Source organism: Haemorhous mexicanus, chromosome 25 (genome assembly GCF_027477595.1).
Source record: "Haemorhous mexicanus isolate bHaeMex1 chromosome 25, bHaeMex1.pri, whole genome shotgun sequence".
NCBI classification, from domain to species: domain Eukaryota; kingdom Metazoa; phylum Chordata; class Aves; order Passeriformes; family Fringillidae; genus Haemorhous; species Haemorhous mexicanus.
In genome coordinates this window covers 5192532-5470207 of record NC_082365.1, presented here as the reverse complement: position 1 = coordinate 5470207, position 277676 = coordinate 5192532, and the positions used below count along the sequence as shown (strand labels likewise).

The 277676-nt window shown below is 54.5% G+C and overlaps 9 protein-coding genes across 19 annotated transcripts in view; 2 read left to right on the top strand and 7 right to left on the bottom strand.

Moving 5' to 3' along the window:
* Window positions 1–4073: 4073 nt before the first annotated feature.
* On the top strand, window positions 4074–14321 carry PTPN7 (protein tyrosine phosphatase non-receptor type 7). Of its 3 annotated transcripts, none has more exons than XM_059867717.1 (10): window positions 4074–4212; window positions 6236–6462; window positions 6804–6987; window positions 7427–7511; window positions 8070–8146; window positions 10564–10701; window positions 11464–11574; window positions 12130–12287; window positions 13136–13249; window positions 13803–14321. In XM_059867717.1, exons 2-10 carry the CDS (start codon window positions 6332–6334, stop codon window positions 13894–13896), a joined length of 1092 nt encoding a protein of 363 aa, XP_059723700.1. In that variant the 5' UTR covers window positions 4074–4212; window positions 6236–6331; the 3' UTR covers window positions 13897–14321. The 3 variants fall into 3 exon arrangements, with proteins under 3 accessions (XP_059723700.1, XP_059723699.1, XP_059723701.1); XM_059867716.1 differs by lacking the exon at window positions 4074–4212 and adding an exon at window positions 4762–4897; XM_059867718.1 differs by lacking the exons at window positions 4074–4212; window positions 7427–7511; window positions 8070–8146 and adding an exon at window positions 4762–4897.
* A 7215-nt stretch (window positions 14322–21536) lies between these two features.
* ARL8A (ADP ribosylation factor like GTPase 8A) lies at window positions 21537–38343 on the top strand. The gene is made up of 7 exons (XM_059867507.1): window positions 21537–21795; window positions 30036–30116; window positions 31063–31136; window positions 34007–34100; window positions 35514–35581; window positions 36359–36429; window positions 36519–38343. Exons 1-7 carry the CDS (start codon window positions 21673–21675, stop codon window positions 36566–36568), a joined length of 561 nt encoding a protein of 186 aa, XP_059723490.1. The 5' UTR covers window positions 21537–21672; the 3' UTR covers window positions 36569–38343.
* A 1612-nt stretch (window positions 38344–39955) lies between these two features.
* GPR37L1 (G protein-coupled receptor 37 like 1) lies at window positions 39956–44923 on the bottom strand. Its single transcript, XM_059867506.1, has 2 exons — window positions 44206–44923; window positions 39956–41249 (listed from the first exon to the last, which is right to left on the bottom strand). The coding sequence occupies exons 1-2, from the start codon at window positions 44851–44853 to the stop codon at window positions 40437–40439; spliced, it is 1461 nt and encodes a 486-aa protein (XP_059723489.1). The 5' UTR covers window positions 44854–44923; the 3' UTR covers window positions 39956–40436.
* Window positions 44924–101174: 56251 nt separating this feature from the next.
* Window positions 101175–106532, bottom strand: ELF3 (E74 like ETS transcription factor 3). The gene is made up of 9 exons (XM_059867565.1): window positions 106376–106532; window positions 105498–105666; window positions 104665–104886; window positions 104354–104437; window positions 104147–104260; window positions 103945–104034; window positions 103310–103426; window positions 102964–103159; window positions 101175–102247 (listed from the first exon to the last, which is right to left on the bottom strand). The coding sequence occupies exons 2-9, from the start codon at window positions 105658–105660 to the stop codon at window positions 102127–102129; spliced, it is 1107 nt and encodes a 368-aa protein (XP_059723548.1). The 5' UTR covers window positions 105661–105666; window positions 106376–106532; the 3' UTR covers window positions 101175–102126.
* Window positions 106533–112398: 5866 nt separating this feature from the next.
* Window positions 112399–165115, bottom strand: KIF21B (kinesin family member 21B). Of its 3 annotated transcripts, XM_059867518.1 has the most exons (35): window positions 165027–165115; window positions 149275–149497; window positions 148749–148931; window positions 146135–146284; window positions 145773–145907; window positions 145266–145433; window positions 144690–144805; window positions 143920–144115; window positions 142807–142996; window positions 142634–142697; window positions 141592–141816; window positions 141226–141307; window positions 140648–140765; window positions 140168–140359; window positions 139395–139594; window positions 139139–139246; window positions 138707–138775; window positions 137682–137911; window positions 136700–136847; window positions 136408–136602; window positions 135506–135607; window positions 135232–135397; window positions 134470–134530; window positions 134109–134166; window positions 133457–133662; window positions 132948–133022; window positions 132711–132824; window positions 132044–132082; window positions 129859–129995; window positions 129389–129569; window positions 124835–124999; window positions 123364–123481; window positions 122036–122206; window positions 121373–121572; window positions 112399–120147 (listed from the first exon to the last, which is right to left on the bottom strand). In XM_059867518.1, exons 1-35 carry the CDS (start codon window positions 165062–165064, stop codon window positions 120093–120095), a joined length of 4878 nt encoding a protein of 1625 aa, XP_059723501.1. In that variant the 5' UTR covers window positions 165065–165115; the 3' UTR covers window positions 112399–120092. The 3 variants fall into 3 exon arrangements, with proteins under 3 accessions (XP_059723501.1, XP_059723502.1, XP_059723504.1); XM_059867519.1 differs by lacking the exon at window positions 132044–132082; XM_059867521.1 differs by lacking the exons at window positions 112399–120147; window positions 121373–121572; window positions 122036–122206; window positions 123364–123481; window positions 124835–124999 and adding an exon at window positions 127125–127754.
* A 3086-nt stretch (window positions 165116–168201) lies between these two features.
* CACNA1S (calcium voltage-gated channel subunit alpha1 S) lies at window positions 168202–232702 on the bottom strand. 7 transcript variants are annotated; one of them, XM_059867511.1, is made up of 45 exons: window positions 232201–232702; window positions 228465–228604; window positions 223858–223963; window positions 214923–215062; window positions 214304–214437; window positions 212740–212892; window positions 211369–211574; window positions 210104–210207; window positions 207600–207748; window positions 206571–206652; window positions 205871–206031; window positions 204879–205104; window positions 203163–203370; window positions 202765–202885; window positions 202224–202338; window positions 202005–202098; window positions 201233–201302; window positions 200872–201004; window positions 200467–200596; window positions 199705–199764; window positions 198644–198750; window positions 198126–198213; window positions 197791–197898; window positions 196930–196982; window positions 195937–196083; window positions 194700–194901; window positions 190944–191102; window positions 190525–190635; window positions 189978–190061; window positions 188107–188163; window positions 185227–185355; window positions 184139–184204; window positions 183533–183624; window positions 182547–182706; window positions 181776–181903; window positions 180801–180897; window positions 177284–177386; window positions 174863–174964; window positions 174621–174745; window positions 172474–172602; window positions 171072–171271; window positions 170558–170622; window positions 169605–169699; window positions 168909–169025; window positions 168202–168673 (listed from the first exon to the last, which is right to left on the bottom strand). In XM_059867511.1, the coding sequence occupies exons 1-45, from the start codon at window positions 232228–232230 to the stop codon at window positions 168413–168415; spliced, it is 5547 nt and encodes a 1848-aa protein (XP_059723494.1). In that variant the 5' UTR covers window positions 232231–232702; the 3' UTR covers window positions 168202–168412. The 7 variants fall into 7 exon arrangements, with proteins under 7 accessions (XP_059723494.1, XP_059723493.1, XP_059723491.1 ...); XM_059867510.1 differs by lacking the exon at window positions 232201–232702 and adding an exon at window positions 229583–229749; XM_059867508.1 differs by lacking the exon at window positions 232201–232702 and adding an exon at window positions 229325–229471.
* Window positions 232703–237267: 4565 nt separating this feature from the next.
* Window positions 237268–239658, bottom strand: LOC132338156 (lysozyme C-like). The gene is made up of 4 exons (XM_059867420.1): window positions 239443–239658; window positions 238949–239107; window positions 238633–238711; window positions 237268–238224 (listed from the first exon to the last, which is right to left on the bottom strand). Exons 1-4 carry the CDS (start codon window positions 239594–239596, stop codon window positions 238164–238166), a joined length of 453 nt encoding a protein of 150 aa, XP_059723403.1. The 5' UTR covers window positions 239597–239658; the 3' UTR covers window positions 237268–238163.
* Window positions 239659–243838: 4180 nt separating this feature from the next.
* On the bottom strand, window positions 243839–251364 carry LOC132338248 (sperm-associated antigen 4 protein-like). The gene is made up of 9 exons (XM_059867571.1): window positions 251250–251364; window positions 250625–250683; window positions 250398–250438; window positions 249710–249797; window positions 249396–249456; window positions 248878–248990; window positions 248141–248308; window positions 246281–246370; window positions 243839–245050 (listed from the first exon to the last, which is right to left on the bottom strand). The coding sequence occupies exons 1-9, from the start codon at window positions 251305–251307 to the stop codon at window positions 244904–244906; spliced, it is 825 nt and encodes a 274-aa protein (XP_059723554.1). The 5' UTR covers window positions 251308–251364; the 3' UTR covers window positions 243839–244903.
* A 17736-nt stretch (window positions 251365–269100) lies between these two features.
* Window positions 269101–277676, bottom strand: part of PSMA5 (proteasome 20S subunit alpha 5) — an 11167-nt gene continuing 2591 nt past the window's right edge. The window contains exons 3-9 of the mRNA XM_059867620.1: window positions 276482–276608; window positions 275163–275230; window positions 274499–274606; window positions 274361–274419; window positions 273573–273675; window positions 272519–272605; window positions 269101–269585 (exon numbers count right to left, since the gene is read on the bottom strand). Of these exons, the coding sequence (XP_059723603.1) occupies window positions 269508–269585; window positions 272519–272605; window positions 273573–273675; window positions 274361–274419; window positions 274499–274606; window positions 275163–275230; window positions 276482–276608 (630 nt within the window). The 3' untranslated portion in view covers window positions 269101–269507. The remainder of the gene's footprint in view (window positions 269586–272518; window positions 272606–273572; window positions 273676–274360; window positions 274420–274498; window positions 274607–275162; window positions 275231–276481; window positions 276609–277676) is intronic.

The following is a 277676-nucleotide window of genomic DNA, read 5'->3' as shown; positions in this document are numbered from 1 at the left end:
TCGGCATGGCTGCACCGTCCTCCTCCTCCTCCTGTGCCCTGCCGGCAGCTGGCACAGAGCCTGCTCAGTCCCCAGGCAGCTGCTTCACCTTCAAGCCTGCGAGCGATGTTCAGGCAGCGGAGGAGATGGGCTAATTTCCAACAGCCTGCAGGACATCCTGACTGCCAGCCGTGCCGACGGAAGCAGAACCATCCCTTCCTGAGTGCCGGACCCAGAGGTGACGGGGCCTGGTGGGACAAAGCCGTGGCAGCCCTGGGGAATGAAAGTGTTGGGCGGTGTCTGTGCTTTGGGTGCCAGCTCTGTGCCTGCGCGGGCTGAGGTGACTTTGGGGCTGCAGTGATGTGGGGAGGGGGTGGAAAGGTGCTGGGGTGTGGATCAGGGCAGGGAGGCTGGGTGAGGGAGCCCATCCCCAGGAGGATGGGGGGCAGAAATGAGCATAAGAATTGCCTGGTCATTAGTGGGAAAACGGGTCCCAGTCTGGAGCTGGAAGGTGCTCTTTGCACAGAGGGAACTGGCTATGAAATCATGGCCGGAGGCGCAAGATGACCCCATGGAAGAGGAGTTTTAAAATGCAAGTGAACAAACAGCAAGCACCAGTCAGGGATAAATCCAGATCTTCCTTTCCAGAGCACCAACTCCATAGGGACCCCATATCTTGCTGAAAATAAAGCCACACCTATAAGGACTCTTCAAGGCCTCTGAGACTGTGTCACAGACCTCTCTAGTCCTTACATCCCAGCAGATAATCCTCATGCACAGATGTCCACGGACAGAGGACACAGGGGATTCCATGTCTGGCACATCCCTGGTTGGGCCAGGGTGAATGGCTGGTGTGGTAACAGCTGGGACTCTTCCCTCCATGTGCATCCCTCCATCAGCAACCCCCCAGCACCACTCTGGGCATCACCATCACCCCTGACACCCCACTGCCACCAAGGTCAGAGCAGAAAGGAATGCTGGGGGACAAGGGATGTTCCTGTTCTGGGGCCTCACCAGTCCCTCCCCACCAGGAGAGGAAGGCAGGAAGGTGAGGGGCACAGCAGTGACCTGCCTGGAGCCACTTCCTTCAGTGCTGCTTCCTCCCATCCCCTCCTGGGTTTTGCCCCTGGACACTGTCATGTTCCTCTTCGCTCACACCAGGCTGCAGTGGCTGTCCTGGTGTCCTGGTCCTGTCCTTAAAACAAACTGACCCTGGGCTGGGATCTGCCCCCAGCCTGGACACTGTCTCCCCTCAAAGCCGGGTCCACCCTGGCCCCAGCAGTCCCTGCTTGTTGGATCCAGCAGCTCTGCTCCCCAGGCCAGCCTGATGCAGCTGCTGCAGAGCTGGTGATGTGACATGGGACAAGCAGGGCTGCACACGAAAGGCACAGTTCTGGCCAGAGCACCTCCCATCTCTCTGCTCCCCACTGCTCACACCCCTCTGTGAGCCCAGCCAGGAGGTCTCTCAGGAGGAAGTCCCTCAGGAGGAGCCAGCTGGCACCATCCTGCTCCAGGCAGGGCCTCAGAGGTGGCCAGAAGTGATGTGCCCAAGGGTGCATTCCAGGGGAGGGATGGAAGGAGGGAGGGCATGCCTGGACTTCCCTGCTTGAGGTCTCTGTCCACCAGCAGGGATGGGCACTGAGGAGTGCCCAGGGACACCTGCAGGTGCGGGTGTGCACCTGCTGTGTGCCCAGCGGGCAGGAGGGGCAGGGCTCAGTCCCAGGAGGGCAGCAGATGTAGGTGGGTGCAGCAAGGCACAGGGGACAACTTGCTGCCCAGTGGCACTGAGAACTGAAAAATGCCCTGGGTCAGGCAGTGTGTTCTGACTCCCTCTGCTCCTGGTCTCCCTCACATCCAGTCTCTCTCTACCAGCTCATGTCTCATTTTCCACCAGCATCTTCATTTTCTTGCTGTGGTCTCCACAGGTCTGTGTCCCCTCCCATGCTCTCCCTTCACATGCAGCTCCTCAGCATGCTGGTGCTTTGGCAGAGGGGAGGAAGAGCAGCCATGCTGGCAGGTGGGAGCACACTGGGCTCCAGTTGTGCACCATCAGAGGTGTGTAAGGGTCAGGACATCTCAGCAGTGCAAACTTCTCTGCTCCCAGGAGCCTGGGCCATGGCACATCCCCACACAACATCTCTACTGAATTCCTCCTACCCTGGGTGATTTGCCACGGCCAGGACAGTCCCTTCAGTCTCCACTGAAGTTTTCTGCATAAAGAGCAGCCCCAGGGGCCAGGTGTAGTTTCCAGAGGCTACATCCTGGGTGTCCTGCATAGCTGCAGCTGACACAGGCAGGTGTGTGACTGGCCGGGCCAAGCCAGCAGCATGGGGAGCTCTGTGAGAAGCAGAGGGAAAGTGCTGCAAGGCTTTTCTGAGGACATCCCTGAGCATGAGGACCTTGGTGTTGTGATGCTTCAGAGACAGAGGATACACTGCATCCCAGCATCTCAGCTTCCCCTTTTTACCCTGAGTGGGGTCCTTTGTCATGACCAAATTCAAGTGGAACCAAATAAGCCATTTTGCAAAGGAAGTGCATTAGCATCTTTTCTGCAGCATCCAGGAGCCTTTCATAACCAAGGCAGCACCTGGCAAGAGGAATGTCTTGGTTTGAAAAGCCAGGTGTCTGCTAAGGAGAGCAGGAGCCTCCCTTGAAATTGAAAATGTAAATCCCCTCCCTCTGAATTATTATAATTTGGAAATTAAGGGGCTCTCAGACAAAGATATGGATATGGAAATAGGAATAACAGTTCTTTATTAGGAAAATTAAAAATACAAATGCAATAAAACAAAGAAAAACCAATGCCAGAGTCAGAATACAACCTGACATGGTGTGGGTCAGGGTGATGGCACAGTCCCATCCCAGAGGGGCTCAGGGTGGTGGCACAGTCCCATCCCAGGGGGGCTCAGCCCTCCTGCAGTGCCAGCTGTGGTTCTGCTGGAGCAGGGATCCTGCACAAGGGGGGAGTTTTCCTCTGGAGCTCCAGGGCTGCTGGAGATGGGCCTGCTCTCCCTCTGGGAATGCAGGGCAGCAGAAAGCTGCTCCTCTGGGAATGCAGTGGGCAGAGGCTGCTGGGCTGTTCCCAGGTCAGATTGGATCCAGGTAGGAATGCTTGGCTCCTCCCCTGGGCGGAGCATCTCCCATGGGATGGTGGAATTTGATCAGCCCTGCAGGGACACTCAGTGGCCATGGACAGCAGAGATCTCCTGGAGGGAGGATGGGTGTGGGAGAGATAAAGAAAACTGCCCAGTGAACAGCAGAGAACTGCCCCAGCTCTGACAGATGGGGATAGAATTCACACCCCCATTTCTGACCTGAGACACTCTATCCTCAGGAACCCCTTAAGCTCAAAGACACCCAGATGGGACAGGTGGCCTCCACACTTAGAGGACAGACACAGTCCTAGCCTCAGGAAATGTCTGCATGTCTGGCAGCCTGTTACTCCAGCACAGATCCTTGTTTGTTTGCTCTGGTTCCTACTGGGAGCAAGTTTCTGCAGACACCTTGTTTAGTGCCACAGTGCTGGTCATCCCAGCAACTCCTGAGCTCTGTCAGGGACAGTGGGAAGGAAGGGCAGTGTGTGGTGGGGCTGCCTCCAGGCCTTACAGATGTGTTCTTTCATCCTACACAGGGCACAGAGAATTCCTTAATCTGTCCTCTGGCCACTCTAGGATCTATCTGCAGGTAAGACAGGGGTGCTGCTGGTGGCTTTTTCTCCAGGATAAGGCTGTTCTGCTGCTGGCCAAGGCCAGCCCTTTGCTGTGGAGCTTGGGCCCTCTGATGTCCTAGCTCTTGGGTGGCACTGGGTGGCACTGGCAGGGTCTGGCAGGGCTGCCCAGGGAAGCTTTTCTGGCACACCTGCAAACACACAGGTGTGCACAGACACACAGCTCTCCGGTGAGGTGACAGCACAGTCACCTCAGTGAGCTGGGCTCGGGTGGCTGTGGCCAGAACAGCCCTTGGAGCAGACACAGGGAAGGGTTTGGGGTCCGTGGGGCTGTTGGGGTGCAGCAGGAGCTGCTGCAGCACAGCGGGGTGAGGGCTGAGGAGGAAGGAAGCGTGCAGAGCCTGGCACGAGCAAACAGGAAGAGCAGAGGGGATGTGTCAGGAAGGATGTGCTGTGTCCCGGGGGCAGACCTGGCCTACCTGAGCCAGGCCCCAGGGACCTGCGACCCCAAATCCACCCCTGCCTTTCCCTGCTGGGGAGGGGGAGCCCACCTGTCCTACCCTGAGGTACCCAGGGGTGGTGGTGGGTGCAGAGGGTGTCCTCACGTGGGCAGGGGCTGGGACAGTGGGGTGGCACAAGGAGCACACGGGCAGGCACCAAGGGTGGGAGGCACTGAGCAAGCCCTGGCACATGCCAGGGGGGATGGGGAACAGCCAGGGCACGGCCTGGGCAAGAGGGCAGCAGGCTGGAGGATTCATTGCAGCGTGGGAGGATTCATCCTGGCTTCCTGAGGGGCTGTGGAGTGTGGTGCCCCCAGAGCAGCCCCACTGCACCATGCCAAGCAACCTGCCTCACGCCTCCTGCCCCCATGGCTGGCTCCTGCCCATCCCTCCGTGCCCCGTGTGTGGCACCAGGGCTGGCCATGGCGTGTCACAGAGGCCATCGAGCTCACCCCAGCACCGTCGGAGCTGCCTGTGGAGCCCGCCGGGGCTCCGGGAAGGCCGGGCCGTGCCCGGGACAGGCGGGCCGGGGGGAGCAGGGCCGGGCGGGCAGGGCCGAGCTGCGGAGCTGTGGCCGGTATGTGTGTGGGCGGCTGCCGGGGTGGGGGAGAAGGAGGGAGAGGAAGCAGCAGAGGCAGCAGCTCCTTTGATAAGCGGCTTCCTGAACACTTTCAAACCCTGCTGTCAGGCCGAGCGTGCGGTGCCCGCGGGCCTGGGCTGGGACCGAGGAGCCCTCGCCACAGGGCAGCAGGTAGGCAGCCCCAGGGCACCAGGCTGGGCAGGAGAGCCCCCAGAGCAGCCCCCAGGGCACCAGGCTGGGCAGGAGAGCCCCCAGGGCAGCCCCCAGGGCACCAGGCTGGGCAGGAGAGCCCCCAGGGCAGCCCCCAGGGCACCAGACTGGGCAGGAGAGCCCCCAGGCAGTGCCAGGTCTGTGCCGGGGCGGTGGGCATGTGTGTGTGGATGGCAGTGCCAGGCAGGCCAGGATGCTGGGCAGGCCATGGGAGCTGAGGTGCTTCCCTGGCATCTCCCAGGTGTTTCCTGGCTGGACTGGGATGGGAGCCTGGGCTGTGCCTGGTCAGCAGCTGCTCTTGTCCTGCTTGGACTGAGAACACCCTGCATGGGGCATGGGGATGGTGAGAGTGGCAGCGGTGGTATTGCCACTCCCAGAAATGCCACTGGGCAGCAGCTCCTGCCCTAGCTGTGTTCCCAACCACCATGTGGACAGCAGCTCTCCACAAGACCTCCCAGAGCAGATGGGCTGACTGGGATCCCACTCTTTGCCCACCAAGAGCTCTGACTCTGCATCATTCCCTGGCTCTGGGTCTGTCTCCTGCTCATGGAGGAAGCAGGGGATGAGGAGGAGGCTCAGGATTCCAGGGTGCTGCCTGCACCATGAGGAGCTGTGCCCAGGGGTGAGTCAGCATCTCCTGCATCTCCCCAGCCCTGGTGATGGAGGATGTCTGGCACCTTCCCCAGCTGGGCTGCCCCACGGCCTTTTGCTCAACCACCCAGATAAAGCAGTTTCCTCTCGACAGTTGCTGTGACCTGCAGGATGGAGGAGGCTGTCCTAGGGCCATGAGGCTGTTGAGGGTGCCTGGTCTGTGTGTCCCTGCAGCAGGAGATGGCCAGGCTCCATGCAGTGGCTATAGCCACCTCATGTCACCTGCTGAGCATTGCTGTGCTCAGACATTCCAGCTCCCATTCTCCCACCATGTCCCCAGGATGAAGCAGGGGGACATGATGGGGAAGGGCTGGGAACACAGGGCATGTGCTTCCATGGAGGTGGAGAGTATCTGGGGTTCCTCCAAACCAGAATGTGCCTGTCACCACAGGGTGGGTGTCCTCCCCTCAGGGGAGGCAGGTGGCTCTTGGTGCCATGCCCAGGGTCACCAGTGTGGGCTGCAGTGCTGCAGGCATCCCCGAGGGTGACTGTGCTGGCAGCTCTCCAGGATATCTGCCTGCATACAGGGGCTGGGGGTCCTGCTTCCAGGACAACTGAGCACTTAAAATCCGTCCCTTGCTTGCAGACCAACTGTGGGGGCTCCATCCAGCCTTGTGGTGTCTCTCAGATCTGACTTTTCTTTTCCAGCTGCTTCTCCTCTGATGGCTCCATGCTCTCCCAGGAGCTGAGAGCCCCCCGTGTGGCCCTGCAGTGCTTCAGGACGAGGGCTCTGGTTGTTGCAGCATGGTCCAGGCCTGCTTGGTGTGCTCCAGAGTTCACAGGGGCAGCCTGGCAGCCCGGGCAGCTGCAGAGGACATGGACAAGACAGACAAGCCCAGTCCCCCTGCCAAGAAGCACGTGCGACTCCAGGAGAGGTGAGTGTGCCTCAGGGTACCCATGGCACTGCTCATCCCAGGCTCCCCTGACATTCCTTCCTGCCAGCACATGCAGCTGCCAGCTCTGAGTGTGGAGGCAGCCCTGGCCCCCACCCAGCCCAGGACAAATCCCAACACCTTCAGTCCTTTAGGGGACTTTTCTTCCCAGCAGAAAGGCCAAATGATCAGCTAGTTCCTTGTTCCTCAATCTCCCCATCTGCTGGGGTCTCCATCTGGCCTTTGCTCAGTGTGGGGTGGTTTTAACTGATGCTGCAGTGGGGTGGGCTGTCCTTCTGTCCCAGGGTGGCAGTAGGTCAGCCAGGGATCCCTGTGCCTTGCAGGAGGGGCTCCAATGTGTCACTAGTGCTGGATATGAGCTCTCTAGGGAACGTGGAGCCCATCCAGCCTGTCTGCACACCACGGGACATCACACTGAAGTTTCTGAGGACATCCAGCCACGTGCTGAGGAAACAGGAGCTCCAGCAGCACGCCCAGAGCCTGGCACAGCTCCAGGAGGAGTTTTTGGTGCGATGATGACAATTTTCCCTCTCCCTCCTCACAGGAGGGGTGCCAGGGGCTGGCAGTGGTGGGGCTGACAGGGTGAACATCAGGCTCTGAGCCCAGGTGTGCCCCACAGACCCAGTGGGAGGGCAGGCGGTGTGGGCAGACAGAGGGGAGGGGTGCCCAGGTCCCACCTGCTCCTTGGTGCACACATGTCCTCTTGGGGTCCCTGGAAAACCTTGTCCTGCCCTGCCATGCCGTGCTCTTCTCCCTGCACTGCCTCTCTGGAAGGAGTCCCACCACAACTGGAGTAAAGCCAGGACTCATCCCAGGAGCTGGCATCTCTGCTGATGCCCCTGGGTCAGGGTCAGCTCTGCCCTGCTGGGCAGCCAGGTCTGCCACCACCAGGGGACACAAGCGGCAGCAATGGGCTTTTCCTCATCGCTGTTTTCTCCCCCTGCAGAAAATCCCACCCAACTTTGTGAGTCCAGAGGAGCTGGAAATCCCTGGGCGTGCTTTCAAGGACAGATACAAAACCATTCTCCCCAGTAGGTGCCACTGTGTCCCTTTGCCTCCCGTTTGCCTGTGTTTGCCTGTGGGTGAAGGGTGGCTCAGAGCAGCCCTGGCACTGGGGTGGGCACCCCTGGGTGCTGTTGCTGCTCCTCCTGCCCGTCTTGCAGGGGTATGCACAGTGCTGGGGGTACATGGGGAGTTGCTCCTACCCAGGTGTGCATCAGTCGTGGGGCCTTCCTTGTCCCAAGGGCATGGTCCTGAGAGGGTAAAGGCTGAGGGTGTTGTGGAGGGGTTCAGCTGGGCTCTAGTCACCCAGGAATGCTGGGTTTTTCTTTACAAGACCTTTTAAGGTTCTGTGGATGTCCTGGGGATCACTGCAGGTGAGTTACCCCACCTGCTCACTCTGGCACTGCAGGTTTGGGCTGTGCCCTGCCAGGGGAGCGAGGCTGAAAGGGGACAAGAACAGGCCTGAGGGAGGGTGCAGACAGCTCTGGGCATGGCATGGAGCAGGAGGGCTCAGCCTCCAGCCCTGAGGTCGAGGAGGGAGGATGGGCAGGATCAGTCCCTTGGGTGAGACCTGTGACATCTTTCAGATCCTGAGAGTCGGGTCTGCCTCAGGAGGGCTGGGAGCCAGGAGGAAGACAGCTACATAAATGCCAACTACATCACAGTGAGTGTCCTCCCAGGGCTGCAGCCCAGGGCTCCCAGGGCATCAGGCTGCAGGTGCCACACTGGGTCACTGCAGGTGCCACACATGCTGGGGCACTGTCACCTGCTCTCCTGTGGCTGCCCTGGGTGCAGACTTAACTTGCTACCTCTGTTGGAGCTGGAGATGTGGCTCCATCTGCACAGGGCAGATACACTGTTCCTGTGGTGGGAGTCTCACAAGGGAGCTGCTCTCAGCTCCTGGGCACACTGAGCGCCCCAAAAGGCTCCCTTGCAGTGGCTTCTCCATCTGCTCCTCACACACTGGCCCATTGTCTGGCAAAGGCATGGGAGGCAAGCTGTGTCAGCAGGTTATGGCAGCTCAGAGATCCTCAAACCTCACTCATCCTGGGATTTCCTCTCTGCTCAGGGAGCTTGCTGCAATTTCCCAGGAAGGGAAGTAATGAAGACGGGGTGTGGCTGATGTTTGGCAGGTGGTGGGGTTCCTTTCCAGATACTAAGAAATCCCCAGAGCCTAGGGTGTTACTTAGGCAATGTGGTTTTGATTCCATCCCTGTGCAAACCCTTCCAGGCTGCAGTCTCTGCCAGAACGGGATCTCTGTGAGCCAGGTGCCAGCTTTGCCTGGTGGGCAGGGTTCTGGCTGAGCAACTGATCTCACTGCAGCACCCTGCCCTTGGGGCTGCCCAGGGCCTGGGAAGCAGAGGGGGGCTGTGGGTGCTGAGAGTGAGGCAGTGAGGGAAAGCAGGACTTGGAAAAGCAGCCCACAAAAAGTGCTGGCTGGGGTGACACACAAACCCCTGGGAGGTGGAGCTGGAGGGCAGTCAGGAGCTTTTCTTTCCTGGTGCTGCTTGTGGCTCAGACCCACAGCAGCAAGCAGCACCCAGCAGGGAGGGTGAGAGCTCCTTGAGACAGGAGCACTGTGCCTAGAGCTGCTGGGAGCTCCAGGGGCAGTTTGCCCATGGGCAGCAGAGGAGCTGTGTCTTCCTGAGGCAGCCTGGCAGCTACACATCAGGTGACACTGCCACCCTGTCCCTATACCCCGGGGTGTGGGACACCCAGGAATGCTGGGCTTTTCTTTACAAGGTCTTTTAAGGCTAAACTATTTAATTAAGAAATGACACCTAAATTATTTTCACTTTTAGCTCAATAACTCAAATAATAACTCAAAGTCCACAATGTGGGCTTTTTTGTCTAATTACAAAACACTACTTAAACTTATGAAGAATAAGGACTAGTAACTGCTTTAAAACTTCTATTTTAGTTCTATATATATTATTGTATTCTAAAACTCTAAACTCTAAGTTTTCTACTCAGTGATATTACACACTTCTAACTAAACTACACACTTATAATCCTAGTACTATCAATCAATTTTGGGAACCCTCTCTACAGCTCCAGGTCAAACACAGTGTTCCCCTGGGGGTCAGTGCCTGTCAGCACAGAAAGTTTAAAACTCTCGCATCCAGAACTCCAACATCTCCCCCTCTTGTTGCATCCCCTCTGCCTCACCTGGCTGCTGGCAGTGCACAAGCACTGCCTGTTCCTGTGGCACACACACCTGCACACCACTGTGACCACTCCCCGCTGTGTGCAGCTGCTATTTCCTGACCCCTTCCTTCCCCTTGCCTCCTCAGAGGTGTAGCAGTGCAGGAATTTGTGGGCACATCAGAAAATTGGCAACCCAGCCTGCCTGGGCATGCCTGGGAGGCACAGGAATCTGGGAGGGCTCTGCAGGTACTTGATTACATATGCCCCACCTGGAATTGATGCTCTTCCTGCTGAGGTGTTCCATGAAATATTTTTGACCATGGCTGTGGGGGGAAGGTGGAATTCCTACAGTTGATACCCCAGGTCTCCTGAATGGAAAATCACGTTTCCTAGGAAAAATAAATCATTTCAAAGCATGAAAATAGGGCTCTGCAAAATGTTCCTGAAAACATTCCTGTCCTTTAGCTGGGCCAGTGCAACTTCTTGTGAGACCAAACCATTCACAGATTGCTGGCAAGGCCTGGATTTTCCATACTTCTGGCAATTTTATACCAGGAGAAGTGTCTGGGGACAGAGGATGCCTGGAGCTGTGCAGCAGGGATTCCTGCTTGTCCTTGTGGAAATTCCCACAATGAGTGAAGCTCCTTGTGTAAGCTTTGCCTTACCAAGGCATCCATCAGCTGTTGGCACACTGATAGTGACCTTGGATGTGCAAGGCCATCTGCATGATGGGACCAGTGGGGTGGGGAGGATGCCTGGTGGCTCCTCAGCAGATCTATAAAAGCATTTTAAGGACAGGTTTAGTAGGAAGCAGCACGTGTAGCTCAGTCTCTAAAGCGTGGAGGCGAAAAGCGTGGTGAGGGCTGGAGTGAGCTGGGCACAGCCCCGGTGCCCTCAGGGTGCCCGGGTCCCTGACAGGCTGTGCTCGGCAGGGCTACGCGGGGCGGCCCCGGGAGTACATCGCCACACAGGGCCCCCTGCTGAACACCGTGAGCGACTTCTGGCAGATGGTGTGGCAGGAGGAGGCTCCCATCATCGTCATGATCACCGAGCTCCAGGAGTGCAAGGAGGTACCACAGAGCCTGCCCAGCCTGGGCACAGCGGGAGGGGGGTGCTGATGGCAGTGGAGGGCTGTGTGAGGCCACATGTGGGGCTGTGCACCCACTCACTCTGCTTTCGTCTCAGAGGGTTCCCTGATGAATCACAAGTGGAGGAGGAGATCCCCAGGGCTGCAGCCTTGGCCTTGTGTGGTTTTCCTCCTCACACAGCTGTGTGCTCTGGGCATGCTTTACCAGCTGGATAATAGGATAAAGGGTTTAGGGCAGCCCCCAGGAATGGGGCACAAGCAGTGGGCAGCAGTGCCCCTCCAGCCCCCCAGAGCTCTCAGCCAGGGGATCCAGCCCAGGGGAGAGCTCTGGGGTGCCAGAGGGGCACTGCTGCCCACTGCTTCTGCTTCTGGGATGGGAGCCAACAGCACCTGCCTGGGGGAACTGAGAACTGGAAACTCTTTCCTGGCTGTGTCCTCGCTCCCTTCTCTCCCTGTGCCCTGGGTCCTGGTGCATCTGGAAGCTTCCTGGGCTGAGCAGGGATACACATCCCTTGGGCCTGAAAGCCAGGGCAGGGCATGGGAGGGGAGGTTGCAGGGGTAGGGATCTATCCTTTCTTTGCTTTCTCTCTGTATCACTCTACCTCCACCTTCCCCACTCCCCTACCACCCCCAATGTGAGGAACTCTCCCAAAAGCAATGACTCAAGCACAGTTCAAACATCCTTGATGAGGGTCCTTGGGTGCCTTGAGCATCTCTACAGCCACAAACCTGCCTTGTTCTCCAGAAATGTGTTCACTACTGGCCCGAGAAGGAGGGCACCTATGGCCCCTTCACCATCCTCGTACAGGGGGTGAGCAAGTCTGTGGAGTACGTGGTGCGGGATCTCTCCATCCAGGTGGGTCTGAGCCTCATCCTGGGGGCAAAGAGGGAGCACTTGGGGCCCAGCAGTGCCCCTGACACTCCTGGCATCTCTGATGAGATGGCAGTGCTCCGTGACAGGAAAGAGGAGGGTTTATGATTCTCAGGAGGGCCTTGCCAGAGGACGGGTGTGCAGAGCCTGGGGAGGCTGGGAGGGAGCAGGAGCCAGCCCTGGGGTGCAGAGAAGAAGGGGTCAGCTGGGCAGAGCAGCACCAGCCTGGTGTTTTTGCACTGTGTCATTGGTCTCTGCCCCATGGGCTCTGTGTCACCCTGGGCTGACCCCAGCCTAAAGGATCTGGCTTGCTTTGCCTGGACTCTGGTGGCAGTATTGGAACACTCTGCATCTGTTCTCATCCTCTGGGATGGGGACATATCTGTCTCTTCCTCACGTCTGGCTGAGGCTCAAAGAGGGATTCAGGAGGAGAGTAGCTGAGATGGGTATGGGCTGCTTGGGCTCTTCTGAGCTGAACTCCCTGTTTCATCTGGCCTGTGCCCTCACATGCCCATTTCTCTTTGTCCTCTGCTGGAAAAGCTTGGGAAGGAATGCCGCAAGGTCAAGCACATCCTCTTCCCCTCCTGGCCGGACCAGCAGACACCTGAGTCAGCCAAGCCCCTGCTGCACCTGGTGGCCAAGGTGGAGGAGGCTCTGCAGACTGCAGCCAGCCCAGGGCCCATCGTGGTGCACTGCAGGTAAGAGCTTGCACCTCACCTGAGCCCTGTCTGTGCTCCTCGTCGGGGTCAATCCCCCGTGAGTCCTCACGCACAGGTCCCACGGTGGTACAGAAATCCCAGGGCACAGCCACCCCCCAGCAGAGCTGGCAATCAGCAGCTCCTGTCCTGGCAGCACGATGGTGGCATTAGAGTGGCATATCCTGCACTGGGCTCCAGCAGGGTGGGAGCAGGAGGGGTCTGCATTTGGGACCCAGCCACCAGCCCCGCCCTACACCCACAGCTCCAGCTCTGGAAGATCCTGCTTGAGCAGGGAGATGGAACCAGGTGACCCCGTGGTTGGTCCCTTTGAACCTGACCCATTCCTGCTCCCTGTGCCACCCAGCATGGCCTATGGCTTGGATGTGGAGCCATGTTTCAGGACAGCCCTCCTGCAGGAGGTGGCCTCTGCCTATTCTCTCCTTGCTGAGTGAATTTGGGGACAGTGGAGCAGAGCACCCATTTGTCCCTAGGGAACATGCAGCATGCACTGCTGCAGGCTGAGTGCAAACCTGGTGCTAGGGTTAGAGCCCAGCTGGGAGGGGAGGGGCTGCAGAACCCCCTGCACTGCACAAGGATGGGCCAAGACTGGTTTTGTGCTTGCAGAGCAGCCTCAGCCAGGCTGTGCCACACAGCAAGAACTCCCTGCCATGGCAGAGTGACCCCAGCCCACAGCTTTTGGTGCCTGGCTCAGAACCTTGGCCTGGCAGCTGGGGCCAGGACCCCAGCATCCCTCTAGGCAGAAATCACAATCCAAGAGTGCACCAGCTCAGCAACACAGGTGCAGGCAGTGGGTGCTGTGGGTGCTCACAGCTGTGTCTGCCCTGCAGCGCGGGCATCGGCCGCACCGGCTGCTTCATTGCCACCAGGATCGGGTGCCAGCAGCTGCAGGACACGGGGGAGGTGGATATCCTGGGCATCGTGTGCCATCTGCGCATAGACAGGTGGGTACACAGGGCAGGGGGCTCCCTGCAGGGTCCTGCTGGGCGCCAGCCTGAGAGTAGGGCTGTGGGAGGGATGTGGCAGAGACATGGGGATGGGCATCCCAAGGGGCACAGGCACTATTTCTGTTGGAAACCAGAAGGGTGGCTGGGGGATGCAGGTGTGTGGATAGCAAACAATTCCCAGTGCCAGGCTGGTTCTGCAGTCAGAGCTTTTGTAGCTCTGACATGAGGACATGAGGGAGAGGAGAGGGGCTGTGAACCTGGCAGCCATCTGCTCTTCCCGTCCTGCTCAGCCACTAAATTCAGAAACACTCCACCTGGCCACTTTTCAAGAAATACAGGTGAAAATTAGCACCAAATCAGCTGCTAATCTCATTTTGAACAGCCCAGCAATGCTTCTGAACCACTCTATTCTTTGGGTCGATCTGGTGCCTGTTTCAGAGGCATCTTGACATGGCTGGTAAAGCAGGAATGTTTGTGCCCTGGGAGCAGAGAGCTGGAGCAGGGTTCTGTGTCTGGTGAAGTGTCATTGGGCCCTGCCTTTCCCTTGCAGGGGTGGGATGATCCAGACAAGCGAGCAGTACCAGTTCCTCCATCACACGCTGGCTCTCTACGCTTCCCAGCTGCCAGAGGAGGCAGCCCACTAGTGCAGGGCTCCCACCAGGCCTGTGGCTCCCTGCTCTGACCTCTCCTGCACCATCTTGGGGACACCTTCACCAAAACCCCTCCTGATGCTGCCAGGCCACAGAGCAGCAGCATGAGTATCCCTTGGGATGAGCACAGCCCAGCCAACCCCAACTGTGGCTTTGGACCCTGGGGATGAGCAAGGTGAGGTGGTGCACTGCCTGCTCGAGGTGGCAACTGCTGCTGGCTCCAGGTAGATTTCACCCATAGAAAACAGCTTTGGCTTTTGAGAGGTGCAAGATCCTGACCAAGAAGAGCAAGCTGTGTGGAGGAACTGCAGCTGGCAGATGCTGGGAGCATGGTTTGCCTTTCAGCTGCACACAAATGTCCACCCTGTCAGACACAGCGCTGGTGGAGCAACCCTGAAATAAACAGAGCCTCTGTCCTGGCTGTGCATCCTTTGTGGGCAGGGCTGGGCTTGCTCCAAACATGCACCACTAAACTCTTCTTGCTAAAGACACACCTTGATGGCTTGGTGCACAGTCACTAACAGCGTTCTACAGCTTGCTTTCCCTTCCACCTTCAGCCAGCACCTTCTCAACAGCCTTAAAGTACAATCATAGAATTGCTAAGGTTGGAAAAGGCCTCCAAAATTATTGAGTGCAGCCTCTGATCAAACCCCACTGAGCCCACTAAACTGCATCATGAATTGCCATGTACATTTGTTTCTTGAACACCTCCAGGGATGGTGAGTCCACCACCTCCCCGGGCAGGCTGTGCCAGTGCCTGAGCACCCTTTCAGGGAAGAAATCTCCCCAATATCCAACCCAGACCTCCCCTCTCTCTAGCAGGGAAGATTCCCAAGTGCAGTTTGCAAGTGATGTGTTCCCAATTGCCTTTTGTTACATGAGGGTGGGGATTTTGAATTCTTGTTTTTGTTTTTTTTTTTCTGAAATCAGAACAAAATAATATTTGGTTTTATTAGGTTGTCTTTTTAACTGATAAATCCAGGGGGGAAAAATAGAAGATGGAAAAACATTTCATCAAAAAGCATGGAGATGGAAATATTCTGGGAAGTATTTTGAAGTACTATGAAGGTATACAAAGCTGCCCTTGCCAATGGGCATCAAACACCCACTTGGGCAGTGAGGGCTGTGAAGGAGATGGGAAATGTCCAGTCTGTGCCTACCCATGTCCTAAGCCCTGACATGACCCAGTGTGAGATCCAGGGAGAAAAGGCTCAGTCTTCCTGCTGAATGAGTCTGAGCTTGCCTGGCCTCCCTGAGCTTCCCCAGCTCAGGGCTGTGTGCATGACCTACCCCTTCCCCACTCCATGGCTCTCCAAAATGCAGCTGAATTGCTGCCCAATGGTCTTCCCTGCCCACTTCCCTCCCTTGGCACCAGGAACAAATCTGCTTCCTGGCCCAGCAGCAGGAAAAGGAGATCTCAAGTGACATCCTTTCACCTGCTGCATTTCCATCCCCCTGGCAGAGAAATCCCCCTGCTCCTAGTGCCTGGTCAGCCCTTTCTCATGCCCCAGCCTGCCCAGCCAGGTGATCTGGGGGAGAATTGTGTTCTCTGTGGGACACCTGTGTGATGCTCAGGCACTTGGAGAGGCTGTGGAGATTCTGCAAGCTCCCTGCGGGTGAATGCACGGCTCAGGCCTTTGTCTTCTCAGGTAATTTGGTGTAACACTCTTGCCTTTGTATCTCTGAGACACCCATAGAGATTTGAGTTGTGAGACAGGCTTTATTCAGCATCCCCCTCCTCAAGTCTTTCCTCACCCATGGCCATCAGGCAGAAGTTGAAGACTTGCAGACTGCACCTGGGCAGTTTTCCTGCACTCCTGGACAGCAGGACACACACCATTTTCCTCATGCTTTCAGTTTGCTGTCCAGAGGAGAGCTCTTAGGGCAGGCTCAGGCCAAGGGCTGCCTGAGGGTCTCCCAAGGCATGCAGGCACAGCACCAGGATCACAGCTGGGCCAGGGGTGTTGTCACCTCCTCCCAGATTCCCCATCAGGCGCTGGGAGTTTTTCCAGCTCAGCTGTCTGATGCAGATTATGATCAGTTAAGCAGGTTTCCTGCCTTTTGATCTCAGTTTCTACCAGCTCCATCTGCTCCACACTTACCTGGCCCCTGTGAGAGTTCTCTCCATGCTCTGTGCACTGACCCCCTGAACCATGCCCTGTGTTATTGCCAAACCCTCCCTGGGCTCACCCCACGTCAGGGGTGCTGCAGGGTTTGTGTAGCACAGTTTGTGGTGATGGGGAGTGGGGCTGGCCCAGCCTCATCCCCACTGGGTGCAGCTGTGAGAAGCAGGTGAGCAGCACTGACAGCAGTGAGCCATGGAGTGCCCAGGTGTGCTGAGCAGCCACAGAGGAACAGAGGGCACACAGGGGCAATGCATGAACATGAGGGTGTAAAAGGCTGGGCTGAAGAACAAGAAGAGCACATGCTTGAAACCTTCTAAAGTGGTGTGGTGCTACTCTGTGTGGGTTGAAGCCTTCTGATATTACATGGTGACACTCTGTGTACTGTGCCCATCTCAACTGTGACATGTGCTGTGACAGGTTTGAGCTGCTCTGGCATGTCCTGAGAAACTGCCTCAGGTCTATTAAGATCACAGGGTGCCAGCAGACAGAGGAAAGGAATCTCTCCAAAATCTTGTGCTTTCGCATGCCCTGGGATAGCATTAAGCCCCTGAACCTGGCCAGAGATTTCAGCACAGCTAAGATGGCTGCTGTGCAATATTCCGTGGTTTTCCTGGGCCTTATACGAGTCCAAATCCAGCTAGTTCAGACTCTAGCCCACACAGACTTGCACAGACGAAAGTACAAGACGAGAAGCGCTCTTCTCCACGTGGGTACAAGTACCTTGTTTATTGGCTTGGTGGCAACACACTCCAGGGACAACAACAACCCAAGCAGAATAACAGAACACGGACCCCTCACAAGTAAGTTTTATACCCTAGGGAATGGGGCGGGGGAGAGAGGATCGCGGCCAATGGGATGCCATTGGGGAGGGGCGAGGGGAGGGGTACGAGGGAAAAAACCCATCCACGTGACCTAACATACTCAGTAAAGAATTCCCATCGCCCAGTGCAAACAACAACTAAATAAACTAGTTAGTGCAATACTGCCCTGCTGTTCCTCAGTTCCCTACTTAAACCCCAGGTATGGTCCCAGCTGTCCTTATCCTGCTCACAGTGTTCCTGTGCTCCAGGGGAGGAACAGCCCAGCCAGGCAGGCAGAGCTGGGGGCCCTGGGTTGCAGCATCCTGAGAACCATGTCCCCGGGGCTCAGGAGAAGTCCTTCCTCCACACAAACATAAAACAGTTGGGGTTTCAAGTCCATCTAGTCCCACCCCTTCCACTATCCCAGGTTGCTCCAAGTCCAACCTGGCCCTGGGCACTTCCAGGGATTGGGCAGCCACAGCTTCTCTGTGCCAGGGCCTCGCCTCCCTCTTTGTGAAGCATTTCTTTCTTACATCTAAGAAAATATGTTAGGTATAAAGATACAAGATATAAGATCATGTCCTATGCACATGACTGTAATTTTGACCTGGGGTTTTCCAGGCTGCTAGTCCATTCCCCCCTCCCTTGCAACAACTCACTGGGATAGGAAGAAAAAAACATGGTGGCCACATGGCACACATCACTGTTGTGGCACACACCAGCTTTGGTGGTGGCAAGTAGACCCAGAATGCTCCAAATTCACTTGCAGCTGGTGGAAAGCTTCAATGCCATCAAACACAGCACTGCATCAGCAGGTCCTTGGAAAGGCAGAGCATGTGCCAAAATCCAGCATTTTGAGTAATGAGTAACAGCTTTGCTCTCAGGTGAGTGATGGTAACTACAGGCTCCAACAGCACCTGTGGACTCCAAATAATCAGTGACCAAGCCATCACCTGGAAAGGAGACATTTCAGGGCATACTTTGACATTTCCAAGCAGCACTGGGGTGCCAGGATCTCAAGAAGGCCCTATGGGAGCACCTGCAGCAGGTGGGAGCCCACAGATGATGAGGCCCACAGCAGCACCCACTCAGAGCCAGAGGGAGGCTGGGAGCACCAGGAACACTGAGGGACATGGCAGTGACAGCTCTTGGTGCTGCTCCTTGGTAAGCCAGGGTTAAACTCAGCCAGGGGAGAACCAGGAAAAGCCTCCCCTCACCCACGTGGGCTGGCACAGCCCTGACCTCTGCTTCCTTAAGGAATTTGGTTGAGCATCCATATCAAACCCTCCTGGGAATGTCAAACATGCTCTGGAGAAGTCTGGGGCTCTCAGGTCTGGAGAGGCCCTGGGGTGGTGCCAGCTCTTGCACAGGACTCTGCCAGTCCCCAGCTCTGGCAGGGACACCATGGGGTGACACCATGGGGACAGATCTGCTGTGTGACCCCTGCAGGTGCCACCACAGACCCTCTGCAGGAAGTAGAGCTTGGGACCCTGGTTCAAACCAGTGGGAAACAGCCAAATGTCCCCAAATCTGTCAGGGCTGACTCCCCTTGATGGAAATAAGGAAAATAGGGTGGGTGGGGTGGGGATAGTGCATGAAAATGATCTTTTTTACTCATTTGTTCATGTCTCCCAGTGTGGGGGTGGTCAACAACTGAGCTGTAGTCCCTGCTGTGAGGGGTGAGTTTGGTTTGGGCACTGGATGGGCAGTGTCTGTGGCAAGGACTGCAGAAACATCCAGGGGCAAACTTGAACAGCTTCAGTGCTACAGGAATGCTGGGGGGAAGCTCCAAACTGGTGTAGGGACATTCTTTGGGCTGGAATATTTATTAAAAATCTGTTTTCCCCCTGTATTCGTGGGGCCCCACCTTGAATGCTGGGTACATGAAAAGAAAGGCACCTCAAGTGCTGGAGCAGAGAAGGGAATGGAGCTGGGGATGGGGCTGGAGCACCAGGAGTAGCTGGAAAGGGGCTCAGTGTGGAGAAGAAGAAGGCTCAGGGGTGACCTTCTGGCTCTGCACAACTCCCTGACAGGAGGGGGGAGCTGGGAGGAGTTGGGCTCTGCTCCCAGGGAACAGGGACACAGGACAAGAAGAAATGGCCTCAAGTTGCACTGGGGGCAGTTTAGATTGGATATTAGGAAAGATTTCTTCACCAAAAGGGTGGCCAGGCCCTGGCACAGGCTGCCCAGGGCAGTGGTGGCGTCACCATGGGACATGGTTCAGTGGTGACCATGGCAATGCTGGGATCACAGTTGGACTCAAAGGTAATAGAGGACTTTTCCTATCTGAACAATCCCCTGATTCTATTAAAAAAAAAAATCTTCAAGAGAAATTACATGCACGATTTGGGGGATGATGCATTTTTCACTGGTATGAGGAATTCTGAAGGGGTGATTACAGAAAACAATGATATTTCTGCTTCCTCAGGCCTCCCTTCAGGGGCACAGGGATCCTGAGCAGGCTGCAGCAGCTTGGAGAGCAAAATGCTTTCTGTCTCCAAAAATAAAGTCAGTTTCCCCGTGTCTTATAGCACATGAGGGAAACTTCCCCACCATTAATTGTCGGGGACTGTGAGGTGAATTGAGCCCCAACCCAGTTTCCCTATTTCCTGTGCACACCCATTTGTCTCAGGCAGCCCCAGCAGTGGATTCAGCACTTTGTCTCTCACAGAGCACCAGCAACCTCTACATGTGGGCTCTGCCCAGCAGCTGCTGCAATAAAGGACCTGCTGTGAGGGAACTGCAAACAGCCTGGTGTGTCAGTCCTTGCTTAAGCCTGGCTCAAATCCCACGTGGATGGAACTGAGCCCTGTTGGAGTGGCACAGCCAGGCAGCCCCTGCCCTGAGTGCTCAGCACGGTGTGGGAGAGTACAGCAGAGCCAAGGCACAGCCAGCACACCCCTGGGGCAGCTCTGCACCCCCCGCCCAGCAGAGCTGAGCAGGGCCAAAGCAAGAGGGTTTTGAGGCTGCTCAATCTGATGGCTGAAGGCTGCTGTGGCAGCAGGCTGGGTACAGGTCTCACAGGAACATCCTTTGAGGGAGCTGTGCCTTTGGGTTGTGTCTCTTTCTCCAGGTGGAATTGTCAGCTTCTGTGCCATTGCTCGGGGCTCCTGGCACCCCCTATGCCCCAGTGCCACCCTGGCTGCTGGCCCCCAGCTCTCCTGCACACCCCTGCACAGCCCACACCTGCACCCCCAGTTCTCCTGCACTGATCACACCCTGCACCCTCAAGTACCCCTGGACCTCTGCAACCCCTGCACCCCTGTGCCCTGCATCTCCCCCACCCAGCACTGCCCTCACTGCCTACACCCCTGAAACACCTGCAGCCCCAGCACCCTCAGCATCCCTGCAGCCTGCACCCAAACCATCCCTGCAGCCTGCACCTGCAGGTCCCTGCACCTGAACCATCCCTGCACCCCCTGCAGCCTGCACCTGAACCATCCCTGCACCTGAACCATCCCTGCACCCATTAGAGCCTGCACCTGAACCATCACATACACATCACCTGGGGAAACTGAGGCCTGAGGCCAAGCACAGCCTCCAAAGGCCCCAAACCGCTGAAGAAAACAGCAGGTGGATGAGGTCCTCTCTGTGCCCGTGGAAGTCCCATCTCAGCAGGGTGCACCTCCCTCAGGGCTGGAGCTCCAAGTCCCCCCTCACCCACCGGCGCTCCCCGAGCCTCAGGAGCCAGGGGCCCTGCTGGGGCCTCACCACCCCGGTGTTCCCTTGGCACACCCTCCTTTGGATGCCACCAGCCCTGGGCAAGGGGCAGCCATGGCCAGGGGCAGCTCCTGCCTTGGCCGCTGGCCAGGTGCTGCCGTGGCTGTACCTATGGCAGGTGACGCCAGGGGGACAGGTGGCACCGGGGGGCAGTGGAACGGGCTGCAGTGGGGCAGGAGGGCTCTGTCCTACTGTGTGTGCCAGGGGTCGCAGCGGCACTCCCAGGTGTGTGGGGGGCTGGGGTGCAGAAACAGGTGCAGGATCGGGGTGTGCCCCGTGGCATGGCTGGAGGCGCTGGTGCCAGCTGTGGCAGGGCACTGCCAAGGGTGCAGGGAATGGACCTGCCGGGTGCAGGGGAACAGCACGGGGGGCACTGGGGCACAGGGGGGTTGGAGGTGGGGGTGCTGGGTGCAGCGGGCACCTGGTGAAGAGGTGCTGGGAGCATAGGAATGCGGGCTGGGGGCATACTGGGGGTGCGGGGGCACGGGATGCAGGCTGCATGGGAGCTGGGGCACAGCTGTGTCGGGGCGCAGGGCTGGGCTCGGGGCGATGTGCCGGGCTGTGCGGTGAAGCGGTACGAGGGTGCACCGCCCTCTCTCAGGCCGTACTGTGACCTGAGGAGCCCTGGGTTACCGAGGGCCGGGGATGCCGGCAGTGACCAGGGCAGGGCTGTGGGATATTCCGGTCTGTCCGTGCTGTCCGAGCTGTCCGGGCTGCCCCGGGGACCCGGCCGCTCGGTGCGCGGTGCACCGGTTCCTCCGGGCCGGCAGGGGGCGCGGCAGCGGGGCAGGGGAGGCGGCGAGCGGGCCCCACCCGGTGCGGCAGCAGGGCCCGCGGCGCGCGGACAATACCGGCGGCGGCTCGGCCTCCATCGGCACCGCTCGGCCCTGCCCGGCTCCACCCCGACTGGCCCCGCCCCGACTCGGCCTCGCTCGGCTCCACTCGGCCTCGCTCGGCCCTGCCCGGCCTGGCCGCGCTCGGCTCGGCTCGGCCTCGCTCGGCTCGGCCCGGCCCAGCCCCGCTCGGCCCGGCCCGGCCCGGCTCCGCTTTGCTCGGCCCGGCCCGGCTCGGCTCCGCTCGGCTCAAATCGGCCCCGCTCAGCGCGGCCCAGCCCGGCCGGCACCATGCTGGCGCTCTTCAACAAGCTGCTGGACTGGTTCCGGGCGCTGTTCTGGAAGGAGGAGATGGAGCTGACCCTGGTGGGGCTGCAGTACTCGGGCAAGACCACCTTCGTCAACGTTATCGCGGTGAGCCCGGGGATGCCCCGCATCGCCCCATCCCCGAGGGGTCACGTGCCCACCCAGGGCTTCACCCTTGGACCCCCCATTGTACCCCCACTGTACCCTCATTGTACCCCCATTGCATCCCAATTGCATCTCCATTGCACCCCCGCTGCATCCCTATTGCACCTCCATTATATCCCCATTGCATCCCATTGCACCCTCATTGCATGTCCCCATTGCCCCCCTGGGTATTTCTCTGAACGTCTCCGCCCTATCGCACCCCAGCCTGAAAATGCCTTTGGGAGAGGGTGCAGTGTGGGGTGCGGGATGGAGCAGTGGGGTGCAGGGTGGGGTGCAGGCTGCAGTGTGGAGCACAGTGTGGGGTGCAGGGTGGGGTGCAGGGTGGGGTGCAGGCTGCAGTGTGGGGCACAGTGTGGGGTGCAGGGTGGGGTGAAGGCTGCAGTGTGGAGCACAGTGTGGGGTGCAGGGTGGGGTGCAGGCTGCAGTGTGGAGCACAGTGTTGCAGCCCCGGGGCGGCCCAGGCAAACCGCAGCGTTCGCTCCCCGCATCCCCGGAGCCGAGGGGGTGCTCGGGGCGCAGCCGGAGCAGACCCCGGGGCAGGGTCCGGCTCGGCCCTGCCCTGTGGGCCGGAGCTCCGGCCGTGGTCGGCGGTCGGTGCCGGTGCCCGGGCCGGGCAGTGCCGCCGGGGCACTGCGGGAGCTCCGCTCTCGGACCCGTAGCAGCGGGCGCTTTGTCATCGTCGCTGCCGCCGCCGGGACGCGGTGGGGCCTCAGCCCTGGTGGGGCCTCAGGACGGCCCTGCCGCGCTCGGTGCCACCGGGGTTCCTTGCCCGGGGGCCGGTGTGGAGCTGTTTGCCCGCCGACCTTCCTCGGGAAGCACGAGGTGCTTCACCGCAGCAGCGTGCTGTGGGTGCCGGCCGCTCCTGCAGCAGCCCCCGAGCGGGGCAGGGCAGGGCAGCAACCCCGCCCCGGGCCCCTCAGCTCCGGCCTCTCCCCGGCCGCCGTGCTCATCCGCGGGGTCCCTGCATCCAGCAGAGGATCGGGAGCTGCGTGTCGTGGATCCCGGCGCCCAGGGCGTGGCTTCACCCGTGAGGATGCTCGGCAGTCTCCCCTCCAGCTTTTTGGGTTGTTCGGGCCCTCTCAGTAGTGATGGTGCCAGGTGGGAGGATCCTGGAGGGTGGGTTTGGGCCGTTGCCCCCCGAGGGTTTCATGGAGGGAGGTGGATAAAGATCTGCCCTGGTTCCCCCGCTGCCCCCGGTCCCTCCGAAGTCTGTGCCTGCCATGGCTCCAAAGCAGAGTGAGTTATTGGTGCTTGCTCAGGGTGCTGGAAGCTGCTGGGCTGTAAGAGGGGACTTTCAGCTCAAATGGAGGCTCTATTGCATTGCTCTTTGGGAGGTGCTGAGGGACAAAAATGTCCTTCCTGAAAAGTCTAGGGGCAGAGAGAGGAAACCCCAAAATGCTTTTCATCCTGGAGGTGATGGCACTCTTGCTCTCTTGCTGGAAGTCACTTCTCAGTGCTCCAGTCTTCTGCTGGTTCCTCCCATAAGCCAACACCAGCATCTGGGGACAGGGAACAGTCTGGCCCTGGGGCAGTGACCCTGAGCACCATTCCTATTTTTGGGGGACCTCTCCCTGCCATTTGCATGTTTAATAGTCAATTTTTACAATCCCATGCCAGGGTGGGACATGGTGGTGCCATGTGTGAGCTGCTCCTGCTCTTGGTGTGCTGGGTGATGCTGCCTGTTAAGAGCACCCAGTCTACCTTAAAAATGGCCAAGTAATTTAGTGTTGGTTTTAATCACCCAGTTAAGCTGTGAAGGGTGATGGAGCTTTATCCCAAACCTACTGCACTGTTCTGTCTGCAAAGGGCAACCCTAAGGGTTGGTGTTTTTTTGCTCCCTGTTCCCCATGTCTCCTCCTCTCCCATCAACATCTGGAGCAGACAGGGCTCAGTGTGAGCTTTGTGGGGTTTGCTTCTGTGAGTGAGTACTTTCTACCTGGCACTTTAACTGTGGGCAAGACCCCACTGGCAGGACCCATGTGCTGGGACTCTCTCTGCTTAGCCAGGATTGCTGGTGCAGGGGAAAGGGATTTTGAGGAATTACAGCAGCTCTTGAGGTGGCTGAAGTTGGCACCATGGCCTGCTGGTGTGTCAGGTCTGTTGTGAGGCGTTTGAGACCCTCACACGGCAGTCAGGCTCAGAGTGCTGAGTTTGGCCTCTCAAGCTATTTGGAAAGTTCAAGTTTTGTGGCAGATGCACACAAAAAGGGGCACCCACGTTTGAGAAGACATCCTGGAAAGAAGGACTTGTTGGGCACAGCAAAATAGAAGCATGGCACAGGAAATGCCAGTCTGACAGGAACTTCCTGAGAAGGTCTGGAGGTGCCTGGCTTTAGGGTGTTGCAGTGGGGTTGTTGGAAGGGGAAATAGCTGTGATTTGGGCTTTGTGGGGGGATAAAACCTGAACTGGAGAAGTGTGGGATTTTGTAGTGTTGGAGAGATGTCACAAGAAGGGGAGAAGGTCCTTTCTAGGACCGGAGCTGCTCTGGGGGTTTGGCACCATCCTTTTCTTGCAGGATTTGTAGCTGCACCTGACTGAGAAGTGGACTCTGGTTCCCTGGAAGGTGGGTGGCTCCCACTAACAGCCAGGCTGTGCTTGTGGCAGGCAAGGGCTTTGCTGAAGGCAGCTGTGATCAGGGTCACTCCTCCTGAGTCACCTGCCTGGGGTGGGAACTTTGATTTTCAGGACTTATTTTGTCTTTTCCTAGCTGTTGATAGATGAGGCTTGAAGTCTTTCCTGCAAGGAGAAGTGAAAACTGTAGATACACCCCTGGTCTTGATTTAACTTGAAGCTAGTGGGCTTTTAGCTGCCTTTTCTCCAGTCTGGTGGTGCCATGGATGACTCAAGGGTGTTGAGAGCTCCTCAGCAGGTGCTGGAGCCCAAAACCTGTCAGTGCAGGCTGTGGTTAGAACAAGAGAGCATTGCTGCTTTTTAACATCTCGTGCTTTCTGCCTGTGCTAAAGCCTTCCAAGAGAGTGGAGGCACAAGTGCCAGGGTGTTGGACATGTGGTAGAGGCTCTGGGGCACCATCCTGTGCTTCAGCCCTGCCTGGAAAGTGATTCAGACCAGTGCTGTAAGAGGAAAGATGGAGCTTCTGGAGTGAGTTCAGTGGAGGCTGTGAAGATGCTGACAGGACTGGAGCATGTTTCTTATGAGGACAGGCTGAGGGAGCTGAGGCTGTTGAGCCAAAAGGCCAAAAAGAGGTGGCTGAGAGGGGCCTTCATCGGTGTCTGCAGGGAGGGGTCAGAGAATGCACCAGGCTCTGCTCCCTGGGGCCCAGCACTGGAGCAAGAGCAATGGACAGGGGCTGATGCTCAGGAAGTTCCACCTGGACATTTGGAAGAACTTTCCTGTGCAGTGGCTGTGCACTGAACAGGCTGCCCAGAGAGGGGGTGGAGTCCCCCTCCCTGGAGGCATTCCAGAGTGTCTGGGAATAATGCTGTGCCATGTGCTCTGGGATGATCCTGGTTGAGCAGGGGGGTTGGCTCAGGTGACCCATTGTGGTCCTTCCAGCCTGACCCATCCTGTGAAACCACATCAGCCTCGTGTTTGGCTCCAGGTAGGATGGTGGATGGTGGGGCAGGTGCCAGCTTTCCAGCAGGGATCTCAGGGGAGGCATGGCCTGGGAGTGGCTCAGAGGACTGCAGAGCTCAGCACCTTTTGCCACCCCTCCTCAGAGGGATGCTGACCCCTTGGCCAGCCAGGTGACCCACCTGGGCAGGATGTGCCCTGGATGAGCCTGGGAGGGAATGTGCAGCTCCAGGTGTGCTAGGTGCCCAGGGTTTGCTAGGAAGGTAGAGCAGAGAGGTGCTGAGGAAGTAGCAGGGTGATGTTGTTCTGATGCATTTGCACCGGTCTGTCCTGGCACCCATCTCTCCCAGGAGCTCTGGGTGTGCCCCAAGTGGGGTCTGGCAGGGCCAGCGTGGGTGGGAGGTGGCTGTGGCTTCTCATTGTGCCTCCAGCTGCACACCTGGGCCCTCCACAGGTGTGTCTTTGCTCCTTACCTTCATAATGCAGAAGGCAGCAGGTTTTCTGGGGGGGTTTCTCCATATTCCTGGAAGACGAGGAGAATCTGGCTGAGGCATGTTTGTGTCTTGCTGCTTCAAGCTCTGTCAACATGAGCTGAGGAAAATGGACAGTGTGGCTTTCCTGAGATAGGATCCCAGAGTTATTTGGGTCTGAAGGGACCTTTAAAGATCACCTTGTCCAAGACCCTTATCCATCCAGCCTGATCTCGAACATTCCCAGGAATGGGGCAGCCACAGCTTCTCTGGCTAACCTGTGCCAGAGCCTCACCTCTCTCATCATAAAACATTTCTTTTTTATATTTTTTGTATATAATTTTCCCTCATTGTTAGAGCTTGGATAGGGTTTGGCAGAGCCTCAAGTGCTATGTGGCAGGAGTGCCAGGCTGGGCAGTTTTGGGGATGGTCCAGGCAGTGGTGGGAGACACCCAACCCAAGGTGCTTTGGGCTCCTGCCTGTATCCCACGGAGGGCCATACTCTGGTGCAGACACAACTGCAGAGACCCAGGGCTGGGCTTCCAGCACTGCCATCTCTGTCCTCTGGGGAGCAGGGCTGCAGAACAGCCAGCAGTGTATCTAGAGCAGGTCACATCACTTCAGTGCCATCCTGTGCTGGGACAGGGTGACAGCCCCCTGGCCATGGTGAGGAGCAGGGCCTGGCCACCTCAGCCCTGTGTGCTGCTCACCAGAGCAGGAGGAGGCTGAGGTGACTTCTCTGCATGTGCCAGTGAGCTGAGGTCCCAGGCCCTGTCTGGGCCAGGGGTGATGACTGAAGTGGCCATCAGGTGATGTGGTGTTCATGTACATGTGTCAGGATGGGCTCAGCATGAGCTGAGGGCACCACTTGCCCTGGCCAAAGCTGAATTCTGGCCACCTCTCCCAGTGACCCAACTGGAAAGTGCTGGGGCTGGGCAGAAAGGTCTCTTGCCTTCCAGGCAGGGCACCAAGGCAGAGTGGTTTGGGCAGAGCAGTGGGTGACCCTGGCAAAGCCAGCAATGAACTGGAGTCTGTAAAGACCTGATCTGCCATTTGTGGCCACAAAATCCATCTTGCCTCCAACAATTTTTGTGCTTCCCAGTGGAATTGGGTTGGACTAGATCTTGAAGGTCTCTTCCAACCTAGTCATTCTGTGAATTCTGTTCTTAAGCAATTGGTGTGGCTTGGCATCATCTTCAGGGTGAGCGTGGATGCTATGTCCATTACATAACCAAAATTTGGGGGAAGAGTGTGTCCAGTGAAGCTTTTGTTTGTCTCCATCTGGGTGCTCCCTGCTTTCCTGGCAGTGGAGCTGTGAATGGCTGGACCCTGCAGGGAGTTGAAAATATGTGCAAGGCACCAGCGTCAGGGGTAGTTGGAGAGGGAAGAGGAAACTGTGTTTCCACCACTGAGAGCTGCTTTCAGAGAGCAGCTGATGCAGGATGAGCTGATGGAGGAGGAGCACGTGCAAGATGCTTCTGTGGGTGCTGGGACAGCAGGGAGCACGTGGGAGCCATCCTGGAGCACAGTGCCTTGCATTCCCTGCTCAGCCTGTTTTGGACAGCCCAAGTAGTTTTGTTTTGGCCCTTTGGCCGTGGACAGCTTGGAGGCAGGTGCTGCAGTGAGAGAGGGGTTTGAGGCAGGGAGCTGGGCTGTGGTCACTCACACAGACATGCTCTGTCCCACCCCTGGAGGAAAGAAGATGTGACTCCTGTGTCCTGCAGCTCACCCCTTCCTGGAAGAAGCTTCTGTCACATGGGAACCTTATCTAGTGTGGCTTTTGCACAGCCAGCAGATCCTATGATGTGGTCTGGAATCCCTGAGGGAAGTGCCTGCAGCTTCCAAGAGCTCTTCATTGCTCTCCATGCCACCAGTCAAAGCCTGAGAATTCCTTTGTTTCACAGAGCTCAGCTGTGTGTTGAACCTCAGTCCATAGGAGATGTCCCCTGTGCATCCCTGCCTGCTTCCCCTCCTCTCCCCATGCCCTTCCCCACAGTTCTTTCTGAGTGCAGCATGGCCTGAGCACCCCTTGGCTGCTGGCTTTTGCTGCTGAATGCAAAAGGGATGTGAAAAAGGGAAGCAGGGTGTTTTGCAGAGCCTTTGGAAGAGGTCAGGAAAACCCTGGGGACTTGCTGATGTGGTGCATCTGGAGGAGCCACAGGCTCAACCGGGCACAAAAATCTGTTTATGACAAAATAGCATAAACTGACTTCCTGTTTTGAGGTTTTGTTAACTAAGAGAAAAGCCCTCAAGCAGCTGAGGATTTTAAGGCAGTAAAGACCTGCTAGGATGAGTTTGGCCATGGTTGCTGGTTCCTGCAGGTTTCTGACACTGATGGCTGAAATCCCCAAGGCTGCACTATCCTGGTTGTCAAACATTCTGCCCTACTGGCTCCTCACCATTCCCCAGCATCTCCCAGGATGCATGTACAGGCCATAGGCATGGTTTGAGTGCCAGGGAAGCTGCTGGAGGTGAAGGGCTGTGCCAGCTCCTGTCTTCTCCTGCCCCAGAGCTGCCACATCCCTGCTGGGACTGCCTGTAATGTCCTGTGCTGCTTCCCCTGGGCCCATCCTGCAGCCCTGGGATTTGAGCAGCACACTGGAACATGGGGTGGGCTTTGCCAGACCGTTAGAGATGAGTGATGAGATGGTGGCTCTCACAATGGGGGGGTGAACATTGTGTGTGTGTGTGTTAAGAGAAGTCTTGTAGATGTAGAGTTGTGTTACTGTGATGTGTCCTCCCCTCATTGTTATCATGGGATGGCCTTGGTACTTGGGGCATTTGGGAGCATTGGCTCGTTACTATGGCAACACCTGAGCTCCACCCAAGCTGTAAGAAAGTGATCTGCACCCCTGGACAGCAATGAAGGAGTTAACTGACAGGACTTGAAGGGGATCTAGAGATATAAAAGGGGGAGCATCCATTTTGAAGATGAGCACGTGGCTGACAGTCACAGGGGCTCCCAGTGCTGTAATTTTTCCTTATTTAGTCCTTTTGTTGGATTTTTGTAAATGTTTAATAAACCTTTAAAATTTTAAAAGTGAGAGTCGTCTCTTACAAGACCCCTTGGTGTGTGCTGGGTATGGGGCTGGTGAGCCAGCATCAGCACAGGGATGGCTCCTGCTCACTGCTCCCACAAGCCTGACCTGTTCCACAGCAGGGCTGGGCAGCTGCAGCCCAGCAGGGATCTCGGGCATCTGATGCATAAACTCAACAGACATTGGAGCTGCAATGGGAGCAGCTCTGGGGGCGGGAGAGGGGCCCTTTGTGATCCCCAAGTCACCCAGCACAGGCAGGATGCAGAACTGGGGGAGCAGTGCAGACAGTCTCACTTGAAAGCAGAAGTCAGTCTGGTTTGAGCTGGGCCATGAATGATACCAAGCACGAAACATGCTGGTGCCCCCAGGACCTGCAGCTGGGAAGGAGCTGCTGCTGGAGCAGGAGGTGGCTCCCTGAGTGGGGAGCCCAGCCTGAAACCCCGGGGGTCCTTCCAGGGCTGCCTCACCAGAGGTCACTGCAGAGGAGCAAGGTCTCAGCCTCCTCCAGAAAGGGCTTGAGAGAGCTGGGATGGGCAGTGCCCCAGCCCATGGGGACAGGAGCGAGTCCAGGGCTGAGGGTGGCAGCTGGCTGCAGGGTTGGGGTCTGCTCTGGGGCACCCAGGGCACCTCTGTCCATTGCAGCAGCCACAGCCTCATGGTTTAGGAATGGTATTCCCCAGTTTGGTGTTCTCACTCTGTGAGGTGTTGGCTGCCCCTTGCTTCCCCTTTCCCCTCCAACTGCAAGCACAAAAGGCAAAGATGATGGATTGAGATAAGAACAATTTACTAGAAACAGCAACAAGATAAGAAGACAGTAAGCAAAACCACTAATAACAAAAGTGTACCAAGAGAGGGTGATTTACATGCAAAATGCTCAGCCAGCCTGGGACAATGACACAATGGCTTCCCTCTGCCCACCAGGCTTTCTCCCAGCTGGAAAAGAACAACATTCCCATGGTCCTGGTGGCACTGTGTCTCCTGGGCTCTGTGCTCCTGGCACGGACCTGCAGGAGGGTTGCACTGTGCCCAGGGCAGGGCTGGCAGAGCCCTCGGGGTTATCCCAGGCTCTCAGCCTTGCTGCCCTGCCAGGCCAGGCTGGCCCCATTCCTCCACCTCCTAACGCTGTCCCACCTTGTTCTTGCAGTCAGGACAGTTCAATGAGGACATGATCCCGACAGTGGGTTTCAACATGAGGAAGATCACCAAAGGGAATGTTACCATAAAGGTAAGATGCTTTTGTACTGCTGCTGAGGGCTCTTGGGATGAAGGGTGAAGGTGAGGGAGGTTGGTGGCTCATCTGCTGGAGGTGGAAGAATTCCAGGGATCCCAGCTGCAGCTCACAGAATAGAAGCATGGCAGCATTAAGGGTGGAAAGTCCTTTTAAGATCGAGTCCAACCAGTAGTGCCATGTTCACCACTAAACTGTCTCCAGGTGCCGCATCCAGGTGTTTTGTTAACATTTCCAAGGATTCCACCACCTGGGAAGTGAAAGATTTGCCCTGTTAGAGTCCTGCAGGTACCCACCAGAGGAGGTGGTGGGAAGGGCTGTAGGAGATCCAGACTTCTGCAATGAGAGCCAGTCTGGGCTGCAAAGCTGGAGCTTTCCTTGTATCTCTGGCTTGCTGGTAGGAACTTATGGATGTGGTCACCTTGCTGAGGGTGGTAGTGCTGGGAAAAACAGGTCATGGCTTGCAGTGGTGGTCTCTGCCTTGGGAGCAGAGGAGGAGGAGGGTTCTACCTGGATTTTTCAAGGGCCTGGGGTTGTACTGGGAAATAGGTCTTGGACAGGCTTGAAAAGCTGGCTGGGGGATCTCTGGCTGCTGCAGGACCACTTTTGAGAGTGTGCTGAATGTTCTTAAATAGGAAATGCCTCAGTGAAATGGCAGCAGGTGTGATGGGCATGGGGAGGAGCACCCAGCTTGGGCCAGGGGTCCCTGCGTGCCTGCAGAGGCACACACAGGGGGTTCAGCATCCTCCAGCTCCCCTTCCTGAGGTTTCTCCCTTCTTTATCAAGTCAGGAGCCTCCTCCTGAGGTTTGAGCTGGAGAGGAGAGGATGGGAGTGGGTTTGGTTCACAGCCAGAATGCCCCAGGAGGGGGAGGAAGGGTGTAGGGCAGGAGTGTGGGGTGCTGGGCATGGTGCCAGGGTAATGGTGCCATCTCCCTGTCACAGCTCTGGGACATCGGGGGACAGCCGCGGTTCCGCAGCATGTGGGAGCGATACTGCCGTGGTGTGAGTGCCATCGTGTGAGTATCCTGAGCCCTGCTGTCACCCCCTGCTGTCACCCCCTGCTGTCACCCCCTGTCACTGTGTGAGTATCCTGAGCCCTGCTGTCACCCCCTGCCATGCTGTGAGTATCCTGAGCCCTATTGTCACCCCCTGCCATGCTGTGAGTATCCAGAGCCCTCTTGTCACCCCCTGCCATGCTGTGAGTATCCTGAGCCCTGGTGTCACCCCCTGCTGTCACCCCCTGCCACTGTGTGAGTATCCTGAGCCCTGCTGTTACCCTCTGCCATGGTGTGAGTGTCCCAGAGCCCTGCTGTCACCCTCTGCCATGGTGTGAGTGTCCCAGAGCCCTGCTGTCACCCTCTGCCATGGTGTGAGTGTCCCAGAGCCCTGCTGTCACCCTCTGCCATGGTGTGAGTGTCCCAGAGCCCTGCTGTCACCCACTACCATGGTGTGAGTGTCCCAGAGCCCTGCTGTCACTCTCTGCCATGGTGTGAGTGTCCCAGAGCCCTGCTGTCACCCTCTGCCATGGTGTGAGTGTCCCAGAGCCCTGCTGTCACTCTCTGCCATGGTGTGAGTGTCCCAGAGCCCTGCTGTCACCCCCTGCCATCCTGTGAGTATCCAGAGCCCTGCTGTCACCCTCTGCCATGGTGTGAGTGTCCCAGAGCCCTGCTGTCACCCCCTGCCATCCTGTGAGTATCCAGAGCCCTGCTGTCACCCTCTGCCATGGTGTGAGTGTCCCAGAGCCCTGCTGTCACTCTCTGCCATGGTGTGAGTGTCCCAGAGCCCTGCTGTCACCCCCTGCTGCTGCTGAGCCTTGCCAGGAGCTGGGGCATCACCCCACCCCAGGCTGCTGGGGTGCCTTTGCTGCCTGAGCTGGACACCTGTGTCAGGAGCTGGAATCACTGAATCGTCATGGAGTCATGAAGGTTGGAAAAGGCCTCTAAGATCATTAAGTCCAACCACTAACCCAACACCACCATATTTATCCCCAGATGGTTTTTGAACACCTCCAGGGACAGTGACTCTACCACTGCCCTGAGCAGCCTGTGCCAGGGCCTCACCACCCTTCTAGGGAAGAAATTTTCCCTAATATCCAACCTAAACCTCTACTGGTCCAACTTGAGGCCATTTCTTCTGGTCCTGTTGCTTGTTTCCTTGGAGGAGAGCCCAACCCCCTCCTGGCTCCACCCTCCTGTCAGGGAAATGGAGAGACAAGAAGGTCCCCCCAGAGCCTCCTTGTTTCCAGATAGTTCCCCTGGGGACTGACGTCTACATGGGCTTTGAGCAAAGGACAGCCAGGTCCCTCCAGCTGTGCCAGACCCTCCTCTTCCCTTCTAGCATCCCTCAGTCCAGCTCTGTTCTCAGAGCTCACCCTTCCAGGCTCCCATGCATCCTCTGTGCTGCTGCTCACCTCAGGGGCTGAGCCCTTCCCACAGGAGAGGCTGGTTTCCAGCTCAGGATGTTTATGTGCTGCCAGATAAATCTTGTGCTGAGAGCAGGAATCTCACCTGCTACTGAGTCAGCAAATCTGAGTGTCCCTGGGTGTCCCCTGCTTGCAAACAGTGCAGGAAAAGCAATCCCAGGGAGTCCAGGCTGGGGGTGAACATGGCAAGGCACTCATGGGAAGAAGTTTGCCTGTTCCAAAGGACAAATACTGATCTTGGGACACCATACTGGGGTTACCTAAACCCAGTCAGAAAATGAGATTTATGGGATCTTTCCCAAGTGACCATCCCCGGAGATTTAGAGGGCTGCTTTCTGTGCTGCCCTTCCCAACTCTAAGCCTTGGCAGGTGAGCAGTGGCAGGTGGTACTGCTTGTTCTGCATTTTGGGACATGGCCTTGGACCTGCAAGAGTGTTTTTATTACACTTTTTATTACAATGAGCTTTACTGGAAATGACAGAATCTCTGTCCCTTTCACTCCTTTTGCTGACTGCTTCCATAATGTCATAATTTTGGCCCATGTGGTTGACAGGAAACAAAAGGACCTGTCAGCATCCAGGTCACACTCCAGTCTGCCTTCATCACATCGAGCTGTGTCAGGTCCCTTTCCCTTTGCTCTCAGCTCCCCCCTGTGCCCAACATGCCAAGGGCTGGGGCAGTCCCTGGGAGTGTTTTTCCCTCTTGGCACAGCATTCCCATTTTCCTGTGTTAAGCACTTTAGCAGTTAGTAGCTCTTTTAATATTTTTAAATAACTCCCCAAAGCCTGATGAGCTGGTGTTTCTCACTCCTTCTCTCCCAGCTTCTTGATCTTTGAAATCAAGGCTGCTTTGATCAGTTCCTCACCTAAGTTTTGCCTTCACTGACAACATTTGCAGTCACTGACAACATTTGCAGGATAAAAGTTGGCCTTTAAGAACAAAATCCTTTCCCGAATCTCCCCTTCTGCTCAGAGAAGCATTGGTGGCCACCAGCTTCACATCCACATGTTCCATGGCCCCTCCCAAGATACCCCATTGATGGGTTGAGGAGATCCTTCCCCTTCTTAAGTCATTGTCACCTCTACGTCCTCAGCTTCTCCTGTCTTCTCTGCTTGTCCTTGGTGTTGACATGGCAGCTCCAGTGCATGTTGTTGGAGACAATGTGTGTCCTGCAGCTTCTGCCTGGCCTTCCCTCGCCCACCCTGTCACTGCTGTCAGCTGTGACAGCTGCAGAGACAAGGATGAGGTGCTCCCCCACTCCCCTGGGAGACATGAGGGGCTCTCACTCCACAGCCATCCTTGGGAAGAGGTGAAGAGGTGGAAGGATCCTGTTATCAACCCCCTGCACGTGCTGGCCCAGTTCCCAGTGAGCTGCCATGGGAGGAGGTTTGAGGGTGGCACGGACACAGCACAAGGCTGTGGAGAACTGGGCACCTGTGCTCAGGGCTGTCCCTTCCCTTGCAGGTACATGGTGGATGCTGCTGACCAGGAGAAGATAGAGGCCTCTAAGAATGAACTGCACAACCTGCTTGACAAGCCCCAGCTCCAGGGCATCCCGGTGAGCCTCAGTCGTGCTGCCCAGGCTGGGCACTGCCAGGGCTTGCAGAGCAGAGTCAGGGAGGGGCTCCCCTTCCTTGGAGGCATCACTTCCCTGCTGCACTCCTGAGGGACCAGCTGGGACAGTGACACTTCCTAGGTCAGAACTGGGCCAAGCAGCACAGAGGGAACTTTGGGGCAGAGAGCACAGTTCAGGCCCCCTGGGTGAAATCTCCTCTCACATGGATTTGCACCTCATCTGTGGTGTGACAGGAGAGTGCTGTCTCCTGTGAGAGGGGCTGCTGGGCTGTGATATGTGCAGGAGGTGGGACATGTCACAGGTGTGCTGTACCTGTGTGTTGCAGCCTGAATTGCTGCTGGTGAAGTCCAGGGTAAAGAAGCAAAGAGGGCCTTTGCATAATATTCACAGGTGTTTAATTCAGCTGCGCAGTGAGACGTTCAGGTCCCAGCCCACACACCTGCAGAGTCCTGCTTTCTCCAGGGGCCTGGGGACTGACCCGGGTCTCGGGGCAGTACAAAGATGAGGGCCAGTCAGGGAATAGGGAAGGTGGGGCTCAGGAACATAGGAACAGACATAGGAATGGGGAAGGAGCCAGTGGTGTCTGACAGCTTTTTGAGGGAAGTTTCTTGTGTCTCCCTAGACCAGGGAATGCCCCCCAGGGTCTCCACACCTGTGGGGTGGGCTGTGCACCAGCCATCCCAAACCAGCATCCTTGCAAAGGAGCTAACTGAAGATCTTGCCATGGATCCCAATGTCCCTGCCAGCTAAATTCAGCTCCTGACATACCAGGCTGCAGTCACAGGCCTCTGAAGGCTCTCTTCTGAGAGAGGCTCCTGACTGGAACCGGGCTGGGGGAGATGCTCATCCTGAGCTGCTGCAGAGCCCGGCCCAGTGCGGGCAGCCGCAGGCTCGGCACCGCCCCTGTCAGGTGACAGTCACATGGCTGCTCCGGAGGGACAAACCGGTCCTGCCGGGACACATCAGTGATGGCACAAACAGCTGATCCTGCTTTGGGCTGGCTGCCTGCACAGTGGGGTCTGCCCAGCATCCAGGGCTTGCTCCTGCTGGGTGGAGTCAGTGTTAGCCATTTCACTCGACTTTTTGCTCAGAGACAGTGAGAGGCTCCTGGGAGGATGTCCTGGGTGGCACAGCAGATGCTGGTGCCCTCCAGAGAGGATGAGCTCTGGGGCCATGTCTGCACTGGGAGCATGCTGTGCATGGCTAATTAAGGCAGTTAATTGAAGTGCTCCCCCTCCTGAGTGCTGCTGAAGGGGTTTCTCTGTCTGGGACATCCTAGTGGAGCAGCCAGGGCTGTCTGGTGTCACAAGCAGGCTCTGCTTCTGAGTGGCAGGAGCAGGTTCTTGCCTGGTCTGGTGGCCGGGTGCTTCAGGTGTCCCCTGTCCTGCCCTGCAGGTCCTGGTCCTGGGGAACAAGAGGGACCTGCCCGGTGCCTTGGATGAGAAGGAGCTCATTGAAAAGATGTAAGTGTGCCAGTGTCCCCTGGGGCACAGGGGTGTGACACAGTGTGCCAGTGTGCCCCTCAGCACAGGGGGTGTGACACAGTGTGACCCCTCCCTGTTCTGCCGTGTCCCCCCCAGCACGCTTGCCCACCTGGGGTGGCACTGTAGGCCTGGGGTGGCTGTCAGAGACGAGTGGCTGAGGATATCTGGGGTGACACCTTGTGGAGACACAGAGGAGCTGGAGCTACCAGTGCCAGGGCTGGGACCCACGTGCCACACGGTGGCGTGGGGGCCTGGCACAGCATGACACTGCCTGCTGGAGCTGGTCTCCCCCAGATACCACCCTGGGCAGTGGGACTGGACTCCTCCACAGGGGCAATCTGGGATGCTGCACTGAGTCCCAGCATTTCTTCCCCTTCAGCCACCTCTCAGAGCACCTCTGGAATGTGGGCACCTGTGCAGCCCTCCCAAAACCTCCCTTGCCCCATCTGCAGGGCTGCAGGGCTGGGGGAACATGTGGAATTTGGTGGTCAGGGTCTCTGTGGGATCAGGTCCTCCCTGCCCTGTCAGATAGCCCCCCCCCCCCCCCAGAGCACCCCTGCCCCTCAGGCATGGAGCCATGGTGCCCTCACCTGACCCACACACAGCTCCTGGAGAGCCTGAGGAGCCTCTGCCCCTCCACTGTGCCCTGTCTCAGAGACAGAGCCCAGAGAGGCCCTTCAGGGGCTGCCCAAGGTGTCTGCCATGGCCACCCCACCCAGCTCAGAGTGTGCAGCCAGACTTGCTGCTTTCCCCCAGGAACCTCTCTGCCATCCAGGACCGAGAGATCTGTTGCTATTCCATCTCCTGCAAAGAAAAGGACAACATTGGTGAGTGCTGTGGGCTGGGGGCAGAGGGGCGGCCCTGGGGGAGGTGACAGCCAGAGACAGAGTCTCTAAGTGTCCCCTTGCCTCTGCAGACATCACCCTACAGTGGCTTATCCAGCACTCGAAGTCCAGGCGAAGCTGAGGTCCTGCGGGCCTGGCTCGGATGGGAAGCTGCCATTGTCCAAGCCCATGCCCCTCTCTCCTGCTCTGTCCCTCCAGCTCTCTCTCTAGATGGGTATTTTTAGGGGACCCCAGACTCTGCTGACATTGGGGCAGAGTCCTTGTTTTTATTGTAAAGAAGATGTCTGACTGCCCTCCTCTCCCCTGTCCTCCTCTCCCCCTCTCTTCCTCCATTTTGGCACTGTTCTGTTGTTGTCTGTGTATACAGTATATATATATGTATATATATTTTAATTTTTTAATTTAAGGGATAGTGCTGTTATTAAATTGGGCCCTGCGAGCAGTAGGAAAGCTGCGGCTCCCCAAGGCCAGCCAAGGGTCAGCATTGGGAGGAGGAGGAGGAGGGTGGTAGCAGAAGGCAGCCTTTGGGGATGGGGCTGTGCCAGCTGCAGGCAGGTCCCCTGGGGCTCCCGTTTCCCTTCTCTGGGTGTCCTGCTGCTGCCTCCAGGCAGACACCACCCTGGGGGTGCTGGGGTGCCCACCTTGTCCTGCCTGCCTTGGGCTTGGGGTGGGAGGGACGTGTCAATGCCACCTGCAGGCTCCTCTCCCCTCCAGGGAACAGAGATTAGCCACAAGCCACTGCCATCAGCCTCCCCCTGCTGCCTCCACTTCCCCAACCCCTCTTTGGGGTCCAGGGCCACTTGTCCCCCTGCCCCACTGTCCCCTGCTCTTGTGCCTGGGTCAAATCCTGCCCACTGCCCAGCCTGGCTGCTTGGGGCACTGGTACCAGTGCTGGGTGCCCAGCAGTGCCAGCAGCCCCTGGGGGAGCTGGGGCTGGCACCTGCCTCCCACCTGTCCCAGGGCTGCCTCAGCCCCTGTAGCTTCCCAGGAGGGCTGTGCTGGCTCCCCACGTGCCAAGTGGCATCACCTGTGCCCGGCTGGGGCTGCTGGCTCTGCCCTGGCCAGGCACATCCCTTGGGATGCCAGAGAGGGAGGGACACGTGGAGGCACCTGGAGACATGCTCAGAACATCTGTGCACCCTCAGTGCTGCTCACCAGAGCCAGGGATGTGCTCTGTGCCTGCTCCCCATGCCCTGCTCCCCATGCTTGCTCCACATTTCTACTCTCCGTGCTCTGCCTCCTGTGCCTGCTCCCCATGCCCCACTCCCCATGCTCCACTCCCCTCTCCCCATGCCCCCTCCCCATGCCACCCCTGCTCTGCTGCCCTGGCTGGGGGGTGCAGGAGCTGTGGGGCAGGGCCAGCAGGGCTTGTGGGGACAGTGGTCAGGTCTGTGTGTGCACAGGGGGGACTGTGGAAGTCCTGTGGGGTGACAGTGGCTGTGGCTGGCTGTGCCATGTCTGTGCCATGGGCTGGGGCTCTGAGGGGCAGCCTGGGGCCTGGCCAGGTTGTTTGGGGCCAGTCTGGGGGACTGGGCTGGCACTGGAGGCTGGGTGAGCAGGGGAGGCAGCTGCTGGTCCCAGTGCAGGGCTGGGGCACAGGGTGGGGATGGTTGGGGGGGCTGCAGGGCCCCCTCAGCCCCTTCCCACTGGGCTCCAGGGCGTCAGGCTGGGAATTTACCTTCTGTTCTTGTTTTTGCAGAATTGCACAAAGAGAGGTTTCTTTTTGTTGATTTTTTTTTTAATTTAACGACTTGTAAAGTGTTGTCTCCCCCCCACCCTCCCTTTTTTTTTTTTTGTAAGAGATATTTTGACTCAGATTTGACCTCTGTTGGGAAATGATTCTTGTAACTGTACAATTTTTTTGCCTCCTAATAATAAACTAACAATTTTGCGTTGCGGGTGTGGTTGCTGCCACCTTACTTCCTCACCATCTCTGCCACCCATCCTTGGGGGCCCTGCCTGGGAGGGAGGTCCCTGTCCCCTGGGCAGCACTGGACACTGAGTGGCCATTGAGCAGGCACCTCTGATGGTTTCAGATCCTTGTTTCCTTGGCCTGGCTGCCAAGACCAGCTCGGGCACTCCATCCATGACCATCACTGCTGCTGGACCTTCTTCTGCCCCTGCTGTGTCCCAGAACTGCTGCAGAGCCCTGCTGGGTTTGGGGGGACTGCAGTGCTCCTGCTCCCTCTCCCTGCTCCCTCCTGGGGGCTGTGCCCACTGCTGCAGGACTCCTGTGTCCTTTGGAGATGGCCTTCTCCACGTCCCCAGCAGCTGGTAGCCATCGCTGCCGGGGTCGCACGGTGCCATGTCCTGGGGGTGCCCCTGCCCTGCCCTGTCAGCTGCCCCAGGGTGGGAGTAGGGCTGGCCCGTGGGGTGCCATGGTGCCAGTGCTGCCTGCACCCCCTGCCCCTCCCCAGGCCTGCAGCACAAGCCTGGCTTTGTTCGCCCTTGGCCCAGGCTCAGGAGGAGCAATGTGGACCAGGCACATGAGAGGTGCCCTCCCCCACCACCCCAGAGCCACCAGACCCTCCCGGGACCCCGCTCGCCCCGCGGGCACTCTGGAGGTATGGCCTGGGCTCCGAGCCCCCCTGCATCCCTGGGCCGAGACCAGACCCCTCTCCTCCCAAACTGTGGGGCCCAGCACGGGCTCGCAGGGAGGAGGATGAAAGGAAAAACCCAGTTTTGTGCTCTCAAAAGAAAACTGGGGCTTTTGTTTCCCTGGAAACGGCTCTGCGAAAGCGAAGCGCGCGCGGGGCCGGTGGGTGTTGCGCACAAAGCCCGCACTGAGCCCCTGCCTTTCACTGCCCCTGGCAACCGGCTCCCTCTCCCTGGCACGCCGGGGCTGGGCGGCTGCCAGCCCTCGGGACAAGGAGCTCTAACAGCTCCGGTGGACGGGCTGCGTGGCCAGGCTGCCCTCGGGCAGATCCGTCCCGCCTGCTCCCTGACCCCCCTGCCCCTGCCGGGAACACGTGGGCTCGGAAACCCTGGTGCCCTGAAACTGTCCTCCTGGGACAGTTCTGTCCCTGCAATGGGCACGTGGATGGGGGCCAGGAGCCCTGTGGGGCAGTTTGGGGGAGATGCTCTCAAACCAAGGGCTCCCCAAGGGGTGCTGGGGGTGGTGGTCTCACATCTTCCTGCCAGCACTGCACAGCAGCACCTTGGTTGTGCATAGTGCACATGGGGAACCAGGCGGGGGGCTACCTAAGCCCTGTGCTGGGCTGGCTGGACTTTACTGAGACCAGTTCAGGTCCTACAAATTGCCCCAAACCCGACACTTCAGCAGGCACCCTCTCACTCTCAGCATCACCCCAGAGGGAGGGAGCAAAGGGTCTGGGGGCCTTTCCCCATCTCCCCTGGTTGCTGCCTGCTCTGGCACAGCTGCTTCCCTGCCCTCCTGCCCCCCAGCTGCCCATGCCCACCCCAGAGCCCCCCAGGTTTAGGGAAGAGCCATTCCAGGGATCTCCCAGGGCTCAGCCCAGCAGTGCCAGCGGCTGCAAGCACAACGTGCTCTAGGTTACTGGTTTATTGAGCTCATACGGGGCACGGCTTGGATCCGTGGGATACGGCCAGTTGGACCTTTTCCTCTTGCGGAGGGGCTGGCAGGAGGGGAGGGGACAGGAAAAGGGCAGTTTGTGTTTGCTGTGTCCTCTGTGAGCCATCATGGTCAGCCTCTGCAGTTTCAGGTAAGACCTTTCCGGCATACCACCATCTCCAGAGCAGCAGCCCCAGGGAGCCCGGCCAGGCAGCCGGGACAGGAGGGTGCTGCTGTCCTCGCTGACCTTTGGGCAGAGGCAAGAGGGTCACCAGAGTAGCCATGGGGACTGGCATTTCAAGCCCCACGTGCCCAGTGCTGGGTTTGAAGCCCACGGCGCAGCCCCCTGAGCCATCTCTTTCTCTTGTTCCACGTCCAGACACAAGTACTAATGGCAGAACAAGGTTTGGTCTTGGGAGGAGGTGGTGAAACGATCGCTACGGCTCCCTGGTGGCACTTAGCATGGGGTGCCAAGGGCCAGGAGGGGCGGGGGAGTCTCCCGGGGCTTGTCAAAGAAGATGGAGGAGGACATCTCGGTTTTGAGCTTGCTGTCAGCGCTGCTCTCGCTGGAGGTGGTGTCGGGGCCGCAGCCCTCGCAGCAGCAGCAGCAGCAGTCCATGAAGGCCTGGCCCAGGGGACGACAGAGACACAGGAGCAGGACGGGCGTCACCGAGCACTTAAAGAACAGGAAGAACTGGTTGATGAGGTTGAGCAAATCCAAGGTCTGCTTGGACACGTCGGGGGACATGTAGGCCACCACGATGTTGCAGACGTTCTCGGGGGTGGTGCAGAGCCCATAGATGATGGTCAGGGCGATGATGGTGCAGTTGAGGTGACCCTCACTCTGGCCCTGCTTGGTGCCCCGGCTCTCGCTCTTCTTGTCGGGGCCGCGGACACGCCGTGTCACCAGCTGGCAGCTGACGGTGAAGAGCACGGGCAGGCAGAAGTAGCAGCCGAAGTACCACCACATGCGGGCGTTCTGGTAGGTGAGCACCAGTGAGTAGATGGACTCAGGCAGGTTGGACGAGGGCTTCATGGTGCAGAACTCGGTCCCCACGCCGGACACGGGCGACGTGTCCCGTGCCAGCTGCCAGAGCAGGATCTCGGGCACCGACAGTGTCATGGAGCCCACCCAGATGACGGCCAGCTTGGCGATGATGGACTGGCACTGCTCGATGGGCCGCGTGCTGGCCTGGGGGCTGGTGGCTGCGTGGAACCTGTCGATGCCCAGGGCACAGAGGCTGAAGGTGGTGACTCCCAGTGACGAGACCTGGTGAGGGAGGAGGCACAGCAGGGACATCATGGGGGGCTTGGCTCTACCAGGCTGAGGGCAAAGCCCTGGCTACCTAAGACCACCACCCCTCCTCCAAAGGCTGTAGGGAGGTGACAGCCTGTGCCTGCATACCAGGGTTTAGAGCCACTTTTCTGTGACTCCTAAAAGGATAAAGATGCCCCCTGCCTCTGTAGTTCCTGCCCAGCTCCCTTTTCTGCAGAAGGGAGAAGTTTAGCTGGATGTCTGTCTGTCCATCCAGCCAAGGTGGAAACAGCAGGATTGTCCTTCAGGCTCTTGCTCTGTTCTGGATGGCTCTTGCAGAGGAGAAGCAGGGACCATCACACCCTCCAGCACCAGGTTCCCAGGGTTCCCAAGGCCTGCATGGACAGGCCAAGTGAGTTGAAGGCGCTCTTGTCCCAAATCAGCTTGGGGCAATTTCCGCTTCATTGAGAATAGCAAGAAAAACATCCCCCTTGCCAGAGGAGGAGGCCAAGGGAGGGAGAGGATTCGCTGTGGCTCTGGGAGGGCTGGCCAGGACCGACCAGCATTCCCAGGCCCAGAGCTGGGAGCCAAGTCCCACAGCCCTTGGCCGAGATGATGGCAGAGTCACATGCTGGTGTCCCAGTGCTGGGGCCATTCCTGGCCTCACGAAGCCATCAAACATCAAACCCTGTGCTGAAAGACCTTCCCAGCACTCAGGAAACCTCCCAGGGCTCCCACGTGGTGCCCTGGGAACAGCCTGGAACACTGTCCCCCCGACCCCCCCAAGCCTTTTCCTTGGCCCAGGGCTGGTCACTGCAGCAGCTGATGGCCAGAGTGATGCGAGCACTCAGCAGCACCATCAGTTATGTACAGCAGCATCTCCCCAGACAGCCCCAGCCCCACCCTGCACCCAGCACCACGTCCCAGCATGTCCCAGCTCCTCTGCCCAAAGCCCTGAGCCATCCTGGGCACCCAGAAGCCTGCCCAAAGCCCTGAGCCAGCATGCAGCACACTGCACCTGTGCCCTGGCTGGCACCTTCAGCCCTTGGTGCTGCTGTGCTGCTGCCTCCTCCCCCTACACCCTCCCAAGGGCTCTTCCATCTCTCCTGGTGCCCTTGGTCCTGCAGAGCACCCATCTCCAGTGCCCTGGCAGGGATGGCACTGGTGGCATCAGTGCAGCACATCCCTGCACACAGCCTGTCCCCAGGAGCCCCTGTAACCAGCTTTGCTCCCAAAGCCTGGCTCTGTGCCTGAGCCACAGCCCCACCAGACATGAGCCCCTGGCCTCCAGAGAGGTTCCCCTCTCCCAGCTGACTCTGCTGGGATTTGGCTCTGGCCTGGCTGTGGCTCCCTGCACTCCCCCAGCTGAAGCCCTGGAGCCCTTTCTGCCCATGCTCTGGGGGGCAGGAGGGCAGTGCAGGGCTGCTGCTGGGGGCAGAGCAGGAGCCCCCACACCAGGACCTGTGACATCTCATCCTTCTGCAGCACCAACATCCCACCAACATTCCTGTCCCTTCCTGACTCCTCTGGGACCAAGCTGTCCCAGGGCATCCTGGTGCTGCTGAATCCCTGAACCTGTGGTGCCACCCCCAGGGTTCTCTCAGGGGGACAGGGAGCCCATGAGTAGCAGATCTTCCTCAGCTCCTCCTTGAAACAGGGTCTGTTTTGGGGACATCACCCCTCCCTGGGACACTGAGCCAGCTTGGGCAAGTTCTTGCCCCTCTCTGAGTCCACCCAGATGCAGTTGGAAGCCTGAGGTGGAGGACGGGGGTGGGGCAAACACTCCAGTTAGTGAGAGGATGGGGTGGGACACCTCTGAAGGAGCAGGGGGCTGGGCAGGGGCACAGGGGAGCAGGGGGCTGCAGGGCCCCCTCAGCAAACACCCCATGCCTGTGCTGGGCTGTGCAGGTCTGGGGCTGAGCTCAGTGGGACACCCCGGGCCATCCCCCTGTGCCCAGAGGAGCCAGGGGCACTGCTGGAGCTTTAGGGCTGTGCCCAGGCAGGGACCCACGCACAGTGCAGACCCTGGCCATGGACCGGGGACTGTCACAGGGGACTGTCACAGGGAACTGTCACAGGGGACTGCTCTGGGGCCAGCAGGGCACGGAGCAGCTGGGAACAGGCCAAGTGAGGTGGGTAGATGCTCAGGGGAGGGGCAGGTTCTGAACCCTGGCTGGTCTGACCAAGCCTGAGGGGTTCTTCAGTGACCTGATCCTGTCTCTGAGCTCTTCCAGGTGTGTGCACCCTTTGACAAATGGGGCATTGACCACAGAGAACAGGCAGGCTTGGTCTGTCTGTCCCACCAGGGCACAGAGGGGCACAGCTGGACCCAAGGTTCCCTCGAGGATGGGAGAGGAGCACACTCAGGGGTGGTTTCCAGCATCAGCCCAGATCCTGCCCTCTGGGGCAGTTTTGCTCATGCGGCCATCCCCTGTCCCCACAGTCCTTCTGGTCCCCTCAGTGCGTGCCTGGCTAGCCCTGAGGGTGGCCAACCTGTCACACCTGAGCTTTGAGGACAAACCCAGATCTCAGGCTTCCAGACCTCATTTCTGGGCTGTCCCATTCCAGTGCTGGCCAGCACTGTCCACCTGCAGACCCCTGCCCTGGGCCATCCTCAGCAGCCCACAGTGGCCAGTTTCTGGGCCAGCACACTGCAGAGCTGAGCCCCCAGCTTTGGGGCGGGACAGGAACAGACAGACGGAGGGACCCTGCTGACAGAAGTCCCTGTGCTGGCTGATGAGAGTCTGATGGGCTTTTCCCAGCCCTGGCAGCATCGGTGCTGGCTGCAGAGCCTGAGCAATGGCCTGGGACAGAGGGAAGGTCACTCTGGGGACTGTCCCTCAACTCCTTGTGCCCCACTGGGGGTCTGTGGCTGTCCTTGTGCCAAGCTACCAGCCCCTCGGACTGCCCTGGAGCAAGAGGGCAGAGAGGAGCTGAGTCCTGGATCCCTGGGGCCCTGTGCAGCCCTTACCTCCATGAAGGGCACAATGCGACAGGACACGTCCCCCAGCAGCCTCTTCTTGGTGATCTCGTTGAAGATGACCACGGGCAGGCAGAAGAAGAGGATGAGGAAGTCCCAGAAAGCCAGGCTGGCCAGGATGGAGTTCCAGGCACTCTTCATGTAGTAGTTGTGCCACACGATGCACATCACAGACAGGTTGGCCACGATGCCAACGGTGAAGACGACGAGGGACAGGAACACGACGGCGTAGGCGCTGTAGGAGCTCTCGGTCACCGGGTACAGCGGGTTGTGCATCTGCAGCCGCCTGTCGGACACGGTGCTGAGGTTGGCTCGGGGCTCGGCCCCGTCCCGCTCCGTGGGGACCCCCGGCTGCCGCTCCGACGGGTCGGTGCTGGAGGGCAGCAGGGCCCTGGTGGGCTGCAGGCTGCCGGAGCCCAGGGGCCGAGGGAACTCCACCCGCACCCCCGGCACGTACTGCTGCACCGACTTGGAGTCCTCCTCCGTGCCCCGGCGCTGCCTCTCCCTCCCCTCCGGCACCGGGGCGCTGTCCGCAGCCTGCCCGTGCCCGGTGCTGCCCGGGCCAGCCCTGCCCCGCGTCCCCGCGGTCCCCGGGGCCAGCAGCAGCAGCAGCAGCAGCAGCAGCGGTGGCGGTGCCATCGTGCCCCGCTCCGGTGCGCTCTGGGAGCGGCGCAGCCCCGGCGCTCCGGGCACGGCCGCTCGCTCCGGCTCCGGCCGCGGCTCTGGGCGCCCGGGCAGCGCTGGGCAGGATAAAGCGGCGGCGGGAGGGGAGCCGAGCCCTCTGCTGGTCACCCACCGCCCGGGAGATGGGACAGCGGCCAGACTGGGCAGGTCCACAACCCCCGACACCCTCAGCATTTGCCTCATCATCCCCAAACAGGCACGCAGCATCCCCCCGACATCCCACAGCATCCCCCAAACATCCTCAAACCTCTCCCCAGCATCTCCACAGCCCCCAACACCCCCAGCATGTTCCTCAACATCCCCAAAAAGCCCCTCAACATCCTCCTGACATCCCACAGCATCCCCCAAACATCCTCAAAGCTCTCCCCAGCATCCCCACAAATCCCCCAGTATCCCCAAACATTCCACAATATCCCCCAAAAATTCTTCAACATCCCCAAACATCTTTTCAGCATGCCCCCTGGAATACCCCATCCTGGAACACCCAGTATCCCCCAACACCTCCAGCTTCCCTCAGCATCCCCAACATCCCCCAAGATTCTGCAATATTCCACAGCAGCCCCAGGCATCCCCCAAGGTCCCCTGAGAAGCAGCCAGGTGAGGGGTGCCCACAGCCTGGCACTGGCCACCGCCTTCCAAGCCATCCCCAAAACATCCCCCAAGCATCCTCAAACCTCTCCCCAGCAGCCCCACAAATCCCCCAGTATCCCCAAACATCCCTGTATCCCTGCTCAGCTCAGCCTTTCCCATGGCAGATATTCCACCCTCTCCCTGGAGCAGGGGGCACTCACGGGCCCTGAGGGCCAGCACTGGGCTCCTGTGGCAGTGGTGGCATGGGGCACGATGTGGCACATCCCTGCAAACTCAGCCTGGGCTCAGGACACCCTCAAATGGCCAAACCACCCCATGGGGATGGGGGCTGACAGGGCTGTCCCTGGCAGGAGGAAGCACTGGTGACTCCAGGAGATCCTTTTTGCAACCATGTAGGGGCAGATCTGCTGGCCCAGCTCTCCCAAGGCTTGTTGCTGCTTTTCCTGCTGACTTCAGGACAGCAGTTTGAACAGAACCCTAACCAGAACTGAACCCTAACCCTAACCCTAACCAGAACTGGGGTGCCTGATCTCTGTATCTGGGACTCCTCCCCAGACCCAGACTCTCTCCTGCACCCATTGTTTTTCCCTGTTTCCCCCTCCTATCCCCAAATCCACCTCATCTCCTCCGTCCTGGTGCTCTGCTCCCCTCCCTGTTCTCCCTCCCTGCTCTGTCACCTCTTTCTCAGCCTGTGGGACTGGGGGGCCATGGGGGACCCTTTGGGCACTGCCCTGTGTCATGCAGGCAGCCTGTGGGGGTGGTGTCTGCCAGGCTTGGAGCTGCAGGAGTGTGTCCCTGTCCTGCCCAGGGCAGTGGCAAGGCCAGGACACCTCAAACCTGCAGCCAGCAAACCCCAACTTCTCCCTTCCTGGGACCCCCAGGCTACTGAGAATTTGAGACTTGCTGTGCTGACAGGCACTGACCCCCAGGAGAACACTGCATTGACCTGAGGCTGTGGAGAAACTTCCAGAATGGAATGACAGAACTGGGATTGGGGGTGTGGAGTTTGAACAGAAATGTGTGAAATCACAGGGTGGAAAACTTGGAGTTTAAGGTTTTGGAATATAGCAATATAGATAAAGCCAGATGGAGGTTGTAGGGCAGAGGCTGCTCCTTCTTCTTCACCTTCTTCTCCATGGGGTTGGGTGGTTTTGTGTAATTGGATATAAAAGTCCACATTGCAGGGCACGGGTGGTTGGTTATTGAGTTAAAAGTAAAAATAATTTAGGTGTCTGTCACTATAGGACATGAAATAAAACAATACACATACTGGAACCTCCAAGGTAAAGAGAAGGGAAGTTTAATTTCTCACTCCAACATTCATAGATTTCCAAAAGTGACAGTGGATTGGAGGGTGACAGTGCCACCTCTCCAATGACACTGGACAAACCAACAGTCCATCAAATTTCTCCTCCTCCAGAAAAGAATGTAAAACAATAATTATTGACATTAAAATGCATGAGAAAGTTCGTTACAAGAATGTAAACATCAGAAGGCTTAGAAGAACTTAGAGGAACAGGGCAACAGGTGTCACTTAATTGGACAGTTTATCCTTAAAAGGCCTTGTGGAGAGAGAGACAGGGCTCCATTTTTAGTTTGTTAGAGTGAAGTGCTGTAGAACTCAGGGTTTGTGAGGCTGTGACAGAGATAAGAGCTGATAAACATCTGAGTCCCAGCAAGAAACACCATCTCACACATTTAATCCTGACCTTGGAAAAAAGAAGATAAAAACTCAACCCCCTGCCAGGTCTGTCCAGCACTGCCCACCCCTGCCTGAGCCAGAAGGGACAATGGGCTGCCACCCCAGGGCATGGGGACACTGGCCTCCTGCTGTGTCCCTGGGAGCTGGGACAGACAATGGCACTGAAGGCAGGGCAGGGAATGAGCCCTGGGGCTCCAAGGATGCTCCTTGAGGGGAGGGTGTGCCCCAGATGGGCAGGACAGGGCTGCCAGGGGGGCCAGGGGTGGAGCACAGGGTGTTGTGACCTGGGTTTATGGTGGGATGTGGGACATTGCTGACAGAGTTTTGGTGGTGGAGCCTCCTGCTCGACTCACAGCCACACTGTGCTCAGCTGGGCCACCACAGCTGGGCTGACAGAGACTCTGGGGTTGGGGGGCAGAAGGAGTGAGTGCTCCCAAACCAGTGGGCTCAGTGAAGCACAAGCCCCTCATCACCCCTGCCCTCAGCTGTCCCTCAGAGTGTCACAGTGAGGGTCAGACAGGGCCACAGAGCCTGGCTGGGCTCAGCTGTGCCTGAGGTCTCTCCCTTCTCATGATGCCTCAGGTTTGGCTTTTCTATTTTTCACATTCTGTTCTGCTTTAGTGGGTGGGTCTGAGCTTCATATGAGGGGATGGTGAGCTCTGTTCACAGAGCAGGGAGACAAAACAGTTCCTGCTCCAGCTGGGCACCAAGGACAAATGATCCCAATCTCAGGCCCAAGAGCACAAACAGGAGAGAGAAAAACAAGCAGGGTGGGACTGCCTGGGCTAAAGCTGGAATTGGACAACTAACTCCAAGAACTGATAAAAGTGAGAGACCCCATGAGTGGTCGGGCATTTTGTGATCATTTTGGGGTGCAGCTCTGGCTGGGCTCTTGTGCTGCCCAGGCTGGATCCACTGAGGCCTCCTAATAAATCCCTGCTTTATTCTTTAGTTCTGTCCAGTCTCTGTTCTAGGTCAGCCTGCACAAGACATCACTCACCCTGCTTCTGCAGCCACGTGCTGCTCTCTGACTCTCAACAATGCTCTGAGTTTTGAGCACCATTTGGAAATTCTCCTGAGAAAAGGGGGATTTTGGCTCCTGCTGGGCTCTACAGGAGCAAACTGGCAATGCCCAAGGTCTGGTCTGTGTGAGGGAGGCACTGCACCCTCAGAGGGGTCACTGGCCTGAGGAAGAACAGCTCAGCCTGAGCTCCCTGACAGGCAAGGATCTCACAGCACTCCTGTGAGCTTCAGGTGCTTGTGGATATGACAGTCTGGTCACAGAGAGAAAGCCAGATAAGCTTTCCCATGAATTGGACTGGGAAGTTTTAGGGAGGCAGAGAGAAAGAATGGTAAACAAATGGTAAACAATCTGCAGCTGGTGTTTTGAACAAGTTGTTTTTCTTGTAAGGAGTTTACAAAAGGGTGGTTCCTTAATTAACCAACTGGGTTACAGGTGTTACTGAGAACCAGCCAGGTTCTGGGTGAACAATGTTGGTCATAAATATCATGAGACTGTAATAAAGATGTCTTTTTAGCCTTCTGATTGTGGATGGAGTGTGTCACTATCCTCACTCCTGACTCAAAGGCAACAGCCTGCAAGGACTCCAGGGAATCTGTAAAAGTTCACATGACCACCTCAGGGTTCATGGCTGTTCTGGCCTTGATCCACTGCCCTATACCTGAAATGATCCAATTACCTTCCTTAGTGGAGAAAAATTGCACCAAAGAGCTGAACTGTGTCCAGTTGGAATGGGGCACAGCGCTGTGCCCGGGGGTGGGGGTGCCAGCAGAGTCAGGGCATGGGCAGCTTGGCCAGCCAAGCACAAAATGGGTTAACTGAAGGATGAATAACTTGAATTTACTCCTCAGCAAACCCCCAGAGCTGACCCCAGCTCCCTCTGCAAAGCTCAGGCAGGAGAGATGGGGGCACCAGTGCCCACATCAGGCTCAGGGGTGATGGCACTGCGCCTTGGCAAGGCCTGGGCAGAACCCACGCTGTGCCAGGGGCCAGGATGGGCAGTTTGGCAGCCCCCAACACTCCCTAAACACCCTCCAAAATCGCCCAACTTCCCCCCAAAATCTCCAGCAGCACCCTAACATCCCCCAGCACCCTCCAGCACCCTCCCAACACGCCCCAGATTGCTGAGCAGGGGATGAGCAGGGGCCAGGCAAGGCCTGGGCAGGAGAGGAGCAGGATGAGCAGGTCCCTCCCTCACTCAGTGCCACATCAGCTCGGAGGAGGGAGCCCTTGGAGCACAGCTCCTGGCAGGTGCTGGAGCCAGGTGCTCTGAAGGAGCTGAGCTATTTTTAGTTTCATTCCGTGGCATTGCACAAGGGCCAGGCATTGTCACGGAGCTGCCTGGAGACAACAGGAGGGGTCACTGGGGCAAGGTGACACTGGCTGACCTCAGGCTGGCTCTGTAGCCCACGGAATCACTGTCCAAGCTGCCTCTTTGAGATCCTCCTCTTCCTTCCCTCCCTGTTTCCAGAAGCTCAGAGTGAGGGTCCCGGGCTGTCACCAGACTGGCCCAGACAGCAGCCCTGGACACTGCCTGGGAATGGCACATTTATCTTCTCCAGCCTGAATTCACACAGGGTGAGAGTGTTTCCTGGGAGATGAGTGTGTGTTTTGCAGATGTCTCCTGGGAGGTGCCTCACCAGAGTCCAAATATTCCACTGGGACCCAGGAGAGGTTTTTTCCTCCATCTCCCCTTCCAGGTATTTCATTCAGCCCTCTGTGTTTTGGACAAGTCTGCATAAAAATCATGTGCTACAGACATCCCCCCACGTTGTGGCCCACAGGGACATCCCCAGTAGGATATTCCAAACCCAGGAACACATTCCAAACTCTCTGAGGGAAGAGGGACACGGGCCAGGAGTGTTACTGAGCCTGCACTGCAGCACACACACCAACAGACTGCCCCATCCTGGGGCTCTTCACAGCTGTTCCTCAGGGACAGGAGAGCTCTGCTGAAGCCAAGGGCAGGTGTAAAACCACCTGGGAATCTGTAAAACCACCTGGGAATCTGTAAAACCACCTGGGAATCTGTTTCACCCCATGCCCCAATGCCCACGCACCCCCATGGCTTCCCAGGTGCTGGGGGGGTGGAACAGGGACACACATCTGATCCATGGTGGGGAGCATAATGGGGTACAGCACCAGAACACCAGGGGCAGTGGGTGGGCACTGCTGGGACCCCCAGCTCTCTGAGGAGTTTCTCAGATTCCCTCCTTGCCCTGCAGGATGCCCCTGTGCTCTCCTGCTCCAGCATCTCCCTCCTGGAGGAGCCCAGTGGGGTGAGCTGTGCGTGGTCTCTCAGCCACTGCTCACTGAGCTGAGAGTTTCTGGGGGAAAGGAGAGCTTCTCCTGGGAGATTCTGGGGGAAAGGAGAGTTTCTCCTGGGAATTTTTGGGGGAAAAGAGAGTTTCTCCAGGCCATTTGCTCCAATCCAAGCCCAGAAGAATGGCTGAGATGGAGAGAGCTTGAAAGGCTGAGCAGCAGTAAGGTAGCAGTGACTGCAAGGGTAATGCTGGTGCTGAGATGGGCAGGGAATGGGCAGGGTATGGGCAGGGGATGGGCAGGGGATGGGCAGGAGATGGCAGTGGGATGGGCAGGGGATGGCAGTGGGGATGGGCAGTGGGATGGGTCCCCTGAGGGCAGATGGAGCTGCTCGAGTGCAGGATGAGGAGCATCTTTGGCAGGAGCTGACTTTGCCAGTGATGCTGAGCTGCTTGCCTTAGGCTGGGAGGGCAGCAGGGACAAGCTGCCCTGTCCTCCAGGCGTGCAGCACCCTGTCACCCTGTCCCTGAGGCTCTTGTGCATGCCCTCAGGCTCTTCTCTAAGTGTCCATCATGTCACAGAGCATCCTCACACCGAGCTCTGGGGATGCCAGAGGTGCCCAGCCGTCTGCCCTTGGCAAAGTTCCTCATCAGCCCCTGGCAGTGAGAGCAGACCCAGCACAGCTCAGCTCTCCCAGGGCCCTGCAGGGCTCAGACTCTTTCACTCCTGCTCTGTCGATGAAAACATCTTTTATTCTTAACTCAGAATCAATGTCAGAACCCCCTCTGGAGAGCTCTGGTGAACTGCCAGGGCTGCCACGAGCTCTCTGTGACACACAGCGGCAGCAGACCTGTCCTGGTGGCCCTGTAGAGGTGGCAGAGGGGACACTGCTCTAGACCCCACCACTCCTGTGTGAGCTGTCATCCCCTGGCACCTCTCCTGCTGGAGAGAGTCAGGACACGTGGGGCACAAACAGCCCGTGGGAGGAGGAAAACGTTCCCCTTTGTTTCCAGCAAACAGCGGGGCCGCGGGAGCAGGGCAATAACCGGGCTGGGACACGCCTGTTTGCCCAGGAAAGGAGGGAGAGGGCAGGGAGGGGACACAGTAAACACAGACGGCCACAGCTGGGCCAGGGCTCAGGCTGCTGCTGGAGGGCTGCAGGCGCCACTGAGGGTCCATCAGGGACCACAGCCTCTGTGGATTTCTGTCATTTGTCCTTCCTAGAAAGGACATTGAGGCCAGCCCAATGTCTGTGCCAGCCCTGTGTCACCGGGGCACAAAGCTGAGCCTGCCCCACCGCACTGGGGGTGCCCATCAGTGTCCCCATGGCACTGATCCCACAGCCTGGGGGTGCCCATCAGTGTCCCCATGGCACTGATCTCACACCCACACTGGGGGTGCCCATCAGTGTCCCCATGGCACTGATCCCACATTGGGGGTGCCCATCAGTGTCCCCATGGCACTGATCCCACACTGGGGGTGCCCATCAGTGTCCCCATGGCACTGATCCCACATTGGGGGTGCCCATCAGTGGCCCCATGGCACTGATCCCACACTGGGGGTGCCCATCAGTGGCCCCATGGCACTGATCCCACACCCACACTGGGGGTGCCCATCAGTGTCCCCATGGCACTGATCCCACACTGGGGGTGCCCAGCAGTGGCCCCATGGCACTGATCCCACACCCACACTGGGGGTGCCCATCAGTGTCCCCATGGCACTGATCCCACACTGGGGGTGCCCATCAGTGTCCCCATGGCACTGATCCCACACTGGGGGTGCCCATCAGTGTCCCCATGGCACTGATCCCACACTGGGGGTGCCCATCAGTGTTCCCATGGCCCTGATCCCACACTGGGGGTGCCCATCAGTGTCCCCATGGCACTGATCCCACACTGGGGGTGCCCATCAGTGTCCCCATGGCACTGATCCCACACTGGGGGTGCCCATCAGTGGCCCCATGGCACTGATCCCACACTGGGGGTGCCCATCAGTGTCCCCATGGCACTGATCCCACACTGGGGGTGCCCATCAGTGTCCCCATGGCACTGATCCCACACTGGGGGTGCCCATCAGTGTCCCCATGGCACTGATCCCACACTGGGGGTGCCATCAGTGTCCCCATGGCACTGATCCCACACTGGGGGTGCCCATCAGTGTCCCCATGGCACTGATCCCACACTGGGGGTGCCCATCAGTGTCCCCATGGCACTGATCCCACACTGGGGGTGCCCATCAGTGTCCCCATGGCACTGATCCCACACCCTGCCAGGCTCCTGGAACAGGAAAGCAGGACCTGGGGGCTTCCGGCAGAGGCAAGGAGAGTCAGAGAAGCTCATCCCCTCCAGCCCCAGGCTGTGTCACTGCTCCCTGCAGTGGGGCATGGTGTGCAGTGGAAGTTGGGACCTTGGGGAGTGAAGCACCCTCAGTGTTTGCCCTGCACACCCCGGTGCCAACCAGGAGCCAGCACAGGCTCTGGATCTGCAGTTTCTCCTCCCCTGCTCCTGGAGATGATGAACAGCTGCTCCTGTCTGACCATGGCACAGTGCACTGAGCTCACTGCTGGAGTGAACTCACAGCCCCCAGGGCCTCTGTGGGATCCCAGGCCTGCTCCATGCCTGGGTGTCCCAGGAGTCACTGCTGTAAAGCACACAGGAACACCCAAACCCAATCTACAGCAGTAAAACCCAAATGACAGTGGGGTTTCCCCTGAGCCCCAGCAGAAGGTGAGTTCCCAGGGACCAGCCCAGGGACAGCCAGGCACTCCTGGGGGTGTCAGGGCTGTGTAGGGAAGTGTTCCCAGCCCTGGAGCAGGGGCTGCACTACTGCCTGCTCCGGGGCAGCCTCGCTGTTTTCCCAGAGGAACTGAGAGCTCACAGCAAGGTCAGCTCAGGGCAGAGGCAGCATTTGCACATGGAATTGAACCAGCAATGCTCTGCAAGCAGCAAAAGGCCATTGGGAGAGGCCAGGAGCTCTCCCTTTTGGGGGACTCCCCTCGGTGGTTCACCTTAAAGCTCCCTGTAAATGTCAGGGAGAAGTCACAAATGCAAAAATGAGTCTTGGAGCAAAAACACTCCCAAGTTAAGAGTAGAAAATAAACCAACCTCAAGTCCATTACCTTTCTTTTGGGATGAGTATTTGGTTTCTCCATTTGCATCAATTCAGTCCCTCTTTCTCTAGCAAGAAATCCTTCATTTTTCCCTGCTGTGGGTAAACCTCCTGTTCCCTTGCTGCTGTGTCCCCCACTCTGGCCATCGCCTCTCTGCCCAGGGGCTCCAGAGCTGCGTCAGCTGGGGTTTGGGTGACAGCTACACAGGGGGTGCTGCAGCAGCTCCCAAAGCTCTGGAGCCATCCTGGTGGAGGTGATGCACTCATTCCCCCTGTTCTAGCACCACTCTCAGGATGCTGCAACATCCCTGGCTGCTCTCGGGAACCCCAGCACCTCCTGCAGCCAGGGGGGCCCAGCCCTGCTGGCACAGAGGCTCCAGAGAACCACGGGGAGGCTCTGGGGGAGCTCTGGGGGCAGAGGGTCTGTGCTGGGGCTGCAGTTCAGCTGGTGTGGCCTGGGGTGACCTGTGCTGCACTCCACCTGCACTGGCACTGGGGAAAGCAACCTGGGGAAAGCAACCTGCCCATGGAGCACGGAGCCAGCACAGCTCTGCTGCCCAGCCATGCTCTGCCCAGGCTGTTCCAGGGCTCTGAGCAAAGGTCAAGGTCATTTGTGCCTCCCAGGAAGCACAAATGAAGCACTTGTGTGAGAACACTGTCCCTTGGGATCACTGTCCCTTGGGATCACTGTCCTTTGGGAACACTGTCCCTTGGGAACACTGTCCCTTGGGATCACTGTCCTTTGGGAACAATGTCCTTTGGGATCACTGTCCTTTGGGATCACTGTCCCTTGGGATCACTGTCCTTTGGGAACACTGTCCCTTGGGAACACTGTCCCTTAGGATCACTGTCCCTTGGGAACACTGTCCTTTGGGATCACTGGCCCTTGGGATCACTGTCCCTTGGGATCACTGTCCTTTGGGATCACTGTCCCTTGGGATCACTGTCCCTTGGGATCACTGTCCTTTGGGATCACTGTCCCTTGGGAACACTGTCCCTTAGGATCATTGTCCCTTGGGAACACTGTCCCTTGGGAACACTGTCCCTTAGGATCACTGTCCCTTGGGAACACTGTCCCTTAGGATCACTGTCCCTTGGGAACACTGTCCCTTGGGATCACTGTCCCTTGGGATCACTGTCCCTTGGGAACACTGTCCCTTGGGATCACTGTCCCTTGGGATCACTGTCATTTGGGATCACTGTCATTTGGGAACACTGTCCTTTGGGAACACTGTCCCTTGGGATCACTGTCCCTTGGGAACACTGTCCTTTGGGATCACTGTCATTTGTGAACACTGTCCTTTGGGAACACTGTCCTTTGGGATCACTGTCCCTTGGGATCACTGTCCTTTGGGATCACTGTCCCTTGGGATCGCTGTCCTTTGGGAACAATGTCCTTTGGGATCACTGTCCTTTGGGATCACTGTTCCTTGGGATCACTGTCCCTTGGGATCACTGTCCTTTGGGATCACTGTCCCTTGGGATCACTGTTGCTTGTGTTTCCTCAGGCTGCGAGGGGAGGTGGTGCAGGCCAGTCTGTGCTTTGTGTGCCCCTCAGGGCAGGGGACACCTCCCGAAGGCTGCGGGGGCACGGCTGGCACTGGGGGCACCAGTGTCACATCCTGGGGAGGGGTCTGTGCCCAGCACGGAGCCAGGAGGGCCTGGAGCTCTGGGAGGGACCCAGGTGCATCCAGGGGCTCGGTGAGCATCTCAGCCCTGCCTGCAGTGCCTGCCAGCTCCTCGGGTGGGGAACTCAGCTGTCCCAGCTGCAGGGCTTCTATCCAGAGACCTCCAACCCACATTCTTTGTCTCCTGAGTGGCCTCTCATGGTTGTCCCACTTCTAGCCCTCCAGCACACAGTTCACCCTCTCCATCCTACTCAGATCCTGCCCAGATCCTGCCCATCCTCCACCCACGGGCAGCCCCCGATGCTGTGATGCACTGAGTGACCCCAGAAATATCTGTCCCTCATGTGCCATCCCCAGAGCCTGTGCCAGAGCTCAGCCCTCCCTGCAGGGCCGGAGCAGCACCAGGGACTGGTACAGGGTGGGCAGGGGGGACTGGGGGCACTGGGTCCCCACTGATGCCCAGAGGTGGCTGGGGGCCCTCCCTGGGGGAGATCTGGGGGGTCCTGCTGGTTTTGGCTGGCAGTGCCAGGGTGTGGGGGCAGGACACAGTGCCCTGGCTGCCCAGCTCTGGGGGGAGCAGGGCACCATGGTGACATTTGTCAGCTGCTGTGGGCTCCCAGCCTGGATGGGGACAAAGGTCATCGTGCAGAAACTTCAGCTGCTTGCTGGTGGAAAATTCCCTGCTTTGCACACATGCAAATGAGGGTGGGGAGCTGTGCCCATGCCCCTGCCACTGCATTCCCTTCTCCAAGCCCCAGCCAGGCTGGGGGTTTCCATTCTACCCCCACTAAGGTCACCATCACATAAACTGACCTCCCAAAACTGTCCTTGCCAGGAGGTGTCCTGGCACAGGGCATGGCTGTGTCCCCAGCCTGTCTGACCTAGGTGGGCTGTGCCCCGGCCCTGCCATACAGATCCTGTTCTACTGGGCCCTTGCTCTGGGGCCAGAGAAGCCTTGCTGGAGCCACATCCAGTCAGGACCCAGGGGTGTCCCATGGAGCAGGTCACAACCCCACTGCTGTGCATAAGTAGGGAGAAAGGTTATGCCAGGCTCCTTGGAGGCAGGAGGCCATGGGAGGAGACAGGCATCCATCCGTGCTCTGCCATGGCAGTTTGGCACCTGTGCCCACTGCAGGGCACTGCAGTGCTGGCACTGTGCTGATGCTGCATGGTTTGGGGTGGGCAGGAGCCCCCTGGGGTCCCAGAGCTGCACACCATCAGCACCATCAGCTCTGAGGATATCCACAGACCAGGCTCAGGGAAGGGCACAGGACAGGAAGGGAATATCCTGAGCCCTTACATAAAAAGCCCTGTTACTGCATGGGATGCTAGAAGGATGCTGCAGGAAGGGAAAAACCTCCCTGCTAAGCTTTTTACCTTGCAGATTCTCTGCACTGTGAGATCCCACTTGACAGCCATGAGGACCTGTCCGGGGGGTCAAGATGTGTTCCACCTGTGCTGGAGCTGCTCTACCCAGCATCTGCAGTATCAGCAAGGCCAGTCACAAGCACAGAGGTGTAAGTGGGGTTCCTGAGGCTGTCGGCACCATCCATGCCAGGCTCCAAGCCCTGCCACCTGCAGGACAGAGCTGTCACCTATGGCTGTGGCAGCAGAAGAGCCAGAGGGAGAGGATGGAGAAATCCCCAGGCCTCCTGAGCAGTTTGTCCCTCTCTGCAGTGACTCAGTCCTATCAGTGAATTGCTCAGCACTGACTCTCTGACCCACAGGGCCTTCAGCCAGCAACCCACAGGGGCCTGGAGCTCCTCAGTGCCACAGTGAGGCAGGGTCCAGCAGCCTGCAGGAGATTGTCCCATAGGTTCAGGTCAGAGCTCCAGGTCAGAGCCAAAGCCAGTGGCCCTGAGTCACCAAGTGACGAAATCCTGCTGGAATGTCTCAGGTGTGGCAGCACCATGGGTGATGTGAGGCAATGCAGCAGCAATTGCACCTCGGTGCTGATAGCACTCGTGACTTCAGCTGGGGGAGGTCTCTCTGCTATTCTCAGCTTTGGGCAGTTGCTGTGGAGCTGGTGAGACAGATCACTCAGCTGGCAGATGTCCAGTGTCTGCCAGGATTTGGGTTCCTCTTCCCTGGGAGAAGCTACTGAGCTCCAAGGAAGGCTCCTCACCTCTCTGTCCCTGTCCCTGACAGCAGAGCCATGGGCACAGTCTGCTGCCTACAAATCCTGACCATCACACTGGGACCTTTCCTGCCCACTCCACAGAGCCAGCCCCAGGCACCACATCCTCTCCTGTGATAGGAACTGAAGGAACAGCATGGAGCTGTGCCAGGGGAGGGTCAGGCTGGAGAGCAGGAAAGGTTCTTCCCCCAGAGGGTGCTGGGCACTGCCCAGGCTCCCCAGGGAATGGGCACGGCCCCGAGGCTGCCAGAGCTCCAGGAGCTCTGTGATAAAGTTCTGGAATGGCTGCCCAGGGAGGTGGTGCAGTCACCATCCCTGGGGGTGTTTAACAAAGCCTGGATGTGGCACTGGGTGCCAGGGTTGAGTTGAGGTGTTGGGGCTGGGCTGGACTTGATGATCTTGAAGGTCCCTTCCAGCCTGGTCATTCCGGGAATTCTGTGAATAGTGAGTTCTGTGAATTCTGTGAATTCTCTGAGTGTTTGGACAACACTCTCAGGGATGCACAGGGTGGGATTTTGGGATGTCTGTGCAGGGCCAGGAGTTGGACTCAGTGATCCTTGTAGGTCCCTTCCAACACAGGAGATTCCATGATTCTCTGGTTCTGTAATGGAGCAGGGTTCAGCGCAGGCTGCAAACCCAGCAGGGATGATTTGTATTTGGGGCAGAAGGTCCCTTGGTTCCACCAGGCTGTCAGAAGTCCTAATGGTGGTCATGCAGGTGGCCATGTCCTGCCCAGCCTGGCAGGTCTCTCTCTCACCTGTCTGGGACACTCAGAATACTGAAACATTTCTCTGCTCTCCCTGTCCAGGAGCAATCCTGAGGCTGCCAGCAGGGAGCAAGGTCAGAGGGGACAGCAGGAGAGTAGGATCCAAGCGCTGATACTCTGTGACCATCACATGACAAAGCTCTGGAGGATTTCCAGCACCTCAGGACCTCACATCCCTTTGTCTGTGGGGTGCTGAGTGAGCCCCAAAGAAGGGACAGGAGAGCAGAGGGCCAGTGCTGAGCAGAGCCAGTGGGGCACAGCCAGGCTGCTCCTGCCCTGTGTGCCTGTGGCTGTGGATGTAGGGAACCCATGAAATGGAATATCCGGGCCATCTCCCCACCCCCAGGGTGCAGCAGGCTGGCAGATAAGATACCACAGGCAGGTATTTCAGTTAGTGCCATGTCAGGCTCCAGGACCAGGGAGAGGACACATTGCCAGGCAGGTGCCAGTGCTGCCAGGCAGTGCAAGGACGCTGCTGCCAGCTCAGAGTGCCAGCCCACTCCTGCAGCATGAGGTGATGCCAGCAGATTCCCATGTCTTCCATGTCTTCCTCCTTTCCCAACACTTTACCAGACAGCAGTCAGAAAAGACACCCACAATGAGAATGAACAGCTAAAAAGCAGTAGTTCTGCCTGAGTCTTGTGGAAGGTGAAGAGAGCAGTGTTTGGAGGTGAAAGATGCTGCAATAACAATAATTGCTGATGCATCCAGAACCTTCCCCAACACTGTTTTGTCACTCTCAGTTGGGAGAACCCCATGCAGAGGAGACCTGAGGTGGCAGCCCTGTTCTGAGTCTCAGCCCTAAGGCCCAGCCGTGCCCCTTGTGCAAACACCTCAGGGTGGGGGCGGAGTGAGGGTGACAGAGACCAGAAGAAGTGTGAGAGACTGAGTCAGTTCCACTTAAAATAGAAATCCCCTGACATCAAGGTCTGGCCCTGAGTTTTGGTGCGTGCTTGGAAGGAAGTCATTGCTCCTCCTGCATTTCTGCTCTGACCTTCACCAGCATAATTTGATCAGTGCCCTGGCCCCAGTTAGGAGGTCACCAGTTCACTGGGGACAATACCTGCTTTTAGGTACAATTTCAGACACAAACAGTCCCTGGAACTTGGGGAAAGGTCTGCAATGTCTGCTGTCCAACATGACCTTTAGCCTATAGTGTCTTTCTCATCCCATCTCATCTCCTATGCCACTGGCAGACACCTCTGGCCCCTCATTCATGTTCAAGTTGGGGACACATATTCAGGCATCTCCTCCTCTGAGCTTTGTTGAAATGGAACAATTTGCTGAAATGACTTTTTCTCTTTTCCCTATCACTACTTGCTTACTTTTCTTCTTGTCCTGTATTTGCAGATGGACAGCAAATGCTTATTTTCTTCTTCAGCCTCAGCTTCAGATGGAAGGACCCTTCTAATTCCAGTGGTCTTTTCCCACTCAGGGATGGAGAAGTTACAAGGAGCATTAACTGCTGGCTGCCAGTCACTCAGTGTTGCTGTGGTTTCCTTGGAGTCTCCTTTGGAGGGGTGCTGAGCCTGGGATATCCTGACAAAATCTTGCTGAATGGTCACTGCAGAGGTCTCCTCTCACAGGAGCAAGGAGCCCTGCAAAATCCACCCTCTGTAGCTCCAGGTCTTCCACGATGGTTCCCATACTCCTCCCTCTCCCTTTCCCTGATTCCAAACACCTTGTGACCTTGACTGACTGAGCTCTGCCAAGCTGCTCTGCCAGGAGGAGGGGCTCAGCCCTCCCGTGTAGCTGGGCAGGCGTGGGCAGTATCTGCAAACCCTGAGTCAGGCTGTAGGAATGCAGTCAGGATGGGGTGGCAGGGAAGGACAACAAAAAGACAACAACACAACCCACGATGCAGGGGATCTCCCAGTCTGTGGGTGATGTCTTTCCCTGCAGGTGACATGGCCACAAGCCCTCATGCTCACACCTGTAGCAGCATGGGGTTTAGATGGTGGTTGCTGCTACCTATTTCCCAATAAGCATCTCCTGTGGAAAGGCTGCTTGGGTAAGCATTCAGGCAAAGCAGTCAAGTCCACACACACCACACTCACCATGGCTAGCTCAGCACAGAGAGGCAGAGGGGCCTTTTGTATGATAAATTCCAGTGAAGGTTTATTCCAGCACACCAAAGGGAAAATAGGGACAAAGACACGACCATGGGCTGTGCACAGGCTTAGCTGTGGGGTCAGTGGCCAATGACCTGAGGGCACAAGGCAGGGCAAAGAGCAGCAGCCTGTAGGGGGGATGAGGGATGAACAGTTGGGGTGGGCAGGGTCAACTGGCCAGTGGGGGAAGCAATCTAATGTAGATTGGCAATAGTGCTGCACAGCACCATGGGCTGAGTCCTCTCTTTCAGCCTAGGTGGGGAAAACTCTATGGTAGATCTTTCCAGGGCAAAGCCTGGAGGTTTCTGAGGGGTTTTTATATTCTCCCACAGACCTGCACCTTGCTGTGAGCCCCACCTCTGCTGGGGTAGTGATGTCCCCTTAGCAGCCCCTTCCCAGGGCAGCCTTAGTGCCCTGCACTGGGGTGACACCACAGGGATCTTCTCCTGGGTGAAGCCTGTCCAGCCATGTGTGGGAACATAAAAAACCCTGCACTATTGCCAATCTACATTAGATTGCTTCCCCCACTGGCCAGTTGACCCTGCCCACCCCAACTGTTCATCCCTCATCCCCCCTACAGGCTGCTGCTCTTTGCCCTGCCCTGTGCCCATGGGTCATTGGCCACTGACCCCATAGCTAAGCCTGTGCACAGCCCATGGTCGTGTCTTTGTCCCTGATCCCTTTGGCGTGGTGGATGCCATAAACCTCCACTGGAATACATCGTACAAAGACCCTTCCTGTGCTTCCTCTGCTGAGCCAACTGTGGGGGGGGTGTGTGTGCATGGACTTGAAATGACTGCTCTCATGGCCTTACTCTGAGCAGCTTCCAAAGGAGATGTTGTGAGGAAGGTTGCAGCATTTCTACCACCCTGCCACAGCCATGGATCTGCAGGGTGTCAGCAGGGCCAGGGTGATCACCAGCACAGATCCTCTCTCAAGCATTATTCTCCTCCTGCAGTGTTGGAGTCACACTAAGCAGAGCCCTCCCCAGCCCTGGGGAACAGAAGCAGTGCTGCCCACCAGAGAGGAACCAGGGCACAGAACCTGGCTCTGGCTGCCTTCAGGACACTCCCTCTGCACAGACCTCCATGGACAGGGCAGGTTTGAGGAGAGCAGAGCCCCAGACATTACTCTGCACACCATCCCCAGCTCGCAGCTGCTCTGGCAGCTCTTTGCAGCTCTCTAGGATTTCACAGGGGCTCTGCCTTTGTGGAATCCAACCTTGCTCTCCAAGAATGTGTTCCCAGCAGCTGCTGGAAGCAGCACTGCCAGCCTGGCCAGCACATCAGCAACTCCTCAGCCCACAGACAACTGCACTGGGCAAAGGGATTGCAGTTCCAGGAACAGTCCCAGCCAAGGCACAGGTATGTGGCAGAGGCTGAACACACAGAGATACCACTGGCACCTCAGCCCCCCAAAACTGTGGACCAGGAAATCCCTCCAAGGCTGTACCAATGGGGTGCATGATGGGGCTTGTGCTTCCTCTGGGCCAGGCACATTATATGGTGTAAATTCCTTGGAGAAGGGGATTTTTATTAAAATGAACTCCCTAATGTTGGAACCCTGGACACTGAGAGTTCTGGGCTTTCTGTGCTGAAAGGCACAGACCCTCAAGAGAACACAACATTTGACCTGAGGCTGTGGAGAAGGCTTCCAAAATGGAATGATACTTGAATGATACATAACTGAATGAAGAACTGGGATAGTGGGTGTGGAGTTTGAATAGAAATGTGTAATATCACAGGGTGGAAAACTGAGAGTTTAAGGCTTTAGAATATAGTAATATAGATAAAGTAAGAGGGAGGTTGTAGGGTGGAGGCTGCTCCTTTTTCTCCTTCTTCTCCATGGGTTTGGGTGGCTTTGTGTAATTGGATAAAAAAAGCCCACATTGCGGGACATGGATGATTAGTTATTGGATTAAAACTGAAAATCATTTAGGTGTCATTTCTTAATTGGACAGTTTATCCTTAAAAGGCCTTTTTAGAGAGAGAGATGGGGCTCCATTTTTAGTTTGTTAGAGTGAAGTGCTGTAGAGCTCAGGGTTTGTGAGGCTGTGACAGAGATAAGAACTAATAAACATCTGAGTCCCAATATGAAATATTGTCTCAAGCACTTTCAATCCTGACCCTGACCCATTCAGAAAAGAAGCAAAAGAACCAGCATTAGCCTAAGTCACTCCCACTGTGTATCCCCAGTGTCCCTCCCCCTCACACTCACCTGCACAGGGTCTGACCAGGTGAGCAGTGCAGCACTGGGATGAGGATGGTGCCAGCTGGGTCCTCACTGTGGCTCATGGGTTCCTCATTACTGGCCACAGCACACGGTGCCAACAGCTCTTTCACAGCCTGTGGGAACTGACCACTGTCATGGAGTGTCTGATCCACCTGCCAGGCTGCATTATTGCCTCTGTCTGGGCTGCCTTGCTGTGGTGCCTTTACAGGTGCTGTCATGGTGTCAGGGGAGGAGGATGATGAGAGGGACATGTTTTTATCTTGGGGGCACCCTCCCACTATCAAAGCACAGCTCTCCTGCTGGTGTTACCAACACCCCTGCTGGTGTTACCAACACCCCAGCCAAATCAAAGTCCAGCCATCTGGGCTGCTGCAAACAACAGATTGCTCAGCATCTTCTTGGTCTTGACTGTGCCCTGTGCAAGCCACACTCATTATTTTCCTCTTTAAAGTTCCTTCTGGTACTTCCAAACCCAGCCAGTCACACAGACACTTCCTTCATCCCAGTCTCAGCATACATGTTAACTTGACTTTACCTGCAGGACAACAAACCTGGGCCAAAATGTTCCTCTGATGACCACAAAGATCCCTAGGACAGGAAAACCAGCAGCAACAATAGTAATGTGCAAAAAGAGGGACACTATGAAAATTAGGAAACTAAAAAAAAGAAGGAAATTAAGAAATTAAAATTAGCAACAGAAGTTCCTGAGCTGGAAGCAGCTTTTGAGTCCAACCTCTGGCCCTGCAGAGGACACCCCAACAATCCCACCCTGTCCCTGAGAGGGTTGTACAAACCCTCCTCGAGCTCTGGCAGCGGTGGGGCTGTGACCTGAGGAGCCTCTCCAGTGCCCAATCACCCTGTGGGGGATGAACCTTTTTTCTAATACCGAATCTAACCCCCCACCGGCCCAGCTCCAGCTGTTCCCTCAGCTCCTGTCACTGTCACAGAGAGCAGAGGTCGAAGCTGCAGCCCCCAGTGGGCTCTGACCTCAGGTCTGACCAAGTGCCCTCAGCCCCTCCAGCCCTTACCACCCTCACAGCCCTCCTCTGGCTATTCTCTAACAGCTTTCTCTCTTGCCTTTATAATGTGCTGGATGTTGTGTAAATACGACCCTGGAGGCAGAAAGTGAATGTGTGTGCCTGTTCATAGAGGTTGGAGCAGAGTTACAGCAAATGTTTGTGAAAAGCAAGCATGGGAGCTGGCTGGAAGTAAAGTGATATCTTTGAATAAGCCCAAACCGTGTCCAAACACCAAGGAGGGGAACCTGGGCAAGTGAAATGTGAAACCATGGTCAGGCAAGCCAGCTTTTTTTTTTTTTTTTGAGGAGCAACTTGCTAAAGGCATAACAACTAACGTCCAAGTGTTTTTGTGAGTAGACAAAAGGTGGTTGCCTGCCAAAGAGGTTGAAGTCAACAAACAACAGAGTACAAGAGGACCACTCGTGAAAATGAGCTGTAAGGAGAAGTGAGATGAATCCCTCACACTGCTGAGGCACTCAGGGGCTTCCCAGGTTGTGCTCTTTCTGCACAGTGAAGAAGTTCAAGGAGGTTCCTCATATGAGGATGCCAGGAGAGGAACATTTCAGAACGCATTTGTCTACATGAATGGAGAGAAAAATGTCAGGATCTTCACATGGAGCAATGTCTTCAGGTTTGGGAGCTCACAGCTGGGGCTGCTGCCTGGCAGGTGATCCATGCCATGGGACCGAGCAGTGAGCTGTGCTTAAGAGTCAGTGATGTTGGCAGTGAAGTGCTCCCCAAAGAGTGAGGTCACCAGCTGAGTGTCTTGGGGATCCTCTCTGGGGCTGGTGCTGCTGGTGGCATTAAAGCCCCAGAGGCCCTTAGGGTGCCACAGGATCAGCAGTGAGGCTGGTGCCCCAGACAGAGCTCCTCAGGACCTCCTGTGTGGGATGGAGCAGGAAAGGACTGCTCTGGTGGCACCAAGGGAGATTGAGGCACAAAGGGGGACAGAACACGACTGGTGCCCCACACCCATCTCCCCTGATGCCCAGTGCCTCTGCCTGTCCAGGCGCCAGCCCCAGGACCTGCTGCACGATGGAGCCCCTCCCTTCCACTATCCCAAGGAAACCCAGATACTGTTCAAGGCTCTCAGACTGCAGCCAGCAATCATTACCCACCCGCAATGTTTTCTTTTCTCAGGCTCTGGGGTTTGTTGAGACCACAGACTGGAGCAAGAAGGACTGGGAACTGACACTCAACACCTGCCCCAGGCCCTTGCTGGCCACCGGTGGCCATTGCCAGCAAACAATGATCACAAGGGAGGCCGACGGGAGGCTTTGCCTCCTGAGGGTGGGCTGTGAAGCAGGGCTGGTCCAGCACGGCGGGCACTGCTGGGAGAGCCGAGGGAAGCCTCTGCCCCACAGGAAACAGGGCAGGGGCTGGGACAGGGGAAGGGGCTGGGGTTGGACAGGAGAAGGGGAAGGAGCTGGGGCTGGGACAGGAGCTGGGAAGGGACAAGGAAGGGGCTGAGGCAGGGGCTGAGGTTGGGCCTGGGGCAGGGACAGGGGAAGGGACAGGGGCTGGAGCAGCGGCAGGGACAGGGACAGAGGCCGGGGCCGCCCTCCTCCCTCACGGCTCCGAGCGCCAGGGGCGGTCCCAGCCGCCATTGCGGCGCCCAGCAAGGAACCAATGAGCCTGCAGTACCGACCCACGCAGCCAATCAGCACCAGGCATTCACCAATAAACTCTCAGGAGAGGCCCGGTAGCCAATCAGGCCTCCTGTCGCAGCCGCACTTGAGGGAGTGGTAGCTGTGTTCTGATTGGCCGTGTGAGCCACCTTGTTCTGCGCTGCGGCCAATCAGGAGCAGCGGCTCCTCGGGGTTACTCGGGGTCAGGATTTCCCGCGCCGCGCCAGCCATGACGTCACCGTACCTGAGGCTGAGGAGCCGCACCTGAGACACACCTGGGGCACACCGGGGCACACCTGAGGCACACCAGGGTACACCCGGGGCACACCTGCGGCAGAAACAGCACTGTCTCCAAGGAGGTTATTCCTGGCTGCCATAGAAACCAGGGCTTTTGGTGCCCCCTCTGTCTCTCCCTGTTGTAAAGATGTGATAATTGAAAGAAAACTTTTTTTCAGGCCCTGGAGATTGCTGGAGGGATTGATCCCGGACGTGTCATCTGCCAGGGACCACCAAGGGACTCCATAAGTTCCTGTCACACCTGCACAGGTGATGAGAGGTGGTCAGGGAAGAGCTGGTCCCAAAGGAGGGGCATGGGTAAACAAGGGCTAGGAGAGGCTCAGGTGTGTGTCCCAGAGCTGAGGCCCACAGCATTGGGAGCACGGGTGGGAATGAAGCCTGGGGAAGAGGGGCTGTCCCCTCCCCTCTGTGTGTGTCCCAGGGCGCTGGGGCCGGCGTGTGTGACAATGGATGGCCACACCATTGCACGGCCACACCATTGCACAGCCACACCACTGGATGGCCACACCATCCAATGGCCACACCACTGCACAGTCACACTATTGGATGGCCACACCATTGCACAGCCACACCATTGCACAGCCACACCACTGCACGGCTACACCACTGCCTGTTCCTGCCCCCCAGCCAAGGGGAGAGGCTGCAGGCTGCAGTCACATGGGGAGCTGTCATTTTGTCCCTGATTTACTGCCTGGGTAGCTCCTGCTTGTGCTGTGCTGCACACTGAGTGTGCTGTGCTGCACTTTCCCCACCTCCCTGGATACCCTCTGAACCTGGGAATGGGGACAGCCATCTGATATCTGCCAGGCACTGCTGAGCCTGGGAGCTGCAGGTCAGCCCAAGAGAGGAAGGGGCTGGGCTGAATACACATTTGGGGACCCACTGGAGAATGGGCTGAGGAAAAACGTGCCATGCCCATGAGCACACATGGCCTGCAGGCAGATATTCCTGGCATGAGGTGGGTGAAGACATTTCTATTTCATGTGTGGGCCCTGCCCTCTCTGATGTTCCTGTTGTGGAGCTGGGGCAGGAAAGCAGTCAGGGTGAATGCTGGGGCACTGTCAGGGTGGAGCAAGTGCCTGGTAGGAGCGAGGATGGCTGAGCCCTCCCCAGGCAGCCAGAGAGCTGCCAGGCCAGGCCATGACACTGCATAGCTGCCTCTCACCATCCCTCCCCCCACAGGTGATGCTGGGGGACCAGCTCAGCTGCCCATCTTGACCCAGCCACAGCTCCTGCCAGGCTGGGGCCACCAGTTTGTGCCTGCGGTGCCAGCTCCTGTCAGCCTGAACCTTGCTCAGTAACCAGGCAGTAAATATCCCAGGGACAATGCAATGACACAGGCTCCTTCTCAGCCGTTGGCACTGGGAGCTGCCCTGAATCATGCCATGGAAACGGGCCAGCCGAGAGGCCAGCAGGAGACAAGCCCACACGTGGTTTTCTCTAGAGGGCCCAGCCTTGCCCAGAGCCAAAGTAGGTTAACTGGGAACGGTGTTTTGAGGTTAACTGCTGCACACAGGTCATGCTCAGCATGACGAAGGGTCCGGGCTGGCCAGGTGCCAGCAGGATGCAGCAGGAGGTGGCACTGCTCTGCAGTGCCCTGTGGCCAGTGTGCCAGCAAGCAGCATGGGCCTGCTGGAAGCTCCTGAGTTCTGCCCTGAAGGCTCCAGGACCTCTTGTCTGGGGTCTCTGTGTGCCAGGTGCTCCCGCCCATGACACGGCAGTTGTTTCCAGTTGCAGCAGGAGCACTGATGCCCATCGTGCTGAGTGTCTATCCCTGGCAGTGCTGTGACAGCAAAAACAAGTTAACTTAGAGCAGAAAGCAGAGAGATGGGCCTGACACCCTCCTTCCCAGCCCCTGTGGAAGGAAATGTTGGTGTTTCTGCTTCGGACCAGCATTTCCCATCTCAAGCTCCACAAGAAGCTGAATTGAAACAAAACACTTTTTGCATCTGTTGCCCTTGACTTTCCGCTAGGGAAGTTTCTCAAAACAGCATGTTTAGCTCTGAAACTATCCATGTAAAGGGACTTTCCCCTGACTCTCTGTCCTGCCCACACAGGACACGTATCCTGGCAGCTGGCGGAAGGTGGCCAGGTGTCTGGGATGGCAGTCAGCACAGTGTGAGGAATGCAGGGGAATTTCTGTCTCTCTCCCTGGGCTGACATCATGTGGATATGACTGCTGCAATGTGCCACCACCTTCCCATGGTTTGGGACTGTGTTTTGGTGCACCCGGTGGTTTTTGGACACTCCACTACCTCAGTTTGCGTTACTACTGTCCCCTGGGCAGGGACAGCATGCCAGCAGCAGTGCTGGAGCAGCGGGCTGCCCAGGCTCCCTGCCCAGCTCCCCACCATGAGCCAGCCAGACCGGGGTGGGAACAGGTCACTCCCCAGCTGTGCTGAGCCTGGCGAGCAGGTTCGGGGCTGGGGAGGATGGGCTGCGTGTCCTGGAAGGCAGCAGCCACCCAGGTGCTGGTAAACACATTGCGAAAGGCTGGGCTGAGCCTCACCCCCGTCACATCAGCGCTGAGTCATCCCACGCTCCCGGCTGCTCCTCCTGCCACCATCCTGGGAGAAACAACTGCTCACTTTGAACATTTAAAAAGTTTGGAAATTTATGAAACCTTGCCAAAAATACAACAAAGGACTACATAAGGAAAAACTCACAGCACTGGGAACTGCCCTCATGGATGCCACGTGGCTGGTTCATCTTCGAGATGGATGCTCTGTCTTTTATACCCCTGGGGGTTGCATCAGCCAGTCCTGGCCCCTCTCCAAGTCTGTCAGTCAGCTCTTCTATGCCATTTATCAGTGCAGACTGCTTTCTTGTAACTGGATTGGAGATCAGGTGTTGCCATGCTGCACCCCCTAAGCACCAAGCTTTTCCATTCCCAACTGCCCCAGGTAAGGGGCACGTGCAGTCTTCTTTTTACCTGTCCTAGACAACCCAGGCTGTCTGATGGCAACAATACAGGGGGGAAAGGGAACTGTGGGGAGAACAGAGGACATCTAAACTACAATAACATAACTATACATCACTAAAGCTTTTCTCAATATCCACACAACAGTCATCCCTTAATTGCGAGAGCCAATCACCTCATTATCCATCTATAACAATCCTGCCCTCTCCACTTCACTCCACTCCACAGTGCCACCAGTGCTGGTCCACTCTCCTGCCAGGGGCTGGGGCCCAGATCTCCCTCAGCATGCCTGAAATGGGAGTCAGTCACAACTTCTGCCTGCTGCAGGTTCCCCATCCGTGGCAGAAGGGCTCCCAGGTAGGAGGCAGCTGACTCAGTTTACCAGCGAGAGGACTGAGCCATCAGACCCATCCTCCACAGGACCGAGCACATCAGGCTCTACCCCCGTGTGGGGAGGACAGCATGACCAGCACCAGCTTTCTAGGAGGACTCTCAGAGCTGGGGGTAATTTCTGCACCCTGCAGAGGTTTGGTAGTGCACCCCTTCCAAGTTCCATCAGGATGTTTAACCAGGGCCAGCCACTGCTGCTGGGAGAGGGAAATGACTCTTGGTCATGATGCAGCCTGGAAATAAAATGCAGGCACTCTGCTTGCATGGAGATTTTGACTCTGCCTCTCTGAGCCAGCAGGAACCCTCTCCCTGGCAGTGGTGCTCAGCTGGTCCCCACTCCTTCATCACTGGGCCCAGTCAGGACTGGTGCTGGGAGACTCAAGGTGATCTCTACACCTTGCAGGACCTCTGAGAAGAGCCAGTTGTGCCAAGGTTCCATGAGAGAGGACTTCAGCTCCTTTCTACTTGTTTTGAAATAAGGGAATTCCCTGGCAGGGAAAGAAGTCCTTATGGCAGGAAGGTGCTGGCAGCCACCTGGTGCAGGGTGACACAAGAGCCTGTGACACAGGGCACTGGGCTGGCAGTTCCCCAAAACTCCCAGCCTGGGCTGATCCAGGAGCTGCCCCAGCACCCATGGGCAAAAAAGAGTGGCACAGGCTGGGAGGTCTGGACTGGCCTGCACTGGGCTGGTGACTGCAGAGCCTGTGCTGTGGCTCAGCCTTGCCATGGGCCATCAGCCCAGGTGCTCCTCAGTGCAGGCTGCCCTCACCAGCTTCATGGGGAAGGCGTGAGCAACCCTCTAAGGTGGTGTTGGGCCTCAGCTCCTGGCTCAGCCCAGCACCTGGCAGGGCCAGGGGGACCTGTGCCATGTTAGGGGAGCAGGCTGCTGTGAGTCACTGGCTCACTCCTGTGTGCTGGAGCTGGTCCAGGCACAGCCCACCAGCTTGGAGAGGTGGAGGGGGTGGGCAGGCTCAGCTCAGCTCCTGGGGCTGCTGAGCATTTCTGCCTCAGGCAGGTGAGCCCCACAGTGACGTGTTCCTCTGCTTTGCTGGTTTGCATACCATGGGGATCTCCCCATCCTTTGGCTCTGCACATGCTGCTGTGTATCACCCTGGGCACTTCCACCCACTGCTTCCTCCAGCACAGGGCTGCCCTGTGGCTGTGAGCAGAGCCTTGCTGAGCATGAGCCATACGGCCTAGGACTGAACAGATACACAGCAGCTTGGAAACCTGCTCCACACTGGCTGCTGGTGCTGGAAGATGCCCTGGAGCAGGCTTCTTTCCTTAGCCACAAGATCTAAATCTAGTCTCGTCACCAAGCTGGGGTTTCCCTGAACTCCTTTCGCTCCAGAGCTGGCAATACTGGAACAGCTGTAACACCTGAGGAGATGGAAATATGCTATATGTGCCAGACCTGCCTGCTCCAAGTGCTCTGAGCTCCCTGCCAGGCTTTCCCTGCTCACCTCTGTGCCCTGTCCCCAGCATCCAGCACTGTAGCAGAGCTCTGTCACTCAGACCTGCACCCCCAGCTCAGGTCATCCCAGCTTGCCCTCTGGGTGCTTGCCATTAGGCACCTGTGAGATACCCAGCAGCCAGAGCATGCTGGTGGTGAGAGCTGTGCTCAGGCTGGCACAGCCTGGACCAGCCACCACCAGGCAGAGCCTCTTGAGCTACAGAGCCAGTGGGAAGAACTCACAGCTGAGGGGAGTCTGGGCTAGCAGTCCCACTCTGGGCTAGCAGTGCCACCAGTCTCCTGGGCACTCCTGGCACTTTTCTCCAGGAAACAAATAAAAACCTCCTGGGCAGCTCAGCCTCCATCCTGCCCTTCTAGCTAGCAAACCTGGAGCACAGTGTGTGCTAGGTGCTGCCTGTTTGTAGCTCACCTTTAGTGTCCTCCAGAGGCACCTGCATGATCTCATGTGATACCTCATGGTTGGCCTGCCCCTTTCCTTCTCTATACCACTTTTAAGGACTTTAAAATAATTCTGCTTGTGCTGTGGGGGTGACACCCAGCACCCTGAGAGCCAGGCCTGGCCTGGTGTGCTGGTTCTTGGCTTCTTTTCTGCCTCTGTCAGGGTCAGGATTGAAAGCGCTCAAGATGATATTTTGTGTTCAGACTCAGATGTTTATTTTTCCTTATCTATGTTACAGTCTCACAAGCAGTGAGTTCTGCAGTATTTCACTAACAAGCTACAAAAATGGCCCCATATCTATCACCACAAAGTCTTTAAAGGACAAACTATCCAATTAAGAAATGACACCTAAATTATTTTCACTTTCAACACAATAACTAATCCCATGAAGTCTGCAATGCAGACTTTCCTGTCCAATTACACAACACCACCCAAACCCATGGGGGAGAAGGTGAAGAAGAAGGTGAAGAAGGAGGACCAGCCACGGCCCTACAACCTCCATCTTGCCCCATTTATATTACTATACTCCAAAACATCAAACTCCAAGCTCTCCACCCTGTGATATCACACACTTCTATTCAAACTCCACACCCCCAATCCCAGTTCTATCATTCCATTTTGGAAGCCTTCTCCACAGCCTCAGATCAAATGCAGTGTTGTCCTGAGGGTCTGTGCCTTTCAGCACAGAAAGCCCAAGTCTCTCAGTATCCAGGGTTCCAACACTGGTGCTCAGGCTCTCTCATTCAAACACAAGCTTTTCTGTTCTCAGGCTCAGAACATCCCTCTGTGGTTTTGCCCCATCCTGCAGATCTCCTGCTGCACTGGGGGCTGTGCAGGTTTGTGAGGAGCTGCAGCACAGAGACTGAGGGGGTTCAGACCACTCCCACACAGGGTGTGGATATTCTCAGTTCAGTCAAAGAAAGAACAGAGATCATTTCTCCCAGGACTTAGATAAAATAATTAAAACAATTATTATCTCTCTTTCTGTAACCACTGTTTATAGATACGGTTCTCCAGACTGTGCTATTCACAGTTCACCAATAGTGTGAGAGGTTTTTCCTTTGAGACCAATCAAGTCGAGTAAGATTATGAAAAGACCCATTACCTTCATTAAACACCTTATACCTTCTGATTCACCTTATGAAGACCAGAGCCTTTCATTCCATCCCTGACTCAACAGTGTCAGTAGGGCTTTGGCTAGAGGGCTCTTGGAGCATGGGCCTGCATGGCATGAATGTCTGGGTGCTGTCAGGGTAGGCAGGCTGGCTCAGGGGGAAGAATCACTTCAGGCAGCCCCAGGGTGTCAGACTCTGCAGCATGGGCGCCTGGAAGCCAGGCAGACAGCAGGCTGGAGGATGCAGGAGAAGCTGGTAGTGTGGGTGTCTCAGTTTGGAGATGAATTTAAGAGGAGACACTCTGCAATGAATAGTCTCCTCTAAAGAGTGTCAACAATCCCCCTCCACTGAAAAATGAATGCTAATAGAGGAAAGTGGGAAAAAACCCCAACAGTTTATTGACAACAGCGCCCACAAGGCAAGGAAGAAAAGGAAACAACTGCTAAACACCAAACTATCAGAAGTCATACCCTCCTCCCTCTCACCCCCCAACAGGAACAAAGACCCCAAAATACCCAGAGAATGGGACAAACATTGAAGAAATCAATACCCTTTCCCAACACGAGTTATGAGATGGTGCTGGCTGTCACCCTGAGGGAAGTGCAGATTCCACAGAGGAATTCTAGCAGGGCAAACCCCTGGTGGCTCTCTGGTGTCAACCCCCTGTGCAGGGCAGAGGAAGCAGCTGGGCTGGGTTCTCTGGTGGGCTTTCTCTGCCCAGCTCAGCTCCCCAAGTCTTGGGGCTGGAACAGGGTGGCACAATTCCACCAGTGCCACTTCTCCAGCTCCCAGCCAGCAGCTGTTCACTTCACCTCAAGGCAGCTGCAAGATTGCTGCTGCAGCTTCTCCAAGCCAGGCAAGGGAAAAGCTTTTTGCTTGGGCCAAAAAAAACCCAGGCAAGTCAAGCAAAACCAAACCACACAGCACCACAGAATGCCTGGGGCAGTGAGGCTTCAAAAATGCCACCAAAAAAACCCAAAGCTCCCCCACTTCCCCATCCCTGTACACATCTAGTCCCAAGCCTGAAAGATACAGTTTTTAGGCATAAAGCAGAGGATCATGGAATAGACTCTCATCATAAATCACTCCAGGACAGTGGGTTAAGCAGAGAGATGAGTGGGGTGATCTTATGGAGTTCTTGCAATGAGCACTTATGGTGTAGGAGTAGGACTTGCAGCCCCTGGACAGGCATAATGTGACTCTCTTCCCCATGCACCCACCCTGCAGAGAGCAGCCAGAGCAGGAGAACACACAAACACCTGAAGGCAGCCTGGGAACAAAGCTAAATGCAGACTCTCACCTGCTGAGGCATCTACAACAAAGGCACACACATCCCCCAGCATGCCAAAATGGAAACACAGCACTTGCATCTCCAGACATGCATGAGGAGCTTCCTGTCTGCTCTGACATGGGCTCAGCTGCATCTCAGATTCCAGCAGAAAAGACACCTTCCTCCTCCAGGGATATGAAATGTGGGCCGGGGGGGTTGCAATGAACCACAAGAGCCACACAGTTGGGGCTCAAAATGATTTTTTCCCAGCTCCCTTCCAGTACGTTCCAGGTTTGGTGCAGGATGTGTCAGATTGTCGTGGCCTGAGCATGGGCTGAGTGCTTGCTGGGAGCAGCCAGTGCATAGCTGGGCTGCATCTGGAGTGGGAGATGCTGCAGGGAACAGGGTGGACCTTTCAGCATCCTAGAGATAAGCAGGGATCCAGTCGGATCCCCCTGAACATTGTTTGGGGCAGACAAAGAGCTCCTGGGAAGCCTCCAGCTGCATGGACTCTGCACATCTCAACTTGCTTTGTGACTGAGGACACGGGAGGACGAATGGTTCAAACACTCAGGGCAAGGTTACATTAGAGATTAGGGAGAAATTCTTCCCTGTGAGGATGGTGAGGCCCTGGCACAGGCTGCCCAGAGCAGCTGTGGTTGCCCCATCCCTGGGAATGCCCAAGGCCAGGCTGGACAGGGCTTGGAGCAACCTGGGATGGTGGAAGGTGCCTGTAGCAATGTACCTGAACAACTTAGACTACAGGGTGCACCAGCCATTCACTTGTAACTGCTCTTATCAGAATTGTCTCAGGGCCCTCTAGAATTTATCAAAGTTACTAAGACATAAACTGTGCTAGAATAAGAAAGAAGAAGCTAAGAAACTTAATTCCAAAACTGCAAGAAAGAAATAACAGAGAACTGTGAGCCACCTAGGCTGTAACCAATCACATATTCTGAGAAGTGCATGCAAAACTCATAGACAAACAAAAGCACCAATAAAAATGTGTGATCAGAGTGTACAGTAGAGTTAGAATGTACAAATGAGTGTATAATGTAAACAATAAACAGCTTCTGCTTAATCATAGTTGTCCAGGAGTCCTGAATTTCCCACAGGTGTCCCTGTCCTTGGCAGGAGGGTGGAATGAGATGATTTGGGAGGTCCCTTCCAACCCAAACCATTCTGTGTCTCTGAGGCAGCTGGGAGCACCCTTGTGTGAGAGGATGGTGGAGGGAGGTGCAGTCACAGCTCCAGCAGGGGGTGGTTGCAGAATACAGTGCCAGGGGTGAAGGAGGGTGAGCTGCACTGGGTTTGCTCATGGCTGGAAGGACACCTGCAGAGGCAGCAGAGCCAGCTTTTGGCAGCATGGAGGAACTTGGCTCCTTGCCTTGGTGGGTGCCAGCACTGCCTGCACCATGCTGGATGCTCAGGGACTGGCACTGGGTCTAGAGGCCAGTGGCGCCCTTGAGAGACCAGCACTCAGCTGGCATTGCTGCCTGGAGAGTAGGAAAGTGTTACAGTCCTGTGGCTGGTGCTGCCTGCATGCAGCTATGTGAGCTATGTGTGGCACCACACACCTCAGCAGGGGAGAGACTCTCCTTGCCCTGGCTGGGCTGCCTGGAGACAGCTCTGCTCCAGCACGGTGGGAAGAGGGAGCAGGATGGGGGGGTCCCCAGACCCCACTGACAGACAGGCTGACTGCTGGCTCCAGCTCTGGTCCCGGGGGAATTTGTCTGTCAGAAGAGCAGATGTCCCCACTCCACTGGCCCTGCACAGCCAGGATTTGCCTTGCAAAACGAGGAGGTGACGTGCAGAGAGGGCAGCAAGAACCCAGAGAAGCTGCACACTGCTGGCTGGGTTCCTGCTGTCCATGAATCCATCAGACAGGACGGATTATCATTCCACAGATTTCCACACCAGCTGCTGCCCAGGATCTGTGCTCTGGCTTCAGAGCCCATCCCAGGTGCCCACCAAGCCTTCATGGGTGCAGGAGAGGGCTGGGTTGCTCTCTGCCACTGGAGTCAGTTGCTGTGGGACCATGGAACACAGTGGCTGACACTGCTGGCCCCCACAGGCAGCTCATTTCATTCCTCAGGTTAGGAACAGCCATGCTGCAACAGGCATGGAGGGAGGAAATCATCCCCCAAGCACAGCCCCAGGGGTCACACTGGATCCAATGGTGTCCCCAGAGCACCTGTGGGGACACCCTGTTCACCTGGGACCAGGCCTTGGAGCTTATCCAGGCAAAGTTTTTTCTTGTACCCCAGCAGAAGCTGTCCCAGCCCAGGGAACTGGCAGGACCGGTCCCCACCCTGCAGCTGCTCACTAACAATGCCTGGTTTTGACAAAGGAAAAGCAAACCACAGCCTCCAGCAGCCCCAGCCAAGCTGGGACCAGAAGGATTCCCAGGGAGCCTGGCAGGAGAGGAGAGGGAGGGGAAGGTGTCACTGCAGAATCCCAGGCTGAGAGAAGGCCCAGACAATATCCACCAGGAGAATGCTGGGGTTTTTCAGATGCTGCTTTTTCAGTTCAGACAAAATCCCAAAGTGGGACAAGGGACAAGGGGGTGTTGAGGGGCTTCTCCTCTCCAGGTGCTTCTCTGTCCTTGCCTTGTCCCCAAGTGACCTGAGCAAGCTCCAGGCTCTGCAGCGTGGCTCCCCTGTCACTGAAGGGGCACTGGGGACACTTAAAGGTGATACACAGACTCCATTATCAGAAGGGATGAAAAGACTCTTCTTTATTAGAAATCCACAGTTCTTCTAGAAACAATGGTGGATTTAAACCTGATTGACCTTTAGGAATCTTCTCCTACACTATTGGTGAACTGTGAATTACACATTCTAGAGAACCATATCTATAAACAATGGTTACAGAAAGAGACATAATATTGTTTGAATTCTTTCATCTCAATTTCTTACAGCTTCTACACAGCTTCCCATGATTTTCCTGGGAGAACCATGTCTCTGTGTTCAGAGGGTATGTAATTACTACACTCCCCCAGCAAAGTCCATGGTGCCCTGAGAAATACAGGCTTTGGGCTTGCTGCTGCTGCTGGCCACCAGCACAGCACAGGGGCCTGAGCCTGGGGCACTGAGGACACCCAGGACAGTGCCTGGGACCTGCTGCTTTGGGGACATGCCAGCAGCCCTCCAAACAGCACACAGTGCCCACTCTGCAGTGCCCTGGCCTGGGGACCTGCTCAGGAGCCCTGGCATGTCCTGCTCCCTGCTGTGAGGTGTTGGCACAGCAGTTCCTCTATGTGCAAATTTCCTGTGTGACCCATCCCAGAGGCTGCACTGGTGCTGGGGATGCGCAGGGCTCTTCCCCAGGGGAGCAGGAAGGTTTTGGGTACATCCTGGGGAATAAAGGCCCTCTCACAGGGCTGTTCATTGGGTAAATGTAACCTCCTGGCACTAAGAGCCCCCCATTTTCCACTGGTAATGAGGATGAAGAGCTGGGTGGGGTCTCCTGCTGCTGTCCCTCACCCACCCAGAGAAGGAGTTGAGGCTGCCAGAGCTTGTGCAGCAGCACATCCTCCTGTACACCAGCTCATTCCACACAGGGACAGTCCAGCAAACAGGGCAGCATAAAGCCTGCATTGTTCCCAGATGGAAATGATCATCCTGGTGACCTGGAAATACAGAGAAGCTCTGTCAGCAAAGCTATAGGGTTTCAAAAGCTGAGATCTAAGGGCCCTCTGGGTCAGACTCTGCAGGCCCTCACAGACACCTGTAATAAAGACACGTCCTAATTATTCTCATTTTGCCTGCCAGAGTCACCAGGGCTGTGGGGCTCGTCCCTCACTCACAGAGCAGCAGGGGGCACAGGGACGTGGCAGGAACAAAGGATTCTTGTGTGGGCATGGCTGGGCGCAGGGAGCTTTGGCAGAACAGAACAGCATTTGCTCCTCTCTGCCTGCTGTGAGCCCCAGCCATGCCTCTTGCCCTCTCCCACCACCCTGGCTGGGCAGTTCCCACTGCTCCAGCCCATGCCAGTGATGCCCCCCTAGCCTCTGCACAGCTGGGCAAACAGGAGGCAGCCAGCCCCACACTGGAGCAGTGCCACTGGGGACCTGCCTTCTCCCAGCAGAACCTGGCACCACCAGCACTGTGCTCTGGGAACCTGTTCCACACCCTCTGCAGTGCTTGGAATCCCTCCCACAGCAGCTCTGCAGAGTGCTCTCCCCAGCCTCTTATCTCCTGGACTTCAGACCCCACCGTGGGACAGATAATGTATCTGCAGACACACCTCAAGCACACAACCATCAGCCTGTGAATGCTGGGTCTCTCCCTCTGCTTTCAATTGGCACAGGTGGTCCTGGAAATGCCAGGGCATGTTTTTGTGCCACCCTGGCCACATACCTTTGGGTCTGGGTGGCTCCTGGCACAGCAGGGACACTGTGGCCCCTCTGCCACTCTGGGTGGGGTAGATGAGGGGAGTGGGAAGTTATTTTGGGTACCCTTTTCAGAGGTGTGGAAATAGCTCCCAAAGGGCAGGGGCAGGCACCCTCATGTGCAGGCCCAACAGAGAGCTCTGCTGTGGCACACGGGGGCTCTCAGGTCAGGCTCAGCAGTGTTAAGAGGAAAACTAGGACTGTCCCTGACCTCAGATGTCACAGGAGAAAATTAGCACAGCTCCCCAGCAAATGGCTGTGCTAATTAGAGGAGGAGGAGGTGACATATTGCTCAGAGTCTCCTATGGCCAAGGGTCAGCCAAGTCCTGGCCTGGCACGGGAGCAGCTCTGGTCAGGGGCTGCAGGGCTCCCAAGCAGCCAGATGTGCAAGGTGCCACCATGCCTCTTTTTGGGTCAGATGGGCCCCCTGTCTGCCCCAGGTGCTGCTGGTTTGAACTTGGCTTGTCCTTCCCCAGCAGTACTGGAAAGATGCTTCACCTCCTCCCTTCCCTCCCCTGCACTGGGGCAGCCAAAGGGAGCTGAGAGTGGAGGGGGATGGGGCTCAGAGGTGACAGCAGCAGGGGACATGCCTGGGGCTTAGAGAGGAGGGACAGGCACTGCATGTGGGGTGGGGGACACTGCTGATGGTGCCCAGGGTCACCAACCAGCCCAGGATCTGCTTCTCAGGATGGCCCACAATGGTGGCAAATTTAGTGTGATGCCATTAACCACCCTCCTGCTGGGAACTGGCTCTGTGTCCCCAGGAGCCACCAAGCTCTCTGTCCTGGGGAGTTTGGCCCACCTGGTTCATGTGGCACAGTTAAATCTGCACACTGTGAAAGCAGGTTGTGGGGACAGGGGGACACTGCTGGGGCTGTGGCAGCCAGAGGGTGTCCCCCACTACTGGGACAGGTGAGGGTCTGCAGGGGTGCCAGGGCTTTGGCTGTGCCCTGGAAATCCTCAGGCAGCTCTCACCATGCCCTGGCTGCAGGACTGGCACAGCCTCTGTTTGCCCTCGGTTCTGCTCAGCCGTGTTTGCCTTCACACGGTACCCAGTGCTGAGCAAACAGCACATGGGGACAGCCAGCAGCTGGCAGGGAGGGACAGCCCTTGGAGGAGTGCCAGGGGGTAGGACAGTGGGGACAGACGAAGACCAGAGATCTCTGAAGCCAGGGCTTGGAACTTGTGGTTTATTGCAAAGGGCCTGGGGGCAGGGCCCTGCTGGGAGCTGCCAGCCACAGCTCGGAGCAGGCCTGAGAGAAGTAGAGAGAGTGGTAAAGAGAGAGAAGGCAAGAGTGTGGTAAAGAGGGTGAGAGAGAGAGCGAGGTTCCCGTTACAATACCATAAATCTTCTTCTGTGCTGAATATTCTCATTCTCACTAACCAATCTAGTCCAAGATACAAATCCTACAGCCTATAAGAATCATTCCATTACCACACTGTGTTACATTTTAAACCCTAAAAACTCCTCTTTAGGCCCTTCTGCCAGGCCAGCAGGGTCTGCTCTGCCCCTTGGAGCTGCCTGCAAGCAGAGGATGTTGTTTCATCAAAAGGGGATTATCTTCAGCCAGCCACACCATTGTTTTCCAGGTGTTCAGTAACTGAGGGATCTCAGAGCTTGCTTTCATTTCAATCTCACCTATAGTTTCCATATTCTCAAAATCTTTTGCCAGGCAATCATATTTATAAGGCTTTCCTGTTTCCTCTTCCCCAACAAGCCCTGGCTGTGTCCCAGGTCTGCCTCCCCCTGCACTCCCCAGGGCAGGCTTTGCAATAAAAATACAGATCCAGTTTGAGCTGGGAGGTTGCAGGGTGGGGGATACTGGCAAGCCACAACTCCAGAGCAGGAGGGTTGTTGCTGGCTGCAGGAGGGATTCAGCAGCTTGCTTGCAGGGGTGAGCAGGCCTGCATTATTCTGCAGATATCCCCATATGATGGTTGTGGGGGTGACACAGGAACTTCTACATGGGAAAGGCAACTTGCCCTGACTGGGTGGGTGCTGGGAGCAAGTCTGGGTCTGAACAAGTCTAACCATGATGCCTGAACGTGCACCCTCCTCTATGCCATCCTTGTCCCATGGTCTCAGCCATGACAGGGCACTGAACTCTGCTTTTTGCTCTTGGGGTTTGTTATCTCATGTTTGGTGGCTGCAGACTCATGGCTGTCTGCAGCTAATGAGTGGGGAGAGCTCAAGCACCCCAGTGACTTGTCAGGCTTCTCCCAGGCAAGTGGCCCCTGAGAACTGCACTGATCAATCAGATGGGCTGGAGTGAACTGACTTCTCCTTGTTCAGAAGGAGAACGAGGAGACATCCACAGCCCAGTCTGCTGGCAGAGCAGAACCTCTCCAGACTCAGTCTGTGATGAATTCAAAGCAGGTAAGTTATGCACTGCTTGGTACAGGTGTGTTTTTCAGCAGAAATGGAACAGTTGATGTGTTCATTTTTGTCCCTTGTGAGCTCTGAAGCCAAACTGGAAGAAAGCCCATGCTATACAAGCAAAAGAACAAACAACCCAGCTCTGTGCTTGGAGAGTGGCCCACAGTGTTTTGTGGGCTCATAGCTCCATGTGGGACAAGTCTCAACTGACAGAGTTTGTTACAAGCACTGTCCAGGTGTCCTGTGTGGTCATTGCCCTCCTGTGGCCATTCCCAGGCCAGCCAAGTCCAGCTGTGTGTGTGGAGAAGGCTGGAGATGGTCCAGGCTGCTCTGTCCACCCATTCAGCAGCATCAGCTGTGCTCAGAGAAGAAGCTGCAATGGCTCATGGTGCTCCTACATCCCCACTTGCCCCCTAGACTTGCTGGACCTCATCCTAAAGCTGTGCTGGCCACCAGCTTCTCCTGGTGATGAGCTTAAATCCCACTGCTCCCACTGAACCTGCCCCAGCCTCACTAGACATGAGGGCCATGGAGGTGTGCTCTTGGGAGAGCACCAGGCAAGCTGCAGCAGGACTGATGGCCATGACCCACACGCTCACACCATCACTGCTGGTCATCATCCCACCAAAGGCTGCAGAGTTGGGTGTCCCCAGAAGTGCACATTCCCCTCTGCTGATCCCTAGCACTGAAAAATGGGCACACACTGCTGGGACACTTCAGGCTTCCTGAGGGCCTGACCCAGAATTACCACAGCTCCCTGAGGGAGTCATCCCTGTCATCACTGTGGGGCCCAGTGGATGAGACTCCAGCAGGAGCTGCCCCAAGGATCTGATGGTGCTCCTTGGTGGAGGAGAGGCAGGACCACTGTGCCATCCCCCCTGAGAGGGAAGAACATGCCCAGCTGTACCAGGCACGGGGTGGCCAAGGTGGCACTGTGGTTAGTGAAATAACACTGATGGAGGATAAACATGAACATTTCAGCAGCTTCCCTCTACAGCCCAAGGCTAGAGCTCCCTCCAGCACACCTACCAGCTTCTCACCTGGCCTGCCCCCCAAAACACAGACACACTCCTCTCTGCAGGCCCGTGAGCTGCACCTGGGGAGGGGGTTTGGCCAGCTGAGCTTATGCCATGGAGAGCTCTGCTGCTGCCAGGCTGTGGGAGTGAAGCCTCATGGCATCCAAGACCTGCAGTTTGGGTGGGCATGAAGCTCCACTGCCCACAGGACAGCCCCAAATTGATCAAGACCATTCCTTTTCCCAACTGCAACCTCACCAAGTTTGGGCCCTGACCTTCCCTGCCCACTGCCCCCTGCCCCATTCCCAGAGGGGTTCTGGGGCACATGGCATCAGGTGTCACATCAGCCACTCTGCAGCAGCCTGGTGGCATCTTCCCTGTGGTTGGAAGCCAAAGGCAGGGAGGAGCTACCTGCTGTGGGTGCAGCACTCCAAGAGGTGCTCCAGGTGTGGGATGAGCTTGTGTCAGGGCTGGAGCAGATCCAGACAAGCCCTGAAGGGCTGGATGTGGGTTTTGCCTCAGGTCCTGGCCACAGGACAGTGCTGGAAGGATCCTGGAGAAGGCCTTTGCTGTCCTTACCTTCTTGCCTCAGTGTCCCTGTGAAAAATGTGTATTTTATGATTGGCTTTTCGCAAATATTAAAATGAATATGATATGTGTTGTGTTAGAAAGTTATGCTGTATTAATTCCCTTAAGTCGTGTGTTAAATATAGTTTAGGTTATAACATAATGTTAAAATAGAAATTATGCTATGTAGGATACTTTTTTTAAAGAAAGGACTCGCAGTGAGATAGCAGCCACAGGACACCTGAATCTTTCAGAGAAAGGGAATTTATTGCTCCCTTATCAGGAGAAACGAACTTCTTCCTGCCTCGTTCAGCCCTGAAGATGCCGTCTGGATTCACAGGAAGAAGCTGACACTGCCCAGACAGAATCCTGTGTTTGAATGGAATTTATGCATCATGTATGAGGTGTATGAATATGCAACAGGCTGTTGCTTTTAAGGGTTAATCCTCTGTTAATGTGGGTCCTTTTTCGGGCTTAAGTTGCCCAGAAAAAGGTACCTGGATGTCCGTAACTCTTTGTTTTTATTGTCTTGTATTGTCCTGATCCAAATTGTCCAAATTATTATTACTCTAATTATATTACTATTTTTATGACCATTTTATTATAATTTATTTTTATAACCATTTTATTATAATTAAACTTTTAAAATTAAAAAAAAACCCAAAAAACAAAAAACAAGTGATTGGCATTTTCCCCAGTTCCCTTTCCCAAAACACCTCGGCAGGGCTGGGCTGGGCTGTGCACAGGGACTGAGGGGCACCTGGGTGCTCTGGCCTCTCCCACCCTGCAGGACACATGCCCAGCTCGGGGTGCCCGGGCTTGCCCGGTGGGGTGGCACGGCTGCCTGCACCCCGAGGAGCCGTGTTTTCCTTTCAAACAAGCCCTAGGCATTCACCTCCGTAAATGAACAGAAATCAGTCCCAGGAGGATGGCACGACAAAGAGGGCACTGTGTGCAGCCTGCAGCGTTGCCAGGCTGGCTCGGCTGGGCTCGGCTCAACTCAGCTCCCTTCTGCAGAGTCAGGGCACGGAGGGAGGGCACAGCAGGGGCACAGCCCGGCCTGGGGACAGCCCTGCGGCTCCGGGGAGCTGAGGCGGGGCAGCTCCTGCTCTGGGAGGAGGTGGGGAATTTCCACAGCAGCTGAGCGCAGCCCAGCCCTCGGAAAATCCAGTGGCACGGGAGGGAGCCGCGGTGCCAGCCCAAGGTCAGCGGTGCCCACGGCAGGGCGTGGGGCTGGGCACAGGCCTGCAGAGCCCATGGGGTGTGGGGCAGCACCAGGCAATGCCTCTGGGGCTGCAGGCCCCCTATGGGCTGCCCTAGTACCAGCCAGACAGGAGCAAAATTCACAGGGTCCTACAGCCCTTCCAGTGGCATGGGGAGCCACAGTGCCAGCCCAAGGTCAGGCAGGGGGTCAGCGGTGCCCACAGCAAGGTGGGGTTGTGTGGGAGCTCAGCACATCACTCCTGATGTCCAGAGCTACCGAGAGAACCCTTGGGGGGGCTCAGGAGTCTTGGAATGTTGCCAAAAGCACTTGGTGGCTTGATTTTGACCCATCTAGAGATGTGCCACCAGTGTATGAGGAAATGGAACCTGTGAGAATCACTCGGGTGTAAATGGTGAAGGGAAGATATTATTATAGGGTGAATCACAAATTTTGGGGTTTTGGTACAGGGGGGTTGTAGAGACAAGATGGAGGAATCAGGGTGTGCCACCAGGCTCTTCTTTCTTCTTCCTGTCTTCCATCTTCTGCAGTGCTGTTGGCATTTGTGGATTGGTCTGGGATGAGAGTGTACTTGGTGACAAAGATGATAGGTATTGGGGACAAAAGGTAAATATGATATACGTAGTTTTTGTTATAAAAGATACGACTGCCTTGGGGGTGGGCAGAGTGCCTTTGGCTCTGTGCTGATCAGATCCTTCGGTCAGAGAAGGGACTTTTTAGATAAGAAATAATAAACAATTCTGAAGACCAAAAAAACCTAGCATCCAGACTCATCTTTGGAGGCCCAGCGTGCAAGAACCATCCTGAGTGTGTGTGGGGGCAGAGACAGACAGCTGAACCCCATAGGGCTGGGGACAGGCCTGCAGATCCCGTGGTGTGTGGGGCAGCACCCAGCAATGCCTCTGGGGCTGCAGGCCCCATGTGAATTGCCCTGAGCAAAGTTCGGGGGTCCTGCAGCCCTTCCAGTGACACAGGGAGCCCTGGTGCCAGCCCAAGGTCAGCGGTGCCCACAGCAAGGTGGGGCAGGGGAACAGGCAATGCCTCTGGGGCTGTGGGGTCCATGTGAACTGCCCTGAGCAAAGTTCAGGGGGTCCTACAGCCCTTCCAGTGACACAGGGAGCCCTGGTGCCAGCCCAAGGTCAGTGGTGCCCACAGCAAGGTGTGGGGCTGGGGACAGGCCCGCAGACCCCATGGCACATGTGGCAGCACCAGGCAATGCCTCTGGGCCATGAACTGCCCTGTTACCAGGTAGACAGGAGCAAAATTCAGAGGGTCCTGCAGCCCTTCCAGTGACACATGGAGCCACAGTGCCAGCCCAAGGTCAGTGATGCCCACAGCAAGGTGTGGGGCAGGGCACAGGCCTGCAGACCCCATGGTGTGTGGGGCATCACCAGGCAATGCCTGTGGGGCAGGAACTGCCCTGGTACCAGGCAGACAGAGGGTCCTGCAGCCCTTCCACTGACACAGGGAACCACAGTGCCAGCCCAGTATCAGGCAGTGGGTCAGTGGTGCCCACAGCCAGGTGTGGGGCAGGGGACAGGCATCCAGACCTTATGGCAGGCATGGCAGCACCAGGCAATGCTTGTGCGGCTGTGGGGTCCATGTGAACTGCCCTCAGCAAAGTTCAGAGGGTCCTACAGCCCTTCCAGTGACACAGGGAGCTGTGGTGCCAGCCCAAGGTTGGGCAGTGGTCAGTGGTGCCCTCAGCAAGGTGGGGCAGGGGACAGGCCTCCAGACGCTATGGCACGTGTGGCAGCACCAGGCAATGCCTCTGGGCCATGAACTGCCCTGTTACCAGGCAGACAGGAGCAAAGTTCAGAGTGTGAAAAGTGAGGTTTATTTTTCTGAGGTAAAATTTAAGAAGTTCAATAAAAAGACAGTAGGAGGCAGAAATGAAGCAAAGGGTTAAAAACAGCTGTGTGCTTGGCATTTAGCTAAGAGTGCACTGTTATTTTTGGCAATACTCTTGAAATACTTTTTCTATTCCATTAGCTTGTTGCATATTCATAGACTCATGCATATTTATATTTTTCTATAAACTAGTGTACATTTTCTAGGAACTATTTTGTGTGTTTTTCCTTTGGGTCTGGTTTTTTAGAGCATGTGTGGGTTTTGGCTGTGGTTTTGGTTTGTTTTATCACTTCTAGTTTGGACTTTGGTTTATACTTTCTTCTGATGGTAGATGCTAATAGTTGGTATATCAATAGCAGGGTCTTTATTACATGTTCACTGGATGTTATTTTGACTAAATAGACAGTTCACTTATAACTATATTATCTACCACTACTATGTCTATGTGTACTGTTAGCTACTACTACTATGTCTAACTTATGTCTAAGTTTTTGTTAATTTAATAGAATTTTTTTGTTGTTAAATTTAGTAGAATTTGTTATTTAGTGGAAATAAAAGCAAAGTTATTTTAACATTATACATAGAGTATTTATATTAATATTTGCAAAAAGCCAACAATATAATATGTATTGTACATACAAGACTCTCTTGTATGTACAACAGGGTCCTACATCCCTTCCCCTCCCTGACAGCTCTTCCTTTCTCTGGGAAATGGGGGCAAGGTGCTGCCTTCATCCCAGTGGATATCTCAGCCAGTCCTGCATTAAAAGGAGTAAGAGCTCTGCCACACTTGCTGAGCCCCTGATCTGCTGTGCAGGACCAGCACAGCTTTGTGTCAGAGGGGAGCTGTGAGAGCAGGACCATGGGGCTGCAGGCTGGGGGAAAGGAGGGCTTCAAAATGGGCCTTACTTTGGGGTCTGGCCCTTTCAGTCTTGTGTTTTATTTCTATGGGCAACAGGTTTGAAGGCAAATTAGTTTCAGGAGCAGCACATGTCTGAAAAGAGACAGTGTGGCATTCACATTCTCTGAACAGAGAGAGACATCATTTTCTCTCACAGGATTTTTCCTGGAGAAGCACAGAGAAGAGAAAACAATTTTTATCTCTACTTGCTGCTCCTGTTGTTTTGCACGTGTGGAATATGTTAGCAAGATTGTTCACCTGAAGGGAATTCTTAACTGGATTCTGGTGATGGTTGTTTATATTGATTGGCCTATTGGGTCAAAGCTGTGTCCTGGCTGTCTGGAGACAGTCCTGGGTTTTCCTTTAGTATATATCTTTTTTGCAGTATAGTATCTCTTTAATATGGTATAGTATAATGTAATATAATATAGTCTTAATAAAGCAATTGTTCAGCCTTCTGAATCAATGGAGTCAGATGCCAATCATTCCCTGCATCAGGGGCACCCTGCTATTCAATGAGACAGAGCTCCCCTGAGTCTGCAGCCCCACAGGGTTCACCCCTGGGGCACAGAGCCACCCCTGCACCCTAAATGCCATCTGCAGCTGAGAGCCACCAAGGTGCTGGAGCTGTGTCAAGGCTTCCACATCCCTCTTTTGGGAAGCCACCAGTTCAGCCTGATGTCCTTGGGTCTCCCAGGGCTGTGCCCTGGTGTCCCTGCCTGCAGGGATGGGCTGGAAGGTGGAATAGCAGAAATGGGATCTCCAGCCACCATGGGACAGCAGGGAGAGCAGGGCCAGGAGCACCAGATCATCCAGGTCTGGCCGTGGCCACTGCACCAAGGAGCAGGTAAATGGTGTTGGGCTCACCATGGCTAAACTGAACTAAAATCCTGGCCACCCTCAGCAGCCCTGGGAGACCCAGCAGGATTGCAGGATCCCCAGCTGCCCTGGAAATCTGGGTGGGTGCCAAAAACCTCCCTGGCTTCCCACATCTCCACTGGGAGTCCAGCCAGCTGGTCAGGAACCCCAGATCCTTGTGCCCAGTGCTGGGGGAGGTGCCCAGGAATGCAGCTCCAGCTGTTACAGACCCACCAGGCACTTGGCTGGGGGAATCCTCAGTCCCTCATCTGGGCTGTGCATGAGCTGCTGCTGGGCTTTATTTGTCTAGGGCAGAGTTTCCCTGTGCCCTTCCATTACTCCCTGCCTGTGCCCCACAGCATGTGGGCTCTCCCAGGGTGACCTGGGTGAGGAGGCACGGCTCAGCATGGGCGCTGGCACTACCTACACTTGCCCTTTCTGTTGCTCATGATCCCAGGACTGTTTGCAAAATGAATGTCAGGGTGGTGCCACACCCTGTCTGCCATGGCATTCACGGAGCTCCATGCGCGGGGGCCCTGCCCACACGTACACACCTCCCACAGTGCAAACACCGCCTGCCTGCACCTCCCTGGGGGGCTGCCGGGGGGTCCCTCTGCCCACCAGGTCATGGAGGGACCCAGGGACCCCTCTGGCACTGGGTGCACTGGGCATGGTGCAGCTCAGCCGTGCCCCAGGTTTGCAGGTCTCCCAAACCTGCTCTCCGTTGCACTGCTGGTATGGCCCTGCACTGGGCTGGTGCCTGTGTGGGGTCATCCCTCCTTAGGGCACCCTCTGCCTCCATCCAGGGTGGGTGCCCTCAGCTCTGCTCTCCCCTCCATCCCCAGACCCTGGGGTGTGGGTGCAGCCCAGCCTGATGGCCTCCAAAAGCCATCAGGAGTGGAGGGCAGATCTTCTGGCCACGCACAAAGGTCACAGAAAGAGAAGTGACTGGACAACAGTGTCTCTTGTCACACTTTAACATGAAAAGAGAAAATTTCCAACCACTATCAGGGCAGGGAGGAGCTGCAACCATTTCCCAGGCCAGTGTCTGGAGCAAGGACAATGCTTGACCCATCCACAAGAAGGGGGCTCTTGTAGTTCCCAGCCCTTGGGAGCAGAGGTCCCTGCTGGGTCTTGCCCTGGGCTAGGAGTGGAGCCCCAGCAGTCCCTTGTCAGTGTCCAGCTGTGTGCTGGTGACAGGGATGGCTCTGGGACAGCTTGGGCTTGGCAGGTTTGGGAGCGTCCTCACCTCTCATGGTGCTTCCCCAGCCCCTCCTCTGTTTTCTGGAGACCTTGGCAGCAGCCAGATCTTTGTACAGACCACATGTGGCACCAAGTTTCCAGCCCTGAGCTCTCCAAGACAACCCTCTGTGTCAGACCCCCTCCAAGACCCCAACCTTCAGCCCAAGGAGTAGAGCAGGGAGGGACATGGATGGGGGAAAGATGGTGCAAGGATGGAGAGTGTGTGTGTATGCAGGGTTGGGATGTGTGTGAGAAGAGGGTCTGTGTTTGTGTGTGGGGGAGAAGGGGGCACAGCACTACAGCCCCCCCAAAGGCATGAGGGATGAGCACATGGGGCCCAAGGGCTCTGGCTGTGGCATCTGCTAGCAGGAAAAGAGTGGTTGGAGCAGAAGAGAAGGAACAGCACTCTGTGAAGCATCACCAGGTCTCCAAGGTGCCCAGAGGGCCCAGTGCCCTGGCATGGCAGAGCAGAAAGGCTGCTTTGCCCACTCCCTGTGCCTTGCAGGGCCGTGGCCTCCTCAAAAGGAGTTTGCCCAGTTTGGTGGACAGGTGGCAAAGAAGAGCCTGGGGAGGGTAGGAGGGTGCTCCAGGGCTGAGGAATTGTTCTGGTCCATCTGGGCACATTGAAGCTGCTGGTTTTCAGGCTGGGAATGTGACAGTGAGGGACACACTGGCTATTGAGGAGCCCCAGGCATGGAAGGAGGCTGTCATGCTGCAAACCCCATCACAGGGCCGGTCTGTTGATCCCGTGCAGGTCAGGTCCCTGACCTGACCCAAATATGACCTCTCCTGCTCCCAACCCACCTGTTCCGGCTTTGATGATAATTATGCCCTGCAGTCTGTTCGGTCTCTGTGCCACACCTTGTAGGCGGGGGCAAAGTCTGCTGCTGCTCCGTTCGTGCCCTGTGGCTGTACCGCAGTGCCTGGCGCTAAATCCCCCCTGAGCCCCCCTTTCCTGGAGCTCCTGTGGAAAGGGGAGGGGGCTGCACCCTGCCTGCCGGCCCAGCTCTCCTGCCCCATCCCCTGCCCTCACCTGCTGGTGCCCTGCGTCCTGCAGACCTTGAATAACCTGTTCCCCCTCCTCCTCTTGCCTCATGACAAAGCACCTGGCATGCGGTGCGAGGGTAACCGCAGCGGAATGAGCTCATCGCCACCCCGGGGGCACTGTGGGACAGTCACAGGGTCAGCAGAGCTGCAGCCATGGCCTTTCCCCATCCAGCTTTCCCTGTGGCACACCCCATGTTGGGTACCTGTTTCCTCAGGATAAATGAGATTTGCTCACTCTTTGAGGACAAGAGGGGGAACCGAGCTAAAGACTGCTGTAGGCTCAGCCCAACCTGCTGTTGTGGACCCAAGAGGAAGAGCTGGTCTCCCCAGAACCCTGTGCACCAGGAGCTCTGTACAGTGCCAAGTCACCCCTTGCAGTGCTGCATCCCCAGCCCTCCTCATCTGCCTCAGCTGGCAGAAGTTTGCTTTGAACCCTGGCCAGTGTGTGTGCCTCATGGAGACCTGATTGCTGCTTTCATCCCAGGGAGCTCCATCACCCTATCCCCGCTCCCCTGTTCTCCTATCCCTGTTCCCATGTTCCACTATCCCTGTTCCCCTATCCCTGTTCCCCTGTTCCCCTGTCCCTGTTCCCCTATCCCTGTTCCCCTGTCCCTGTTCCCCTATCCCTGTCCCCCTGTCCCCTGTCCCTGTTCCCCTGTTCCCCTATCCCTGTTTCCCTGTTCCCCTGTCCCTGTTCCCCTATCCCTGTCCCCCTGTCCCTGTTGCCCTATCCCTGTCCCTGTTCCCCTGTTCCCCTATCCCTGTTCCCCTGTTCCCCTGTCCCTGTTCCCCTATCCCTGTCCCCCTGTCCCCTATCCCTGTCCCCCTGTCCCTGTTCCCCTATCCCTGTTCCCCTGTCCCTGTTCCCCTATCCCTGTCCCCCTGTCCCCTGTCCCTTTTCCCCTGTTCCCCTATCCCTGTTCCCCTGTCCCTGTTGCCCTATCCCTGTCCCCTGTCCCTGTCCCTGTCCCTGTTCCCCTGTTCCCCTGTTCCCCTGTTCCCCTATCCCTGTCCCCTGTTCCCCTATCCATGTCCCCCCTGTTCTGGGACCCACAGACCCAATGACACTTGGTGGCTTTAGCCTGGGCAAACTGAGCTAGGTGCCAGTCAGCTGGGCTGGTGTGTGTGACTCCCCCATGGCTGGCTTGCCAGGGCCCACCTACCTGTGCATCTGGGCAGCTGTTTGGCACTGTCAGCCCTGCCTGGAGGAGAGAGGCACAGCCCCAACCTCAGCCTGGTTTGGGAGGGGGTTGAGATGTCTGCAGTGCCTTTGCAGGACCTCAAGCTGTTTGGCTTGTTTGGAAGTGGCTGGGCAAGATGCTGCTGGCTGTCACTCAGGGCTGGAGTGGCCCAGCCAGATCCAGTAGGGTGTTTGTGACTCTCAGGTAATGCTGAGGTGCTGGGAATGCTGGAGGTCTCTGACCCCAGGTGAGCTTGTCCCTGCAGCTCTGAGGCCATCAGGCTGTGGGGGCTGAAACTAAGGAAATGTACAGTGTGGGGTCACACTAGCCTTGGGCACTGCCCAGCTGTCCCTAAATGGGCCAGCATAGCTCCTGCTGGGGACACACCTGGGATGATGGCTGCCAGAGCAGGCAGGGTGCTGGCCAGCAGGTACAAGCCTGTCTTTGCCATCTCCTGATAAGGGATGGGCAGGAGTCCCTCCATGGGCTGCTTGTACCTTCACCAGGCAAGGCTGGGGCTCAGCTCCTGACACCTAAGGGTTCTGCTGCCACACAACAGGGAGCACTTACCCTGTATCATCAGGTGCCCTTCCCTGTTGCCTCCAGCTGGGCTGGATCAGGACATGACACACCACTGTGATTCCCTGGTCCCATCAGCACCCCTCAGGGATTCCTGCCCATTCCAAAGCCCTTCTCAATCCAGGGAGCTGGGAGCAGAGAGACAGACTGGGGTGTGTATGGCTGGCTGAGGGTGAGGGGACACCTGGGCATCTTCTGTGGGTGACGCAGGTGGGACATGTGAGTGGCTTGGGCCACCACCTTGCTGAGTGCAGCCTGCCTGAGAGAGTGTGTATGCCCATGGCTGAGGAGTTGTGTGGGGACTTGTGTGAGTAACCCTGTGTCTAACTGCTGACACACTGAGTATTGCAGTGTGCACACGAGTGTGTGTGTCTGTGTGTGCTGCACACCTGCAGCTCACACTCTGCTGTACCTGTGTGTGTGCAGTGCACACTGTGTGTCTGTGTTTGGCAGTGTTTCCAGAGTCACACACCCTGGATGTTCCCATCACCGTGTGTTTGCAGTGTGCAGTGCACAGTGTGTGTCTGTGCACAGTGTGTGTCTGTGTGTCTGGCTGTAAGCCTCACCTTTGGCCTGCATCAGCTGTGTCTGTGTTTGGCAGTGTTTCCAGTGTCACACACCCTGGATGTGACATAACTGTGTGTCTGTGCACACTGTGTGTCTGTGCACCCTGTGTGTCTGTGCACACTGTGTGTCTGTGCACATTGTGTGTCTGTGTTTGGCAGTGTTTCCAGTGTCACACACCCTGGATGTGTCCATAACTGTGTGTCTGTGCACATTGTGTGTCTGTGCACATTGTGTGTCTGTGTTTGGCAGTGTTTCCAGTGTCACACACCCTGGTTGTGCCCATAACTGTGTGTCTGTGCACACTGTGTGTCTGTGCACACTGTGTGTCTGTGCACATTGTGTGTCTGTGCACACTGTGTGTCTGTGTTTGGCAGTGTTTCCAGTGTCACACACCCTGGATGTGTCCATAACTGTGTGTCTGTGCACACTGTGTGTCTGTGCACACTGTGTGTCTGTGTTTGGCAGTGTTTCCAGTGTCACACACCCTGGATGTGACATAACTGTGTGTCTGTGCACCCTGTGTGTCTGTGCACACTGTGTGTCTGTGTTTGGCAGTGTTTCCAGTGTCACACACCCTGGTTGTGCCCATAACTGTGATTGCAGTGTCTGACCCCCCAGGACTCCCCATGTGTGTGGGTAACAGGACATGGTGCAGGATCACAGAGTCACCCAGGCACACAAGTGTGGGAAGGTCTGGGTTGGAAGGTGCCCTGAGGGTCATCCTGTTCCACCCCTGTGCCATGGGCAGGGACACCTTCCACTAGGCCAGGTTCCTTCAAACCCCACCCAGCCTGGCCTTGGATGCTTCCAGGCATGGGGCAGCCACAGCTTCTCTTGGCACCCTGTGCCAGGGCCTCCCCACCCTCACAGGAAGAATTTTAATCTAAGTCTCCTTTTTGAGTTTAAAACTCTTCTCCCTTGTCCTGTCTCTATCTTCCTGTGTAAAAATTGCCCACCCTCTTTTGTATAAGCCTCTTTGAGGCACTGGAAGGGGCTCTAAGGTCTCCCTGAAGCTTTCTCTTTTCCAGTATGAAACCCCAGCTCCTTTTCTCAGGATACCCTCACCCAGCAGTGCATCACCTCCTGGTTTCCCTCTGTGGTGGGGCAGAGCTGTCCCTGCACGGTGGCCCTGGAGCTGGGGTCACACTCCTCCTGCTCCTGCAGCAGGTGACTCCCGGCAGGAGCCAGCAGGTTGGGACAGGCAGCGGGTGCCAGCCACTGCCCCCACCCTTGCTCTACCTGTCAGACAGGTGGAGCTGGCCAGCTGCCACCACCTGCCACCGTCACTGCTGGGAAGGGAGGATGCAGGAGGGATGGGTCTGCACAAAGGCTGAGGCCCTACCCACAGCTAAAGTGACCCTTGGGACTTGCTCCCTGCCATGGCTGGGGAAGGGCTGCCAGTACCAGAGGCTCTGGGAAGCCTCAGGTCTTCCCTGCAGGTGCCCAGGGAGAGGGGCAGACAATCAGCTCCTGTGTGCTTATCTCCTCTCCTGCTGTGCTCAAAGAACCCCTGAGGCACATGCCTCTTAGTCCTGTTGTTGGAGAAGGGTTTCCTGCACACCAGCCTGGATTCCACCAGCCTGTTGGGGTGGAGGAGGTGAAGGGTTTCTCCTCCGAGGGACTCAGTGTCCATCTGCCCCTCTGCATCCCACACAGAACACCCTGGCTACTACCAGCAGCACACCTGGGGCCAGACAATTCTGTGCATCCTGCTGGACCTGCAGCCTGCTCTGGCCTCTCTCCTGACAAGGCCAGCACCTCAGATGGCACCAGCTGGAGCCCAGTGCCAGCCACAGCCAGGTCTTGCTGTGCTCAGCTGGGTACTCTGGGAAGGTACAAGGAAGAAAACTGGGACAGGCACCTCCACACCCAGAGCCTGTGCAACCTCCCAGTGGCACAAGCCACACTGTGCCCACTGTGTCAGAAAGAGCCAAGGCTCTCATCCTCCTGCTGCTGGAATAATGCAGATCCCATGGGGAAAACACAACTCTCATCCCTCAGGACCTGGCCCCAAAGTCCCTGGTTTTTGCAGCACCACTGTGTCCCGGGCTTCTTGTCAGTTCACCCCACTGTGCACCCCCAAACACGCCTTATGTAATGGCTCTGGTGTTTGTGGCTCCCACAGAGTGCTCTGAAACTCCTTTTAGCAAGGCCTGGAGCCATGAGATCTTGTCAGACCCACCCTCTGCCCAGGAGCAGGCTCAGGCCTGGACTTGCTCACCGGCAGTCCTGAAGGCAAAGGCTGGAGGAGTGCCAGCTCTGCAGGGAGCCTGAGGATCACCCGGGAGCTGCCACCTGGCAGCCACACAATGGCATCCCCTGGACCACCTGCATGTGCCCCAGCTGAGGCTGGCAGCCACGGCCTGGCCACTGTGGGCATGGTCACCTTGCCCCGGGGTGTTTTAGCAGCAGAGACCCCCCCCCCACCCAGGTGGGGAGTTCCTTTGGTGAGGAAAGCCCAGGCAGGGGGAGCTGCCCCAGCCAGCTCCATGTGAAGTGATATCTTCCAAGGTTTTGTGTTGGGATGACCAGGACTAGATCCCCCTTCTTCACCTCCCCGGCTCATGCTGTCCTTCAGAGGTGGAGTGTTGTGGTGTTTATGGGTCCCCAGGATGAGGTGAGAGATGAGAATTGACTCCAAGTTCTCAGAAGGCTGATTTATTATATGATGTATTACATTACATTACATCACATTATGTTACATTATGTTACATTACATTATAGAAATGTGATACTAAAACTATACTAAAGAGAAAGGAGACATCAGAAGGCTAGCAAAGAATGAGGATGAAAGCTTGTGACTGACTCCTCAGTCCAACACAGCTGATGGTGATTGGCTATTAATTAAAATTTGAAAGAATTTAGATTATTAAATAAATAATTAATTAATATAGTTAATTTAGGTTATTAATTAGAATTGGATAGAATTGGATTGCATGGGTAAACAATCTCCAGATCACATTCCAGAGGAGCAAAACATGGAGAAGCTGAGGCTTCTCATCTTGCCAGGAGAAAAAATCCTGGTGAAGGGATTTTTCAGAAAATATCCCAGTGACAGTGGAGGGGCTCTGGCAGCTCAGCCCCAAGCATAGCTTTGCCCTGGGGCTCTGGCAGGGAGCAGGGCTGACACAGGAGACAGCAAAGCTGTGCTGTGCCCAGAGGGTGTGCCCACAGCTCTCAGGGCACTGCCAGCCCTGTCCTGCCAATGGGCATGCTGGGCACTTGGAAACCTGTGACAGGAAACACTAAGGGAGTATGGAATTGCTCAGCCCAGAGAAGAGAAGGCTCTAGGGAGACCTTAGAGTTCGTTCCAGTACCTAAAGGGGCTCCAGGAGAGCTGGAGAGGGGCTTTGAACAAGGGCCTGAAGTGCCAGGACAAGGGGGGATGGCTTCCCACTGGCAGAGGGCAGGGTTAGATGGGATATTGGGAAGGAATTCTTGGCTGTGAGGGTGGGCAGGCCCTGGCACAGGGTGTCCAGAGCAGCTGTGGCTGCCCCATTCCTGCAAGCATTCAATGCCAGGTTGGATAGATCTTTGAGAAACCTGGCATAGTGAAAGGTGTCCCTAGCCATGGCAGAGGGTGGAACAAGATGGTCTCTAAGTTCCCTTCCAACCCACTGGTTCTGTGATTCCAGGGCAGGCAGGCAGGGAATATACAGCAAACACCCCAGCACAACACAGTGCATGGCACAGCAGGCTGGATATTTTATCCTACCTGTCTCCTGTCTCCAGTCACTGACCCTTGGAACCCTGCCAGGAATGCACACAGGAGGGCTGTGATGCTCCTGCCCAGGGCCATGGTGGGGCTGGCCTCCCTGGCCTGCCACAGGGTGACACACTGGCTGTGTGGCTCTTTCCATTTCCTCCCTGCGTGCCCTTGGAACATCTCTGGCCATCAGCAGCCTTCATGACATCCCAGTGCTGCAGGTCAGAAACCCCCAGAATCCTTTGTGGAGCACCAGAGAGAGACATTTCCCTTTCCTTTCAGGCTCCATGGACACAGTGAAATGCTCAGCAAGTGGTTTCCCATGGCTTCATTAGGCACCATTGCAATGCAGCAGGGTGGAAGCTCCTATATTCCAGTTCTCACTGCTCCCTTGCATCTCCTCTCAGGCATTTCAGATACCACTGCCCCTCATCCTCCTTCTCCCCCCAGCACAGCATTCTGCTCCCCTTCCTCTCTGACTGCTGGGATGTGCTCTGTGCTGGGATACTGCAGCAGGGAAAGGTGTGCAGCTGGAACAGCCCCCCTCACACACCTGGAGCAGGGCAGCCTGTCAACATTCTGCTTTTGAAGAGTAACTCTTGCTGCTTAGTGCCTTGCTGAACTGGGGTCAGAATGTACCCCAAAAGGTTTGGTGAGCTCAAACCCCTTAATTTCCTATGTGTATTCTTAGTGAAAACTCCCAGAGGAGCATGTGGACACGACTGGGTGGGAAGGTGAGCAGTGAGTAGAGGAGATCAGGGCTCCTGGGGACCTCACTGTGGAATGAATCTGCACAGCAGATACCAGCTGGGAGCTGCAGCCTGTGAGTTCACACAGCTCTGTCCCCCATCACACAGCCACAGTGTCTGCAGCTGCCCCTGTCCCCAGATCCCCATCCCATCACCAAGCCTCAGGCTCAGTCCCAGGCCTCTCCAGAGCACAGGGCTTTGAGGACCACACGTCATGATGGCTTGGCAAAGAGCTTCTGGGCTTTGCATGTGGCCTGCTCAGGAGGGAGCAGAGAGAAGAGCTTGTGGTGCCTGATTGCCCCTGGGAAGGTGGAGCTCTCAGGAGGCACTGGCCAGTTGGAGTGAAATGCCTGTGTGATGGAAGCAGACCTTGACAGCCTTTTTGGCATTTGCCAGCCCACCAGGGATGCCACAAGCTCAGCTGGGCCCTTCAGTTGGTGCTTTCCCATTCCTGGAGTCCCAAGCTTGTGCTCTCTGCCCAGTGACTCCATTTCAGGCTGGTGGAGTGCCAGGCTCCATATCATGTTTGGTGGATAACAAAGGGCAGAGCTGGCCAGGAAACAAGAATGCAATGAATATTTCTTTTGATTCCACAATGAAACACTGCAATTCTTGGTGGCAATGAGGAAGAGAGGGGAATGAAGGAAGCTGGGAGAATCCACCCATCCCTTTTCAGGATGCCAGAAACCAAGGGCTGAACATGTATCCCAATCTGGGCAGTCTGAGATCTGGTATTTTCTGTAGGAGGGGAAGCATCTGAGCAGTAACAAGAGCTGGGGAGGATGCTGAGATGTAGATTTGTCAAACTTGTGTGAGAATAAATCTTTGGGCTGGAATCAGGTCATGCAATCAGACTCCTGGAATGGTTTGTGTTGGAAAGAATCTTAAAGACCATCCAGTTCCACCCCCTGCCATGACCAGGGAGATGTTCCACTAGCCCAGGTTGCTCCTCATCCAGCCTGGCCTTGGGCACTTCCAGGGATGGGGCAGCCAAAACATTTTTGGGCAAACTGTTCATGAATCTGTCCCTGAGGAGCAGGGATCAGCCACTGTGGTCAGCAGGAGCTGGAGTGCAAGCAGAGCTCTGCTCCCAGGGAAGCATCAAGAGCAGCATGGGGCCATGGGGCTGGGACAGCCCCTCCCCATGGGGGACAGGGCAGCTTCTGCTTTACACCAGGCTGCAGGGAAAATGCCTGGTGCTGAATCAGCAAGTGGCAAACCAGGAGCCAGCCATGTGGGAGCTTGGACCCTCCAGTCCCATTCTGCATGAACAAGCAAAGGATGTCCTGGTACAGCCCCCAGGAGCTCTGGCTGGAAGCAAAGGATGGGTGGGATGCACAAGTTGAGGTGCTGAGCACAGGGAGAGGGGAAGAGGGGACAGGCAGAGGCATGTGGGGTGTCCCAGGGTGGTACCCTGCTTCCCCAGGGTGGTACCCTCGTGCTCTGGGGGGGCTCCTGGTGTCACTGGCTCCCTGCTGCCTCTGGTTCCAGGCAGCTGCAGCAGCTTCCCCATTCCTGAAGTGGGAACAGCCATTCTCTTGCTAAACAATCCAACAGCCCAGGGTTGCCAGACGAGCTCCTGGCAGCAGGAAGCTGCCCTGGCCAGGCAGGCACCCTTGGCAGCTCTGCTGGAAGTATCCAAGAAACTGTCAGGTGGGGGGAGGGTGATATGGGAGCCCAGGTAAGTGCCCCCAGGTAACTGCTGCTGTCCATGGGGCAGGGATGCAGCTCAGGGGGCCTGCCCAGCCCTGGGCATGCCAGCCCAGCCCTGACAGCAGATGGGTTGGAGCCTGCCACAGCAGCACCCTGCTGCAGCCCCTGGCAGCATTGTCCTGTGTGATGTGGGTGTCCTGGGCAGCAGCTCTGCCCTCCACATCTGATCTGAGCAGTAGCCCTCCCCTCTGCAATTCCACTCTCAGAAGTGCAGGTGTGTAACAGGCCCATCCCTCACAGTCTGGTATCCCCAAACCTTCCCTTTCCTGCCCCCAGCACAGCCCCTAACAGTCCATCCCTCAGCAGTGGTTCCAGCTGCTCCACACACCCTGTTCTGCCATGCTGGGATCTCCTCTCCACTGTCCCCAAAGTGGACATGGCTCCCACAGTGCTTTCCCTGCTCTGCCACCCCTGAGATCTGCCCTCACTGCAGGGTCAGGAAGGGTGAAAGCCAGCAGAGGCTGCAGGGAGCTTGAAGGAGCAGAGAGATGGTCCCTGTTGTGGTGATTATTCCAACAGTCTCTGCTTCCCACCAGCTGTCCCCATCCCCACTGCATTCCCATCTACTCTGATCTGCTCAAGGATGGCCACAGTCTGGCTTGGCTGGAAAATCAGGTCATGCTGTTGTGCTCAGGGGCAGTTCGTGGTCTGGCCTGTGGGATATTGGACACCTTCTTGCTGCTCCAGGTGAAACCTCTCCCCTCGCCCAATTTCTCTGCTCCCACTCAGCACATTTCAGCCACAGTAACCTGCTTTTGGCCACAGCTCCTAGGGAAGCAGTGGCCAGGGCAAGCTGTTCTTTTCCCTAAGTAGGACCAGGGCTGAACAATGGCCCCTGTGTCCCTTTGGGAAGTCTTGAGGAAGACAAAACACACTGCCATGCTGAGATTTGAAGGGTGCCCAAGATATTTCCATGAGAACTGTGTGCCTGTTCAACCTGGGACCACCTGATGGGAAAAGTCTCCCAACAGATCCCAGGGTAAAAGTGTGAGGGGAGGCTGTCTTGGAGAAAAATCCTCTTTTTCTTCAGTTCTTGTCATGGCTTGCCACAGCCATAAAATCCAGGTGCCTCCAAAGACAACAAAATAAACAAATCATCTGTTTTTCCTGCCTCCTGCTGGGAGGCTCTACTGGGGTAGCTCAGTATGGGCTTGGAGTTGGCTGTAGGGGTTACCCCAAGTGTGTGCTGGCTTTGCACTTATGTTGGTGTATGAGTGTGCATTTCTCAAGCCTTGCTCTCTCTCCAGTCCTTCCTGGCTCTTCATCCCACTGAGCCATACAGATTTCATGAGAGGCTGCAGGATCTGGTCCTCCTGTCTGTGCCCACACAGCCCTGCCTCCTCCTCCTCCTCCTCTCTCAAAAGGTACCCACACAGCTGGGGGACCTCAAGAGACAAGGGGGAATGGCTCCACAGTGACAGAGGGTAGGATTAGATTATATTTTAGGTGGGCTTTCTTCCCTGTGAGGGTGCTGAGGCCCTGGCACAGGCTGCCCAGAGCAGCTGTGGCTGCTCCATCCCTGGGAGTGTCCAAGGCCAGGTTGGATGGGGCAGTGGAAGGTGCCCATGGCCATGGCAGAGGGAGTGGACCATGGTGGTTTATAAATTCCCTTCCAAACCATTTTCTGACTTTATGATCCACAGACCCTGCCTCTGCCCCAAGCTCCTGCCTGGTGTGCCACCCACTCAGTGGCAGTGGGGTGGCAGTGACGGGCACTGGGGACACTGGGGGCACAGAGGCGAGGCAGACAGGTTCCCTGCTGCTGCTGGAGCTGGTTAAACATTGTCCCAGGCCAGTTAGGTAACACAAACTGCAGCAGGAGAGAAATGAAACTGCTTGAGCAAACAAGGCGCACTTGGCAGGGCACCAGGCTGCGTGACAAAGTTCTCCCCTCTCACTGCCAGCCTGCTGGGCTTATCTATTTACAGAGAATAAACACCTCACCCACAACCCCAAACCTGAGGGACAGCAGCCAGGAGCACAGCCAGCTCCTGTGAGAGCCAGCCTGGGGCTGGCCTTGCCCCACTCCCCGTGGTTGTGTCTGCTCACAAACACTCTGATGGGCACTGGGCACTGCCTGGCACTTCCTGTGTGTGCCACTGGCCCTCCTGCCACCCCTCTGGCCTGTAGGAGCTCCAGGAGGTCAGGGATGGAGCTGGAGCACCCTCCACTCACTGAAGCCAGCAGACACCAGCAGGAAAACCTGTTCCCTGGGGAGGGTTATGCAAGGAGCCTGACATAGGTCTGGCTGCAGCCCAGACCATGGACTGGCTCCAGGTTCACACCCAGGGCCTGGGACCTCTTCTTGCACCACAGGGCAGCCCTGATCTCCTCAGCCCAGCAATGCCAGCTCCCATCTGGGAACAATAAAGCTTCAGCCCAGCATACTGGAAGGAAAAGAGGTCTTCCCTAAGAGACCAGGCATCCCAGGTGGACCAGCAGGGCAACTCCATATAGAAACAGCAGTTGAACCCACAAAAAGAAGATGGGTCTGGCCCATAGGCACCTTCTGCCCCTGCAAAGCAGCTGGGTCATGCCCTTGATGTCACTGCAGCATCTCTAGGAGGACACTCAAGCCACCAACCTCACACTCAAGCTGAGGCCAGGCAGACTGGGAGCAATTCCTGCTGCTTCAGCCAGCTCAGCTCTGGGGCACAGCTCACATGGTCTGTTTGAGAGCTTGCTTTGAAGGGCTTGCTGCTCTCCTTTGCAGTGTGTCCCACTCCTGTGAGTGCTGGAGGGGGGATGTTGAACAGTGCCATGTCTCTGGCAGTAATGAAGGGGGACATGGGCAGATGGGACAGGGAGAATGGGTTTAAATTAATATAGAATAGATTTGGATTAGATATTAGGAAAAAATTCTCTGTGGGTGTGGTGAGATCCTGGCACAGGGTGCCCAGAGAAGTTGTGGCTGCCCCATCCCTGGAAGTGTTCAAGGCCAGGCTGGACAGGGCTTGGAGCACCTGGGCTAGTGGAAGGTGTCCCTGCTCATGGCAGGGGTGTGGAATGAGATGAGCTTTATGTCCCCTTCCAACCCAAACTGTTCTGTGATTCTATGATAATGGCTGGATCTCCCTGCCAAAAATGCATCTCAGGCTTTGCAACGCACCTTTACTGTCCAGGCAGCAAAACCTCCCCTCACCCTCCTGCTGGTGCTCTGGCTTCTTTCTTTAGTCCCTCCAGGCAATGGCTGAAGCCATAAAAAAGGATGTGGCACAGCTTTTGCCTGGGCATCCCAGACCTTGTCCAGCTCCAAGCTCAGAGAGCAGGTCCCAGGGCTTTCCTCTTTGGGGGTGAGCAGGAACTGAGCGGTGCCCAGTGCCCTGTGTGCCCCATTCAGCAGGTGCTGGGCACCAGCAGAAGGTCAGGGTGGCACCAAGATCCTCTGGTGTCACTCATTGTGAAATACAGTGTGTGCCAGCCAGGAGCCACTGCCGCTGGCCACATTCATGGCAGAAACATATCAGAGAGTCTGCTTGGCCTCCAGCACCCTGAACTCTTTCTTGCCACCCCAAGACAGATCCTGTGGGTTGGAGAGATCCTCTCAGCACCCCTGAGACAACCTCTTGGCTTCCTCACAGCTGGGCTGGATGGGGAGGCAAGATGGCATTGGGCAAGGAGGGGAACGTGATGTGTTTGGGCTGCCCACACTGCCAGGTCACTGCAGTCCCCCCCCCCCAGATGGGGTTCTTATGCCACCCAGATCCTGGAAGAGGCCAGAAAACAGCCAGGCTTGGAGATGAGTAAGCATTTATCATCCTGTAGTGCCTGTGCTGCTTCTTGGTATCCCTCCGTGTCTCCCTGGCCAGGGAGAAGCTAAAGGTCCTCCCCCAGGCTGTGACTGGGTATTAATGTGGAGGGTGTAAGAGAAACCCCTCCTCAGATCAGCCAGGGCTTTGCTTCCCACCAGCATGCAGCTGATGAACTCTGGCTCCAGGAAAGGCGAGTGCCCCGGCTGGAACTCCAGAGGGCTCTCAGAAGGGCCAAGGCTTGGGAGTAGGTGTGAGATGCCCCTCCATGGGTGGCTTTGAGCCAGTCTGGGACAAGCCCACCTCACCCTGATGAAGACCCTGTGACTCTGTCAGGATGACCAGGCAGGAGATGGTGGCAGATGAGGTCCATGCCATGGCACATCCAAGAAACATGAGCCTGGTCCTCACCGTGTGTTTAAGAAAAACAAGAAAAATTACAGATAGGTACAAAACCCCAACAAACCAACAATTTATTCATCTTATATTCACACTCGAAAAGGAGAAAACCACATGCACCTGGTGGGTGCCTGGCTGGGTTGGTGTCCCCTTCCGTGGCTGGCACAGCACCAGTCTGTGCCCTGTGACATCACTTCAGTCCAGCTGAGCATCACCACCTGCCACCACACACCTGTGTGCCTCACAGCACACACTCTCACACAGGAACATCTTACTCATGAAAAAATATATCTGTACATTCACTCTGTACTTGTTTTGGGTCTTACATAAATTAGAAGCTTTTGGAGAAAAAGCCTGTCTCTAGACACAGGCCAGCCTGGAAATGCAGCATGGCCCCGCTGTCCCACATCCTCTTCTCACTCACTGAGGGCTTTCTGGGGCTGGGTGAAGCTCCACAATGTTCCCATCTTCTCTCAGCTGGCGCCACACTGAGAAGCTGCTACACAAAGGGGGTCTCACCCAACCCATGTGCAGTGAAGAGGACAGGGGGCACCTTTGGCACGGTGCAAGCAGTGAGAGGGAAGACCCCACAGCTGGGACAAGCTCTGTTCAGTCACAGGTGACACAGATGTGCTGCTCCTCTGCCCAGGCAGGAGGTGGGTGATAGCAGGAGACCTGCTGGGCTCTCACAGTGGGGCTTGAAGTTCTCTTCCCCGTTGCATCTGTTCAGGCTTTGGAGCAGCCACAGTCCCCACGGCTCCAGCTGGAGGTACGGATCCAGCAAGGGAAGTCACAGTTTGCAATAACCTGCTGGAGCCAAAACAGGGGCTCTGCACACCTCGGGGCTGGCAGTCACCCACACACTCGAGCGAGGGTTGGAATTCCACACGCTGCATGGGCCAGCAGCTTCCAGATACAGCTGCAGGCAAAGTTTCCTCTCAAGGAGCCCAGCTCAGGGCTGGCCCAGAGGGGCTTATCAGCCCCTAGCTCATCCAGGACTCCTACAGCTCCGTGTTCCTCTGGAGCACCTCCTCTTCCTTCCAGCCGCTGGAGTTCTTCCCAAACTTGTACACCAGCCGCCGTCCATCGACTCTTTCCAGGATTTCTCTTTTGTAGTAATATCTGTGGGAGACAGAGGTGCAATCAGGGCTCTGAGTCTCTGGTTTCTGTTGTTGAGATGACCCCCGAGGTATTAGAAAGTCTTTTTTCCTCAGCCCCGTGACTGAAGAAGAAGTTGTGATTCATTGGTTCTGCTTTTCAGGGCTTTTCCTTATCTATTCCATTCTTTCTCTGCCCTGCTGAGGTCTGTCCAGCAGGTCGGGTTGTGGCACAGTCCATGCCCTTGGGGTGGTGTCAACTTTTTATACTACAAACTATGTGTACTTTATTTACAATAATTTTCCAATACCCATCACCTATGTTAGACAGTCTGTCTCTACTCTAAACCAATCCAAAAGTGTCACCATCCCAGCAGAAGATGGAAGACGAGAAGAAGGAGAACGACAGGACACACCCAGATTCCTCCATCTTGTCTCTTGAACCCCCTTTCTAAATCCCCAAAATTCTACTTTTTCACCTTGTGATAAATTCACTATCATTCTACTCAAACTCTTGTGGCTTGTAACTCTTCACACAAAGCTGGTAATTGTTTCCATGGACTAAAATTAAGGCACAGGTGTTTTTGACTCCATGCCAAGGTCTCTGAGTCCCTTGCCAGGGTCTCGCATCACCCAGGACAGCCAGAGGAATCCTGGGTCCTGACGCTGAGGTGCTGCTGGAGGGCTCAGGCTGAGCCCCAGTGGTGCTGAGTCCCCCCCAGGACAGGGCAGGGCACTTACCTCATGGCTCTGCTCAGCTTCTCGTAGGTCATGCTGCTGTTTTTCTTCTTCTGGCCCCAGAGCTGAGCCACGGCTTCCGAGCGCAGGAACTTGAAGACGCCCTCGCGTCGGTCCTCCCACTTCATCAGCCCCTCGTTCAGCTCGGGGTGGATCAGGATGTCCCGGATGAACTCCCACAGGTGGGTGCCTCTTGGGGCTGAAAGAGGACATTGAGCTGTAAAGCAGGGAAGCTCCTGCAGGTCCTTGGACCTTTGGATCACCCTAAACCCCCCTGCCAAGACCCTTCCTCCTCTCATTCCCCACGAAGCCAAGAAGCCAAGAGAGGCAGTCCATGCTCCTCACGTACAGTGCTTGCTCTTCCTGTTCTCCAGGCAGTCTCTGCTCTCCTTGCTGAGTTTTCGGGGCCGTCCCCGTTTCCGCTTGCCGTGTTTGCTGTCCCCTTTTTTGCTGCCTGGAAAGTGGTCTGTGCACACAGAGAGGGGCACACGTCAGGCTGGGCAGCACATGCTGGGCTGCAGCTCCCTCCCTGTCCTCCCAGGGACCAGGAGCTCCCTCTTTTCAGGCCCAGGTACCAGGGAAATATCCCCTGAGAGCAAGGTCACCCCATTCCCTCCAAGCCTCATCCCCATGCTGCTCCTTCCCCAAACCCTACTGCATCCTTGCATTCCTGGTGTTCCCAGTGTCATCACCAGCTGGGATCAACACCAAACACTGACTCCTGTGCCCAGGATCCCTGGCTGCAGCCTTCACCCATCTGCCACCTCCCACCCCTTCCCACAGGATCACCACTGCCCTGCCTATCACCCTGCTCAAGGGAGAGAAAGAGAAGCAGAGCACCCAGGGAAACAGGCCTTTCCCTCCTTCTCAGTGTGAGGATGGGTGTTTGGGTGTTGTCCCTAAATGATTGCCAGGTAGGAAGTGCAGAGCTGCCTGGGAGCCAGCCCTCCCCTCCCAGCTCCTGTCTAGAAGGGAACAACTCACCATCAGGGAAGAGCTTTGATTCTGCAGGGTCAAGGTCGAGGTCACTTCCACCGGAGTCCTGAGAGTTGGGGCTGTGGGACATCACAGGCCCTGAGAGGCAAAGGATCAGGGTTCAGACCTCTGAGCAACTGGGGGCTTTTCCCCCTGGTTGCCACCCTTCCCCTGCCACCAGACCCAAACCCACCTCTGTCAAAACACTGACCTGAGACATCAGAGCTGCCTGGGGACATGGGGCCTGGCAAGCAGGTGAAGTCTGTGAAAGGGTTTGTGGGCTTTAAGTCCTCCAGGGAGTCCTTGGCACAGGGATTTCCCAGCTCTGGAAGGGGCAGAGAAGGGAAGAAGGGGTTAGCCTTGCTGCCATCAGTATGTCATCCTTGGAGAAAAGGCTTGGCCAGGGCACCTCTCTTACCCAGCTGGCTGGAGTTCAGGAAGGTCTGGGAAGTCGCATCCTCTTTTTCCAGCAAATCAATGATCCAATTCAGCTCATCGGAGGCTACAGGGGTGAAGGACTGGGATTAGCAATGCCTGTTCCATATGAAGGGGAAGAGTGCATAGTGGGAGCTGAACCCAGCCACGCTTGGTCTGGTCTGTGCCCCCACACCCTCCCACACAGTCCCTGCCCTGCCCAGGAAGCACTGGCCTCCTGGGCTAGTGGAGGCCTCTAAAACTCATTCTTCAAGCTGCTGGGCCTGCAGGTGAAGGAGACCCTGGTGCACTCACTGATCTCATGCAGGCGGTCGTAGAGCTCGTCCCCCAGGGGCCCGAAGATGCGGCGCATCTGGTCCCTGCTGCAGTGGCACAGTGTGTGCCCATCCATGTTACAGCAGGAGAAGTCGATGGAGCTGGCATCATACTTGTTCTTCTCCACATGGTAGCTGATCCACTCCAGCACCTGCACCTTGCTCCAGAGGTATGGGAGCTCACTGAACCACTGGGGTTTGTCTGCAAGGGATGAAGAGCAGGGCTCAGAGTAGGGTGGCCATGCCAGCACCATGTGCCTCAGGTGGGCTGCCCGTGGCCACTGGGCACCTGGTGTGGTCCAGTGGTGATCCTGAGTGACATACAGGCCCTGCTCTTGAAGGGCCATGGGACTAAAGGGTCCGTAGTGCCCTGCCTTGCAGACCCCACACTTCCCCCACAGCTGGTTTCGGTGCCATTTGTCCAGTTTGTGCTGTGATCCACCCTGCTCTGCTGGTGTGTTTCTCATGGTGCCTCCCTAAGCACCATCACATGAATCCCCATCACCAGGATTGTACTTCAGAACTGCTCCTGGTGAGCCCTGGCAGCCTGTCCTCCATTCTGTGCTGTGGGAGGAGGACAATGATTCCCCATCTCCTGTATAAATCAGATGTGCTCCCAGCAGCCATACCTTGTGCCACCCAGGGTGTCCTCCCACAGCCTCTTCCTGGGGAAACTGAGGCATGGTGGAAGCTGCTGACCTGTCCGAGTGGGACAAGGACCTTGCAGTGCTCTTGCCAGCCAGTGGCACTGCCTCACAATCGCCCCAATGTGCCAGCTCCCCAGTGCCACCCCTGCCACTTCCCTGCTCCTACCTGTGCTCTGTGCTGGGGGCTGGCTGGTCGGGAGGCCAAGCCCCAGGGTGCTGTCATCCCCAAGCTGTCCCAGCATGTCCAAGCCTGGCTGCACCTCGTCGGGCTGGTACATGGCGCTGATGTAGTTAGAGAAGATGTTGCTGATCTCACAAGATCCTGCCATGGAGCTCTGTGCCAAGAGATGACAGTGAGCCCAGAGAGCCCAGTGAGCCCTGGGCTCAGCACCTGCAGCACCCCAGAGCCAGGCTGGGTGAGGTCGGGCTGTCTCTCCCTCCACCCAGTCACCTCTAGGTCACTTCTGCAGAAAGAGGCACCCAGCACCTGCTGGCTGGGGCTGGGGCTGACTCACAGCTCCTCGGGGCCAGCACAGAGGGAGGCTGAGCCGCAGCGAGCTGGGGACGTGGCGTCACTGTTTGTGAGCAGCCGTGTCCCCAGCAGCCTGGCCTCACCCAGCAAGAGGCGACAGCCAGAAGGTGACCGGCAGAGAACAGCGGCCCCCGGCCCCTCCGTGGGGCTGGGGGCCGCTGTTTGGGCACTCCTGAGCCCCCTGGCCCAGCCGGCTGCCCCGCTGCCCACTGCTGTGCCACAGCTCCAGTCCTCCGCACGGGTCACAGCGAGCGCATCCCCATCACTGCAGCCAGGAGGGCACCGGGCCCTGCCCGGCCCTCACAAAAAGCCAAATCGTGCTGTCCATTCTGGGGGCTGCTGTCCCGCTGGCCCCGCAGGGCCCGCACTCCCAGCTGCGGTGGGAGAGCCAAGGTGGAGCCCGGAGAAGAGGCCAGAGCACATCCCCGGTGAGAGGCAAGGTGCAAGGAGAGAGCAAAGCAGCTGTCCTGGCCTCGGGGACGTCAACGGGCTCGGCAAAAAAGCTTTGGTACCTTCTGTGGTGGCAACTCCAGCAGCGGCGGGTAATCCAGAGAGGAGCAGGGGAGAGGAGGCCGGGCTGGCCACTAGGCACTGCTCCTGGGCCCCGGGAGGCTGGTGCCGATGGGCAAGCCCTGCCCGCGCCTCTGCTTTTATAGCTTGGGCGGCGTAACAATCTGGCAGCCCGAGGGGAATTCCAGCCCCAAACGTTCATGCTCCCAGATCCAGGTGATTTGCATAATATGAACCACCGGGTCCCAGCCCTGCGCTGCCTTGCCGGGAAATCTGGGCTGGCCAGTTTAATCATTGTCAGAGCCCGTGCCCCACCGGTGCCCAGAGTTTCACCCACACTGCCTTCACGGGCTGTTTTCTTGCCAGGCTGGTGTTTGTTTGCTCGCAGCGGCAGGTTCACTCAGCTCCTGCAGCCAAAGCCACCCGTGGGTCGGGGTGGGCCATGGGGCCTGTGGGTCCCTACTGGGGCTTGCCTGGGCAGTGGAGCCAGGACTCTGCCCTGGGCACACACCTGGCCAGGTGGGCAGCCAGCCCTGGCACTCAGCAGGTGCAGTGGGGGTGCCCTGGCTGTGCCTGGAGCACAGCCTTGGGTGGCACAGGCAGAGATCTCCCAGAGCAGGAGCAGGGTCTCAGTGACCAAGCAGGACAGAGCAGGGCACGTGCAGGGCTCAGGTGGGGACATGTGGTTTTTGTGGGGCTACAGCAGAGACCAGGCAAGTGCCTGAGAACTGCTGCTCTGTCTGTTAGAATGGGTCGATTTTTGCCTGGGGGAGGTCTGGGAGAGGCTGCAGAGCTGTGGCAGCCCTTGCCGTGCCATGTCACACGCACCTGGCACCGGCAGGCACGCACACTCACCAGGGATATGTGCCAAGGGACAGGCAGGGTCCTGGGATGCATTTGGGGAAGTACCTTTGGTGACTCTTGCCTCTCTGGCCTTGGGCAGGGGCACCTGGGGCCCTTTGAGGTTTATTCCTGCTGGGTTTAGCCCAGCTGGCAAGGGAGGCCTGTGCCAGGCCAGTCCCAGCCAAAGCTGGGGCACCCCTTTGCCTGGTTCTGGTTCTTTGCTGAGCCAGCCATGTCCACACCATGTGCAGACTGAGGCAGTCCTGGGCACCTGGGAGCAGAGCAGACCCTGGCATCACAGAGCTGCCCCTTTGTCACTTCAGGGTCCTTATCACTCCAAACCTGGCAGCAAACCATCTCCTGTGACGCTGTGCTGACAGGCTGTTGTAAACATGGATACTCCAGCCTGGCACATGGACCAGCAAGAGCAGGGTGGCTCATGTCCTGTCCCCTGTGTCACATCCCCCAGGCCCTGGGGCGGGCAGGGCCAGTGTGCCAGCCAGGAGGGACCAGCTGATCACCCACCCCAGCTTCATTCCTCCTCAGCACCCTCACAAGAGCTGGTGCTGCCCGGCCCTTCTGTTCCCTGGGCACAGCACCCCGCAGGGACATCCCCTGCTAGGGAGCAGCCCTGTCTGTCACTGCCACAGGGCCACCAGGGAAAGAGACACAGAGCCTGGCCATGCACTCAGCCAGGGATGCATCCCAGGCCTGCCCTGTGCCCGGGAGCTGGCTGCCCACTGGGCTGCCAGTGCCTGTGCTTGGAAAGCTGCCCCTGGGGAAGGTTTTTCCACCCTCTACTACACTGCAGGTGTCCCTGGAGTAGTGTGGGACATGCTAAAATTTCGCCATCCCCTGGGCTACCAGCCAAGGGGGTGATGAGGTGGCCCTGTGGCATTTGGGAATCTCCTGCCTGAGTGGTGCACTGCCCACCCACCCACAGCTCTGCCCATGCCAGGGAATCTGGGAGCTGCCTGGCAGGGCTGTGTGGCACAGACTACCCTGAGCACCTCCTGGCCAGGTGTCCCTTCCCTGCAGACTGACCTCAGGAAGGCACCACAGCCATCCCATGTGCCCAGGCAATGCCACCATGGCAGAGGGGCTCCCGGGGTGACACCTTCAGCCTCCAATGTGTGCTTGGCACAGTGGGAGCCCTCTGTGTCCTCCTGAGACTGCCCCTTCCTTCCCTGGGCTTTGGGAATCAGGAGGCTAGAGCAGGAACTCTCCTCCCCACCCCCTGCAGGTACCCTCCAGCTCTCCTGCCTGCAGGAATGCCCTTCCTGCCCCTTTGGCACCTGAGGTGCCACAGCCTGGGCCCTGTGATGGGCCCTGGGGAGATCACCATGGGCAACCCTCCCCAGAGATGCTGCAGCACTGTTCTGGGAGCTTGGGAGGGCATAAACCTCTCCTCAGGTGTCCCCAAGGCCTCCCTAAAGCCACGGGGCACAGCAGGGTGCAGAATGGTGCCCATGGGACCCTCTCCTACCACGAAGCATCCCCAGCCCTAATGGGCTCAGAGCAATTCCTCCCTCAGCCTGAGGATGGGTGGCACAGGGCTGCCAGCATGTCATTGCCACAGCTCCCAGGGCTGTGTCCCTGCTGTCCCCTTGCTGCTGGCCCAGTGCACCTTCAGGCACGGGGAGTGCATGGCACAGGTCGCTGCCAGCCAGACTTGGCATGCTGCAGCAAGAAAGAGGTGGCCATGAGTGTGACATGGTGTCATGATGACTGGCAATAAAAAGTGTCTGTGGTGCCACGAGTGGCTGAGGCACCAGGTGGGAGCAGGAGAGATGTCACCTGCCCTGCCAGGGGGAGCTGGGCCCATGACACCCCATGTTTGTAGCCCAGGGATGCCACTCACCCTGGCAGCACCACGGAGGCTCAGCCAAGGTGACAGCCGTGTCACAGGCTGAGTGTGACACAGGGCACACTGCTGGGGCCTGGGACACCTGTGGGCACTGCCAGCCCCCAGAGACACCTCAGAGCTGGGCTGGCATTGCTCGGGACCAGCACTGCGGGCACGTTTGAAGCCCGGCTGTGGCCCCAGGGTGTTGGGGCAGGGCAGGGGGTGCAGGAGGAAAGACGGGGGCAGCGGGCACAGCCCGGAGCTGGCAGCTCCCAGAGCTGCTCCCTCTGACCAGCCCAACAGCGCTGCCTGGCAAAGGGGTGATGGAGACTGCAGGGACAGCTCGCTGTCCCCCTCGCCACCCTGGAGGTTGCCCAGCGTCTTTGGGCTCTGGCATCGGTCACCTCGGGGGGCTCAGCGGGTACCACACGGTGACACCGTGTCACACACCCCGCACCGCAGCACCCTGCAAAGGCAGAGCCCTGCCACCTCCCAGCATCGCCCCCAAAAATCTCCTACCTGCAGGACCCCAACACCCCTATCCCCCCATCCCGCAGGACACGGCACTGCATTTCCCTAGGGAATCCGGGGGCTGCCGGGCAGGGCTGTGTGGCACAGACCACCCTGAGCCCCCAGCAGGATCCCGCACCCCCTGCCCCATCCCCGCGTCCCCTCTCGCGCTCCAGGCGCTGCGGTGGCGCAGCCAGCGCTGACCCCTGCCGGCGGCCCCGCGCCACCTCATTCCCTTCCCTTCCCTTCCCTTCCCTTCCCTTCCCTTCCCTTCCCTTCCCTTCCCTTCCCTTCCCTTCCCTTCCCTTCCCTTCCCTTCCCTTCCCTTCCCTTCCCTTCCCTTCCCTTCCCTTCCCTTCCCTTCCCTTCCCTTCCCTTCCCTTCCCTTCCCTTCCCTTCCCTTCCCTTCCCTTCCCTTCCCTTCCCTTCCCTTCCCTTCCCTTCCCTTCCCTTCCCTTCCCTTCCCTTCCCTTCCCTTCCCTTCCCTTCCCTTCCCTTCCCTTCCCTTCCCTTCCCTTCCCTTCCCTTCCCTTCCCTTCCCTTCCCTTCCCTTCCCTTCCCTTCCCTTCCCTTCCCTTCCCTTCCCTTCCCTTCCCTTCCCTTCCCTTCCCTTCCCTTCCCTTCCCTTCCCTTCCCTTCCCTTCCCTTCCCTTCCCTTCCCTTCCCTTCCCTTCCCTTCCCTTCCCTTCCCTTCCCTTCCCTTCCCTTCCTTCCCTTCCCTTCCCTTCCCTTCCCTTCCCTTCCCTTCCCTTCCCTTCCCTTCCCTTCCCTTCCCTTCCCTTCCCTTCCCTTCCCTTCCCTTCCCTTCCCTTCCCTTCCCTTCCCTTCCCTTCCCTTCCCTTCCCTTCCCTTCCTTCCCTTCCCTTCCCTTCCCTTCCCTTCCCTTCCCTTCCCTTCCCTTCCCTTCCCTTCCCTTCCCTTCCCTTCCCTTCCCTTCCCTTCCCTTCCCTTCCCTTCCCTTCCCTTCCCTTCCCTTCCCTTCCCTTCCCTTCCCTTCCCTTCCCTTCCCTTCCCTTCCCTTCCCTTCCCTTCCCTTCCCTTCCCTTCCCTTCCCTTCCCTTCCCTTCCCTTCCCTTCCCTTCCCTTCCCTTCCTTCCCTTCCCTTCCTTCCCTTCCCTTCCCTTCCCTTCCCTTCCCTTCCCTTCCCTTCCCTTCCCTTCCCTTCCCTTCCCTTCCCTTCCCTTCCCTTCCCTTCCCTTCCCTTCCCTTCCCTTCCCTAACCTTCCCTTCCCTAACCTTCCCTTCCCTTCCCTTCCCTAACCTTCCCTAACCTTCCCTTCCCTTCCCTAACCTTCCCTTCCCTAACCTTCCCTTCCCTAACCTTCCCTTCCCTTCCCTTCCCTTCCCTTCCCTTCCCTTCCCTTCCCTTCCCTTCCCTTCCCTTCCCTTCCCTTCCCTTCCCTTCCCTTCCCTTCCCTTCCCTTCCCTTCCCTTCCCTTCCCTTCCCTTCCCTTCCCTTCCCTTCCCTTCCCTTCCCTTCCCTTCCCTTCCCTTCCCTTCCCTTCCCTTCCTTCCCAAACCTTCCCAAACCTTCCCAAACCTTCCCTTCCCTTCCCAAACCTTCCCTTCCCAAACCTTCCCTTCCCAAACCTTCCCTTCCCTTCCCTTCCCAAACCTTCCCTTCCCAAACCTTCCCTTCCCTTCCCTTCCCAAACCTTCCCTTCCCTTCCCAAACCTTCCCTTCCCTTCCCTTCCCTTCCCTTCCCTTCCCTTCCCTTCCTTCCCTTCCCTTCCTTCCCTTCCCTTCCCTTCCCTTCCCTTCCCTTCCCTTCCCTTCCCTTCCCTTCCCTTCCCTTCCCTTCCCTTCCCTTCCCTTCCCTTCCCTTCCCTTCCCTTCCCTTCCCTTCCCTTCCCAAACCTTCCCTTCCCAAACCTTCCCTTCCCAAACCTTCCCTTCCCAAACCTTCCCTTCCCTTCCCTTCCCAAACCTTCCCTTCCCTTCCCAAACCTTCCCTTCCCTTCCCTTCCCTTCCCTTCCCAAACCTTCCCAAACCTTCCCAAACCTTCCCAAACCTTCCCAAACCTTCCCTTCCCAAACCTTCCCAAACCTTCCCAAACCTTCCCTTCCCAAACCTTCCCAAACCTTCCCAAACCTTCCCTTCCCTTCCTTTCTGCCATGCTGCAGGCTCAGGGATGTTCTGACTCCTGCAGGGGTTGGCACTGCCTGGTGGCACCCTCCTCCGTCCTCCTCCTCCTCCTCCTCCTCACCAGGAGAGGGGCAGCCCCTCAGCCCCTTCCACCCCCTGAGCCCCTGCATGTGCCCCCACTAAGATCAGTTCTGCCCCATCTGCCTGAGGACCTGCTGCCTGCGGGGGTCCAGGTCACCTGAGAACCCTGGAAATGTTCCTTTGGAGAAGCCCTCTAAGATCATCGAGTCTAACCACTCCCCCAGCTCTGCCATGATCACCACTAAACCATGTCCCCAAGTGCCACATCCACAGGTCTTCTGAACACTTCCAGGGATGGTGACTCCACCACTGCCCCAGGCAGTTGTGCCAAGGCCTGAGCACCCTTTTGGTGCAGAAATTTCCCCAGCATCCAAGCTGAACTTCCCCTGGAACAACTTGAGGTGGTTTCCTCATGTCCAATCTCCTCCCAACCAAGAGGATTATAGAATCACAGAATGGAAGGGACCTTTAAGGGCCACCACATGTAATCCCCTCTCATGGGGAGGGACACTTTCCACTCCATCCAGAAAGGATGCAGCCACAGTCCCCCCTCCCCATCTATCCCCCAGCCCCTGGGCCAGGCTCATGGGCACAGGAGGGGATAGGAAGCTCCTGGCTGTGCCCTTTCCCTCCTCAAAGCCACCTCTGTGCTCATCCCTTCATGTCAAGAACATTTTATTTGCAAAGACAAAAAGGCAAGAAACAAACAGCCATTGAAAAACGTACAGCAGGAGAGCACAATAACTTACACTATTTACAGGAACACACCAAGGTAGAAAACACACACACACCCCTCATGCTCTGACAAACCCAGGCAGGGCCGGGCTGCACAGCCCCCACAGAGACACCACAGCCTCCAGGGCAGCTGGCCTCTGGGAAAAGCCCCGAGTGTGAAAAGGCATCTGCTGTTGTGCTCCTTGTGCAGAAAGGAGTGCTGGAGCAGGGACATAGTGCTGCAACTGCCCCAGCCTCGTGTGGGGCAGCACCTGGAGGTGCCAGGCCAGGAGGAGCTGGTAGGAACCAGGGCAGAGCTGTGGTGGGTGAGGGGACGAGCCCTGGGGAGGAGGAAGGTGCAGGGCTGTGCTTTTCTGGGAGCTGGGTCTGTGCTGGCCTCTGTCCCAGTTACAGCTGGAGCACCTGGAGGGGCTGGGGGTCCTCATCCCTTCCCAGAAGGGTGAGGGGGGCTCAGAAGGATGAGCAGCCTGCAGGAGACAGTGAAGCTCCAGAGCCTGTGGAAAGCAAACTGGAGCTCTGTGCTTGGCAGGGATCGTACCTGGACCCTCTCCAGTGTGGGGCACAGGCAGGACTGCTGTGGGGCACTGGAAGGACTGGTGAGGGGCACAGGAAGGACTGGTGAGGCTGAGGGACACTCGGAGAGCACCATGGGAAGCAGGCACTGAGTTTGCAGCACCAATGCAGGAGGCAGCAACTGAGACCCCAAAGCAGCTGTGCTCAGAGGTGGTGGGGAGGGGACCTGGGGGAAACAGGTCCAGAGCTCCCATTCCTGGCCAGCCCAGCCTGTGTCATCAGAGCTGTAGGTGACAGGGAGGGGACACAGCTCAGGAGGGCTCACAGTGGTTTGGGGGTCCAGTGCTTTTAGGCTCCTGACTCTGGTCCAGCCCTGCTGTGCAAAGCTCAGCTCTGGGGCAGCTCTGCTCCCTCCACAGAGGCTGGAGCTGTGTTCTGGGGGTGAGGAGACCCCCAGAGGCAGAGTTAGGCCCTGAGGAAAGAAGCATAACCCAGCAACTTGAGGCAGGAGTGCAGGTATGGTCACACCCTTGTCACAAATCGAGGTGCCCAAGGGCAAAGAAAAGTGAGGTGTGTGTTACAAAGGCAGCTCCAAAGTGCCCCTGCCCTGGAGGGGCTCTCAGAGGGGCTCTGAGACCACCAGAGAGGACTTCAGGTGTGCAGCCAGGCCCCAGAGCTGCAGGGAGCAGCCAGCACAGTGCACAGGGATGGAACAGCTCACCCTCAGGCAAAGAGCCTTCAGCTCAGTCCTCCTCCTCCTCCTCCTCCTCCTCCTCCTCCAGCCTCAGCCCATGGTCCCATCAGAGCTCTGGAGGGCCAGGGACCAAGGGGCCACCCCTCCTAGACCCACCTGCATGTGGGACCTTGTGCTTTAGTGTTTGGGAGGACCTGCACCCCAAACTTGCTCAGAGCCCCTGACCCCCGTGCCAGGGCAGCTGCCAGCCTGAGCTGGGGGCTCCAGGGCTCCCCTGGTTTATGTTCAGTGCCTGGCACTCAATCTAGACACAAATACATGTTTTGGGAGTGAAAAGCCCATCACACATCAGAATCAGGTTCTCACAGCCCATGGCCAGCCTGGGCAGAGGCTCTCCCAGCCCCCAGGCCCTGCTGGAACCAGCCCACCCCAGCAATGTGCTCTGCACAGACATCTTCCAGACCAGAGCTCCATCACATCCACAGAGAGTATCTGGGAGGGCAGAGGGAGAAATCTGGGCTGAGCTGAGCCTTTCAGAGCCACCTTTCCATGGGACCAGATGGGAGCCACACCCAGGCTGCTAACCAACCCAGCCAGCAATGGCAACACCACAGATCCTCAGACCAGGAATCCCACGAGGAATGGGATCAAAATCTTGGTGTTGCAACTGCTCTGGGGGAACCCACTGCAAAGGTGGGAGCTGGGGCAGGGACCCCAGCCCTGCTCCCTGCCCAGGAGGGAGCAGGGAGGGAACACAGGGGGTGGCTCAGACATGCAGCAAGGTGGGGGCGAGGCCATGTGTCCCCAGGATGAATTCAAGTGTCAAAACCATAACAATAACAATAATTAAGAGAAAAAATAAAAGATTCTTACACCACAAATTCCCCACCCCATCCCCAGTAGGAAACTCAATGACAACAGCACCCAGCTTGCACCGTGAGGTAGCTAAACCAGATCAACAGCCAAGAAATGCTCTTCTGCATGAGAAACATCAACCCACACAGGAACTAAGAGCTAAACACACACACACACACACAAACAGAGCTATGGGATCACAGTCACCCCTGGCCTGGGTCCAGCCAGGACAGAGTTAATTTTTGCAGTAGCCAGGAGGGGACATGGCCAGAGCCCAGAGGTTCTTTTAGGCCACCTCACATCATTGCTGGGTAGGGGGAAGGGACTCTCTTCCAGGGAGAAGGGATCTCTTCCAATCAGGGTAACACTGTGGTGAGCATTTGCATGTGATTTGCTCTATTTTGTACACTTTTGTTATTAATATTGTTGCTGTTCAGTTTTCTTCTCTCATTGCTGTTTCCAGTCAATTGTTCCTATCTCTGCCTGTGACTTTTTTTACCTTTTGTGCCTCCAGTTCTCCTCTCCATCCCACCACAGGGCAGGAAGGAGGTGAGGGGTGTGGCAGCACACAGCTGTAGTGGGAACACTAAATTGGGGAATACCAGTCCTAAACCACAACAGCTTTTTTTTTGGCATTCAAGGTAGGGCTTGAACAGTCGAGATAACAACAGATCTGCCCAGAGTGGGCTGGAAACAAATTAGATCTCAGCATTTTCTGTATGAGGTACTGAGCCACTGGTGACAATGTTGCCTGGTCTGCCCATGTGGGTACCTAACCCTGCACATATTTCTGCTCCCATTCACAGTCTCAGAGCAGGGAGGGGGATCAGGACTGCTCTGTTAGTTTACGACATGATAACATCAAGGGCAGTGAGGGTCACTTAGGATGTCTGGAGTGTTGCTCTTCTACCCTTACCTGGGGCACTTCCTTTGGGACTCCATTAATAACAATCATGACCAACCTGTGGGAGAACAGGGGAGGATGATTTTCCCCAGTCTTTCACTCACTTTTCTCCCTTGAGGTCTGTTCAAACAGCTTTTGAAGCTCTGAATTCCCTTGGGATGTTAAGGAAATCATATTTTTGCCAGGTGTCCTTAGTGCAGTCCACATAATCTTTGGAGTAAAGAGATTTCTAGGGAGGTTATTCAGAGATCTACCCCGATGGGGAATAGTCATGACTGGCATGGAATGTGGGAGAAAAGGGGCCACTTTTGGAAGAAATTCTCTCCTGCAATGGTTGGGAAGTGTCCCCCTGAACAAGTACAAGATGCTGTAAAAGTGACAGAGCACTTGCAAGGAGAATGCTGTGGCAGTTCCAGCCAGAAGCCTCACTGCAGTGTGCTGGGCCCTGGTCAGCATTCATCAGACACTGCTTCTCACCAGACAGCACCCTCAGGGGAGGAGGAGGAAGGCAGAGCAGCAGGCACCATGGCCACTACAGCTGCAGCTGAACCACAGGGACAAACCACGCTGGCTGCAGTCACCCCTATACAGAATAAATCTCAGACCAAATCAGCTTGCATAGAGGGATGAAGAGGATGCAGGGCCCTCACAGCAGGAGGAGGAGGCAGGGCTGGAGGTAATCATCCCATCCCTATCCCCATGGAGCTGAGATGTGAAGAGGTTTCAGCTGCCAGGGGGGGTGAGCCCCTGGTGACCCAGCTGCTGCAATGTTGGGTGCTGCAGCCACGCCATGGAAGAGAAGCCAAGGAATGGGACCTGTCCTGGGACCTGGGCATTGGCAAGGGGACTGGGAAGAGCACAGGAACTCTCAGCCTCTGCAGGCAGCTCCTGCCAAGTGTGAGGGAAAGGTGTTCCCTCAGGGATGATGGAGCACTGCACCCAAGCAGGTGGAACAACACGGACAGGGTTAAATAGGATAAATGCTGCCCAGCACCTGAGGGAACTGGCTGTGTTAGAGGGGGTCCCCAGGGATTCAAACATGCAGCAGTGCCCTGCAGATGCAGATGAGGTCCAGTGCACACCATCCATGTGGCAGGAGGGTGTACAGAGCACAGCCTCACTGGCACTGATGGGGATGATTTTCCCCAGTCTTTCACCCACTTTTCCTGCTTGAGGCCTGTTAAAACAGCTTTTGAAGTTCTGAATTCCCTTGGAATGTTAAGGAAATCATATTTTTGCCAGGTGTCCTTAGTGTAGTCCACATAATCTTTGGAGTCAAGAAAGAGATTTCTAGAGAGGTTATTTAGAGATCTGAACAGGAACACAAACAGTGTTAAACGTGACTCCCCAACTCTGATGATGAAGATCATTGTTTTTCCTTCCCACCAACCTGTGTTTCAGCTGTGTAAAAAGACTGTCTAAACTGGACCAGCCCAGGTCCAGTTTAGGACTGGACTTATCCTCCAGTCCAGGGCTGTGGACTGAGGAAATGTCCCCTGTCACACCAATACAGACCAGAGCCTCTGCTGCTGAGAGCAACTGGCCCCCTTTTGAGAGAGAGGGGACACACCACAAGGCAACCTATGGTTTTACCTGCATGAGCACAGAGAGGACAGGAGGAGTGGGAAGGAAAACCCACCTCTGTCCCAGAAGCATGGGTGTGTGAGCTGAGAGGAAAAACAACAACTGCAGGAAATTCTTCAGGGATAAATGCCAGCCCAGCTTCCAGTGGTCATGTGCTCAGAACCAAAGGGCTAATGTCACTTCTGATCCTCCTGAATGCACCTGCACACCTGCAGGAGTGAGCAGTGAGCACCCTGACAAGAAGCAGAGGGGCCCTGCCTGCAGCCAGGGGAGACAGCAGCACTGGGCTCTGCTGGGCTGGGTGGATCCAAGGCTGGCACAGCAAATCCACAGCAGTGTAAGGCTTTATCACAATGTCCTGATGCCATGGAGACACACAGGGGCAGGATCCATTTCTTCTCCTCAGAGGAGAGGTCTACTCTGGTCAGTAGAACATGGCTGTGGTCAGGTCAGGGTGAGCACTCTGCAGGTGAATCATTCTCTCTTTTGTATACTTCTGTTATTAACATTGCTGCTGTTTTACTGTTTGTTTCATCTCACTGCTGTTTCTAGTAAATTGCTCTTATCTCAACTTGTGATCTTCATCTTTTGTGCCTCCAGTTCCCCTCTCCACCCTGCTGGGGATGGGGGTTTTAGTGGGAGCACTAAATTGGAGAATGCTATCCCTAAATCAGGACTCTCCTCACTTCAAACCCCCTGCCTCAGGACAGCAATGCCCCAGCACCAGCTCCCTCCCTCCACGGGCTGTGAGAGCCTTGAGGCTGCTGGACACAGCAGCAAGAGAGGCTCAGCATCATCCAGGACTGGCCACACAGCCCTGGAACACTGAACAGGCACTTTCAGCCTGCACACAGGGAGGTACTGGGGGCAAAGGCAAGGCAGGTCTGACCCTGGGTGCTCCCTTCAGCCATGGCAGCAGGGAAGGCTCCAGGGCAGGCACTGGAGACCTCAGAGCAGACAGATTCAACACCAGGCTACAGCCAAACACTTCCCAGAGACACCCCCACACTCACAGAGCCCCTCCAGCCAAGCAAAGCACAAACCAGCTGAGGAATGAGTGCAGAAACCTCTCCAAGACAGGCCTGGGGGGGAGACACCTCCTGCAGACCCCCAGGGCCGTGTGCCACTGGGTGCTGAGGTCTCTGTGCATTTTTGGCTGCACCCTCAGTTCCACAGGTCACACAGGATGGATGGGAGCCTCTCCTCAGCACAGTCACCAGTCCTGGCTGTGCAGGGCTCAGCCACACTCAGAGAGAGCAGGGACTGTCCTGGCAGGGTCACTCACACTCACACTCACACTCACACACACACACACACACACACACACACACACACACACACACACATATGTACCATTTACCCTCCAACAAGGCAAGCCAGCAGGATGGAATTTTCCCAAAAAAGGCAACCCTCCCTTCCCCCACCAAATGAATAAAGATACTCCTGTCTTTCATGATGCAGAGGAATCCCCTCACTCCAGCCAGAATGCCTGGAACAAGGCTGGTGGCAGATGACCTGGGGCAGGTCAAGGTATCACCGTGGCTGGAGAGAGCAGAGGGGAAATGGTCTGTGCTTGATGGGGCAGGTCCTGGAGCCCCTGGCCTCCAAGAATCCAGTTCAGTGCTGTGGGATCACATGGAGAAATCCTTAAATTTGAGTTCAAGTGCTGCTTCTTCTGTGACAATGGGGAAAGGAGAGTGTGTGAGGCAGGAACACCCATCCTGGGGTCTCCTCGGCCATTCCACAAGAACCCTGGGTGGCCCAGGGCAGGACAGAGCAGGGGATGGTCCAATGGGCCACAGGAGAGATGGAGAGAAGCTCCAGTGTGAGACCAGGGCCTTACCAGCCTCCCTTGAACAGATGACACAGAGGAAAGAGCCTGCAGAATGCGTGTCCTTGGGGAAACACTCCTGGGTGGAGCCCCCAGACCCTCCAGGAGATGAGACTGTGCAAGATCATCCATGGCAGGATTGTCCTTCCAGCACAGGGGGAGTCAGGGGACTTGTGCGAGATCAGAGTGTGCAACCCCCTCCCCCCTCTGCTCCTGCCACAGGGGACTCTGGCTGCTCCCTGCCTTGCCTTAAATTCCTCTCCAGCCTTGGATCCATGCAGGCCCAGCCTAAGCAAGCTCCAGTCCAGGCAGAGGTCTGAGAGAGGAATTTAAGGGAAGGACAGACAGAGCCACAGCAGTGGGGTGCCAAATCCAGCCTTGGCCTTTTTGCCCTGTAACCTCCATTCTTGCTTCATTTCTCCATCTCCAGGGGGTTAACTGCTGCAGGAACCCAGCACAAAGCCCTGATGGGGTCACCATGTCCAGAGCAGGGCTGGGCATGTGGGGAAGAGCCCAGAGCCAGGGGGCAGTTGAGTTTACAACTGGGGTTTGGAGAGTGTCAAAGGAACTGCAGCAGATCTGTCTGGAAGTTGCCCAACGGAGATCATCCCAGGCTTGCTGTGCCTCACGAGATGCGACATGGCAAAGGAGCTCAGAGTGCACCCTCCAACCACTGAGGACACATCCACACAGGAAAGGGAAGGCTGGGAGAACCAGCAAATCCTTCTGCAGTCCCCACAGCAGAGGTGTCTCACAAGTAATGGCTCCAGAGAAGCATCCTCTGTGTTGTGGTCCTGGCCAGCAGACACCAAATGTCCTTGTGGAGTGGAGAAGACTCCTGCAGGAACCAGCCCAGGAGCAGCACAGCACAGCAGAGCCACGGGGCCCACGTGGCAGGAGGGAGCTGGGTGTCTCTGAGGAGTCAGGGATCTCTGACCCCCAAAGTCCTTACAGCAGGATGGGCGAGAGGAGAGATGAAACATTTCCTGTTCACTGGAGAACCATGGAGAAGCCTCAGCAGGAGGGCAGGTGGAGCTGCTGGTGCCCCACAGAGCTGCTTCTTCACAGGAGCTGACAGTGCTCGGAGTACCAGATGCAGCATTGTCCACCCCGTTGGGTCAGGCACAAAGAAATCCCTGTGCTGGGCTGAGCTCCTGTGGGTGACCGAGTCCTGAGAGCAGGGAGGGGTACCCTGCCCTTCACCCTGCCCCACGCCTTCCAGTCTTTCTGCAGTTCCTAGTTTGACCCCGCAGGCAACCTCCTCCCACTCCAGAGCTTCACTGTCAAGTCGCTGAGGAACAAAGGTGAGAGGGACAGCATGACCCAGGGGTTGGGGCAGGAGCCCCACAGCACTGCCCCAGAGGGTTTTTGCTCCCCTCCCCCCCAGGGCAGCATGCAGCCCCCCAAGCTTCCAGGCCCTTTTCCCTCGGCAGGAATTGTCTGATGCACTTTGGGGAGAAGGTAAACCCAATGGGGCTCAGCCTCCAGCTCACCCCACTGGCAGCAGCTGGGGACAAAGGGAATGGGCGACCTCCAGGGCTGACCCTGCACCAGGACTCCTACCCGCCTTGAATGAGCTCCAGCAGTGAAATCCAGGGAGCTGCTTTGCTCCTGGGGCATGGGCTGATTTGGGGGTGGCTGCTGACTCCCAACCCACTATCCATGCAAAGGCACGGGCAGGCCGTGGCTTCCCACTGAGTTGCCAAAGTAGATGTGAGCACTTAGCGAGGAAAACAAACCAAAAAGAAGTGAAACCAAGGCAGGGGCATGACTGGGCCAAGGGGGTGAGTCCATTCTAACAAAGACTTATCAAGTGGGGAAAAACTCAGAATAGTTTCATACCGTGAAGAAGCAGCTCAGACCAGAGAAAAAAGGGGGGAGGGAAAGAGAGAGAGGAGCGAAAGCAACAGTGAGAGGGACAGAGGGAGGGAGAGATGGAGAGAAAAGGGAAGGAGAGAAAGAAGAGGAGCATATGAGCAAGAGAGGCAAAGAGCAGGAGGGTCAAGGCAGACTAGTAGCACGGCCCTTTATGGCAAGGACGCGTCGTGGAAGGCAAGGGGTGAGCCCAGGCACGTAATTCCATAACTTTACCCGGCAGTCGCTGTGGCACAGATGGGAGGGGGGGAGAAGGAGAGGCAGAGAGAGACAGAGAAAAAGGAAGGGAGAAAAGGGACAGGGTCGAAAAGAGGACATCAGAGTCTTGCTGCTGAAGAGCTCCCCGAGAGCAGCAGACAATGCCCAGCCCCGAGGGAGAGGGGTCCCTGCGTGGGGAGTAACCCAGGGCATCACCAGAGCGTGGGCAGGGGGTGGCCAGGGCCAGCTCTTGGCACTGCAGTGGGCAGGCCTGGCCGTGGGCAGGCTACAGTGGGCAGAAGGAGATGAAGGAGGGACTAAAAAGCTGCGATTCCCTCCCCGCTCCCTGCTCACCCAGCACCCACCCAGGCCCAGGGGTGACAGCTCAAACCCAGGGTCTCCCCCTTCCCAGGGGCCACGGGGGCAGAACGCCGGGGGCTCACCTGGAGGCAGTGAAGATGTGCTTGGAGTTGGTGCAGATGGCGTTGATGGGGCTGTCATGGCCCTTGATCTCCCCGACTGGGGTGAAGGTGTCCACGTTCCAGACTTTGATGACGCCTCCTCGGCAGGCGCTCAGCACCATGGGGCGGCCGGGGATGAAGGCCAGGGCACAGACCCAGTCTTTGTGGGCATTGGGGATTTGCTGGAGGCACAGAGCACAGCCATGACCAACCTCATCTGCAGCACCACGGGCAGCCTCATGCACCCATGCTGGGTGGCTGGGTCCTCACTGTCTCAGGGAGCTCAGCTCCTCAGTGACACCCCAGGACTGACTGGGACTGGGGAACTGGTGGTGCCCAGGTAGGACCAAGGGTATGGGATCAAAATCATGGCTTGGTTTCTCCCTTGGGCAGGAGACAACAACCCAGAATTCAGGGTGGAACACAAGCCCCCACACTGCAACTGATGCCTCAGCCTGCCTGAAGGAGAGCCAGCAATCCCAAGCACCCTGCTGGACAAATTATGGGGGCACAGCACACCCTCACCCACACACAGCCCAGGACTGGGAGTGCCCTCCCTGGTGAGCTCCACTGGCACCAGGTTCCTGGACAACCACCCCAGGCCCCAGCAGCAACCCTCCCCCTGCCCTGTGCCCCCATCCAGACCTGGATAAGTTCCTGCTGCTCCAGATCCCACTTCTTTATGCCGTTGTCCCTGGAGCCACTGAAGAGGACATCTCCCTGGATGGCCAGGCACTCGATGCCATCGTAGTGAGGGGGCTCAAAGTTGTGAGTGGGGCTGATATTGCCCACCATGCCCTCTGTGATCTCAAACACCTGGGAAAGAGCAGCAGGTAACAGACCACAGATGGCACTGGGGACTCCCTCCCCTGGGGAGTTTGGCCACTACCCTCTGTACCTAGAGTGATGCTGGAAATGGGACTGGGCATTGGCTGCTGGAGGCTTTTGGGGCTGAGGGTCCTGCCACAAGCAGAGGAGATCTGCCACCAGGGACAGCCCCACTCTGCTGCATTTTACTCATGGTGAGCCTTCACACTCCTCTGGAGCCATGCTGACAGCTGAGGGGGATCCTGTCTCACCATCTCACCACCCCTCCTCACTTCCCTGGGGACAGCTCTAATTCAACCTGCTAAAACCTGAAAGGAAGGGACAGGCTCCTGCTGTGCTGCAGCTGTGACTCAGCAGGCACAAGGCATCTCTTAAAGGGGGGGGGATTATCGAGCAGAACAGGGTGAACTGCTCATCTGGGTCAGCCCTCACATGCAAATCCCAGCCAGAGAGTCTGATGCACGAGAGAAATGCAACTTCTTCTCCAAAGGTGCATTATGGACCAAGCAAAAGGCAAGATTTTGGAAGAGGAAACAAGGGAAGACCTCACATGCAGAGGTGAAAACAGAATCTGGGCTCAGCTCTCAGGAGGAGAAAAGAGTGAGGGGTTGCCAACATCTGGGCTTCCCTACAGGACTTTAAAAATGTGGGTGTTAAAGTGGTAGGTGCTGCTGCCCATCTCCTGTCCCCAGCAAGCCTCTCCTGTTGAAAGGCAGGCCGAGTTAACATTCAGGCAATGCAGTCAAACCTCCACTCAACACTCACCACAGCTGGCTCAGCCATAGAGGCAAGAAAGGCTCTTTTGCAAGGTTTTATTCCAGCAGGGTAACTCAGGACAAACCCGGGGAAAGGGGAAGAACCACGAGGAGCAGGCACCTTATAAAGGGGAAGGGGTGGGGGGCAGAGCTAAGGGGTGGGCAGAGGGGCCTGACCACCTGGGGTACCAAGCCAGTGACAGGGTAAGGAGAAACCCGAGGAAGTTGTGACACCAAGTCCATGGGGGAGACTGCTTTTCCCTTTAGGAGGGAGGACTCTATAGTAAGTAGTTCATGTTTCCAGGGCTGAGGGCTTGGGGATTGACCAAGGGGGGAGAGTTCATGGGATGCTACAGGACTCGGGGTGCTGCTCCCCAAGAAGCAGAGTACCTTGACATAGTGATCTTTGGAGCCTGTGACCACCAGGTCGTGGTTGCTCGCTGTCTGGTTCACTGTCAGGCACATCACGGGCCCGATGTGGCCACTCAGCTTCCCCACGGGCTGCAGCCTGCGACGGGAGCAAGGGCACAGCTCAGCCCCTGCTCATGCTGGGGCTCCTCCCAGGGGCCCTCCCACCCAGCCTCCCCTAGCCCTGGGTGCCTCAGCCAGGGCTGCTCCCTCTGGGGGAGAGCGGGCAGGGAGAGCCCTCAGCCCGTGATCCAGGGGAGGAGGGCAGCCTGAGAGTGTGCCAACATCTGGCTGTGCAGCTTTGGAGTGTGCCAACATCTGGCTGTGCAGCCTGAGAGTGTGCCAACATCTGGCTGTACATCCTGAGAGTGTGCCAGCATCTGGCTGTGCAACTTTGGAGTGTGCCAACATCTGGCTGTGCAGCCTGAGAGTGTGCCAACATCTGGCTGTGCAGCTTTGGAGTGTGCCAACATCTGGCTGCACAGCTTTGGAGTGTGCCAACATCTGGCTGCACATCCTGGGAGTGTGCCAACATCTGGCTGCACATCCTGAGAGTGTGCCAACATCTGGCTGCAGAGCCCAGGCTGCAGCACAGGATTCACAGCCCTGGGCAGGCAGAAGGACAAGGGGAAACCAGAGCCCTGCTGCTCATCCCACTTTTGTCTTTTCCCTTCTGCTCTGCCCAGTGCACAGACAAACCCCCCACTCCACACAGCTCCAGTGCTGCTCATCACCCCTTGGGTCACAACTGTAAATCTTAAATTTACAAATCTTAAATCTTAAGAATTTTTAAAATACTCCTTTCAATCTTAAATTAAGATTTATTATCTTAAAAAAATTTAAATTTTTAAAAATTTAAAATCTTAAATTATAATTTTAAAAATCTCAAATGTAAGAAAACGTAAAAATCTTAAACTTAAGATCTTACATTTACATCTTTAAAAATTTTAATCTTTAATTCTTAAATTAAGATTTATGATCTTAAAATATCTTAAATTTTTAAAAATTTAAAATCCTAAATTTGAGAAAAATTTAAATTTAAATCTTAAAAAATCTTAAATTAATCTTTAGTTCTTAAATTAGGATTTATGATCTTAAAAATCTTAATTTTTTAAAAAAATTAAAATCTTAAATCTTAAAAATCTTAATCTTTAATTCTTAAATTAAGATTTATGATCTTTAAAAAATATTAAATTTTTAAAAATTGAAAATCTTAAATGTTAAATTTAAAAATCTTAAATTTAAGATTGAAGAAAATCTTAAATTAAAAAAATAAAAATATTTAGGAAAATCTTACATTTAAATCTTAAAAAAATCTTTAACATTTTTTTAAACCAAAACCACTATAACCCCATATGAAAGCATCCTGAAAATCCTTATTCCAGGCAACTTCTGCTGTGCAAAAGGCTTTCATTTCCCCCAGGGGGATCATTTCAGGCTGCTCTGCGCTGACCTGCTGAGCTCCCAGACGCGCACGGCGTTGCCGGCGGCCGCGTAGAGCGCGGTGCCCGAGGGGTTGAGCGCGATCTGGTTGATCTGGTGCTCGCCCTGCACGCTGGTGACCGTGCGGCTGCTGGTCCCGGCACACGCGTCCCCAGAGATCACCTGGCCAGACGACCTGAAGAGGGAGAGTTCAAAGGGGGATGGACGGATTGTACGTCATGGGAGTAATTGGCATTGACTCCATGATTGCAGGAGGCTGATCAATCACAGAATACACAGAATGACCAGGTTGGAAGAGACCTTCAGGATCATCGAGTCCAACCTGTTCCCTGACACCTCAACTCACCCCTGGCACCCAGTGCCACATCCAGGCTTTGTTAAACACACCCAGGGATGGGGACTCCACCACCTCCCCAAGCAGCCATTCCAGAACTTTATCACTCTTTCTGTGAAAAACTTTTTCCTAATATCCAACCTAAATCTCCCTTGGTGTGGCTTGAGGCTGTGTGCTCTGGTTCTGTCAGTGCTGCCTGGAGAAAGAGTCCAGCCCCACCTGAGCACAGGCACCTTTCAGGAGCTGTACAGAGTGATGAGGGCACCCCTGAGTCTCCTTTTCTCCAGGCTGAACCCCCTAGCTCCCTCAGTCATTCCTCTCAGGGTTTGTGTTCCCAGCCTCTCTCCAGCCTCATTCCCCTCCTCTGGATGTGCTCAAGCATCTCAATGTCCTTCCCATCCTGAGGGCCCAGAATGGACACAGGACTCAAGGTACGGCCTCACCAGTGCCAAGTACAGGGGAAGAATGACCTCCCTACTCCTTCTGGCCGCACCATTCCTGATCCAGGCCAGGAGCCATTGGCCTTCTTGGCCACCAGGGCACACTGCTGGCTCATGTCCAGCCAGCTGTGGACCAGCACCCCCAGTGCCCCAGTGTGGCACTGCCCAGCCACACTGTCCCCAGCCCATACCTTTATTGTACTATCCTATACTATGTGGCCACATTTCACTTCACAGAGAAAAGCAAGGTACAACTTTTCCCAAGGATTTTCTGGAAAAGGCAGAGAGAAGCCTCACAGAAGAGAAAAACAATTCTCATCTCTGTTCTCCACTCCTGTTGTTTTGTACATGTGGAATGTGTTAGGATATTGTTTACCTGAAGGAATTTAGTAATTGGATTCTGCCGAGGATTGTTTTGTTTCCTTGGCCAATCACACAAAATTGTTGCCTGACTGTCGAGAGACAATCACAAGTTTTCTTTAGTATTCTTAGCATTCTTTGTAATATAGATCTAATATAATACAGCATAATAAAGTGAGTGTTCAGCATTCCAAAGCCTTGGAGTCAGATGCCAATCACTCCTGTGATGGGGGTGCCCTGATATTACTATAATACTGTATTATACTATAATACCATATTGTACTATTAAGAAAAAAAACATCTGTGGAGACAGATGGGCATGCCAGCCCTCTCCCTTGGAGAGGTATCCCTTGAATGGGCTATGGTAAGATCTTCTCAACTCTCCTGGATTGAGAAATCCTCCGTGGTCATGGTGAGTTCCCAGCATGCTTTGGAACCCCATGTAGATTTGTTGGGGCTGATTGGTTTTTCCCCCTTTGTATCTACCCCAATTTTCCCCACAAAACCCCAGTTTCTGCCCTGTTCAGGAGGGAGCTGTTGTCCCTGGGCTGTCACAGGGTGCTGGAATAGAGGAACTCTGTGGAATAACCACACGGTGCCCCTGTCTCTTTGTCCCTGTGTTGGCCTGGATACGCCTTGCAAGGCAGAGCTGGAATCTCTGCTAAGAGCTGAAATCACTGCTAAGAGCTGGAATCTCTGCTAAGAGCTGGAATCTCTGCTAAGAGCTGAGCTGCCTGCCCCTTGCTGAGGTTACCCTGCAGCTGAAGGGCTGCCCAAGACCCCTAGAAAGTTGTCTCTTGTGGGACCTCTCTCTGGGAAGGTTGTGGCATCCAGGTCGAGCCATCAGACCCCCCATTGCCCTTGCAGACTGTCCAATACAGCTTTGACCTAACTGGTCCTTGAATCCAAAACACCATCACCAGTGTCCAATTAAGAAACCACCCTTTGGTAAACAAATCTCCATAACACATTCCACATGTACACAACAACACAGGTGCAGCAAGTGGAGATAAGACATGTTTCTCGTTCTTTTCTCTGAGCTTTCTCAGAGCTTCCCAGTAAAATCCTGGGAGAGCTATGTCTCTCTCTGTTCAGAGGATATGTGATTGCCACAGGTGATGTCTTGTCAAGGGTGAAAAGAGCCTAGAACAGAGACTAGACAGAGCTAAAGAATAAAGTAGGGATTTATTAGGAGGCCTCAATAAATCCACCTTGGGCAGCACAAGAGCCCAGCAATTTACATTTTTTCTGGGGCAAAGCAATCTTATAGAAATACCACTACTATGGTAGAATTGTGCCTAAAGACAAAAAATCTTTTATTCTCTATTGCAGCTTTTTAGATACCCAAGGCACTTAGTATAAGTTTCTACTAAAAGCTAAAATCTATATTCTAAATCTATATTTCTATTTCACTTTGTAGCTTTATATATCTCAGTTTCTCCAGGGGTTTCAGTTCAATCCTTGTTCTTAGATTTGCCTCCAGGCTTGTGCCCAGCCAGGGCTACACCCCAGGTGAACCCAAAATGGTCACAAAATGGACAACTGGTCACTGAGGTCTCTCACTTTTTAAAGTTCTGCTCCATTTGCATATTTGAGTTAATTGTCCAATTCCAGCTTTAGCCCATGGAGTCCCATCCTTCTTGTTTTTCTCTCTTCATTCCATGTTGTTTCTGCTCTTGGGCCATTTGTCCTTGGTCCCCAGCTAGAGAAGGAATTGTTTTGTCTCCCTGCTCTGTGAGGAGAGCTCACCATCCCCTCATATGAAGCCCAGACCACACACTAAAGCAGCACAGAATCTGAAAAATAGAAAAGCCAAAACCTGAGGCTCTCATCAGGGAGGATGAGACCAGAGCCTGAGGAACCACAGGGTTGGCTCCAGGCTGGCACAGCTGGGTCTCTCTGGACCCAGGAGGAAAGGCCCTGAAGTATCCCTGTCCCTCTGGCCACAGTGGGACCAACAGGAGCCCTGTCCCACAGGCCAGTGCCCAGCCTGCAAAGGCAGCCAAGGATCAGGGTCTGTGCATGACTCAGCACTCTGCCCTGGTTTCCAGCTGAGGCTCCTCTGCTCTCCTCCCGTGCCTCTCTGCTTCCACAGGAAGGGCTGGTGAGTGCTGGCATCCAGCACAGGCAAGCAGAATTCTTGGCCTCTGTGCCAAGAGAGAAGCCAAGGCAGACGAGCTGAGGCTGGATGGAGAAAGGAGAGCTGTGCCAGAGCAAGTGGGTAACTCTGACCTACCATCCTGTCCTAACCTTTGAGCCCTACTCCAGACTGGCAGCCACAGCTACAGTCTGTTCCATGCTCCTTTCTGGTCCTCAAACTCCTCACAGAGCCCCACATTTCCCACTGAAGAGGCTGTGATCTACCCAGCCACTCTGCTGTTTGGGGCTGTGCCCCACCATGGGAGCGGCCAGCTCTCCTGGCCACCCCCAGAAGAGCTGCAAAATCTCTTCAGAGCTCCTGACCCTTAACAAGTGCTGGATTCTGCACCTGGGACACAGCAACCCTGGCTGTGTGGGTACAGAGGCCGGAGAGCAGCTGTGGGAAGGGACCTGGGCATCCTGGTCAATGCATAGGAGCCAGCAGTGCCCTGGCAGCCAGGAGGGACATCCATGTCCTGGACACACCAAGCACATCATGGCCAGCTGGCCAAGGGAGGGGATTGTCGTGCTCTGCTCTGGGGTAGCCTCACCTCAAGCCCTCAGGGCAGTTTTGAGCAGCACAATATAAAAAAGACATTAAGCCATTGGAGAGCATCCTAAGGAGGGCCATGAGAATGGTGAAGGGTCTGGAGGAGAAGCCTCATGGGGGGCAGCTGAGGTCACTTGGTTTGTTCAGCCTAGAGGAAACTGAGGGGAGACCTCACTGGGGTCTTCAACATCCTCCTGAGGGGCCGCAGAGGAACAGGTACTGATCTCTTCCCTCTCATGACAAGTGACAGGGCTCACAGGAATGGCTGGAGCTCAGCTGGGAGACGTTTAGGTTGGATGTCAGGAAAAGGTTCTTCCCCCAGAGGGGGCTGGGGCACTGAACAGACTCCACAGGAAGTGGGCACAGCTCTGAGCCTGTCTGAGTTCCAGAAGTGTTTGGACAATGCTCCCAGACACTGGGTAGGATTGTTGGTGTGTCCTGCACAGGGTATGATTGTTGGTTTGTCCTGCACAAGGCCAGGAGGTAGACTAGATGATCCTGATGGGTCCCTTCCAACTCAGCATATCCTGATTTTATGACCCCGAGTCTTTGCTGCAGGAGTCCCCACGAGTTCCCTCACCCCAACCTCTCCCAACCTCCCTGTTCCCTCAGGAAGCAGCACTCCAAACTGGCATTAAGGAGCTGTATCTGGCCATGTCCCCAGCCCCTGTAGGTTCTGGAAATGGCTTCTGCAGAGCCAGAGAAGCCCAGAGTGCCCCGTGTCCCCCGAGCTGCACGTACGTGAGGGTGCGGACGCAGCGGGCGGAGTCGCGGATGTCCCACACCTTGATGTACGACGTGGCCACGGTGAACACCAGCCCCGTGTGGCTGCAGTACTTGATGGAAACCACATTGTTGGGGTGGCCCTTGAGAGAGGCGATTTCCTGGCCCGTCACCAGGTTCCACATTTTGCAGCTGCGGTCTGTGGGAGGAAGAACACGCCCAAGAGTGTTGGGGGTGTCTCCTCCAAGGGCATGGTGGCCTGGGGACAATATTCCTTCGGAGCATCTCTCCCACCCACAGGGCCAGAGGAAAGGAGCCACCCCAACAATGTGGTTTTTGTGCCCAGCACAAGGGCAGGACAGGACAGGGCAGGGCTCAACACTGAAGACAGGGACCATCCTTGTAGTGCCCAACACGTCCCATGCTCCCAATGCCAGCCTGCTCCCACAGCAGCTGCATCCTCCCTGCCCCCTCTGCCCACCACCCACCTTTGGAGCCGGTGAAGAGCAGCTCATCGGTGGCATCCAGGCAGAGCACAGGCTTGGTGTGTCCCTCTGCCACCGAGACACACTGCAGAGGGGCTGTCCGGGCATTCTTGGTGCCACCCACCGGGTTGATGATGCCCCTTGACAGGAGAGAGAGAACAGGTACAGTGCAGGGTGGACAGGCTCAGTGCCCACAGCCCCAGGGCATGGAAGAACATGAGCTGGCTCACACCAAGCATCTCCCACTGCCCAGCACTGAGACAGGCTGCTCTACCAGAAGGTGGCCTGTCTGAGCTGAGGTCTCTGTGGAAACCCCAGAATGTCCCCATGGGCGCTCCCTGCCCACCTCTGCCCCTGCCATCAGACAGGGAAAGGGGGAGGCTGCCCAGTGACCTCTGCTATCCCTCCAAATCCCTCCTGCCTCACCAGCACAGACCCAGCACAGTTCAGGAGACTCAGCTCCTTGGCCTGAGGTCCATTTTGGGGCAAGCTGTGCCCTCTCCAGCCCGAAGCTGAAGCTCTGCTGGGATAATGTTTCAGAGTTCCAGTATCAGCACCCCCATCCCTTGGAGGCTGTCACCCTTTGGCTGATGGCATTTGAAGACAGGCTCCTTCACAGAGATCACAAGGCTGACAAAGGGCAGCACCAGCATCTGCCCCCCACATCCCTGCTGCAATGGCTGTTCCTGTCCCCACTGCTGGCTCTGGGCAGGAGAGCACCTACCCCTGCCAAACCTGCTGCCAAGGAACACTGCTCTCTGTCCTGGGGGACATCATCTGCCAATCCCCTCCACTCCAGACATGCTCAGAGTGCTGAGGAGCACCAGCCTGACCCTCCCATGTGTAACCCCAATGTGCCTGGTCATCAAGCACAGCCACAACACCCAAAGTTGTGCCAGTTTCTTCTTACAGGCAGGGAAACTGATGCATGGGGCTAGAGAAGGGCAAGGATTGCATTAGTTGTGAGGACAAGCACAGGCTCATTAATTGGGTTTGGAAATCACATGCATGTGATGTTCCTCAGCTCTGCATTTACCAGTGCCAAGCCAACAGCCTTCCCCTCACCCCCAGTGCTTCCACCAGCCTCAAAGCAACACTGAATCCAAGGGGAAGTCCCTGCACTGCATCTTCCATGGACTTTGAGTGGCCCCCTGACTACAAACTGCCCAGGGTGACCCTCTCAGACTGGTCTGGTGTCACTTCCCCAGTGACAGGGGGCCTGCAGGAGCTCAGGGCACAAGCAGAGGGAGGTGCTAGACAGCTGATCATGGAATCATGGAATGATTTAGGTTGGAAGGCACTTTAGACACCATCTCATTCCATGTCCATGCCATGGGCAGGGACATCTTCCACTAGACCAGGTGGCTCCAAGCCCCATCCAACCTGGCCTTGGACACTCCCAGGGATGGGGCAGCCACAGCTGCTCTGGGCACCTGTGCCAGCCTCACAGGGGAGAATTCCTTCCTAACATCTAGTCCAAATCTCTCCTCTTTCAGTTTTAAACTGTTCCCCCTTGTCCTGTCACTATTTGCCCATGTAAAAAGTTGCTCTCCCTCTTTGTTACAAGCCCCTTTAGGCACTGGAAGGCTGCAATGTTCCTAAAAGATGGGGCAAATGTGGCCCTTACTCTGGGAAACCTCTGTGGTGGTGGATGCAGGGAGAAAAGCCTAGGAGAACCTTAACTCCAAGGCTGAGCTCTGCACCACAATCTGACTTGCTTTCTTTAGGGAAGAGACTGACCTCTTCCAACTCAGCACCAGAGAAGCACAACCAGGCACGAGGTGAACCTGAGATAATTGCCTGGAAGAAGCTTGCACAAAGGATGTACTGCAAGAATCCTTCCCCATCATCTCACCATCCTGCTGGGGAGCTGGGGAAAGGGTGGGATATGGTGGCCTCATGCTGGCAAGAAACCATCAGAGCTGGAGGAGAGCATGCTGCCAACCCAAAGCAGCCAGCACCCACCAGTGAGCCCAGCACCACAAACCAAGGGCTAATCCAAGCAGGAACAGCTTGAACTGACAGCATCAGGCACCAGAGGTGGCATGCCAGGGGGGACAGGCACACAAGCTGGGATGGGGGGAGAGCAGCAAGCTGCAGGCAGAGCATGCAGGGACAGGGAGAGCAGGCATCTGACAGAGAGAAGGAGGAGCAGAGGAAGGGATAATAAATAGAAAGTTGTCTATACCTCAGCACCTCCGAGACAGAGGAATCGCTGTCATCAGACCTAGGGGCAGAAAATTAGCAGGATTATGGGAGAGAAAACCCAGACTAGAGAAGGCAGCAGTGGAGTCAGAGGTGGAGGATTGTTATTGCATCCAAGCCAGTGTAGAACAGAGAGAAGGAGTGGAGGGAGGGAGGAGAAGCACACATGGAGAACCAAGGGAGAGCAGAAGAGCAGGAGGGCATGTGAGGATCAGACAGCAGGTCTGCAGATCTCCATCAGGGAACACCAGCGCTGCTAGCAAGCCCAGAGCAGCACCTGACCTGCTGCCAGGAGAGGCTGGAGCAGCATTTGTGGCTGGATGCCAGTCCATCAGCTTCCTCTGAGCCCTCATTCCCTCACCCCATCCTGCTCCCTTGTCTTTCCAGGGGTCCAAGTCTGGCACCGCCCTGTCTCCAGGCAGAGGCCAGGACAGTGAGCTCAGAGGGGCACAGTGGGCAGCAGCACAGCCCTGGCATGGCAGCTGCTCCATCACAGGGAGAAGCAGGGAGGTGAAGCGGTGACAGGACACTGGCTGGAGCCAATCCAAGCCCTGGTGTTGCTATATACCCCCACAGGAGTCAGTACAGGCCATGTGCTATCCTGGTCCGGGTTCCCCTTGCTCAGACACTCTCACCCCAGGAGGACTCACTTGTCCAAGGCAGATCCCTGGCTCTGGGTGCTCGTGAGACGGGAGAAGACGTTGCGGTCGTTGCGCGGACGGGTGGGTGGGGAGGAGGGTGGTGTGAAGCCAATGTCTGCAGGCCTGAGCCAAAGGATCAGAGGGACACGTGACTTGGGAACTGCTCACCTGGCACCTGACTGGGCCCAGAAAGAATCCTGGGCCACACAGCCCCCCCGCCCGTGTCACTGTTTCTCCCAAGCTCACCTGGCAGGTTGCCCACGGTCGTAGGATTTCCGCCGTGTCAGGGGCGAAGTGTCTGAGCCCCGGGACTGCCTGGGACTGCAGCAAGTGAACAAAGCAGAGTGGGTGCCTGCCCTGCCCCAGGGCCCCTCCACAACGAACACCTCTGTCCTCCCCCAGAAGAGCAAACAAGAAATTGGGCTGGAGTCACAATCTCATGGCAGCCCACAAGTGCAGAGGCTTTTGGAAGCCCAAGACACCTTAAAAGGCTGATAACCCAGAGCAGGGAGTTGGGGACCCTTGTGGTCCTTCCCCCTGCTTCTGAAGTATCCTCCTCTCCCTCTGCAAAGGACACCAACATACTCCTACACTCTCCAAGCCCCACTGAGGAAATTCCTCATAGCATGCTATAGCCAAGCATGGACAGATGCAGGATTAGGCTCCCCTCACCCCTGTGCACCTCCACAGGCCCGGCACAGCCTCCCCAGGCCCATGCCCCTTGAGCCTCCCAGCCACTGGTGGCCCATGCTCACAAGGTGCTGCCCCGGGTGGGCAGGCTGATGGTGCGTGACACCTTCTCCTTGTAATAGGGGTCCCGGATGGAGAAGCCGATCCCGTCCTCCTTGATCTCCATGAGGGACACCAAGGACTTGGTGATGTTCTTGGTGGACACGTCCAGCGTGGGTCCCAGACATTCAGCTGACACTGCCTTCATCTGCCCCGAAAGCTTGGGCTCTCCCTAGAGCAGGGCAGAGGGCTCAGGGAGGCACACGGGGGGCAGTGGGAGCAGCCAGCAATGGGGGCTGGAAGAGTTTGTGCTCACTGGCCACAGACCAGCTCCCCCACGTCCCAGTGGGATGCCCATCACAGCCAGCTCTCCAGCACACATGACAGCCTGTACAGAACAGGGGCTGCTTTCCTCCATGGGGACACCCTCAGTGCCACTCAGATTTGGAAGGTACTGCCTGGTGTGCTGGGTGCTTCCCAAGTCTCTGGTGCTCCAGAACAGGACCACTGCACCAGGAGACCTTGGTTCTGCCCATCCAAAAAGCAGCCATACTGCCTTATGCCAAGCCTGGCTCCCCAAGGTTCAAACTGCAGAGCGGAGGCCTGAAGCATCACTGAACATCCCTCCATCCCTCCTCCCAGTCTCAGTGACCAGGCCACACAAAAAGGCCAACTAACCTTGAACTTGAAGTCATCCTGGCTTGCTGAGCCCTTCATGGTGAAAGACTGGGAGATGCTGCAAGGAGGAAGGAGCAAAGATGGATCTTCAGTGCCAAACTCTCTTCAGAAAGCTGGTGCCACTGCTCCACCAGACTCCTTGGGTCACCCTCTGCTCCTCAGCACCCTTTCTCCAAGGAATGAGCAAGCTTCCACTCCCTGCTCGGGTCCAAGAGACATCCTGCTCCCCCCACCAAGGGCTGGGCACCATAGAAAAGCTCAGGTGGGGCTCTGTTCATCTATGCCCCTCTAAGAGGTCCATGAAGGCATCAGGCCTTGTGCCCCAGCCACCATCTCAGACAGTGCCAGGCTGGGTGCTCACCTCCCATCTGAGGCCAGGCTGAACTCTGAAACTTCCTCATCTGTGCTGGTGTAGCCATTTTCTGTGAGAGGGAGACAATACATTAGCAGAGGGGACCCAGAGGGGACCCCACTGTCACCAGCCCATCCAAACCCTGCAGCAGAGGGGGCAGCCCAGGAAGGTGTGGGGGGTGACCCAGTCCTTGTCCCTGTTATCCATGGCCAGGAAGGTATGGGGGATGACCCAGTCCCTGTCCCTGTTATCCCTGGCCAGGAAGGTGTGGGGGGTGACCCAGTCCTTGTCCCTGTTATCCCTGGCCAAGAGGACACGGGGGATGACCCAGTCCCTGTCCCTGTTATCCGTGGCCAGGAGGACATGGGGGATGACCCAGTCCCTGTCCCTGTTATCCATGGCCAGGAAGGTGTGGAGGGTGACCCAGTCCTTGTCCCTGTTATCCCTGGCCAGGAAGGTGTGGAGGGTGACCCAGTCCTTGTCCCTGTTATCCATGGCCAGGAAGGTGTGGAGGGTGACCCAGTCCTTGTCCCTGTTATCCATGGCCAGGAGGGCATGGAGGATGACCCAGTCCCTGTTCCCGTTATCCGTGGCCAGGAAGGTGTGGAGGGTGACCCAGTCCCTGCCCCTGTTATCCATGGCCAGGGCACACACTCCCACCCAACATGGCCCCTGGGCACCTCCAGGTGCTTTCTGCAGGCCCAGTACAGGTAGGCACCCAGCCCACAGGCAGCACACCTGGCCTGAAGATGCACCTGCCTCAGGCCCCACCTTGCTGGACGTTGTGGATCAGTGCCTGCAGCTCGGGGTGGGACTCAGCCTTCTCCCTCAGGGCGTCCAGCAGGGCGTGGTTCTGTGAGGAGCTGGCCACGTCTGTCTGCCGCAGGCGCCCCTCCAGCAGCCGGATCTGCGCCTCCTTCTGGGCCACCTGCAGCCCCTGTGCAAGCAATGCTGGCACTCAGGCAAGGTCCTGGCCACCAGGTCCCCACACTGGCACCCAGAATGAAACCCTGTCACACATGCACAGCCCAGCCCTGCCCCACACCTTGTCAATGGAGGCTTTCAGGAAGTTGTCCAGCAGCAGCCGTGCTTCGGCCAGGGAGCAGGAGCTGATCACCACCGAGGTGTCCGTGGAGTCCAGCTCCTCCTGAAACACAGAGAGACAAGAGCTGGATACAGCAGGGTAGCTTTGCTGCTGGATGGGCCTCCATGGCAAGCACAGCACTTCCATCACCCTGCAAGCACTGCCCAGTCCAACCCTCACCTACCCCAGTCTGCCCAGTGGCTACTGGGGAGATCCAGCCATGGGACTGTCCAGTGCTGAAGGGTTATACCCTGCTACAGAAATCCTGGTTCCAACAGAAAACTAGACACTGAACAGACACCAGGCTCACCCAAATCCACAACCCAAAGCCTAGTGTGAATTAACAGCAGCTCTTCTTCCCCGCTAATCAAGGTGACAGCTGGGGACAAGCCAGGGACAGCACACAGTCTCCATTTCAGGCTGCAGGCATTGAGAGGAGTTGGGAGCTGCCCAGTGGCATGCCCAGTATCACAACTGGACACAAAACCTAGATGGTTTCTGCTGGGAAAAGCCAGTTCTCCGGGGATGCTTCCTGTGCATGAAGCAACAACCATGGGTACAAGTGACCAGCAGCCCCATGTGTCCCCATGGGCAAATGGGGGCTGCACGCTCCCTACAATTCCAGGGCAGCAGGACACCAGCATGTCCATGGACATGCAAGGATCTGCCAGAACTCCTCTCTGTAATTAATCACCTAATGAGAAGTGGCTGCATGGGTGAAGACCCACCAAGAGTGACAGCTCAGAGGACTCTGGGTCCTCTGAGCAGAGCCCAGCCCCAGCTGGCTGTCCCCAAGGATGCTCTTTCCACAGAGGGATGCTCTCATTTCCTCCCTGCCAGCCAGACCCAGTCCTTCTGCCCACCTTGGTCTCCTCAATCTGCATGATGGTGGCCTGGCAGTCTGAAATGCTGTCGTTGATATAGTCAATGTTGGCCCCCAGCACCTCAATCTCGTCATTCAGCTCTTGCAGACCCTTCTGCTCCTTGGGGCTCTCTGCCTGCAGCTTTGCCCGCTTGCCCAGCAACGCCTCCTGCAGCAGCGATAGCTCCTCACGTTTCTAGGGGAAAGGAAAGGGGGATTAGCACTGTCCACATGGCCACCTCCCTGTCCTGCACCCACCACCCAGCCCTCTCTATCCCCAGTGCCACAGCCACCTTGATGAGCCTCTCCATGTCTGCCTCTAGGTTGGTGATGGTCATTCTCTGCATGACAATGTCGAAGATGCGCCGCTCCAGGGACTGCCACTTGAGGCGGGCAGCTTTGCTGAAGGTCTGGCTCGTCCCCTTCTTGGGGAACTTCTTCCTACAGCCAGAGGGAAGAAGAGGCATTTGGGCAGAGGGCCACACCATGCTGGAGAGCTAGGCTTGCCCCAGGATCAGGGATCTGGCTGGCCAGAAACAGAGGATGCATCTGTGTTGTTTCCGCACTGCCCAACTGTAGGAATGTGCTCTCAGTTGACAAAACTATCCTTTGTCTCTTTAAAAAGGAAAAAAGCTCAGAAGTTTCTTTCTTCAATTAGGTAAAAAGATACCTCTCATTAGGCCTGGGGGACTTCACCTCAAACTTAAGGATAGCCAATTGGACAGGAGCTAAAAAGTCCCACCTGAGCAATTTACTAGAAAAAGAAAAGAACAAAGAAACAAACAGTTTTTGTGAGGTGTTTTACCAGGAGCAAGAACCTTTTGCATCTGGATGGGTTTTCTCTGTAAAGAGTTTTGTTATTTTGCCCTTTATTAAAACCTTTCTGTTTCCAACACTATCACAGAAGCCATCCTGCTGATTTTATTCCTTCTAAGGTAGCTGAGCTATCTTGGATGTGACACAGATATCCAAAAGCTCGTGAGACCTGACTTGAGGAAACCATATATCACGCAACTTTTCCTCTTAGCAAAGCAGGACAAGAGATGAGTCCAGCAGGGTTTGTGCTACAACATTTAATCCTCATGGAAGGCCAGCTTTGAGCTCAAGCCTAGGTGACAGTCACACTCTGCCAGCACAGCTTATCACAGGGTCACGGATTTAATATTGCTCAAGTGGACACTAAGCAGCCACCCTTCAATCTCCACCACCCGCCAAAAGCCAGGCATGGGGGTCCCTGGGATGTCTCACCCCCGAGCACCCAGCCCCTGCCCTGACCTGACAGGCCGAGCCCCGTTAATGGAGGATGAGGGGTCTCCCAGAAAGTTGTTGATTTTCCTGTTCCACTGGCGCACGATGCTGGAGACGGAGCGAGCGCCGGACTCGGGCTCGGAGGAGGTGGTGCTGGCCGAGACCTCGGCGCCCGAGTCCATCATGGGCGGCTTCGGGCCCGTCCTGCCCGCCACCCGCTCGGACATGGGCTTGGCCAGCCGGCGCAGCGCCGACACCTGCCCGCAGGGAGGACACAAGAGAGGGTGTCTGTGGTGTTACATTCTAGTTCAATGCTATGCTCTGTCTCACCCCTTGAAAATGTAGGGATGGACACAGGCGTGTGTTTATTCCACGCCTGTGATCCTCCCCTGCAGTATCATGGATCTGTAATCCCACTGGCCCAAGTCTTATTCCATGCACACTTTGAATCTCCCTGTTAAGCTATGGGGGGAGACCAGGCTCTCTCTGGGCCCTTCTCTCCCTAGGCTCTCCCTCTCTCCCCCTCCCTCCCCTTTCCCCCCTTCTCCCTCAGAAACCATGCCTCTCCCAGGGCTGGGACCCCCAATAAACCCTCAGCTAATTAGCACCCTCAGAAGCCCTGTGGAGTCTCCTTGCCTGCCTGCTGCTACCAGGGAACACACAGCTCAGGGGGACCCCCAGGACTCCCTCAAACCAACTGCAAATGGTGTCAGCTGGGCAGCCCCACCCAGCCTAAACCCATTGGCATCACCCCCAGGCCCGACAGGTCTGAGAGCAGCAAAGCCCAAGGACATTTGTGCCTCATGGAGTTCCCTCTCCCCCCTCACAGCCCACCCCTGCCACCAGGCTCTGCTGCTCAGGACTGGGAACTCTGCTGTTGCCTACATCCATTTCCCACACAGCTCCTGAGCCATAAAACCTCACCCTGCCTTTTGGGGACCCCATTCCCAAAGCCAGCCCTGTCTGAAAGATGGAATTTCTCCGAGCCAAGCGCTGGGGCCCAGACCCCCATGGAAGCTGGGGGCTGTGTGGAGGAAACCCCCTTTCCTCACCTCCTGGGTTTTCCTCCGCAGCACTATTTCCTGCTGTCGCTTCTGAGATTCCAGAGCCCTGATCTGGAACTGCATGAGTGAGAAAGAAAAAGACACCCCTGAGGTCCAGCCCAGATGTGGCCGCAGTCCCAGTGGTCCCTTTGGCACAGTCTCACTCCTGATTCCAACACCGAGCAGGCTCCCAGCCTTGAGCTGGCTCTGGCTGCACGTTCCCCCCTCCCACAGCATCCCCCACAATTCCAGCAGGAGCTGTGGGAAGCCTTTGGGAGCCATTCGTCCAGCTGTGCTCCGTGTGCTCTGCCAGGACTGGGCAGGCTCCAGTGAGGCTTCACCAAGCTTCAAGGTATCTGTGAGCACCTGGAGTGCCAGAGCAGGACAAACACCCCCTCCCCAGCCAGACAGGCCCCTGCACGGGGCAAGCCAGGCTCTGACCTCCTGCCGGCGCTGCTCCTTCTTGAGCTGCGCGATCTCCCGGTTCCTCTTGGTCTCGGCCAGCCGGCGCCGCTGCTGCTCCTCCCGCATCTGCTTCATCAGCGCCACCTGCAAGGAGGAGCCGCTGTGCCACCGCCCCGGGGCGCCACCCTCCCAGCACACAGCACTCTGCACTTGCCACCAGAGTGCAAAATGCTGCTCCAAGCGGGGAGCCGGGCTTGTCCAGGATTGCTCTCTGCCCGGCACATCCAGGTACCTTTGCCTTCTTCATCTCAGCCACCTCTGCCTGCAGCTTCCGCAGCTCCCGCTCGTAGCGGGACTGGTTCTTGAGCAGGCGAGCATGCTCCTTCTGCGCTGCCTGCAGCTTCTGCAGGTCCCGGTTCATCTCCTTCAGCCGCTTCTCATAGTCTGCCTTGATCTTGTTGGCTTTCTCCTCTGTGTAGCACTCCATGGTGCCTGGTGGGTGGGGAGAGAGCTCGCAAGGGCCATGCACCCCGGGATCCTCCTGTACCCACACACCTGCCTGGAGGCACCAAGCACTGAGTCCCTCCCTGTCCCATCTGAGCCCCCCTCACCCACAGGAACTGGGGTCTGTCTGGGAATACCCACTGGAAGAGCTCAGCACAGAGTGGAGATACAGGGCTGGCCTGAGCAGAGCTGCAAACTGGGACACACAGCCACACATAGGGGTGACCCTGCCCTGGTTAAGCCTGGAGATCAGCCGCACCACTGGGTCTTTTGCCCCTCAGTTTCCCCAGGAGTCCCCCCAGCTCATGAAGTGGTGCTCAAGGCTGGAAGAGGCTTTGCCACCCTTCTGCAGCACCAGCAGGGTCCGGAGCTGTGCAGCTGACTGATGCTGCTCCCATGGCAAGACAAACAGAGTCTTGGGGGTGCCAGGGATTCAAGGAGAAGCAGGGGGATGACAAAGCTCTACCAGAGCAAGGGGTGGATGCTTTGACTTAGAGTTAGCTGGCCTTGAGCTGGAACTGGGGACTGGGAATCGGATCCCAAGGGTGAGGCAGTTCTCACTGAGGTTTTGCAGGACCCGGTCCCGCTCCAGCTGCGTGTCCCGAATCTTGTTCTGCAGTAGGATCAGCTTCTCCTCATACTGGTGCTTGAGGGTCTGCAGACGCCTCTGGCTGTTCTCCAGCTCATCAATCAGCTTCTGCTTTATCTCAATCTCACAGGTCAGATCCGCCAGGTCGGCCTGGAAATTCACAGCTGGAGGCAGAGGAGAAAGTCAGGCTGGGAGGCACAGGGAGCATCACTTGCATGGCCCCACTGAGTCACAGCACATAGAGAGGGCAGAGGAGCTGATGAGAACCCCCACTGCTGGGGAGCAGCAGCACCCAAAGAGCACTGCAGCAGCCCTGGGGCTCTTCCAGGTCCCGCAGAGCAGACGTGGTTGGGGCATGGTGAGCTCCGCCTCCCCAAGAGCAGCGGCTCATTGCCAGAGATGCCAGCAAGTGGCCCTCCATGCCCATGGCTGCACAGAGATCTCCACTTTACCCTTCTCCTCTGCATCCGAGTCTGAGTCCACCAGGCTCTCTTCACTGGCTGAGTCCTCATCTTCATCCTCACGCCCATCCTCTTCCTCACAGCCACTCTCATCCTGTTCTTCCTCCTCCTAAGAGATGAGCGCCTACTCTCAGCCAGTAGGATGGTCTGTCCTTCTCCCCACAGCTTCTCCCTCCTCCAAAGCTGAGCTCACCCTACAGCAATGGGCCACAGCCCCCCAAGTGGGACTCAGCCTCCCACACAGGATGCCCAGGGGCTGCAGCACCATTTTGGACCCCCAGCACATCCTGTTCAGAGGAACAGCAATTTGATGAATTCATCCCTTCCTAGCTGACCCCTCTTCAGCTATGCTGATTGAAACCAAGCCCCTAAAAATGTGGACTCCTCGTTCTACATCCAGGCTGACTGGTGAGTACCCAGCTTCCACCCTGCTCCAGCAGGGAGTCCTCAGCAGTGATCCTTCCAGCCTGCTTCAGGGCCAGGCTGAGCTTGGTCCCTCTCCCATGTGTGGCAATTTCAGTGCTCCACCACCCGGACACCCCCACAGCGTGAGCATGATGCCCACTCACCTCTTCCACCTCGTTCTCATCTGTCTCCTCCCCATTGTCCTGCTGCAGTTTCTGCCGCTTCTTAAACGCCTCCTTCTCTGGGCTGGGGGGAACAGAGGGGGGCTGGTGAGTCCCAGCATGAGAGAGGCCAGGAACAGGTTCTGCTGGGCCACCCTCCCTCCTGCTTTTGGACCCTTTGGGGAAAACAGCCTGTGGAATTACGTGATGGGGAGCAGGAGACCAAGGACAGGGCAGGGCTGGGAGGGGAAGGCAGCCGTGCGGGCTCTGGCTGTAGCAGAGCTGGGGGAAGCAGGAGACCCAACCCCACAGGGATAGACTGAGCCTCCCCTTTGCCAACACCTCCCCCTTCCCAACACCTCCTCTCACCTCTTCCTCTGCTGCCGCCGCTCCTTCTTCTTGAGGCGCTCCAGGTCCTGCTTGGCCCTTCGGAGCACGTCGGAGGCCTCGGTGTCCAGGGGAGCAGCAGGGCTGCAGAGCCCGGCCAGGCCCGCGCCCGGCGAGGAGCCCACGGGGAACGGGGGCCGGGCAGAGACCCGCGAGAGGCTGCGGCGCAGGGACTCGTTCATGGACTCGCTCTCCAGCAGCTTCGTCCTGGGCAGTGGAAGCAGAGTCAAACAGGGGCCATCCCACTGGCCCTACAGGGAGGGGGGTCTTGCCTGGGTTTAGAATCACAGAGTGCTTTGGGCTGGAAGGGACCTTAAGCCTCATCTCGTTCCACATTCCTGCTATGGAAGGGGCAGGGACACCTTTCACTAGACCAGGTTGCTCCAAGCTCCATAGACTTGCAGATGTGGGATAACCACCACTCCTTTGGGCAAACTGTGCCACTGCCTCACAGGGAAGAACTTCTTCCTAACTTCTAATTTAAATCTCTCCACTTCTAGTTTAAAGCCATTTTCCCTTGTGCTATCACTATCTGCCCACGTTAAAAAAAAAAAATCCAGTGCTCTCCCTCTTTCTTATAAGCCTCCTTTAGGCAGTGGAAGGGGCTCTAGGGTCTCTGCAATGTCTTCTACAGACTGAACATGATGTGCTCGGATGGTGAGGCAGGGACAGAGTCACTACTAAGCCATTCTCCCTAATGATGGGTCAGAAAGCCACAGTGCTCCCAGACAGGGTACCAGGATCGAGCAAGAAACTGGGATGGACCCACCTTTGGGAGGCAGCAGTCCCTGGAGGACCCCAGGCACTTCAAACAGGACCTCCCCCTCCACCAATGCCCACACCAAGGATAGCATAGCAATAACCAAAGCACTGCCTGCCACCAAGGCTGGGCCTCCTTCAACCCTGTGTAGCAGCAGTGCTTACAGTCCACCCCAGCAATGCTGGAGGCACTGAGTTGTGTGAGCCACCCAGCCCCAGCCCCTGGCCCCAGGAGCCCAGACTCCCCAGCTGGGTGCCCGCTCACCTCAGCTCCTCAATCTCCCGGATGTAGTTCTGGATCAGGGTGCCGATGGCTTCGTTCCCATCACCTGCAGCACAGAGGCACCGGTGGAGAGAGGCACACGCGGCTGTCCCACGGCCCCTGGCCCAGCTGCTGCCTGGGCTGACCCACCATGCCACGTAGCAGCCCAGCCCCACCTGCTTTGGCCAGCATCATGTTGGCCTCCTGGCTCATGAGGTAGGTGACCCTGCTGTTGATGGCGTCGATGGCCTCCTGCATGGCCTTGACGCGCATGCGCAGGGCGCTGTTCTCCTTCTGCAGCATGGCGTTCTCCCGGAACAGGTCGCTGTAGCCCTCCGTGCCATCCTCCCCGATCACACGCTTGCCCTGGGGGCACAGGAGGGGAGCCCCTGAGGGCAGGGCAAGCTGGGACACGGAGACCCACCTGGGACACAGAGACCCACCACTGCACCCCTGGGGGCGGCCCCACACAGAGAGCAGGGACAAACCCAGGGACCAGGAAAGCCTGAGCTGAACATGCAGAGGGTGAGAGATGCTTCAGGGCTTCTCCCTGCCTTACCACCCCCAAAACCTGGCCAAGGTCCTGCCTTGACAGGCAGGAGCTGAGGTCCTGTTTCTTAAGCCTCCTGACTCCTCCTAGCAGTTTCTCCTAGGGGGCAGGGGATGGGAGGCAGGAGGGTCTGTTCCACTAAACCTGCCCCAGTTCAAACACAAGGTGCCTTTCTGCACCTGTCTCTGCCTCCTCACCAGCATCCATCCATCAGCTGGATTTGTCTTTGGTGGAGTTCATTTTCCTGACAGCAGCTTTTATGTGGTGCTGTGTTTGGGATCTGTGCTGAGGACAGCACTGATCCCACAGGGATGATTTAGCTCCTGCTGAGTCAGGAGCTGTTCTGCCCCCACCAGCATTGGGCCAGGGGTGCACAAGGAGCTGGGGGGACACAGCCAGGACAGCTGTCCCCCACTCACTGCAGGGATATCCCAAACCACAGGATGTGATGCTCAGCATATAAAGCTGGGGGAAGGAAGAAGAAGGGGATGCCTGGAGTGTTGTCCCAAGTCACTGTTACACTTGACAGAGCTCTGCTGGGCTGGGGATGGCTGAACACCTCCCTGTGATGGGATACGGGTGGAATGAGTTCCTTAGTTTGCTTTACTTCCTAAACTGTATCTAAACCAAGGAGTTTTCTCACTGTCACTCCCAATTCTCTCCCCCATCCCAGGGGGGCAGAGAGCAGCTGGCTGCAGTGGTTCCCTTGCTGGGCACAGCAGGACATGGCCCCACTCACTGCCTTGTACTCCATGAGCTCCATCTGCAGCCGGGCGATCTCGGCGCGCAGGGCGCTGATCTGCTGGCTCGTCTTGTCCTGGTTCACCACCACCTTGTTCTTGATGTTGCGAGCCCGGTTGGCGTACTTGAGCGTGTTCAGGGTCTCCATGAAATCCCGGTCAGAGGGGCTCACACAGGCAATCATGATGGTTTGGCTTGGGGATGCAAGGGCAGGGTGAAAGACAGTCCCTGCACATCTCAGCAGCCCAGCAGGTGCAAACCCAGGACTCAGCACAGACCACGTGCCCCCAGATACCTGGCCTGGATGGAAGCCCATCCTGGGCCCTTCTGGGTTTTAAAACAAGGTATGAACTGGCTTCATCCCTCCCAGAGCCTGAGCAGCCAGAGCACCCACAACACCCCTCAAGCACAACACACAGCACTGGGCAAAGGCAGCCCTTCCTCAATGCCTCCCTCTTTGGAGAAGAGGCAGGGAATTTAGTCTCATTCTGGGCACCATCACTTGCCAAGTCCCAGATCTGTGAGGGCTCAGGAAGGTTTTGCAACAGCCAATTCTGCCAAAGCTGCTAATTGCACCTGAGGCTGATAATGTCTTTACATCTGCAAAGTCATGCCGTGCCTGGAAGAAGGCATCTCTCCCTCACCAGGCAGCCACTGGAGTCCTGAGCCAGCTCCTACATAGCTCCAGAGCCCCCTCAGCCCCATGGGCAGGGGGACAGCCCCTGCAGCTCTCAGCCCAAGCTCAGCCCCCACCTGGGACCCCCTTACCTGTTGCCCCCAAGGGAATCCTGCAGCAGGCGGGTGAGCTTGGAGTCACGGTAGGGCACGTGCACGACCTTCTTGCTCTGGTCTCCAAGGGCACTGATGACATTCCCCAAGGCCAGCTACCAACAAAGGGAAGCCCCCCCAGATTCAGCCCTGGCTGAGGATACAGCACATCAGGCCTGGGGCACACACTGTAGCACAGGTTTGGGTTGCACAAGGGGCAGGCCTGGTGCTTCCCTTAGCCTGGGCTGTGCCTCTCTCCATGCTGCAGGGAGAAGAAGCATCAAGCCCCACAGTGGGTTTTTTAGCTCTGATTAGCAGATCTCATCCTTTTGGGAGATGCAGCCCTGTGCCCAGCTGCACCCCTCCCCACAGCACGAGTCTCCTTTGGCAGCAGAGCTGTGCTCCCACCACTGGCACTGCATGTTCTCACCATCAGGCAGCACAAACCCCAGCCACGGCAGCAGTACCCCAACAGCCCAGGGCAACTCCAGGCAAGACCTAGAAGTGCCAGAGGCTTCCCCTGGCAGGCCTTGCCCTGCCACCCGCCCTGCCCACTAGCTCAGCCCGGGGCCCTACCAGCCCACAGTTGATGGAGATGCCCTCCTTGGCTCTCTCGCCAGTGGCACCCGTCCGCTTCAGCCTCTCCGAGCCAGCCAGGTCCACAAAGTGAAACTTGGCTGTCAAGGTCTCGTACTCAGCAGCAGGTTGGGATCCATCCAGAAGGCTGCTCACCTCCTCATTCACCTGCAGCCAGGGACACACCAAGGGTCAGCACTCCAGACTGGAGCAGGCAAGGGCTCCCTGGTCTTCACTCAGATGTCAGCCAGAGTCTGAGCATTCACCCTCCATATCCAGCCCCCCAGAGATGGGGACAGCATCCCAAGAGCAGCTTGCTCTGAGCCATCCTGCCCCAGACCAGCTCAGCCTCAGCTCCCATTAAATCCTAATGCAGGCTATGACTGGAAAGAAAAATCCCTGCTTCTCTTAGACTTCAAACCCTGTCCCCTTCCCAAGGGAACTTCATGCATCACCTGGGTATGGAACCCAAGAACAGCCTGGCCATGAGTCAGGACCACGTCTCACCAGCTCTGGGCGGGCACACACTCTTGTCTGGCACAGGTGAATAGTGAAGATGGCATGGGATCTGGAGCTCTGCACGTTCATCTGGGTGCTGGCTGTGGTGCGGGAAAGAGCTCCTTGTTTTAGGCACTGGATCAGCTGCAACAACACCCGACAGGGAAGGAAACCCTAAAGCAGCCTTCTAGGGAGTCAGGACAGACCCTGTGCAGCTCAGTGGACACAGTGACCTTTTCCAGAACACCCCCAGGACTGCACTCCCATCCTGGGAGAGATCCCCCCCCACCAAGCTGCCCCCATCCAGCACATCCCTGACCAGTGGCACCCAGCTGCCACCCTTGCTCTGTGTCTGCCCATCCTGCACCCACCTCATCCTGGGAGCTGATGAGGCGTGACGTGACCCCCGTGGTGTAGATGCTCCCACTGGCATCCTCGTGGATTTTGATGTTGGATTTGCGGTGGCGCGCGTCGGGGTCACGGGTGCTGTCAAACAGGTCCAGGATCTCCTCGTTGTAGAGCTGGGCAGGGCAGCAGTGGGTGTGGGGTGAGCAGAGGAAGCCTGGCACTGCAGGGGCTGCCCTGGCACTGCAGGACAGGAGCTGCCCTCTGGCACTGCAGGACTGCAGGGGCTGCCCTTTGGCACTGCAGGACTGCAGGGGCTGCCCTCTGGCACTGCAGGACTGACAGGAGCTGCCCTCTGGCACTGCAGGACTGACAGGAGCTGCCCTCTGGCACTGCAGGACTGACAGGAGCTGCCCTCTGGCACTGCAGGACTGACAGGAGCTGCCCTCTGGCACTGCAGGACTGCAGGAGCTGCCCTGGCACTGCAGGACTGACAGGAGCTGCCCTGGCACTGCAGGACTGACAGGAGCTGCCCTGGCACTGCAGGACTGCAGGGGCTGCCCTCTGGCACCCTGCTGCCACTCCCCTGTAGCTCTGTGCTCACACTGCCTGCAAGGCTGAGCAGGAGAGCTGGGGTGTGTGCATGTGTACCAGCAGAGGCACAAGCACTGGACTGTGGAACCCTTCAGACTGGAAAAGCCCTCTAAGATCATGAAGTCCAACCATTTACCCTGGCACTGCCATGTTCACCACTAAACCATGTCCCCACACATCTTCTGACCACTTCCAGGGATGGTGACTCCACCTCTGCCCTGGGCAGCCTGTGCCAATGCCACACCACAACTTCAGGGAAGAAATTTTTCCTAATATCCAATCTAAGCCTCAACTGGCACAACTTGAGGCTGTTTTCTCTCTTCCTGTTCCTTGTCTCTGGGAACAGAGCTTGACCCCCATCCAGCCCCAACCTCCCGTCAGGAAGCTGTAGAGAGAAAGGTCCCCTTGAGCCTCCTCTTCTCCAGGCTGAGCCCCCCAGTTCCCTCAGCCACTCCTCATCAGACTGGTGCACCAGAGCTTGCCATGCAAAGCTCTGAGCTGCAGTCTGGGCTGGTTTCTGCTGCCCAAACCTGTCCAGTTCCTGGTGCACACAAGCAACTCCACTGAGCAGACACCCAGGAGCTACATATCCCCTGACCCTCCTGGCTCACCTGGCCACAGGAGCCAGTGAAACCCCACCCTCACCACAGCTCAAGGCATCTCTGTCAGATGTACAGGGGATAAAGGGGACCAGGGAGTGCTGAACATGCAGGAAAGCCCTGCTGCCCCAGAGCTGACTCCATCCATATCCACACTCTGCAGCCCCCCTCAGTCTGGGGTGGAGGGACACCCCTGCCATGTGTCCCCCCTGCTGCCACCATTCAGTGTCACTCTTGCACCCACATCCCAGTGCAGAGGGCTGGGTCACCCAAGGACTGCAGGTTCCTGGCCAGCACAAGGGATCAGACTAATCCATCCCTGGCTGCCCCTGGTGCCACCAGGCTCCTCAAAGGTTTAAACCTGCTCCCAGAACCTGCTCCCATGAGCAAAGTCACAAGGGAGGGATCAGCCAGAACAAGTCCTGTGCCCTGCCAGGACATCAGGGTTGGTGACCAGTGCCTGACATGGCCATGTGCTGCTTTAGCCATGCAGGACTTCAGGACAGGCAGGAAACTGTCCCCATTTCCATCCCAGCACAAAGGATTCCTAAAGAAGCCCCACAAACTGAGCACAACTGGGCAGGCAACCAAGAGCTTGGACAGGCCAAGTGATGGGAATGGGAGGACACAACAGCACCACAGAGTTAACAAGGGCTCTGCAGATGGAGACCTAAGTGGGAAGGAAGTGACTTTGGGCCCTCTCCAAGCCATCAGCATCTGAAGACACCCAGATGTGATGGCCAACAAAGCCACCAGGAGGCAAGATCACAGCACAGGGCCCCTCCCTGCCCATCTCCTCTCTCAACCTCAGGCAGATGAAGCTTGCTTGGGAGCTCAGCTTTGCTCAGCACCACCCTGTGCTTTCTCACTGGCGCCTTAAAACAGTTCCCACTTGCACCTCTTTGCTCTTTCAGCCCAGGAGCAACCCCCAGGATAAATGCTGCCAACACACAAGGTCCATGTGCTTCCCAGGACAAACTTCTCCAGGGAATGAAGCAGTTAATGAAAGAGGTTTTGAATAGGAGAAGCCAGGGCAGAGGCAGGAGAGGATGAATTCTCAAGATCAGAGAAGCAACAAAGGACATGGAAAATAGCACAATCCTTCCCCAAACCCCCCCCAAGGGTGGCACTTTCTTCTCCTCCTGTTTCACTAGGAACTCTGGTCCAAGGCAGTGGGCTATCCTTGACCTCACACAGGGGTAAGACAGCCCAGAGCCCCTGGATCCCCAGGGGACCAAGCCATAAGACCCTTCCCCACGGTGGGAGCTCCCTCCACCCAGTTTGTAGCCTTGTAGGTGCTTCAAGTCCCCACTGCAGCAGCACACATCCCCAGTCCCACGCCTGTCACAGGGTCCAGCAGTGCCAGGAGATCTGGAGGAGCCCAAGGCACAGGAGCAAGGACAGGGCAGGGCCATGGTGTCCCCCAGACCTGCCATTACCCACCCACCTCCAGGAACTGGGCGCTGACTTTGAACTCGGGCGCTGCCAGGCCCTGGCTCTGGGCCGCCCGCCGGCGCTCCTCGATGCCGCTGAAGAGGTGGCTGATGGCCCGGGGGATGATGCCCTGCTCCTCCTCCGAGATGCTCATGTCAAAGCCAGTGCCCATGGTGTAGGTCTTCCCTGCTCCAGTCTGTGCAGAGACAGGGAGGGGAGCTGGCTGGGCCCTCCCAGGCTCAGCTCTGCCCAGTACACCCCACATTCCCCCTCTGCTACTTGAGGCTCCCCAAATGCCCTTGCTGAGCCACTGTGACCCTCAGTGACACATCAGCTCCCACACTCCCAGCCCTGCCGCCCCCTCCTCCCACCCGAGGCCACTCCTGCCCCCAGCTCTCACCCAACCAGGGACAACTCTGTTCTCTCCACACCCAGGATCTCACCTGGGTGAGATCCTCCACACCCTCCACCTTCCTCAGCCTCCCCAGGTGCCCTCTCAGCCTCCCTGGAGAGCCCAGGGCTGAGGGTAAAGCCCATACCTGCCCGTAGGCCAGCACAGTGGCATTGTAGCCCTCGAAGCAGCCCTCGATGAGCTTCCCCATGCACGTCGTGTAGATCCTCTCCTGCCACGTGTCCAGGTCAAAGACAAAGTCATAGGTGAAGGCCTTGTCCTTGCCCAGCAGCACCTGGGGCTCGCCAGGTGTCACTGAGGTACAGATGTGACACCCCTCTATCTTCTCTTTGGGCAGCTGCGGACGGATCCTACGGGGAGAGAAGCAGGCTGAGGGCAGCACAGGCTTGGGGGACACCAGTCTGGCCCTGAGGATGAGAGCACAGCCCATCCTGTGAGCCATGTCCCAGACTGTGCCTAGTCCAGCACAACCAGAGGGAAAAGACTGCTCCCCACTGCTCTGCACTGCTGCAGCCTCACCCTGAGTGCTGGGGGCAGGTTGGGGCACCACAGTGTAAGAAGGACAGAAAGGTGTCAGGGAGTGTTCAGAGGAGGGCATAAAAATGGTGAAGGGCCTTGAGGAAGCATATGAGAGGCAGTTGAGGTCACTTGGCTTGTTCAGACTGGACAAAAGCAGCCTGAGGTCAGATCTGTTGAGGTCTGCAGCTTCCTCACAAGGAGCAGCTCTGATGTCTTCTCTCTGTGACAGTGACAGGACCCAATGCAACAGCTGGAGCTGTACCAGGGGAGGGTTAGGTTGGATATCAGGGAAAGGTTCTTCCCCCAGAGGGTGCTGGCACTGCCCAGGCTCCCCAGGGAATGGGCACAGCCCCGAGGCTGCCAGAGCTCCAGGAGGGTTTGGACAGCACTGCCAGGGATGCCCAGGGTGGGATTGCTGGGGTGTCCTGCACAGGACCAGGAGCTGAATCCTGTGGGTCCCTTCCAGCTCAGGACATTTCTACAACCCCTGCTGGAAACATGGCTCACACAGGCAGGGGACAGACAGCACCTCTGCCTGTAGCACAGAGCATACAGAGCAGGAGATGCTTCATCTCCTGCAGCCAGCCATAACCCTGACCTGTTTGCAGCTGAGAACAGAGGGTGACACATCCCAGAAACACCACCAGGCACCTCCAGGATGTGACACATCCCAGAAACACCACCAGGCACCTCCACGCATGGGTGACAGGCAGGGCTGGGCACACAGAGCCTGCACCTAGAACTGCCCCCAGCCCACCAGCCCTTTACAGCTGCACTGCCTCAGGCACCTCAGTGCCCCTGGCAGGGCTGGGCACAGACAGGAGCTGTGGCACCGGATCAGCCCCAGCCTGGCAGAGTCAGGGCAGCCAGGCCAGCACAGCCCCACTCACAGACACATCAAACCACAGCTAAAAGGCTTGAAATGCAAAATGCAAAACCACAACAAGACAAAACAGTCCTCACCGTTTGAAGCAAACACCACCCAGCCCAAAAGCTGTCCCCAGCCTCGGACTCACCAATGGGACCAGGACAGGCGAGGCTGAGCTGGCTCCTGGCTCAGGCAGAGCCTGACCCACCCATCACATCCCACCCACTGCCTGGGAATGTGGGAGCAGAGCAGGACCTGCACACACTGCCCCTCTGCACAGCTCTGCCCCTCTGCAGGGCTGCACACACACTGCTCCCCCTCTGCACACACACTGCCCCTCTGCAGGGCTGCACAGCTCTGCCTGTGGTGATGCACTGGCTGCAGGAAGCGAGGGCTCCCAGGGGACTTGTGGAGAAAGGAGTTTGGAGCCAAAGCCGTGCAGATAGCTCTCATTAGTGCTAATGACTGCACAGCTCCCGTCCCCGGGTGCTCCATAAACACAGCTATTAATTCCTTCAAACCACATCCCTGGCAAGCCACATCCAGACCTGAGCAGCCACTGTGTGCACTGGGACTCAGAATCAGGAATCTCCTGGGCTGGCAGGGACCTATCAGGACCATCCAGTCCAACCCCTGCCCTGCCCAGACACCCCAGCAATCCCACCCTGGGCATCCCTGGCAGTGCTGCCCAAACACTCCTGCAGCTCTGGCAGCCTCGGGGCTGTGCCCATTCCCTGGGGAACCTGGGCAGTGCCCAGCACCCTCTGGGGGAAGAACCTTTCCTGAGATCCAACCCAAACCTGCCCTGGCACAGCTTCATGCGTGAGCGTCTGATCGTCACCCACCCAGGAGGGAGGCCCAGGAGGGTCCTGGGCTGTGTTTGGGGCACATGGTGTCCCTGACAGGGCAGGCAGTGCCCAGCACCCTGCACCCCTCACCCCACGCAGCAGGCACATGGGAACTGCTCTGTGCCTCTGTGGATATATTTAGCTCAGCAGCCACAATAAAAAGCAGCTTCTGATGTGCTCAGTCCCAGACTCGTTCCTGTCGCCTTCCCAGGGTTCCACCCTCCTGCAGAAAAAATTATCCCTGACTTTAATTACTTTTGGAGCAAGATGATGTGCTTCCCCCATCCCCGCCCCAGACATGAACAGCAACTGCAGCCCCAGGGAATGGGCAGAGGAACCAACTGGAGCCATAAAACGTTTGGGAATATTTTTCCATCTCAGGAAAAACGAGAGCAGGTTTTCAGCAAAACATTTCTTTGTCTCTTCACTCCCCCCAGGGGGTTAAATACCTGCAAGGGGGGTTTGGACCAGCAGTGATAGAGGGGTGTGCACACACGAATTTTCCACAGGGTATTTAGGAACCACTTTGAGCCTGGCCATGCTGGGCTGTTCCACTGCTCATAGACCAACACCAACATCTGCCCCATTCCCCAAACCTCGCTGCCCAGCCACCTCCAAGCACCCCAGAGACCCATCCCTCACCCTGGCTCTCCCAGCCAGGGGAGCTGTGGGGGTGGGGAGGACACACGTGCCAGTCCCCAGTGCACTCTCCCATGCCATCCTCTCCCATCTCCCCACCACCAGAGAGACACTGGAGATGCAGGAATCCCCCAGGGAGATCCTGCTCCTCAGGCAATTGGCCAAGCCTCACCCAGGGATGTCCCTGGGAGCTGCTGCCAGCTGGTGGACAAACACTACAAACTCTGCAATGAGAGTGGATGAGTGCAGCAAGAGGGCAAGGATGGGCACCAGCTACCAAAACTCACATGGGAAAGCACAGAGACATCACAAAGCATCTTGGGGGCCTGGTGCAGCCACCAGGAGATATCTCAGAGGGTTTCTCTAGGCCAGTGCAGCTCCTCCTGCTCCCCAGTGTCCAACTGCCCCAGCTCTCCTGCAGCAGTGGTGCACCCCTGCCCTCTCAGGAATCCCACCAGGCTGGGAACTGGGCAATGTGAGACCCCGGTTGGGCAGGGAGGTTTTCACACGTAGTTCCAAGCCATGCCCAGGCACCATGACACCTCCAAATGTAGAATCATGGAATTGTTTGGGTTGAAAATACCTTCTAGGCCCAACCATTCCCCAGCTCTGCCATGTTCACCACAAACTATGTCCCCAAGTGCCACACCCACACATATTTCAAACACCCTCAGCGGATGGCAACTCCACCACGGCCCTGGGCAGCTGTGCCTGACCACCCTATCAAGGAGGAAATTTTTCCTAATATCCAACCTAAACCTCCCCAGGACAACTTGAGGTAATTTCCTCTCCTCCTGTCCTGTTCCCTGAGAGCAGAGCTCAACATCCCCCCAGCTGCCCCCTCCTGTCAGGAGTTGTGGAGAGCCAGGAGGTCCCCCCGAGCCTCCTCTTCTCCAGGCTGAGACCCCCCAGCTCCTCCTGGAGCTCCAGACCCTTCCCCAGTGCCATTCCCTTTTCTGGACATGCTCCAGACCATCAATGTCCTTCTTGTGAGGGTTCCTCAGGGCTGGAGGTGCCTCAGCAGTGCCCAACTCAGAGGGATGGGCACTGCCCTGGTCCAATGGCTGGTACAAGCCAAGTGCTATTGGCCTTTTTGGCCACCTGGGCTCATGGTCAGGCACCACTGACCAGCATCCCCCAGGTCCTTTCCTGCCAGCAGCTTTCCAGCCAAACATGACAATCCCCCACAGCACCAGCCCAGGTTTCTCCTTGGCCCTGTTCTCAACCCCAGCTGGTAATGTTGCAGAGGTCACAGTGCTTGCCATCCTCTGCCTGAGCTTCCCACATTCTCCAACAGAGATGAGCAACTTTAGCGACCATAAAGTCACCATCTGAGTGTGTTCTGGCACTCCTTGTCCCTACCACTACAAAAAAGAAGGAAGGAGAAAGGCAGCAGGACCAAGCCCTCAGCTCCCTGCCCTGATGGTGACAAGGAACAGAGAGCCAGGACTGAGCTGCACAGTCCCAGCCAAACGCTCCTGCCAAGAAAACCTTCCCAGGCAGGCAGTGCAGCAGGCAGGAGGTGGAAGGATGGATGGATGGACACACAGAGGGGCAGGCAGGGGTGCAGAACACCCCTCCCCAGCCGGCAGCTCCCGCTGGGTGATGACGGGCTCCCAGCAGGAGCCCGATCCAGCAGCAGCATCCGAAGGCATCAGCACGAGCCACGCAGGGACACACACAAAGGGGAGCCCGGCTGGAGCGTCCCCAGCGCTGCCCTTGCCCTCCCTGCCGGGCTGGCAGGCTCTGAAAGCGCTGTCTCCATGGCGGGGCTGCCGCAGCCACCGAGCATCTGCGAGGAGGGAGGGCAGGGACGGGCTCCTGCTACCCGAGGGGCAGGAGCTGAGCACAGGAGCTCGGGCAGGCACAAAGGCTGAGCTGTTCTGCACTGCTGCCCTGTGCCAGGCCGGGGGGAGCGCAGGAGGGGCTGGGAGCCAAGTGCCAGGTGGGCACTGAGAGGCAGCTCCACGGGCAGGGTCAGCCTGGGGGTCCCTGATCCCTCCTGGGAGGGATCTCCCCATTCCAGCATCTCGAGCCCTACAAGAGGCACAGGGATGGGGTCAGCTGGGCACTGCCAGTATCCCCAGTGAGGGCTGCACACACCATGGCAGCCCCAGCCTCCTGCACTCTGAAGAGAGGCTGTCTCCTTGCATGGGAAAGCACAGCCTGGCTGACGTGGACTGCTGGGTTCATGTCCTCCTCACACAACTGCCCCAGCTTCCTGTCTCCCAGCACAGCAGCACGGCATCCCCAAGGGGCTCAGAGCATCCTCTGGCCCCCAGCACTTTGCCAAAGCCAGCAGCACTCTCCCACAGCCCTCCAGCACAGAGCCAGAGCCGTGAGAGCCCCACCCCACCCCACCAAACTGCCTGTGGGCACACAGCATGCCACACTGCCCTGCTGAGACACAGCTGCCATGGTGCAGGGGCAGAGGGACCCGGATCCATCACCCAGGATCACCCATGTCACACAGGGGCTGCTCCACCTCCCAGGGAGCCTGAGCACACACACCCTACAGCATTTCCCAGCACTGTTGCGGGGCTGTAGGGCAGCTGCTCACAGACTGGGGGGATCACACAGAGCTCCTGTCCCTCCAAGACCTCTCTGCAAACTGCCTGCAGACCCTACAAAGAGCTGTTCCTTCCCAGGGAGGCTGCCCAGCCGGGAAGGGCTGGCTGCCCAGGGAGCAGAGCCAGAGAGCTGGAGAGTGATGGGTGGAAGAGCTCCATGGGATTTTCCCTCTCTGTGCCAGGCCCCAGATGCTCACAGGCACCACCTCTTGTCCACCTTGTCTGCCGAGGGGCAAGGCTGCCCACAGCAATGCTGCTGAGGCACTGCCCCTCACCCAGGCACAGGATCAGCCTCTGTGGGCTGGCAGAGCTGGAGCTGGCAGAGCCCACCAGGGGCACAGCCCAGCTCTGTGAGCCTGTCAGGGCAGGTGGGCTGGGCAAGCCCAGACAGCCCCTGGCTCCTCTCCCCACACTGCCTGCACTCATTCTGCTCCTGTCTCTGCTCCCACATCACCTGTGCTCACCCCACACCATCTGCATTCACCCCATTTCCCCTCCCCACACGACCCTGCATTCACCCCACTCCATCCCCCTACCCCCTGTGCTTGCCCAGCTCTCATCCCCACTCCCCCCTGGCCCCAGCTCTGCTCCCAGGGGCACCAGCCCCCTCCAGCCCCCCCAGCATCAGAGCTGCAGGAGCAGCTGCCCAGCAGCCCAGCCCTGCTCAGAGCCCCTGCCGTCCTCGCTGCTCCCCAGCTTCACCCTCCTCTGCCCCAAGGCTGCTGCCCACACTGTGCTGCTGCCCTGTGATCCCACCATCAGCCCAGGGCAGCCAGCTCTCTCATCCTCCAGTGCTCTCCCAGGACATTTCATGGGCACCACAGACCCAGCACCACCCACCCAGCTGTGTGGGGCTCTCAGCTTGGCCAAGCAGCTCCCAGGGTAAGATCAGAACAAAGTGCTCCAGGTTTTCCCACACCTCAAGCATGGATGGGGCTGCCCAGGCCCAGATCCCATAGGAGAATCTTCCCCTTGCCTGGGAAAGGATCTCCCAGCCCCATTCTGCCTGAGCATGGGGACCAGGGAGAGGGCTGGCTGCCAAGGGCTGCCTCTCTGCACACAGGTTATATTGGACACAAACCAAGACAAAGTTCAGCATTTAATTACCACGGCAGGGAAGTGGCTTAGCAATCAGAGAAAATTGAATCAGGCTCCCTGGAGACTGCCAGGTCTGGGCAGCAAACAGTCCAATTAAGAGATATAGCCAGGCACCTCCCAGAGCAGCGGGCACAGCACAGAGCCCCCTGTGCCCCAGACAAACCCTGCCAAGGCAGGGTGCCACATCCAGCACAACTGGATCAGCACTGGGCCAAGACAGAGCCCCTGGACACCAAACAGAGCTGGGTGCACCCAGAGCCCCACTGGGCACAGCCCAAAGGGGGACATGCCTCTACATCCATGCCCCAAGGAACCCCACCCCAACACCACCCAGCCTGCTCCTGTGCAGGGCAAGCCTGCCTCACACCCCACAGCCCCCTGGGCTCCCCCTAATCCACCACTCCAGACTTTCCCAGGCTTAGGGAAACCTTTAAATCAGGCCGTGGCAGGCACCATGTGCTGTTCATTAGCTCTGGCAGGAGCACAGGGCTGTGAGCTGCACCATCTGCTCTGTGCTGGGACCATGGCAGGCTGAGGGACACGCACAGGCCAGCAACAGGGACACCCAGCCCGTGGTAGGGACCAGCAGGGACACCCAGCCTGTGGCAGGGACCAGCAGGGACACCCAGCCTGTGGCAGGGACCAGCAGGGACGCCCAGCCCATAGCAGGGACACCCAGCCCGTGGTAGGGACCAGCAGGGACACCCAGCCTGTGGCAGGGACCAGCAGGGACACCCAGCCTGTGGCAGGGACCAGCAGGGACGCCCAGCCCATAGCAGGGACACCCAGCCCGTGGTAGGGACCAGCAGGGACACCCAGCCCAAGGCAGGGACCAGCAGGGACGCCCAGCCCATGGCAGGGACACCCAGCCCGTGGTAGGGACCAGCAGGGACACCCAGCCTGTGGCAGGGACACCCAGCACATGGCAGGGACACCCAGCCTGTGGCAGGGACCAGCAGGGACACCCATCCCATAGCAGGGACACCCAGCCTGTGGCAGGGACCAGCAGGGACACCCAGCCCGTGACAGGGACCAGCAGGGACACCCAGCCCATGGCAGGGACACCCAGCCTGTGGCAGGGACCAGCAGGGACACCCAGCCTGTGGCAGGGACACCCAGCCCATGGCAGGGACCAGCAGGGACACCCATCCCATAGCAGGGACCAGCAGGGATACCCAGCCTGTGGCAGGGACACCCAGCCCGTGACAGGGACCAGCAGGGACACCCATCCCATAGCAGGGACACCCAGCCTGTGGCAGGGACTAGCATGGACACCCAGCCTGTGACAGAGACCAGCAGGGACACCCAGCCCGTGGCAGGGACACCCAGCAGGGCCCAGGGGGTGCAGGGGAGAGGGGAGCAGAGCCAATGCAGTTTGGGGTCTCCCTGGACTCCAGCTTGACCCCTGTAAGTGCCTTAGCCCAGCCAAGGGGAGCAGCACGAGGATGTCTGCACACAACAGAGCAAGCACAGTCACCTGTGAAAGGTGCAGTGTCACCAACCCCCAGTGGGTGGGAAACACACGTGTGACAGCACTTATGATGGGACACACCCCAGCAGGGCCCCAGCTCCCCTCCAGCCATGCAGAGCTGCCCCAAAACCAGCCTCAGCAGCAGTATGGCAATGAACAGGGAGTTAAAGGAAACCATCACTCACCCACAGACCCTGCCAGCCCATCAGCCTGAGCCTGCAAAGCACAGCAGCCCCAGGCTGATGGGCACAGATGGACACACCTCCCCTAACCCTAAGCCAGCTCTGCACCCCAGCACTGAGCCTCCCCTTCCCCCCAGCTCAGCAAATCCCACCCACAGGATCTCCCCCTTTCCCAGGAGCCCCTGCCAGGTCCCCGTGTCCCAGTTCAGCCCAGCAGCACTGTGGTGTGCCCCTGCTGGGGATAAGGCTGCCCTGGAGCCAGGGCTGGCAGCCTCCCAGGGCACTCCAGGAAACAACAGCCTGACCTGGGCAGAGGACTCTGCAGCCCCAGAGCCCAGCAGGAACACCAGAGCAAAACTGCCCACAAGACATGGGAGCAACTGGTACAAAAGAGGTGCCTCTCCAGCCCCTCCCCAAAATACAAATAAGGGGATATAAATATCAATAAATAAATGGATATAAAAGGATATTAATAATATGTATTTATATAAATAAATAAAAGGATAAAAAGAAATAAAAATAAATACATAAAATTATATATAAAGTAAATATATAATATATAAATAAATTACATAAATTAAAAAATTAAAAATAAATAAATAGAAATATAAATAAATGCATACAATTATATATAGAATAATATTTATAATTGATATAAATAAATAAAAATAAACACAAATACATTGATTAAATAAATAAATAAATAAATATAAAAACATATATAATTTATATAAATAAAGAAAGAAATTATAAATAAATATAAATAAATAAATGCCAAGCCCTTGGCCAGCAGGGATACTCTGAAGTACCCAGGAGCAAACGCAGTCCCTCACCTGGAGAAGGAACAGAGAACATTTTGACCTAATGCCTCCCTCAGGCAGGTGCAGCCTGAAAAAATGGATGAGCAGAGACCACAGCACCATGGACCAGCTGGGTTTTCCAGCTGTGTTTCCCAGCCATGCAACACTGGGCCAGGGAACTCAGTGCTTGAAGGCATGGGGAAGAGGAGGAGCAGTTCAGCTCCCTGCCAGCATCCTAGAGCAGAGCAGGGATGGGAACATCCCACTGCCAAAGCTGGGCATGGGCGGCGGGCAGGGAGGTGCCCACAGCCCCGTAGGGCACAGGACAGCAGCAGGCTCCACCACAGCAGGCTGTGACAAGGAATCTTCCCACCCATGTCAGGCTGCAAGGAGCTGCAGGGCTGGGAAAGGGAATCCCCCAGTGCTGGGGCTCAGCTCTGAGCCCTCCCCTGGCAATGGGGGTGGTGACTGTGTGGCACCCACATGGAGAGAGCAGAGGGGCAGATCCTGAGCAAGAGGAGGCACCTACACCCCACAGCAGTGCAGGGGACACAAGCACACACCAGGGATGGCTCCTGCTCTGCCCAGAGAGGGAAGGGGTGCCAGGCAGGTGCCCGGCACTGTCCCTTCCACCAAGCCACAGTAAAACCCATCAGCAGCTGCCCAGGGCGCAGAGGAAGACCCTGCAGACTGATCTCCTGCAGCAGACCCCAGCAGCATCGCCCTCACAATCCAGCACATCCCAAACCTGCCAGCTGTTTATCCAGGACCCTCACAATCCAGCACATCCCAAACCTGCCAGCTGTTTAACCAGTGCCCTCACAATCCAGCACAGCCCAAACCTGCCAGCTGTTTATCCAGGGCCCTCACAATCCAGCACATCCCAAACCTGCCAGCTGTTTATCCAGGGCCCTCACAATCCAGCACATCCCAAACCTGCCAGCTGTTTAACCAGGGCCCTCACAATCCAGCACATCCCAAACCTGCCAGCTGTTTATCCAGGGCCCTCACAATCCAGCACATCCCAAACCTGCCAGCTGTTTAACCAGGGCCCTCACAATCCAGCACATCCCAAACCTGCCAGCTGTTTATCCAGGGCCCTCACAATCCAGCACATCCCAAACCTGCCGGCTGTTTATCCAGGGCCCTCACAATCCAGCACATCCCAAACCTGCCAGCTGTTTATCCAGGGCCCTCACAATCCAGCACATCCCAAACCTGCCGGCTGTTTAACCAGTGCCATCGGGTGTTTTGACAGCCTCCAGCAGGAAACAGCCCTGTGGGACCACCGGGGCCACCCCCACCCCCAGCAGGAACAGCAGCAGAGCGCTGGCCAGGCCTGGCTCTGTGATTCACCACGGGCTCACAGAGGATATCTCCTTCCCTCCCCTGGGGCCAGGAGCCATGTTTCTGACAGCTTTGTTTGGGGCTTCATCTGCAATTTTCTCCTGCCTCCAATTTCAGTGCTGAGGCAGCAGCTGGCTCTGTCCTCAGACGGATCCTTGGGAGGCCCTGGGCTCTGCTGAGGCTCCAGGGTGCTCAGCTGACTGCCCTGCCATGGCTGATGTGTGCAGGCACCAAACCCTGCCCGAGCTGTTTGCTGTGGGCACTGGCACATCCTGGGGTGCAGCCCTGCTCCCCCCCCACGTCTCCATCCCCTCTGAGCATTTCGCTGTAAATCCGATTGAATGCCTGGCTGGAGGCAGGCACAGAGCCCACACCTGGGCTCAGCCCCCCCAGAGCCCAGCGTGCTCCCCAAAAGCTCCCTCCAGGCTGGGGAGCCGCTGTCCCCCTGCTCTGGGAACACACAGCCCCGAGTCACAGCGGGCTGCAGAGCCCCAAAGTGAAAGCAAAGCAGCAGCTCCAGCAGCAAAACACCCACAGGATAGGGCAGGGCCCTCTGCCATGGCTGAGCTGCCCTCAGCAGGTGCAAAGGGTGGAGAGGAAGGGGCTGGGGTGCCCACAGCACTGGTTTGCCAGCCCAGCAGCCTGAGGATGGAGCAGCCTCCTGGGATCAGGGCTGCCCCTGCCCCTGCAGATGGTAGACAGAGCACCCCAGGGCTGTGCCCAGCACCACGATGGGCTGCTCCCCTCCCCCCTTCCCCTCCCCCTCCAGGAGACAGTCACATCCCGTGCCTTGGGGTAGAATTGATTGCCTTATCTCTCCCTGCACAGCTGTAATAGCTGAGCAAAGCCAGGCCAGTATCAGCCAAAGCTGGCAGGAGCCAGTGCCCCCCAGGACCACACCAGAGGGCTCCAAGGCACAGCAGCAGCAGGGAGGGGATGGAGGGCAGCAGGTACCAGGGCCGCACCCTTCCTCTCCCCACTGGAGCCCCTGGGCAGCACGGACAGTGGCACAAATTGGGTTCACACCGCCTTTCCACTGGACCCAAATCCACCCCAGAACAGCTGATGTGGAAGGGCTACGGCTTCACTTCCTCAGTGAGTGACCCCAGCTGGTAGCAGACACTCTGGGCTCACAGAAAGTATCCCAGCAGGCAGAGAGCCCCAGCCATGGGGCACCAGAGGTGCCAGCACCCTGGCAGGGCTGGAGCCCAACTGATCCCACCACCAGGACTCTGCCAGCTCAGCCTCTTGGCCGGAGCACCCCGAGGGTGTACAAGAATGAGGGCAGGGGACTCTGAGGAGGAGCTGGGAGTCCCCTCCCGAGAGTATATGAAGATGAGGGCAGGGGGATTCTGATGAGCAGCTGGGAGTCCCTCCCTGAGGGTGTACAAGGATGAGGGCAGGGGGACTCTGAGGAGCAGCTGGGAGTCCCTCCCTGAGGCACCAGCCACACACGGGCTCTGGTGAGGGCCACAGAGCATCGCAGCAGGGCGGCCGTGAGAGCAGCAGAGCACTGGAGGTTGCAGAGTTTAAATAAACTTGAAATACGACTCAACTTCCTTCCCCAATTTCACAAGCTCCGTTTCCTGCGTCTCCTCGGCAGGCCAGGCATGCTCAGTGCCATGGCAGCTCTGGCACAGGGGATGCTGCTCTCTCTCAAAGCAGCCAGGCTGGAGGTGCCCTCAGGGAGCAGCTCTGCAGCCAGCCAGGCCACTCAGGCCTCCAGCCAAGCAGTTTAATGGCTTGGGGCTCAATACATGCCATCAGCCCTGCCTGACACTGCAGAACTACTGGGCTGAGCTCTGCTTCCTGCAAGCAGCACAGTCAGTGCCATGGCCTGGTTCCCTGTGGCTGCAGGAGCTGGCAGCACCTGGAGGAGCTGTGGGGACAGGGGCTGCTGAGAGGAACCAGCCTCAAATTCCTGTGCCAAGCCTCAAACCAAATCTCCTGGACAGAGGGCAGGAGTGGGGAGCTGCTGCACCGGCTGCATTGCAGGCACCCGTTTGAAGGTCACCTACAAGGAGGAAGCAGTGGCTGCTGCTGAGGAGGGTTGGCCCCCAGGCCCTGCTCTGCACCACCATGGCAGAAGGCAGCTCCCTGCAGGGACTGCTACCCCAGCATGGCCTGGCTGAGGCACAGCCCGGTGCCAGCTCTCCCTGCCCCAGGAGACAGAGGGACACTTGGAACCTGCCCCAGGAGAAACAGGGACACCAAGAACCTGCCCCAGGAGACACCATCACACTCAGAACCTGCCCCAGGAGACACCACCACACTCAGAACCTGCCCCAAGAGACACAGGGACACTGGGAACCTGCCCCAGGAGACACCATCACACTCAGAACCTGCCCCAGGAGACACAATGACACACTCAGAACCTGCCCCAGGAGACACCATCACACTCAGAACCTGCCCCAGGAGACACAATGACACACTCAGAACCTGCCCCAAGAGACACCATCACACTCAGAACCTGCCCCAGGAGACACAATGACACACTCAGAACCTGCCCCAAGAGACACCAACACACTCAGAACCCACCCCAGGAGACACAGGGACACTGGGAACCTGTCCCAGGAGACACAGGGACACTGGGAACCTGTCCCAGGAGACACAGGGACACTGGGAACCTGTCCCAGGAGACACAATGACACACTCACGAGTCACACTCCAGGCTAAGGGGCAAGCCAAGCAGACCCTGCTGGCAGGGAGGGCGAGGGCCAGGGCAGGATCCAGCCCTGCCCTTGCAGACACTGCAGCTCTGAGCTGCAGGTACAAGGTACAGGAAGAAATAAGCCCCTGGGCCAGGAGGAGCTGCTGGGCCTGCATTTCCTTCTGCTGACAGCAGCACTGTGACAGGTACCAGCCATTTCCCTCCTAGCACGTGGGAAGCCTAAACCAGGTCCCCACAGCTCAGCTCCCAGGCTCTTTGGAGCCCAGTGCAAATGGGGCAGACGAGGGTCTCCAGGAGAAGATGGGAGCCTGTGAGGCTGACAGTGAAACACCACAGAATCTCTTCCACCATCTCCTCCCAGACCAAGGCAATCAGCAGGAACTGGGATGCACAGATCACCATCTCTGTTCAACTGTCCCGACTCCTCCCACCCTGGGACCACAGAGATGGGTCCTGATGGCTGTGGCACCTCTTGACATCAGCTGGATCATCCCCAGCAACACCACCATCACTTCCCAGTGTCCTTGGCCCTTCCCCAGGTCCCACCTCCCTCCCACCAGCAGCACAGAGACCCCAAAGAAACAGCACAGCTGGCCCATTCATGTTATTATCAAGGGACAAAAGGGGAGCTTTGATCCATGTCCTTCTGAATCCCAGAAACATTCAATCTCCTCTGTGCTCTGATGGCTGAGAGAGGTGGGATCTGGGACAGGTTTACTTCAAGGGTCTTAGAGAATCCTGCAGCCTGGCTGCTCCACCGGCAGGGTGTCACAAACACTGACAAAGGAAAATCTCACTGTGCTCCAAGCCCGGGACAGGAGGGGACCCGGCCCCAGCCCCCCGGGGCTGCTGTGGCAGAAAAGGTGGGTGGTCTGCAGGGAGAGCAGCTCAGCCTTTGCACACTCAGCTCAGCATCAGAGCCACCTTCCTGCACGGCGTCACAACCTGATGGCTTTGTTTGCAGCCTCCTCGCTGCCAGCCCTGCTCCTTTGTCCTCCCGACTCACCTCCAGCACCACATCCCGCCGTGTGCCCAGCTCTCACCAGCTGCTCTGAGCGAGATGCTGGCTCACTCCCTCAAGGAAGGGGTGCAAGAGGGCTGGAGCTCTCCCCCCTGCCTGGATCCTCACCATGAGCGCCCCAGCCCCACTGCAATGCTGCACACCCCAGCCACCTCCCCGCTGCGGTCCCCAGCCAGGCACCAGCCAGCCTAGGACCCCAGGGCTGGAAGGGACCTGAGGGATTAGGAGAGCCCCGCAGAAAAGACTCCACAGCCGCCATGCCGCGGGGCACCCACCCCATCTCCAGGATGCTGTTAAAAGGCATCATCTCCAGAGAAATGCAGGATGGAGACGGGAAGAGTTCGGCCAGGAGGAAATCCCCACCCCCACGGGCGGCATTAAGTCGGTTCCCGGGTCAGTGTCCTGGCACAGACAGTCTGTCCTGGCACAGCCCCCTGCCCCTGTGCAGCCACCCCAGCACAGCCGCAGCAGGGGCTGCCGTCACTCCTGCAGCTCCCCCATCCTTCACAGCCAGAGCCTGGCCTCGACCCTCGGCCTCTCCAGAGGAGAACGGCAAAAAATCCCCTGGGGCTGCTGCGAGAGCGAGCAGGATGGAGGGGCAGGGGGAGCTGGGAGGTGTCGCGGTGCACACACACACGCGTGCACACGCACACAGCCCCGCACACCCGCGTGCACACGCACACACAGCCCCACACCCACCGCTCTCCCTCCATCACTGCCGCTGCACCAGCAGCATCTTTTGTGCTGCCGCTCCGAGCAGGCAGGGCGCGGGCAGTGCCCCCCGAGCCCCCGCACGGTGCCCGCAGCCGCCAGCCCGCCCTGTCCGTGCCGGCGGGGGCACGGGGCTCAGAGCGGGGGGCGGCACGGCGTGTCCGCTGCGGGACGGGCTGCGGGGCCGGGCTCCCACGGGGTCCCATCCGCTCCGCCACCACCACGGGCCCGGCAGATGCGGCTGCCCCGGCACAGGCATGGGGCGAGCGGGGCCGGCCGGTCCCTTCCCCCGTGGGACGGCGGCTCCGGTCCCGGGACGGGCAGGGTCCCGCGGTGCCGCTCCGTGGGATTGGGATCCCCTCTTTCGGTGGGGACTCCTTCCTCCCGAGGGGCCGGGAGCGGCAGAGCCCCGCCGCCGCGCACGGGCCGGGCATGGCGCTCACAAAGACCAGGTTGACACAGGGGAATGTCACCGTTCCCGCGGGGCTCGGTCTCGCCCGGCCCACGCCCCCCGAGCTCCCGCAGCCCCCCCGGGCTCCGAGGCCGCCAGCAGCTCTTCTGAGAGGTGTGGGGCTGCAGGCGCATTGTTCCCAGCACAAAGGACACCGAGATACCGCATCGCTTCCCACCACCCAACAGGGGAGGGCGGGCAGGGAGCCCCCACAATGCCTGGCATCCCGGTGACACTTCGGACGGCCAAAGCCACCCGCGCAGCAGCCGGGAGCTGCCCGGGCTGGGCGCCCGCCGGCTCTGCAGGTGGAGGAGCCGGGGGTCCCGGCCTCGCCCTCCGCCGGCCACGGGGGATGGCGGGCGGTGGGGGCGGGTGGATGGAAGGCAGCGCCGGGCTGCGCGGCGCGGGAGCCGGTGGGGAGAGGGGGGAGACATCCCGACACGGTGCGGAGGGGGATGGGGAGGAGAGCGGCGGGGCCGTGGGGGTGCGGCAGAGACCGGCCCGGCGGGGTCTCACTGCCCCGGGCTGGGGGTCGGAGCCGAGCGGGCACCCAGCAACCCCCGCCTCGCAGCCGCAGCTGCCGCGCCCGCCCCGCCTTTCTGCACCGGTCCCGGGCGCACCGAGCTCCGCGCGGCCCGGGACGCGCGGCCCGTCCCGCGGGAAGCGCCGATGGCCGCACTCACCTCACGGCCACCTTCACGCAGCTGTCCGGGGCCGCCATGGCCCCGCACGGCACCGCGGCCGCCGCTGCCCCGGAGCATCCGCGGGGCGGGAGGGGCGGGGCCGCGGGAGGGGCGGAACCGGCCCAGGTGCGGGGCGGGGCCGGGCTAGGACACGCCCCCAGGGCCGGACCGCGAGCACGCGGCGGAGGGCGCGGGAAGCCGCTCGGAGCCGGGACACACGGACACAGGGACACACGGACACAGGGATAGGGACACACGGACACAGGGACACACGGACACAGGACAAAGGGACACACGGACACAGGGACACACAGACAGGGACACACGGACACAGGGATAGGGACACACGGACACAGGACAAAGGGACACGGACACACGGATACACGGACACAGGGATAGGAACACACGGACACAGGACACAGGGACACACGGACACAGGGACACAGGGATAGGGACACACGGACACAGGGACACACAGACAGGGACACACGGACACAGGACAAAGGGACACGGACACACGGACCCAGGGACACACGGTTACAGGGACAGGGACACACGGACACAGGGACACACAGACAGGGACACACGGACGCAGCGCGCACTCACTCCCATTCACACTCACACTCGCCAGCCCCTGCTGCCCTCTGCCGGGTCAGCGGCCCCGCTGCCGCCTCCGCTGCTCCGCGATGTACCGGGATGTACCGGGGCTGCTCCCGACCGCACCGCGTGTCTCCGCATGGTTGGCATCGCTCCGACTCCTCCTCGGCTCCGCCGGATCCTGTCCCCTCTGGTGCTGGGGGGTGACACCGCGGAGTAGCAGGACACAGAGCAGGGCAGGGCTGAGCTCGGAGCTCCTGACAGAGCCCCCGCGACGGGACCTGGCAGCCCTTTGGGCTGTCCCAGGCTGGGGAGAGTCTATCCTCGGAGGACGTGGCACGCCAGGACGGTGTCAGGTGCCAGCAGAGCTCCCCAGCGTGCACAGTCCCTACTGCAGGGCTGGGGTCTGCACAGCAAGCTGGGCCCCCACCCAGCACAGGGCAGTGCCCAGAGAGCTGTGCCCACAGGGCCCTTGGAGCTGGTCTGGGGAGGCAGGTGAGGGAAGCACATCCAGAGGCCATCAGAGAGTAGGGCTGGAGGTAGACAAGCACTGGGGAGCTGAAGGAGTCCCTGTTCTGCCTTTCCTGAGTTGCTCTCATGGTGCTGGGGCTGGACACAGGGCCTGGCTCTGCAGAGGGAAGACTCTTCCAGCAGGGTGGGACCTGCAGGGCACTCCCAGCTCTGCAGGTTGGGGTCAACATCAGGGCAAATAGCAATGGAGCACGAGGGCAAACTGAGGCACTCAGAGGTTTCTATGGAGGAGTCCAGGCTGTATCCTTGTAGAGGGAGAGCCAGGACACACAGCACTGGTGGCTAGCAGCTGGTGGCTGATGGTTGGTGAGGCAGTGCTGTGCCCAGCACAGAGCCCAGCACCTGCCCTCTGCTCTGCAGTCTGGGTCCCTTCACCCTAGCCCCGTGTTTGCCCCTCCCAAGGTGCCAGGACCATGGGCCATGCACTCACAGGACTCTGCATCCTGTGGGAACTCCTCAGCTCTGCTGGCAGGGGTAAGTCCCAGGACACCGTGTGCTGGTACAAAATCATGGGGGTGTCAGGACATGGCCTGTCTGCCTTCCTGCAAGGATGTGAGGAGCTGGTGTTCCTCTTTTCTTTGTCCTGTGTTTGCAAGGTGCACGGTGCAGTTCCCAGCCTGAGCTGCTGGTTTTCCTGAGGCTGGGCTCTTCCCTGCTGGAGCTCCAGGCAGAGAGGGGCAGTGACTGTCTCCTGCTGTTTCTCTCCCACCCACATGCCAGCTGTACCACAAATCACATCTGTCCCGCAGTTCAGCCAGGATCAGCTCAAGAAAGACACAGCACACACATACCTGGGACAGAGCAAATCATCCCCTGTGCAGCCCTAGACAGCAGCAGAGGTGCAGAGTACTATTGTCCCCACCATAGTGTCACCCATTATGCTTAGAGTCTCCAGTGACCACCCAAGTGATACATGCAGTCCTGCAGCTCCTAAACCCACCAGGAGACCACAACCACTGACCCCACGGTGTCCCTGGCATCCCCTGGCAGAGCAGCTGCCAGAGCCGAACTGCCAGCCCCCATGCTCCTCCACCAGGATGTGTGTGTGTGAGGGTGTGGGTGTCAAGGGGGGTGGCTCCTGCCCCAGGGCACAGAAGCAAGAGGAAGGGGTGCAGCAGTGTCCCCCACACAGTCCATCTCTGCTGGCTGCATGCTGTGGGGGAAGCTGCACTGCCATGGGCAGGCCCCAGCCTGGCTCTGCTGCTCAGGCTGCAGCTGGAGCTCAGGCAGTTCCCTTGACTGAGTCAATAAAAGCCATGCTAGGGAGCAGGCTGGCTCATTGATCTGCTCCTCCCCTGGGACCTATCCACTCTCTGCATTTTAATATATATTAGGTGATCAAGAGCCCCCCAGTTCCCAGTTAGGCTGGGCTGGGGGCCCTGGGGAGCCTGATCCTACTGAAGAGCTGGACTGGGAGATGGGGCTGCCCCAGAGCTCAGCACCCCGAACCCATGGGGGGCACTGTGGGCACCCTGGGCAGCCCAGAGAGGAACAGCCTGCTCAGCACCAGTGCAGGCAGAGCTGGGAGCACTGCAGGAACAGCTCACACTCTCCTGGCCCGTGCCCCACTGAGCTGTGGGATGGGTGGCAAGGGCTGAACAAGACCTTCCCAGGGACTGAGAGGGATGCCTGAGCCCAAGAGTGCAGTATGGGGATAGTGGAAGGGGCAGAAATGGCATCACAGTGTCCAGCTCTCCTCTTGGCCAGCCCCAGGGCTGCTGCCCCAGCCCAAATATGCTTTCACACCTCTGCACCATCCCCAGCTCCACACACAGCTGGAACAGGGAGCCAAGAAGGCCACAGGCTCCATTTTGCAGCCCAGTCCCTGGCACATCTCACAGGCCAGACTTGGCTGCAGGCTCCAGCAGAGACACGAGGATGCAGGGTCCAGCTGCTGGGATCAGGAGATCCCCAGAGCTTGGCAACCTCAAATGACTGGACTGGAGCTGCCACGCGAGTCACTGCCAGCTCTGGTTTCACACGGTGTTGCATTTGCAGCCCCTTCCACTGGCTGTGCAGGCAGGAAGAACAGGAGGGGCACCCAGAGTCACACAGCAGGAACACTTTAATGACCTGTCCAGCCCTTGCGAGACCTCGCTGGAACAGCACTGTCCTGTTCTGCTCCAGCATGCCAGAGAACTGTCCCAAAAGTAATACCACAGCTGGCCAGAGCAGCTCAGGGCCCCAGGCAGAAGCAGGAACAGGGTGGCTCTGCTACTGCACCCCTGAGACAGAGCCCTGGGCACTGCAGTGGCAGCTCAGAGGCGAGTGGCAGTGATGGTCTTTTGGGAGGGAGCTGCACCGAGCCCTGGGGATCTGCCTGGTGCCACAGCTGAGCTGTCCAGAGGGGCAGAGCCAGTTCTTGTGCCCTGCAGTGTTTCTCTTCCCTTTAGCAGCTCCACGGCTGCTTTCTCCACTTCATCCACCTCCAGCTGGCTGCTGGCTGCCATCTCATCCCTGGTCACTGCTAGGAAGGACGAGTCCTGGGCCAGAGCCCCGAGGCCTCCGGAGATCAGAGCCTGGCAGAGGACGAGAGCACAGCCTGGGTGCTCAGCCTGGGCACTGCCCTGGCTGCAGGCACCCACCCTCCCTCCTTCTTCTCCTCCCTTCTGCCCTCTGTGCTGGCACACACCTGCTGCACGTCCTTGTGGCTGAGCTGTGCCCCCCAGTCTTCCATCATGGCACAAGCATGGTATCCCTCGTATTCCCTGCCATCCCAGCTGTTCCCTCTGCCAAGCTGTGCCCTTGCCTTACCTCCTGAATGAGGAAGGTGATGGCTGGGGTGGAGGATGTTCCTGGCTCACCAGTTTCTCTCTGCTGGAACCTGGAGCTGGATGCTGATCCTGTCACAGTGCCATCCTCTGTGGGCAGCTGGGTGAGAGTAGCACAGAGCTGTAACCTGTGCTGGGACACTGCCCAGGGAAGATCTCTCCCACGTTAGTGTGGGGGCTGCAGCTTCTGTCCCCTGTCCTGCCCAGTGCATAGGCAGGCAATGCCATCCTGCTGGAGCTCCTGGGTCCAGGGCACCCCCAAAATGGGACCAGCAGGGCCACATGAACACAGAGCAGGGAACCTGCTCTGGCATGTGCCAGGCATGAGGCACTGTGGCCAGCAAAGGAAGCATGGGGGCAAATTTGATGCACCCCTTCTGCCTGCCCTGCCTCTGGAGGCAGATGGGCAGCCAGAAGAATGTGCTTCCAGCTGTTCCAGCTGTTTGAAGAGCTCCCCATGGAGCTGTTACAGCAGCAGGGGCGAGCCAAGCTCCATCTTCAGGCTGATCCAAGAGAAAAGCTCCAGCAACGCTGGATTCACACAATGAGCCTGGAGAGGGGCTCCTTTCCAGCACAGCTGTGCCAGGATGGCAGGGAGGAGTCCCAGGATGGGAGGGAGGGAGGTTCACCTGTGTCCCCCACATTACACGTCCCCTCTGACATGCACTGACCATTTTACCTGCTGGGGCAGGAGTGGCCCTGGTGATGAGAGACCCCCAGAGGTGCCCCCTCTCCTCCTGCTCAGCCTCTCCATGGGGATGGGGCGGTTGTGCTCTGTGGGAGGGAAGGGTGTGGACATCACAGAATTGACAGAATCACTGGGTCGGAAGAGACCTCCAAGATCGAGTCCAACCCAGCCCCAACACCTCAGCCCAACCAGGCACCCAGTGCTACATCCAGGCTTTGTTAAACACCCCCAGGGATGGTGACTGCAGCACCTCCCCGGGCAGCCATTCCAGAACTTTATCACTCTTTCTGTGGAAAACCTTTTCCTGATATCCAACTTAAATTTCCCTTGGTGCAGCTGTGTGCTCTGGTTCTGTCAGTGCTGCCTGAAGAAAGAGCCCAGCCCCACCTCAGCACAGGCACCTTTCAGGAGCTGTGCAGAGTGATGAGGGCACCCCTGAGTCTCCTTTTCTCCAGGCTGAGCACCTCCAGCTCCCTCAGTCATTCCTCTCAGGGTTTGTGCTCCCAGCCCCTCTCCAGCCTTGTTGCCCTCTGCCCTCCTCTGGCATCTCAACATCCATCAGATGGGAACAGGAGCAAGGACACCACTGCCAGACAGAGATGGGACCACGCTCACTGGACTGGGGGAAACAAAGGGTTTAGGAGTTCAGCAGCACCCAAATCCCTGTTTAAGGAAATGAACATGGTCTGGTGACCCTGGGATGGCCAGTGCTCCTCAAGCTAAGGCACTGACTCCATGTTTCATCACTTCAAAGGGTGGAAGGAGGGAGAAGGGTGTCCTGGAGCTCTCCAGAGAGATCCTGCTGTGCTCAGTGCTCTCAGCAAACCTCCAGCTTACTGGGGCCTGCACCTGCTCCTTCCACCCAGCACCATCAGCCCCTTCCCCCCGCTGGGGCCCCTGGGCTGGTCCCAGTGCCCCAGAAGAAGAACAAAGCCCAGACTCACCCCACGCCGGGCGCCTGCGTGCTGCTGGCACCGTCCTCCTCAGCACCTCATCCTCATAGTGCACCCTGGCAAGGGCAGGCAGTGGGTCAGCCTGGCTGGGCACACACACTGAGCCAGCTCCACCTGGGGGTCCAGCCCTCCCCCTTCCCCAGCCCAGGGGGACAGACCTCTAGGGACAGCTGGGATGGATAAACAGGGTGGAGACCCCAAGAAGCAGGACTAAGTCCATCTCTTACATTGGTCATTTTTGTCCTTTCTACCCGTGCCCAGGTACGTGCTGGTGGCCCCAGCCAGGGCCTTGGCCTCAGAGATTGGCATGTGAGTGGAAGGGGAGATTCCTGCAACCCCTGGAGCCCTGCTGCCACCTCCATGCTCATGGCACTGAGATGAGGGATGGTGGGATGGGAGCCCTGGCCAGGCCAGGGTGCAGCCAGCTGCCAGCACAGCCCCAGGGCAGGCAGTGGCAGGGCCAGCACTGCCCTCCTCACCTGCACACCGAGGCTGAGCCCCTTACCCCTGCAGCCAGCTGCTGCTGTTGGCGTTGTTGATGTTGGTGTTGCCCTCCTGGGGGAAGTCATCAAGGAACACAGGAGAGTCAAGGTCCTCAGTGCCCACCTCGGTGAACTGCAGGGGCCTCTGGCTGGCCACCTGGGGCTGCAGGGGGCTGCTGGGCTCCATGAAGCTGTCCACCTGGCCAAACAAGCCACCTGTTCTCTGCAACCAACAGGGAGGGCATCAGGGGAAGCCTGGAGCTCCAGGCTGCTCTGGGGCCATTCCCACATTGAAACAGTGATTGCTCTGCTCAGGCCTTGCAGAACACAGAGTCCCCAGAGCTTCACTGCCCAGGTGGGGAAACTGAGGCACTGAGGGTTGATGGCCATGCAGCAGTGTCTCAGATTGGAAAGAGGGGTGTGAATTCTATCCCCATCTGTCAGAGCTGGGGCAGTTCTCTGCTGTTCACTGGGCAGTTTTCTTTATCTCTCCCACAGCCAAGCCTCCCTCCAGGAGATCTCTGCTGTCCATGGCCACTGAGTGTCCCTGCAGGGCTGATCAAATTCCACCATCCCATGGGGAGATGCTCTGCCCAGGGCAGGAGCCAAGCATTCCTACCTGGATCCAATCTGACCTGGGAACAGCACAGCAGCCTCTGCCCACTGCATTCCCAGAGGAGCAGCTTTCTCCTGCCCTGCATTCCCAGAGGGAGAGCAGGCCCATCTCCAGCAGCCCTGGAGCTCCAGAGGAAAACTCCCCCCTTGTGCAGGATCCCTGCTCCAGCAGAACCACAGCTGGCACTGCAGGAGGGCTGAGCCCCCTGGGATGGGACTGTGCCACCACCCTGAGCCAGCCTGGGATGGGACTGTGCCACCACCCTGAGCCCCCCTGGGATGGGACTGTGCCACCCTGGGATGGGACTGTGCCACCACCCTGAGCCCCCCTGGGGTGGGACTGTGCCACCATGGGATGGGACTGTGCCACCACCCTGAGCCCCCCTGGGATGGGACTGTGCCACCCTGGGATGGGACTGTGCCACCACCCTGACACACAGTGGGTCAGGGCCTGCTCTGACTCTGGCAGTGGGTTTTTTTGTTTTTTTGTTTTTTGTTTTTTGGGGTTTTTTTTTGGGTTTTTTTGTTTTGTGGGAACCTCCAAACCAGCAGGTACCTATCCAGCACAGCCCTGCCAGGCACATGGGCTGGCTCCTTTCACAGAGGGGAAACTGAGGCAGAGAGCAGCTTGCCCCAGATGACAGCACCAGGATGTCCTGATGCTCACAGAAAGGACAGAAGTGCTGCTCATCCTTGTGGCCCAGCCCCTGCAGACTGTCCCTCAGAGCTAGCAGCCAGGTGACCCACCAGCACTCTGAAATCAGGGCTGGTGGGACACCAAACTGTGCAGTGCCCTGAGGCTGAACTCACCCTGTAAATCCCCTCCTCCAGGGCAGCCTCCACCATGGCTCTTTCCAGCTCCTCCTCTGCAGTCAAGTCCCCAGAAATGGCCCGATGGATTTCAGGAGCAGCTTCTTCTTCAATGCTCCTCAGCCCAGCCTGGAGGGGACAGGAAGGCAGGGCTGGGTGAGCCCACCACCCTCCCCTTGCTCTTTGGAGAGGGAAGCATGGTGAGGCACTCGGCCTGCCAGGTGTCCTGCCATGGACAGGCCATGGGTCACAGCCTGCAGCTGGCTGTGCTTGGTGGCACTGCTCCCACAGCTGTCCCACCGTCGTTGGGCTCATGCTGTCCCCAAAAGGGAATACCCTGATGGAGGTGACAGCCAAGGGCAGGCTGGGCCTCTGTCTCTGATCTGGGACCTGGCTCTTTCCTTGTTTTGCTCCTTTGGGTCCTGGTCTTTTATCTCCACAGGTGATTTCCTCCCTACAAAGTCAGGAGAGCCTAGGGACATCCCAGCCTTCTGGCCAGGCACAGAAACCCTCTGCCAGCACCCCCTGGGCCTGCTGTGCAGGCTTCTCTGACTGCAGGGGTCCCCCTCAAAGCCAGCCACGTGTACCCCCTCCCCCTGGTGCTCTGTAAGGCTGAGAGAACACAAGAAATATGGAGCTGTCAGACACTGCTGAGGGGAGAGCAGGGACAAGGCCCTGAGATCTGAGCAGAGCAGGTGGGCAAGGGCTGGGATGAGCAGCATTTGGCACAGACAATGGTCTGGGGTGGAACTTTCCAGGTGTTAAAACTCCTTGGTGAGGCACCAGATCCTGCCAGGCCCTCTCTACACTGGAGTGAGTGGAGCAGAGAGTCAAAGCCCTCCTCTGCTTTGAATCACCTGCAGCCTGCACACCAAGGTCACACTGGGGTCCCCTCAGGGCTGGGGACCCATGGCCAGCTCAGTGCTGGTTCACCTGGGGCACCTCACCTCCAGAGGCATAAGGCACAGGCTCCCTGCAGCTCTCTGAGTCCCCCAGGCTGGGGGAAGCCCCTTCCCTTCCCTTCCCTTCCCTTCCCTTCCCTTCCCTTCCCTTCCCTTCCCTTCCCTTCCCTTCCCTTCCCTTCCCTTCCCTTCCCTTCCCTTCCCTTCCCTTCCCTTCCCTTCCCTTCCCTTCCCTTCCCTTCCCTTCCCTTCCCTTCCCTTCCCTTCCCTTCCCTTCCCTTCCCTTCCCTTCCCTTCCCTTCCCTTCCCTTCCCTTCCCTTCCCTTCCCTTCCCTTCCCTTCCCTTTCCCTTCCCAAACCTTCCCAAACCTTCCCTTCCCAAACCTTCCCTTCCCAAACCTTCCCTTCCCAAACCTTCCCTTCCCAAACCTTCCCTTCCCTTCCCTTCCCTTCCCAAACCTTCCCTTCCCTTCCCTTCCCTTCCCTTCCCTTCCCTTCCCTTCCCTTCCCAAACCTTCCCTTCCCTTCCCAAACCTTCCCAAACCTTCCCAAACCTTCCCAAACCTTCCCAAACCTTCCCTTCCCAAACCTTCCCTTCCCAAACCTTCCCAAACCTTCCCTTCCCAAACCTTCCCAAACCTTCCCTTCCCAAACCTTCCCAAACCTTCCCAAACCTTCCCTTCCCTTCCCAAACCTTCCCAAACCTTCCCAAACCTTCCCAAACCTTCCCAAACCTTCCCTTCCCAAACCTTCCCTTCCCAAACCTTCCCAAACCTTCCCTTCCCAAACCTTCCCTTCCCAAACCTTCCCTTCCCAAACCTTCCCTTCCCAAACCTTCCCTTCCCAAACCTTCCCTTCCCAAACCTTCCCTTCCCAAACCTTCCCTTCCCGAAACCTTCCCTTCCCGAAACCTTCCCTTCCCAAACCTTCCCTTCCCAAACCTTCCCAAACCTTCCCTTCCCAAACCTTCCCTTCCCAAACCTTCCCAAACCTTCCCTTCCCAAACCTTCCCTTCCCAAACCTTCCCTTCCCAAACCTTCCCTTCCCAAACCTTCCCTTCCCAAACCTTCCCAAACCTTCCCAAACCTTCCCAAACCTTCCCGAAACCTTCCCTTCCCGAAACCTTCCCTTCCCTAACCCTTCCCTAACACTTCCCTAACACTTCCCTTCCCTAATCCTTCCCTTCCCCTTCCCTAACCCTTCCCTCAGGGAGAATCTCCCCTCCAGCACCACCCACACACCAACCTGGATCTCCACAGGGTTCTTCTTTGGCCTGTACCCATAATACTCCTCCTGGCGCTTCATGAACTTCCTGAAGTGCTCTTGGATCAGGAAAGTGGCATAGAATTTGCCCACGGTCACCTCATCATCTGGAGGGAAGAAACCAACCTGATGGTTCTGCCTGTCCCAGGATCCCAGTGGCAGGAGCAGTGGGACCCTGAGCAGGAGCTGCTGGGTCCCTCTGGGAGGGACACCTGGGGACAAACCTCCAATGGGTGGGATGACCTGGTCCAAAAGCTTCATACTTGTTCGTTTCCAGATTTTTTTGATAATAGCTCTGAGCTCCTCATTGGCCTGTTCAAAATTACCTGTGAGGAAATGTCATAATAGCCTCCTTGAGCCAGGTCTAATAAGCTCTCAGAGGCCTAAAACACACAAAATAACTCAGCTACCCTTGGAAGCATAAAAATCAACAAAATTGCAGTGTTAAAAATAAAGAAGTTTAATAAAAAGCAAAATAACAAACAAAAAATCTGAGCCAAAAGTGAAACAGTCTTACTCCTAGTAAAACACTTTACAAAAGCAATTCGTTTCTTTATTCACTTCTTTTTCTATTAAATTGCCCAAGCAAGACTTTTTTGGTTCTGTCCAATTAGCTATCCTTAAGGTGAAGGTGAAGTCCCCTAAGTCCTATGAAATGTCTTTTCACTTAATCGAAGAAAAAAACTTCTAAACTTCTTTCCTTTTAAAAGAGCAAAGAATAATTTTGTCACTCCATCAACAAAGAGGACATGGAAAACCAGCAGGACAGATCAGTTCACTCCCAGGGGTGTGAACAGGAGTGAAGACAAAGCCTGAGAACACCTGGCCAGTCTCTGGAGGGTGTGACAGCTCCTCTCTCTCTCCCCACCCAATAAAGGTGAGCTTGGTAAGAGACAGGCTTTGATTTCAGCCAGAACACTTCACAGGTTTTGACCTCCCCTTTGGTGCTCCCACAGGGTTCACTATTCCTGAAATCCCAGTTTACCTCCAAGATCTCCTGTGCTCCTCCCAGGCTGCCAAGCTCCCACCCCAGGCAGAGGGAAGCACCATGGCACACTGCTGGAAGAACTGACCCCAGGAGCCCACCACTGCCTGGCCTTGGCTCCTGTCCAGCCCAGCCCTGCCCAGAGCTGCTCACAGCACAGGCACACAAACAAGGGTTGCAGCAAGGTAAAAATCATAAAGAAAAGCTTCATAAAATCAAGCCTGCTCTCCTAAAATCAGCAGCTAGCCCTTGGTCAGGCTAGCCCTTTGCAAGTTCCCATGGGAGAGTAATCCTGGTGTGAGCAGTTCATAATCTATTCCTGGGTAAAAAACAGCTTGCACCTGTATAAAGTGTTTTTATACTGTTAGATAGAAAAATGAGAACTATCTCTCACAAACCACTTTTCCTGCATGTACACACTGGGGGCTTGAGTGACCAGTCAATACAGGATAACAACTTCTTACTGACCAATAAAGAATTGACAAGAAAGCTCCTGACCAATTGGAGTCCCACACAAAGTCTGTAAAACTGTATAAAAACCAGTGATGTGGATAAAGAATGGGCTTCTTCCACCATGAAGAAAATGGAGTGTCACCTGATTTATTCCCACAATAAGCTGCTGGGACACCTTCCCACAGCAAAGCTCAGCAAACTCTGCTGCTGCTGGCAAGGAAGGGGTGAAGGAAAGCAGCTCTTCCAGAGCACAGGTAAATTCGGGGGCCTGGGAGTCCCTGCAATGAGGGCTCTGGGCAGAGCCAGCCCATCCCTGCCACACTTTGAAGCAGGAGGGGAGCACAGGTAAGTCCTGATCTTCTGGAACCACCTCAGCTCTGTGGTTCAGCACCTCTCCTGAGCTACATCCAAAGGATGGGAGCTGGAGCAGCCCCACTCCTGAGCTGTTCAGGGTGGCACTGGTGGCACTGGTTTGCTCCTCAGGGCTGCCACATGTGGCCATCAGCTGATAACATCCTCCAGCTTGGGCTGAGCAGGGCCATGCAGGCACCCAGGGGCTCTGGCTGCCCTGGGATGGGCAATAACAGCAGGGCTGGGGTTTGTCCACAGGGTCTGACCCCACAGACAAGTGCCTGAGTTCCCTGGCCACTGGGGGAATGGTAACCCACACCCAGTTATGGAAAGTGGGCTTTTCTAAGTGAAGGAACTGCATCATACCTGTTCCTATACAATCGAGAACAGTTGTAATATTATGGTATTGATAATTGTAAAAACAAGCTGTGGACAGATGCAGTAACTACAACTTGTCCTCCCATCTTTTTTAAACCAGAGGTTTTTTCCTGAGTCTCAATATCTTCACTGCCAATACTCAGCTGCTGGAAGAATGAAGCACTCTTTTTAGCTCTCTTTTAGCTTAACGTCTTTAGATTTCCATTAAAAGGTGCCATGGGGCTGGTTTTCATGCACAGTGGAAAATTTTCATCATGTTCCATCACTCTGTCCTTTCCAAACCTAATGTGCACTTTCTCCTGCTTGAGGCAACACTGGAATGTTGACACTGAATGTCTTCTATTTGAATTTAATGAATGGTTGTTATTCAATTGGTCCCAGACAACAACAAAACTCAGTCTATGTGAAAGTCAAACAAGGGAAATTCACAAGGAAGGTTCCCTGTCAGGCTGCAGAGGCAGCCAGGATCACTGCTTACCTTCTGTCTTGATCTTGAGGGCAGTCCTCACCAGAGCAAAGAGGGTGGCGTTGAAGGTGACGGTGCCGTCGCTGTTCAGGGGCATGTTCATGCACACCAGGCGCTGCATGGCAAACCAACCCTGTGAGCAGGGCCAGAGCAGCCTGGCAGCCCCCAGGCTCCCTGCCTGGCCTGCCCAGGGGCTGTGGCATTCACATTCTCTGAGCAGACAGAGACATGATTCTCTCTCCCAGGATTTTTCCTGGGGAAGGCAGTGAGAAGCTCAGAGAAGAAGAGAAAACAATTCTTATTTCTATTCGCTGCTCCTGTTGTTTGGCACATGTGGAATGTGTTATGGAGATTGTTTACTGAAAGTGATTTGGTTATTGGACACTGTGAGGGTACCAGTTGTGGGTTCCTCTGGGTCTGGGCTGAAGGCACTTGAGATGATAGTTCATGTTCAGACTCAGTAAAACACTCTCACTACTGTGAGTTCTGCAGCTTTTCATTAGAAGGCACAAAATGGCCAACAATCTCTTGTTGCAAGGTCTTTTAAAACTAAACTATCCAATTAAGAACTGACACCTGGATTGTTTTCCCTCTTAACCCAATAACTGATCCCACAGAGCCCACAGTGCGGACTTTTCTGCCCAATTACAAAATGCCACCCTAACCCATGGAGAAGGAGGAAGAAGAAGCATGAAGAAGAAACCCAGGACAACACCCTGTGCCCTCCATCTTGCTTCCATCCACAACATACTAAAAATCCCAAACCCTCAATTTCTTACCCAGTGACACACCTACACTGCTCTCTAGAATATTTCACACTTTTGTGGATTCCAGTCTATCTTGAAGTCTGGGAAACTTTCTCCATGAATGAGGGTCAAATTCAGAGCACCCCTGGGGGTCAGGGCACCCCAGAGCAGACAGAGAAATGTTCCCTGTGCTCTACGTTTGCACAGGACACCTATTGCTGAAGGTTGTTTTGTTTCCTTGGCCAATTGGGTCAAAGCTGTGTCCTGACTGTCTCAGACAGTCACAGGTTTTTCTTTAGTATTCTTTAGTACAGTATCTCTTTAGTATAGTTATAGTGTAAGTGTAATATAGAATAGCCTAATAAAGCAATTGTGCAGCCTTCTGATTCATGGAGTCAGAGCACATTATTCCCTGGCTGGGGGATCACCTGTTTCTACTATAAGGGTCTGCTCAGGGCATGGAGCCCTCCCAGCCCCACCTGCCCTGCCCAGCAGTGGCACTGGTGGTACTGGTAACACCCTCCAGGCTTGGGCTGAGCAGAGCCATGCAGGCACCCAGGGGCTCTGTTCCCCCTGGGATGGGTAATAACAGCAGGGCTGAGGGTTTGTCCACAGGGATGGGGCTGGTCCCACAGAGAAGTGCCTGAGTTCCCTGGCTCATCAGCCCTGGTACCACAACTGCCAGAGGCAGTGACATATCTGGTCCCAGGCAGCTGAACCAGAGCAAGAGATGGCTAGAGCTGGGGGAAATAACCTACAGGGGCACGGGTGCCATGGGAGAAAATCATGGAATCACAGAGGGAAATAACCTACAAGGCATGGTTGCCATGGGAGAAAATCATGGAATCACAGAGGGAAATAACCTACAAGGCATGGGTGCCATGGGAGAAAATCATGGAATCACAGAGGGAAATAACCTACAAGGCATGGGTGCCATGGGAGAAAATCATGGAATCACAGAGGGAAATAACCTACAAGGCATGGTTGCCATGGGAGAAAATCATGGAATCACAGAGGGAAATAACCTACAAGGCATGGGTGCCATGGGAGAAAATCATGGAATCACAGAGGGAAATAACCTACAAGGCATGGGTGCCATGGGAGAAAATCATGGAATCACAGAGGGAAATAACCTACAAGGCATGGGTGCCATGGGAGAAAATCATGGAATCACAGAGGGAAATAACCTACAAGGCATGGGTGCCATGGGAGAAAATCATGGAATCAGTTTAGGTTAGAAAAGATCTGTGAGATCATCATCAGGTCTAACCATTCCCCCAGCACTGCTAAGGCCATCAGAAAAACCATGGACACAAGCACCACATCCACACAGCTTTTAAATCCCTCCGGGGTGGAAGCCCACCACTGCCCTAGACAACCAGGGCTTAGCCAATCTTTCATTGAAAGTTTTCCCCAATATCCATCCTAAACCTCTCATGGTTCAGACTTGGATGGTTCAGTTGATACCTCTCAGGTATCAACTTCAGCCTGCTTCCTCTTGGACTATCACTTGTTACTTAGAGAAGAGATCCACTCCCACCTGGCTTCAGCCTCCTGTCAGGGAGTTGTAGAGAGCAAGAAAGTCCCCTGGGCCTCCTCTTCTCCAGGCTGAACCCACCCCAGTTGCTTTCAGAGAGATGGGAGTAATTTTGCACTGCTCACTCCAAAACATGTTCCACTGCTGTGGACTCCACACGTTCCACTCCAAAACATGTTCCACTGCTTTCAGAGACATGGGACTCATTTTACATTGCACTCCCCACTCCAAAACATGTTCCAGCTGCTGTGAGGAGTCTGGGGATCAAATCTGATGTGTTTGCCGAAAACCCAGGAGGGATTACACCAGTGCCTGAGCTCCTGCCCATGCATGTTACACATGAGCCTCACACAGATTTGTTCAGAGTGAACTAAGCCAGGAAAAGTGTATTTCTGCTAAGAAAGTTGGTGTTTCCTTCTCCCTAAGCACCATCAGCTCTTGGAAACAAGTTCTACAGCCCAGCTGACATAGCCACACGCTCAGGCCCTGCACTGCCCTCCCGCAGCAGCTGCAGGGTGCCCTGGGGGTCCCCAGCAGTGAAGGCAGAGCCAGCCCATCAGTGCCAGCCCTTTGAAGTAGGAGGTGAGCACAGGCAAGTCCTGATCTTCAGGAGCTGACCCACCTCAGCTCAGTCAGTAGTACCTCTCCTTGCCCCCTCAGATCACCCCCCTCATTAAAAAGGAGAGGTCAGAGCAGAGTATGAGCTGGCTGGATGTCACTCAGCCTGCCAGGAGGACACAGTGCCAGCTTGGGGAAGGTGTCCTGATGTGTTACTCTTTGAGGCAGGGCTTGTGAGCTCTCAGAGAAACCCATCACACCCAAGATTGCTCAGCTACCCAGAATGGCATCAAATTAGCAGGTTGGCTTCTGAGGTAGTGTTGGAAAGAGAAAAAGGTTTAATAAAAGGCAAAATAATAAAGCCATAATAGAGAAAAACCGAGTCAGGGGCAAGAGGTTCTTGCTCCTGCTAAAACACCCCACACAAGTGATTATTTCCTTTGTTCTCTCCTTTTTCTATTGAATTACCTAGGCCAGACCTCTTGGTCTCTGTCTAATCAGACAGCCCCAGGTCTGAGGTGAAGTCACAAAGATCCTATGAGGTGTCTTTGTACTTGATTTGGGAGAGAAACTTCTGGGCTTTTTGCCTTTTTAAGCAGACAAAGAATAATTTGGTCACTCCATCCACAGGGTGCACATTCCTACATGTCCCTGTGCTCACACACCTCGGCACCACCTTGGCTCTTACCTTACAAGCCACACGGTGTGGGCAGAACTTCCCAAAGCCCAGGGGAGGGTTGATACGCCTCAGCAGAGTCACCACATCCAAGTGTTTGATCCTCCCCCTGCAGAGGAAACAGCAGCTCAGCAGAGAGGCAGCAGACCTGCCTGACAGCTCCTTGGGGAGCTGCTCTGGGGGCTGATCCCTGGGCTAATCCCCACCCTTCCCTCTGCTCCTGCTGGGGAAAACAGCTGCTCCCTGTGGCCCTGGGGAGCAGGTGAAGGGTGCAGTGGCATGGGAAGGGTTAGCAGCCTCACCACAGCTGGATGAAGAGGGAACTGAAAGTCTCAAACTGAAAGTCCCAAATCTCCTGATGGCTTTTATCAAATCTGGACCAACTCTGGCAAGTCCACATTGACCTCTGAGATGCTGGAAGCTGGCTTGTAGGCAGTGCCACAGCTCACCCTGCCTGCATGTGTCCCCTCCATGGAACACCCCTGTCACTGTCATATTTTCTGAAAAATTCTCTTTGCCCAGGATTCTTCTCCTGGGAAGCTGAGAAGTCTCAGAGAGAAAGGAAAACAATAATTATCTCATTTGCTTCTCCTGTGTTTGCTGCTTTGGAATGTGGTTGGAGATTGTTTATCCAACAGGTGAATTGTTTTAACTTAATGACCAATCACAGTCAGGCTGTGTTTGAAAAGTGAAAACTCATTACTCTCTCTTCAGGACTCTGAAGAGAAAGTAATGAGTTTTCACTATTATCTTTTAGCCTGCTGTCTGTATCCTCTCTCTATCCTTTAGTATAGTTTTAGTATAGCACAATTATAATATAATATACTATAATATCATATCATGTCATGTCATGTCATGTAATATATATCATAAAATAATAAATTAGTCTTCTAAAAACATGGAGTCAGATTCATCATTTCCTCCCTTCAACGGGGGACCCCAGAAAACACCACCCCCCCTCCATGCTGCCCACCCACCCTCACTCACTTGGCCTCAGGGTCGTACTCAGCCCAGATCCTCTTGAACTCGTCCAGGTGATGGGGCCCCAGGATGGACCAGTCCCGTGTCAGGTAGTCAAAGTTGTCCATGATGACAGCCACGAAGAGGTTAATGATCTGAGGGCAGAGGAAAGCATGGGAAGGACCCAGCCAGGGGAGAGGGAGCAGCACTACAAAAACAGGGCAGATGTGTTCTGGGATGTCCTGCAGTCAGAGGATGCCGAGTGAGGCTCTTCCCATGCAGAGAGGAGCCTCCTGCTCAAGCAGGTCATGTGAAAGGACAAGGACATCAGCATCTCATCCCTCTCCACCCCTGCTGAGGCCAGCACAAACACATCTGGAAGGCAGCACACAGAGGCTGTGGGAAGACACTAAAAGGGATCCTGGGTCCCCCAGGAGGGCAGTGTCAGTTTACAGCATGGCTGGGTAGGTGGGCTGGGGGGATGTCCCCAGGGGGAGGTTCATGGGCTCACCCCATGAGACACACAGCTACCAACCCACAGCTGCCCAGGCAGGACAGGGGTGCCAGTGGGAGCCAGCACACAGTGGGAAGTGGGTTTGTAGAGAAATCTCAAAGCTTGACAGAAGGCTCACATAGTGTGCATCTGCATGTCAACCTTGAGATAAAAAATGCTGACTGAGAAATGCCATGGAATAGGACAGACATTGCTGAGAGGGAAATGGAACTAGAAACAAGTTTCAAAGGACAGCCTTACAAAAAAGACCAAGTACTTTGGAGGAAGATGTGAAAGATGCATACCAGGAAGGCACAGAGCATGTAGAAGCTGATGAAGTAGAAGTAGGCAAAGCCAGTGCCACAGGTGTACTCCTCTCCCTCGGCATAGTCGGACTCGGGGTCGCAGCGCCGGCCGTAGCTGCAGTCCAGCAGGATCTCCTGCCACGCCTCGCCCGTGGCACACCTGGGAACAGGGGACACCTGCTGGTCCCTGGGCATGCAGGGAGGGCTCAGGCCAGCCCAGCACACAGGGCAATGGGAAACATAAGCTTTTGCAAGGAAATCCAAACCCTCCGCTGACATAATATACTGGAATTTTCAAAAATCAACGAGATAAGTTTCCCACCTTACCACAACACTAGGTAGAGAGCAGAACTAATAACTGCCAGCTGCTTTTGGTGAAACAGTGCCTCAGAATGCCAGTTAAAGAGCAGCTTTGATTTGTAACATCGCCCATAAAATGTTCATGTTATCAGAAGCACGTGGGCAGCCCCTCGGAGCAAACCAATGGCAGATCCACTCCAGGAAGAGTGGAGGAAGACCTGCAATCTGTAAGGGCATGAGGAATCAGTGCAACACAAGAACAGCTAGTGCTGGGTGAAGGCCACCCAGGTTTACATAAGTAATTGCTGTTTTGACTGAATCACTGGCAAAAAGCTGTTTGTGAACAAAACAAGAAGCAGTCAGGATTCTGGGCTTGCTGCTATAGGGCCACTGAAAGCTCCAGAAAGTGTCTGGACTCAAGAAAAACCTCAGGCAGAGCTTCTGCTTCCCATGAGTTTCCTCACAATTCACAAATTAAAATCCAGTCTGGGAAGGAAATACTCAGAATAGCAACCCCAAAATGCCCATCTCTCCAGCAGCCCAGCCACACCAAGAAAACCCACAGCCTCTCCTGAAACCCTCCCACTGCTGCAGGAGATCCTCCTGTGGGACAAAAAAGAAATCAGCTACTGAAATGCTGGTCCTCCCTCACTCCAAGCTGGGCATTGCCACAGGACAAGACTGACCTGAAGAGCAGCAGCACAGCCTGTGGAAAGGTCTGGAAGTTGTTGTTTCGGTTGATCTGGGTCCCATCCACCATTGCAATCTTCCCAAACATCTGTAAATCACAGTGGCAGTCTGCAGTGTGCCATCCTTTCCTTGGCACCAACTACCCTCTGGAGCCTGAGCTCCACTTCTTCTGGTTTATTTGGCTTCTGGCTTTGGGCATCCCCAAAAGAGATTGAGATCGGGCTGTGGGTGCTCTGGGGCTTAGAAGCTACTTGGACATTCCTGCCAGTGCTGAAAGCACCCCTGACCACAGCTGCACTTTATCTGGGCCACAGAGACAAGGTCTGAACCAGCACAAGCACTGGTGCCATTGCACTGTGCCATTGGCTCCCAAAGTGCTCTGTGCCACATGCCCCAGCTGCCCTGGCTGAAGCCCAGGGACAGGAGGCTGCTGGGGTGGCAAACACCCTTTCAGACCAGGGCAAACAGATCTCCTCATGTGCAAAGTACCAGAAAGAGCCTAAGAGAGGAACCAGTCCCTCCCTGTCCCACCTCCCCAGTGCCATCAGGCTCAGGGCATCTGATGAAGATCAATTCCCACCTCCCAGCCCCGTGCCCCTCACCTGCATCCCAATCACAGCATAGATGAAGAAAAGCATCACAATCAGCAGGGCCACATATGGCAGAGCCTGTGACAAAAGGACCATGGCTTGTGTGAGATACAGCCCAGAGACAGGGCCTGGGCTCTGCAGGAGCTGCAGGAGCTGTACCTGTCCCTGTGTGGGGAGGGGACAGCTCACGTGTACCTCTCCCACCCTCCCGCTGGCCCCTTCTCTGTGGTGCTCTCATGTGGGAGGCTGATGCCAGCCTCTGTGGCTGGGACAGGGGCTCAGCACAGCCCAGGGCTGAGGGAAGTCCCAGCTCGGGCTGTGAGCTGATGCTGCAGCATGCCCTGAGTACCCACCTGGTGCAGATCCCAGCTAATTGGGACCAGGACAAACGGGCCCAGCAGGTACTGCCAGCACCTGGCCCAGCTCTGACACTCAGAGCTGTCAGCCAGGGAGCCACACACACCTTCCCACCCATGTGGGCCATGCTCTGCACACCACCAGCCCCCAGCCCAGCCTGAGGCCAGCAGGAGCACTGGAGCTTTCTCCCCTGCCTGTATAGGAATGTGCCCCTGTTGACAGAGTGACTAAACTATCCTTTGTCCCCTTAAAAAGCAAAAAAGCCCAGAAGTTTCTCTCCTCAATTGGGTAAAAAGACACCTCATAGGACCTGGGGGACTTCACCTCAAACTTAAGGATAGTCAACTAGACAGCAGCCAAAAAGTCCCACCTGAGCAATTTACTAGAAAAAGAAGAGAACAAAGAAACAAATCGCTTTTGTGAGGTGTTTTACCAGGAGCAAGAACCTTTTGCAACTGGCTCGTTTTTTCTCTGTAAAGAGTTCTGTTATTTTGCCCTTTATTAAAACTTTTCTGTTTCCAACACTACCACAGAAGCCATCCTGCTGATTTTATGCCTTCTAAGGTAGCTGAGCTATCTTGGTGTGACACAGATATCCAAAAGCTTATGAGACCTGGCTGGAGGGGACCCCTACATCACACCTGGAGAGGGCAGGCTGCTCACCCTACCAGCCTGAGGATCAGCCAGTGCCGCCAGCCCTGGGCATGTGTGTGCTTGGGAGGGGAGCAGAGCTCCTGACAGACCTGAAAGGACTTGATGAAGGTCCACAGGAGGGTCCTGACACCTTCCCCCCTGCTCAGCAGCTTCACCAGCCGCATCACCCGGAAGAGACGGAAAAAAGTGATGGAGACGCGGGAGTTGTCATCAGGGTCCTGCAGGCAGAGCACAACAGCTGCAGGACAGACAGTGCTGGGGCCCCCAGGCCTTGAAGGCAAGGATTCCAGGTCCTGGGGGAGGCAGGGCAAAGAGATCCCACCCCCAGGCACCAGCCATGCTGCCCTTGCCTGCACACAGGGTCAGACTGCAAAGGTGTGCTGGCACTTCTCCTCCTGGCTGCTCTCCCCCAGCTCCCCGGGCCCCCACGCTTACACTCTGACACTGGGATCATGCAGGAAGGAAGGCAGGCTGCCACACAGACTGGGAGAGCCCTGAGGGTCACAGGGCCACCACAGACAGCCTTAGTCCCACCAGGGTCTTGCCCAGCACGTCCTGTATTTGTAGAGTGAGGTGTAAGGTGGGCACCAGGCACAGGAAGGGTTAATGAGAGCTGTTCAAGCAGGGAAGGGCAGTTTTGACAAGGTCACAGCAGGACTTTAACCAAAGGAGGGACTGAAGAGAGGTGTCTCTGCAGGGTGCTGCCCATGTCACCTGGCTGTGCAGTGATGCCAGCTCTCTGTGGGTATCCCCCTTGAAGGGGGGAAGAGCCAGGGGGTCAGGGCAGAGGGGGAAGGCAGGAGATGAGGCAGGAGGAACAGCTCCTGGCCTGAATGGACTGGGTTTTGTCTGGAAGCACCTAACAGTGGTGGTTGGAGATGCTGGGGGCTCAGTCAGCTGTGCCCTTGGTAGCCCCAGCATGGCACAGCCTCAGCCACAGTCTCTGCCACCAGGACCACGAATTGGCACTGCCTACCTGGACTCCATCACTGCTTGGGATGCTTTTCCTACTGCCCCCTTGGCCTGCCAGAGCTTTAGTGCTGCCACTGGACCCCTCTGGCTCCCATCACCCAGGCCACCCACTCCCAGCTTTTTCAGGGTAACAAAATCCACCTGCAAATACCCCTCCCAGCAGCTCCACCTTCCTCAGCATCACACTTCCCAGTTCCCAGGGCTGCACTGAAAATCTCCATCTGCTCTCCCACCTCTTTCTTCTGCCGTTCACTCTCCTGGTGCCTCATGCCCACCTAGTGAGTGCAGTGCTCAGGAGCATCCAGCAGCCCCAGTGCAGCCCATCCCCATGCCCATGCCCATGCCCATCCCCTGTAGGAATGTGCCCTCTGTTGGCAGAGTGACTAAACTATCCTTTGTCTCCTTAAAAAGCAAAAAAACCCAGAACTTTCTCTCCTCAATTAGTGAAAAAGACACCTCATAGAACTTGGGGCACTTCACCTCAAACTTAAGGATAGCCAATTGGACAGCAGCCAAAAAGTCCCGCCTGAGCAATTTACTAGAAAAAGAAGAGAACAAAGAAACAAATCTCTTTTATGAGGTGTTTTACCAGAGCAAGAACCTCTTGCACCTGGCTGGGTTTTTCTCTGTAAAGAGTTCTGTTATTTTACCTTTTATTAAAACTTTTCTAACACTATCACAGAAGCCATCCTGCTGATTTTATGCCTTCTAAGGTAGCTGAGCTATCTTGGGTGTGACACAGATATCCAAGAGCTTTTGAGACCTGGCTCGAGACACCCATACATCAATCCCCATCCCTGGGCTCTGGGCAGTGCCCTGTGCAGAGCAGCTTGCACTCTGCAGTTCCCAGCCCCAGGGCCCTGGGCAGAGGCTCTGGCACATGGCACCCTGCAGTCAGCTCCTCCACATCTTCACACAAACCCAGGCCACCCCATTGCCACTGCAGCCCCTTGGTGAGCTCTTGGATTTGGTCTTTTCCTGACTTAGACATGGGGTAACTGAGAGGGCTTTTAAAAACTTTTATACATTCGTTTTAATCTATTATTTTTAATCTAATCTATTTTCATTCTATCTTTAATCTCATGTGAAGGGTGAGACAATACAGATGCCACAATTAGAAGCTGACTATTTCCTAACTACAACACATTATAAGCATTTCTTGGCCAATTAGCTTGTGCTCCACCATGCTGTAAATGAACCTTCTGCAAAGCTTTGAAAATTCTCCACAATTCTATTTCCCACAGTGATCTTTGGCCAGCAGTGCAGGGCTTGGCCCACTCAGCCTCCCAGGACATGGGGCTGCACCCAGGGGACACAGCCAGTCCTGGGGAAGGGCACAAGGCAGAGACTGCCCCTCTCCATTTCTCTGGCTGTCACAGGGTAAGGATTGCCCTCTCTCCATTTCTCTGGCTGTCACAGGGTAAGGATTGCCCTCTCTCCATTTCTCTGGCTGTCACAGGGTAAGGATTGCCCTCTCTCCATTTTTCTGGCTGTCACAGGGTAAGGATTGCCCTCTCTCCATTTCTCTGACTGTCAGAGGGCAGAGATTCCTCTCTCCCCATTTCTCTGGCTGTCACAGGAAAGGATTGCCCCTGTCACCATTTCTCTGGCTGTCAGAGGGCAGGGATTGCCCTCTCTCCATTTCTCTGGCTGTCAGAGGCTGCATCCCTCCAGGCCTTAGGCAGGCAGGGTGATGGCAGCAGGACCAAGGTCACCTTTCCTGCCCTACAGCTCTGGTATGGCAGTTCCAGGGGATGGGATGGTGAGGGCAGGGCTGGGCTTTCAGGTGGCCCCAGGAGGGAGGGGGAAGAGCCCTGCACCTCTCCGGGTGGGAAGGGGTGTCTGTGTTTGTGGGGTGTCACCCCAATCCCCCTCAGCCAGGGCAGAGTCCCAGCCCAGAGGGAGGAGCTGGGTGTGGTGGCCTCGGCGACACACAGGGCACGTGCAAAGGCTGGCAGGGGCAGGGAGGGATGCAGGCACACACAGCTGGTACCTACAGTGCCATCACAGCCCCCACCAAGGCAGTACAACCCACCACTGGGTGCCAGGATGGTCTGTGGAGAGAGAGAACAAGAGAGTCAGCAGAGGGGAGGCAGGGAGGGACACAAGGAGAGGACACAGACACAGAAGAAAGAGTAAGATGGAAACTGGGGAGAAGAGGATGGGCCTAGGGAGGGCAGGCAGAGCCCCAGCATAGCTCAGGCTCAGGGACAAGCTGATGTGACTGCTGATAGGCAGAGGCTGCATCTGGGTGAGCAAGGAACCACACAGACCACAAGACTCCTCCTGCTGCCTGTGGTGTGTCCTGGGCATCCCCTCAGACCCTCAAGGACACAGACACAGGGGAAAGGACCTGGGAAGCTCAGGCCACAGAGATCATTCCCCAAATTCTGCCTGGCCTTCTGCACAGCCCTGCTGCTGTCCACAGAGCTGCAGCACACAGAGCACAGCACCTGGGGCAGCCCCTGCCAGCCCAGCCAGGGCACCAGGCTCCTCCTGGTGCCTGTGCTGGGTCCTGGGCATCCCCATCTCAAGGCCAGCAGGATTTTGGTGTGTGGCCAACTGGTCCCCTGCTCCAGAGGGACTGAAAGCCACTGTGGAGTCCAGGGCCTTGAGCACCCCCTGAACTTCAGTTCTGAGTTCTGAGAGCAGGCTGGGGGAGGACAGGCAGTGGGAAACCAAGGCACAGGTGCAGAGAGCTGGGTAAGGATGAGGAGGAGCTGACAGATAAAAGCTGTTGGCACTGGCAGGAAATCTGGGAGATGATGAAGGCTGAGAAGCCCAGAGGGCACAGGATGGCTGTACTGATGAGCCCCACTGTGCAGAGAGGGGCACAGGGCTCTCACAGGAGGGGAAGGTGGGTGGGTTTTGCTCATCCCAGCTCTGTGAGACCTGGAATACCCTACAGAGAAGGTGACTGCTCTTGAGGGTCTCTGGAAACCTCACCTTCCTGCACAGAGAACATGGAAGGAGACCCCATGCAGGGTGGCAGAGGCAGCAGCAGTGCCAGAGCCAGTCCTGCCCCTTTGAGGAGACACTGCCAAGCCACTGGAGAGGGTCAATCCAACATCTCCCCCACTCCACAGCTGCCTCTGGAGCCCCATCAGTTCTGCTGAAGGAAGCACACACCTCCCACAGCTGAGGGGCGTTTTCAGGGCCAGACACGGGTGTGGATGTGCCAGTGCCAGGGAAGGCAGGGCTTTGGTGGCTTCCTAGCCCTGCTTTGGAAATGCTCCCAGCAGAGCACCCACCAAACAGGCCCTGCCTGAGGCACCAGCCCCACAGATTGCAGAGTGCAGAGCTCCTGCAGGGATAGCTGGAGCTCACACATACCACCTGTGCGTAGGGGCTGCTGTGTAAAGGGACACATACAAAGCAAATGTCTGGAAATCTGATGGGTCTGATGGTTCCCCTGGGCCAGCAGAGTCCTGTGGGGACAGGGAGCTGTGGGAGCCCTTTTAGTCCCACCTGCATTGATCTGAGGCTGGGTGTGTGGATGCCTGTCCAGTGGGGCAGGGGCTGGCACACAGCCTGCTGATGATGGGTTAGTCCTGAGTGCCTGTTTTCCACAGGACTCCAGTGCCTACAGATTCAGGAGACCAGAGGGGAGAGGGCAATGAGACATGCTGGGCAGTTGGGGACTTCTCAATTGTGCTTTAATGCTGAAAGGTCCACAGCTGTGCTCTCCATGTGCTCGTGCCACGTGCTGATCCTTGCTTGTCCCTCCTCAGAACCAAGCAGAGCAGGGAGAGAGGAGAGGACACCATCCCTCTGCAGGGCTGGACACATCCAGCACTCCTGCCTCGGGCCAGGGCAGGTGCCAGTGTCAGCCCTGGGTGGGGACAGCCCCGTGCCCCTGGACACTTACATCAATCTCACTGAGGATGACATCAATGATGCTGCCAATCACTATGAGGAAGTCAAAGACATTCCAGGGGTCTCCGAAGTAGCCCTGTTGAGGAGGAGGCAAAGAAGAGTGAACATGCAAGGGTGTAAGTCAAAGAGGACACAGAGGAACCAGAAGGTTCTTCAGTGAGTCTGACCCTCAGAAGAAGGGATGGTGGTCAGAGCTTGCACCCTCTGCTCCGTTATTTTGTCCTGACTTGCAGTGCAGTGAGATGAGGAGGGCGGATCAGGATAGCTGCAGCTATGACCCCACTATGGCCCTGACACTGAAGATGGGAATAGTGGCCAACTGTACTGGGTGGGATTTGGCCAGCAAGGGTAGTCCTGACAAGCAGTAGCCCCTCCAGAAACTCCAAGGTCCTATGCATGGGAGTCCTTAAGGGTCTTGTAAGGAGAAATTCTCTGGAGCTGCAGGGCTGGGGGTGCTTGCACTCAAGAGATGCCCAGTGCAGGATAAATGAACCCCCTGGCCTGGCCTGCTTTCCATGCTGATGATGTTCTTCTCTCACCTTGGCTTTGAAGGCCATGAGCTTGAGGACCATCTCCAGGGTAAAGAGGATGGTGAAGGCCACGTTGAGGATGTCTGAGATGTGGTTCATTTCTGCAGACTGGTTGTAATGCTGAGGATAAGGCAGAAGGAGACATTAGCTGATGGCAGATTCAGCCTCTACTGTGAGCTCAGAGATGTGTGCTGGATGCAGAGCCCCCTCCCAAAGCCAGGTGAATGGCTCAGCACAAAGGAAATTTCCCCCCTGCAGCCCCTTCTCTGGGCTCCCCACATCCCACCAGTCCCATTTTGGTCCAGAGGCCCTGACCCAGACATCACACCATGAGCAAACACCCCCTGTGCAGAGGCTCTCGTGGAGATGGCAGGGCTGAGCCAGCCCGTGCACCCTCACATATCCCTCCACAAGCCCTGTAGCCTCACCTGCATGCCCAGGCAGATGGTGTTGAGCAGGATCAGGAAGAACATGAGGTACTCGAAGTAGGAGGAGGTGACCACGTACCAGATCTGGTACTGGTACGGGTTCTTGGGGATGTAGCGGCGCAGCGGGCGAGCCTTGAGCGCGTACTGCACGCACTGCCGCTGGGGACACACGGACACACAGACACAGGGACACAGGGAGGGCAGCTGTGAGCCCACTGCAGGGCACACACAGCACCCCCAGCCACGCTGCACACCCCTGTCTTAGACTGAAAAGGAAGTGAGTGTTCCAGATTGCAAGGAAAGACGTATTCTACTCCCATCTCTATGGCAGTTGTCTTTTGTCAAGTGGGCAGCTTGCCTTATTTCTCTCTCTGAGTGATCACAATCACTCCTCCCTCGGGGAGACAGCTGCTGATAACAGACTATTGAATGCCCCTGCATGGCTGATAAGAACTACAGCATCCCATTGGGAGATGTGAGCCCAGAGGGAGGAGCCAAGCATTCCTACCCAGATATAATCTGGAGATTCTGGAACACCAGCACGGCTTCTCCACTGGATTTCCCAGAGGAACAGCAGCTGCCTCTTCCACTGGATCTTCAGAGGCAGACTGCACCTTTCTACAGGATCCCTGCTCCAGCAGAACCACCCCTGGCACTGCAGGAGGGCTGCAGCCACAATTCCAATGGGACTGCTGCCAGCACCCTGACCCACAGGGTGTCAGGTTGTGTTCTGACTCTGTCAGTGTTGTTCTGGTTTACTGCATTGTTTATTTTATCCTTTTACTTTCTTCCCTAGTTATTTCCTGCTCCCATATTTTTGTGCCTGACAGCCCCTTAATCTAAAATTTATAGCAATTTGGAGGGGTGGGGAGGGTTTACATTCTCCATTTCAGGGGAGGCTCCTGCCTTCTTTAGTAGACTCCTGTCTTTCCAAACCAAGACAGTGAGTTTTTTGGAAGTTTGTGATCAAACCAATCAGTGCTGACATTTGAATATTGGCACCAGGTGTAGCCATTGAAGGCATAGATACGCCTCTGAGAACACAGAAAGTTAAAAGTAAAGAACTCCCAGAAGAAAACTCTCTTAGTTCCAGTTGGTGAAAAAGGTCAGAGCTCCCCTGCCCAGTGCAGGCTGGGTTGGGGAGGGGAAGGCATGTGGCCAGAGCCTTGGACAGAGAAAAGAGGTGAAAGCCCCTGCAAGATGGAAGGGAGGAGGAATGTCTTTAGAAAGTTTTCATTCTGAGTTCTGTGTGTGTGCTTCTTTTATACATTGTAAGTTAATAATTTTTTTTTCCTTTATCCCTAAGGTAGAGCCTGCTTGGCTCTATTTCTGGTCACATCTCACAGCAAACACTAAAGAGAATATATTTTCTTAAGAGCACTGGCATTGCACCAGCATCAAACCATGACACCCCCACAGCCCCAAGCTGGAGCACCCTCCTCTCCCATCCCAACCACGCAGGCCAGGGAATTGAACTGCTGTGCTTCCTGAAAAAAACACCCCCAGAGCACCTGTGGTATTCACATGTCCTCTGAACAGACAGAGATTGAGCTTTCTCAGAATTTCTCTTGAGAAATGCTATAAGAGAAGCAGAGAAAAGAATGATCACAACAATTCTTATCTCATTTGCTGCTCCTGTGTTTGTGCCCATGTGGAATGTTCTGGAGATTGTTTACCAAAGGTGATTCTTGGTTGGATTTTGGTGGTGGTGTTTTGGGTGCATTGGCCAATTGGATCCACGTGTGTGTGTTGGGACTCTCGGGCAGAGAGTCACAGGTTTTCTAGTTATTTAATTAGTGACAGTTCTTGTTAGTGTAATATCTGTAATATAGTTATAGTACAATAAAGTCATTAATTAGCTGCTGATATCATGGAGTTCTGCACAGCATTCTTCCCAGGGGTGAAGAATGGAATCCTAGCACCGATAAGCACCCACCCAAGGTCATCTTTTGCCTCCAAAGAAGGCCATGCTGCTCTTGGCCTGACCCCTACAACCTGCCTGTTTGTCCCAGCATTTCCCCAGGTTCTCTCAGGACCAGCTTAGAGCACCCTGATGGTGTGGCTGAACAGTGCCCAGGCAGAAAGGGACCTGGGGGTGCTGGTCCACAGCTGGCTGGACATGTGCCCTGGTGGCCAAGAAGGCCAATGGCTCCTGGCCTGGATCAGTAATGGTGTGGCCAGAAGGAGTAGGGAGTCATTCTGCCCTTGTACTGGGCACTGGTGAGGGCACACCTTGAGTGCTGTGTCCAGTTCTGGCCCCTCAGTTTGGGAAGGACATTGAGATCCTTGAATGTGTTCAAATGAGGCAACAAGGCTGGAGAGGGGCTGGGAACACAAACCCTGTGAGGAACCACTGAGGGAGCTGGGGGTGCTCAGCCTGGAGAAAAGGAGACTCAGGGGTGCCCTCATCACTCTGCACAGCTCCTGAAAGGTGGCTGTGCTCAGGTGAGGTTGGGCTCTTTCTCCAGGCAGCACTGACAGAACCAGAGCACACAGCCTCAAGCTGTGCCAAGGGAAATTCAGGTTGGATATCAGGAAAAAGTTTTTCACGGAAAGGGTGATAAAGTTCTGGCATGGCTGCCCGGGGAGGTGGTGGAGTCACCATCCCTGGGTGTGTTTAACAAAGCCTGGATGTGGCACTGGGTGCCAGGGGTGAGTTGAGGTGTTGGGGCTGGGCTGGACTCGATGATCTTGAAGGCCCCTTCCAACCTGGTGATTTGTGAATTCCTGAAGACACCACATGAACCAGAGGTGAAGGGGGCAATGAGATGGCTGCACAGGCCTGTGCCTCCCCAGAAGCCCAGGGCCATCTCTGCTGGGTTTCTGTGTGGTTCACATCACCCTGGCACCGCCAGCTCAAGCTGCCTGTGCTGCCTCAGTGCAGGAGCAGGACAGCACTCCAGGGCCAGCAGCTGCCCCTGTCCAATGTCCTCCCCAGCGTGTCCCACATCCTCTGCCAATGCCTCTGCTGCTTCCTTGCTGTCCCCCACCAGAATAACAGCATGACAGCATCACAGAAGGGCTGGCAGCAGAAAGTACCTCTGGAGATGGTCTAGTCACAGTTTGCTGCCCAAAGCAGGGTCAACTGGAGCATGCTGCCCAGGACAGTTGGCTTTTGTAAAGTTCCAAAGGTGGAGGCTTCACAGCCTCTCTGGGCAGCCTGTTCCAGTGCCTGGCTACCATCACAATTTAAAAAAAAGGGGGTTTTTTTATTTTTTAAATGGAATTTCTTCTTTTCTTCAGTTTGTGTCCATTGCATTTTTCCTGTCACTGGGCACAACTGAAAAGAGCCTGGCTCAGTCTCCTCTGTGCCTTCCCATTGGTGTTTTTACCCATAGGTCAGATTCCTACGAGCCTTCTCAGTACCAGACTTGACTCCCAGACCCTCCTTAGATGCTCCACACCCTCCATCATCTCAGTGGCCCTTTGCTGGACTCACTCCAGTACATCTATGCTGCTTTTGTACTGGGGAGCCCAGAGCTGGGCAAAACCTTCTGCTCCAGCTCACTCTGGGCACCCCACCTGTCCAGGGAGGCCCATTCAGTGTTTCTGGTCCCCTATGCCCTTCCCTCAGGCTTGTTTGGTGCTAGACATGGGTCCAGCTGGCCCTGCCCCAGCAGCAAACAGGCGTGGGGCAGGTTCAACTCATCTGTGTCAGCAGTGTCACCCTAAAGAAGGGCTGATCCACATCAGCCAGCCCCAGCAGTGCCAGAGCCAGGGCTGGTCCCCTCTGTCCTCTTTCAGCAGCCCCATTACCTGATTCTTGTCCAGCTCACAGTTCTTGTACTCATTCTCCCCTTGCTCCTGGAAGGTGACGATGACAAAGCCCACAAAGATGTTCATCATGAAGAAGGCAATGAGGATGATGTAGATGATGAAGAACATCGCAATCTCCACCCGGTAGTTGTAGATAGGGCCTGCATCCTCAGCATTGGTGTCAATGGCCATGTACAGCAGCCTATCGGAGGGAAATCAAGGCAACAGAACCCCTAATTGGGTGGGAAAGATCATGTCTCTTCTTGGAAGTTACAGAGAGCTGTGGGGACATCCAACAATGGTGGGACAAGACTGCCAGGGTGACCTTGCCAGCTCCACAGCCGCTGCCAGGGGGACTGGTTCTGCTTCTCACCCTGGATAGCTCTTCTTTCTTTACCCTGGCTAAGGCCCATGTTAGCTGGTGGTGGGTGTTCTATCACCATCTATCAGAGCTGGGGCAGTTATCTTCTGTTCATGGGCCAGTTTTCTTTATCTCTCCCACAGCCATCCTCCCTCCAGGAGATCTCTGCTGTCCATGGCCACTGAGTGTCCCTGCATGGCTGATCAAATTCCATCATCCCATGGGGAGATGCTCTGCCCAGGGCAGGAGCCAAGCATTCCTATCTGGATCCAATCTGCCCTGGGAACAGCACAGCAGCCTTTGCCCACTGCATTCCCAGAGGAGCAGCTTTCTCCTGCCCTGCATTCCCCGAGGGAGAGCAGGCCCATCTCCAGCAGCCCTGGAGCTCCAGAGGAAAACTCCCCCTTGTGCAGGATCCTGCTCCAGCAGAACCACAGCTGGCACTGCAGGAGGGCTGAGCCACCTGGGATGGGACTGTGCCACCACCCTGAGCCCCCCTGGGATGGGACTGGGCCACCACCCTGAGCCCCCCTGGGATGGGACTGTGCCACCACCCTGAGCCCCCCTGGGATGGGACTGTGCCACCACCCTGACCCACAGGGGGGCAGGGCATGGTCTGACTCTGGCAGTGTTGTTTTATATTACAGCATTTTTTTTTTAATTTTAATTTTCTTCCCTAATAAATAACTGTTATTCCTATTCCCATATCTTTCCCTGAGAGCCCCTTAATTTCAAAATTATAATAACTCAGAGGGAGGGGGTTTACATTTTCCATTTCAGGGGAGGCTCCTGCCCTCCTTAGCCTCCTGGCTTTTCAAACCAAGACCCCATGGCAGTGCCCTGCTCCCAGCACAGACCTCCCCTCAGCAGACTCACTCTGGCCAGCCCTCGAAGGTGGAGACAGTGAAAAGTGACATCATGGCTGAGAAGACGTCATTGAAATGGAAGTCGCTGTGCAGCCAGACACGCTCCTGGACCTCAATCTGTGTGGGGTCTGCGTCCACATAGTTGATGAACTGACCCCTGCAGCAGAGGGGACACAGAGCTCACAGGCAGGGCCCTCAGCCCCACTGGCCTGGCCCTCCTTGGTCCCTGGGAGGGGAGCACAGCCCTGTGCTTGCTCCTGATTTACCCCATGTGTTGTGGTGTGATTTCAGAGTTTACCTCAGAACCCTGGGTCCCTCCCCTGATAATTCCCTCCCAGGTGTGTCAATCACCTCTCCTTTCCCCTCCCTGACCCCTCCCAGCACTGTCTGTCAGTCCTGGAATTCTAGAGGGGCGTTAAGTGATTGGCAGATTCAAAGGATGCCCTCTACCCCTGGTGGGGCATTGGGCCATCCAGGTGTCCTTTGTCCCTTGAGACCTACTCTCCTGTACCTGGTTGGTGGCTCCCTACCCCTTCCCTGCCCCTCTCCCCGGGGTTAAAAGGAACAGCAACCACGCGGTTCAGGAGTTCTGTTGGAGCTGTTGCTGGATTCAGAGGCCTGTGGGCCAGAATAAAGCTCTGGATCCAACCTCTCCATCAGAACTGACTCCTTTTCCTTCACCATCGCCTTAAAGCTCCTCCAGCAAAGGGAAACCTGAGCTCCTGCATGCCTGGACTTGTCTCCACACGCCCAGCTGCAGCACCCAGCCAGCCAAAGGTATCTCTGGGGTGAAACACCACAGTGCCACTGTTTGGTTCAGCACCAAGGGCCAGACAAGCTCAGGCACGTCCCATCCGGCTATATTGGTGTTATTCCAATACCCAGGGACAGGGAGAACAGGACAACACCTCAGGTCCACTTTTTGGATGCAGCATTCCCCACCACACCCCCCCAGCTCCCAGCCCTGGCCACTGCCCACCTGGGAGCTGCAGAGAGCTCTTACCTGCACTCCTTCTCTGTCAGCTTGGATGGGTCTGTGCACCTGTAGAACTTGCCCTGCATTCAACACACACCAGAAGAGGCCATGGCATTGTTTTGATTTTAGAAGCTCTGGGGAGTTTTGACTTTCTCCCAGCCCTCAGTCAGTGCCCCCCTCACCACCCCAGTGCAGACTCTGGCCCTCCCCACTGTGCATGCCAAACAAACCAGTTCACAAGGCATTTCCAGAGTCATGGCAGACCTGGGGTTAATCCCAGGCTGAGATCAAGAAACACTGCCTGGAGATGGGAAGAACTTTCCACAGCCCTGAGCTGAGGCCTGCCTAGCTCACCCTACCTGGGAGACAGCTCTCTGGGAAACAGGGAAGAAGACAGTACCCAGAGAATTAACTAAAATCTAAGGTATGCTGACAGCTCTGCTCAGTCTGCTGAGTGTCCTGAAAGTTCTTCCCACATCAGCTCAGAGTTTAAGCTCAGTTATTAGAACTAAACTGAGCTCAGCCAGGGCCAGCTCTGCCTTAGAGCAGCCAAGGCTCAGAGAGCAGGAGCAGCACTGTGAGAAAGGAAACCCTTCACAACCAAAGCACAGAGGAAATCAGCCAGAAGTGCCTCCTGCCCTAGAAAGAGGAAACTGAGGCACAAAGGGAGGTGCAGCAGCCCTTTACAGGTGCTGTCTGGACCTGACAGTACCCTGGGTGCTTCCTGCCCTCCTCTCGCTGCAGGCTCTTCTGTGGCTCCTCTCTCACACCAGGAGAGCACAGCCTGTGCTGACCCAGCACTGCAGGCACCATCCCCAGGGTGATGTCCAGGAGAGCCTGGCCAGGATGGGCTTGAGAAGAAGGTCCCTCCTGCCCACCTGAGCTCACCTTGAAGAGCTGAACTCCAATGCAGGCAAACATGAACTGCAGCAATGTTGTGACAACCACGATGTTACCAATGGTCTTGATGGCCACGAACACGCACTGGACCACGTGCTGCAGAGGTGGAGGACAATGCAGATGTGACCACACATGGGGCAAGCCGCTCTGTGTCCCACACCCTCCCACTCCAGGAAGAGTGGGAGCCTGACAGAGCAGAGGGATGGGGCAGACCCCTTCCACAGATGGGTGGTGGGAATTGGGAACAGGGCACAATGCCTGCCACACAACCTCCAAGTGGGACTGCCGTGGGAGGAGGTCCCCTGTCCCAGCCTCTCACTTACCTTCAGCCCCTTTGCCCTGTTAATGGCTCGCAGAGGCCTCAGCACCCTCAGCACCCGCAGGATCTTCACCACAGAGATCGTGCTGGACCTGGGCAGGAAGGCACAGCTGAGCTGGGGCCACTTCCCTGCCCAGGCTAGGCTGGCACAACCCCACCAAGCAGCCAAGGAGGGCAGGCTGGGGCCAGCAGTGAGGGACAAAGGATGGCAGACACCATGGATGCATAAAGGATGGCAGATGTCACCAGCCACCACCCCACATAAGGCCAAGTGACACTGGCAGCTGGAGAAAGCAGATCCAAGCTAAATTTCCACCCAAAGATGTTTGACAGTCATGGAGTGTCCTTTGACCTCCTTGACCAGTTTGTGGGCATGCTCCCTGTTGTCCATGTCCTCCAAACACGACATGATGGGCACATGGGCAGCCATCGGGCTGGCTGCTCCTCCTCCACCCACCATCCCCAGCTGCCCCACCAGCCTCAACAGCCCAGTGCCCACCCTGTGGCACGTGAGGTGCTTACTCAAATCCCATGGAGATGAGGGAGACAGCGACCACCAGTAAGTCAAGGATATTGAAGGAGTTCCTGCAGAAGGAGCCTTTGTGCAGGAAAGCACCGTAGGTTGTCATCTGGGGAGCAGAAGGAGTTAGGAGAGAGGCTGGGCAGGGCTCAGGGGCATGGCTCCTCCAAGGGGGAGGGGTGGACAGGGCACAAGGGACTTCTCACAGCTCCACGGCCTGGGGACCCTGTCCTGCTCAGACCTCTGCAGCCAGGCAGGAAGCTGGCTTCAGGTGGAAATCCTCTGTGCAGCACTGGCTGGAGACACAGCTCTCCCAGTCAGTCAGCAAATTAAAGAGGAGACTAGTAAAGACCCTTGGAATGGAACAACATCTGACTTTTGTCCACAGATTTTCACTGGTTTCTCTTTGTCTCTTTTTCTTAATGGAATGTCAGAATAAAAATGCCAGTGCCATGGCTGATGTGTTCCCGTGTCACAGCACAGCTGGCTTAGCTGCTTGACCTCACTGGAGAGGACACATGGCCTCTGGGACAGTTTACACACCACCCAGACTGCATGAACGAACTCTCCAGGAGGATCAGCTGGAAGTTTCTCCTCACTGAGACCTTCAGGAGCATGGATGCCTGAGGAGTGGAGTGTCCACGGCCACAAAGTCCAGACCTGTCGCCGTTGAGGTAGGAATGGTTGAAGAAAGGCGACATTGACTCTTATGATTAGAAGGTATAAAGTGAGATTTATTAGGAACTTTACATATTTAAAAGTAGGATTGTTCACTTAGAACCTGATTGGTTTATAAATAACACTCTTTATACTATTGGTTAGTTAGGAATAACACTTTTTGGTAAAATATGTTTTATAAACACCACATATAAATATTCTACATGTTCACAAACACTAAGTGTAGAGATTAAGATAAGAATCATTTTAATTCTTTCTCTGAGCATTCTCACAACTTTCCTAGGATCATGCCTGGGAAAGTTACCTGTTTCTCTCTCTGACTAACCTGTCACATCCACACAGACCTATGTGCTAGGCCATGCTCACGGCAAGACCATGGACTCACCTTCAAGACGATTTCAACTGTGAAGACAGAGGTGAAACCGATGTCAAAGTATCCAAGAATCTGGGGACAGAGACACCAGTACAGGATGAGACTTGTGTGACAAGGGAAATGTTTAGTGTGCTCAAACATCCTGAAGTTGTCCACTCTGTGCACTGGGGAGGCCATCTCTAAACCCAGTCCCAAGAGCACTCCTGAACTTTCCCCAGCTTTGCTGATTTTCTCCAGTGCATGATCCAACCTGCAGCTGGGACAAAGCTCTCCCTTTCCAGGTGAGTTCCACCTGAAAGCATCTGATCCCCAAAAACCCCAAGTGCCCTGGGAAGCTGTCTCATGTGAGATCCCACAGGCCCTGCCAGACCCACTGGTGCCTTGAAGGACAGGAGCTGTGGCTCCCATGGCTGCATGCCAGCAGCATTCAAGGGCACTGCACATGTCAGAGGCCCAGTTTGCTGCCTCACAAGATGTCTCCTTCCCCAATAAACCACCACAGCTTCAAACCAAATTAATTCTGCACACCCTGTCAGGTGGATCTTTTCACCCAGAAGTAAACTGAGACATGGAGCAGTAAAACCTTGTCCCAGCTGCACCCTGAATGGGAAGCACATCCAGCGTCTCCTGCCAGAGTGCACTGCCCTCCCAGAGGCAGGGTTGGCATCCCAGCTAGGAACAACATCTGGCAAGTAAATCCCTGCTGACTGGGGAGCTGGGAGTCTCCATGAGGTCTCCTCCACCCATCCCAAACCCCCACAGCTCTGCAGGCACCTGGTTGCGGAAGGACTCAGCCCGGATGGGATCCTCAGCTGCCAGGGAAATGCTGCTGAGCAGGATGAAGAGCAGGATGAAGTTGGTGAACCAGGTGGCATTAACAGTTCTGTGGCACAGGACCCGAAACCTGGCAGGGACAGAAATGCCATGGGATGCTGTAAGGGGCATCAGACAGGGTCATGGCAGCCTGGAAGAGGGCTGTGGCCAAACCCTGAGGACAGGAAGGCCCCAGGCATGGAAGTATGTCTCTACCAGTCCTTCCACACAGAAGGCTTTTCCCCTGAGCTGGTTCCCTTCAGAACTGGTTGTCGTGCTCAAACAAGGCCCTGCTGTGAACAGCTGGTGCCAGAGACACCGGGGCCATGCCTGGCCCTACAGGGCAGGGACAAGGGGCATGCCTACTTGTTGGTTGGGCTGAAGATGAAGAATGAGCTGGCCTCAGGCATGGGCACGGCCTTCTCCTTCAGCTGTAGCTCTGCAAGGGGACGTGGCCGAGGACTCAGGGGGATTTCAGGCTCATCTTCCTCATCATCACCTGCAGGGTGACCATGAAAAGGGAAAAGAAAAGAATCATCCAGAGAGGGAGAGGGAATATGACCTTATGGACAATCTTCTGATCCCATGATCCTGATCTGGCATGGAGGTCAGAAGGACCTCAGCACCCCAAGGCTGGGGCAAGTTCCCTGCATCCTTTGCTCCTCAACACCATCCCTCTGCACTGCCTCCTCAGCCTTCCTGCTGCCCTGCCAGGGACAACTCTTACCTGGGAAGTCTGCAGAAGGGTAGGGGTCTTTGATCTCATTGACATTGGATTCAAATTCATCCACTTTCAACTGAAACAAGGAGAGACAGAGAGGAGGATGTGCAGCTGCATGTGCCAGCTGGCCAGACCCTCTCATCTTGGAAGCCACGTGGGACAAGCAGCATCTCTGCATTGGGCCCATACAGCAGCCAGCACATGGAGTGCTGGCCCAGGTTGGAACCTGCTGAGGGGATGCTGCAATCAAAGCAAAGAGGATGGGAAATAGGAATGTGTGCTGGAGCCATGCAAATATGCCAGGGGGGAATAAGATAGGGAGCAACTCTTGAGGGAGCTTCTAAGAGCACCTCTGGAAAGTGGAAAGGAAAGTAGCTGCTGGCCAGGTGCTCCTCAGAGGCAGCTCAGCACAGCTGAACAGGGGGGTTTGCACATGGGGGGTGCTGGTGTGAACATACGGGAGATCTGGGATGCTGCTGACTTGCTTTGCTCCACCCCACACTGGTGTGCACCAGCCACTGGCAACTGGCTGTGGCCAAGGAAATGAACTGGAGGAAAAGGATCCCCAGCAATGGAGCTGTTTCAGCATGTCCTGCCTGCCCCCAGAGAGCCCCCATCACTGAGGGCCCCCATCACCAGTGCATGTTGTGGGGAGCAGTGATTCTGGACAAGAGGCCAGACCCAGACTGGCTCCAAGCCTTTGTCTCTCCTGGCTGGTGGGAGGGAGCCAGGGAGCTCCCCCAGGAGCCCTCCAAGTCTCACCTCTACCAGAACTGACCTTGGCTGTCGTGGGAATCCCTTCTCCCTTTGCTTTCTGCTCCAGCTTCTTTGCCATCATCTGCTTCTCCTCTTCAGACTTCTCTGGGTAACCTCTAAGCAGAGAGGAGTGCAGAGCAGGAAATGAAGTCTGGACAGGGGCCATGGGAAAGCTTGCTGTGTCCCCTCACAGCCAGCAGGTCGTTTGGGAGCTCCCAGGGGCAGGGAAGACAGCACCCACCTGGACATCTTCCGCCGTTTGCGCTCCTCTGCTTTGGCCTTCTGGGCCAAGGTCAGGCTCTCAGCCTCGGCCAGGTTATCAACTGCAATGGCCAGGAACACATTGAGGAGGATATCTGGGGACACAGTGCTAAGGACACAGACATGGTTCCTGTCTGGAGCCACCCGTGGTCTCCAGGGTGCCTTAGAAACCTTCCTGGAGCTTAGCCCTTGTGATAACTCTGGCTGGTGATCCCTAACCAGCATCCATTCCTTGTGAGCACTGAGCTCTGAGCTGGCTGCCCTCTCTGGCTGAATCTCTGCCTGCCAGGCATCCAGACGTGCTCCAGATGTGCTGTCCTCCAGTCCCCAGCCTTCAGCCACCACCAGTGCCAGCCCTGAAGTCTGTGGTTTGTTCCACTGCTCTTCACAACCGAAAAGCTTAAGGCAAGCACTGAAACACTGAGGGAAGCCCCTGCTTGCCCCCTGCCCAGTCCTGTGCAGTTGATGCTATGGGGCTGGGTGCAGGGGGCCCTAGGCCTGGCTTTGCAGGCAGAGGATACAGTTCCCACAGACAAAGAGGATGATGAAGTAGATGCAGACCAGCATGCCAGGAAAGGACGGGCCCCCGTAGGCCATGATCCCATCATACATGATTGAATTCCAGTCCTCTCCAGTCAGGATCTGGGAGCAGAGCAGTAATAAAGACTTAAGAGCATCCCCAGCAGAGCATGACAGAACCCCACAGACTGATCCTACCCTTCTGGCTCCAGCCCCATGGTCAAATCCTCCTTTCTGCTCAGCCCTGAACCTGAACTACTGCTCACGACTCCATCTGCATTTCCCTGTTCCTGTCTCAAACCCCCACAAACCCACATCCCCTTGAGCCCTAATTCCTGCCTGGAGACCCCCAGCCCAGGTGAGACCCCCAGCCCCTGCTGCCCTTCCCACTGCCCCAAACCTGGAAGACACTGATGAGGGCCTGGGGAAAGTTGTCGAACGTGCTGCGCCGCACTTTCATGTCCTCGAAATCAAACTTGCCCCCAAAGAGCTGCATGCCCAGCAGGGCAAAAACTATGATGAAGAGGAAGAGGAGGAGGAGCAGAGAGGCAATGGAACGGACTGAGTTGAGCAGAGAGGCCACCAGGTTGCTCAAAGATGTCCAGTACCTGGGAAGAGGAGAGACAGAGGCATGTGGGAGGTGAAAGAGTGGAGAAGGCTGTGGGCAGGACCAGGCAGGCACAGGGAACCCAAACAGACCAAGGTGATGTGCCAGCAGCTCAAAAAGGGGGACTCTGGACGCAGGCTGGGCTCTGGAACTGCTCCAGGCAGGCTCCAGGAGGCAGAAATGAAGCTGCAGGCATGGTGTGACAAGCAAGATAACACTGCTGCCTGTACAGAGCACCAGCAAGCAGGATGGGGAAGAGGGGTGAACACACAGTGGGTTGGGGCTACAAAGAAGAGCTCAGAGTCCTGGCCCACAGCTGTGGCACTCACATTCTCTGAAAAAATCCCTTCGCCCAGAATTTTAATCCTGCAAAGCTGAGAAGCCTCAGAGAAAAGGAAAACAATTCCTGTCTCATTTGCTTCTCCTGTGTTTTGCTTGTGTCAAATGTGTTTGGAGATTGTTTAATTGGATTCTGGTGTGAGTTGTTTTGACTCATTGGTCAATCAGGGCCAAGCTGCGTTGAGACTCTGGAAAGAGTCAGGAGTTTTCATTATTATCTTTTTAGCATTAAGTATCCTTTCTGTATTCTTTAATATAATATAGTATTATAAAGTAATAAATTAGCCTTCTGAGAACATGGAATCAGATTCATCATTCCTGCCTCTGTCAGGACATTTCCCAGCAAATACAATAGCTGGGGTAAATACACAGCAGCCCCACCCATAACATCCTAGAGCCCAGAGCTAGAGTGGGGCCTCAGCTCAGTCCCACTCTCCCCTCCCAGTCAAACCTGGAGACAAAACCCAGCCTGGCCTTGTTGATCTGCCCAGCAACTCCCAGCTCTGTTCACTGCAGCCTCCCCTGGGGACAGGGATGCCCCAGAACTGTGAGGGATGCCCGGGCACCCTGAGCTACCAGCAGCCAGGGTGCTCCACACACTCACACGCACCCCCAGAGGCACATGGAGCACAGGTGTGCACACACACACAGAGTTCACACTCAGAGGCACACTGAGCACAGGTGTGCACACACAGAGCTCAGCCCCAAATACACACCACAGCTCACACCCAGAGGCACACTGAGCACAGGTGTGCACACACACACACAGAGCTCACACTCAGAGGCACACAGAGCACAGGTATGCACACACACACACAGAGCTCACACTCAGAGGCATACTGAGCACAGGTGTGCACACACACACAGCTCAGCCCTAAGTACACACAGCTCACACTCAGCAGCACATGGAGCACAGGTGTGCACACACACACAGCTCAGCCCTAAGTACACACAGCTCACACTCAGCAGCACATGGAGCACAGGTGTGCACACACACACAGCTCAGCCCTAAGTACACACAGCTCACACTCAGCAGCACATGGAGCACAGGTGTGCACACACACACAGCTCAGCCTCACATACACACCACAGCTCACACCCAGAGGCACACTGAGCACAGGTGTTCCCACACACAGAGCTCAGCCCCACCCACCCAGCTCCCTCCCCAACCTGGTGATCTTGAAGATGCGGAGGAGGCGGATGCAGCGCAGCACGGAGATGCCCAGGGGGGACAGGGTGCCCAGCTCCACCAGGATGGTCTCCAGGATGCCCGAGCACACCACGAAGCAGTCGAAGCGGTTGAAGAGCGACATGAAGTACTGGCGCAGCCCCAGCGCATACATCTTCAGCAGCATCTCGGCCACAAACAGGGCCAGCAGCAACCGGTTGGCATTGTCTGGGGTGGGAGATGCAGCCTGTCAGAGCAGGGACCTCAACGCAGCATGGCCAGGCAGCCAGGGAAAGAGGGCAGAGCTGCTCACCCTCCTCTGGCTCACCGAGCCCCGGGCTGCTGTTTCTTGGTGACCACGCGGGGAGGAAGATGAGAGGGTGATGTGCAGCTGCATGCTTGTGCATGTGAGCACACATCTGTACAGTGCACATGAGTCCGTGCAGGGGGTCACGTGGGCGGTGCGTGGGTATGTGGGGCTGAGCTGTGTGTGTGTGTGCACACCTGTGCTTCACATGCCTCTGGGTGTGTGTGTACCTGGGGCTGCACTCTGTGTGTGTGTGCACACCTGTGCTCTGTGTGCCCCTGAGTGTGAGCTCTGTGTGTGTGTGCACACCTGCGCTCTGTGTGCCCCTGAGTGTGTGTGTCTGTGTGTGTGCACACCTGTGCTCCATGTGCCTCTGGGTGTGTGGAGGTGCAGTCAGTGGGGCTGCATGCACAAATGCATGTGGCTGCCTATCATGAGTGCATGCCATGTGTGCAGAGATGCCAGTGGACACACTCTGGGTGTGTTCACCATGCAAGATTTTGTCCCTAAGAGTCCAGAGCGTGGTCAGTGTGAGCTGTAGGACAGCAAGGATCATGCACACATGCTCAGTGCAGGCTCAGTGTGTGCCTGAGAGCCTCTGTGCCGTGCCACTGTGGCTGTGCACTCACAGCAGGAGCTCACACAGCTCTCCCTGGGCCCTCCTCCTCTCTCAGGCTCTTTGCTCACCTTGCACCTGTGTCAGCCACTCTGGCTGGAAGTGGTGCTCAGAGGCGATGGACAGGGTGTTCAGTGCCACCATCAGGATGACAAGCCAGTAGAAGAACTTGGACTTCACCACATCCCTGCACTTCCTACGAAACATTCGGTTCCAGCGCCTCCACTGACGGCTGGAGAGATGGCAAAGGATCAGGAGAGATGGCAAATGATCAGCAGAGCTGCCAGTGGGCCAGACCCTGGCCTGCAGGGCAAAGTCACCCCTGCTCCCTCCCTGGAAAGAGATGAGGACCATAACCTGCCCCTGGAACTCGGTGCAGTCACTCAGGCACTGCAGTTCATTCACCCTCCTGGCTCAATTTTCGCTCCAGCCCCTCTCACAGGGGGCTTGCAGGCACAGTGTAATTGCAAATTACACTGTAGTTGAGGAGAAAATTGCAATTGTAGTGTCCTAAATTACACACTGTGCTGCATAGGCCATGGGAGGATGCTGAGAGCCTGGTCCCACAGCAAAGACATTGTCCACCTTGAGGAGATTTTTGCCAGTACCATAGCCAAACTCCCTGTTTGCTACCCCAATGTTTGCATCTTGCCCCAAGCACCAGTCCCTGCCAAAAACTGAGGGCTAATCAGGAAAGCCTGGCCCAGCTGGGCCAGCAAGTGAGAGACAGTGGAAGCCCACATGCAAGCAGATGGTTCAGAGCATACTTACAAGAAGAGAATCCACTTGTTCATGCCCTCAATTTCATACAAGCTCTCTGTCTCTGACCCTCCTTCATCCGATGGCATCATACCTAGAGGGAATGACATCACAGGTTTTCCTTGGAGCCCTTGGGAAGAACATGTGGGAGGGAACCTCTTCCACAAGTACACCAGGAAGAGCTTCCCCGTCAGAAGTGAATAATCCCCACCAAGCAGTGGCATCCCAGGGAGTCAGCAACCAAAGTTTGGGCAGAGGGCTTTGAGAGTCAGATGCAAACCAAGCACGAGGCATGATAAACTCCTCCCCTGCAGGAGCAGCAGCAGCCCAGAGAGAGACAGCAACAAGTACCCCAGCAAGGAAAAACTGGGGCCAGTTGGGATCTGAGCAAAGGCTGAACAGAACATAGGCCACAGCTCTGGAAGAGGTGTTTTATCTGTCCCACTGTTTCCCAAAGCTCTTTGCACACATGCATCACTCAGCTTGAGGCATCAAAAGTGCTTTCACCAGACAGGGTGGCACAGCAAACCCTGTGGCTCTGGGGTGGAATTCAAAAGGCAGAAGTTTGCTGGGCTTTTGGCTAGATGCCTGTACATCCACCTTCCCTGGGCCACTTTTAATCCCTTGAAACTGTCAAGTGATGGCAAGAAATTAATGCATCTGCTAGTGAGAGCTTGTGGCCCTGACTATCCCTGCACACCAAGGGCACACACTCCTCATGGCCTTTTCAGCCCCTCTTGCCAGAGGAGACTCAGGCCTTGCTTGTGGTCTGCAAATTTTAAACACTGTGGTTGAAATGGAGATTTACCATCAGGGATAACTTATTACTAGTTTGGGTCAGATTCAACCAAATTATTCAGGAAATGTAAAAAAAAGAGGAAGGAAACTGTCCTGCAGAAGTCAAAGCATTATGTTTCGAGTGTTTTCAGGCAAAATGACTCTTTGTGACTTCTTCAAAGACCCCCACCTTGCCTCTCTAGGTGGTCAGCACTAGGAACCCAACCCTCAGGCAGAGGGTCTGTGAGCAAGCAGAGCTGGTACCTTCTCCCCTGGCCCGATCACTGTCCATGACCTCTGCGTGGGTGATCCAGTCCATGTAGCCCTTCAGATCCTCCTCCAGCTGCTGCTTCTCCCGCAGCTTCTGGAACGTTCCACGCGACTTGGCCTTCTCGCGCTCCTTGGTGAACTCTCTGGGACAAGGCAGGCAGCAGAGACTCAGGGGATGGCCTGAGGAACTCAGGAACTCTCAGAAGCCACAGCTCTGTGCCAGGCCAGGCCTTGTAGGAAAGCCCTGAAATACCCTGCCACCATGTCTAAGGTTGGAAATGGGGGTGTTCTATCACCGTTTGTCAGAGCTGGAGCAGCTATCTTCTGTTCATGGGGCAGTTTTCTTTATCTCTCCCACAGCCAAGCCTCCCTCCAGGAGATCTCTGCTGTCCATGGCCACTGAGTGTCCCTGCATGGCTGATCAAATTCCACCATCCCATGGGGAGATGCCCCGTCCAGGGCAGGAGCCAAGCATTCCTACCTGGATCCAATCTGACCTGGGAACAGCACAGCAGCCTTTGCCCACTGCATTCCCAGAGGAGCAGCTTTCTCCTGCCCTGCATTCCCAGAGGGAGAGCAGGCCCATCTCCAGCAGCCCTGGAGCTGCAGAGGAAAACTCCCCCCTTGTGCAGGATCCCTGCTCCAGCAGAACCACAGCTGGCACTGCAGGAGGGCTGAGCCCCCCTGGGATGGGACTGTGCCACCACCCTGAGCCCCCCTGGGATGGGACTGTGACACCACCCTGAGCCCCCCTGGGATGGGACTGTGCCACCACCCTGAGCCCCCCTGGGATGGGACTGTGACACCAGCCTGAGCCCCCCTGGGATGGGACTGTGACACCACCCTGACACACAGGGGGGGCAGGGCCTGCTCTGGCTATGGCAGTGGTTTCTTTTCTTTTTTTTGCTATTGCATTTGTATTTTTAATTTTCCTAGTAAAGAACTGTTATTCCTACTCCCATATCTTTGCCTGAGAGCCCCTTAATTTCAAAATTATAACAATTCAGAGGGAGGGGGTTTACATTTTCCATTTCAGGGGAGGCTCCTGCCCTCCTTAGCAGACACCTGGCTTTTCAAACCAAGACACACCAGCCCTGCCACTACACTGCTCCAGTGATTTTCCTCCAATGGCAGGCAGGGGTCCTTCCCCACCACTGCTGCTCTTTGGGACCTTCTCACTGCAGGTGCTACAGCTGGACAGACAAACTGATACCTGGCCAGAACAGTTCCCCATCAGAGTGGGGTCTCACCCACCTGAGGAGGAAAAAGGTCTCCATATGGAGAAGGTGAGCTCATCACAGGGCAGGTAAACAGGACACTCTTGTCATGGTAACATGGAAAGGACGAGTCTGCCATTGTCCTTGCCCACTCTTTCTGCTCTCTTTCAATTCCTTTTTTTCTCCTCTGGGGTCTGGCAGGACTGTAGACCTGCTGCCCAGCCATGCCAGTGTTGCCATGTGTTAGTAACCGGTCTCAGACACTATAACAATAACTTTCCTGATCTCAAACATAATTTAGTTGTATTTGTAAAAACATTTCAGAACGTTTCCATGCCAGCAACTTACTCCAGGATCAGATGACTACAGTCCAGCTTGTCCTGCAGCTACAGTCAACTCTAGACAAGCATTAGGTTCCTGTGGTTTATCTTGTGCTTTTAAACTTGTTTTAGTTCTAGTAACACCCCATTTGTTTTAATGTTACAGTGCATGGTTCTTGTCATAAAAGAGGCCTAACAAATCCAAGTAATTAAGGTAATCCTGTGAAATAATAGAGGTGATGAGTGTGATGCACTTGCACAGACAAGGACTGAAATATATAAAAAAGACCCTGACCCTAGGCAGACCTGAGGAGAAAAGCCCCCCTCACTCCTCAGGACAAAACATATTTCCCAGCAACAAAAGTGGGGTGGTAGCAGTCCCACAGCAATGCATGGTAGGTTGAGTGTAACATCTCGGGTTTTAACTGTACTACTGGGGGAATTAACACTAATTGAATTTGGCCTAGATTGTCATAACAGAGTGATGACAGCTCATTGGTGTACTTGGACGAGGCTGCTGAAGCAGTAATTAGACTAACAATCCTTCCCTTGGATGCCTTGCATTCATCAGAGACGTTCTCCTTAGGCTGGCCATGAGAAAACTGTGTGTGCTCACAGCAGGAGGGAGCTGGAGGTGAGGAGTTTCCAGACCCACAGCTGTGGGGTGCCTGCTCCTGCTCAGCTCCATCTGTTCTGTGTGCAGGCAGAAGACACCACAGCCCATGTGCTCTGCTTGTGCCTCAGGGAAAAGTTTGATGTGTTGAGAGCTGGGCTAAAACCTCAGCCAGCCATGGACACTAACACAAAACATAAATCACAAATCAGAGTTTCTAAACATAAAATAAAAAAAAAAAAGGTGAGGAATGAGAGAGGGAAAAGAACAGAACTTTTCCAGGCTTTTTCCTTGTATAGTTGAAACCTGTTAAAACTCCTCTGGCAGAAAGGATAGAGTGGCACTTACCCACTGAGCACCCCCAGCACCAGGTTGAGCACAAAGAAGGAGCCAAGCAAGATAAGGCTGACAAAGTAGATCCAGGGCCACTCATTCCCCATGGCATCATTTACCTGGCAAGGAGAGATGCAGCTGAAATATTCTGAAAGCACTGTCCTCCATCTGTTTCCCCTTAGAGCCCCTGAACAGCCTCTGGGATCTTTGCCCTCTCCAAAAGAGTGCTTGGGATGGTGGCACATAAACTGGCTCCAAGCCCTGGCTGCCTAGAACTCTGTGTCTGGTTTATATCCAGACCCAAACATTTTGGGGGCAGATTTAAACATCAGCCCCAAGCCTAAGTTTCAGCATGACTGTCTTCCAAGAACTGCAGAACATGGGCTTTGCTGGAGGAGCAACCACCAGTCACTGCTGTGCTGGCCCATACCCCTTCACAGGGTGGGAGCTGGAGCAATCTCCTGTTGTCTTAGGTTGGAAATGGGGGTGTTCTCTCACCATCTGTCAGAGCTGGGGTAGTTCCCTTCTGTTCATTGGGCAGTTTGCTTTATCTCTCCCACAGCCAATCCTCCCTCCAGGAGATATCTGCTGTTCATGGGACATTAATTATTAATTATCTGCTGTCCATGGCCACTGAGTGTCCCTGCAGGGCTGATCAAATTCCATCATCCCATGGGGAGATGTTCCGCCCAGGGGAGGAGCCAAGCATTCCTACCTGGATCCAATCTGACCTGGGAACAGCCCAGCAGCCTTTGCCCACTGCATTCCCAGAGGAGCAGCTTTCTCCTGCCCTGCATTCCCAGAGGGAGAGCAGGCCCATCTCCAGCAGCCCTGGAGCTCCAGAGGAAAACTCCCCCCTTGTGCAGGATCCTGCTCCAGCAGAACCACAGCTGGCACTGCAGGAGGGCTGAGCCCCCCTGGGATGGGACTGTGCCACCAGCCTGAGCCCCCCTGGGATGGGACTGGGCCACCACCCTGAGCCCCCTGGGATGGGACTGTGCCACCATCCTGAGACCCCCTGGGATGGGACTGTGCCACCACCCTGACACACAGGGGTCAGGTCTTGTCCTCACTCTGGAAGTGGTTTTTTTTTGTTTTATTGCATTTGTATTTTTAGTTTTCCCAGTAAAGAACTGTTATCCCTACTCCCATATCTTTGCCTGAGAGCCCTTTGATTTCAAAATTATAACAACTCAGAGGGAGGGGTTTTACATTTTCCATTTCAGGGGAGGCTCCTGCCCTCCTTAGCAGACACCTGTGTTTCCAAGCCCAGCACATACCCAGTAGAGGACCTCGGTCCAGCCCTCCATGGTGATGCACTGGTAGACGGTGAGCATGGCGAAGCCGAAGTTGTCGAAGTGGGTGATGCCGTGGTTGGGCCCGGCCCAGCCGCCGCGGCACTCGCTGCCATTGATGCTGCAGTGCCGCCCGTGGCCTGAGCTGGTGCACGGGGCTGGCTTCTCTGAGCCCACCGTGGCAATCACGTCTGGGAGCAAAGCCATGGTGTGAGCTGCAGGTCAGGCCAGACACAGCAGCCCACACTTTCTCCTCCTCCAGACTGCTCCCTGCTTGTTGGGACCCAGGACATTCCTCTGACTGCTCCGGAAGACTCGAGACCCTGGCAAAGGGCTCAGAGACCTTGTCACGGAGTCAAAGACACCTGTGCCTTTGATTTTAACCCATGGAAACAATTACCAACTTTGTGTGAAGATTTACAAGCCACAAAGGTTTGAATAGAATGATAGTGAATTTATCACAAGGTGAAAAAGTAGAAATTTGGGGATTTAGAATGGGGGTTCAAGAAGAAAGATGGAGGAATCTGGGTGTGTCCTGTCCTTCTCCTTCTTCTTATTGTCCTCCATTTTCTGCTGGGATGGTGACACTTTTAGATTGGTTTAAGATAGAGACAGACTGTCTAACATAGGTGACATAGGTGATATGTATTGGAAAATTATTGTAAATAAAGTACACGTAGTTTGTAGTATAAAAAGATAACACCACCCCAAGGGTGGTCAGTGTGCCTCAACCTGACCTCCCAGACAGATCTCAGCAGGTCTGAAAAAGAATGTATTAGATTAGAGAAAACAACCTTGAAAACCAGAGCCTAGGAATCCCAACTTCTTCTTTGAGCGTGGGGCTAAGAAAAAGACTTTTTAATACCTCAGAAGCCATTTCAGCACCAACAAACCCAAGACCTGCTCAGCTCCAACTGCTCTGTGTGCAGGCAGAAGACACCACAGCCCATGTGCTCCAGGGCTGGGCTTGCTTACAGCTGCTTGTGCCTCCGGGAAAAGATTGATGTGTTGGGAGTTGGGTTAAAACCTCAGAAAGCCATGGACACTAATAGAACAAGTAACTCACAGATCAGTGTTTCTAAGCATGCAAAACAAAAAAAAAAAAAAAAAGGGGGTGAAGAATGAAAGAGGGAAAAGAACAGGAACTTTTCCAGACTGTTTTCTTGCCCAGCTCAAACCAGTTAAAGGGCCCTTTCAGCACCCCTCACACCCAGCTGGGTGCTGTTTCCAACATCCCTCAGTCACACTCCAAGGCCTGATGCTGGCCAGCCCACACTTTCTGCCAAACGCAGAGTCCCTGAGGTCTCACAGCACCACATAGAGACAGCTCTGCTGCACTCCCCACCACAGCTCCACCTGTCCCGAGGTAGTAGCAGGTCTTGTGCATCCTGCCCTTGAAGAGCTCCTGGCCCACGATGGCGTAGATGATGATCATGAAGAGCACCAGCAGGGCGATATGCAGCAGGGGCACCATGGCCTTGATGATGGAGTTCAGGACAACTTGAAGGCCTGCACAAAGATGAAGGGTGAGGAGGTAAACCTAAACAGTGTTGGGTGCACCTTGTATCCCTGCCAGCCCACCAAAAAGCCACCTTTGAAATGCCCCTTGCCAAGGGAAGAGGGGCATGGGTGGGGCAGGACTGAGATCTCTGAAGGAGGAAATTCTTTCTTCTATGTAGGAATGTGCCCCTGTTGACAGAGTGACAAAACTATCCTTTGTCTCCTTAAAAAGGAAAAAAGCTCAGAAGTTTCTCTCCTCAAATAGCAAAAAAGACACCTCATTGGACTTGGGGGACTTCACCTCAGACTTAAGGACAGCCAACTGGACAGAAGCCAAAAAGTCCCACCTGAGCATTTACTAGAAAAAGAAGAGAACGAAGAAACAAATTGCTTTTGTGAGGTGTTCTACCAGGAGCAAGAACCTCTACCACCTACCTCAGTGTTTCTCTGTAAAGAGTTTTGTTATTTTGTCCTTTATTAAAACCTTTCTGTTTCCAACACTATCACAGAAGCCATCCTGCTGATTTTATGCCTTCTAAGGTAGCTGAGCTATCTTGGGTGTGATACAGATATCCAAAAGCTTATGAGACCTGGCTCGAGGAGATCCCTATTTCACTTCTACCCACCAGGAAAGCATGTGGAAGGGCACAACAGAGTCAGGCAGTGCTGAAGGCTGCTTCATGCCCAATCTTTGTTCTGGTGCTCTCATCCTGGCTGTATTCACATGAGTTACAGGAGAAGATCCCTGCTCTGAGAAACCAGAGCGAGATCCTGGCCACCCAAAGGTAGTGCCACTGAGCTACAGAGGCAGCCAGGTGTGTGGCACCCTGCAGCTCCCCAGGGCTGACAAATGTCACTGACATATTTTATGAAAATACTTTCGCTAGGATTTTTCTCCTGAGAAGCTGAGAGGCCTCAGAAATTAAATGTAAACAATAACCATCTGATGGCTGTGGAATGTGGTCTGGAGATGGTTTACCGACAGGTGCATCTTTGATTGGTTCCATGTGAATTGCTTTTACTTGATGACCAAACACAGGTCCAGCTGTGTCGGGACTCTGGTCAGTGGCAAGATTTTATTATTCATTCCTTTCTAGCTTTCTGATGTCTCCTTTTTCTTTCTTTAGTATAGTTTTAGTATAGCATTTTAAATATAAAATATTATCATAAAATAATAAATCAGCCTTCTGAAACATGGAATCAAGATTCTCATCTCTTTCCTTGTCAGGGTTGCCTGCAAATTCCACAGACAACCACCAGCTGCAGGAACAAGCAAGAACCCGTGCCTCCTCTACAACTTCCTCGTGGCTGGGCTCAATCCAGCAACCACAAGAAGCCTGTCTCATGGCTCCCCTGTCTGGCCAGGCCCAGAGGGTCCGTCCAGCCCCAGCCTCGGGTGGCAGCAAGGACTGGCACCCACTTGGCACTCCGGACACCAGGCGCAGGGGTCTCAGCACGCGGAACGCTCGCAGCGCCTTCACGTCAAAGCCGCCTTTTCCCCCCGAGGGCCCTGCCTGCTTCACATTGACCTGCTCCAGGGTCATGGTGATGAGCCTGAAAGAGCCAGGGCACAGGGAGGGGAGGGAGGAGGAGGAGAAGAAGGGAGGACAAGGAAAAAGAGAAGGGAGTGAGAATGGAGACTGAGAAATTGAAGCTAAGGATTCAGGGCTCTGCAGGCAGCAAAGCAAGGTCAGGACTGCCAGCTGTGCTCAGCCTCACCCAGGGGCAGCTCTTGGCAAGGCCAGCTCCTGGGCTCAGCTCCACTGCTGACAGCCAGGGAGCTCCCATCCCACGTGCAAACCCTGGAGGACCCCAGGCCACTCCCTTCCCCAGGGCAAGGAGACCTTCGAGGCATGAAGGAGTTAAGACAGGAAGAAATTAGAGTTAGAGAGGATCCCAGGGGATGTCAGAGCAGGAACAGGGGGCCCATGAACTTAGTCAAGGAGATGTCCCCAAACACATTGCAATCACCACAAAAACTGGCTGTGGAAGAGGCCTGGCACCAGCTGAACAGTAGCAGCCTTCCCACTTTTCCCTACCCTAGAGTCACAATGGAGAAGTCGAGCACATTCCAGCCATTTCGGAGATAGGCGTCTGTGTGGAACAGGAAGCCGTAGGCAATGATCTTCAGCATGGCCTCGATGGCAAAGAAGATGAGGAAGGCATATTCGATCTTCTCCTGGGGATTGCAAAGGCAAGCAGGAGAGAATGCTCCATTAGAACAGACTGTCACCTTCCCTCCTCACCAGTGACTCTGGACCAGCCCCTGCTACCACCCCTACACACACCAAGGGGACCCTGGGGACAAGGGTGGCATGCTGAGCCACCACATGCCACTCTCTGGCCTGCAGCATGATGCCCCCAGCCCTTTAATGGCCCCTGCCAGAACCCTGCCCTGAGGCTTTGGTTCCTACAAACTGCTCCAGCAAAGCCTTCTGAAGGTGCCTGGCCCAGGGCACTGCTCTGCTCTGGCTCTCCTCCCTGCTGCTCACCCTCTCATTCCCCCCACAGCCTTCCTCCTACAGGCAGCTCTGACAGCTTCTCATCCTCTCCAGCTGAGGGCTCACTGGGTCTGTCCTGGAGTCCCCATACAGTCACTGTGGGACAAGCCAGCTGTACCATGGCTCCCCTTTTGCCTGGGATGATAAGGAAGCTCCCAGGGAATGGAGGCCTCGGGCTCAAGGACTCCTGCTTAACACCAGACATTTGCCTGGCAAACTGACCAGCTAGAAATGGGCCTGGAGCTCACTGGGCAGAGGGGCTGCACCCCCTCCCAGGCAGGACCTGGCACAGCCCTGCAGCTGCTGGGCCAGGGCAGCTCATCTGTCCCTGGAGCACAGCCAAGAGCTGCCTGTGCCCAGCTGGCTCTGCCTGTCACTGCCCTCACTGCCCTTGCTGACAATGTCCCTTCCAGACTGGGACTAAAAGCCTCCTGAAGCAGCCAGGTGGAGAGGGATATTCATATTTCTGGTGTTTCCTGGTCCCTCTCCTGAAGGACAAGGAGCATCACTGCTCAGGATCTCCAGGGAATTGCCCTCAGAAAGGCAGAAACTTTTCTCTGAGACCAAACTGGGAGTAGATCTTCACTGGGGAATGCTGTAGTGCTGTGAGGGGTCCCCATGCCCTGCCAAATGGAAAATCCTCTCCTTTTATAAAGCCAGAGCTAGAGCTCAAGAGAGAAGCATTGCTGGCTCAATTAATGTGCCCAAAAGTAGTGACTGTGCTGAGTGTCCCCACATGACTGTCACCCACACAATGCCATTTCTTGCTGGATCTGAGGGCAGCTAGGGTAAGAGCAGAGATCCTGGCATTGCCTCTGTCTTCAAGGTTTTAGCTGCAGCAACTCAACACTGCTCACCTCCCACCCTGAGGGGACAAATGCCCACCAGAGTGTCCCCCAAAGCCTGTCCTTGCAATCCCATGAAAACACAACTGCCATGAGGATCATTTCAGGCATGGAGGGGCTGCAGAGCCATGCCAGCAGCCACTGGTGTGGTGGGGTGTCTCCCCAGCTGCAGAGGAAAAACAGAAAGCCCACTGCAAGCTACAGCAGCCCTGCAGCTGCTGGGGCTGGTGAGTGTCAGGGTCCAGCCTGGAGTGGGATGCAGCTGCTTAGGCTGATGTCAGGATCCAGCACTGCAAAGGTCAATTCTATGCCCTGATTTTCCAGCAGAACAGACTCAGTCTCTCACTAGAAGGGATTTTCCTCTGAAAACCCCTTGCCCAGTATCAAAAGGTAAATTGCTGTTCCTCAGAGGACCCTTTGAGAAGCCCACAGCAGATGAACAGTGCTGCTTCAAGGGTATCAGGTGCAGCCAGTGAGGAGCAGCAAGATTCAAACTTGGGCCAAGGAAGAGGCACAGGCAGCCTCCTGCCCCCAGCCACCCTCCCCCAGCCTGGGAGGGACATAACAGCAAATTCCCAGCTTCTCTGGGCAACTTGTACCAGGGCCTCAACACCATCAATGTATAAATATATTTTTTTTTAATATAACTAATCTAAATCTACCCTCTTTCCATTTAAAACCATCACTCTCTGTCCTACTGCAACAGACCCCGTTAAAGTTTGTCTCAATCTTTCTTATAAGGCCCTGTCTTGGGTTGCAAGATGTGGGGGTGTGCATTCTATCCCCATCTGTCAGAGCTGGGGCAGTTATCTTCTGTTCATGGGGCAGTTTTCTTTATCTCTCCCACAGCCAAGCCTCCCTCCAGGAGATCTCTGCTGTCCATGGCCACTGAGTGTCCCTGCAGGGCTGATCAAATTCCACCATCCCATGGGGAGATGTTCCACCCAGGGCAGGAGCCAAGCATTCCTACCTGGATCCAATCTGACCTGGGAACAGCACAGCAGCCTTTGCCCACTGCATTCCCAGAGGAGCAGCTTTCTCCTGCCCTGCATTCCCAGAGGGAGAGCAGGCCCATCTCCAGCAGCCCTGGAGCTCCAGAGGAAAACTCCCCCCTTGTGCAGGATCCCTGCTCCAGCAGAACCACAGCTGGCACTGCAGGAGGGCTGAGCCACCCTGGGATGGGACTGTGCCACCACCCTGAGCCCCCCTGGGATGGGACTGTGCCACCACCCTGAGCCACCCTGGGATGGGACTGTGCCACCACCCTGACACACAGTGGGTCAGGGCCTGCTCTGACTCTGGCAGTGGTTTGTTTTGTAGTATTTCATTTGTATTTTTAATTTTCCTAGTAAAGAACTGTTATTCCTATTCCCATATCTTTCCTTGAGAGCCCCTTAATTTCAAAATTACAACAATTCAGAGGGCAGTAGTTTACGTTTTCCATTTCAAGGAAGGCTCCTGCCCTCCTTAGCAGACACTTGGCTTTTCAAACCAAGACAGAGGGATGCAGGGGTAGCTCACACAGCTGCATGTGCACCCCTGCAGGTGCCAGAGCAGCAGCAGTATCTGCAGTTTTATCGAGTCTGTGCTTGCAGACATGCAGGAGTGTTGCCCATTGTCACAGCTCCTGGAAGACTCCAGGAGATCCAGGGTGACCCTAAGCTCTAGGAAAGCCACATGCAGTCGTGACTCTCCTCCATGCCAACCTCCAGGCACAGAGCCCAGTAGCTCTTGAAAACCAGCAGTGGACAGCAAACCCTGCTCAGGGACTGTGGGACACCAGTCAGCTGCCCAAAAGCAGCTGCTCCAGTGTTCCTGAGATGGCACAGCCCTGGGTGACAGACATCACACAGGACTCACAGGTAATTACAGGTAATTACAGCTGGGACTCCCACAACTGTATCACACACCCACATTCCTGTCACTGAATTGTACCTGAGGCTTTGTCCAGGCTTCAGAAACACAGGAATTCCCCAACCCCAGGGCTGAGACACAACCCAAAATGGGGTTTTCAGAAGTATACTCCTTGCCATCAAACATTTGTGCTACCTAAAATCCCTAAAGCCATTATATGTGTCACTGTCATACTTTCTGGAAAAATCCCTTTGCCAGGATTTCTTCTGGGAAGCTGAGAAGCCTCAGAGAAAGAGGAAAACAATTCCTATCTCATTTGCTTCTCCTGTGTTTTGCTGCTTTGGAATGTGCTTGGAGATTGTTTATCCAACAGATGGTTATTTAATTGGTTTGATGTGAATTGTTTTTACTTTGTGACCAATCACCATCAGCTGTGTCAGGACTCTGGAAGCAGTCACAAGTTTTAATTAGTATCTTGTTAAGCCTTGTGTAAGTATCCTTTCTCAATTCTTTAGTATAGTTTTAGGATAGCACTCTTTAATATAAAATAACTACATAAAATAACAAATCAGCCTTCTAAGAACATGGAGTCAGATTCATCATTTCCTTCCTGCCACAGGGGACCCCAAAAATACCTCAATGTGTGACATTAGAAGCTTGCCTGCACACAGGGCTACTTAAATTAAAGATTTAAATAAGTAGCACACCTGTGCTACTTAAATTGTCTTCTTGACAGTTTGAGCTCCAGCTCTGTCCCCCACTCCCTAGGCCCCATGTCCTACCTGACATTCCTACAAAGCCCAAATGGCTCAGGACAGCTGCTTTTGGGTGGTCTGACAGGGTGGCCTCCCTCCAAGCAGTCACCCTTGAGTCCCACTGATGGGGGAAAACTTTAAACTGAAAATTGACAGAGAATACATTTAAATATTAGGAAAAAATTGTTCCCTGTGAGGGTGGTGAGGCCCTGGCACAGAGTGCCCAGAGCAGCTGTGGCTGACCCTGGATCCCTGGAGGTGTCCAAGGCCAGGATGGACAGGGCTGGGACCAGCCTGGGGCAGTGAAGGTGTCCCCATGGTGGGGTGGAATGAGAAGGGCTTGAAGGTCCCTTCCAGCCAAACCATTCCATAATAAATGCAAATATCTCCAGTATCTCAGAGCTGGCTGACCCCCAGCTCAGCCCACTCAGGTCCGTGCTGCTCCTGGGCTCCCCTGGCAGGGGAACTGCTGTGGCCAGGGATGGGGTGTCCTCTGAGCCCAGGGCTGGCTCTGGGCTCCCCGAGTGTCCCAGGGCTCAGGATCAGCACTGAGCATCCTCACACTGAAGGGGCAGCTTAAGGATTCACACCTGAGTGAGGGGGAGCAGAATTTGGGGCCTGGCCACTCCTCCTGCTCCCTCCTGTGTGGCCCCAGCCAAAGAAAGTCCCCTGAAATACCAAATAATAAAAGAGATATGTAGTGGGTTTGGATTAGATTTTAGGAAAAAATCCTTCCCTGTGAGGGTGCTGAGGCCCTGGCACAGGGTGCCCAGAGCAGCTGTGGCTGCCCCTGGATGTGTCCAAGGCCAGGCTGGACAGGGCTGGGACCAACCTGGGACAGTGGAAGTGTCCCTGCCCATGACAGGGGGTAGAAGGAGCCTCCTGACCCAAACCATGTTACAATTCCATGTTTCCATGAAAACCAGATATTTCAGTGTGTGCAGCATGTCAAACACCACCCACTGGAGCTGCAGAAGTGGCTCAGCTGCCCTGGAAGATGAACTGTACTCTAAATTTGACTTTATTTCCTCACAGCTCATAAACAGAGGTCGGGCCGCCAGGTCACACACAGCCATCTGTACTTTCTTGGGTGAATCCCTGTGATTAACCTGCCTTGCTAAACACACTCTGAAGCTGCTTGCTCCTGCAGTAAGGTTTTCAGTGAAAAACAGTGGGATTTGAAACTCTGGAAACTCAAGTAAAAGTGAAAATAAATGCTGTGAATTGTTGAACAAGTTCAAAAGTCAAAATAATTTCATCAGGGTTGAAGCAAATGTTGTGATTCCATTAGAAAAAGACAAAATCAGATACAAACAGGATTTTAAAGACCCTTCTGGATCAAAAGAAATCTAATATAGAAAGAGTAATAATGAAATGTGTTAAAATGGAACAACTGTACTTCTTCCAGGACAGAGCAAAATGGATTCTTAGAAAATATATGGTTATGGTTATTTCATTATTTTCATTTTCATGGTATTTCATTTTTTCACCCCCTACAAATGAGTTCTGATTAACCAAGCTTTCATGAGACTAATTCTAAACCTAGTGTAGACACTGACTGCAACTCTTCCCTGGCTGGTCATGGAACCTCAGAGTGGCTGCTCTGCAGTTTTCCAGTCCTGCAGGAAGGCAGTGGCAGCAGAGCTCTCCTAGGAATCCTCTCCTCCTGAGATTCTCCTTGTGATGCCTTAGGATTTCAGCTTTTATGTTTTTCATCTATTTGTAATCCTGTCATTCTTTGGTGGATAACTCTAAATTTCATATTCAGTGTGAGCTGCTGCTTTCCATTTTGGTCAGATACAACAATTGCCCTCCAGGCCTGGCAATCGAGGACACCTCACTGCCTCAGGCCCTGAGATGGAAAAAAAAGTAATTTGGGGGGGAGCAAACTTGGGGTCAATGACTTCATTAGCTGAAGCTATAATTGGCAGATTAACCCCCAATATGCAAATGGACCAAACTTATAAAAGTGTGAAAAATCCATCTCCATTTTGGGTGTAGCCCCTGGGGGGCTTCCTCTGCCCAAAATGTACCTGAAGGCCCTTCAATAAATATATCTGCTTTTTATCCTCTTAATTTTGTCCAGCCTCTGTTTTAGGGAACCCCACAAGGCATCACTTGTGGAGCTCTCAGCTTTAAAGCTTTTCAGAGTGGCTGTCCCAGCTCTGGGCTGCAGGGCTGGGCAGGCCCTGCACACCCTCAGCACTGAGCCCTGACCAGAGGGAACCTCAGTCCTGCCTCCCCAATATCACTGTCACTGCTTTTCATGGAGGGATGGGACTATTTGGGGCTAAGAATGATTTATTGCTCAGATAAACAGTCTCAGAGGCTGTGAGATTTTAGAGGAGCAAGCACTCAGCCATATCTCAAGAGTAGTCACAAGTTTCTTTGTTACAAGGCAATACAGAACTTTCTAAACCAATGGACAGGGTTTATTTTGCTTTTCTGACCTATCACCTTACTTAATTCTACTGCACTGCAGATCATTCTACCCAATGGCTTCTGTCTCACATGTACACAAATGCATTTAGGTTATAACTTCTAAACTCCCAGCCTAATCCATTCTATTTTATTACTACACTATAAACTCTTCACCCTCTTATCAATACAGCTTCTCACTTACTTAAGGCATATTTTTACTTACAACTATAGAAACATAGTTTCTATAAATTTTATAGTTTATATAAATTAAATAGTTTCATAAATTTTATGGTTTTTCTATAAATTTCATAGTTTCAGAAATTTTATGATTTTTCTACGTAATGTCTGTGTATTGTATTTTTACATCAATTCAAGCTTCTCCTAAGGCTGCAAGTCAAACCCTTCAGTGTCTGTGGAAGATTCTGTTTTTCTGATTTCCACACACAAACAACATGGGGCAATGTCCTCACTGCCCTGACTCGGTTTCCCCTCATACATTTTGCCTTCTCAATAATTTCAATGTCTTTTATAACTCAACCTTCTTCAAATACCATTGGTCAATGAAGAGACAGAAAGGGAACAGGGAGAGATTAAACACATCACAGCACCTCTCTGCTGCAGGAAAATGCCTCCACAAGCCTTTTTCCACTACCTGTAGGCTGAGGATTCTCTGCTTCTTTTCTGCCAAGGTCAGGATTAAATGTGTGAGATGGAATTTCTTGCTGGGACTCAGATGTTTATTAGTTCTTATCTCTGTCACAGTCTCACAAACCCTGAGTTCTACAGCACTTCACTCTAACAAACTAAAAATGGAGCCCTGTCTCTTTCTCTCTACAAGGCCTTTTAAGGATAAACTGTCCAATTAAGAAATGACAACTGAATTATTTTCACTTTTAACCCAATAACCAACCACCCGTGCCCTGCAATGTGGGCATTTTTATCCAATTACATAAAACCACCCAACCCCATGGAGATGAAGGTGAAGAAGAAGGAGCAGCCTCTGCCCTTAAACCTCCATCTTGCTTTATATCTATTTCTGTATTCTAAAACCTTAAACTCTCAGTTTTCCACCCTGTGATATCACACATTTCTATTCAAACTCCACACCCACAATCCCAGTTCTGTCATTCCATTTTGGAAGTTTGTCCACGGCCTCAGGTCAATGCAGTGCTCTCTTGGGGGTCTGTGCCTGTCAGCACAGAAGGTCTGAAATTCTCAACACCCAGGGTTCCAGCATCAAGCCTGTGCTAAGCTTAGCCTGATGCCCCAGGTGATGGGTGCCTGGCTAAATTCTCAGCTGGCTTTGCTCCTACAAAGCCAGCAGAACATGGTGACAAAGGGACAGCAAGCAGGAATGAAAGAACAGCAGCTTGGGGCTACCTGGCTCTTGACACCTATTTCTGTGGCAACGGGCTGAAACATTCCCCAGTAGGCTATAGCATAAGTAATCCAATAGACAAGAAATAAAAAGAGATGGAAGTTCATTTATGCAATGAATTTACATCACTTGGTCCTTGCCCATGTGCGTCTCATCATGGAAAAGCTCCTGGGGCAGCATCAGCCCCTGTGGGAGCCCTGTGAGGCCAGGGCCACATCACCCCTCACCCCCACACACATCTGGGCTTCCCCCAGCTCTGCCCCCACAGGGCTCAGCCACATCCCAAGCCCCCTCCCAGAGGGAATTTCCATCCCCTCTGTCCCCATGGTCAACCCTGCCCCAGCCTTGCTTTGCCCCTTTTACCCCTCCCCTGAGGTAACAGCATCTACCAAACCTGCTGCGCCCCCCAGCCAGGGAAGAACCCCAAACCAGCCCAAGGGGTCAGGGAAGCTGGTCAGACCAGCCAGAAGGCTGGAGGAACACCCCAGGATCTAACCCTCCATGGGCATTCACCCTGAGGAGTCCTGGAACTCCATTTCATTAAAAGGGGGATTGAGATGTTTGGATTCAGTCATTTTGCTCAGTTTTTCAATGGAAATCAATGTGGATTGAACCACAGTGGGGATCTGAAGAGTAGAAAGGTGTGGCAATCTAAAAATAGTGTAAACTGTTGATCTGGGTCACATCAAAACATCCTATTCCAGGAAAACTGGAGCAACTGTGGAAGAATATGGAATAATGATTGGAAAGGAGTTTCTGCCTAACAGTAGCAGGTTTTATCCCCTCTTAAATAAAAAAATAAAATTTTTTTTTGAAAGGAAAGGTCAGAAAAATTTACTCCAAAATGCTGAAATAAACCATTTGAGCCTTTCTGGAACAGGATGTTTCCTTGTGAAAGTGTGATAAAAAAATCAGAGGAAATTTTTTCCTTCATTGGCATCAATTATTCCTTCATGTGTACTCCACACACAACCTGCCTTTGATCTCCACCCAGAGAGGGGTGGGGCTTTCAGCCCCCCTGAAGACCCATTTTGCAGTCATTTCTTCCCACCCCTGCCTCCCATTGACTGCAGCAGCTTTGGCTGGACCAACTCTGCCTGGCTCCGCCCTGGGGCAGCCGATGGCCCCAGAGCAGCTCGTGCCACCTTGCAGCCGTGTCACCTCAAGCCACCAGCCCCACAGAGCCCTCAGGGCTGCAGGAAGCTCCAAGTGCTCCTTACCAGGCTGGAGTTGGCAATGTTGGTGTCATCCTCAGGCATGGGCAGGTAGATGGCCAGAGCAACACAGTTGGCAAAGATGGTGAGGAGGATGATGATCTCGAAGGGTCTAAGAGGAAGCATTAAGGAGTGCAGACAGGAAAGAAAAAGCAGAATAACCCCAGCCCTGCCCTGTCCTGCCCTGCCTTGCCTGGGTGGGTGTGGAGAACCAACCCCTCCACAGGGGCAGAGCACAAGGAGAGCAGCCAGACTTCAGCCTCAGCACATCCTCAGGGGCTGCAGGGCCAGGACACTCAATGCATGGCCACTGCAGAGGTTCAGCTTTGCCACAGGAAAAAGGCATGGGAGAGCTGGCAACTTCCCCCTCCTCATCCTTCAGTGAAACACCCTGAAGGGCCAGGAGCCTTTTGCAGAATGTAGACACTGAACCTGTGGAAGAGGTTTTACAGCAACTCCTGTGAGCCACAGAGAAGTTTGAGAAGAGGATCTATGTTTACCCCTGAAAGAATTTTCTACCATAGAAACCAAGGAACAAAGAAGAATAAATAAGAGAAACCTGCAACTGCCTATTCCAATGAGCACTTTGTCTCTCGTGACCAATGAGTAAACTTATGAGTTTTGTAAGAATATATAAAAAGCATGCATGCTAGAATAAAAACAGTTTGAAGCCTTCTGAAAATGGAGTGTGTTGCTTTGTATTGTCTCTGTCTCAGCTATGACATGAATCCAAGCATCCCCCCAGAGCAGGCAGGCCCCAGCTCCCTCTGCACTTGGCATCCATGAGGGAGACGCCTGCTGCTCAGGTCTCACAGGGATGAAGGTATCTAGAGGCAAGGCAGCTCATCCAGGGGGTCCTGTGGCAGAACACCCCAGATGTCCTCACAGCCTTGGTGGCCCAGGACAGGCAGTACTGCTGTGACTGTCCCCAGGAGTAAGCACAGCTTGAGGGCTGTCCCACCCCCTTCAAGGTAGAAATTGTGCTGTTTGGGCCCTATAACACCTCAGAATAAAAAGGATGACTTTACCGTTTCCAGTAAAGACCCTGGGACAGACACTTTGTCATTCCCAGGCTCCTGCTGCTGTCACCACTTTGTTGGGCCTTGAAACCTCTTGGAGAAGCTGCAGCTCTCACCTTCCTGAAACCTCCAAAGAGCTCAGACTCTGTCTCCAGGGCCTCATTTGCAGCCAGGCTCTCCCTCCAGGGATCCCCACTCTCTGTTTCCCCCAGCATTCTCCCTTGAGGGCTGCCTTGGGCTCTGGTGGCCACGCCACTGTCCAGCCCAGTATTACAGAGCAAGGGGCACCATGCACCACAGCAGCCTGAGTGCTGCCAGCTGTGTCCTGAGCTCATCACAGCCTTTGTTTCCTTTTCTGAACCTTTCTATCCATCATCCTGACAACACTTTAAAAACTGAAATCAGCTGGGAAAGCTGCTCCCCTTTGTGTCCAGGTAATGAGGCAGAGCCCTGGGCCTGGAGCTTCCCTGCCTGCTTGGGCAGGGTAAGACAAGCTCTCCTTGAAGGGTGACGTCCACTGGAGCTCCTGTAACCAGAGCTGGAATCCTCTTGCTGCCTGTGATTCTGGCACAGTTCTGAGGCAGAAATGCAGTGGGACAGATTGAACCAAAAATCAGACATGTGGATAATGGGTAGTGTCTCTGCCTCCTGCCACTGACACAGAGCCTCAGCATCCTCCTCATCTCCTTGTCTTGCAATCTGACTTCTTTCTGTCCAGCATGCTCCCACCACACAGCATCCAAAGGTCCCCACATCTGCCTTGCAGCAGGAATTAGGCCTCTGTGTCTTGCAGCTCTCTGGTCCTCCAGGGTGCCCAGAATCCTCACCCATCTGCCTTGAAATTCTCCTGGCTACAGAATGACCTGAAAAACCAGGGTGTTGTCACAAAGTGAGACATGTCCCAACAACCATCAGGCTGTTGGACTGCCTTGCACACAACACCCAGTAAACTGCAGAACATTCCATTTCCTTGTTCTAATGAACATGTTTTTTTTTAGATGTGAGCAAATTTCAGCACAATATGCCCTCTGCCTCATGTCAGCCTTTTAGGCACTCTGGACTGAGTGGAGTGATGCTCCCTACCCTTCAACTCCTTGAAAAAAACCCTGGCCCACCCCTGTGGCCCAGCTTTGTTCTCTGACAGCAGCAGCCACACAGCAGTGATGGGCCCAGGGAACAGGAACACATACTGCCACACAGAACCAGCAGTCCGGGTGTGGCAGTCATATTTTCTGGAAAAATCCCTTTGCCCAGGGAAGCTGAGAAGCCTCAGAGAAAAAGGAAAACAATATTATCTCATTTGCTTCTCCTGCATTTTGCTGCTTTGAAATGTGGTTAGAGATTGTTTATCCAACAGGTCGTTGTTTCATTGGTTTCTGCTGTGAATTGTTTTGACTCATTGGCCAACTGGGGCCAAGCTGTGTCAGGATTCTGAAGAGAGAGTCACAAGTTTTTCAGTAGTATCTTTTAGCCTTCTGTCTGTATCCTTTCTGCATTCTTTAGAATAGTTTAGTTTACTATTCTTTTATATAATATAGTATCATAAAATAATAAATTATCCTTCTAAGAACATGGAATCAGATTCATCATTCCTTCCAACAACAGGGGTCCCAGAAAATACAACACCCAGGTACCCCCACACAAGAGGGCCACAGCTAATCTCCCCTTGGCAGCCTGCATGGCCCTGCAGACCATAATAACCCAGAGGAACTGGAACGACCCGACCCTGTCACATACCCTGATCCCTGAGTGAGGGCAGCCAGGTGCAGCTGGGTATAAATACAGGCAGGCACTGCAGAAACCTGATTCCCTGGATCGTTTGTCCTGCACAGGTCAGAGCCACCTGCACATGCCACCCTGCTGGGGGGCACCCAGTCGTCCCCTGTGGTCTTGTGAGGTCCCCAGGACGAGGTGAGAGATGAGAATTTGACTCCATGTTCTTAGAAGGCTGAATATTATATTAGATTACATTACATTATAGAGATATTATACTATATTGTATTAAAGAGATATTATACTAAAGAGATATTAAAAGAATATTATATTATACTATATAAAATATATATATTAAAGAAAAATCTTGTGACTGTCTCTAGACAGTCAGGTACAGGTTTTTTTTAATTGATTAAGGAAATAAAATAATTTTTAGTAGAATTTAATTACTAATTCTCTTTAGGTAAACAATTTTCTTAACATATTTTACATGTGTAAAAACAACAGGAGCAGAGAATAGAGAGAAGAATTGTTTTCTCCTTTTCTCTCTGTGTTTCTCCAGGAAAAATCCTGTGAGACAATTATGTCTCTCTCTGTTCAGAGTATGTGAAAGCCACACCTCCCCCTGCCACTCAGGCACACACACAAGTTTCCTCCTTTCTCAGTGCCCGTTTAGGACACAGGCACAGTTCCCTTCTGTGCCCACAGAACTATCATTTCTCTTGCCAGAGACACAGAAAATGAGAACTGCCCAATTTTGGCTCTGCTCCCACTCCCTGGAGGACAGAGAGTCCCCTTGCAGTAAAGAGGTCTCAAACTCCAGCACCACCAGAGCTGTGATCATGCCCTCATGCCTGCCAACAGGGCTTTGGACAAAGCAGCATCTCTGGGCATGGTTTTAGTGTCCCCACAGCAACACAGCCAGCCTAAGGTAACCAAGCCACCTCCCAGAGTAAAGCCTGGCCAAGAGCCAGGCCAATCTTGGCAAGGCCAGGAACACTCAGATAAGGTTCAGCAACTAAAATGAGAAAAGATGTGGGAGAAGAATTCAATTCTGTTGCCCAGTCCATCATTTTTGATACAGCCCAAATGTTTTGCTGAAATCAAAGTGAAATATTTCATCTCCCACTCTCTTCCTTTACGTAAAATATAGGTGAACAAAGTGCTAGTTCCTGGATGCATGGCAGAAACATGACATCTTGGTACTTCTGAGCTGCAGTGCCCCAGTGAAAAGGTCAAAAAGCAACACCCAAACTACAACACTAAGCCAAAGGCACAAAGAAAGACTATCCCTCTGAACAGTATCACCCACAAAAAGCCTTCACCTGTGACAGCAGTACCAGGGAGGGATGGGAAGGGGAGCTGAGAGGACAATGGTGTCAGCAAGGATTTGGGGAAGGCCCCCCACCAGGGCAGAGCACAGCTGTGGGATCAGATTGTGATACACACAAAGAGCCATCCCAAACAGCTCACCAGGGTCTTGCTATCACCCCCAAACCTCCAGAGTATCACACTGTCCCCAGCCTGACCCCATCCCCACCCCTGGATGGGCACTGTGCCCCTCCTGCCACATCAAACCCCCTCCCCTCTCAGCAGTCTGTCTCCCCAGCAACACATTCACTCCCCCCAGTCCCTTGCCCCAGGCTGTCCCTGCCTGTCCCACCCCACCAAAGGCCTGACCCACTCCCCAGCCCAGCTTTCCCCAGCCAGCAGAGCCATTGCCTTTGCCATGCATCCTGCAGGGCTCCCTGCATGCCTCGCTGCCTTCGGCAGGCCTGGTGGGACAGCACAAGCTGAAACAGGCTGCCAGCTCTCCCCAGCAGCCCTGCCATGCTCACAGGCACACACGCACTGCTCTCAGCCCCTGCAGCCAGAGGATACTTCCACTCCACGATGCTGATGCAGGCCTTCCTCAGGGGGTTCTCCAGGGTTAGGCAGAACAGAGCCCTGGGTGGACGAGGAGCTATTGGTGGTACCGGCTTCTTGGACTTCTCCTTCTGTTGCCTCTTCTTCACATCACCCTGGGGAGAAGAGGGCTCCATGGTGTTGCTCCCCTAGCTGTCTGTTCCCCTCCTGCCCTGCAGTGGAGCCCCCCTCCCCAGGTCCCAGCCAGCTGGAGCTCCTCGGGCTCTGTCTCCTCCGTGCAGCAGGGGAGGTGCTGGGGGAGTGGGGGCTGGAGCCTGCACTTGCATGTACAAACACACAAAGCATGAGTTTAAATTTAGATCCCGGCCTGGCTCTGGGTGCTGTCCCGGCTCCTGAGGGCCCCTGCAGCTGTTCCCTCTTTACCCAGCACACGGGGAGTTGGGCGAGTGCTTGGCGTGCCACGGGCTGGGCTGGGGGTGGGACAGGCTGCCCGGGCTAGGCACTGTCTCCGACAGAGCAGCACCCGTGTCCCGGCTCAGCTCTGTCCCCAGCTCAGCTCTGTCCGCAGGTCCCCACCTGCACCGTGTCTCTGATCAGCTCTGTCCCCAGGTCCCCACCCGCACCGTGTACCGGCTCAGCTCTGTCCCAGCTCAGCTCTGTCCTCAGGTCCCCACCGTATCCCGGCTCAGCTCTGTCCCAAGGTCCCCACCCGCACCGTGTACCAGCTCAGCTCTGTCCCAGCTCAGCTCTGTCCTCAGGTCCCCACCGTATCCCGGCTCAGCTCTGTCCCAAGGTCCCCACCCGCACCGTGTACCAGCTCAGCTCTGTCCCAGCTCAGCTCTGTCCCCAGCTCAGCTCTGTCCGCAGGTCCCCACCTGCACCGTATCTCTGATCAGCTTTGTCCCCAGCTCAGCTCTGTCCCAGCTCAGCTCTGTCCCCAGCTCAGCTCTGTCCCCAGGTCCCCACCTGCACCGGGAAGCAGTCAGGCTACCCGGGACAATGTGCATTTGCCGAATCACATCCTGCAGGGTGAGATGGAGAAGCCAGCTCTGGCCAGCTCCTAAGGACAGCTCCCCCCGCCCTTATCCCATCAGCCCCTCCTCTGCAGGATTTCACCTGCAGCTGGTGCACACCTGGACCATGTGATACTGGTGCTGTAGGGCATTCCAGGCTGGGTCCATTTCACTGGCTGGACACCCCAGTCTCAGAGCTCCAGGGAATCATGGTGAACCCAAAAAGTGCTCAGGCTTGTGATATATGGTCTCCTCGAGCCTGGTCTCACAAGCTCTTGGAGATCTATATCACACCCAAGATAGCTCAGCTACCTTAGAAAGCATAAAATCAGCAGGATGGCTTCTGTGATAGTGTTGGAAACAGAAAAGTTTTAATAAAAGGCAAAATAACAAAACTCTTTACAGAGAAAAACTGAGCCAGGTGCAAGAGGTTCTTGCTCCTGGTAAAACACCTCACAAAAGCGATTTGTTTCTTCGTTCTCTTCTTTTTCTAGTAAATTGCTTAGGTGGGACTTTTTAGCTCCTGTCCAATTGGTTATCCTCAAGTTTGAGGTGAAGTCCCCAAAGTCTTGTGAGGTGTCCTTTTACCTAATTGAAGAAACAAACTTCTAGGCTTTTTTCCTTTTTAAAGACACAAAAGACAGTTTTGTCACTCTGTCAACAGAAGGCACATTCCTATAGGCTTGCATTTCTGGAGGCACAGAGGAAACCTATGGCTTAACTTAAAAAACCACTTGCTCAGCCTTGAGGAGGTAAATCCTGCATGCAGGGTGTGAAGGATGTCTGGGGATGCAGGAACCCAACCAGCGTGGTGATGCCTTGTGAAGGCTGACCTAGAAGAGAGAATCCCTAAAGAATAAAGTAAGGATTTATTAAGAGGTCTCAAACAGATCCACCTTGGGCAGCACAACCCAAAATGGTCACAAAATAAATGACAGGTCATGGGGTCTCTCACTTTTATCAGTTCTGCTTCATTTGCATTTTGGAGTTAATTGTCCAATTCCAGCTCCAGCCCATGAAGTCACATCCTTCTTGTTTTTCTCTCTTCATTCCACATTGTTTATGCTCTGGGGCTTGAGATCTGGTTCATTTGTCCTTGGCCCCCAACTAGAGAAGGAATTGTTTTGTCTACCTATTCTGTGAAGAGAGTTTACTATCCCCTAATATGAAGCCTAGACTTACACACTAAAGCAGAATAGAATCTGAAAAATATAAAAGCTAAAACCTAAGACATCACTAGGCTAGATTGTGCCCTGCCAAGCCCTGCTGGGCTTGGGAAAGTCTGACTGGATGAATGGTATGGTAACCCCTGAGCTGAGGTTTATCAGCACCTTCCACAGCAGGGGACTGAGGCACCAGAAGTGTTATTCATGAGGGTTTTCCTGGGGGTTCTCTACACTGTCAGAAAATGAACTGCGCAATCTAGTGTTCCACAGCAAATGGTATCCCTGTTGCACAGATGTTACAGCTGTTGTGACTGCCCAGCTGTGCCCCTCCCGCACCCTGGGGCACCCCAGGTTGCTGCTCCACCCAGGGCACTGCGCTGCCTTGCTCACGGCTTCCTCTCCCTGCCTCTGTGGAGTCGTTCTGCCTGGAAGGGAAATGTCTCACAGGAAATGCTTGCCAGGTGTGCAGCCAGCTGTGCTGGGGGCCAGAAAGGAGTGACTGGGGAGCCCGGGGCAGGGAGAGCAACTCCTGCAGCTGCTGCAGCCAGTTTTGATGTCCTTTGGAGGAGGGTGCCCTTGGTTCTGAAGGGGTTCACAAAATCATGGAATGGCTTGGGTTGGAAGGGTCCTTACAGATTATCTCATCCTAACCCCCCTGCCATGGCCGAGGGCAGCCTCCACTAGGGTTAAATTAGCAATCTGCCCCCTTCTACAGCACTCTTCCGTGCAAATCAGAGTGAATAATTACTGCTGCGGGGTCCAGCCCCGTTTCCGTGTGAGGCAGATCCCTCTTCTCACTCAGCCCTCATTTTCCCCTAAACTCCAAGTGCAAGCCAGGAGCCCTACTCCCCTGCTGCCGGTGCAGAAGAGCCTGTGCAGGGAGCGCAAGGCCGCGGGGCCCATCTAGCGGGGATCTCCAGGACGAACATGTGCCTGGGACACCCTGGAACCCGAGGGGTAGGGCGGCCGGGCTGGGCAGGGCATCCCCGCAGCCTCCCCGCAGCTCTGAGCCGCCCTGAGCCCCGCCGGGAGCTGTTGGCACATGTCGGATTAAGCCCTTTTCTGACCCAGAGATAGGGCAACTGAGAGGCATTTTAAAAACTTTTATTCTATTTTCAGTCTCATGAGAAGGGTGAGACAACGAGATGTTATAATTCCCGACACCACAATCAGAAGACAACTATTTCCTAATTACAATACACTATAAGTGTTTCTTGGCCTCTCAGCTTTTGCCACACTATACTGCAAATGCTTTAAAGCCAATCATCTGAAATTATTCTTCGTGGGTCCTACTACAATGCATCTTTCATAGTTTTATTTCTCCAAAGTAACTAGTCTTATTTATAAAACCATCCTTTGAAACTTATTTCTAGTTCCCTTTCTTTCATGTCTGTCCTATTCCATGGCATTTCTCAGTCAGCATTTCTTATCTCAAGGTTTGCATACAGATGCACACTATGTGAGCCTTCTGTCAGGTTTTCTGATTTCTAACTGGCACAGGGCACTAAACCCGACCCGGCACGGCTCCAGCACCCACGGGACAGTGCTCTGCCCGTCGGAGCCGCTCCCTACCTGCCCTGCAGCGAGAGACTCCTTCCTCATGGAACCTCCTCACAGCCGCTCTCCTCTTCCTCGCACACTTCTGGGCCTGCATGTCCCTCTCCCGTTCCCTCGCCTCACCGGCACGGCCGTGGAAAGGGTCGCAGAGAGGTGGGCTGGGATGGGGGTCTGACTCCCGCAGGTGCATCTCCTTCCGCCGTGCCGCGCCGGGCTGAGCTGAGCCGTGCCGAGCCGAGCTGAGCTGAGCCGTGCCGAGCCGAGCTGAGCTGTGCCGTGCCGAGCCGAGCCATGTCGCTCCAAGCCAAAAGCTGCCGTACGCCGCTCCCCGGCCCGTTGTGCCGCTCGCCCGCCGCCGCTGCCGGCCCCACTCCCGCCCCTCCCCGGCCCCGCAGCTCCGCCCGCCCTCGCTCCCGGAGCTGCTGCGGTGCCGGGCGGCTCCGTCCCCGCAAGGGGACTCGCTCCCGGGAGCGGAGCAGGACCTCGGGCCGCCTCTGGGTGCGAGGTGGCGGGGACAGCGAGTGCCGGTGCCCTCAGCTGGGGAGATGCTGGGAGAGCTGCCGGGCCGGCAGAGGCGCTGGGCCGGCTCTGCAGCCGCGTGTGCACACGGACCCGCTCGCATGTGTGCACGGACCGGCACGCGTGTGCGGGTGTGGGGCCGTGTGTGTGTTTGTGGTTTTCCACCCAAGGACTGAGGGATGATTAGCCAGATGGGAGCAGGAGAGAACAGCTTTGGGGCTGCTGGTGTTCCTGTCCTCATCTCTGTGGCCAGACACATATGTGGGTGTGGTAGGTGAGGAATGCCATGGGTGACTCTCACAATTAAAAGGCAAATATTATGTAAATATGTTAAGAGAAGTTTTATAGTTATGTTTTACCCCCCCCCCCCTTGCCTTTTTATCGGGGAGTGACCTGGGTTTGGGACATTTGGGAGGGTTGGCTAGTTACTATGGCAACAGCTGACCTTCAATCAGGATTTAAGGACGTGAACTCCACCACTGGACAGCGAAGGAGTCGATGGACAGAACTTTTCAGGGGCTAAAGGGTTAAAAGGTGAAACGTGTGTGGGTGAGCACATGATGGGAAAAATCCTTTGCTCCCGGTGCTGTAATATTTTTGTATTCAGTCTTCCGTTGTATTTTTGAAGACATTTATTAAAACCTTTTAAATTTTTTGGAAGTGAGTATCCATTCTCACATGGTTATGTCCATGTGTCTGTATGTGCACACATGTGTGTACAGTCGTGTGTGCCCACTGGTGTCACCAGTGAATGGTTTGGGCACTCAGAGGTACTGGCAAAAAGCAGATTTTAATACAAATTTGTGAAAGTGCAACTTAAGGGAATTGAATTATGATGTTCAGCCTGTTGCTGGCTACATGGGTGAAGTATGTGTAGGAAAAACAGATTGGAATCCATTTAGGATTATTTACATGAAGAGGATTTTACATTTACTGAGGATGCAAAAGGGTCAGGGTACAAAAAAGATAGGGGTGCAAAAGGGTTTAGCAGCACTCAATCATGGACAGATTTAACAATTACACATTCAACACCATTTGCTACATTTTAACAGTGACTTAGTAACAGACTCACGATAAAAGCATTCATAGCAGAATCAAGTCACCCACATTCAGAGATGTGTACATCTGTACTGATCTGTGCAGAGGAACCTGCCAAAAATTTCCCTTAGGTTCAGTGAAATATGTCACACCCCACCCCTTAGTGATTCTCAAAGGTGGGGATTGCACCTTGAGGGGTGTCAGGGATGGAGGATTGATAAGGGAACCAAAGAATGAAGACCAAATCAGCATTGAAAGCAAAGGGATCAACAACCAATAGGAGATCAAATACTAAGAATTGTGTCATTTAAGACCAATGAGCGAGGATTTCTTTGGGGCTTTGTATGTAAAAATATGTAAGAAATCTGTTAAAGAGGCATGTGTGACAGAATGAATTTCACTGCACAACCTGGGCGCGTGTGGATGTAATAATTTCTGTTGCACATCCTGGCCAGGATAAAGTAATGCTGAAATTCTCTTTCCTATCACATCTTCCCTATCAATTCCAAGTTTTCATCCTGGCCATAACCCAGGTTGGGAACAATGGTACCATTCAACTCAAGTTAGAACTCAGGTAAATGATTTACCAAGGCTAGCAGGGATAACTGTTAGCAGTTATCCTTTGTTATCCATCTTGGTTGGTCACTGAAGACTCCTGCTGTTGGAACCCTGGGTGCTGAGAATTTCAGACTTTCTGTGCTGACAGGCACAGACCACCAAGAGAGCACTGCATTTGACCTGAGGCCGTGGAGAAGCTTCCAAAATGGAATGACAGAACTGGGATTGTGGATGTGGAGTTTGAATAGAAATGTGTAATATCACAGGGTGGAAAACGGAGAGTTTTGGAATATAGTAATGAAACAAAGGTTTTAGAATATAGTAATATATATAAAACAAGATGGAGGTTGTAGGATGATGGAGGCTGGTCCTTCTTCTTCACCTTCATCTCCATGGGGTTGGGTGGTTTTATGTAATTGGATAAAAAAGCCCACATTGTGGGGCACGGGTGGTTGGTTATTGGGTTAAAAGTGAAAATAATTTAGGTGCCATTTCTTAATTGGACGGTTTATCCTAAAAAGGCCTTGTAGAGAGAAAGAGACAGGGCTCCATTTTTAGTTTGTTAGAGTGAAGTGCTATAGAACTCAGGGTTTGTGAGATTGGAACAGAGATAAGAACTAATAAACATCTGAGTCTCAACAAGAAATACCATCTCACACATTTAATCCTGACCTTGGCAGAAAAAAAGCAGCAAAGAATCAGCATCCTGTTACAGTCAGAATTATTCCCAGCTTTACTGGGTGTGCTCCAGGTACAGTCAGGGACACTTTACCACCCAGCTGGTGCAGTCAAGGGGATTTTTTAGGAACCTATAAATTAAAACAAACACACTTTTGAGATAATATTAGTAGAGGAGGTAATAGAAAAGCTGGTTTTTATTGGAGGCCTTCAGGGGCAGTTATGAAAAAGTGTCCATAAAATCCCATACACCCCCCCCCCCCCCGGGGTGAACACAGTTGTATAAATTCAGCAAATTATCATAATCTACTAGAATTCCCAATTAGAAGCACAGGTGATGAGGCAGTTCCCCCTTCTGGTTCAACCCTGTGATGGGTTTTCACAGTTAAATGCTAGCAGCAACAACAAACAGAATCAGAGACCCGTTGACAGCCAGAACTATAGACCCAGTGACAGCCAGAACCACAGACCCACTGACCCAGTGACCCAGAACCACAGACCCACTGATCCAGTCCCAGCCCCACAATCCAAGTCCCAGTCCCAGTTTATCTGCCTCAGGCGGTGATGGCGGGTGGCAGAGATGGAGAAGGGGCTCCCTCACAAACAAACCCACAGGGCAGCCAGGCCCAGTGCCCCTCAGGGTAGCAAGGAACATGGAGAAGGGGCTCCCTCACACACCCACGGGGCAGCCGGGCCCGGTGCCCCTCAGAGTGCTGGCAGAGATGGAGAAGGGGCTCCCTCACACACCCCTGGAGCAGCCGGGCCCGGTGCCCCTCAGGGTGGCAGAGATGGAGAAGGGGCTCCCTCATGGCTCCCTCACACACCCCTGGGGCAGCCGGGCCCGGTTCCCCTCAGGGTGGCAGAGATGGACAAGGGGCTCCCTCACGGCTCCCTCACACACCCACGGGGCAGCCGGGCCCGGTGCCCCTCAGGGTGGCAGGAGGCGCTGTGGCAGGAGCCTCGGAGCAGCAGCTGGAGCGGCAGAGGCGGGCACAGCCGGGGTGGCAAACGGAATGAGGCAGAAACTCTGAGCCATAGCTGAGCCTCAGGTGTCCCGGCAGGCACGGGATGCTGGGTTAAAGTGTAGAGAAAAAAACAGAGGAACGGCAGAAAACAGCGGGTCTGGGCAGCGGCAGACTGGCTTTGCAAACAGCTGCCACATGAAGCCAGGAAATGCTAAGTGTTATAAATGAATTCTCCAATTTAATAATTAAGGAAATTTATTAAATAATCAAAGTATAAATTTGGAAAAAGCCACAGGTGATTCGGCTCTGAGCCGGGCGATCAGGGTCGGGGAGAATCAGGATCACACCAAAGTCCCCGTGGGTCTCCAAATGTCATTTCTGGGGGCTGTTTTATACAGTCTTTTGGGCTCTGGAAGGGGCTCTTCTTTAGCATATTTTAGCATATTATCATAGTTTTTCTTTCTTGCTAACACTCTTCCCGGAACCGGTGGATAATTGCTGGAATCCTGTCAGGTGAAAACTTTCTGGGATAAACTTCTGATGATGCTTATCAAATGCCTCCTGCTGGAGTCTTGTCAGATGGAAAGAAATCTCTTGAAATATCCATCCCTGGAAACAGTGTCCTCCTGGTGTTTAAATCTCCGTTCTTATCACATAGTCTATTACTGCTTGTTGCCCGACACTGGCTTGGTACACAAAATGCTGTGGTTGTAATTTCCTTTAGCACTAATTATTTTATAACATATATCACACTAAGGGAGATGGGGTCCCATTCCCAGTGAGGCTGGGTGTTGGAAAGGTCCCAGTTTTTGGGACAAAGTCTCACCCACGGTAAGGAGAAGCAGTGCAGGACAAAATCTCCACAGAGGCAGCAAATCCTCTGGGCAGCAACAGTGCAGCACCAAAACCCCCCCTGTCTCCACTGTGATCTGAAGAGAGAGCACGAGAGAGCTGAGCTTCACCCCCATCTCCCAGCCAAAATCTTGCAGCATCTCTGCCCTTCCCAAGAGAAATCCCCCCAGCTAAGAGACTGTAGCAAACTGCACCCCTTCCCTGGCCACCTTGCCCACATCTTTTGTCTCTCTTGAATATCTGTGTCTCAGTTTGAGAGTTACCCCAGGACAATTTGTGCTCCCATCTCTTAGGCAACAAATGGGAGAAAAATTCCCTGAGAGAAAGAAAATACAAAGGAAAAATCCTAACCTCCAACACTGGAGAAGAGGGACTTCAGGCAAGGCTTACTTTGAGCTATTTTTTTTTTTTTAGATGCAGCCATCTAAACAAACATGCCTTTAATGGCTGGTTTATGCATTCACACAAGACATGAGTTTAAGCATCCCTTTATTTCATAAGCACCAAAGAAGTCATTGCTCCCCTAGAACCAGCAGAAAGCACATGAAGCAGTAAACATGTTTTTCAGTATTAGCACCTTTCATTCATGCACTGAATGAAATTTCTGAATCCAGCTTTCATTTGGAAAAAGGACTTGTAAACTAAACAGCAAAACATTTCCCTTCCCTAATAGTCTTTCCAACCCCATCGTTTCCTCACAGAGATGCTGCCTGCACTCTGGGCTGTTTGATTGACTTCCTCAAAGAATGATAAGAAATGCTGTATTCCCTCAGGCCAGATGCCCATATGTTTCAGTGCCCTATCCCTCCTACCAGCCAGGGGCAGAGGCTCAGATAAATTTAAGGAGTAATGTCATGTTTCAGCATAGTTTTCTCTCTCTGTCAGTGGTCTGTCTTAATCAGTGACTGTCTTAGTCATAAGGCAACATAATTCTGAACGACTTACACATTGTTCATGAAATTTTTGTATTTTCTCACTACAGACACTCCAATAAGAATGGTCAAAAAAATAAAGGGGAAGGAGAAGAGGAGGAAGGGAAGGGTGAAGGAGAACAGAGAAAGAAACAAAAGGAGAGAGGAACCCTAAATGTTGCTAAACCCTGTTAGGGCAACAAAATCTTGAGTCAGGATTATGCAAGTAAATCAAGGCTGAAAATCCATCTGCAGTGGCTTATTGCTACGCCTGTTTTTATAAGCTGTAAGCTGTAAGTTCTTTGTTTGCATTGCAGCAGTGTGAAAGCCTCCAGAGTTAGCACTAGCCAGTACCCACTATATCCCACACCCATGCATTTCCCTGGCCTCCTTCCCAAATGCTGTCATTCTCCACCTCTGGTGGTCCTGAGGAAACAATCAACACCTGTGCAGCGATTCAGCAACCCCTGACAAAGGAACTCAGGTCTCTGCCCCGGCAATGGTTTTTCCAGCCATACCTGAAAAAACAAATACATTCTGTAATTTGAGGAGTTAGATTATGATTGAATTGGTTATGAAAACAGCATTGGTTAATCTTTGAGAGTTTTGGGTGAAGACTCTCAATGATCCCTCTGAAAGATACGAATAAATGAAAATTATTATGAGCTCAATCAAAGTGAGCTGGGGGAAGGGGAAGAGAACAAAAAGGAGAGCTCTGGGAGAGGAGGGAAATTTAGGGAATTAGAGCAGATGCTGCGAGGCAGGATTCCTATCTTCTCCTTTAAGCTTTAGGAGAAGGACTGTGCTAAACTGCACCAAATCCAGCTTCCCATCCATTGATCCCCCCGCCTCCCTCAGTCAGTAGCAGGACTGTCTTTGATCTGCTCTGCCCACTCTTCCCCAGTGTCCACTGCCAATATCCTTACCAGGGGCTGAGGCCGTGAGCCTCCCGGGCAATCTTCTTGGCACACCGAATGTCATCCTCAATATTATCATCTTGTAGTTCTGTAGAGAAGGGAGAAAAGATCAGTGTGGAGGAAAGTGGGGCAGAGGAAGAGCAGGGACAGACTGGCAGAAGGAAAGGTGTCCATCAGGAAGGAAAGGTAGGTGGGACACTGAGAAAATGGATGGAGGAAGGACAGACAGAAATGCCTGGAACAGTTGCTAGGCAGGTGTCATGGACAGAGCAGGTGCTTTCATGGATGAACAAAGAAACGTTCTTTGTTCTGTGCTACCACTTACTTGAGCAACTGATGCGGCAGGCATTCTTGGATCCAGGGGTCCTGCCATCATTGCACCAGTACTGGCTGTTGATCTGGAAGATGCCATAGTCCCTGCTTGGACCATTGTTGTTGTATGCTCTTGTGTTATAGCCACTCTCATGTTTCACCAGGCACATCCCTGCAGGAGGAAGAGAGATCCCAGAGGAGAACATTAAGAAATGCTGAGGGTTAATAAGAGGAAAGATGTGAAAGTATCTAGGATAAATGAAGTGCTGAAGAAGTAATTAAACTGGTGATATCGTAACCTTGAGAATTGGATGGGTAGCTTCTTGGAAGGACAAAGCTCTAGATGGGTATTTGCCATGTGAATTATAGAAGGGAGCAAGAAGGGGATGAGGAAAAGATGAAGTCAAAGAAATGGAGGGACAGAATAGTACTGCTGGAAGATCAGAAAGAAGAGAGGGACAAAGGTGGTACAGGCAGAGAGGTGCTGTGGCAGCTCATTATACTCACAGTCAGCAACAGTTGTGCCCTCGAAGCCCTGAAAGCCATTCTGACGCAGGATCTTCACCATCTCACATTTGGGAATTATTTTTCCCTGGGTGCCTGGCAGAGCCAGGCCAAGGAAAACAAGAAGAAAGCCAAGGAAGAGCATTGACTTTCTCATCTTGCAGTCCACAGCAAGATGTGCCAAAGCAGTTTGAGCTGCCTGTCTGCCAGGACTGCCGGCAATGCCAGCCTTTTATTCGTGCTCCCAGGAGGAGGATCAGCTGGTTGAGCAAGCATATCTGGGAAGTCTGGGCAGTCTTTACAGTAACAAGCCAATAAGGAAGTGGGCCAAACTCCAAAACAAACTCCAAAATTCCTGGAAGGTGCCAGTACCTATTTCCCTGGTCTTTCAAGGCTGGAGCACACATTTTCCCCAGACACCCCGGAAATCCTCAGTTGGATATTATTCCAAATATCATGGCTGTTGTTCCCTTGTGTGAGTGTCATGGTTTAACACCAGCAGTCTGATAAGTCATTCAATCTCTCCCATCCTAGTGGGATGGGAAAGGTAAAAGAAAACTTGTGGGTTGGGATACAGGCAGATTAATGGGGAAAGAAAAAGCCACATATGCAAGAAAAAGCAAAATAAAGAGGAAACACACTCCTTCCCATCGGCAGGAAGATGTTCAGCCACCTCCAGGAAACCAGGCTCCACCACATTCGCTGTGGTTCAGGAAAACAGACACCATCACTCCAATCATCCCCCTCCTTCCTTCTTCTTCCTTCAGGTTTATACTTTGAGCAGGACACTACTCATGATCTGGGATATGCCATGCTCAGTGAGGGTCAGCTGTCTTGGCTGCATACCCCACCATGGTCTAGGAATAATATTCCCCAATTTAGTACTCCCATTAAAAAGTCTACAAGCTGCTCCCCTCACCTTCTCCAATCCTAGGTTGAGATAAGAAGAATTTTCTGGGAATGGCAATGAGTTAAGAATCAACCATGAAAAATGTCCTTGAATAGAACCTCCTGCAAAGGAGGTGAAGAAGGAGTAGCCAACTTTATGTTCTTAATTCATCTTCCTACTATCCCTTGTAAAGTATTTCTGAACAATAAACTCCATACAACAGAAAGAAACCTGATTTATTATGTTTTGTTTGCATGGACTGTATATTACAAGCCATGGCTGATCACTGGACATTAACTTCATTGGTCACTATCTCAAGATTGTCGCTACCTCAAGTGGTCACTACCACTACATTGGCTGCCTTTGACAACAGCTTTCTTTCTCCTACTGTATGCATCAAAAAACTCAAGAAAATAAGGATAGGAAAAGATATTGAAGGTAAAAATAAAAAGAGGCAATGGTTATCAAAGACATAAAGCTAAGAAGATATGGCACAGCTGAGTAGCAGGAGTCTCTCATATTGGCATGTCTGATGAAGAAATAGCAAAAGATGACTTTGCTGGGTGTGGCTGAGGTAATTTCCCTCCCAGTGGCTGGCATGGGGCTGTATTTTGGATTTGTGCTGAATATAGGGATGATAATGGAGATGTTTTTGTTATTGCTGAGCAGTGCTCACACAGAGCCAAGGCCTTTTCTGCTTTTCATACTGCCAGGCTGGCAAGGGGGCTGGGGTGTGTGGGGAGCTGGGAGGAGACACAGCTGGGACAGATGACCCAAAGTGATCAAAGGCATGTTCCAGGCCATATGACATCATGCTAGTATATAAAGTGGGGGCAGAAGGAAGGAGGGGAGGGATGTTTGGAGTGATGGTGCTTGTCTTCCCAAGTCACTGTTACATGTCCTGGAACCCTGCTCTCCCTGGGATGGCTGAACACCTGCCTGCCCATGGGAAACAGGGAGTGAATTCCTGGGTCTGCTTTTTTTGCATGTGTGGCTTTTGCTTTCCATATTAAACTGCATCCCAACCCATGAATTTTCCAGCTTTAACCCTTCTCTGATTCTCACCCTGATCCTTCTGGCAGGGGAGTGAGGGAGCGGCTGTGTGGGGCTTGGCAGCTAAACCACCATTGGCTGAGAAACTCAGGATGCAGGAATTATATTCCTCTACATGTTTTCAGGCTTCTCAATCCTTGAAAGGGTTCTCTATGGTTTATTTCCTCCTCTAGCTCCAAAGCAAGCTCTTTATCCTTTCATGCTAACAATGCTGCCATACAGCTTTGAAGAAGGAAGGATTGAGGATTAATAGAGTATTTTGGGAGGGGATTGTGGATGAGGTGTTGAATAGAAGAGCTTCTTTTTTTCTTCTCTAGCAGACATAGAGGACATTGGCAGGAGAAATCATTTCACTGGTTTCTTTATGCATTATTATATCAACTGCCATCACTCCTGTTGGAGGAAATTGTGCAAAGGCTTCACATTAGCCATGAATTCCAGGGAAGGAGTCCATGCCTCTACAACCCCCTAGCTCAGTGGGGAGCTTATGGGGGTCCTCTTGTTGGAAATGATACCAAGTTTAAAAGTTTTTGTATAACTTTAGTCAGGGGTTTTGTTTGCCTTTGCCCAAATGGAAAGGAATTGAAGTTATTTTCAAAGGACTGTTTCACCACTCCAGGCCTGATGAGCTTAACATCTCAGCAAACTGGGGGTAGCACAGAAGATACACAAAAGGTAACAACCATCAAGAATTGTCTTAACAACCATCAACTCCAAACATCACCCCTGGCATGGTCAGAAACACCTGGCCTGAGAAAAGATAGATAAGATAGATAAGAGATAGATAAGTATGAGGACCTAATTAGAATCAAAGAGATCTGTGACCAATAAGAAACCAAATAGTAAGAACTGCAGAACTTGGAACCAATGTATCTCTATGGGTTTTGACTGTATCAAATTTGTGAAAAATCTTGTAAAATTCATGTGTCATGGGTTTTCTCTGCACAACCCGGGCTATGTGGATGAAATTCTTTCTGTTGCACATCCTGGCCAGAATGAAGTAATGCATTGATTCTCTAACACTAAAAATGTTGTTGGAGAATTTTGTTTTTCCTGCAGTTTCAGTGAAGACTGTGGTTTATTCTAGGCAAGTTTTTATTGTTTCTGGGAAAGGGATCTCCTTTACTAAGGCACTTTTAGGATGTGTTTCCTGGAGACAGTTTGTTTAGTGTAAAATTTCAGTGCTTGGATTTACACTTGAGTAAATGATTCTGAAATGAGTGACAGGTATTACAAAATTTGTAAATAACTGTGAAATATGTATGTGTTATTTTATTTACCCTTGCATAGTCCAGAATTTGTTTCCAAGACCCACTTTGTATAGAAGGTTGGACTTTTTAAACAAAGTTTTGCACAACTTTGTGACTTGAGATTCAACTGTCAGATAAGAATTAAACTTGAAATCTTCTAGGAAATGAAAAAGAAAAGAGCCTCACATTCTCAACAATAGCTTTCCTACATTATTTGAAGGAACAGTTGGAACTCTCTGGGGAAATGTAACACCTGAATAGCTTTAAGTTGCAGCAGGGTTCACTGCTCAGCTGCTCACTGCTTTTTCTGTGCCATAGTTTGAAGCTGGCTTCCTTACTGGTCGCTGGTGCTTCCATGTAGGATTGCTTTACTTGTTTGATTCATAAGGGAGGTGACAGTGACACTTGTTAGAGCTTTTGCTGCCAGGGGATTCCCCAGGACTCAGAATTGAAGCTCAGCTGAGTAGAGTGAGCTGCTTCCATACATTGGTCATGTGGAAGAATACTTTTTCTCTGAGCTGATTTTTTTTTTTTTTTTATGGGAGTACTGAAAATGTAATTACCTCACTTTAAAGTCCTGCCTTTTTTAATTTGACACTGTGGGTTAACGGGAAGGATGAAGATAATGCCATAAATAAAATTGTTACCAGATGATAAATGGCCTACACCTGGTGAGCTAACACAAAGCTTGTTCCAGAATGACTGGCCTATGGAAACTGCACAATGCCCTTTGTGTAAGGAGACTGGAAATTCTCCAGCCTCAGTGTCCTGCCAACTCAGCCAGGTCACCTGGAACATTGGGGTCCACAACCACCAGGGACCACCAGAGAGACCCTCAGGACAGAAGAAGGAATGGGGAAATATGTTAATGATTTTGGGGAAATCATATGTATGTATAAAAAATATATGTATAAAAATCATATGTGTAATCATATGTATCATATTATTATCATATGTACGTTTAGTCTAGGACAATCAATGAATGTGTATAAAATACAGAATATAAGCAGAAACTTTCCTGTACTCAGCATGCACAGCTTTGGGAGGAGCTATCCCCCTGTGCATCTGGCTGAATAAAGAATGCTCTTTTTAATGCTTCTTTGGCGTTAAGGAGTTTTTTTATTTTACTGGATTTTTGGTAACAAAAAAATTAAATCCCTGTCCTGGATTAACTTAAGTGACAATAAACCAGCACAAGGTTGCTACAAAGGGGTTTGCAGAGAATTCCTAGCTAAAAGTCACATGCCATAAGTCTGATGAAGAGCAGCTGAAGGAGCTGGGAAAGGGGCTCAGCCTGGAGCAAAGGAGGCTCAGGGGGTACCTTGTGGCTCTGCACAAATCCTGCCAGAAGGGGACAGCCTGGGTGTCGGGCTCTGCTCCCAGGGAACAGTGACAGGAGGAGAAGGAACGGCCTCAGGCTGGGCCAGGGCAGGCTCAGGTTGGACATCAGCACAAATTTCTCCTTGGAAAGGGCGCTCAGGCCTTGGAAGGAGCTGCCCATGGAGGTGGTGGAGTTCCCATCCTTTGCTTCTTTATTTATTGCTTACAGTTCTACTCATCAAACAAAAGTTGAAATACAATTCCCAGGGCCTATGGCTTTATTTGTTTTAGTCAGTAGTGCTAGGCTCTGGCACAACTTAGTCTCTCACTGCACATCCATGGGCAAGAGTAGAGGTTTCCATGCATTCTGCCATTGTCTTAAACCCTGGACTTGTGGCTTCCATTCTGCTTCTGGGATAGGACACATACAGCACTGTGTCAGGGGTTTACAAGAGATGGGCTGGAAACAACTGGTCATAGAATCATGGAACCATGGAACCCCTGACATGGAAGGGACCACTACACCTCTTCTGTCCTGCCTATCCATCCTGAAGAGCCTGTAAATGTCCAGAAGAAACAGGTGAGGAACCTTTGGGTAATAAACCTTCTCCTTCTGAGTGAAGAACCTTCTGGGTGAAGCACCAGAACCCAGAACGTGGTCACGTTCTGGAACAGGTTCCCCAGAGAACTGGTCACAGCACTGAGCCAGCTGCCAGACACATGGTGTGGTTGTTGGGGCTGTCCTGTGCAGGGCCTGGAGTTGGACTTGATGATCCTTGTGAGTCCCTTTCCACAGAGGGGATTAAATGATTCTATAATTCCTGATATCTTACCTAAAGCTCACCTGACACAGTTCCACATGCATAGTCTAAAATCAACATTGGGCTACCACATCATTCCCCCCATTTCCCTTCTTCCCCCTGCCCTTTCTTCTTCTTTTGTGTTTTCTTCTTTATTTATCTTGGCCCTGGGTTGAGGCTTTCTGGTTTTCCATCTTTCCATGAACCTTCACTCGGTAAATGCAGGTATACCACGGGTTTCCCCAGTTGCTCTTCACAAGAAGTTTGACATATGAAAAGGCTCTGGGGAGCAGCGTGTTCTGTGAAGAGGGAAAAGGGGGTGTTAAAATCAACAGTGAAATCAACATGTTGTACCCTGCCAGCCCTGTTTCTGCTCAGGAACAAGCTCCCAAAAGAAGCTTGGGAGAAGCAATAGAGATCTGAGGCTGCTGCTAGGGCTGCTGGGGGCAAGGGAAAGCACTTGGCATCCTCTGCATGCTGGCCCAGCTGGGGCTGCTCCTCCTTTCCCTCTGTCCCTTGCTCTGTGCTGACAGAGGGGCTGGGGACGTGCTCCTGTGCATGGGACTGGTGTGTCACCCCACTGTGTGTCACCCCACTGGTGTGTCACCCCACTGTCACAGACAAATTTTATGAAAAATCCTTTCATTAGGATCTTTTCTCCTGAGAAGCTTCAGCTTCTCCATGTTTTGCTGCTTTGGAATGTGATTTGGAGAACTGTTTACCCAGCATGTGAAATTGGTTTTACTTGATGACCAATGACAGCCACCTGTGTCAAGGCTGTGAGCAGTCAAAAGATTTTATCATTCAATTCTTTTCCTTTCAAGCTTTCTGATGAAATCCTTTCTTCTATTCTTTTAGTATAGTCTTAGTATATAATTTTCTTTTAATATAATATATATTATAAAATAATAAATCAGCCTTCTAAACATGGAGTCAAGATTCTCATCTCTTCCCTCATCCTGGGACCCCTGTGAACACCACCACATTTGGTGACCCCAAGTGAGGAACATTACCACACCCCACTGGTGTGTCACCCCACCGTGTGTCACCCCACTGGTGTGTCACCCCACTGAGTCCTTGCCATGCCCTCTACCTGCCTTCCTCCTGGCAGACTGAGAGCAATGGGAGAGAAGGGGCATTCTGTGCTGGGGTGACACTGTCCAGCTTGTCAGCAGGGCACAGAGTGGAACAACAGTGATGCCTGACAGCTTTTGCCACCATTTGTCCCCATTTCTCCATGGCACAAGGTCTGTTTGTTGTTTGGGTGGTGGGGCTGTATATGCATCTGGCTTTTCTGAAGGCAGTGGCTGCAGCCAGGGATCTCTCAGGAGCTGTGCTGCCATGGGCCTGACCCTGTCCTTCAGCCACCACAACCACATGCTACTCAGCCCTCCAAGCCACACCAGGTCTCCTTCAGCAGCAATCCAGGACCCTCTGCCCAGGGAGGAAACATTTGCATCTTCCCTGCCATGGACTTGCAAGCAAACCTGTTTTGCTGCCTGGCACCTGGCCCCATGTGTGGAGCATACCTTCAGAGGGAAGGTCTCTGTGGGGTTTTTTTCCACATTGTAGATGAACGCCCCCAGGAGAGTTTCCTCTTCTCTGTCTGCATCCACTCCCTTGGGAGCAAAGCACAAGGAGTGAGTCGGGCTCATCCCCACAAAGAGGGATGTGCAGACTGGGAATGTCAGCCCCCTTATGTACCCAGCCTCTCCCAGGGCTCTGGCAGTTGGTTAGGGTTAGGGTTAGGGTTAGGGTTAGGGTTAGGGTTAGGGTTAGGGTTAGGGTTAGGGTTAGGGTTAGGGTTAGGGCTGGGGCTAGGGCTAGGGTTAGGGTTAGGGTAGAGTTGGTTAGGGTAGAGTGTTGTGGTGTGATGTCATGTCAGATACCCCGGGTTTTCCCTGAAGATTTCTTCCCCAGGTGTGTCAGCCACCTCTTCCCTCCCCCTCCCTTGCCCCCTGCTGAGCACTGTTTGTCAATCCTGGCATTCCAGAAGGGCGTTGAGTGATTGGCAAAATTCAAAAGATGCCCTCTACCCCTGGAAAACGTTGGTCAATCCAGGTGTTATTTGTCCCTTTAGGCTTCCCCCCCACATCTGGTTGGTAGCTGTAGTATATGATATAGATAATTCATGCTATATAGGTGTATAAAATATTGTAAAGATCCGACATATGCTTCTGACTACCATAAGCCGAAGGCAGAGTTCTTTTCTATTCAAACAGTTGCCTGACATCATCCAGATAAAATCAGGTTTTCTACTGCTCTGGCCGGGAGTGAAGTCCATGCAAGTATTTCCCGACATCTTTCAGATAGCATCGAGTTCGTTAACGTATGAATGAGACCTTCCTGGGCAATGAGTACCAATTTCCCAGGAATGTCAGACACCCACAAGAACCTGCACCTGGAGAGATTGCATCAAAACCAGGGATATCCCTGTTACATGTGAAGGAAGGCTACCCCGGGAAGCTCAGACGAGCCGTTTGGACTTCTGGACTAACTTTTGTATATGTTTGAATCTGTATAGTCCCAGTTATAAATATGAAGGGACATACAGTAGTCTGCTGTCATTTCTGCCTCAGGCAGAATAAATGGTATATATGCTGGCTGCGAGAGGCAGTCGGGGTGAACCGCCTCGGAGACGCTGACATTGTCAGATGATTCCAGGGTTCACCCAGCGCCGACTCCTGGGGTTGACGCTGTCTTAGCTGTGGTGGTTTTTTGCAATTCTTTTTTTGTTGTCAATCTAATAAATTTTTATAATTTTTTTTTTTATAAATTTGGCTACTGATCTGATAATTTACAACAGTAGCCCTCCGTGCCCCTTCTCTGCCCCTCTCCTCGGGGTTAAAAGGAATAGCAACCACGCGGTTCAGGAGTTCTTTTGGAGCTGTTGCTGGATTCAGAGGCCTGTGGGCCAGAATAAAGTTCTGGATCCAAACTCTCCATCAGAACCGACTCTTTTTTCTTCACCATCGCCTTAAAGCTCCTCCAGCAGAGGTAAACCTGAGCCCCTGCATGCCTAGACTTTCCTTCAAGCACCCAGCTGCAGCACCCAACTAGCCAAAGGTGTCTCTGAGGTGAAATCACCACAGTTGTGGCCTTTGGTCAAGCAGCAAGGGCCAGACAAGCTCAGGCACATCCCACTCGGCTGTATTGGTAATTATTCCAGTAGTAGAGCTCAGTCTCAGTGCCTTGTGCTTTGGTCAAGAAACCTTGTGTGCTTGGCCAGAAAGAATCTTAAGAAGACTGGACCTCTCGAGCCCTTGAAGTGTCGCAGTGCTCAGGAGGGTGCAGGACCCAAAGCTCAGAGAGTGCACAAAAGCAAGCAAGACCTTGCCCTGAGCTCCTGCTAGGGCCAGACTCCCACCAGAAGTGTTTAGCAGACTTACAAAGACAGCAATGTCTTTGGGGGCACTGATGATGGTCCCACTTGGAGAGACATCTTTGGAGATGTGCTGCAGTGTGATGGCAGTCAGGTAGACTCGTGCTGGCAACTTGATGACAACCTGGCCCTGATGCCCTTTGAAAGCCCAGCAGTTTCCTGGGAAAACATTTGGCTGCAACAGAATGCAAGAGCAGTGATGTGTGGGCCAACACAACTGCCCATGTAGCTTGAAGCGATGGGGCTGACATGTCTGTGGGCTCTGTTTCAGCTTGGAAAGAAGGGGCTGTGAGGAAATGGACAGAAGCAGGACTTCCCTGCCTGCCAAGGTGGGCTCAGCCTGGCAGAACAGAGAATACTGGTTATGAAACCATCCTACTCAGGGACAAGCAGAAACACCTCTGCCCAGGGACTCTGTAGGGTCCCTCCTCCTCCCATCTCCCACCCTGGAAAGCAGTTCTTAGGGTTGACAGTGGAGACGGTCACCAGGTAGAAAAAAACCCTTTCAGCCAGCTGTGGCCAAGGAGTGTGGGCAGAATGCAGCAGTACAGCTCAATTTGGCTCCACTCCCCTCTGCAGAGGAACCACTGCTTCTCAGCAAGCCCAGCCCTGTGCTCCAGCTTTGGTTTCAGGAATCCAATCTGCTGTGGGCTTCATCAGTACCACTGGGCTGAGGGGAGAGCCCCCAAGAATGGTTCCCAAATTCACAGGAGAGAAGAAAACTGGTGACTTCTGCTAAGATACCTGCAGAATAGTATCAGGAGGGCTGGCAGTCCAGAAGAAGCGTAAAATCCTGCAGAGGCAACTCTCTTTGCAGTCATAGGTCTGGGAAGTTCTTTGTGTGTCAATGGTGGCTCCTGTAAGGGAGGGAGGGCAAATGGCTGCAAGCAGCTACACACTGGCAGGGCTTGGTGCTCAGACACCATTTCTGGTGCCACTGGGCAGCTCCATGTCCACCTGTCCTGTCTGCATCACCCTGCCCTGAGGGGCAATGACAGAAGCCACATGCCTGGTGACTGCCTCTCACACAGGGCAGTCACCTGTGTGAGGAGGTGACTGGGAGGAAGCAAAGCACAAGCCAGCCATTCCTTCTCCAGGTGCAGTGGAGAGGAAGAGAGCCCCTCCATCCTCACAGGAACATTGTTATTTCTGTTCCATCTCCCCAGAACCTGTGTGGAGGCAACCCCAGACATCCCTGTGGAGGCAGTGGGCAGGACATAGACAAGCACAAGGCAGGGAGACCAGGCTGCTCGTGTCCTTACCAAAGCTCTTGAGGGCCCAGTCTGTCTTGACACAGGGCTCCAAAGCCATCTGGCTCAACTCCTGGGAAAGCCATGAGCAAACAGGAAAGGACAGTTCAGCAGGCTGCCAGCACCCACAGAGGCAGAGCTCAGTGCCAGCCATGCATGGCCAGCCATGCCCACAGAGCTGGCAAACTCTGTGCTGCTGATGGAGCCACAAGGGCGGAGGAACAGGGTCTGTGGCCACAATGTTCTGACCCCACCAACAATACCAAGGCGAGCTTTCTTGGGGGTTTTGCCCAGACAAGCCTCTTTCCCCAAAATGGCAAGGTCACCTTTAAACTACTGATCTCCACCCTCAGCTGAGTAATCTCTTCCAGCAGATTCTGCAACTTTTGGGTTTCAATCAAAGTGTGTGAATTCCTGCAGGAACAGAAAAGCAGATCTTGCCAAAGCAGCCCATTCCTACTGTGAAGCACCTTAGCTCAGTGAACAGGCACACACACTTTCCTTGCTCAGTGAACAGACACACACACTTTCCTTGCTCAGTAAACAGACACACACACTTTCCCTGCTCAGTGAACAGACACACATGCTTTCCCTGCTCAGTGAACAGACATACACACTTTCTCTGCTCAGTGAACAGACACACACGCTTTCCCTGCTCAGTAAACAGACACACATGCTTTCCCTGCTCAGTAAACAGACACATACACTTTCTCTGCTCAGTGAACAGACACACACACTTTCCCTGCTCAGTAAACAGACATACACACTTTCCCTGCTCAGTGAACAGACACACATGCTTTCCCTGCTCAGTGAACAGACACACATGCTTTCCCTGCTCAGTGAACAGACACACATGCTTTCCCTGCTTTGCCAGTGCTTCTTTCAAGCCCAAGCTGACCAAAAGGCAGGACAGAAGTACAGGAGCCTTTGCTGTTTGGAGACTGAGCACAGGTTGCACAAGGTCAGCTGACACTTCTGCACAGACATATTTCCAGTTCTGGAAATCTCTCTTACCAGAAGGTTTTTAGTCCTGCTGGAAATACACTTTGCATCTTCTGAAAGAAAAAAAATCTTGATTAGAACATTTACTGCCAGAGCCACTGTGGCTTCCCAGGGCAGACTACAAAATCTGCTTCTTCTTTGGGTGATGCTTTGTAGAAGCAGAAGAGCCTCAGATTTATCCAGCCACCATCAGCAACACCTCCCCTGCAGGAGGTGCCTGTCCCACAACAGTCACTAACCTCCACGAGTTCCTTTGTCCATGGTGACCATTCTGACAGGGCAGTCCCACAGAAACCACCTGCAATTCACGCCACCAGGCACTGGAGTGGGGTTTGCAGCCAGCCCAGGGCCATTGTCTGCTCCCTGCTGCCCTGGGGGTCAGGCAGCAGGTGAGCTGAGGGGTGAGGAGTGAGGGCTGCAGAGAGAGGACGTGCCTCTGGCTGAGGGCCATCAACCCAGGCTTCAGGGGACATGGCAGCGTGGTCGGCAGTGCTTGTTGCCCCAGTCCCACTCCCTGTTTCCCCTCACTTCAGTCAGCACCAGGACCAGGCTGCAGGGGCTGGGGAGGGACCTCCCCACCCCTCCCCTTGCACTGCCCCTCTCCTCTGGGCATCCCCAGTTCAGCTCTGGAAATACCCATGGCCTTCTCTCTCAACCTTGCAGCAAGCTGCTCAGTCCAGCAGCCAGAGCAGTAGCATGGCTGTGAGACTGCCTGGGGTCTTACTGGTGGTCCCAAAGCCAGTCAAGGGCACCCTCAGGAAGCACCTGGGCCACAGGAGTTTTCACACACAATGGCCCTGAAGGAAAGCTGGGATCCAGTACAGCCAGGCTGTCACTCTCAGTTGTTTGCCCATGAAAACTCACCAAGAGCCACTGAGAGCAGCAAGAGAACAACTTTAAAGCTCTTCTTCAGCTGCAGCATCTTTTGCCTGAAAGAGAGGGAGTCCTGGGGCTGTCAATTACCAAGCCTCAGGCAAACCCCTTCACATCGAGGAAGTGTTATTGTTATATTTTATGAAAAATCCCTTTGCCAGGATTTTTCTCCTGAGAAGCTTCAGAAACTAAATGTAAACAATAATTATCTGATTGCTTAGAATGTGGTTTGGAAGTTGCTTACCAACAAGAACATCTTTGATTGGTTCCAAGTGAATTGCTTTTGATTAATGACCAATCTCAGTCCAGCTCTGTTGGGACTCTGGTCAGTAACAGGTTTTTTATTATCGTTCTTGTCTAGCCTTCTGACGTCTCCTTTCTCTTTCATTAGTGTAGTTTTAGTATATCATTTTCATATCATATAATATCATATCATATCAAATCAGCCTTCTAAGAACTTGGAGTCAATTCTCATCTCTCAGCTCATCCTGGAGACCACCACAGCACCACAACAATTAATAACCACAAGGAAGCACAGGAGCTTTGCCTGACTTTGGTCCCAGAGCTCTCCCACACCTGCACGGTCTCTTGCCAGAGCTGGGAAAGCCCTTCCCCTGCAGATGCTTGGCTCTCCCCTGAGTGCTTGGCTCCACAGCAGTTTGTCCTGCAGCCAAAGCTGGAGGCTCAGGCTCTGGTGTGCCAGTGACACTGCCAGGGGGCTTTGCTCTTGGCTCTGCCTGAGACTGTCCACAGCACAAGCAGCGCTCAAGCTTCATCATCCAAGTGAGAGCCCTGGGCTGCTGATTAGGGAATACCCTCTGCTCTCCCCTCTGCTTGCACTGGCCCTCAGACATTCCCATCCTGCCCCCTCTCCACAGCAGAAACATGTAGTGTGCACTCTGTGAGGATGGCATGAGAATGGCTCAGAAAATTTCTCCTGGGGAGGCAAAGGCACCTGCCAAATAAGCCTGAAGAACATCCCTTAGAAAAGAAACCAGAGAAAAGTAATGCCTGTCTCTTGAGTCTCTTTTCTTCTTCCATCCCCACAGAAAGGGGGCTTCACATCACATCACAGGGCTGGTCTTCAGAAAATTTGTCAGCTTCCCCATGCTCTCCAACCCCACTGACAGCCATATCCATCCTGCTGCTCCAGCCTAACACCCTGGGCAGGAGCAGCCCCTTCATACCAGCTCATGGGGCAGTTGCTGAGCACCACAATCACCTCTGCCAGTGCTTTGGAAGACTCCAGTGGTTTGTCTGGTGAGCCTTTATCCTCCCTGTCCCTCTGGGCTCAGCTCTGCCTCCAGCTGCAGCAGGATGTGGTGTCTGCCCAGTGTGACAGCCACAGAGCCACTCTGGGTTCTGTCCCTGTGCCACAGGGCTGTGCAGGCAGCTGCTCTGACCTCACAGCCGTGCTGGCTCTGCTTTCACAATTGGGGTGCCCACGGTGGCAACTGTGCATCTGCACATCCCCATTTTGGTTTGCAAAAGTCAGTGCTGGCAGGTCTGCCTGAAGGTTAGATGGTTCATCCCACCACCCAACTGTCACTGCCAAATCTTCTGAAAGATCCCTTTGCCAGGATTTTTCTCCTGAGAAGCTGAGAGGCCTCAGAAACAAAATGTAAGCAATAATTACCTGATTGTTTGGAATGTGCTTTGGAGGTTGTTTACCATCAGGTGCATCTTTGATTGGTTCCATGTGGATTAGTTTTTACTTGATGACCAATTATGGTCCAGCTGTGTCAGGACTCTGGTCAGTCACAAGTTTTTATTATTCATTCTTGTCTAGCTTTCTGATGTATCCTTTCTCTTTCTTTAGTAAAGTTTTAGTATATAATTTTATTTTAATATCATATAATATCATAAAATAAGAAATCAGCCTTCTGAAACATGGAGTCAAGATTCTCATCTCTTCCCTCGTCCTGGGGACCCTCAAACACCACCACACCTAACTAGTAAGTTATCTATAAACCAGCAAAGGATGCTTGCAGAGGGCCAGGAATCATAGATTCATCATGCAGTTACAGGATGGTTTGGATTGTGTGATAGGTGAGAAATGCCATGGGTGACTCTCACAATTAAAATGCAAATATCATGTAAATATGTTAAGAGAAGTTTTATAGATTTATAGTTATGTTTTACCCCCTTGTGTTGTTATCAGGGGGTGACCTGGGTTTGGGACATTTGGGAAGGTGGGATTGTTACTATGGCAACAGCTGATCTCCAATCAGGATTTGAGGATGTGATCTCCACCACTGGACAGCGAAGAAGGATGAAACAGATGGACAGAACTTTGGGAGGGGCTAAAGGGTTAAAAGGTGAAACCCCCATTGTGTGGGTGAGCACATGATGGGAAAGATCCTCTGCTCCTGGTGCTGTCTTATTTTCTCTATTCAGTCTTCTGATGTATTTTTGATAAAGGCTTGAATAAGCCTTTTAAAATTTTTTGGAAGTGAGTATCATTTCTCACAGATTGGAAGGATGCTGCAGTTCATGTCTGAACTCTGGGGGTTATTACTGGTGCCTCAGCAGCACCAGTGTCACCAGGCACTTGTTCCCTGGGCTGCCACGGGGAGGGAGGCTGCCTCTGAGGCCATGAGCTGGGGCCTGTTCACCTTACAGTAATGGAACCACACACCCTGGAATGTGTGAAGCCCAGTTTCTTACAGCTCTGTGTGTGAAACACAGATTTTTGTTGCCCAGAGACTAACTTGGAGGTGATTTTCTGGTTAGAACAACCATACCTTTCCTATCAGTTTCTGCTGTCTATAAAACTTTATTGCTGTTGCCTTTGCTGGACAGGAGTATTAACTTGAGCTTGTTTCCTCTATCCAAATGTTCCCACTATGCTCCCAGGCTGTGGGAAATTCGTTATCTCCAGGACTTCTAACTTCTGCCAAGCTGGGTCTGATTGTAGTGTAGACATAATTACCAGAGGGTGAATGCACAAACAGTGCCATTGCATTCATCTTGTTTCCTGCAACAACAAAACATCCTTAATATCTCATTTCTTTTCCTTTTTCTCCTCTCAGCTTACCCTCAGTTGCATTGAGAGGTTTTTCCCTTCTGGTTTATAGCCTGGGCAATACCTGCTCAGACCTGCATTACATGCAAGATCCCATTTGTTCTCCAAGAAAAGGGAACCACAAAGACATGGCCTCTGTTTCCTTCCTCTCCCTTGCAAGTCACTGTAACCTGCTCTAAAAGGGGTTGTGGTGATGGAGGGCAAAGCCCCTGGTACCCTCAGCACCCACTGATGGGCCACATGGGGCTGCTGCAAGGAAAGCCAAAAATGCCTGAAGGGCAAGCACAGGAGATGTGCAGGGAGGCTGCAAGAGAGGAGTTCCCTTCACCCAGCTCCAGGCTTCCTGCTGATACAACTGTGTGAGAGAGTGGGAGCAGCAGGCTTTGCCAAACACAGCCACAGCAGCTGGAACAGACCCAGCTGGCATTTCTGATGGGCCATCCAACAAACACCTCATGTGTGCACCACAGTCCCACATAACTGAGGAAAGGACCAAAGAGCCAGGTGGGAGCCCAAGTCCTGTGCCTAAAGCCACTGAGAGCTGTCACTTCTGCTTAGGAACTCCAGCTGCTGCTTGGAAACCAGTGTGGCAGGAGTTCCCTGTGACTCTTCTCACAAAAGAGCTGATCTGTTCTGTCCACCTGCATTGTCCTCCCATCCCATGGATGATGAGATCCCCCAGGCTGGCCTGGCTGGCTGGTGAACTGTCTCTGGCTGGTCAGTTCTCTCTCTCTCTCTCTCTCTGGCACCAGGGGTGGAACTCCCAGTGGACAACAAACAACTGGCCTTGAGAACAAGGTGTGGGGATATGAGCTGGAATTTCTGACTGACAGACACTTCACTTTACAAACTATAAAACCTGCACAAACTTTCACCTTAGGCAGAAATCTCCTCCACACACCTTGGAAATGTGAAAGACTTCTCCCCAGAGTTTGGATGCAAATTCTGCAAACTTTTTCCCAGGAACTGAGTTGAAAGGACTTTATGAGTACTCCATCATCAATTCAATGTTAAGTTATATTGATTCCTAATCTATATTATTTCTTCACTAGCTGTAATATAGGTACCTTTTCATCTACTAGCAGTTGGTTTTGTTTCCTCCTGTGTAGTAAGCAGTCTGTTTCAAGTCCTCAATCTGTTAATCTTGTGTCTATTCAATAAATCATTCATTTTGTAATAGACCTAATTGGCCATTCTTAAGAACTTGTAAATGAGAGACATTTGGGGTGCAGGCCACCTCAAACAGAGCTACTGCCAGAAATCTGAGTCAGAGGCAGGACTTGTCTAAGCTCTCATCTCCATTTGTAAACTAGTCATGTGCTGACACTGAATTCTGTAATTAGAAGAAAACTCTCCTGTCTATTAAAAAAAAAAGTTGCAAATACAGGAACATAACCAGTGACAGAGAGAGATGGCAACTGAGGCCCCAAGGCAGTTTTATAAACATTGTTGTGGTGCCTCTCATGGATACACCTGACCCTCAGCTGTACTTTGGATCAGGCCAGCTATGGAGCAACAGGCCCCACACCCTGTGGTGGATTTGTGAACTGGAATGCCCCTGGCTTAGGTACAAGGAAGTGAAGCTGCCTCGGAAAAATATTTTTGAAGGTGGTTTCAAAGCTCAAAAGTGAAAAATAACTAACGTACAGAAGATAACAGAGCTAAAACAAAGACATCTGCCTTCTCTGAACTATTGACTAGCAGCCAACTACTTCACTCTGATAAATATTGCCATCAGGATAAGCCAAATTTGAGCTGTCCTGAGTGGCAGCTGGACTGAATACCAGAGACTCTCCCCTTGAACTGGAGCACCACTCAAGGTTTCAGATCCCTTACCTGAAAATAAGACGTCCTTCCACGCCCAAGAGAGATTTCTTATTTCCATCAGATCCTCAGTAAGTGACTGATGCAATGCTGAATTAATTAAAAAAAAAATCCATGTAGCTGTTCAGTATTAACTATTATAAATTTTGTATAGATAATTCCATTACATAAACCATTGTCATAATCTGAGGCTAAGATTAGACCTAGCTGAATCCAGGCTTTGTGTGGAGGTTAGAAAGCAAGGGGATCCACTCTGAACCTCATTGGGATGGTCTTCCTCACCCTCTAAACCCTCCTTGGGGAGCTGGACTCTTGTGCTTCCCTTTCTTCTTCTCCCTCCTCACCTTTGGCCAGCTGAAAACCATAAACTGGAACCCCAGAATAGTTTGAGTTGGAAGAGACCTGGGAGACTGTTGGATTATTCCTTTTTGTGACCCAGAGAAGGGGTAACTGAGAGGTGTTTTAAAAGCTTTTATTTTATTTTCAGTCTCATGAGAAGGGTGAGACAATACAGATGTTATAATTACCAATTAGAAGCCAACCATTTCCTAATTACAATGCATTATAAGCATTTCTTGGCCTATCAGCTTTAGCCACACCATGCTGCAAATGCCTTAAAGCCAATCATCTAAAAACACCCCTCGTGGGTCCCACTACAGTGCGTCCTTCACAGTTTTGTTTCTCCAAAGTATCCAGTCTTATTTACAAAACCATCCTTTGAAGCTTGTTTCTAGTTCCATTTCTCTCTCAACAATGTCTGTCCTGTTCCATGTGAGCCTTCTGTCAGGCTTTGAGAACTCTCTACAAATTCATTTCCCACAGGAGACGATCTTGTGGGATGATGCCATGGGCAGGGACACTTCCACTGTCCCAGGTTGGTCCCAGCCCTGTCCAGCCTGGCCTTGGACACATCCAGGGGCAGCCACAGCTGCTCTGGGCACCCTGTGCCAGGGCCTCAGCACCCTCACAGGGAAGGATTTTTTCCTAAAATCTAATCCAAACCCACTACATATCTCTTTTCTTATTTGGTGTTTCAGGGGATTTTCTTTGGCTGGGGCCACACAGGAGGGAGCAGGAGGAGTGGCCAGGCCCCAAATTCTGCTCCCCCTCACTCAGGTGTGAATCCTTAAGCTGCCCCTTCAGTGTGAGGATGCTCAGTGCTGATCCTGAGCCCTGGGACACTCGGGGAGCCCAGAGCCAGCCCTGGGCTCAGAGGACACCCCATCCCTGGCCACAGCAGTTCCCCTGCCAGGGGAGCCCAGGAGCAGCACGGACCTGAGTGGGCTGAGCTGGGGGTCAGCCAGCTCTGAGATACTGGAGAGATTTGCATTTATTATGGAATGGTTTGGCTGGAAGGGACCTTCAAGCCCTTCTCATTCCACCCCACCATGGGGACACCTTCACTGCCCCAGGCTGGTCCCAGCCCTGTCCATCCTGGCCTTGGACACCTCCAGGGATCCAGGGTCAGCCACAGCTGCTCTGGGCACCCTGACCCAGGGCCTCACCACCCTCACAGGGAGGAATTTCTTACTAATATCCAATTTAAATCTACCATCTTTCAGTTTAAAGCTGTTCCCCTTGTCCACTCAGTCCTTGTCCAAAGTCCAGCTCTCTTGGAGGCCTCCTTCTCCTAAGAGATTTCTTGGTCATCTCAGTTTTCTGCCTTTCAGATAAGTAGATAATCTTAGCAGGATAAGCATGGCACTGCTAAGCAAATATTTAAACTGTCATTTTAAATATAAGACTTAAGAGGAAGGAGGAAAATGACAGCTAAATGGAAAGTAAAATTTTAATTTAGTGCTTAAACAACTTGAGTCCTTATGCTGTACCTGTAGCAGAGACCTGACAGTTGTATACCTGATCATGATAAATCCAAAAATCTTTCCATTAAGCTTTGAAATGAAGAGATAGCTTCATCTGAAGGAAAACTAAATCTATATATGCAAACATTGCCATATGTTTATAGGGCCTTCTCAGCACAAAGTTCCTCTTATGGCACCAAGAATTTGCTGGTATGGAAAATAACACATTTTAAGTGGTATTTTTAAGTAATTTACAGTTGAATTAACAGTAGTAAGAAAATAGTTAAGAATTTGACTTGCAGAATGGGATATGACTCATGACTTTCTCGGCAGCTTTTACTCTGAAGTTACACCTGAAGTTTTTTTTTACTCTGAGGTTTACACCTGTTTGGGAATGACACCTTGTGTTGGGCTGGTCAGACACCCTGGCTTGGTCAGCCTTGCAGTCCTTCAGCCAGAGGAGAGAAAGAACTGAGGAAGAGCTAAGCAAAAGAAGGCCAGCAGGTGTAAGTTCCAGCTGACTTTCACCTCAGTGCAGAATTAAGCTTCTACCAAAAAAACCCACCAAAAAAAAAACCAAAAAAAAAAAAAAAAAACCACCCCAAAGCTAAATTTAAAATAAAATTAAAATTTAAAAAAATTAAAAATTAAAATTAAATCTCTACCAAGATATTGGCTATTCTCTACCAAGATATGTTTTCCACCCTTTGACTTCACCTAAAAGCTCCTTGGCCCCAATGGTTTTCTGGTTTTCTCCTGATGCAGAAGCAGGAAATATTGGGAATCTTGCACAATTGGACAGGAAAGCTGTGCCCCTGAGGCCTGCAGCTGTGAGGGGAGATGCTGCAATGCCACATTCACCTGTACCTGCAGCTGTCCCTGCTCACTCCCTAACAGATGACAGCTGAGCCATGGCAGGAGAAACATTTTCCAGTAAGGTTCTATGTCATAACTATACAGCAGAAATACCCAAATAAAGGATATTTCACTGCTCCCTCAGAGCCAGGGGGGGTGTCATTGCTGGAATTTTCATACCACCCAACAGGCAAAAGAGAAGCCCTTTTATTGCTTTTTATTCTTTCACATTTGTTCCATGAAACTTTTTTTCCACTCCAGCTCAACATCTCTTTAAGTGGAAAAGTCCTGTCTGTCTGCCACTTGTCATAAACCAGGAAGGATATGACTTGAGTTTCAAATACATCTGTATTTATTAAATACACTTTTAAATCTAAAAACAAAAGAAAAAAATGTGTTAGTGAAGAAAATTATTCTCTGTCTTGACTGCTGGGTTCTTGAGCTGCCCGTGTTTAATATTAATGTATCTGTATTTCTAGGTCTTGATTGCAACAGCTCTGCTAATTGTGGATATCAGTGAGAGATTATCTGACTTTCACCAGCTCGGTGCTCCACCTACACTGAGTCACAATCAAAGATTTGTCTTGCTTTTTTTTTTTTTAATGTTTAAAAGGTTAGAATCCACAGCTCCAAGCTATAATGGGCAAAAGAGCACATTTTAAGTGAAATTAAACCATGCTTCTCTCAATTTAAATAGAAAAAGTTAGCTCTGCTGGTCCATTCCTCCACAAGAATGGCAGCACCTGCAACTTCACACATCCATAAAATATTTCTGTAAACACCAAATGACTAAACATAGTACAACACCCTATGCAGTCAATCAACATTTTCCTTTTTCACTCCAAAATTTATGTCTCATAAACCTCATATGGAACTAATAATCAAACAAATCTGGACCCCAGGTTGTGTTCCCAGGGAATGGGCACAGCCCCGAGGCTGCCAGTGCTCCAGGAGTGTTTGGACAGCACTGTCAGGGGTGCCCAGGGTGGGATTGCTGGGGTGTCTGTGCAGGGCAGGGGTTGCACTGGATGATCCCTGTGGATCCCTTCCTGTTGGGACCCAGCACATTCCTCTGGCTGCCCTGGGTGATTCGAGACCCTGGCAAGGGGCTCAGAGACCTTGGCATGGAGTCAAAAACACCTGTGCCTTCATTTTAGCCCATGGGAACAATTACCAGCTTTGTGTGAAGAGTTACAAGCCACAAGAGTTTGAGTAGAATGATAGTTAATTTGTCACAGGGTGAAAAAGTAGAATTTTGGGAATTTAGAATGGGGGTTCAAGAGACAAGATGGAGGAATCTGAGCGTGTCCTGTCTTTCTTCTTCTTCTTCTTGTCCTCCATCTTCTGCTGGGATGGTGACACTTTTGGATTGGTTTAGAGTAGAGACAGACTGTCTAACACAGGTGATGGGTATTGGAAAATTATTGTAAATAAAGTACACATAGTTTGTAGTATAAAAAGCCAACACCACCCCACGGGCAGGGACTGTGCCACAACCCGACCTGCTGGACAGACCTCAGCAGGGCAGAGAAAGAATGGAATAGATGAGAAAAAATAAACACCCATGAAAAACAGAGCTGAGGAATCTCGACTTCTTTGGCTGTGGGGCTGGGAAAAAGAGACTTTCCAACACCTTGGGTCATCTCAACCACAGAGACTCCAAGACTTCCAACTCAGGAGATTCTGTGATTTTATCATTTCCTTCCTAAGCTATCAGCTGTCACTTGCTGCCTAGCAAGAATAAAACAATTCCATTTAAAAGAAGCACAGCACTGTGTGAATCTTCTCTGTGAAGTCCTGCATTCACAGAAACAGCTGTAGGGAATAACACCCTGCAGGGCCTGGGGACAGGCTGTGCTTTCTGCATGGATTGTGAGAAATGGATGTGATTCATGCTAACTAAATTGTATTTATATCAATAGTTTGGGAAAATAATTGGAAAAGTAGATGTGATTGTGATAAATGGATGTGATTTGTGCTAAGTAAATTGCAATTATATCAATATTTTGGGAAAATGATTGGAAAAGTAGATGTGATTAGGGTTATGAAGCAGATGGTTTTCTATGTAGATGATCCATGTGAGAAACAGGATACAGGGAATTGGAATCAGCCTTGGGATGGACAAAGTTAGGGAGACTCCCAAGTCAGAACTGGCATCAAGATGAAGTTAAGACAACTCCCAGGGCAGGATCTGCCTTGAAATGAATAAAGTTGGGACAATTCCAGCCAGGGGGTCTAAAACAGTGGTGTTATCTATGAAATAATAAGGCTTAATTGGACCATAGTGCTTGCTCACATAACACCAAGCTTAATGCACACGTGCCACCTGCCAGACCCTGCTGAGAGAGAAATGGAGCTAGAAACAAGTCTCAAGGGATGGTCTTACAAAAAAGACTGGATACTTTGGAGAAACAGAACTGTGAAAGATGCACTGCAGTGGGACCCACAAGGGGTAATTTTAGATGATTTGCTTTAAGGCATTTCAGGCATAGTGTGGCAAACAGCTGATAGGCCAAGAAAAGCTTGTAATGCATTGTAATTAGGAAATGGTTAGCTTCTGATTGTGATGGTGTGAATTATAACACCTGTATTGTCTCACCCTTCTCATGAGACTGAAAATAAAATAAAAGCTTTTAAAACACCTCAGTTACCCCATCTCTGGGTCAGAAAAGGGGTTAATCCAACACCTTATTTACCAAAAAAAGCCTTACATATTCATCTAATTCCCCAGAATGCCTATACATATTCATTAGCTAGCCTCACCTAGTATTAAAATGCATTTAAATGAGTTCAAAGTTCCTTCACGCTTGCACAGACCTTCCCTTCAAATGGGTGGGTGGGTTTTGACATGGGGAGTGGTCTTCTTACGATGAAGGCAAAGATGTTTTCCTGGATTTGACCTTTTTACTCTTGTGTGTTGTCAGGCTTTCTGACCCTGGGCTGCAGTCCAAGCTCCCCCACTTGGCCTTAGCTGGTTTCAGGGCACAGGTACAAGCCATGGTTTCTTCATTTCCACAATAGCTCCACATTTTTATTCTGCTTCTTCAAACACAGTAAGACAAGTAAGTGATTTATATCTTAGCCTTAACTACTCCATCTGCCAATAATTAACCATTCCCCATCACTTCTACTCTCCTTGGTATACTTTTAATCATTATAAATAGTTTCTAACCTCCTAACTAAATCTAGCTAAACTTTTAACTCTTTCAGTTTCTTTAAAGCCTTGACTCAATACCAGCATCACTGAGTTTCAAATACATCTGTATTTATTAAATAAATAAAAGTATTTATTAAAGCACCACTGCAATAAAAGTATTTATTAAACCAGCATCACTGAGTTTCAAATACATCTGTATTTATTAAATAAATAAAAGTATTTATTAAAGCACCACTGCAATAAAAGTATTTATTAAACCAGCATCACTGAGTTTCAAATACATCTGTATTTATTAAATAAATAAAAGTATTTATTAAAGCACCACTGCTTTGGGTAATTTGGGGTTCTGGAGAGGGATTTGACAAACCCAGTTTGCCCATGCAATGAGAAGCAGGTGGCCACCTGCAAGGCCAGGCAGCAGGAAGCTTTTCATTGGCTTCCAACAAGAGCAGTGTAAGTCTGGTGGGGTGACAATGGCATTTCTCCTCTGCAAAGCCAAGAAGCAAACATTAACCACACCCACAAAGGAGGGAGCAAACTGAGGGAGGACAATCCCTTTCAGAGATTTAACACTCAAGATAAACGGGGGTGAGGAAAAGTAAATTTCAACAGTGGCCAGAGGCAGTTTTATAAAATGCACAGAGGGGCCTCAGCCAAGCCTCAGAAAGACTTTCAGTATTGATATTCATGACTGTTAGACCAAAGCCCAAAATGAAGTGATAGATTCTGCTGGCCAAACTGGGAGAATATCACTTAAATGGGATACACAGGAATGAGAAAACACCAAAGGAAATAGAGGGGGTTGCTGTTTTCCTCCAGCCAGCCTTAAGGTGGCTCCAAAGTCACTTGAAAAAACAACAAAATCCTTTTCCTGGAATGTAAAGGCACCAGCGTGGCTCCCTCACAGAGCAGCAGAGATGGCCCAGCAGGATCATGTGCTGCCATTGCAGGTCAAAGAAAGGTGCAGGATGTTTATGGGGCTGGTTTGATTTATCCCTTCTGTCATTTGACAGCCTGGAAAAGGATGTGGTGGCAGCTGAAGTTAAAACAGGTCCTGAACATCAGTGTGACTCCTGAGTTGCTTTCATCACTAAATTTAACAAAAAAATTGCTTTCTCCATGGTGGAGGGAACAGGAACTCACAGGTGGATTCCAGCCACACCTCAGGAGGGCAAAGTTGGCTTGACTTTAAATGTGTGCTTAAATCCTGCCAAGGGGCTGTTACCTGCCAAGGTCGTGTGAATCCCTGAGATCCAACAAAGGAAAACTCCAGGAAACACTGCACTCCCTTTTCCTGAGGGGCAGGAGTGAAAAAGGGAGTGATATTCACTTTTTTTTCACATTCACATTTCACACTAGGGCAGTGTGGATGGGCTTAGCAGCTGGTCTGCAGGGCAAACTACTGAGCTAACAGAGGAAGAAATTGATAAAATACAAGTTTATCCCTAGCAAGGAAGAAAGCAAGGCCATTAGCATGGAAACTGATAAAATAAACACATTAGGGATATTTGCAGTTGGAGGATATGTGCCTTAATAATTTGCTGTAAACTCTTGCCAATGTTGTATTGGTTAGCTCTGTTTGTTAGGAAAATTAACCCACCACCACCAGAGGTTTCTGTCCAAAAGGAGACAGAGGAGTCCTTTGACTTTATTCCAATCAAGGCAGAGGCCATGGGGCATCCCCTGGGGTCTCTCACATTTTTGGAGGACGCAGCCTCCTTTTTATCCCAATTTCCAGCCCCATTTCCCTTCTCTCTTTCCCCATTTCTGAGGTACTTGAGAGGTTCAGACTTCCCAAAACACCTGATACCAGAGACTCTCCTCTAATGTATAACCCTCCCTTTTAATTTTTAATTCTTACAGAATTTAGGGCTTTTTCCCCATTGTTTCTTTCATCTTTCAATGTCCAATTTCATTGATCAGCAAACCTAAAGTTTATTTGTAAAAGCAAATATCTTTTTCCATTCATCAATCAGTGGAATCCTTCCCCTTGTTTCTTTTTTCTTCCAGAGCTGGTTTTATCTACCAGCAAACCCAGAGCTGGTTTGGAAAGACAAATCTGCCATTCCTCTCATGTTGAACCACTGCAATGAGAATGCAAAAGCCAAAACTACTGAGCTTTTTGTTCTGCTCCCTTTAGTGTCTGGGTAGTCAGGGGTGGTGCTCAGTTTTGGATGCTGTCAGACAGAAGGATTATGATCACACTTTGGTGAGCTAGGTTTTTGACAAATATTTTCAAGTTTGTGGCATCACTAAGCAAGAATGAAAAAAATTATGAGTGTATGAAAAATATGTATTATATGATTGCCTTTTTGCAAATACTAAAATCAATATTATATGTGTTATGTTAGAAAGTTATGCTGTATTAATCCTCTTAAGTAGTGTGTTAAATATAGTTTTAGGCTATAACATAATATTAAAATAGAAACTATGCTATATAAGATACTTTTTTAACTAGCTCAAGAAAGGGATGAGATAATCAAGAAATTCTTTGCACAGAGATAACAGCAACAAGACACTAAATCCCAAAGAGAAAAATCATTACTTCCTTATTGTGAAGAGCTAGCCTCCTTGCAGACTTCATGGAGTCTGGCCACAATTTACAAGATGAAGGGATGAAGTTGACAATAACCAGAAAACACCCTTTGTTTGAAAAGAATTTTTGAATCATGTATGAGAGGTATGAATATGCAGCAGGCTGCTGCTTTTAAGGGTTAATCCTTTGTTAGCAAGCCATGCTTTTCAAGAGGAAAGCATCCCAACATTCGTAATTCTTTGCTTTTATTGGCCTTTATTGTCCAAACTCTGATTGTCCAAATTCTTATGGTTCTAATTTGTATTACTATTTTTATAACCTTTTTATTACTATTAAACGTTTAAAATTTTAAAACAAGCGACTGGAGTTTTTCACAAGCAGAAATAACTTTGTGTTGCCATTTGAATGTGGGGCACAGAAAGAATTTGCACTTGGAAGGGAAAGATCAGTGAAATAATTTTATTCTGGCAGAGGAGATTTGACAGCATCTTGGCTCTGCCCTCGGGGTGTTTCTGAGCTGGGCTGGGAGCGTTTCCTTCTTTTGCCAGTCAGCAGCGGCATCGTGTGGTTGTTGTGATGAGCTCTGGCAGTGCCCAGCAAAAGGGAAGAGCTCTCCTGGCCCGGCCCCATTCCTGTGGGGGAACAGCTCTGCTGTGGATCCCAGCTCTTGGGCACTGCCAGGATGTGATGGTGCACTGTCTTGGTTTGGAAAGCCATGTGTCTGCTAAGGAAGGCAGGAGCCTCCCATGAAATGGAAAATGTAAACACCCTCCCTCTGAATTGTTATAAACTTGAAATTAAGGGGCTCTCAGGCACAAAAATATGGGAGCAGGAATAACAGTTCTTTATTAGGGAAGAAAATAAAAAGATAAAATAAACAATGCAGTAAATCAAACCAACCCTGACAGAGCCAGAACACACCTGACACCCTGTGGGTCAGGGTGCTGGCAGCAGTCCCACTGGAATTGTGGCTGCAGCCCTCCTGCAGTGCCAGGGGTGGTTCTGCTGGAGCAGGGATCCTGGAGAAAGGTGCAGTCTGTCTCTGAAGATCCAGGGGCAGAGGCAGCTGCTGTTCCTCTGGGAAATCCAGTGCAGAAGCCGTGCTGGTGTTCCAGAATCTCCAGATTCTATCCGGGTAGGAATGCTTGGCTCCTCCCTCTGGGCTCACATCTCCCAATGGGATGCTGTAGTTCTTATCAGCCATGCAGGGACATTCAATGGCCTCTTATCAGCAGCTGTCTCCCTGAGGGAGGAGTGGGTGTGGAAGAGATAAGGAAAACTGCCCAATGGACAGAAGAGACCTGCAATTCAATTGCAATCACTTTCACACAGAGTTCAGCCAGATGTGTCTCACAGAGAAGTGTCAGGACAGAGTGACTGGTGGAACCCTGGTTATTGAGAATTTCAGACTTTCTGTGCTGGCAGGCACTGACCCAAGGCTGTGGAAAAGCTTCCAAAATGGAATGACAGAACTGGAATTGTGGGTGTGGAGTTTGAATAGAAATGTGTAATATCACAGGGTGGAAAACTTGGAGTTTAAGGTCTTAGAATGTAGTAATATTCTAAATATAGTAAAAGATATAGTAAAAAAATAAAGAATATAGTAATATTCTTTATAGTAATATAGATATTACTATAAAGCAAGATGGAGGTTTTAGGGTGGTGGCTGGTCCTTCTTCTTCTCCTTCTTCTTCTCCTTCTTCACCTTCTTCTCCATGGGTTTGGGTGGTGTTGTGTAATTGGATTCAAAAGTCCACATTGCAGCCACAGGTGCTTGGTTATTGGATCAAAAGTAAAAATAATTTATATGTCATTTCTTAACTGGACAGTTGTCACAGTCATAATTTCTGAAAAATCCCTTCACCAGGATTTCTTCTCCTGGAAAGCTGAGAAGTCTCAGAGAAAAAATGAAAACAATAATTATCTGATTGCTTCTCCTGTGTTTTGCTGCTTTGGAATGGGGTTGGAGATTCTTTATCCAACAGGTCGTTGTTTGATTGGTTTCATGTGAATTGTTTTAACTTAATGACCAATCACAGCCAGCTGTGTCAGACTCCGAGGAGAGAGTCACGAGTTTTTCATTATAATCTTGTTAAGCCTTCTGTCTCTATCCTTTCTCTATTCTTTAGTCTTGTTTTAGTATAGCATTCTTTAATACAATATAGATCATAAAATAATAATTTAACCTTCTAAGAACACAGAGTCAGATTCATTCATTCCTCCCTACAATGGGGACTGCAGAAAATACCACAGACAGTTTATCCTTAAAAGGCCTTTCAGGGAGAGAGATAGGGCTCCATTTTAGTTTGTTAGAGTGAAGTGCTGTAGAACTCAGGGTTTGTGAGACTGGGGCAGAGATAAGAGCTGATAAACATCTGAGTCCCAGCAAGAAATACCATCTCACACATTTAATCCTGACCCTGGCAAAAAGAAGCAAAGACTCCACAAGGGAGTTCCTGGATTATCCCCTGCTCCCAGCAGCCCCTGAACTGCCCACAGCACACTTTGGCTTTGCAGCTTCCTGCTCACATCCAGGATTTCCCCACTCTCACAGGTCTCAGCGACGTCCATCTGTCCATCCGTCCTGGGAGATGCATAGAGGATGTCTGTCTGTCCATCACAGGGGATGCAGAGGGAATGTCTGTCTGTCTGTGTGTCCATCCCGGCGGATGCGGAGTGGATGTCTGCCTGTCTGTCCATCCCGGGGAATGCAGGGAGGGGTATCTGTCTGTCCTTCCCAGGAGTTGCAGGGAGAGATGTCTTTCTGTCCGTCCGCCTGTCCGCCTCCACGTGCTGGCGCCGTGCGCTGGGTGGGCGGGGGGCGGGGACCTGTCTGTCGATTCATCTATCGCGCTTTCTGTCCGTCTGTCTACCGGTCTGTCCCGCTGTCCCTCTGTCTATTGCCATCCGTCTGCCGGGGCGCGTGTCCCGCTGGCCCAGCCGGAGCAGCGGCGATTGACTGGAGGAGCTGTCGCTCAGAACGCGGCCACGCCTCCTCCTCAAAGGCAGCCTCTCCAGCTGATTGGCTGGCTTCTTTGTCAATCACCACCCAACTCTTCCTGTGACTGGCTGGCAAGGCTTGAACCCGCCCCTCCCCACCCCGGTCTCTAATCTACCCAGCGACAGCCTCTGATTGGCAGGGGGAGCCGGAGCGATTTTTTGATTGGCTGAGGCCATAGGGGGCCCGCCCGACCCATTCACACAGCGCGGGCGCGGCCGGGGGTCCAGGGGAGGGGACAGCGGCGTGTCCCCCCGGGGCTGGCCCGAGGCTGAACAGGGCACAGGGAGAATGAGGAGCGGCACAGCATTGAGCCGGAGCCAGGCTGAGCCCCCACGCCCAGGCTATGAGGAACGGATTAACTTATTTTCTTTTTTCTCTTCTTTCTTTCACTTTTCTTTCCTTTTTCTCTTTCCCTTCCTGCCTGCCTCTGCCAAGGTTCGTTAGGTTTGAAGCACTAGAGATGGAATTTCACATTCAGGCTGAAAGCTCCATCTTGCTTTTTCTATATTACTATATTCTAAGACCTTAAACTCCAAGTTTCCACCCTGTGATATCAGACACCTCTATTCAAACTCCACACCCACAATCCCAGTTCTGCCATTCCATTTTGGAAGCTTCTCCACAGCCTCAGATCACTGCAGTGTTTTCTTGGGGGTCAGTGCCTGTCAGCACAGAAAGTCTGAAATTCTCAGCACCCAGGATTCCAACATCTTCCCCAATGAGCCAAGGCCATGAACAGGTAATTTAGGTAATTTGGTCCCACCTGCAGGGACAGGTGTTGGATCCAGCTCCTAAGGGCAGCACCTGATCCAATTTGTTCCCTTTAAATGGCTCTGGAAGAGGAGACAGGAATTCTCCCACGAGTTCCAGGAGGGCACTGGGCTGTGCTGAAATTGAGGTTATCCAAAAACTAATTTTCCAGACTTGCTTCCCCTCCTGAATTCATCTGGCAATGGCAAGAGAGGGGAAAAGCAGGAGAGGCATTCTTCCTTCTGGAAAAGGCAGAGCTGGAGGTGGGGGGAGATTTGGCTTTGCCAACTGACAAAACTCATTTCCTCACTTCCAGCATTCCAATTTCCTAAAACAACCCCTATCCCAGCTCTTCCACAGCAGCCACGGCTGCTTGGTTCAGGGTGATACCATAAATTATCCTGAAATTGGCATTTGAAGCTGTAATTTGTCCTGGATTTTGATTTCCAGGCCTCTGCCCTTCCAAGGGCAGCCCAGAGCCAGCTGCCAGGACTGAGGCAGAGCTGCCTTTCCCCACAACCATGCTTTTATAGGAAAATACTCCTTTATTCTAATTTACTCCCTTATCAGACCCATCTTTGATTCCCAGACACTGTTTTGAGGACACAGAGAGAGATTTCTGCTGGAGAACAAAAAAACTAAGTGGGATAAGCAGGAATTTTCTGGTGAAAAATAGGGTTAATTCAAAACCCAGAGGTACCTGCAGGATTTCAGCCCCTTATCCCTGTTTCTGCTTGGTGGGCTCTGATCTAACAACTGTTCTGGATTTTTTTCAAGCCCTACCAGAAGGAAACACAAACCCCAAGGCTGATTGTAGATTTCTTTGCAGGGAAGCAGATGGAGCTCCAGGGACTCTTTTACAGATAAAAAACACTGGAGAAGGAGGGAGGAATGCACTGAACAGATTAAAAACTCTCTATTTTTTTAAAAGAAGTGTGGAATGACACCTGGATTTCCCCGTGGACAGCACCACAAGAGGGAGACTCACTCCTGCAGCAGGCCTGGCAGTGCCCTTGGCACAGCTGCTGTCCCAATCCACCCCCAGTTTTGGCTCCAAATCCCTGCCTTCCCACCTTTCCCCCCCTGCTGAGGAGCCCAGTGAGAGTAACAAAATTATTTATTTCATTCCCTCCCGGGGCAAAGCTCAGTTCTGTCCAGAAAAGGTAAAAAAACCTCTGGAGTTGGCAGGAGCAGCAGATACAGGTGCTGTGGGGAGGGAAGTCCCAGGAGCTGGGTGAACTGCACCAGTTCCTTTGGTCAGGGCAGGGCTTTGAGCTTTTGGGGGTCTCTCTTTCTTTTTCAAATATCCTTGATGACCTCCTCCAGCTCCTCTTTTGTGTACATGTGGAATTTCATGCCAGGCTCCACCGTGGCAAGCTGCAAGAGAAGGAACAAGGGGTTAAGAGTGGCTGAGGAGAGCAGGAGCAGCTGTTCCTTCTCCTGATCTGCCAGGCCAGCAGGATCATTCCAGCCCAGAACACGCTCCATGATGCCCTAAAATAGCTGCCTGCTGCACAAATAGCTTTGAATTGACTCAGCCTCCTCAAGAGGAGCAGCAGCAGGGAATTTTAGTGGGAACTGCTCCCACTCAATGGGGGAAAAGCCATCAAAAACCTCCCAGGAGAGAATTCCTGCCTCTGCAAAGGATTCTGCTCCTCCAGGAACCAAGGGGACAAATCCTGTCTGGGAGCTGAGGGGGCTCAGGGAAACTGAGGCAGAGATCTCTAAGGAAAAGAGGGACAGCACAGAGCCAGGGCAGACAGTAGAAACATTCCAGAGGCAGCAGCAGGGATGAGGGATACTTGAATGAGAGGAGGAGCCAGGAGGAGAAACATGAGCAGAAATATTCACAGCTGGCTCAGGGATGGGAGCCCAAAACAGGGACAGCTGTGCCAGAGAGAGCTGGGATGGCCTGGAATGAGCTGGGGTATCCCATAATAGGTTAGGATGGGGCAGGGACATGGCTGGGCTGGGATAGGAGCAGGGCTGGGCTGCCCCTGAACTCACAGGCACTGGGAGTGTCAAACATGGTTTGACTCTCCAGGATCAAAGTGTATGGATGCAACCAAAAACCTGAAGGAAAGCTCTGCAGCATCCCAGCAGATCCCAGAGCTCTTCTGAGGTGACTTTTCACAAACTCCTCCTTCACCAGCACAAGGGAATACCTGAGCCAGGGCAGGGAGGTACCACAAGGTGTTTTTCCCCCACACTCAGCCTGAGAGCTGCTGCCAGCCCAGGTTTCACCCAGAACTCTCAGACAAGGTGGAGGCACTTGGAGATGCCACTTCAGCCCCTCCAGTCATGGAGTAGTTTGGGCTGGAAGGGACCTTAAGGCCCATCCATTCCAGCCCTGCCATGGCAGGGACATCTCCCACTGTCCCAGGCTGCTCCCAGCCCTGTCCAGCCTGGCCTGGGGATCCAGGGGCAGCCCCAGCTGCTCTGGGCACCAAACCACCTGTGCAGGGACTGCACTGATCCTGAGCCCAACCAGACTCAACAAGAGCCAGATTTATGCACCAAAACCAGCTCTAAATACTGAAAAAAACCTTTATGAACACTAAAACCAGCAGAGACACCAATTCCTTTGCTTTTCCCCACCTCCTCAAACCTGTCCCTCACCTTCTCCCTACCAAAGCTTCACCATTCCCTGACAGGCTTCACAGGGAAGTCATTAATCTAAAATTGTGAAGTCCTTTCAGGCTCCTGACCTTTGCCACCAATGGATTTAACTCTTCCACTGCCACACTTTCCCTCTTCTCTTTGTTCCTAGATGGAAAATGCCACAGCAGCATGGCCAGAGCCAAGAAATGGGAGAGGCACATACTTCTAGGAAGCAAAGAGCTCTTCAGGTGGCAGATTTTCAGCCAGGGGGTGCCTTGAGTCAATAGAAACCTTTTAATCCTCAGCACATTCCTGCTGTCCTTCCCCCTGCACCATTCCACCCCACTCCAGGGCCGTGCCAAGCACAGTTAAGCCCTGTTAAACAGGGACATGACATCAGGATACTGTACACATTCCACTGCCTGCACTGTACCAGGAAAAAATGTACAGCCAAGGGCTGGAAGAGCACCTGGGAAGGAGATTCCAGCCACATGGCATGATTTTGGGACACAGTATCCAAATTCCCACGTGCTGTTGGCCTTCCCCTCCAAAGGAAGCTGCTGAATCCCACCAGGAATGGTCCCCCCACAGCAACATTTAATACAAAAATGGGGTGAGTACCTTGGGGCTGTTTGGGAAAAGGTTTCCCAGCACTCAGAGGGAAGGAAGGGGAGGAGAGAGCAGCTCAGGAGCTGGAATGCCACACTTTGGAAAGGTCTGGTGTCTCATAACCCACCCGAAATAGAAGCAAACTCTATACACCAGCCTGGCTTCTCATCCCCCAGTTACCCCACCCAGTGCAGAGGGTTTGTACCCTTCCCACCCAAAAAGGAGCCTGTGGAGCAGCTCTGGGGGTCTGTGGGTACTGCCTGCCCCCAGGGCTCCAGGGGCACAGCCATTCCTGGAGGATCCTTGCTGCTCCCACTGTCCAAGGGATTTTTGGCACTGCCCCAGGACTAATATAGCAGCCCAGGAGCTGGGTAATTTTCATTCCTTCTAATATTACAAGCAGCAAAGCAAAAAAGAATGGCTAGATGCAGAAGAACAAGCAGTCTGGGTGGTATGTTGGGTTCTGCTGACTGAGGGTCAGAGAATCCCTTCTGCTCCTCCTGCATCTGTCACTGTCATATTTTCTGAAAAATCCTCTTTGCCCAGGATTCTTCTCCTGGGAAGCTGAGAAGCCTCAGAGAGAAATGAAAACAGTAATTATCTGATTGCTTCTCCTGTGTTTGCTGCTTTGGAATGTGGTCTGGAGATTGTTTACCAACTGGTCATTGTTTGATTGGTTTCATGTGAATTGTTTTTAATTAATGACCAATCACCATCAGCTGTGTCAGACTGAGGAGTCAGCCACAAGTTTTTCATTATCATTCTTCTTAAGCTTTCTGTCTGTATCCTTTCTCTTTCTTTAGTATAGTTTTAATATCACATTCTTTAATATAATATCATAAAATAATAAATTAGCCTTCTAAGAACATGGAGTCAGATTCATCTCTTCACCTCATCCTGGGGACCCTGCAAATACCACATGGATCAGCCATGAAAAGAGACCAGGCTCTGCACCTCTGCAGGGGAAAAGCTTCAACTTTTCCAAAATGCCCCACAGGATGTGATGAGAAGGGCAGGAACACCTGCAGGACTTGGCTCAGGAAGCCCTGAGCTCCTCCATTCCTTGCTCCAGGGGCAATCCTGACTCCAGCAAGACTTACCTCAATGTTGGTGGCATTTAGCTTCTCCTCCATGACCTGTTTCAGGATGACCAGGGAAGATTTGATGGCTTCCTTTAGTGTCATGGACTGCAAAACAAATGGCTCATGGATGCCAAGCTGCAGGCTCAGCACCTGGCCCCTCTCCCTCCCCTCTCCCAAATCCCTTGAGCCAGGCAGCCAAAGGAGCAGCTTAGCAAGGGATCTGCAGCATCCCTGGGAGACTGGAGCAGGCAGGGCAGGGATATCCACAGGGACAGTGAAATCCTGCCTTTCTGAGATTTAAAAATGGTTTATTAGGGCACATAAAGCTGGTTAATTTTCAAATGGTACATTTGGGAAAGGAGGGGCTGTTTCTCTTCACCTATTTCCTCCCAAAAAGCCAGATTGCCTCTAGGCAGAAGCCTCCATGCTGCATTTAATCTGATAAATCCTAGGCATCCCTAGAGGCAGAGGGATGTGCAGCACAGCTGTGTTTCAGTAACTTTGCACTTGAAAAAGGGTTGACAATCCAGGGAGTCCAGAATTTGGGTAATTTGGAGAGTTCCAGTGAACAAATGAGTCTTCCCAGCCACCATCACTAACAGTGCTTTTCATCAGGGTTTGGCTTCTTAGCACCCAAAATGGGCAACCCCCTCCTCATGGGGGAAAAAATTCCTATTTAATATCATCATGACCAGAACTTCCAGCACAAAAGCTGTTCCCTTTCTGAAGGTGCTGCTGTGAGCTCAGGATGCTTCCAGCTGTATCCACACAGAGCCTGATGCTGACAGCAGCACCCAGAGCTCAGTTTTTATTTATAGAGAACTTCCTGACATTGCCCTAATTATCTCGCAGGCAGAGAGCAGCTGCTGGGAGCAGCTCTCTGTTGTAGAGATGCTCAGCACCTACTCACAGGATCCTCTGCTCAGGAGTGATCCTGCCCTGAGCAGCTCAGGCCCCTCCTCTCCAGCCCAGTCCTAAATCCTCACTGGGGAGGGAATGAGGGGGTCCTGGGAGGTGGTGAAGTACCCCGGGCCCAGGAGAGGTGACCCCCAGCCCCAAATGCAGCCCTTACCTTGTGGTAAACCTCCTGCAGGGAGCTCTGGGCTCCCTCCGAGGCGGAGCCGATGGCTCTGGCATCGCACTGCACGAACGTCCCCGAGGGATCCATGTGGAACCTGTGGGGACAGGGGGTGACTGCCTGCAACCCATCCCACCCCAGGGCATCCCAAGGACTCTCCCACCAGTCCCCCAGAGCTCCCTGCACAGCTGGAGCTGGGATTCCTCCCCAAGAGCTCCTGGACTGGCAGCTTACACACTCTAACACTGCCCTCTTTGCTCAGAGAACCGTTTCCCTTTGGATTTCCCATCTTATCCTAATTTTTTTTAAATAAATTCAGCAAGTTTTTTTCCCTGCTGGAAGGCAGACCTGACTGGTCTGGCTCTGCCAAGCCTTTCCCACTTCCAGTGGGGCCATTTGAAGTGCTGAGTTCAGGTTACAGCTGCTCCAACACCTCCCCAAGGAATGTCACATGGATTATGTTACTGGTGGCTCTGACAGTCCTTTAGGGAAAGGTAAGAATACACTGAAGATGAGGAGAGCTTTAACACTTCCCTCCTCCCCAGGAAACCACATTTTTAATTTAAAAAGGCAACGGTTTGGGGCAGATTTGATGATTTTCCATGCCAAACAAGCAGGCAGGGCTCTGGAAAGGGTTTAACAGGATTAACAATCAGGGACATAATGGGATAAACCCCAAGGGGCTGACTTAAGGAAAATCCCAGAATCGAGTCCTTAAAACAGCCTGGGAATTTTGCAGTGGAGGTTTGGTTTTTTCCCTGGATTAGGAGAGCAGAACTCACAGCTGGGGTCCTTTCTCATCCACCCCTCCGAAGAGCAGAGCGACACCGAACGGGCGGGACTGCAGGACAGAGGAGGGAATGGGTCAGACAGGGGGGGACAGGGGGGTTCCCCAGCACCCCCCAAATCCCCAGTCCCACCATGGCTCCTGGGTCAGCATCCTCCTCCCCAAACTGCAGAGCCAGGTTAGACACAGCCTGTGTCACACTCTCCACTGTCATGGTCTCGTTGTAGGTGAACCAGTGATTCTGCAGGAAAATCCAAATCAAGATTCCCATTAGTCCCATGTGCCCAAAATATGACACCCCTGCATGGCTGAGGTGGGGGACACAAGGATAACTTCCCTGTGGAACCCAGGGAACAGCCAGTTCCCTCAGGGAAGCATCAGGGAGAGTGGGATGTACAAAACTCCACAGAAAATTGGATAGCAAAGCTTGGGATGCCAAAAAGGAAATGCAAAGCTGAAGGACTTTATACAAATATCAGCTTTGCAAGGAATGTGTTACACAGCTCTCCAGAGGGTGGAAAAGTACTGATATGCAGGAGAAAACCCCAGGAAAATCCTTTGCAGCAGCACAGATTTGTACCCAGGACCTCCAGGCACCTGAGGCATCCGGGAAATGTAAGGGGATAAAAAGAAAACCAATATATCCTATATTTTACCAGAAGTCAGCCCCTACACTCCCAACAAGCCTCCAGCTTCCCACCAGCTCCTTTGATGGAATGATCTTCCCTTTGTCAAGACTTTTAAGGAGTTCCTGGGATTTGTGCTGCTAATTTAAGAACAGAGTTGTCAGATCTTACCTGAGTCTCCACTCTGGCCTTGTCAATTAAAGTCTTTGCATCAGCTATTAGGCCACTCATGGCACACCCTGGAAGGGAAAGGGCAACCAGGAGTCATTCCTGTTTCATTCCTGAGTCATTCCACCCATTATTTGGGATGTGTTTTCCCCCAGAACGCCCAAAGCCCATGTAAAACACAAAGGGCTGCAGGGAGGAGCTGGTCTCTGAGTGGGAAGGTGGGGAAGAGATTTGTCCCCCTGTGCTGGGCACTGCTGAGGCCACACCTGCAATCCTGGGAATAGTTTTGGGTTTCTCACAAGAAGGACAATGAGGAGCTGGAGCATGTACAGAGAAGGCAACACAGCTGGGAAGGAGCTGGAGCATCAGGAGGGGCTGAGGGAGCTGGGAAAGGGGCTCAGCCTGGAGAAAAGGAGGCTCAGAGGGGACCTTGTGGCTCTGCACAACTCCTGAAAGGACAGCCGGGGGGGTCGGGCTGTGCTCCAGGGAACAGGGACAGGAGAGGGAACAGCCTCAGGCTGGGCCAGGGCAGGTTCAGGTCAGATCTTACATTATTTTTTCCATGGAAAGCATGGTCAGACCCTGGCACAGGCTGCCCTGTGAACAGTGCTGGAGTCCCCATCCCTGGAAGGGTTCAAAAAGTGAGGATGTGGCACTTTGGGACATGGATCAGTGGCGGCCTTGGGATGGTTGGACTCCATGATCTTAGAGGGCTTTTCCAGTCTCGAGGACTCTGTGGGATTGAACCAGATTTGCTCCAGAACAACCTGCTGGGAAGGGCCCTGGCTGCTCCACAGGCAGCAGAGGCTGCAGGAATCCCAGCACAGATCCCACTCTGGGAGGACGTGACTGCATCATAAGCTCCTGGGAGGAGGAAACTGGACTCTTGGAGCTCCTCTCATGCCCATGGAGCAGCAACACAGGAATTCTGGAGGTTTCCTGCCCTTTCAGAGTGACATATTTGGTCATGAGCCCATTGTGGGCTGCTCAGGGCATGGGTGGCATCAGTGATCCTGGAGAAACTGGCCCCAGCCAGGCCCACCACAACTCCCTGCCCTCCCAGAGCTAAATTTGGGATGAGCTTTCATGAGGAAGGCTACTGAGGCAGGGGGATGGAGCTTCAGCTGCCTCCTTCTGCTTCCTGGAGCTTCTTTCTGCTGGCTTGGAGCCTGTAAAACTAGTGACCAGGAGCTGGTGTGCACTGGGAGGGAGGGTTCATCCCAACACACAACTCTCCATATTGCCAGGGATGGACTATTATCATAAATAATTCACAATTTTGGGGGTGATCTGATGCAGAGGGATGAATCCCTCCTCCATACCAATGTGGGAGTCGATCTCCACAATCTTCTCAATGCTGCTGGGCTCCATCAGGGGGGATGTGATCCTCTTCTCCACAGCCAGGCAAACTCCCTCTGAGGTCTGGATCCCAATGGCTGTGGAGCCAAGCTGCAAAACAACACCACAGGCTCCAGCTCACACACATATCACTGCTAATTCTGACTTATTTGCAGGTGTGTTGGTTTGGATTCAATTGTGTCACCCACACACAAACCCACTCTGGCTTGGCATGGTGGATTTTCAAGCTTATTCCCTGAAGTAGGAAATGGGGAAGGTGAAATCCATGGGATTCCCATGAGAACCCAGTGGGTCCCACAAGGTCCCCCCCGAGCCTCCTTTTCTCCAGTCTGCGCCCCTTTCCCAGTTCCCTCAGCCCCTCCTGGTGCTCCAGCCCCTTCCCCAGCTGCACATCCTTTAAGCAACAGCAGTTTGTGGAGCCTGGTGAGTGTAAAAGGCCCTGGGAATTCTCCTCTGCCAGAGAGAAAAGAGAGTTTTAAACTCCTTTAAACCTTTAAGGGTGGGAGAACTTCCCACATCAGTACAAATCTCTCTGCAGTTCTGGTTTGGGCACGTGGCTTTCCATAAACTCCTGTTTCCCCCAGAGTCCCAGGCAGCAATTCCACCCCAGGACTGCAGGACACCTCAGTGTCACCAGGGCCACAAGCACAGTGACAGATCCTAGGGGCTCCTGGCAGCCCTTGTCTGGATTCTGCTGTGATCCCACCTTGATTCCATCAGGCCCTGCCTGGATCCCACCTCAACTGCACCAACCCTCACCTTGATTCTACCTTGATCCCACAAATCCCTGCCTTGATCCCAACAGCCCCTACTTTGATCCTACCTCAGGCACACCAAGAGCTGCCTGGATCCCACTTTCATCCCACCAGCCCTGCCTTGATCCCACCATGATCCTACCAATGCTTTCCTAGATCCCACCAGCCCCTAATCTGGATCCTATTTAATCCCACCAAATCCCACACTGGTCCTACCTTAACCCCACCTTGATCCCACCAACTCCTAAACTCAATCCAGCCTTGATCCCACCAACAACTACCTTCATCCCACCATGATCCTACCAATGCTTTTTGGATCTTTCCAGCCCCTAATCTGGATCCCACCAGCCCTTACCTCAATCCTATTCAATCCCACTGGTCCTACCTTAACCCCACCAACTCC

Coding starts and splice junctions, on each gene's coding strand:
- PTPN7 (XM_059867717.1), top strand. CDS start 6,332: ATGGTCCAGGCCTGCTTGGTGTGCTCCAGAGTTCACAGGGGCAGCCTG. Junction 6,988..7,426: donor AGCTCCAGGAGGAGTTTTTG/GTGCGATGATGA, acceptor CTCCCCCTGCAG/AAAATCCCACCCAACTTTGT. Junction 7,512..8,069: donor ATACAAAACCATTCTCCCCA/GTAGGTGCCACT, acceptor GACATCTTTCAG/ATCCTGAGAGTCGGGTCTGC.
- ARL8A (XM_059867507.1), top strand. CDS start 21,673: ATGCTGGCGCTCTTCAACAAGCTGCTGGACTGGTTCCGGGCGCTGTTC. Junction 21,796..30,035: donor CCTTCGTCAACGTTATCGCG/GTGAGCCCGGGG, acceptor TTGTTCTTGCAG/TCAGGACAGTTCAATGAGGA. Junction 34,101..35,513: donor CCCAGCTCCAGGGCATCCCG/GTGAGCCTCAGT, acceptor CCTGCCCTGCAG/GTCCTGGTCCTGGGGAACAA.
- GPR37L1 (XM_059867506.1), bottom strand. CDS start 44,853: ATGGCACCGCCACCGCTGCTGCTGCTGCTGCTGCTGCTGCTGGCCCCG. Junction 41,250..44,205: donor GCATTGTGCCCTTCATGGAG/GTAAGGGCTGCA, acceptor CTCCCTCACCAG/GTCTCGTCACTGGGAGTCAC.
- ELF3 (XM_059867565.1), bottom strand. CDS start 105,660: ATGGCAGGATCTTGTGAGATCAGCAACATCTTCTCTAACTACATCAGC. Junction 104,261..104,353: donor CCTGAACTCCAGCCAGCTGG/GTAAGAGAGGTG, acceptor TGCCCCTTCCAG/AGCTGGGAAATCCCTGTGCC. Junction 103,160..103,309: donor GAACAGGAAGAGCAAGCACT/GTACGTGAGGAG, acceptor GTCCTCTTTCAG/CCCCAAGAGGCACCCACCTG.
- KIF21B (XM_059867518.1), bottom strand. CDS start 165,064: ATGGCGGCCCCGGACAGCTGCGTGAAGGTGGCCGTGAG. Junction 148,932..149,274: donor CTGTGCTGGCCTACGGGCAG/GTATGGGCTTTA, acceptor GTCTCTGCACAG/ACTGGAGCAGGGAAGACCTA. Junction 122,207..123,363: donor CCAAAGATCACTATGTCAAG/GTACTCTGCTTC, acceptor GCTCTTTCCCAG/GTGTTTGAGATCACAGAGGG.
- CACNA1S (XM_059867508.1), bottom strand. CDS start 229,456: ATGCACATTGTCCCGGGTAGCCTGACTGCTTCCCGGTGCAGGTGGGGA. Junction 223,964..228,464: donor ATCAGCATCGTGGAGTGGAA/GTATCCTCTGGC, acceptor GCTTCCTCTTAG/ACCCTTCGAGATCATCATCC. Junction 194,902..195,936: donor ACCTTCGAGGGCTGGCCAGA/GTGAGTCTGCTG, acceptor TCCCTCCGATAG/GCTGCTGTACATGGCCATTG.
- LOC132338156 (XM_059867420.1), bottom strand. CDS start 239,596: ATGAGAAAGTCAATGCTCTTCCTTGGCTTTCTTCTTGTTTTCCTTGGC. Junction 239,108..239,442: donor GGGCACAACTGTTGCTGACT/GTGAGTATAATG, acceptor TTCCTCCTGCAG/GGATGTGCCTGGTGAAACAT. Junction 238,225..238,632: donor GCTCACGGCCTCAGCCCCTG/GTAAGGATATTG, acceptor TTGTTTTTTCAG/GTATGGCTGGAAAAACCATT.
- LOC132338248 (XM_059867571.1), bottom strand. CDS start 251,307: ATGCTGCAGCTGAAGAAGAGCTTTAAAGTTGTTCTCTTGCTGCTCTCA. Junction 250,684..251,249: donor GCTGCTCTCAGTGGCTCTTG/GTGAGTTTTCAT, acceptor CGTGAATTGCAG/GTGGTTTCTGTGGGACTGCC. Junction 248,309..248,877: donor CTCCTGATACTATTCTGCAG/GTATCTTAGCAG, acceptor ATTCTGTTGCAG/CCAAATGTTTTCCCAGGAAA.